The 287,450-nt window shown below is 44.6% G+C and overlaps 10 protein-coding genes across 15 annotated transcripts in view; 8 read left to right on the forward strand and 2 right to left on the reverse strand.

Annotated features, from left to right (window-relative positions):
* Positions 1-455: 455 nt before the first annotated feature.
* LOC132780133 (periaxin) lies at positions 456-42,525 on the forward strand. The gene is made up of 7 exons (XM_060783680.2): positions 456-614; positions 23,036-23,091; positions 24,985-25,086; positions 26,991-27,158; positions 29,969-30,128; positions 32,641-32,834; positions 34,568-42,525. Exons 4-7 carry the CDS (start codon positions 27,132-27,134, stop codon positions 39,839-39,841), a joined length of 5,655 nt encoding a protein of 1,884 aa, XP_060639663.2. The 5' UTR covers positions 456-614; positions 23,036-23,091; positions 24,985-25,086; positions 26,991-27,131; the 3' UTR covers positions 39,842-42,525.
* A 3,050-nt stretch (positions 42,526-45,575) lies between these two features.
* LOC137097954 (homeodomain-interacting protein kinase 4-like) lies at positions 45,576-52,275 on the forward strand. Its single transcript, XM_067473443.1, has 2 exons — positions 45,576-47,225; positions 52,084-52,275. Exons 1-2 carry the CDS (start codon positions 45,576-45,578, stop codon positions 52,273-52,275), a joined length of 1,842 nt encoding a protein of 613 aa, XP_067329544.1.
* A 4,744-nt stretch (positions 52,276-57,019) lies between these two features.
* Positions 57,020-88,154, forward strand: LOC132780131 (5'-3' exonuclease PLD3). The gene is made up of 12 exons (XM_060783679.2): positions 57,020-57,132; positions 69,361-69,400; positions 70,357-70,422; positions 73,036-73,202; positions 73,328-73,511; positions 75,981-76,101; positions 77,142-77,269; positions 79,461-79,661; positions 80,939-81,078; positions 83,025-83,190; positions 85,043-85,142; positions 86,698-88,154. The coding sequence occupies exons 2-12, from the start codon at positions 69,374-69,376 to the stop codon at positions 86,895-86,897; spliced, it is 1,500 nt and encodes a 499-aa protein (XP_060639662.2). The 5' UTR covers positions 57,020-57,132; positions 69,361-69,373; the 3' UTR covers positions 86,898-88,154.
* Positions 88,155-90,350: 2,196 nt separating this feature from the next.
* LOC132780130 (uncharacterized protein C19orf47 homolog) lies at positions 90,351-110,342 on the forward strand. Of its 2 annotated transcripts, XM_067460857.1 has the most exons (10): positions 90,351-90,455; positions 93,532-93,616; positions 96,008-96,095; positions 96,590-96,704; positions 97,863-97,944; positions 99,409-99,543; positions 102,233-102,385; positions 103,840-103,910; positions 106,949-107,389; positions 107,873-110,342. In XM_067460857.1, exons 2-10 carry the CDS (start codon positions 93,598-93,600, stop codon positions 107,888-107,890), a joined length of 1,122 nt encoding a protein of 373 aa, XP_067316958.1. In that variant the 5' UTR covers positions 90,351-90,455; positions 93,532-93,597; the 3' UTR covers positions 107,891-110,342. The 2 variants fall into 2 exon arrangements, with proteins under 2 accessions (XP_067316958.1, XP_067316957.1); XM_067460856.1 differs by having other exon boundaries at positions 106,949-110,342.
* Positions 110,343-116,272: 5,930 nt separating this feature from the next.
* On the forward strand, positions 116,273-151,133 carry LOC137094904 (RAC-beta serine/threonine-protein kinase). Of its 3 annotated transcripts, none has more exons than XM_067460860.1 (14): positions 116,273-116,453; positions 132,041-132,152; positions 135,819-135,947; positions 136,978-137,089; positions 138,899-139,052; positions 139,285-139,416; positions 141,405-141,470; positions 141,639-141,707; positions 143,202-143,324; positions 145,061-145,189; positions 145,527-145,741; positions 147,070-147,157; positions 148,779-148,881; positions 150,758-151,133. In XM_067460860.1, exons 2-14 carry the CDS (start codon positions 132,107-132,109, stop codon positions 150,835-150,837), a joined length of 1,446 nt encoding a protein of 481 aa, XP_067316961.1. In that variant the 5' UTR covers positions 116,273-116,453; positions 132,041-132,106; the 3' UTR covers positions 150,838-151,133. The 3 variants fall into 3 exon arrangements, with proteins under 3 accessions (XP_067316961.1, XP_067316960.1, XP_067316962.1); XM_067460859.1 differs by having other exon boundaries at positions 116,273-116,449; XM_067460861.1 differs by lacking the exon at positions 116,273-116,453 and adding an exon at positions 131,348-131,466.
* On the forward strand, positions 150,958-173,561 carry LOC137094864 (cyclin-P-like). Its single transcript, XM_067460782.1, has 10 exons — positions 150,958-151,076; positions 155,766-155,835; positions 161,995-162,069; positions 164,495-164,588; positions 165,002-165,108; positions 166,221-166,316; positions 167,581-167,736; positions 167,900-168,058; positions 171,307-171,482; positions 173,365-173,561. Exons 1-10 carry the CDS (start codon positions 150,958-150,960, stop codon positions 173,543-173,545), a joined length of 1,233 nt encoding a protein of 410 aa, XP_067316883.1. The 3' UTR covers positions 173,546-173,561.
* Positions 173,562-180,375: 6,814 nt separating this feature from the next.
* Positions 180,376-190,650, forward strand: LOC132780577 (tetratricopeptide repeat protein 9A). The gene is made up of 3 exons (XM_067460862.1): positions 180,376-181,012; positions 188,536-188,718; positions 190,248-190,650. Exons 1-3 carry the CDS (start codon positions 180,484-180,486, stop codon positions 190,328-190,330), a joined length of 795 nt encoding a protein of 264 aa, XP_067316963.1. The 5' UTR covers positions 180,376-180,483; the 3' UTR covers positions 190,331-190,650.
* Positions 190,651-197,569: 6,919 nt separating this feature from the next.
* On the reverse strand, positions 197,570-221,885 carry LOC132780126 (mitogen-activated protein kinase kinase kinase 10). Of its 2 annotated transcripts, none has more exons than XM_067460865.1 (11): positions 221,514-221,885; positions 216,402-217,411; positions 211,849-212,029; positions 209,955-210,103; positions 207,896-208,071; positions 206,716-206,956; positions 205,250-205,372; positions 203,459-203,597; positions 203,197-203,309; positions 201,142-201,702; positions 197,570-199,572 (listed from the first exon to the last, which is right to left on the reverse strand). In XM_067460865.1, the coding sequence occupies exons 2-11, from the start codon at positions 217,105-217,107 to the stop codon at positions 199,235-199,237; spliced, it is 2,727 nt and encodes a 908-aa protein (XP_067316966.1). In that variant the 5' UTR covers positions 217,108-217,411; positions 221,514-221,885; the 3' UTR covers positions 197,570-199,234. The 2 variants fall into 2 exon arrangements, with proteins under 2 accessions (XP_067316966.1, XP_067316965.1); XM_067460864.1 differs by having other exon boundaries at positions 221,474-221,885.
* Positions 221,886-229,496: 7,611 nt separating this feature from the next.
* LOC132780125 (WD repeat-containing protein 87-like) lies at positions 229,497-248,153 on the reverse strand. The gene is made up of 7 exons (XM_067460866.1): positions 248,002-248,153; positions 247,465-247,635; positions 244,603-246,506; positions 242,019-242,820; positions 238,960-239,171; positions 235,548-235,882; positions 229,497-233,655 (listed from the first exon to the last, which is right to left on the reverse strand). Exons 1-7 carry the CDS (start codon positions 248,137-248,139, stop codon positions 229,661-229,663), a joined length of 7,557 nt encoding a protein of 2,518 aa, XP_067316967.1. The 5' UTR covers positions 248,140-248,153; the 3' UTR covers positions 229,497-229,660.
* Positions 248,154-268,581: 20,428 nt separating this feature from the next.
* Positions 268,582-287,450, forward strand: part of LOC132780124 (signal-induced proliferation-associated 1-like protein 3) — a 164,889-nt gene continuing 146,020 nt past the window's right edge. Inside the window, exon 1 of one of the 2 annotated variants that reach the window (XM_067460875.1) lies at positions 268,582-268,751. The gene's annotated coding sequence lies outside the window, so the exon portion shown is untranslated. Of the gene's footprint in view, positions 268,752-272,721; positions 272,897-287,450 lie in introns of those variants that run through there. The other variant, XM_067460876.1, reaches the window with a different exon arrangement.

Raw genomic sequence — 287,450 nt, forward strand, 5'->3', positions numbered from 1 at the left:
GCATATGCGGAAGGCTTCTAAGATACCCTAAGACAGTAGTTCTCAACCTGGGGTCCCCAGATGCTTTTGGCCTACAATTCCCAGAAATCCCAGCCAGTTTACCAGATGTTAGGATTTCTGAGAGTTGAAGGCTAAAAACATCTGGGGTCCCCAGGTTGAGAACCGCTGCCCTAAGACCATCCTCGACCTCTGGAGTCAAGGGCATCCCATGGATGTGATGGCTGATGTTCAGGAGATCTCCAAAGCATGTGTAGAGGAAGCTCAGCTTGCCTGGGGATCTTCTCCACCTCTGGAGGCCAGGGCATCCCATCGATTCGTGGCTGAAGCCTAGTCGGGCCTCAGAGCATGTGCAGAGAGGACTCTCGGGGCCTCCCGCGTCGAAGGGAGGGGGCAACAGGCCAGGCCTTGGAAAGGGGAGGGGAGGGGCGTTGTCTTCTCCTTGCAGCCCCTCCTCTTGCTGGCGAAGGCGATGGCGGGGGCCTAGGAGGCAGGGAGGGGGGCTGGAGGGCCGGCCGGAGCCTCCCCCTTCCTGCCCGCCGCTCCCCGGCCCCGAGTCCCAAGCAAGGGCCGCCCAGACCCGCGGCGGAGCTGTGGCCGAGCGGAGCCGGGGCTTGGTAAGTGCGCGGTTACCGGGCCCTGGGCAGGGGGAGATGTTTACCTCCACCTCGGTCTCTTTATCCACCATGCTATGGACATCACACTTCCAGGAGTGGCCAGGACTACTTGGCTAAAGACCTTGTACAGCTCCAACTCCCAGATTCCATAGTATCTAGCCCTGGCAACCAAAGTGGTCTCGAAGTGCATCTATTCCACAGTGTAGATGCTCCTTTCGAGGCGGGATGGAGCAACATTAGCTGTCTGGTCAGAGTTTGGGAAAGTTTGGAGTGCCTGGGATTGGGATAGGACGCTTTCCAAGCTCTGACGTTGAAGGACTGCAGGGAAAAAATTAAGGAGGTATCTATGGTGTAGGATCAATGCAGTTTGACATCAGTTTTAGCAGCCCTGGCAATATGCTATAGAATACTGGGAGATACAGTTTGCACAGTCTTCAGCTTTGGAGTGCTTCAACAAACTACAACTCTCAGGACTCCACAACTTCTTGGAAGTCTTAAGATGCATCTACAGCAGGCATGGGCAAACTTTGGGCCTCCAGGTGTTTTGGACTTCAACTCCCACAATTCGGAATTGTGGGAGTTGAAGTCCAAAACACCTGGAGGCCCAAAGTTTGCCCATGCCTGCTGTAGACGCATCCTAAGACTTCCAAGAAGTTGCAGTTATTTAAGAGCTGAAATATATTTGTTTCCTTCTCCCTGCGGAGTGTAGGAATTTGTTTAAAATAGCCTTTTTTCCCAGTATATATTTTTCCTGGATGTGTTCGTAGTCTAAATTGAACAAGGAATTCAATTCGCCATGACCCTTGGTTCTGGTTTTTTTTTCGTGTCAGGAGAGAGAAACTCCTGAGAAACTTGAGAAACTGCAAGTCGCTTCTGGTGTGAGAGAATAGGCCGTCTGCAAGGACGTTGCCCAGAAGAAGCCCGGATGCTTTGCCATCTTATGGAAGGCTTCTCTCGTGTCCTCACATGGGGAGCTGGAGCTGACAGAGGAAGCTCATGTTTGATGTTTTACCATCCTTGTGGGAGGCTTCTCTCATGTCCCCACATGGGAACTGGAGCTCTCAGAGGGAGCCCATCTGTGCTCTCCCCGGAATCAAGCCTGAGACGTTGCCCAGGGGATGCCCAGGCGTTTGATGTTTTACCATCCTTGTGGGAGACCTCTCTCATGTCACCGCATGGGGAGCTGGAGCTGACAGAGGGAGCTCACCTGCACTCTCTCCAGAATCAAACCTCAGACGTTGCCCAGGGGATGCCCAGGTTTTGATGTTTTACCATCCTTTGTGGGAGGCTTCTCTTATGTCCCCGCATGAGAAGCTGGAGCTGACAGAGGGAGCTCATGTTTGATATTTTACCATCCTTGTGGGAGGCTTCTCTCATGTCCCCACATGGGAGCTGGAGCTGACAGAAGGAGCTCATCCCTGCTCTTCCCAAAATCAAACCTCAGACATTGCCCAGGGTATGCCCAGGTTTTGATGTTTTACCATCCTTGTGGGAGGCTTCTCTTATGTCCCCGCATGAGAAGCTGGAGCTGACAGAGGGAGCTCATGTTTGATATTTTACCATCCTTGTGGGAGGCTTCTCTCATGTCCCCACATGGGAGCTGGAGCTGACAGAAGGAGCTCATCCCTGCTCTTCCCAAAATCAAACCTCAGACATTGCCCAGGGTATGCCCAGGTTTTGATGTTTTACCATCCTTGTGGGAGGCTTCTCTCATGTCCCCGCATGGGGAGCTGGAGCTGACAGAGGGAGCTCATATTTGATGTTTTACTATCCTTGTGGGAGGCTTCTCTCATGTCCCCGCATGGGGAGCTGGAGCTGACACAGGGAGCTCATGTTTGATGTTTTACCATCCTTGTGGGAGGCTTCTCTCATGTCCCCACATGGGGAGCTGGAGCTGACAGAGGGAGCTCATCTGTGCTCTTCCAGGAATTGAACCTCAGATGCTGTCCAGGGAATGCCCGAGTATTTGATGTTTTACCATCCTTGTGGGAGGCTTCTCTCATTTCCCTGCATGGGGAGCTGGAGTTGGAGCTGACAGAAGGAGCTCATCCACGCCCTCCCCAGATTCGAACCTCCGACCTGTCGGTCTTAGGCCCTGCCAACACAATGCACCACTGGGGGCTCCTTGATAGGCTTGCAATAAATCAGGAATGAAGGCACACAACAACAAATTAGTAACCACAAATTACTAGCAGGGTACAACAACAACAACAACAACAACAACTAGCAGTGAGTTCAGATTTAGAAATAAGAGTTTAGCCATCTCTTCTCAGGCTCCATCCACATTGCCATGATATTGCAGTTTGAATTTGATTACATGCAGTGTAGATTGAAATAATCCAGTTCAATATGCATTGTGAATCTACACTGACCATATAATGCAGTTCAGATGGCATTATATGGCAGTGTAGAAGGGGCCTCCGTTTTCTCTTTCCTATCCTGTTTTATTGGGTTACTATTCATCAGGCTTGGTTCCCAGAGCGTTTGTGCATCTTTTTGTTATGTTTAAACTCCCTTCTAAAGTTTGCAATCAGTGTTTCAGTGAGTTTGTTTATTTTGCTGAGATTTTGAGAAACGTATCCAGTATTAATCGGTCACAACAAATTTAGTATAATAAAATTAAAGCACAAGGCTTTCCTTTCCCCCCAAAGAAATCATTGGTTATTTGGATTGATAGAGCATAATATAAAAATACAAAATGATATATTTACCAAACATTGTTGTAAGTTTTTATTGTGAAGCTGAAGTCTGAACAATTCTACTCCAGCTCTGCCCAATATTGCTTCCAGCTCTAGCCCCATCTACACAATTATTTAATGCAGTTTGAAACTGCATTATATAGCCAGTGTAGACTCATAATGCAGTTCAATGCAATTGTATGAGGCCCTTTCTACACTGCCATATAAAATCCAAAATATCTGCTTTGTACTGGATTATATGGCAGTGTAGACTCATTTAATCCAGTTCAAAGCAGATAATCTGGATTGTTTGCTTTGGTAAACTGGATTATATGACAGTGTAGAAGGGGCCAGAGTCTACACTGACTATATACCATAGTACAGTTTCAAACTACATTATATGGCAGTGTAGATGGGACCTCTGATTCCAAGTCTCTAATGCAATCTTGTCGTGTATTAATTTATATTTTGAACAGTTCTGGGTCACACATTGGGAGAGAAGTGGGTTATTATTGTTATTATATTGGAGCTGCGTAATATAAAGGTTTCAGCGTTGGATGACAACTCTGGAGACCAGGGTTCAAATCCTTGCTCAGCCATGAAAACCATTGGGAGGCCTTGGGTGCACTCTCTCAGCTTCAGAGCAAGGCCTCCCTTGGCAAACCTATTGCCAAGAAAACCTTGTGATATGTTTGCTCTGTCTCCAAACTGGGTGTTTTAAAAATTGGTTAGGGGATTTGACATATCAGAGGAGGAGAAGTAGGAGAAGGAGAGGGAGAAGGAGAGAGGGAGGCAGAAGGAGAGGGAGAATGTGAAGGAGAGATAGAAGGAGAAAGAGAGGGAGAAGGAGAGAGAGAGAAGGAGAAAGAGAGGGAGAAGGAGAGAGGGAGGGAGAAGGAGAGGGGGAGGGAGAATGTGAAGGAGAGAGAGAGAGAAGGAGAAAGAGAGGGAGAAGCAGAGAGAGAGACGGAGAAAGAGAGGGAGAAGGAGTGGGAGAAGGAGAGAGGGAGGGAGAAGGAGAGGGGGAGGGAGAATGTGAAGGAGAGAGAGAGAAGGAGAAAGAGAGGGAGAGAGAGAAGGAGAGAGAGGGGGGAAGGAGAGTGAAAGGGAGAAGGACAGAAAGGAGAGGGAGAAGGGGAGAGAGAAGGAGATGGAGAAGGAGAGGGAGAAAGAGAGGGAGAAGGAGAGAGAGAAGGAGGGAGAAGGGGAGGGAGAAGGAGAGAGAGAAGGAGAGGGAGAAGTAGAGGGAGAGAGAGGAGAGAGAGAAGGAGGGGGAGAGAGAAGGAGATGGAGAAGGAGAGGGAGAAAGAGAGGGAGAGGGAGGAGAGAGAGAAGGAGGGAGAAGGGGAGGGAGAGGGAGAAGGAGAGAGAGAAGGAGAGGGAGAAGTAGAGGGAGAGAGAGGAGAGGAAAAAGGAGGGGGGAGAGAAGGAGAGGGAGAAAGAGAGGGAGAAGGAGAAGGAGAGAGAAGGAGGGAGAAGGAGAGGGAGAGAGAGAGAGAAGGAGAAGGAGAGGGGGAGAGAGGAGAGGGAGAAGGAGGGGGGAGAGAGAAGGAAATGGAGAATGAAAAGGAGAGAGAGAAGGAGAGGGAGAAGGAGAAGGAAATGGTAAGGGGAGGGAGAGGGAGAAGGAGAGAGATAAGGAGAGAGAGGGAGAAGGAGAGGGAGAAAGAGGGAGAGGGAGGAGAGGGAGTAGGAGAGAGAGGAGGAGGAGAGGAAGAAGGAGAAAGAGAGACAGAAGGAGAAGTAGAAGGAGAGAGAGAAAGAGGAAGGAGAGAGAGAAGGAGAGGGAGAGGGAGGAGAAGGAGAAAGGATGGGTATTTTGGGCAACTATTTGATGGCTTATAGAACCTCAATGTTTAAGAATAATCCCCCAGGGCCGTTTCTTCGGTGTCTTTGTGCTTATTAACCTTCAGAGCAGAAGATTTCAGCCTCTAGGCTCTGAGCTTTCCTGGTGCTCTATAATGTCCAACGCCTGTGGTTTCGCTTCCATTTCCCTTTGGCCTGTCTGACTTCTTTGGGAACAGCCTAGCTCCCAGTGGGCTTTGGCAGCCATCCCACATGCTCTTTCTAGGGTGAAGTTAGATGCAGCCTGCAGTATTTGCCAGTGTTCTATGAAGCATTGCTTCTAAAAAGAGGGGTTTGGGAACTCATCTAGAAGAAATCTAGAACTCTAGAAGTAGACTAGAATTATTTCTCTCTCTGTACTGAGAAGGACTGCTGAGTTTTGTCTCTTCCTCCCCTTCACATCCGATGCGGAAGAGAACCAACAATTACTTTCCTTCTTTGGCTTTTGGGCCAAAGCCTATGCCAGCTTTATTCAGTTGCATTTTGGCACATACAGGGAGGGGCTCGGGAAGTCTGTCTATATGTCCTGCAGAGATGACAGGGCTGGTTTCCTGGACCTCTCTTCTCTAGCCTTCCTGGGCTATAGCGTTCCAGGTCTCAATCCTAGAGGGATGTAGAGCGTGTGTGGTCAATTCTGGCTTGTTGCCTTCTCTTTGTTCCAAAAGTCACAATCGCTGGGCGCCAGGCTCCCAATTACATGCTGCTCAAGAAGCAAAAGGCTCTTTCCTGTCTCTTAATTGGATCATGACAAAGGAGAAAACCCTGTTCCTTTTCAAGGGCTGCTATGTTTGCTGGAGGAAAAATGCAGTCTGCATATAGCCTTTGACACCCCTAAGTCTTGACCCTGAAACCTCCCAAGACGCCGCCCTCCCAATTAAAAATAATCGTGCTAACTTTCGATAGTTCTTCATCAAAAGCATCCTAAACCACCCCAAACTGGTCACAAATGCAGATCCCTTCACCTGATTGACAGCCGACCAAAAAAGTTGGCCAAAATTGACATTCAAAAATGGAATAACAGTCCTCAGATGTGGAGAGGAATTATCCCGGTTCTTTCTGCATTTGTCCATTCCTGGTTTAATGCAAAAGCAGCCAGTCCTTGGTTCTTGAAATATTATTTGAACTATTATTTCAAAATGTGGATCAATCCAACAGTGGCAATAGTGTACTTCGTCATATCTATATAAATAAAAATGTAATGTTCATTTGTGGGATTAATATAACTCAAAAACTACTGGACGAATTGACACGAAATTTGGACACTATACCCCTAACAGACCAACAAGTGACCATCACTCATAAAACCTCCTAGAAACAGCAGAAAGGATTTAAAACCCCAAAAAATCTAAATGACGAAAAGCTAAATCAGGATACAGAAAAAAGAGAAGGAAGACGGAGGGAGGGAAGGGGAGAAAGAAAGAAAGAAAGAAAGAAAGAAAGAAAGAAAGTAAAAAATGAAGGTAAGAGCAAAGGAAAGAAGGAAAGAGGTAAAGAAGGAAGAAAGGAGAGAAAGAGAGGGAAGGAAGGAAAGAAGGAAAGAGAAGCAAGGATGGAAGCAAAAAGTGAAGGAGGAAGGAAGGAAGGAAGGAAGGAAGGAAGGAAGGAAAGAGGTAGAGACAAAAGGAAGGAGAGAAAGAGGGAGGGAAGGAAAGAAGGAAAGAGAAGGAAGGATGGAAGCAAAAAGCAAAGGAATGATGGAAAGGAGAGCAAGAGGGAGGGAAGGTTGTCCACAGCAACATATGGTGGGTACAGCTAGTAGAGGTCATAAATTATGATCCTCTTGTCTGCGGGAGTTTGGCATCTGTGCATTATTGTGCTGTGCATCTGTGCTCTTAATCCAGATTGGCTGATCTAGGACCCTTCCACACAGCCATATAACCCAGAAGATCAAGGCAGATAATCCACAATATCTGCTTTGAACTGGGTTATCTGCCATAAGCCGGCATTGCCCGTAGATACCTCCAAGGTCATGTGGCTGGCATGACTGCATGGAGCGCTCTTATCTATCTATATATCTATCTATAAAGTGAAAATATGTATGTGTGTATGTGGCTGGGGTGTCCACTTACACACACAAGCTCCTGCCTTCACAAACAGCTATAGTTCCCACTACTCAGGAGACACCAAAGGTCCTCCCTTCAATGATAATGTACAAGAGTCCTGCCCGTGGCCTCCACAAACACCCTACTGCCCACCTCCCAAGTGAAGGCTTTCATACAGGGACAATTTCATCCTAGATTTTCCGATTTTCTTCCACCACAGACATCCCAGTGTTTCTTACTTTCCCCATTGGTGTGGAATTTGCATGACCACGCCCACTGCCTCTCCCTTTCCTATTTTTTTTATGGCACAGAGCAAACAGAGGAATTGATCCGCAGCTGAACATACTAGAGAGGTTTGGGGAGAATGCACCATGATTTATAGGAGTTGTAGGTACTGGGATATGTAGTTCGCCTGCAATCTAAGATCACTCTGAACTCCACCAACGATGGACCTGGAACTAACTTGGCACACAGAACTCCCATGACCAACAAAAAATACTGGAGGTCTTTGGAAGGATTTATAGGAGTTGTAGTTCACCCACATCCAGAATGCACTATGAACCCAAATAATGATGGATCCGGACCAAACTTGGCATGCATACCCAATATGCCCAAGTTTGAATACTGGTGGGTTTTGAGAGGAATTGGACTGGACATTATGGAGTTGTACATACTGGAATGTATAGTTTACCTGAAATCTAAGAGCATGATGTCAGATATAGTTCACCCACAACATTATGCATTTTGCACAATTAAAAAATGACTTTTTCAAATAACTTGGGCAATTCCGGGTATCCAAACTAGTGTGTGTGTGAGATAGATAGATAGATAGATAGATAGATAGATAGAGCTTTGACTAGCAGTGGTGTTTGTTTTGCTGTCTGTGCCACTGTTCAGAAGATTTCACTCACTTTTTGTCCCTGTGATGATTGGATTTTGAAAAACTTGGCTTGTTGTGGAAACAAGGATTTCTAGTAAAGCTTCAGTGGAGACCCCTTTTCCAGATAATAACTCTTTCAGGAATGGATTTCCCTTCCAAGGTGTAGACTTCTCTCACTTCCTGTTGTCTCGCCCCTGTTCTTAACTATGAGTCATATGTAAGTTGTATGTTTGTAACTCAAGGACTGCCTGGAATCTAAACTGGGAATGGCTGCCTGGAGTATGCAGAGCAAGAGTCAAAGAGTCTGGTGGTTGTGGGAGATTGGGCGCAGAAAGTAGTCAAGATGGCAAAAGTTACATATTATCAAGAAAGTACACACAAACTGGGAGAGGCTGCAGCACTTTGCTTTTGCTTGAGTCTACTAGGAATGGAGCACTTCCACCCTGTCTTCTTACCTTCTGCATTAATTGAAGACAAGATATAAAAACAACAACAACAACAACAACAACACTTTATTTATATTCCGCCCTTCTCACCCCGAAGGGGACTCGAGGCGGATCACAAGTACACATACATGGCAAACATTCAATACCATTTGTATAGACAGTACACAGACAGATAGCACAGAAGGAGGTGTTGTGTCAATGCCATGGATGGCTGGGCTCAAGTTCACAGGGGGTGCTGTCGCTCCATCCTCTATGACAAAGATCCATCAGGAGTTCCTCATTCCAGCATTTTTTGATCTTCTTTTTGTTTATGGCATTGTAAAACACCTCCCCTTCTTTTAGAGGTACTTAATTTCTCTAATTACAGCTAAAGCTGTTTTCGAACTGCTTAGGTAAACAGTAAGCAGCGCTGACGGTCAGCCGCTCATGCCGATCCGGGGCTTTGAACTTGCAACCTTTCGGTTGATAGATCTTATAGTTGCTGATGATCTACCAGCTATGCTAAACCTCGGCCCTTATAGTTCTTATATATGCAGGATGTGTGGGAACTTTTTATAATATCCAATCTGCAGTAGTTTGAAGAAGGCATTGAAACAGGTTTGGGAATCAGGTAGTTCTCTGATTGTATTGTATGTGACCCTTTGTCTCCACTAGGTGTCCAAAAGCCAAGACTCGTCACTCTTACTTTAATAATGCTTAAAAGATTCCAAAGCAGGAGCCTCCACCACAGTCTGGGGCAGCGAGTTCCACTGCTGAACAGCTCTCACCTTTAGGAAGTTCTTCCTAATGTTCAGGTGGAATATCCTTTCCTGTAGTTTGAAGCCATTTTTCCACATCCTACTCTCCAAGGCAGCAGAAAACAAGCTTGCTCCCTCCTTGAGCAGGCCCACCAGTGGGCTTCCATTGCCAAGTGGGGATTTGAACCGTGGACTCTAGAATCATAGTCCAGCATTGAAACTGCTACCTTAGGATAGCTGTCTCTGAATGGAAAAATGATTGATCATGAAATGTAATCCGTGACACTGGTGATTGTGAGAGTGATCCAGCATTTCTGTGTTCTCAAATAAAATGCTGTGTCCAGGCTGGTTCATCAGGTGCTCTGCTATGGCTGACTTCTCTGGTTGAAGTAGTCTGCAGTGCCTTTCATGTTCCTTGATTCGTGTTTGGGCAATGCTGCTGCATTTGGTGGTCCCTATGTCCACAGCTGCATGGTATCTGGTAGACTCCTGCAGAAGTGAGAGGATTCCTCTTGTCCTTTGCTGAACGTAGCATTTGTTGAATTTTCTTGGTGGATCTGTAAATAGTTTGTATGTTGTGTTTCCTCATCAGCTTCCCCTATGCGGTCAGTGGTTCCCTTGATGTATGGGGACCTACTTCTGAGGAAGCTTGCCATGTTGTTGTTCATTCGTTCAGTCGTCTCCGACTCTTCGTGACCTCATGGACCAGCCCACGCCAGAGCTCCCTGTCGGCCGTCACCACCCCCAGCTCCTTCAAGGTCAGTCCAGTCACTTCAAGGATGCCATCCATCCATCTTGCCCTTGGTCGGCCCCTCCTCCTTTTGCCTTCCACTTTCCCCAGCATAATTGTCTTCTCTAGGCTTTGCTGTCTCCTCATGATGTGGCCAAAGTACTTCAACTTTGTCTCTAGTATCCTTCCCTCCAATGAGCAGCCGGGCTTTATTTCCTGGAGGATGGACTGGTTGGATCTTCTCGCAGTCCAAGGCACTCTCAGAACTTTCCTCCAACACCACAGCTCAAAAGCATCGATCTTCCTTCGCTCAGCCTTCCCCTAAGGTCCAGCTCTCACATCCGTAGGTTACTACAGGGAATACCATGGCTTTGACTAGGCGGATCTTTGTTGCCAGTCTGATGTCTCTACTCTTTACTATTTTATTGAGACTGGACATTGCTCTCCTCCCAAGAAGGAAGCGTCTTCTGATTTCCTGTACATAGTCTGCATCTGCCGTAATCTTTGCACCTAAAAATACAAAGTCTGTCACGGCCTCCACATTTTCTCCCTCTATTTTCCAGTTGTCAATCATTCTTGTTGCCATAATCTTGGTTTTTTTGATGTTTAGCTGCAACCCAGCTTTTGCGCTTTCTTCTTTCACCTTGATTAGAAGGCTCCTCAGCTCCTCCTCGCTTTCGGCCATCAGAGTGGTGTCATCTGCATATCTGAGGTTGTTAATGTTTCTTCCAGCAATTTTCACCCCAGCTTTGCATTCATCCAGCCCCGCACATCGCATGATGTGTTCTGCATACAAGTTAAAAAGGTTGGGTGAGAGTATGCAGCCTTGCCGTACGCCTTTCCCAATCTTGAACCAGTCTGTTGTTCCGTGGTCAGTTCTGACTGTTGCTACTTGGTCCTTGTACAGATTCCTCAGGAGAGAGGGAAGGGGGCTTAGGATGCCCATCCCACCAAGAACTTGCCACAATTTATTATGATCCACACAGTCAAAGGCTTTAGAATAGTCAATGAAGCAGAAGTAGATGTTTTTCTGAAACTCCCTGCCTTTCTCCATTATCCAGCGGATATTGGCAATCTGGTCTCTCGTTCCTCTGCCTTTTCTAAACCCAGCTTGAACATCTTGCCATAGATGCAGGCAAAAGGTTAGGAGGGAATGCCTCTAGAACATGGCCATATAGCCCGAAAAAACCTACAACAACCCACTGGAAGAACAGTTTGTCCCACTGAGGCCGGCTTCGTTTTCTAGGGATAGCTTTTTAGGACTGAGTTTAAAATGAGCATCTTACTTATCTAGGGAGGCAGACGTGGTTCTTACCATTTCTTGTGCATCCAGAATATGAAACTTTAATATCTGTCTGAATCAACACTCAAATAATTCTGCCCCGTCTTGGTTCTCCATGAAGTATGGAGAACCAAGACTCCACTTCTGACTTGGGAATAGCAAGGAGTGATATTCTCTGCGCAGTGCGAGGAATGAAGGAAGGATGTGCTCTGAGCTGGCGGCAGAGGGACGTCCGGCCAGGAGCACCAGGGGCTCATCCGGACCCAGAATTAGCAACAGGATGCTGGAGAGCAGAGGGTGGGGTCAGGCAAAGCCTTAAAGTGTGGCAAAGGTGTGTATGTGTGTGGGTGGTGGCGGCTTTGACCTGTTTCTTGCTCCAAGGGTTCTCCCCAGGGTTGGGAAAATGAGGCTGGTATGGGATTTCTCAGATCCGGACCCCATGGTTCTGACCTCCTGTTTATATGTCCAGGAGACATAGGCAGGTTTTATCTCCCATAGCAAGATGCTTAAGCTGAGCCTGGAACATTTTGAGGAATGTCAGTGTCTCTGGGGATGTGCAGAGTGTTTTCATCACCAGATAATTGCTAGTCTATGATGTAACTGTTCATTGAGATCATAAAATCATAGAATCAAAGAGTTGGAAGAGACCTCATGGGCCATCCAGTCCAACCCCCTGCCAAGAAGCAGGAATATTGCATTCAAAGCACCCCTGACAGATGGCCACCCAGCCTCTGTTTAAAAGCATCCAAAGAAGGAGCCTCCACCACACTCCGGGGCAGAGAGTTCCACTGCTAAACAGCTCTCACAGTCAGGAAGTTCTTCCTCATGTTCAGATGGAATCTCCTTTCCTGTAGTTTGAAGCCATTGTTCCACGTCCTAGTCTCCAGGGCAGCAGAAAACATGTAATAATAAGACAGTAAAATAATAAATAACTTTGACTCAAGTATAAGCCGAAAGGTGCTTTTCAGCCTTAAAAGAGGGCTGAAAAACTCAGCTTATACTCAAATATATACAGTATATACATAACAAACATAACAGTATAGGAGGCTTGTAAGAAGGGTGCTATTTCCAACACACATAGTAGTAAGCCATGGCAGTTAAAGTGTGGTCAAACTGGATTAATTCTACAATATGGATGCAGTCTTAGTTGTATTGTCGAAGGCTTTCATGGCTGGAATCACTAGGTTGTTGTGAGTTTTCCAGGCTGTATAGCCATGTTTCAGAAGCATTCTCTCCTGACGTTTCGCCTGCACCTATAGCAGGCATCCTCAGAGGTTGTGAGGTCTCAAGATTCATCTAGTCCAGTTTTTCAACACACATAGCTATTTGTGAGTTTTCCGGGCTGTATGGCCATGTTTCAGAAGCATTCTCTCCTGACGTTTCGCCTGCATCTATAGCAGGCATCCTCAGAGGATGCCTGCCATAGATGCAGGCGAAACGTCAGGAGAGAATGCTTCTGAAACATGGCCATAGAGCCCGGAAGACTCACAACCACCCTTAGCTAGCTCCCAATGCTTCATTTATGCATATCCTGGCTATCCCAACGACCCATACCTTTTCCCCTTCCCCTGCTTTGCTTATTGCAGCCTCCCAGCCTCTTTTTCTCTCCTCCTGGCTTTGCTTCTACCCTTTTGCTACTGTTTTTTCCTCCCAAAACTCCACCCTGGCTCTCCTCCCTTTTGTTCTTGAAATGCGCAGAAAAACACTTGGAGGAAATGCATTCCAAGAAGGCGCTTCCTTCCATTCGAGAGGAAAAAAAAGGAGTAACAGGCAAACCCATATCCTTCCCTTCTCATAGATGGAGGGGAGCTGATCTTTCAGCAAGACGCATGGGATTTGGAAAAAGGGAGACTAGAGAATGGCATGGCTCTTTTTTGGTCTGGTCAGAACTTTCCTGAGTTTGCACATTTTTCTTTTGGCCTATATGACTGGGAGAAAGGGAAACTGACAGATTTCTTCCATCCCTCCTGCTTTGACCACCTCACCGCTGAATTATTATGATGCCATTAACTCTTTACTCAGCCAAAACCGCCCCCATCATTTCGTTTCCTTGCGCTTTTTTCTCCCTCTGAGTTGCATCCTGCCTGTATTGAATTCAGCTAATCCCACCCAGAGTGTGTCAGCAAATGTGGTGGTGTTGGTACTAAATCCAGGCATAACGATGGCTGGGGAAGCAAATGGGATTCGGCCAAAGCTTGGGAATGTTTCTTTTTTGGAGTGCAAATGCCAGATTCCGTCACTGAAAGCTGCCCATATCCCGAGTCAAGGACTTGGCGTCTTTCCTTTGACTGGCGGCCAAGATTATCCAGGCTGTATCTCTCAGATGTCAAACTTCTTCTTGTCCTACTTCAAGGGAGGACAAAACGTGGTCTGGTGGCTGTTATTTTGTGGTCCACAAGGTCTTCAAGGGACCTGAAATCCTCAAAGAATACATATAGGGCAGTGTTTCTCAACCTGGGGGTCGGGACACCCGAGAGGTCACGAGGGGGTTTCAGAGGGGTCACCAAAGACCATAACAAAACACATATTTCTCATTGTCTTAGGAACCCCTTTGGCAGAGGAAGCTGAAGACCAACGATGGTATTGAATCAAACTTGGGATTTGTGGTTGCTGGGATTTATAGTTCACCTACAATCAAAGAGCTTTCTGAACTCCAACAATGATGGAATTGGACCACACTTGGCACACAGAACTCCCATGACCAACAGAAAATATTGGGTTTGGTGGGCATTGACTTTGAGTTTGGGAGTTGTAGTTCACCTACATTCAGAGAGTACTGTGGACTTGAATAATAGCTCTGGCACAAACTTGGCACAGATACTCAATATGCCCAAATGTGAACGCTGGTGGAGTTTGGGGAAAATAGACCTTGACATTTGAGAGTTGTGGTTGCTGGGATTTATAGTTTACCTACAATCAAAGTGCTTTCTGAACTCCACCAATGATGGAATTGGACCAAACTTGGCACACAGAACTCCCAGAAAATACTGGAAGGGTTTGGTGAGCATGGACCTTGAGTTTGGGAGTTGTAGTTCACCTACGTTCAGAGAGCACTGTGGACTTGACAACAATGGAACTAAATCAAACTTGACGCACAGAACTCCCATTTCCAACAGAAAATACTGGAAGGGTTTGATAGGCATTGACCTTGAGTTTGGGAGTTGTAGTTTGCCTACATCCAGAGAGCACTGTGGACTCAAACAATGATGGATCTAGACCAAACTTGTCACAAATACTCAATATGCCCAAATGTAAACATTGGTGGAGTTTGGGGAAAATAGACTTGACATTTGGGAGTTGTAGTTGCTGGGATGTATAGTTCACCTACAATCAAAGAGCATTCTGAACTCCACCAACAATGGAACTAAATCAAACTTGACGCACAGAACTCCCATGACCAACAGAAAATACTGGAAGGGTTTGATAGGCATTGACCTTAGTTTTGGAGTTGTAGTTCGCCTTCATCCAGAGAGCATTGTGGACTCAAACAATGATGGATCTGGACCAAACTTGTCACAAATACTCAATATGCCCAAATGTGAACATGGGTGGAGTTTGGGGAAAATAGACCTTGACATTTGGGGGTTGTAGTTGCTGGGATGTATAGTTCATCCACACTCAAAGAACATTCTGACACCCCCCCCCCCCATGCCAGAATTGGGCCAAACTTTTCACACAGGACCCCCGTGACCAACAGAAAATACTGTGTTTTCTGATGGTCTTTGGCAACCCCTCTGACACCCCTTCAAAACCTCCCCCCTCCTGGGGTCCTGACCCCCACATTGAGAAACACTGATCTACACTGTAGAACTATACGCGTTGACTACACTTGAACTGCCATGGCTCAGTGCTATAGAGTCTTGATAGTTTCGTATGGACCTAGAATCATAAGTTGGAAGATTGGCCATCCAGTCCAACCCCCTACCAAACAGCAGGCAAATTGCATTCAAAGCCCCCCCCCCCCCCCAACAGATGGCCATCCAGCCTCTGTTTAAAAGCTTCCAAAGAAGGAGCCTCCACCACACTCCAGGGCAGAGAGTTCCACTGCTGAACAGCTCTCACATTCAGGAAGATCTTCCTCATGTTCAGGTGGAGTCTCCTTTCTTGTTGTTTGAAGCCATTGTTCCGCATCCTAGTCTCCAGGGCAGCAGAAAACAAGCTTGCTCCCTCCTCCTTATGACTTCCTCTTACATATTTATACATGGCTATCATGCCTCCTCTCAGCCTTCTCTTCTTCAGGCGAAACATGCCGAGCTCTTTAAGCCGCTCCTCATAGAGCTTGTTCTCCAGACCCATGATCATTTTAGTCGCCCTCCTCTGGACACATTCCAGCTTGTCAACATCTCCCTTCAATTGTGGTGCCCATAATTGGACACAGTATTCCAGCTGTGGTCTAACCAAGGCAGAATAGAGGGGTATTTATTTATTTCAAATATTTGTACCCCGCCCTTCTCTACCCCCGAAGGGGGACTCAGGGCGGCTTACAGCTGGCAACAATTAGATGCCTCATATATACAAAAGATAAAACAACAGTTACATAATAAGTAAACAATAAATTAGATTTATAAACCATTTAAAATAGTATAAATACTCCGAGTTCAATAATCAACAACTTAATCCAAAGCCAGTCCACAGTCCGTTTTCCATTGCATTGTCATCATTTTTATTGTCAACCTGCTATCCGAATGCCTGATCCCATAGCCAGATCTTCAACTTTTTCCTAAAGGAAAGGAGGGAAGCAGCTGACCTAATTTCGCTGGGGAGCAAGTTCCATAGGCGAGGAGCCACCACCGAGAAGGCCCTGTCCCTCGTCCCTGCCAAGCGCATTTGCATGGCATCCCTAGATCTAGACACTAGATTCCTATTGATGCAGGCCAAAATCCCATTGGCTCTTTTTGCTGCTGCATGACATTGTTGGCTCATGTTTAACTTGTTGTTCATGAGGAACCCAAGATCTTTTTCACACGTACTGCTCTCGAGCCAGGCATGGTCCCCCATTTTGGGTTTTAGCATTTCATTTTTTCTGCCTAAGTGGAGTATCTTGCATTTGTTACTGCTGAACTTCATTTTGTTAGTTATGGCCATTCATCTCTCTAATCTGTTAAGATTGTTTTGAATTCTGCTTCTGTCTTCTGGAGTATTGGGTCTCCTTCCCAAGTTGTTATCCGCAAACTTGATGATCCTGCCTTCTAACCCTTCATCTAAGTAATTAATAAAGATGTTGAAGAGGTCGGGCCCAGGATGGAACCTTGTTTATGGCACTCCACTCAAAACTTCTCTGCCAAAGAGTGCTAGTGCCTCATCAGAGTCTCACAGCATTGAGCCACAGCACTTCAAGTAGAATCAAAATGCATTACTCCAGACAGGACAGAGACAGAGGTCCTCCTGGTCAATCGAAAGGCTGAACAGGGCATAGGGTTACAGCCTGTGTTGGATGGGGTTATACTCCCCCTGAAGACGCAGGTTCGCAGCTTGGGAGTGATCCTGGATTCATCACTGAGCCTGGAACCCCAGATCTCGGCGGTGGCCAGAGGAGCTTTTGCACAACTAAGACTTGTGCGCCAACTGCGCCCGTACCTTGGGAAATCTGACTTGGCCACGGTGGTCCACGCTCTAGTTACATCCTGAATAGATTACTGTAACGTGCTCTACGTGGGTCTGCCTTTGAAGATGGTTCGGAAACTTCAGCTAATCCAACGGTCGGCAGCCAGACTACTAACTGGGGTGACATGCAGGGAACATACCACCCCCCCCCCCCCCCGTTGTGCCAGCTCCACTGGCTGCTGGTCCACCTTCGAGCCCAATTCGAAGTGCTGGTTCTGACCTATAAAGCTCTATACCAGTGGTTCCCAACCTGGGAGTCGGGACCCCGAGGGTGGTCGTGAGGGGGTGTCAGAGGGATCTCCAAACACCATCAGAAAGCACAGTATTTTCTGTTGGTCATGGGGGTTCTGTGTGGGAAGTCTGACCCAATTCTATCATTGGTGGGGTTCAGAATATTCTTTGAACTATACATCCCTGAAACTACAACTCCCAAATGTCAAGGTCTATTTCCCCCAAACTCTACTAGTGTTCACATTTGGGCATATTAAGTATTTGACCCAAGTTTGGTCCAGATCCATCAATGCTTGAGTCCACAGTGCTATCTGGATGTAGGTGAACTACAACTCCAAAACTCAAGGTCAATGTCCATCAAACCCAGTATTTTCTGTTGGTCATGGGAGTTATGTGTGCCAAGTTTGGTTCAATTCCATAATTGGTGGAGTTCAGAATGCTCTTTGATTGTAGGTGAACTATAAAACCCAGCAACTACAACTCCCAAATGACAAAACCAATCCCCCCCCCCAACCCCACCAGTATTCAAATTTGGGCATATCGGGTATTTGTGTCAAATTTGGTCCAGTGAATGAAAATATATCCTGCATATCAGATATTCATATGACGATACATAACAGTTGCAAAATTACAGTTATGAAGTAGCAATGGAAATAATTTTATGGTTGGGGGTCACCACAACATGAGGAACTTTATTAAGGGGTCGTGGCATCAGGAAGGTTGAGAAACACTGCTCTATATGGTTCTGGCCCAGCTTACTTGTCCGAACGCATCCACCCCTATGTCCCACCTTGAAACCTAAGATCATCCGGGGAGGCCCTGCTCTCGCTCCCGTCAACAGCACAAATGCGCCTGGCGGGGACGAGAGACAGGGCCTTCTCAGCGGTGGCTCCCCGCCTATGGAACACACTCCCAACTGAGGTAAGATCGGCCACTTTCCTCCTAGCTTTTCGAAAGAAACTAAAGGCATGGTTCTGGGACCAGAATTTTGGACAATAGATGCAAGCAGCACTTTAAGGGAATGTGACTGGAACAACGATATGGCTGAAAGGAGATTCCATCTGAACATTAGGAAGAACTTCCTGACTGTGAGAGCTGTTCAGCAGTGGAACTCTCTGCCCCGGAGTGTGGTGGAGGTTCTTTCTAACAGAGGCTGGATGGCCATCTGTTAGGGGTGCTTTGAATGCAATATTCCTGCTTCTTTGTAGGGGATAGGACTGGCTAGCCCATGAGGTCTCTTCCAACTCTATGATTCTATGATTCTATGATGAGACTGTTTTACTGTTTTAATCATGGCTTATGCATTGTTAATTATGCTTTTATGTTTAATTGTGTTTTTAATTACTGCAATTTGTTATGTAATGGCTTTGGAATGAGGCCCATTGTAAGCCGTCCTGAGTCCCCCTTTGGGAGTTGAGAAGGACGGGATAGAAATGCGAGAAATAATAATAAATAATACTTCTACAGTGTATCAGAAGAGGTCAGACTGAATTCAACTAAGACTGGAATCCTGCTCAGGGACAGGAATGACAATGGACGGACTAACAAGGCTGTAAACACAATGGATGGAACAAACGCAGGGTCAGGGGTTGGGGACAGCGTACATTCCCTGATCTGGCTTTGATCCTTATCACACTACGCTGCTTTAGTGCTGTACTGTCAGTCCTGTTCAGCATTATAGCATTCCGAGATCCATAGGTGCCAGCAGGTGACATTTCTGCAAGGGAGGCCTTTTCTGTCCTTTTCCTCCCCACCCCATCCAAGCAAACTCTGATTATGAAAGACAGCGGAGAGAGATCCGCTCCCACTCGCAAAGCAAGACAATAAATGTCTTGTTCAGATCTCCCCTCCTCCCTTTGCCTGCTCAGCGTCACCAGCAAGATGTCCCTTGCTGCAAGAAAAGGGGAGAATGCCAGGCATTCTGTAGGCTCAGCAAATGGGGTGGCGGTGGCAGAGGTGTGGGGCGGAACACAACCAAGGCATGGATTTGCAAGAACTGGGGATGGAGGGCTCAGGCAAAGGGTTCAGCCCCACCACACATACTGTTGAGAGTCAAGCCAAGAACATCATGTCCACTCTGCGTTCACTTTAATTTTGGAAGCTAAGCAGGGCCAGGTCTGGTTAATACTTGGAGGGGGTACTATTGGGCAAGACGGGAATGGAAAACTATGAAGTCTAGGGGGAGGGGGGCACATAAACCTCCCAGGAGATCCCGAAGGGTCAAACCATGTTATCACAAAAAGACTTGTTTTTGCCCCCAAATGCCCTCTTGGGCAAGGCATCTTAAACTTTTCCACTCACAACCCTTGTCATCCTATAGGTCCATATAAATATCAAATATTTATGATGACAGGTGGAGCCCCCGGTGGCGCAGTGGGTTAAAGCACTGAGCTGCTGAGCTTGTTGATCGAAAGGTCGCAGGTTCGATTCCGGGGAGCGGCGTGAGCTTCCGCTGTCAGCCCTAGCTTCTGCCAACCTAGCAGTTCGAAAACATGCAAATGTGAGTAGATCAATAGGTACTGCTCCGGCGGGAAGGTAACAGCGCTCCATGCAGTCATGCCGGCCACATGACCTTGGAGGTGTCTACGGACAACGCTGGCTCTTCGGCTTAGAAATGGAGATGAGCACCACACCCCAGAGTCAGACATGACTGGACTTAATGTCGGGACTACCTTTACCTTTACCTATGATGACAGGAGAGGTGGGTAAGAAAATACTTCTCCTTCTCCTTCTCCTTCTCCTTCTCCTTCTCCTTCTCCTTCTCCTTCTCCTTCTCCTTCTTCTTCTTCTTCTTCGAAACACAACAAGATGAGTCCACAGCAAACAAGATCACTCTGCTGGCTATTGTATTGAATCACACGTCGGACGCTTCCCAAGTGTCTAGGACTGTGTGATGTATCGGCGAATAATGCGTGCAGATCCCAGTAAGGTGGCCTTTTGCAGTTGGCAGATGGTAATTTTGTCAGCACCGATTGTGATTAAGTGCAGGCCAAGATCTTTAGGCACTGCACCCAGTGTGCCAATCACCACTGGGACCACCTTTCCTGGCTTGTGCCAGAGTCTTTGCAGTTCGATCTTTAAATCCTATTATTATTATGATTATTATTTACTGATAATATATCAGCATTTCCAAGCCTTGCTAAACAATATGCTTCTTTGGGTTGCTGTGAGTTTTCCAGGCTGTATGGTCTTGTTCCAGAAGCATTCTCTCCTGACGTTTCACCCACATCTATAGTAGACATCCTCAGAGGTTGTGAGGTCTGTTGGAAACTAGGCAAGTGAAATAATGTCCAGGGTGGGAGAAACAGTAACAGTGGTAAAATTACAGTTATGAAGTAGCAATGAAAATAATTTTATGGTTGGGGGTCACTACAACATGAGGAATTGTATTAAGGGGTCACGGCATTAGGAAGGTTGAGAACTACTGGTGTAGATGCCTCTTAAGAGATGTGGTGGCCAACCTCTCTGCTGCAGGCTAGGTCCCAAGGAGGAGGCATTAGCCTTTCTCCAAGGCTGCCCTGGAAGGAGCTGTGCCAACAGCCGCCCGGCTCCTTCAGAGCTGCCTGAGGAGGTGTTTTCGGAACGGTTCCCAGAATGCGGGCAATGCCTCTGCGGACTCCGCCAAGACGCAGCACCCCTTTGTCTCCTGGGTCCTGGGAATGTGCGGCATTGAGCTGTGACCTTTTGGGGAATGGCGTGGCGTGGGTCCCCGGAGTCTGGGCGTGGGAATGAAATGCCACCCATCAGCCACAGCCATGGGATTCCACCGGGAAGGGAGGGACACAGAGAGGGAGACCTTGATGGAACTTGAGCAAAGAAGGAGAGAAAGAAAGAATGAAGGAAGGAAGGAACCAATGGGCAGTCATTACATTGTGGGACACAGAGAGATGAGAAAGGGCTCTTCTTAAAGAGTCTGCGGGCAAGAATACTGGTGAGAAGGGGGGAAATAACTTTGCTTTCCCCTTTCCTAGTAGCATCAAGACTTTCCTTGCTATGCAAGAGACTGGAAGAGGATAGAGCGAGTTAGGAGCCGTTAATGGAGATGGGGAAGCTGGAAATTGGTTCTTGTGGGAGAGATAAGGGATTGTAGGATAATAATAATAATAAACTTTATTTATACCCCACCATCTCTTCTAAACGTCAGCACTGAGTCCAGGAGGACCCCCAAACTGCAGACCTGTTACTTCAGGGGGAGTGCAACCCCATCCAGATGGGTGACTGACCTGGAGGATCTCTTTCTTGTCAGGATTGATCCTCAGCTTGTTCATCCTCATCCAGCTCATCACAGCAGCCAGGCACTGGTCCAGTATCCTCGGGGCTTCCTTGGAATCTGATGGAAATGAGTAGTGGAGTTGGGTGTCATCTGCGTAGAGATGGCACCGTACTCCAAAACTCCGGATGACCTCTCCCAGCGGTTTCATGTAGATGTTAAAAAGCCCCCATAATTCCATATCTCTCTTCTTTGTACCAATCTCCAGCCTCTCTGGACTCTCATCTCTATCAAAGGTCTTTTTGAGTTGAATGCAATGTTTTCATCTAGCTTTTATTTTGTTGTAGTTCAGCCTGTGACTGTATCTGATGTTTATGATGGCAATGGGGTTGAAGGGTTTTCTGGTGAACGGTTTTCTGGGCCTGGGTCTGTTAGCGCTGGGCATGAGGGTCTCAACAGGCGAGAGGCCCGAGGTGTCTCATGAATGGAGTGTTTCTCCTGCAGATTCTCAAGGTCACATTCCTGGGAGAGGCCCTCAACAGTCTTTCTCTGAGAAACAATTGTCTTTTGAGGGTGATTTGTCAAGTGCAGAATTTAATTAGAGTGAAGATAGAAAGCAAGACTTTGTAAACAGAGACAAAGTTCTCAGGCAAACAAAGGTCAATTTGCCTGCAGGAAAAGAGAGATAAGAAATCCTTATCTGGTTGCAAGGGCAAGAGAAATGCTTTCCTTTCAGTTCTGGGATCAGGAAAAGCTTAATATTGATACAAGGGAAAGAGTTAACTCAGTCTCGTCAATGTTGGAATTTCATTATGGTCTTGTTTCCAAGTGTTCCTAGTTTCCAAATTTTGTCAGGCTCCTGATCTCTATATTGGATTTTCATACTGCCTTGATCAATGGATTTTATACCTTTGGATCTTGTGTTTTTCCCTTTGTGCCTTGAAGCTCATGGACTTTCTTTTATCTTTGGACTATACTGTTTTTACCATTTTTACTGTTTTACTGTTTTGCTTTCTGGAGCCCCCGGTGGTGCAGTGGGTTAAACCGCTGAGCTACTGAACTTGTTGACCGAAAGGTCACAGGTGTGAATCCGGGGAGCAGCATGAGCTCCCGCTGTCAGCCCCAGCTTCTGCCAACCTAGCGGTTCAAAATCATGCAAATGTGAGTAGATCACAGGAAGGTAGTGGTGCTCCATGCAGTCATGCCGGCCGCATGACTTTGGAGGTGTCTACGAACAACGCCGACTTTTTGGCTTAGAAATGGAGATGAGCACCAACCCCCAGAGTTGGACATGACTGGACTTAATATCAGGGGAAAACCTTTACCTTTTACTTACTTTGCTTACATATATTCTTCAATAAACTTCTTGCTGATTATACCAAGCCGGTGTGGTCTTTAAGGACAGAGGTGTTCCTGATCTGGTGTGCAACATATTTGTACTTCTGCTGTTGTTTTGCATTATCTCTTACAGCATAAGTAGCATCATGGTGAAATTAAATCTGTTAAATTCCAGGCCAGCCTGACTAACATGTCCACTCTACAAGACACCCACCAAGGCATTTCCCTGTCCATCCCTCTGTGATGTATGCCATTCTCCGTTGTCCCAATGGACCCTTCCCCAGTCCAGTTTGGTTCGCCTGCTACTGAAATGCTACCTGGAAATGGAAGGCAACAAAAGAATAATAGTGTCAGAGGAAAAGGCTGCAAAAACTAATGATATGCTCTCCTTCCTACAGCTGCAGAGAGCCTCCCGCCAGAAAGCAATGTGTTCAGGACTAGACAGCAGTCAACAGTAAGTACTTTCCTCCTAGTTCACTGCACTGGGCTGTTCTACCCTTTTGGAGGGTGCAGAAGCCCAGCCTGTAGTAAATGTGGGGTGAAGGCTGGGAACTGAAACAAATGTCACTGTCTTTGCATTCATCCCTCTTGACTGGCCTTTATACCCATTTGTCAGATGGGTAATTTGAACCTTTCTCAACACTTAGCATTAAATCCATGGGTTTGTGTAGGCCCCAGTGGACAGTTGTGGGTCCTGAACAAACCCATGGACTTAACACTAAGCTCCACTCTGAACCAAAAGACAAATACTTTCTTATTCAAACAGGCCTTCAACCTTTCAATGCTCTTGGTAAAAGGGTGAGCACTGGGTCTGCTCTTTCTTTCTATATGTGGAATTTGATTGTTTTAAAAACATATATGTATCATAATGGAAATGGGGGGGGGTGGACTTTATTAAATTATATCTACTAATGTATATAGCATTCAAGAAAATCCATAAAGAAAGACAAGACTAATATGAATTAACCAACATCCCCTACAAACTACTCAGTATTACCGTATACACTCGAGTATAAGACGACCCAAATATAAGCCAAGGCACCTAATTTTACCACGAAAATTGGGAAAATGTATTGACTCGAGAATAAGCCAAGGCTGGAAAATGCAGAAGCTACTAGTAAATTTCAAAATCAAAATAGATACCAATAAATTACATTAATTGAGACATCAGGAGGTTAATTGTTTTTTGAATATTTACATAAAACTGTAATTTAAGATAAGACTGTCTCTGATTAAATCATTAGTCTAACCTTCTTCAATGTGAATGTGCTTATGTATCCTTCCAATAATAATAGAGTAAAATAATAAATGTAATACTAATAATAATAGAGTAAAATAATGGAAATGCAATAATAACAGTAATTGTTGAGTAGAATAATAAATGTAATAACAACAATAATAAAGATAATAAAATAAATGTAATAATAGAGTAAAATAATAAATGTATTATTAATAATAATGAGTAAAATAACAAATGTAATAATAATTGAGTAAAATAATAAATGTAATAAAAATAATAGAATAAAATAATGTAAATGTAATAATAAACAGATTAAAATAATAAATATAATAAAATAATAATAATAATAATAATAGAGTTAAATAATAAATAACTTTGTATCTAGTATAAGTTGAGAGGGTCTGTTTTCGCCTAAAAAAAGAGCTGAAAAACTTGGCTTATACTCAAGTATATATGGTATATATGGTATATACACAAAAAGGAAAGAATATGAAAAATTGATTTCACACCTTCAACGCCTAGGACATAGATAGATATGTAAAAAAAATCTCATTCACTTTTTTCTGTTTCACAAATAGTAAAACTTCTACTAACAATTGTACTAGAAAAACATAATATTCAATATCCACATTACTTTCAAAACCATGGAAAACAATTCTGTACTATTTTACCTCTTCTTCCTTCTGTACAAAATTGTTTTCCATGGTTTTGAAATTAATGTTTCATTGTTAAATGCTTCTAAAACATTTGTACTAGATGTTTTTTGAGCTATTTTCATTAGACTTGCGTTATCAGAGGGCTTGGGTCCCATAACAGGAGAAAGTGGGGAGATATAAGTCAAATTAACCATTCAATAAGGAAGGAGGCAAGCAAGCAAATCCTTATTGTGATGTAACACATCAATAGGATGACTTCCAGAATCTCAAGATATATTGACATGATTTTAGTCCAAATTGTTTCATCCACAATACGCTCGGATGGCCTTCTTCAGGAGCTATCAAAGAGAGACTTGTTCCTGGGCCCCTAGATGGGAATTTCCAGGAAGGAGGCTCTTGAGAAGCTTTCCAAGTTCTCTTCTCACGTTTCCTTGTATTCTGTCCTCTCCAGGTAGTCGAGCCAAAAGGGAATGAGCAACCTGCCCAGGTCCAGACTCCCACAAGTCCGCATACACACCTACCCTCAGAGGAAGCAGCAGACCCGGAAAGAGCTGTAGGTTTGGAAGAGGAATGGGGCAACGGAAGGGAGTGTTTTTCTGCATGATCTGTGGGTTGAGGGCAAGGCTATCCATGGGTATGAGCCAGAAGGGCTCTCCATTACCCCTAGGACCCAAAACAAGAAGACTCTCTGGGTTACGATGGCTGGGAAGCATGAACCAGAAGATGCAGTCGCGCTGATAAATCCAAACGCAGTACTGGATGATATTAAGGCCTCAGGCATTATACATATTTATACAGATGTGGGAATGAGATAGTATGTAATACCACCAGAAAGATGCAAATCATAACCCTTGCCCTCAAGTATCATAGAGGAGGTGATGCAGATCTTTTAGATTTTTACAACAGCTACTGTTGACACCCAAAAGTCAAAAGTTTCTCGGAGAAGGTTATTGTTGCCATCTGTGCACTAGCAAGGACTCTTGCATTCATAATGGTGATGTGCCATGAACTCTAATAGGTTGGGATTTACATATTTATACGGTTCTGAGAGTGAAAAAACATGTATGAGGATCAGAAATAATAATAATAACAACAACAACAACTGCAAAGACTCTGGCACAAGCCAGTCAAGGTGGTCCCAGGGGTGATTGGCACACTGGGTGCAGTGCCTAAAGACCTTGGCCTGCACTTAAACACAAGCGCTGACAAGATTAACATCTGCCAGTTGTAGAAGGCCACCATACTGGGATCTGCACGCATTATTCGCCGATACATCACACAGTCCTAGACACTTGGGAAGTGTCCGACGTGTGATCCAATGCAACAACAAGCAGAGTGTCTGCTGTGGACTCATCTTGTTGTGTTTCAAATAATAATAATAACAACAATAACAACAACAATCTTATATAAATAAAAATGTAATGTTCGTTTGTGGGATTAACATAACTCAAAAACCACTGGACAAATTGACACCAAATTTGGACACAATACACCTATCAGGCCAATGAGTAACCATCGCTCATAAAAACACAGGGGGGGGGGGGGGGGACAGCAGAAGGGGCTTAAAAAGCCAAAAAACAAAAAATGCATTACAATGCATGCGCAAAACCACATATATAAACACACACACATATATACAAATATACACACATATACACAGACTGGGCCACAGCAACGCATATACTCAGACAGGGCCACAGTGTGATTGGAGAGAGGGTCTTGGTGGCTCCTCATTAGTGGGACTCAAAGCTGTTTGTGAAGGCAGAAGCTTGTCTCTGTAAGTGGACATCCCAGTCACACACACACACACACACATATACATATTTTCACTTTTGTTATGTGTATCGATATCCCGCTGTATCTCTCCATATGGAGACTCAAAGCGGCTCACAGTCAAAAGCACAGCAATTTAAAATATATAAATATACAACCGTAAAACAGGATGTCATTATATATTCTAGGTAGTACTATATTTAATATATTGGTATTATTATATTACATTATTATGATGATTATATATTATTATATTGTATTATGTATAATACTTACTTACTTACTTACTTAGGCAATCCCTCATTGTTCGAGTAGGATTGTCTTCCAAGATCGGTGTCCTAACGGTGGGCACGTAGATGACTGTGTAGCCCTATTCTTGATCTGCATGTTGTCCTGCAGTGAGGGTATTGGTTTCCAGGTGGAAGGCTGTCTCGGTTGGGGTTGGCTTGACATGCCTTCCTCTTGGCACATTTCTCTCTTTCACCCTCCATTCGTGCCTCTTCAGATTCTACAGCACTGCTGGTCACAGCTGACCTCCAGCTAGAGTGCTCAAGGGCCAGGGCTTCCCAGTTCTCAGTGTCTATGCCAGAGTTTTGTGGAGAGCTGTATTATTATATAATAGTTTGGATATGTTGCCTACCTGGGACATAGCAGGCCTTAACCACTCTTTGAACCCTCTTTCAGGCCCAAAAAGAAAAGCTCCATGAGGAGCTGAAGCGAGTTCTTCAGAGGAAGGGCGAAAGCCAACGAAACAACGAAGAGACTGTGGCTGGCGAGGAGGAGGAAGAAGAGCCACCATTACTGTCCTTGAGTCCTCCAAGCGAGATGGAGGCCAAAGTCAGTGCCATGGAGGTGAGTCGGTTGCCATGATCATCCCAGAACCTAACATTTCCAGGCGAAAACCTAAGATCTAGGCATGGCTCCTGGTGATATCATAAGCCTTATGCGTTGAGTACTAGCCACTTCTGCTCATGGCATATCAATCAAACACCACCATCCTCCCCTAAGATAGATAGATAGATAGATAGATAGATAGATAGATAGATAGATAGATCACACACATACATACATACATACATACATACACACATATACATATACACACAGAAAGAACATAACTAAAGGAGATGTTTCCAGATCATGGTGAATGCAAGGATTATTCCTTCTTACCTACTTGTGATACAGGATAAGGAAAATTTGTCCTCATGAATTTGCTTCCAGCCAGAAGGTGAATGTAGAGCAGAGTGGAGGGTGAGTCCTGGTGCCACAATGTGTGGAAAAGAGGATGCTAATCCATATACAGTATGTCTTGGAGAGCCTTTTAAATTTGCACCAGAAATGAATCAAGGCTTCCAAATCATGGCAAGCTTTCAACATTTGTGAATATTGCATGAAGCCATTTCCCCTTATCCAAAGCTGAGCCTGTAAAGAAGAATTTGCACCCTTTTCTCCTGCATGCTTCAAAACCAGAAAATCAATTATTTGTTTTGTACCAGCGAACTTTTATGCTAAAAAACCCCCTGCTTTCAACAAAAAAAATTTAAAAGATTTCTTTTTCTTGCCACAAAACCCTGCATAGAAAGCATTTTTTGCAGAGAAAACAATGCATTTGGAGACAAATACACTGGGAATTCTGTTTGTTTGTTTGTGTTTAATTCTGTTTAAATGTTTGCATGTTTGTTTATTTTAAATTGTATACAAATGGTTTTATGTCAAGTCGCTTTGAGTCCCCTTCAGGAGAGATAAATTGGGGTATTATTATTATTAATAATAATACTAATAATAATAGGCTGGCTTTAGGACAGCAGCTTAATCACCAGCTGCAGCTGCAATAAATCATGCCAACCAAAAAGTTTGCAGTTCAAAGCCGGGTCAGAGTGAGCTCTTGTCTTTCAACCTAGCTCCCCACCCACCTAGCGGATCAAAAACAGCAATGTGTGTAGATGAATAGGAACCACAGTTAAGTGGGGAGGTTTTTTAGGCATGGCATTTTGGAGGAAAGTTTACAAACAAAGAAAGCTCTTCAGCAAGGAGGTAGAGCGACAGCACCCTCCTGTGGCCTGAATCGAGCACAGCCTCCAAAAGATGCTGAATGACGAGAAAAAGCTTAAATATACCTCTGTCTGTTGTCTGTCTTGTCATTGTACGAGGGTTGAATGAAAAGTAATGCCCTCACCTTCGTAACTCCTCAACAGATGGCAGTACTGGTATACGACAGGTACTGGCTTGTTCAGTAGACTCTCCTCTACAGTTCCATTTTGGCAGGAAGCCTTAGCATTGAACGGTTGTGTTGTTAAAGTGCGAAGTATAGAACCCTGTGCAGACGGTCGGTCAAGCAACATACAGTCATTGAATTCTTGACAGCAAAAGGTGTCACCCCAAAGGAGATTCATCAGAAAATGCAAGCTGTTTATGATGATTGTGTTGATGTGGGTACTGTGCGTCGTTGGGTGAGTAAGTTTAAAGATGTTGAGATGGGAAACAACATCAAACAAAGAGTTGGACGTCCTGTGACAGCAACCACCGAGTTTCACAAGCAAAAGGTTGACAGATTGATTCAGGACAATTGTCGTGTCACTCAGAGAGAAATTCCAAGCATAATCGGCATTTCACAAGAATGTGTGGGTCACATTATTGCTTTGCTTGTGCATGATGGGTACCCAGGATGGTGACGCCTGAAATGAAAGCGCACAGACTTGAAATTTCAGAGACTGATCTCACCACCATACGGCATCCTCCATACAGTCCAGATTTAGCACAGTCTGACTTCCATCTGTTCCCGATAATGGAAAGAAGATCTATAGGGACATCATTATGCTTCTGATGAAGACATTGAGAGAACTGTGAGATGCTGGTTGCGGAAACAGAGTGTCAACTTCTTCCGCGACGGCTTCAGAAAACTTGTTCATTGTTGGCAGAAATTTATCCGATTGTCTGGTGATTATGTGGAAAAGTGAATAGTGGTAGTTAAAGAGCACATTCTAAGGATTATTTCTGCGTTTGATTTATTAAAATATTCCCATCCAAACCCAAGTAATGAAGGTGGAGGCATTACTTTTCATTCAACCCTCGTATAATCAGCATTGAATCTTTGCCGTATATGTGTTCTGTGATCTGCCCTGAACCCCCTTCAGAGTGAGACGGGCAGAATATAAGTACTGTAAATAAGTAAGTAAATAATCATAATAATTTGTGTTGGGAGGAGGGTTTTTTCACCTCCCTTAGTATAAAAAATTTAATGTTTGCTGTATACGTGTTTTGTGATCTGCCCTGAGTCCCCTTCAGAGTGAGACGGGTGGAATATAAGTACTGTAAATAAGTAAATAAGTAAATAATAATAATAATTTGTGTTGGGAGGAAGGTTTTTTCACCTCCCTTAGCATAAAAAATGGCCAAGTCTGAAATATTATAGGAAAGGCAACCCTTTTTGTGGCAGTCTCAATAATCTAAGATGATTTCCTTGTCCTAAATTGGAAAACTTTTGTTCACATCCCTATTATCATATCTGCACTGGAATTAATGTTCTATCCTTAAGACTAGCCAGCAGGCAAGAGCCACACAATTTAGTGTCGAAAGGGCCATTGGCTGATCTAGTTGTCCTTCTGGTCACAATAGGAGTTTAGAGCTTCCTTTACAAGCTTCCTTCACCTCTTCCCCTGTAGAAGACCATTGAGACATCTGAATTGCTGGAGATCATTGTGGAGACAGAAGCAGAAGCCGGGGTCAGCGGGATGAGCGTGGCCGGAGGAGGGCGGGATGGCCTCTTTGTCAAGGATGTGCTGAAAGACTCTCCAGCGGCACGGGCACTGAGCCTCAAGGAAGGTGAGCAGCCACAGAAAGGTCAACCAGGAATGAAAGATCAAGCATGAGGCAAGGTGGGCAGACCTAGACCTGGAGAACAGGGATCCATACTATGACCAACTCCCATCAAATAACATCAGTCAGTCAGTTGATACACCTTGCCCTTTTGTCTCCTACCAAGCTTTCTTCTGCTGCTTGGAGATCTAGTTCATGCTTAGGCACATCTACGTTGTAGAGTTAATGCAGTTGGACACCACTTTGACTGCCATGACTCAATGCCATGGAATTGTTGGCGTTGTAATTCGGCAAGGCACCAACATTCTTTGTCCAAAGAACTTATCAAGCGGCAATTCTCATGATTCCACAGCAATGAGCCAAAACAATTAGTGGTGTCAAACTGAATTAGTTCTACAGAATACCTGTATTTACTCAAGTCTAAATCACCATCGAATCTAATGTGCACCTCAGTTTTCAAAACCCTGAAACCAAAAAAATTCTTTGCTGACTAATGTAATGCGCAAGGGCAAAAAGTCCATTTTTTTGTAATATGGTCCTTATAGTTACTGTCTTCTTAGAATTGTTATTGTTGTTGTTATTATTTGTACCAGGAGCAACTTGAGAGAATTGGCCCCCTGCAGGGACGTTGTCCAGAGGATGCCTGGATGTTTTTGATATTTTGCCATCCTTGTGGGAGGTTTTTCTCATGTTTCCCATGGGGAGCTGGAGCTGACAGAGGGAGCTCATCCATGCTCTCCCTGAATTTGAACCTCCGACCTGTTGGTCTTCAGTCCTGCCGGCACAAGTCGTTAACCCATTGCGCTACCGGGGGCTCCTAATAATAATAATAATAATAATAATAATAATAATAATAATATTGAGTTGTTGTAGGTTTTTTCAGGCTATAATGGCCATGTTTTAGAGGCATTCTCTCCTGACGTTTCGCCTGCATCTATGGCAAGCATCCTCAGAGATAGTGACTACCTCACTACCTCTGAGGATGCCTGCCATACATGCAGGCGAAACATCAGGAGAGAATGCCTTTAGAACATGGCCATATAGCCCAAAAAAACCTACAACAACCCAGTGATTCCAGCCATGAAAGCCTTCGACAATGCAATAATAATAATAATAATAATAATAATAATACACTTTATTTATATTCCGCCCTTCTTCCTGAGTTACATACATAGACAAACATTCAATGCCTTTACTATCATATACAATGAGACACACACACAAACACAAACAAAGGCAGAGGCTTCTCCTTTCATTTCCGGCTTCTGGAGATGGTGCTCATCGTTGGCTCTGGGGAGGTGCTTTTCTCCATTTTCAAGCCGAGGAGCCTGTGTTGTCACCTCCTAGTTGTGTGGCCAGCAAGACTTATTGGAGCATCTCTTAGCCTTTTCCCACCAAAGCGGTATCTATTTATCTAGTCACATTTGCATGTTTTTGAACTGGTAGGTTGGCAGGAGCTGGAGCTGACAGACGGGAGCTCACCCTGTCTCGCGGATTCAAACTGCCAGCCTTCAGGTCAGCAGTTCAGCAGCACAAGGGTTTAACCCATTGCACCACCACGGCCCCTTCTTTAAAAACAACTATGCTGGAACACTGAAGCTTTCAGCAATGGGAAAAAAACCTTAGAGTGCATCTATGTTGTAGAATGAATCCACTTTAATTGCCTTGGTTTCAATGCTATGTAATCCCGGTGGCTGTAGTTTTACAAGGTTTTAAGCCATCTGTCTTGAACAGTAAGGATGCCTCATCAAACTACAAATCCCAGGATTATATAGCACTGAGCTATGACAATTAAAGAATGGGGGACATACTTCAAAGAGAAGCTGCAGATGCTCATGAAACACCTTCCCCTTTTGCTTTGGCTCAGCACTAAGATTACCCTAGTACACAAATCTAATGTGCATCCTAATTTTGCCAAGATACTTTAGTCAAAAAAGGTGAGCGTTAGATTGGAGTAAATACAGTCGATCAGCTTTTCTCAACCTGGGGGTCGAGACCCCTGGGGGTGGGTTGTGAGGGGGTGTCAGAGAGGTCACCAAAGACCATCACAAAACACTGTATTTTCTATTAGTCATGGGGGTTCTGTGTGGGAAGTCCAGCCGAAATCTATTGGTGAGGTTCAGAATGCTCTTTGATTGTAGGTGAACTATAAATCCCAGCAACTACAACTCTTAAGTGTCAAGGTCTATTTCCCCCAAACTCCACCAGTGTTCACATTTGGGCATATTGAGTATTCGTGCCAAATTTGGTCCAGATCCACCATTGTTTGAGTCCACAGTGCTCTCTGGATATAGATGAACTACAACTCCCAAACTCAAGGTCAATGCCCACCAAACCCTTCCAGTATTTTCTGTTGGTCATGGGAGTTCTGTGTGCCAAGTTTAGTTCAATTCCATTGTTGGTGGACACCCCCTCGTGACCCCCTAAGGTTGAGAAATGGGTGGGAAATACGTGGGCGCAGTGACCTTTCTGCCCAAATGGTAGGACCTGCCCTGCCTTAACCCCTTCTCTTCTGCAGGTGACCAGCTCCTTAGTGCCAGAGTATATTTTGACAACATAAAGTACGAAGATGCCTTGCAGATCCTCAAGTGCGCCGAACCATACAAGATCTCCTTCTGCTTGAAGCGGACAGTGCCAAGTGCAGATGTCTCCCGCAAGCCTGGCACCTCCACCTTTGAAGTCAGAGGCCCCAAAGCCAAGATAGCCAAGCTGGTAGGTACCAAAAATCCCCACCAGGCTTTGGGAGCTGGTCATAGTTCCATAGTTTCCAGGGAGTGGAGTTCACTTGGGTGAGAAGAGGTGGGGCTCTGAATTTGTTTGAGGTTTCCGTCATCCAATGCACTGGGTGGCATTGGATAAGAATTAGGAATCACAACATCATGCAATCCTAAGAATTGGATAGGAGACTCCGAAGGCCATTTGGTCCGATGTGCTCTGCAAAAGCAGGAAAATACTCCTGAGAATCTCAGGCCTTGGAGGAAAATCAAATTATCTTGGACTTTCCCTTGATGCTCACTTTCTCTTTTCCCTGGCATCATTATTGGTTTCTCAGATTAAGTGTGAGTTTCATTTCTGAATGTCTGAAACATGCTGAAGAAAAATGAATAAATATACCATATATACTCGAGTATAAGCCGACCTGAATATAAGCCGAGACACCTAATTTTAGCACAAAAAACTGGGAAAATGTATTGACTTGAGTATAAGTCAAGGGTGGGAAATGCAGCAGCTACTTTTAATTTTAATTTCAAAATAAAAATAGATACCAATAAAATTACATTGATTGAGGCATCCATAGGTTAAATATGGATTATTTAACCTATTTTTTGAATATTAACATAGAACTGTAATTTACGATAAGACTGTTCAACTCTGATTAAACCATTTTCCTAACTTTCTTCAATGTAAATGTACTTATTTATCATTCCAATAATAATAAAAAGATTAAAATAATAAATGTAATAATAGTAATGATAGAGTAAAATAATGGAAATGTAATAATAATAGTAAAAATGGAGTAAAATAATAAATGTAATAATAATAATAGAGTAAAATACTAAATGTAATAATAATAATAGGGTAAAATAATGTAAATGTAATAATAACAATAATAATAATAGAGTAAAATAATAAATATAATAATAAAAATAGAATAAAATAATAAATGTATTAATAAAAATAGAATCATATAGTAAATGTAATAATAATAAATAGAGTAACATAATAAATTAATAATAAAAGTAAAATAATGTAAATGTAATAATAATGATAATAGAATAAAATAATAAATGTGATAATAATAGAGTAAAATAGTAAATGTGATAATAAAAATAATAAATAGAGTAATATAATAAGTGTAATAATAATAGAGTAAAATAATAAATGTAGCAATAACTATAATAGAGAAAAATAATAAATGTAATAATAATAGAGTAAAATAATGTAAATGTAAAATAATAATAATGAATAGAGTAAAATAATGTAAAATAATAATAATAAATAGAGTAAAATAATAAATGTAATTAAAATAATAGTAATAACAGAGTAAAATAATAAATAACTTTGACTCGAGTCAAAGGCTGAAAAAGGAGAGCGGGGCTTTTCAGCCTAAAAAAAAAGGGATTAAAAACTTGGCTTATACTCGAGTATATATGGTTTAAAAAAAGAAAAAAGAAGAAGTCATGTTCTTTTTTTGCTGAACCAACCGAAGAAGGTGAAGTCTTTTATCACGGAGAGTTTTTCCTTCTTGGTGAACATTCCTGTGAAGTGCAAAGATTTCCATACTTCCCTATGAACCAAAGTTGGTCCAACAAAAAATCCGTTTTCACTCTGGGTGTGTATTCTCCAGAAGGTGAGACACAGCTTTCTGCAGTAAGGAGATCCCTGTTTCTTTTGTTTGTCTCCCTGTTAGGATGACTCACAGAGCACTTTGGTTCTTTCCACAGAACATCCAGAGCCTGTCATCTCTGAAGAAGAAGAAGAAAAAGAAGGTGGCGAAAGGTCTGGCAAAGGACCTGCAAGAGACAACAGACCTTCGCGGCAGCGGAGATCTGGCTGGAGGGAAATTGGAGATCGCACCGGTTGACGTGGAGTTCTCCCTGCCCAAGTTTTCCAAGCTGCGCAAGGCCAAGAGTGCAGGTGAGGTGGCAGCCGCTGAACCAAGCCCAGATGTTTCCCCGTGGTTGTCATCTCTGGAGACTAAACGCCGAAAACTGAAATTCCCCAGGCTGAAGGTTAAGGAAGCAGCGGCTGCTGCTGCAGCGGGTAGAACAAGAGTCGAAGTGCCCGAGAGTCACCTGGAAGTGGGCCTGCCCAAGGTTGCCATCGGGGTGAAAGCTGCCACCAAAAAAGAAGGTGAAGCGAAGGTGTCCAGATTCACAGTCCCATTCACCAAGACCAAGAAGGCCAAAGAAGAGGCAAGGAGCAAAGTGGAAACTGGGTTCCAAGCTCCTCAGGTAGAACTTGATCTCCCCTTACCTAAAGCTGGGCCTGGTGGAGAGTCACCCAAAACTGGTGCCAAAGCAGAAGGTTTCAAGATCCAAGCACCTCAGATCGGGTTGCCCAAAATGGAGGTGGTGCTGCCCAAAGTAACTACTGTAGGGATGGAAGCGCCAGAAGATGGTCTCCAAACAGGGCTGAAGCTCCCCGCAGCAGAAGTGGCAGCTCCTAAGGTAGATGTCGACCTCAGCTTCCCCAAACTGGAAGGCACATCTCCCCCAGAGGTTGTCGCCAAAGGAGAAGGCTTCCGAATCAAAGTCCCCAAGTTTGGCATCCCTGCGGAAGACGTCAAGCTGAAAGTGCCTTCGGCCAAAGTCCCAGCTGTGGAAGTCTCCCTGGAAAAAGACAAAGTGAGATCCAAAGATTTGGAGGAAAAGCTGACAGCAGGAGTGACAATGCCTTTTTTGGATGTGGAGGCTCCATCCGTGGAGCTAGAGCTCCCCCTTCCCAGAGGGAAAGCTGAAGTGGAAGCTCACAAGCTCAGAGTTGAAGCCCCAGATATCTCTGTCAAGGTCCCCTCCATCGGCCTTGGCAAGTTGGTCTCCAGAGCCCAGGAAGAAGGGGAAAGCAGATTGCCTCAAGTGGAAGTCAGTCTTGGAAAACCAGAGAGCCCCAAAATAAAAACCAAAGGCCCCAAGATCCAAATTCCTGGGTTTGGGATTTCCTTGGCAGAACGCAAGTCAGATAGCAAAGAGGCTGTTTCCAAAGGGGCAGCAGAGAGTAAGGTGGCATTTCCAGGGCTGAAGATGCCCTCCCTTGACATCTCAGTCCCCAAAGTCAGCGACGTGCAACTTCCAAAGGCCACGGGAGAGTTGGCTGCCTCCTTCGATCGGGCAAAGTCTCGGGAGGCTGCCGAAGAGCCTGGATTCAGGTTCCAGGTGCCCCAAGTGTCACTCCCCAAATTTGACCTGCCTGCCAAGGTGCCACCTTCCCCACCCCTCCTAACTCATGCCAAATTCCCAAAGCCGGAAGGTGATGTGAGCGTGAAAGTCAGTGTCCCAAAGGTGGATCTTGTTTTACCTGACGTTCAGCTCCCCAAATCACCATGTCAAAAATCAGAATTGCACATGTCAGTGGAGAAGCCCAAAGTAGAAATGGCTGTTCCCTCAGCCAGGCTGAGCTTTCCTTCTGGCGCTGTGCCGGCACTGGAAATTGGCCTGCCCAAAGTTGAGGTTGGCCTGGATTTGCCAAAGGTGGAAAGAGAGCTTGGGGTCTCTGAACTACCCAGAGACCACGAGATGAAGCTTCAGTTCCCCAGTTTTGGGGCTGTGAGCAAAGACCTGGGGGTGGAGCTCAGTGTCCCCACTTGCCGACCTGATCAGCTGGAGCTGGAACCAAGCGTGAGGACCTTTGAAGGGCCAGATGTCAGTGGAATGGTCGCCAAAATTCCTAAAGTGGATCTTGCTTTGGGGAAGGAGTTGCCAACAGCTGAAGGAGAACGAAGGCTTGAAATTGGCTTGGACATGAAGGAAAAAATATTGCCAAAGATCAGCTTGGCTGCGGGGACCAAAACAAAGCTGCAGTCTGTTGAGATTCCGACTGTCACTATCCCAGATGTGACCATTGAGAGCAGCAAAGTCCTGGAGGCTGAAGCAAAACAGAAGTCGCCCAGATTTGCCCTCCCTAAATTCAGCATTTCTGGCCCCAAGGTCCAGAAGGTGAGCCCAGAGGCAAAGTTGAAAATGCCAAAATTTGGAATCTCGTTCCCCAAGTCCAAATGGGGAGCAGAAGTGGAAAGTCCCAAATTAGCTCTCAGTGTTGAAGGAAAGGCTCCCAAAGAGAAGTCTGGTGCCATCTCTGAGCCTCAGGTGGGTCTAGATTCCTCTGAAAGCAGGATGAAATTGCCTACCATGGAAGTTGAGGTGCCCAGCGTGGCCGTGGACATCAGCCTTCCCTCTGGGAAGACAGAAGAGCGGCTTGGTGAAGAAGCTGCAGGCCTCTCCCCTGAAGTCGGCATAGACCTCCCAGATGTCAAGCTGAAAATGCCCAAATTACTGTTGCCCAAATTTGGGGGCAAAGGCAAGGAGGGGGAGCTGGAGCTCAAGAGCCGGGAGGCAAAGCTTCCAGAGAAAGAGGCCAAAGCCAAAATGCCCAAGTTCAAGATGCCATCTTTTGGCATGATGCGCAGAGATGTGGAGATCTCAGGCCTAGAAGCAGAAGCAAAAATCAAGAAAGATTCCAAAAGTCTCAAGGAGAAAGGTCCATCTGTGAAGATGCCTTCTCTGAAAATGCCAACACTGCAGCTGTCCTCTCCTAAGCTGGAAACTGAGAAAGGGAAGCTGCAGATCCAGGCTCCAGAAGTGGGAGTGAAAGTCCCCCAGGTTGAGCTTCCCAAGATTAGCTCCAAAGATGGCAAAGCAGAGGGAGGGCTGCTTATGGGGTCTGACAGTCCCACCTTCAAGGTTAAGATGCCATCCCTGGAGATTGCTGTGACCAGCCCTAGGGTGGAAGGGGAGCTGGAGAAGCCTGTGGTGGACGTCTCAGAGGCTGACATCAGAGGATATGAGGGAGAACTCAAGATCCCCAGTGTGCCTTCCATCGGCATTTCGGCCCCCAAAGTTGAGCTGGACATTAGTCTGCCCACCGCTGGCCCAGACGAGTCCATCACTTATGGCACTACAAGTGCAGATGCCAAGATCAAGTTGCCAAAGGTGGAGCTGCCCAAATTTGGTCAGGCTGAGGATAGCGGGGTGCTGGAAGCAGGAGTACAGCTGCTGGGACACAAGTTCAGCCTTGGGCGGGAAGGAGAGAAAGAGGCAGAAGGATCAGGAGAAGGCTATATTCTGGGCTCCAAGGTACGGATGCCCAGAGTAGACATCTCCTTGCCCAAAGCCCGGCTTTCTGATGCAGAGCTACCACTGACTGAGGGAGAGGGGATGGTTGAAGGAGCTGAGGGTAAATTCAGGATGCCTTCTGTTGGGCTGCCAAAGTTCTCCACCCCTAAAATGAAGGCTCCTGAGGTAGAGCTTGACATGAGTTTGGAAGCAGCAGGAAAGATGCCTAGGGTCAAAGTGAGCGGTCCTGCCATTAAATTGCCCAAATTTGGGGGTTCCATTTCTGATGGAGAAGGGGAGCCTGAAGTGGATCTGCCCAGGGTCCCACAGCTGGAGCTGAAAGCTCCCAAACTCCGAGGCAGTGCCGAGATGCTGAGCCTGGAAAGTGGGACGAAAGAAGCCAAGATCAAGATGCCCTCGCTCCCTATTGGCTTTGGTCTAGGCAAGGCAGAAGCTGAAACTGGGCTGGGAGTTGATGATGGCAAGTTCAAGTTGAAATTCCCATCTTTGAGCATCTCCAAGGCAGGCCCCGAATCGGGCACAGATACCCAGCCCCTCTGCCCTCCTTCTGAAGGAACAGACTTCTCCTTCAAAATGCCCCAGATTGCTCTGCCACATGTGGGGTTCTCTGTGGACTCGGAAGGGAGGAAGGAAGTGAAGGGAGAATCAGGGAAACTAACAGGTATGACTGATCTGGAAGTGGATGTGGGAGGGTTTGAAGGCAGGCTGAAAATGCCCAAGATCAAAATGCCAGCATTTGGGACACCAGGTGCCAAGGGAGACACAGATGTGGCAAGAGCTTCTCCTCCAAGACATCGACGGGACTCAGGAGAGGGAGATCTGGATGAGAAGAAAGCCACCTTCAAGGTGCCTGGCTTGGAGATTTCAGCCCCAAGCCTCAAAACCCACGCTGAATATGATGTTGAGGAGACCCAGCTCAGGTATGGTGGCTCTCAGGAACTGGAAGGGGCCAGTAAAAGAGGTCGCGTTGGCAGCGATGGACGGAAGAGCCCAGTTGGAAAAGGAGGGGCAGCCAGTGCAGATGCAGGGAAGAAGTATAAAGTGAAGCTCCCCAAATTTGGAATTTCCTTGCCCAAAGCAGGATTGGAAACTGAGGAAAGCACCCATGGGCAGGAATCGGAGACCAAAGCCAAGAAACACATGTTTGCCTTGGGAAGGTCCAAGGCAAAGGGCTCCGAGGGTTCCCCCAGCCTCCTTGAGAGAGAGGAGGAAGGGGATGGCAAGGGCATGATGGCCAAACTCAAGCTCAAGCCCACTTTTGGATTGTCTCTCTCCAAGCCCAAACTGGGGGTGGAGGTCAATGGCGACCTGGAGGAGGCTTCCTCCAAGCTCAAGGTCCCCAAGCTGGGTTTCTCCACAACAGAAGAGAGCTCCCAGCTCAATGGGGAACAAGGTGAAGCCTCGCTGCAGGACGGGTCTCAAGAGAGCAAGGGGAAGATGGGCAAAATCCGGCTGCCTCAAGTGGAACTGTCATCCCCTTCCAAGGTGGCTGAAACTGACCACGAGTTGAACCTCAAGCTGGTGAGGACAGAAGAGGCCAAAGAAGATACGCATGGGGGAGGCACCTTTTCAGCCTTGAAGTTCAAGTCGCCCAAGATCACCTTCTCGGGCTTCAAGAAACGGAATGGGGAGATGGCGCCAGGAGCCGTGGTGTCTTCTGCTGCCAGAACAGAGATGGCTTCGTTGGAAACGGGCGAGGCAGGGTCCAAGGGGGAGAGGTCTCCCAAGTTCAGATTCCCTAAGGTGGCGCTGAGCCCCAGATCTCATGGGGTTCTGGAGATCACCCCTGAGCACCCAGAGGACGAAGGGGGATTGAAAATCAGGCTGCCCGATGTGGGTTTCTCTGAGGAGCCGGGCTTGGAGGCCAGGTTGGGACCAGCGAAGGTTGTGACCAAATCAGAGGGAGGAGGAGCGTCTTCAGTGTGAGGAGCAAGTGTTGGAGTTAGCCTGGCAGAGCCATGCCCACCTTTCTGTCCTCTGTATAATGTCTAGCACTAACACAAGTGAGACAGGCTTGGCACCATCCAGGAGTAGATGAAGGAAGACGAGAGAAAAACATCTGGGCATGCTTCTGTTGCATGTGTCTTTCCCAGAACGTTGCCTTTAACATCCCCTCTTTGGAGGCCACTGCAGCTCCATACTTAGAAATTGGTTTTCTCTTTCTTTCTATCTCTATGGAAAATCAATGTGAATAAATTCAAGTCCCGTCTTTTCCTGTCCTATTGTCAAGGGCTTGCTTCACACCAACCTCCAAACAAACTTGTTTCCTCCCTCAACTGTGCTTCTGTTGTCCTCCTTGTGAGTTTTGGGACCAGGTTTGAAAAACGTCCATTTCCCTACCTTTGCCTTTGGAAACAGGTCATTTGGGGAAGACTTGGTTATATGTTACAGAACTAACTTAAGAATGGGGGGGGGGGTTGTGAGCAGAGTGAATGAGGTGTTTAGAGATGAGGAAGTGTGGTCAATAACATGTCCTTCCTTAGAAAATTATAGAATGATGGAGTTAATGAGAATCCCAGGGGTCATCTAGTCTAACCCCTTGCCAGTACAGGATCTAAAATAGATAAGTTGTTGGGGTGGAGGTAAGACCCAGTCTTAGTTGGATGACAGAAGACAATTCAAGGGAGTTTTGAGCGAGGACAAGGCTCCTAACTGACTGGGAAATGCTGTATCCTGCTAAGTCCTATCCTCAGTTGATCCGGAAGACCTAGAACTCTTGGTTTTTCCTGTGAGGTTGTTGCTATGCCTTGTTTTTAGGGTGATTCAGAGGTTAAGCTGGCAGTGCCAAAGGTTGCTTGGGTGCAAAATCAGAGCAGTTCTTCTGCACCAAGAATATCTGTCATCTCCATCCTCCCTTCCATAGGTCATTCTCTCCCTTCCCAAACAAAGTCCCTTTGCTGCTCCAACCCTCTCAGCTCTCTTCCTCCTTCCTTAATGACACAATGAAACCCCATAGACTATGAGCGTCATGCACTTTGTGCCTGTATCGTCTCCCCATTTAGGGTTACCCTAGTGGAAACTGGAAATTTCAGTTGTTGCTTGTCATAGCAATGAGGTCACAAGGAACATCTGCCAAAATTCTCTCTTTGGCACAACCTTGAAAGAGACAAAAAAGCCCTTTTTAGCTTTTGTCTCTTTCAAGGTTATGCCAAAGCAACCCTGGCTTTTTTTCATGTCAGGAGTGACTTGAGCAACTGCAAGTCGCTTCTGGTGTGAGAGAATTGGCCGTCTGCAAGGACGTTGCCCAAGGGGTGCCTAGATGTTTGCTGTTTTACCATCCTTTTGGGAGGCTTCTTTCATGTTCCTGCATGGGAAGCTGGAATTGACAGAGTGAGCTCAACCCTCTCACCCTGGATTCGAACCGCGGACCTATCGCTCAGCAGTCTTGCCAACACACGGTGGCCACTGTGTCAGCCTGGCTAAAAAGAAGAGATTGACAGAACTCACATAACCATTATCGTCGATGGAGTTTTTACTTCCTGATTCAGGAATAAACCAACTTTTGGGTAGTTTTTAAAGAAGTCGCTCTGTTATTTTAATGCAACTTTTTAAAATACGCTTTATTCCTGAGGCTTTCCTATCACTTTGTACTGCATCCAAAGAAGTGGGTTTATATCCACAACAGCTCATGCTAAAACAAAAACCAGACAGTCTTAAAGGTGCTGCAACATTCCTTTTTTTGTTCCTGTTTCCTTTTTATGGAATTTTGGGAAACGCAGAGACATTTCTTTGGGATTATTTTTTTCCGCATCAGGAATGAGTTGAGAAACTGCAAGTTTCTTCTGGTGTGAGAATTGGCCGTCTGCAAGGACGTTCCCCAGAGGACGCCCGGATGTTTTGATGTTTTATCATCCTTGTGGGAGGCTTCTCTCATGTCCCCGCAATAGGGAGCTAGAGCTGACAGAGGGAGCTCATCTGCACTCTCCCCGGATTCGAATCTGTGACTTGTCGGTCTTCAGTCCTGCCGGCACAAGGGTTTAACCCATTGTGCCACTGGAGGTTCTATTTCTTTGGGATGGGAGAGAGGGATGAGGGTGGAGATAAGAGATTTTCAAGATCCTTTATGTGCTCCCACCAAAACTAAACAACACCTTTGCTGTGCCAGGCCTTCAAGGTGGTGTTTCTCATCAGCAGCCCCAGGTGTTCATAATTTAGGCTAAAATATTTTACTGGTTTGGAGAGTACGGGGGACCCATTGCATTTGCTTTTCAAGAGAGGCGTGTGAAATGCAGTGGTCACATTAAGGTGTTTACATTTAGGGCAGAAAGCAGTGTAAAGGGATTCGGGAGTGACGTAGGATCTCCATTCCTTCAAGTGAGTAAGGCAGGGAGCGAGGGACAGAAATATTGTCTTGTCACTCTGAGATGTACAGAATTTTTTTTTGTTCTAATTGTTAACTACTTCGGCCTGCTGTGATGGGCTTTCCTATAATTTGCCGCTAAAAGACAAATCCCAATAACTGCCTCTTTGCCAGATTGTCTGTTGAATTAATTATCTTTTAAGTAAAGAAAGATGTTACACTGTATCTCAGATACACTGTACTACTGCTGCTTTTGTTTTGTTTTGTTTTCTATTCTGGGTTTGAATAAAAAATTAATATGTGGACTGACGCTGCTGCTGCGTGTATCGTTCTTGCCCGTTGTGCTGGCAATGCACAAGACCAAACCAATCCTGAACTCTCACTAGAACAGGGACCACTTTGACCAGGGACCACTTGACCAGGGACCACTTTGACCAGAGACCACTTTGACCAGAGACCACTTTGACCAGTGACCACTTTGACTAGGGACCACTTGACCAGGGACCACTTTTGACCTGAGACCACTTTGACTAGGGACCACTTTGACCAGAGACCAGTTAGACCAGAGACCACTTTGACCAGGGACCACTTGACAGGGACCACTTTGACCAGAGGCCTCTCGACCAGGGATCATTTTGACCAGGGACCACTTGACCAGGGACCACTCAAGCAGGGACCACTTAGACCAGAGACCACTTAGACCAGGGACCACTTGACCAGGGACCACTTTGACCAGAGACCACTTTGACCAGAGGCCTCTCGACCAGGGATCATTTTGACCAGGGACCACTTTGACCAGGGACCATTTTGACCAGGGACCACTTAACCAGGGACCACTTAACCAGGAACCACTTTGACCAGGGACCATTTGACCAGGGACCACTTTGACCAGGGACCACTTTGACTAGGGACCATTTTGACCAGGGGCCACTTTGACCTGAGACCACTTTGACTAGGGACCACTTTGACCAGAGACCACTTAGACCAGAGACCACTTTGACTAGGGACCACTCAACCAGAGACCACTTTGACCAGGGACCACTTTGACCAGGGACCACTTTGACCAGGGACCATTTTGACCAGGGGCCACTTTGACCTGAGACCACTTAACCAGGGACCACTTAACCAGGAACCACTTTGACCAAGGACCATTTGACCAGGGACCATTTAACCAGGGACCATTTGACCAGGGACCATTTGACCAGGGACCATTTGACCAGGGACCACTTTGACCAGAGACCACTTTGACCAGGGACCATTTGACCAGGGACCACTTTGACCAGAGACCACTTTGACCAGGGACCATTTGACCAGGGACCACTTTGACCAGGGACCATTTTGACCAGGGACCATTCTTCAACATTAGTACCAAACGGGTTATGAATTAGTTTTTGGTCAACTTTAGATTCAGTTTGTTTATTTGGGGTGCTGATTCAGATAATTGCATTGGATAGACCACGTCAGTTCTAGTTTCCGATACAGAACATATGCCATCCAGTAGTCACCATCTCTCGCCCATAGCAAACCATATTTAATAATCTAGAGCTGATGTGGTAGTAGTAATCTTTTTAGGTAGTCAGCCTCTCCTCTCCCAACATTCCTTTTGCCTTGGCACTATAAGAGAGTTTTGTGAGACCAGTTGCTCTTGTTGCCAAGTGGTTTCGAGGCAACGGTTCGGTAATGGAGAGTCTGTGGACCATAGTGATCCACAGACCACAGGTTGGGAACCACTACACTAGAAGCTGCAATGACAAACTGAGGCACTCGCACTTTGCACATATCATGAGATGACATAATTTATTAGATGGTACTATAATGCCCCATAAAATGGGAAACAGTTGGAAAAGAGGAGGATAATGCCACAGACTCACCCACAGCCTCGAGTTTGTCAGACCTAGGCAAGAAGTCCTTGAGATCTCTCATTCATAAACATAAGTCATAGACCACAGTCATAGTGTTTGAAGGGATCACAAGGGTCATTCGAGTTCAACCCTCCAGCACGTAGTGAGAGCACTCTTAAAAAATGCCTATCGAACCTCTATTTATAGACCTTCAAAGAAAGACAATCCACCTCTCTGCAAGGCAATCTCTTTCACTATCAAACAGCTCCTACACTCAAGAAGTTCTTTCTAATGTTTAGGTGGAATCTCTTCCAATTTTAACCCATTGGTTTGAGTTCTAGCAGCAAAACACAAGCTTATTCTGTACCTCCACATAACATTCTTTGAGATATTCAGAAGTCAATGTTATCAAGGTACATGGTTAAGTTGGGAGCCATTTTTCCCAGCTCCTCTGCATAGAGGTAGGAAGCTAAACACTTTATTCAGAAGAAGATGGGACCTCTTCTGAATTGCAGGATGAATGAAAAGGGAGATCTGGAGAAGACAACCTTGTGATAGAGGGTGAGCCAACTAGGCTCATGCTTAGGTTCAGTGCCTCCTCTCTTGGAGCCCTCTGGTAGCTATAGCTTTCATCTCCATCTCCAAAATGTTGCACATTTCCAGTGCCTCCAAGGGCCTTTAGATAACCCCCATCAACCCATTATATCCTAAGAAAATGCTCCAAGGAGCAAATCCCATTCGCTCTAATCAATAATTTGGAATGCTAGAAATTGCAGTCCAGCAACATCTGGAAGACTGTGTTGTTCACGCTCTTAGTGCAAGATAAGAACAGTGAAAATATCCGGAATATGATGCCAGTTCACCTTGCTTTACGTAGGGCCTGGGTCACCTATCAAAGGATTTTCTTGGCAAGATGTGTTCACAGGATGTCTGCCCTTGCATTCCAGTAAGGCTGAGACAGTGTGATCTGCTTAAGACCAGCCAATTAATTTCCCATGCTAAATGGTTCCTATTCTAATATTCAATCCACTCTCCCACACCAGTCCCTTTTCTCCGAGAACAATCAAATCAAGGCTACAGAACCATCTACTGAAGGTATATTCTAGACATGGGGAGAGGAAAGAGAAAACCCATGTAGTAAAGGCCCACCTTCATTTGAAAACCAAATAGTCTTCTCATGGCCCATTCATTATTGCTCCAAAGCTCCTGAGAGAAAGGACTGATGTTCAGAAGTCACCAGATTTGGGAAATATAGGCAAGAGTCATTTCCTGGTGGAAACAAGGGCGCTCAGTTCAGTCTTTAGCCCAGCTTAAGATAGGAAGCTGATAATCTGAGTGGTCAACTGGCCTCCATAACAGAACCTTTTTGACTTGGCAACTTTGGAACTGAGCTGACTGTTGCATCACCCATTGTTCCAGAGAAGGGCTGGGGTTCTCTTGAGTCAAAGGCGGCTGAACCTCTCTTTGCAAGAAAGCCAGTTTTGCACCCGTGTTTCTGAGCTTGGGCAAGCCCAGAACGATGGTCACAATCGAGTCGGAATCAGACTTCTATGACGTGTTTGAGATCCTGGGGAAGGGGACGTTTGGGGAAGTGGTGAAAAGCTGGAAACGGAGCACGGGGGAGATGGTCGCCATCAAGATCCTGAGAAATGACTCCTACCGGAGCAGAATCATCAAGAACGAGCTGAAGCTACTACAGACGATGGCTGAGGTGGACTCAGAGCAGTCCCACATTGTCCAGTTCCACGAATTCTTCCACGACGAGCTCAAGTTCTACCTGGTCTTTGAGCTGTTGGAGCAAAACCTCTTTGACTTCCAGAAAGAGCACAATTTTTCCCCTTTGCCAGTCCGACACATTCGGACGGTGACCACACAGGTGCTGAGAGCCTTAGCCAAGCTAAAAGAGCTCTCCATAATCCATGCAGACCTGAAGCCGGAGAACATCATGTTGGTCGACCAGGTGAGGTATCCTTTCCGAATCAAGGTGATTGACTTTGGATCTGCCAGCATCTTCAATGAGGTGCGCTATGTCAAAGAGCCATACATCCAGTCCCGGTTCTACCGGGCGCCAGAGATACTGTTAGGGCTACCGTTCTGTGAGAAAGTGGACATGTGGTCCTTGGGGTGCGTGATGGCAGAGCTGCACCTTGGCTGGCCTCTCTACCCCGGGAACAATGAATACGACCAGATACGGTACATCTGTGAAACTCAAGGGATGCCCAGGACCACCCTTCTCAACGCTGCCAGGAAAGCCCACCTCTTTTTCAAAAGAAGCCAGCATCCCGAGGTGGTGAATTCCTGGCAGCTGAAGACCCCAGCAGAATACCTGGCGGACACCAAGGTGAAATCTGTGGAACGGAGGAAGTATGTGCTGAAGTCCCTGGACCAGATGGAGACGGTGAATGTCCACAAGATGATCTACCCAGACAGCGAGGCCTTGGCTGAGTACTTTGACCTCCGGAGCATGGTGGAGCTCATTAAGAGAATGTTGACCTGGGATTCCCATGAGCGTATCACCCCTAGCGCAGCCCTGAAACACCCCTACATTTCCACACAGCCACTCAAGCAGAATTATGATCTCACTCAGTATTATCAGTTCTGCATGAGGAGCCTCCATGAGTCACTCCCCAACCATGGAAAAGCGGTGGAGGAGGAAACTCAGGTCTATAGCCCTATGGAAGAGGAGCACTTCTACGCTTCCCAGCAGTCCTTCAAGGAGGACAATGCTCATGGCATCCAAAGGACCACCAGCCAACTGGATGATCTGAGCATCGCTGAAGCCAGCCGGGAGGTGCCCCTGAAAGTATGGGGCGAAGGACCCAGTGGAGGTCTCTACGAGCCTCTCTCTGGCCCCACAGAGGCTGCCTCTGGCCGGCGCAAGACCCTCCACCAAAACTTTCGTTTGTGCCATGAGCAGCCAACCCAGCAAGAGCCCATCATGCCCTACTACAGGAACCGTCATGGGAGTCCCAAGCATCGCAAGGCATCCCACCATGCCAAGTTGGACCCCACTTTTGAAAATCTCATCCTCCTGGGACAATATTCACCGGAAGACACCCTCAGCTGGGAGAAGGAGAGCAACGCTAGCACTAACTCCCTGCCCGAGTCCAATGGAAAGGAAGATCCTAACTACCCCAAAGGTCTGATGTTGTCACCCAAAACTCAGGTAGCGGTCATTGAATTCCTTCAGTCGAAGGGGGCATGAAATCGTTCCCTTAAGAAGGGAAAAGTCTCAGAGAAGTCTTCCAATACAGAAGCAGCATACCAACACTTTAGACCAGGCATGGGCAAATTTTGGCCCTCCAGGTGTTTTGGACTTCAACTCCCACAATTCCTAACAGCCTACTGGCTTTTAGGAATTGTGGGAGTTGAAGTCCAAAACACCTGGAGGGCTGTTAGGAATTGTGGGAGCTGATGTCCAAAACACCTGGAAGGCTGTTAGGGAGTTGAAGACCAAAACTTCTACCGACTGTTAGGGATTGTAGACGTTGAAGTCCAAAACACTTGGAGGGCCAAAGTTTGCCCTTGCCTGCTTTAGACAATGGGCTTAGTTCTTGTGACAGTTCAAAAAGGGTGTCTTTACATGAGTTGTGAGTGTAGCTACTCCTTCCTGGAGACTTTTAAAAAACAAAACAAAACCCAACTTGATATAGGAGGTCGTATGTGTGATCCTGATACTTTAATCATTGCTTGCTGATGTGATTGGCTGACCAATCAAATTACCAATGTGCTGCCTTTCTATGCTGCTTTGCTCTCAGAGTAGGGCCCAGGACAGCTTCTAAACAATCAAAATATTGCAATTAGAAAACAATTAAAAGCAAATAAAATAAAATAAAAAACCTCTCCATGAGTCTGGAAGTCCTCCAGAACGATTCTACTGTCAACATCCACTGGACTCTGAGCATAAAGCTCTATTAGAGGACCTAAAGATTCCTAAAGAGAACATTATAACCAAATCAACGAATAATCATACTCACAAAAAGTCAAAACCACAATTACAGAGGGCCAATTTTAGTGTAAAAATATTTTTAAAATAAAACAGTTTGGGGGGTAAGATTAAAGCCCACTCTCCTACCCATACTTCCCTCACTTGCTTCAGTTCTTTGCATTCATAGGGAGAGGCTGTAGCAAAGTTTTCTGAATCTGACACCTTTTCTTTCATGTCAGGAGCGACTTGAGAAACTCCAAGTCGCTTTGGGTGTGAGAGAATTGGCCGTCTGCAAGGACGTTGCCCAGGGGACACCCGGATGTTTTGATGTTTTACCATCCTTGTGGGAGGACGTTGCCCAGGGGACACCCAGACATTTTGATGTTTTACCATCCTTGTGGGAGGCTTCTCTCGTGTCCCTGCATAGGGAGCTGGAGCGGACAGACGGGAGCTCATCCGTGCTCTCCCTGGATTCAAACCTCCAACCTGTCGGTCTTCAGTCCTGCTGGCACAAGGGTTTAACCCATTGCATCACCTTAGTCTGGCTCATTAGTCTGACATCCAATCTATAGCAAATGCCTTATGTTGCCCAATAGCTGAGCCAATCCAAACGTTACAGTTAGATGTCAAAGAGTTGGAAGAGACCTCTAATTCACTGCTTCTTAAACAAATGGGGTCAATGTTGGGTTTCTGAAAAAATTGGCAACTATAAAAGTTTTCTGAACATCGTGACTGTTTTAGGCATTTATACATACCAATTGTGCAATGTTTACATTGGACTCTGCACAAGATGCTTCAACTGACCTTCACAAAACAAGGGAAATCAGCCTGTTCAGTAAGCCTTTGCAAATGCCAATTAACTGTTTGATTTTTTCATACTTATCATATACCTATATATGGGTTCCATAGTGGTGCAGCGGGTTAAACCGCTGAGCTGCTGAAGTTGCTGACCAAAAGGTTAGCGGTTCAAATTCAGAGAGAGGGGTGAGCTTCTGCTGTTAGGCCTAGCTTCTGCCAATCTAGCAGTTTGAAAACATGTAAATGTGAGATCAATAGGTACCGCTTCTGCGGGAAGGTAACGGCGTTCCATGCAGTCATGCTGGCCACATGACCTTGGAGGTGTCTACGGACAATGCCAGCTCTTCAGCTTAGAAATAGAAATGAGCACCAGAGTCCCAGAGTCAGACACAATAAGATTTTGTGTCAAGGGAAAACCATTACTTTACCTTTAATATAATATTCTGTAATATAATATATAATATAATATAATATAATATAATATAATATAATATAATATAATATATAAATGCCTCCTACAAAATGTCAATTTGGAGACCTCAGGAGGGCATGGGTGGAAGATCAAAATCTGGCCATGGCACACAAGGACAACCGTGTTGAAATAAACAACAGCCCCAATCTGGCAGCCAGCCACTCGTTTCAAAGGTTTCCCATTCTGTTTCTTTAAGGAACATAGACTGGGAAGAACTGATGCAAAGCAGAGACATTTCTCCCATTCCGCATAATGGGCCCCGATTCCCCCAAGACAACCAACAATGGCACTGTGTATTGTAGCCAAAGTTTTAATCCAACCAAGCCACCGGCATAGCCACTCCATACAGTCAAGCCGGCCACATAACCTTGGAGGCGTCTACGGACAACGCCGGCTCTTCGGCTTAGAAATGGAGATGAGCACCACCTCCCAGAGTTGGACATGACTAGACTTAATGTCAGGGGAAACTTTTACCTTTACCTATACATATATATACCCAGCGTCATATGAAAAAGTTTCAGATGGAAAGGGTTCACAAGCGGAAAATGTTGAAGAAGTCCCATGTGTTAGTCAACCCAAACGTGTTTGGATACCATAATAGAGTTGGAAGACACTCATGGGTCATCTTCCTCAGTGCAGGATCTCCAGCTAAAGCATGCATGGGCAAACATTGGCCCTCCAGGTGTTTTGGACTTCAACTCCCACAATTCCTAACAGCCAGTAGGCTGGGTTGTTATAGGTTTTTTCGGGCTATATGGCCATTCTCTCCTGATGTTTCGCCTGCATCTATGGCAAGCATCCTCAGAGGTAGTGAGGTCTGTTGGAACTATGAAAAAGGATTTATATATCTGTGGAATAACCAGGGTGGGACAAAGAACTCTTGTCTGCTGGAGCTAGGTGTGAATGTTTCAACTGACCACCTTGATTAGCATTTGATGGCCTGGCAGTGCCTGGGGCAATCTTTTGTTGAGAGGTGATTAGATGTGCCAGATTGTTTTCTCTCTGTTGTTTTGCCAGTAGGCTGTTAGGAAATGTGAGAATTGAAGTCCAAAACACCTGGAGGGCCAAAGTTTGTCCAGGCCTGATAAAGCATCCCCAGCAGATTGTTGTCTAGCATCTTTATAGAAGACGTCTGAAGAAGGAGACCCCATGAACTGTTGGAAATAGCAACCTTCCAAGGCTCCACTAACTGTAAATGTGTATAGTTGTTAACCTATATTGTATGTACATTTTGGTTTGCCAGTTTGACTGTACCTCTTTGGTGTGGGAGGGGCTTCAGACACAGGACTCTATGTTGTATTCAGTTTGCATCAGACCTCAATGGAAGTGGGTGCATGTATGTTGCTGTTTGGACTTTAGAGAGAAGTATGCTTTTAGACCTCAATTGAGGTGGATGAAGTTTGTTTCCTTTCAGACTTCAGTGAATACAGTTATACAGTTTGGACTACATATGCTTAAAGACTGTGGACTAGTATGCTGAATATATACAAGAAGTTTGTTAGTAAACCTGAGATGTTATTTTTCAAAGAAGACCTTGGTTTTTTTTTATCTCAGAGTATATACTTTAAGAGGTTTTAAGGAAGTGTATATCTTTTGGGCAATTGCAAATTCAACTTCAAAGACACAACCATCCTCTGCTAACCAAACATATTTTTGTAGTGGCATGTCTTTATCCATGGCAGTTCAAAGACATGGTTCTTCAGTTTAACAGCCGAGTTACCTATGTGCCATTACATGAATACTTATTAATTTATTTATTTACAGTATTTATTAGGTACTAGCTTGGGGACCCGGTGCTGCCCAGGTTATTTGAGAAAGGAATTGTGTATCAAGGTTGGTCTTTATCAGTTATTTATATGGGTTGCAGTGGTCTCAGGAAGTTAGTGAAGGTACTGTGAGTCCCATCATCTATGGTCCATCCTCCTCCAAACTGAACCAGGATGGAGAGTGGGTCATGCGGACTCTGTGTGCCAAGTTTGGTCTTGATCGGTCATTAGATGAGGGTTGTAGCAGTCTTGGAAAGTGAGTGGAGGTACTTGAAGTCCTATCATCCATAGTCTGTTCTCCCCCAAACCTCACCAGAATGTTGAGTTGGCCATGGGGGCTCTCTGTGCCAAGTTTGGTCTTTATTGGTATTTGGATGAGTGTTGCTGTGGTTTCAGGAAGTGAGTGAAGGTACTGCAAGTCCCATCATCCATCGTCCATCATCTGTGTGTCTGTCTATATATGTTGTGTGTCTATGGCAGTGGTTCTCAACCTGTGGGTACCCAGGTGTTTTGGCCCACAACTCCCAGAAATCCCATCCAGTTTACCAACTGTTAGGATTTCTGGGAGTTGAAGGCCAAAACATCTGGGTACCCACAGGTCAAGAACCACTGCCATAGACACACAACATATATAGACAGACACACAGAGGCTATTTAACATTCCAGTTTTCATGAGGGCATTCTGACCACCAGGGGAGCTGTTGCTTCAATGTCCATTTGTGACACCAATGGAGTACTTCCTCATTCTTTGCACATTTGCTGGAGATTTTTTATGGCGTCGTAAATTAGTTAAATTAGCTTCCCCGCATAAGCGGTACTTACATTTTCTACAGCAAGCTACACAAGCTACACAAATTGGTCGGAAGCTCACTCCGACCAGGCTGGCTTCGAACTCATGACCTTTCAGTCAGTAGTGATCTTGTGGTTTTCAAAAGGTGGTCTCTATGCTCATTTGCCAAACTGATGTAACATCATTTTAACCTTTTCAATAAGGTTATGATGCACTTCTTTCCAATAGGTTATGGAATTTCCAATATGAATTTTTCCTCTTTCTCTCTGGCAGAGAGGCCCTGCTGAAGCGTTCGAGCCCGCCGCCTCTGCTATGCAGGTCTCTGGTCCCACCACTTGGCTGCCGGAGGAGGACTGGTTGTCAGACCGGGGGGCCGCCCCACTCAAGGCCGTGCTGCACGCCCCGCGGAACCGGCACCACCAGCTGCAGCCCCCTTACCTCCAACACATCGCCAGCCACCACTGACCCACCCGCAGCGGGGCATCTTTGCCCAGGCAGGACGAGGGCAGAGGCGCAGCAGAAAAGAGACAAGAGAGAGGAGGGCACCCTGGCGGGGCCCTTCTCCTCAAACAGAGACCCTTTGTAGCCCTGAAATATATAGACTGTTCCTGGCTGCCCCCAGCTGCTTCCTTCCTAATAAAGAAAAAAACTCCTTGCTAGAATGATTCGTGAGCTGTGCTGAGAGCTCCAGGCTGGAAGGGGTGAGGGATCCATGTGGGGTACAAAGGGAGAGGGTCGATGGGGTTACATGGAGACTTTTCCCCCAACTAAGGGCTAACAAGTGCATTTCCCCCAGCCCACTTGCAACCCCTGATGCTCTCAATTGCTGCTGCATCTGTAATAAACACTTTATCAATTGCAGAAAGCTTTTCATGGCAAATCTTTGGCTATGGACACATGCTGTGCCCTCAAGGTTTTGGAGAGTCCATGAACCCTTCCAGTCCTATCAGTTGCCTCTAAAATTGGAAAGGACCCCAAACATTATTTAGACTGGATCTGCACTGCCCTATTTTCCAGGATCTGATCCCAGATTATCTTATTTGAACTGCGTTATATGAGTCTAGACTGTTATATTTATTTATAGTATTTATATTCCACCCTTTTCACCCCACAGGAGACTCAGGGCGGATCACAATGCACATATACATGGCAAACATTCAATGCCATGGACACACAACATATATAGACAGACACACAGAGGCTATTTAACTTTCCAGCTTCAGAGGGTATGCTTTGAATTCCCGCCACCAGGGGAGCTGTTGCTTCACTGTCCCTCGTGACACCGATGGAGTACTTCCACATTCTTTTGCACGCTGCTGGAGAGTTTTATGGCGTCATAAATTAGTTAAATTGGATTTACAATTACAGGAAAATGAAGACAGACTTTTTAGTTATATAACGACGGCAGCCAGAATTACCTTAGCAAAAATTTGGAAACAGGATAATGTACCTACCAAGGAAGAATGGTTAGGGAAAATTAGAGAAATAAGAGAGATGGATGAATTAACTTTTTTTTTGAAAAAAAAATACCGGAAATCCGATAAAGAGAACAGACTGGACCCTTTATGATAATTACGAGAAAGAGGAGAGTAAATAAGAGTATAAGAAATACAAAATTTCCATAGGCAGGACAAAGGCTTAAATGCAAAGACAAAGTTCCCAAGATCCAAAGGCAAAAACTTGAAGCATAATCCCTTAGCAATGGTCAAACAAGAGTCCATGGAAAACAGTTGAAAACAAGATCCAAATCCCAGACTCGGGAAGCCAGAAGCGTGCTACTAAAAGCCAAAAGTTAATCCACAGAAGTTTGAATGGGAAGAGCTACGTTGGACTGACAACCCCTGCTTGTCAGCTACAAGGCTAAATACCCTTTGCGGACATGAACGTATTGCATTGACCTTTGGCACCCTTAGCTTCTCGCTTGCTAGCCAAGCGAGTGCTTCTCTGGAGCCTTAATTGCAGACGATCCTGTCTGTTCATTAATTCATTATCTTCAAGGCTATGTAACCCCTTATCTTGGTCCAGCTGGACCGGATCACTGTGGGGAGGAAAAGACTTCTCCACCTGGCCGTGTGGGATTTCACTCTCGTTATCAGTCTCACTAGCATTCCTTTCCCCTGGGAACTGACTTGCTGTTTCTCCTTCAGCAGCCCCACCGTCTGCCCTGTCTGAAGCATGTACAGAAATCTGTAACCCATCAGCCTCCTCATCATCCTGTAGGAATTCTGGCTCAGAAGGCCCAAAGAGCTCAGCTTCAGACTCAGAGTTAAGCTGAGTCACAACAGCAACTGTCTTTCGGGCTGCAAAAGTCGACAGCAAGCTAGACAAATGGTCAGGAGCTTACTCTGACCTGGGTTGGCTTCGAACTCATGACCTTTTGATCAGTAGTGATTTTAATACAGCTGACTCCCAACCAGCTGCGCCATAACCCGGTCCAGATAATCTGCCAGATAATCTGTTATAAACAGAATAGCAGGCTATATTTTAGAGGATGCGGATGGGAAAACCACCTCTGAGTTTTTCTACCTTAAGGAAACCCTACAAAATTCACAATATCACCATAAATCGACAGGTTGTCTTTGATATGGAATTTAGACTGCAATAAAATGAGAATCTGCCTGGCAAGCATAATGCTAACCAAAATTAATAACCAAAATTCCAGATTAAAGACTCAACAGGAAGTGAAGGCAAAGAACAGACGTGTTTTATTGCATTCTTGGGCAAGAAGTGATGCTTTTGGTCTCCTGCCCCAAAAGTACAAGCATAACAGACCACATAGTGTCCAAAACGGTTTTATACAACCAGGTTACCATTGTAACCTGCGTTGAATCGTTCCTCCTTTGGTTGGCCAGAAAAGAGGCTGGCTAGGATCCACTCTGGGATTGGTTTAGAGTGGAGGCTGCAGAACCACCCCCATGGGAGGGCACAACCTGGAAATATAGGTTAATCCAGTTTTATATTAAACTAGCCGTCCCCTGCCATGCGTTGCTGTGGCCCACTCTATGTATATGTGTTTTTGTGTGTTGTTGCTGTTCATTCGTTCAGTCGTCTCCAACTCTTCGTGACCTCATGGACCAGCCTACGCCAGAGCTCCCTGTCGGCCACCACCACCCCCAGCTCTTTCAAGGTCAGTCCAGTCACTTCAAGGATGCCATCCATCCATCTTGCCCTTGGTCGGCCCCTCTTCCTTTTGCCTTCCACTTTCCCCAGCATAATTGTCTTCTCTAGGCTTTCCTGTCTCCTCATGATGTGGCCAAAGTACTTCAACTTTGTCTCTAGTATCTTTCCCTCCAGTGAGCAGTCGGGCTTTATTTCCTGGAGGATGGACTGGTTGGATCTTCTTGCAGTCCAAGGCACTCTCAGCACTTTCCTCCAGCACCACAGTTCAAAAGCATCGATCTTCCTTCGCTCAGCCTTCCCTAAGGTCCAGCTCTCACATCCGTAGGTGACTACAGGGAATACCATGGCTTTGACTAGGCGGATCTTTGTTGCCAGTCTGATGTCTCTACTCTTTACTATTTTATCGAGATTGGACATTGCTCTCCTCCCAAGAAGTAAGCGTCTTCTGATTTCCTGGCTACAGTCTGCATCTGCAGTAATCTTTGCGCCTAGAAATACAAAGTCTGTCACGGCTTCCACATTTTCTCCCTCTATTTTCCAGTTGTCAATCATTCTTGTTGCCATAATCTTGGGGTTTTTTTTGTGTGTATATGTGTATATATGTGGTTTTGCGCATGCATTGTATTTTTTTTTTTTTTTGCTTTTTCAGTCTCTCTTGCTGTGTTTTTCAGTGTTTTTGAGTGATGGTCACTTGTTGGCCTGATAGGTGTATTGTGTCCAAATTTGGTGTCAATTTGCCCAGTGGGTTTTGAGTTATGTTAATGTCACAAAAAAAATTACATTGGGTTGTTGTAGGTTTTTTCAGCTATATGGCCATATTCTAGAGGCCATAGGTTTTTAAATGCTGTATGTAATAACATACAGCATTTAAAAACCTATGGCCTCTAGAATATGGCCATATAGCTGAAAAAACCTACAACAACCCAATGTAATTTTTTTTGTGCCCCCGGTGGCGCAGTGGGTTAAAGCACTGAGCTGCTGAGCTTGTTGATCGAAAGGTCACAGGTTCGATTCCGGGGAGCGGTGTGAGCTTCCGCTGTCAGCCCTAGCTTCTGCCAACCTAGCAGTTCGAAAACATGCAAATGTGAGTAGATCAATAGGTACCGCTCCAGCGGGAAGGTAGTGGTGCTCCATGCAGTCATGCCGGCCACATGACCTTGGAGGTGTCTACGGACAACGCTGGCTCTTCGGCTTAGAAATGGAGATGAGCACCACACCCCAGAGTCAGACATGACTGGACTTAATGTCAGGGGACTACCATTACCTTTATACAGTACATTCGGCCCAATAGTACCCTACACCTTTATCCTGTTTCTATGTATAATTAAAGAGAAAATGTATTTAATAAAAAGTATTTAATAAAAAAAAATAATAGTGCCTGTAAAACCATGTCGCAAAATCCAAATTTCCTTTTCCTATTTCCTATAAGAGTGGCTTGTAGGTATTCTTCTGAACGCGCACAGACAACGTTGTCATCAGCATATTGGAGTCATCGGCATATTGGCTTTGAGGTTTGTTGGAAACTAGGAAAAATGGCTTTATCTATCTATCTATCTATCTATCTATCTATCTATCTATCTATGTGGAAAGAGGAGATCTGAACGCGCACAGACAACGTTGTCATCAGCATATTGGAGTCACCAGTATATTGGCTTTGAGGTTTGCTGGAAACTAGGAAAATTGGCTTTATCTATCTATCTCTATCTATCTATCTATCTATCTATCTATCTATCTATCTATGTGGAAAGGGGAGATGCAACCCAAACTTGATTCTTTTACATCCCCCCCTTTCACTTTGAGAAAATGGTTCAAACCTAGGTTGTATGTTGAAAGTCTATTGAAAGACTTTGCTACATTTCCCTCCCCAAAGAAATAAAAAATGCCAATTCAGGGGGGAAAGAAAAAGGTTGTGTGTGTGTGATGGTGCAAATCGAAGGCCATTTTGGGATTCAAAACGCCAGAGGTATTTTTCAGCACAAAGGGGTGAACCAGAGCTGATTCTTTTCCGTCCCCCCCTTTCTCAGGAAAAGAATGGTACAGTCCCAGACAGCACTTTAAGGTTCCTGCCAGTGGGCGTGACCAAGGCCGAGGGGGCGTGGCTAACCTCCCCAGTTCAACCTAGTTGTTGGAGTGGCTGGAAAACCTTGAACCTGCAGATCAGAAGAATCAGAGAAGGAAGCTGGTGGTCTGTGGGGCTCTCAAGTAAGGATCGTTACTTTTAGAAACGGGGTACCCGCCCAACATTCCCTATAATGACCTTTTAATCCCCTCCTCACCCTTCTTTTGTTGCGGAAGAGAGGAGGTGCGTCTACACTGTCGAATTAAAGCAGTTTGGTCCCACTTGTACTGGAATGGAATCAAGGGAGGGGTAGTTTTGCAAGATCTGATGAATACTGGTGCCTCAGCAAGGTACTGAGTCTAAGATTCCATTGTACTGAGCCATGGCAGTTCAAGTGGGGTCAAACTGGGTTAATTCTGCAGTGTAGATGCACCCAAGGGGAGGCAAAGGGACTCTGGGTGATCTCTGTACTCCCAAAGCAGTTTCTTTGTCTTCCTGGTAACAAAGGTTTAAGGGAGGTATCTTTTTTCCTAATTTCTTATACTATACTATATTGTACTATATTATACTCTACTATACCAGGCATGGGCAAACTTGGGCCCTCCAGGTGTTTTGGACTCCAACTCCCACCATTCCTAACAGCCTCAGGCCCTTTCCTTTCCCCCCTCAGCCTCTTGGCATGTTTCTCTCTTTTGCCCTCCATTCGCGCCTCTTCAAATTCTACAGCACTGCTGGTCACAGCTGACCTCCAGCTGGAGTGCTCAAGGGCCAGGGCTTCCCAGTTCTTGGTGTCTATGCCACAGTTTTTAAGGTTGGCTTTAAACCCATCTTTAAATCTTTTTTCCTGCCCACAAACATTTGGTTTTCCATTCTTGAGTTCAGAGTAGAGCAACTGCTTTGGGAGACGGTGGTCAGGCAATTGGACAATTGGATGGTGGAGGACCATTGCTTCAATGCTGGTGGTCTTTGCTTCTTCCAGCACGCTGATCTTCCCAGGAGATTTGCAGGATTTTTTGGAGGCAATGCTGATGGAATTGTTCCAGGAGTTGCATGTGACGTCTGTAGACAGTCCACGTTTCGCAGGCATACAGCAGGGTTGGGAGGACAATAGCGTTATAAACAAGCACCTTGGTCCTCTAACACTCTCTGCTTCATTTGGAAAAATGCTGCACTCGCAGAACTCAGGCGGTGTTGTATTTCAGTGTCAATGTTGACGTTTGTGGAGAGGTGGCTGCCAAGGTAGCAGAAATGGTCAATGTTTTCTAATGTTACACCATTAAGTTGTATTTCTTGCATTGGAGAGGGATTGGCTGGTGAGTGGTGAAAGAGCACTTTGGTTTTCTCGATGTTAAATGACAGGCCGAGCTTCTCGTGTGCTTCTGCGAAGGTGTTTAGAGTGGCTTGTAGGTTTTCTTCTGAATGCGCACAGATGACGTTGTCATCAGCATATTGGAGTTCTATAACAGATGTTATTGTAACCTTGGTTTTGGCATACAGTCTGCTGAGGTTAAATAGCTTGCCATCTGTCTGATAGATGATTTCCACTCCGGTGGGAAGCTTTCCATTAACAAGATGAAGTATCATAGCGATGAAGGTTGGGACAATAACACATCCCTGTTTGGCACCTGATTTCATCTTAAATGGGTCACTTTGGGAGCCATTGCCATCCAATACTGTTGCCACAGTCGTCATGTTAACCATGCCGCTTGATGGAACCTCACACTGTGAAGGCTGTGTATTGATCAGCTGTGCACTGACCTCCACACATTAAAAAAGCTCACGCACAGGCATCTTCCAAGAAAAAATTAAAACGAAACCGTAGTGAGTGAGGTGGGTTCATAGATTCCATACAGAACAGCTTGAGTCCCATTATACCAGTGGTTCCCAACCTTTTTTTGACCAGGGACTACTTGACCAGGGACCACTCTCCAACATTAGTACCAAAAGGGTTACAAATCAGTTTTTGGTCAACTTCAGATTCAGTTTGGTTATATGGGGTGCTGATTCAGAAAACTCCATATTTTAGACCATGTCAGCTCTAGTTTCTAATACAGAACATATGCCATCCAGTAGTCACCATCTGCTTGGCCATAGAAAACCATATTTAATAATCTAGAGTTGATATGGTAGTGGTACTCTTTCAAGCATAGTCAGCCTCTCCCTTTCCGACATCCCTGTTGCCTTGGCACTATAAGAGGGTTTTGTGTGACCAGTCCCTCTCGTTGCCATGTAGATTCAAGGCAACGGTGTAGTAATGGTGAGGCGTTAGACCATATTTTAATTCTTGCAGACCACTGGTGGTCCATGGAGCACAGGTTGGGAACAAACATTATACAAACATGGCCAGGACACCAGAAGGTCCTATATAATGTATTGTCGAAGGCTTTCATGGCCGAAATCACTGGGTTGTTGTAGGTTTTTTCGGGCTATATAGCCATGTTCTAGAGGCATTCTCTCCTGACGTTTTGCCTGCATCTATGGCAAGCATCCTCAGAGGTAGTGAGGATGCTTGCCATAGATGGAGGCGAAACATCAGGAGAGAATGCCTCTAGAACATGGCCATATAGCCTGAAAAAACCTACAACAACCCAGTCCTGTATAATATAATATAATATATTGTATATACATATAATATTTATAATATTATAATTAATGCAATATAAAAACCTACAACCCAGCCCTGTATAATGTAATATAATATATTATATATACATATAATATTTATAATATGTAATGCAATATAATAATATGATATTATAATTATATATTTATATTACATATAATATTACTATTAAATAAATAATCATACTATTAATACTGATATTGTACTATGCTAATAATATAATATATTGTATGTGTGTGTGATATAATATATTGTATGTTCATCTGTGTATGGAGCCCTCGGTGGCTCAGTGGGTTAAAGCACTGAGCTACTGAGCTTGACTGAAAGGTCGCAGGTTCGATTCCGGGGAGTGGAGTGAGCTTCTGCTGTCAGCCCTAGCTTCTGCCAACCTAGCAGTTCAAAAACATGCAAATGTGAGTAGATCGATAAGTACTGCTCCGGCGGGAAGGTAATGGTGCTCCATGCAGTCATGCCAGCCACATGACCTTGGAGGTGTCTATGGACAACGCCGGCTCTTTGGCTTAGAAATGGAGGTGAGCACCACACCCCAGAGACAGACTTGACTGGACTTAATGTCAGGAGACAACCTTTACCTTTGTGTGTGTATGTGTGTGTGTATGTATATAGTAAGCCACTTTTGAGTCCCCTTTGGGGTGAGAAGGGCGGCATATAAATGTCGCAAATAAACAAATAAAGACTGAAGTAAGGAGCAGATCTCATCCTTCCATAGACCAGGGACCTCTCTTCCTTGCTCCTTGCTGAAGAGGCTGCCAGGAACCCAAGAGGTCACAGTGGAGGTCAATTGTATGTGATTTTCATGCTTCTTGGCCCAGGTTTGGACTGGATTGCCCATGAGGTCTCTTCCAACTTTATGACTCTATGTTTCTATGAATGGTAGGATCTGTGGCTTCCCCAAACAGCCTTGAAAGGTGATAGTTGGCCTCTTCTGTGTTGGAGTGCCAACTGGAGAGCTTCTAGCCTTGCTCTTGGCTGCGAGAAGGAGTCACCCAGCCTGTTCTTTGCTGACTCAGTGGCTTCTGCTCATCAAAACAAGCTGAGTTGGGTGTGGATACTCCTTGCCTGCTTCCTACCGATTATGCAGCTCAGTGTCATGATGGCAGAAGAACTTCTCTTTCTGTAACTATGACACATCTTGGTTTTCTGTTCCGTTTGGCACAAGAGAAAGAGAGAGATGGGCCCTGGATGGGTACAGGCAGAAGGACCATTCTTGGAGGCCGCATTTTTGCGTAATATTGTCTCTGTTCAAGAATGACATTCATTGGTAGGTGCTATGCAGGAATGGCTCGTAAATACATCACTCACCATTTGCATTCTGCCACTACATGAGCAACAAGGAAGGAAAGATCTTGCACCTCCTGAGAGTGCATTTTTAGGACCTGACATCAAAGTTTGAATCTGGAACATTTATCCAGATGTGGTGGGGTTGTGCCAAGGTACAAGAAGTCTACAGGAAAATAAAGGGTAAAATATTCCGGCAAAAATTAGTGCTGAATTTTAAAAAACCAGTTTCTAAATCCTGAAACTGGAAAGGGAATAATGATTGGCCTGAGATGATGTAATATATACTAGCTGCGGCACAAGATACAGTCGCCATGAGATGGAAAGAATATTAAAGATAGGATGCAAAAAATGGTATGAATATTTAGCAAATTACATGTTCCAAGACTACATTATGGGTAGGAAAAATAAATATATTAACGGATATACTAGGGGGGAATGGGAAGAGAAATTGGAAGAGCTTATAGCCAAGGTAAAAGGAAATAGAAAATACAAAGAACTGAACCAGACTATCCTTATGATCAAACCAATAGAATGAATGACTTTTTTTCATATCAGGAGTGACTTGAGAAACTGCAAGTTGCTTCTGGTGTGAGAAAATTGACCGTCTGCAAGAATGTTGCCCAGGGGATGCCCATATGTTTTACCATCCTGTGGGAGGCTTCTCTCAATCCCTGCATTAAAAGCTGGAGCTGTCAGATGGGAGCTCATCCCGCTCCCTGGATTTGAACTGCCAAACTTTCGGTCAGCAATCCTGCTGGTTGGACAAGGGTTTAACCAATTGTGCCACCGGGGGCTCCATGGAATGAATGATAAAGAGAATGTATGACTGTTCCTGGAAGGAGGGGGGAAACAGTGTAAAAGGGATGGATAGACATAGGAAATGAATACAGAATTAATAAGATGTTGACAACAGGAGACATTGGAAGGGGGTGAGTATATATGGGAAAAAAATTGTGTATGCATCACATGTTGTTTTGTAAACATTTTGTGGGGAAGTTTGGATATTTTATATTCTACTCATATGATCCAATAATATACAACAACAACAAAGTTTGTATGGCCCTAAATACTCCAACAGTACCATATTCTGTCTAATCTTGGAAGCTACGCAGGTTCAGCATTTGGATAGGAGGCTACCAAGGAATAGCAGGTACTGTAGGCCAGCATTTCTCAATCTGGGGGTCACCAGGGGGTATCAGAGAAGTCCCCAAAGATACTCCAACTCCAAAACTCAAGGTCAATGCTCACCAAACCCTTCCAGAATTTTCTGTTACGCATGGGAGTTCTGTGTGTCAAGTTTGGTTCAACTCCATCGTTGGTGGCGTTCAGAATGCTCTTTGACTGTAGGTGAACTATAAATCCCAGCAACGACAACTCCCAAATGACAAAATCAATCTTCCCCCAGCCCCACCAGTATTCAAATTTGGACGTATCAGGAATTTGTGCCAAATTTGGTCCAGTGGATGAAAACAGTAGCAAAATTAGTTATGAAGTAGCAATGCAAATAATGTTATGGTTGGGGGTCACCACAACATGAGGATCTATATTAAGGGGTCGCGGCACTAGGAAGGTTGAAAACCACTGCTGTGGGCTGTACTTCAGAGGAAGAAACTGGCAAAACCACCTCTGAGTATTCCTTGCCTAAGAAAAATCTTTGAATGTATGAGGTTTCCATAAATTGTTAGACAACTAAAAGGCAATCATACAAACACAACAAAGTTGGTGCTAAGTTAAGAGACTTGGTGAGCCGGCGTCATGTGCCCAGGCTCTTTGGATTTCCTAGTCTGGCTCTTTTGTCTCGTGAGCGTATATATGTGAATTCTTAGGTATAATCCTACATAGGGATATAATGTTAAGCTATTTGCATTCTCAAAGGAAGCAATGAGTAATTTTAGCAATTTTCATCCCACCGTGAGAAAGTCCTTGGAAATGGTGCCATTTCTAAAGACGATTCACGCTTCAGGATTTATTCTCTGCAAAAGTCATAATGGTGCACAAAACATTACCCCCCCCCCCCAAAAAAAACCACAACAATTTGCAGATTGGATACAGAATAAATCTGCTATTGCAACGATTTTCATCATCTCAGATTTATTCTTGGTGTGATTTCCCAACACTTGAAAAACATATTTGCTCACCATTTAAAAAAATATTATTTCCTTCCCTATCTGTAAGTGAAGCAAAAATCCCAGCTTTTGAACTGTCCCTTCCCAGAGGCACTGTGTCTCATTTATGACATTTATTTTATAAATGCCTGAGTTAATTGAAAAAGACATTGATTTTTTGGGGTGAAAGGTAATATCATGTAGTTAGTAATACTATTTATTAGGGGGGGAAACCCAGTTTTTCCTTTGGTTTTTTATGAATGCTCCCATTGGAAAGTGCATAAGGATGTAGGTGAACTACATATAATTCCCAGAATCGTGGGTAAATCCTCCCTAAACCAGGCCTGTATGCACAGTTGGCTATGTCACATCTATGTGTCAAGTTCAGTCTATATCCAACTTTGATTGCATTCAGTGCTCTCTGGATGCAGGTGAACTACAACTCCCAGATTCCCAGGGCAATCACCCTCAAACTCCGCCTGTATTCACAGTTGGGCATGTTGGTTCTGTGTGCCATGTTTAGTCCAGATATGTCATTGGTGGGATTCAGAGTGGTCTGGGTGCAGGGTGAACTACAACTCCCATGAGGGTAGGTCGGTCCCTCACAAACACCTGCAGTATGTTCTGTTGGTCACCAGGGTTCCGTGTGCCATGTTTGGCCCAGATGTGTCATTGGTGGGGTTTAGTGCGCTCTAGGTGCAGGGTGATCTACAACTCCCACATGGGTAGGTCGGTCACCCCACAAATACCTCCAGTATATTGTTGAAGGCTTTCATGGCTGGAATCACTAGGTTCTTGTGGGTTTTTTCGGGCTATAGGGCCATGTTCTAGAGGCATTTCTCCTGACGTTTCGCCTGCATCTATGGCAAGCATCCTCAGAGGTAGTGAGGTAGTGAGGTAGTGACCAATCTACCTGCATGGGAGTTGTCCAGTAGGTTCTGTTAGTCACCAGAGTTCTGCATGCAATGTTTGTCCCAGATGCGTCATTGGTGGGTTCAGAGTGCTCTGGGCGCAGGGTGAACTACAACTTCCATGCATGTATGTTGGTCCCTCACAAACACCTCAAGTATGTTCTGTTGGTCACCTGGGTTCTGTGTGCCATGTTTGTTCAAGATGTGTCATGGGTGGAGTTCAGAGTGCTCTGGGCACAGGTTGAACTACAACTCCCATGCGGGTAGATTGGTCCCCCCACAAACACCTCCAGTATGTACAGTTGGTCACCAGGGTTCTGTGTTCGCAGTTTGGTCCAGACCAATCATTGGTGGAGTTCAGAGTGCTCTCTGGATGTAGGTGAACTACAACTCCTATAAATCAAGATCAGTTCCCCCAAACCTCTTCCTGTTTGCTGTGTGGCGTAGGAAAGAGTAGGACAGGATTAAGAGACAGTCAGTGGGCGGGGTCATGCAAATTACACACCAATGGAGAGAAATAGAAAGGAACTCTGGATGTCCATTCTGGAGGAAAAACAGAACATCTAGGATGAAATTCTCCCCAAATGAAAGCAGTTTGGGGAGGACATTGGCAGGATTTGGGCTCCATGTTCATGATAGCCACTATAACTTGCAATGTCAATGGAAGGAGGCTTCTCAGCACTTGGAACTATAGTTGTTTGTGGAGGCAGGAGGCTGTTTGTGTGAGTGGACACCTCCGCCACATATACACATACACATTTTCATTTTATTATGGGTATAGATAGATGTAGATAGATTATTTACATGTGATCTATTAAACCAGGACAGAGCCCCAATTATTGCTGGACTTCAAGCTCCAATAGTCCTAAGCAGATGGTGTCCAACTCTGTCACTCCTTCCCACCTGCTACTAAGGAGGCTGTTCAGGTCCTGGACTGGTGCTTGGCAGCTATGATGATCTGGATGAGGGCTAACAAATTGAAATTGAATCCTGACAAGACAGAGGTAATCCTAGTCAGTCGTAAGGCCAAACAGAGCATGGGGTTACAGACTGTGTTGGATGGGGTCACACTCCCCCTGAAGATGCAGGGTCGCAGTCTGGGTGTGATCCTGGACTCATCACTGAGCTTGAAACCCCAAGTTTCGGCGGGGACCAGGGGAGCATTCACATAGTGAAAGCTTGTGCACCAGCTGTGCCCGTACCTTGGGAAGTCTGACTTGGCCACAGTAGTCCATGCTCTGGTTACATCCCATATAGACTACTGCAATGCACTCTACATGGGGTTGCCTTTGAAGACGGTCCGGAAGCTTCAATGTGTCCAACGGACAGCAGCCAGATTGCTAACAGGAGTGGCGCCCAGGGAGCACACAACTCCTCTGTTGTGCTAGTTCCAATTGTGCTACCGGGCACAATTCAAAGTGCTGGCTTTAGCCTATAAAACCCTAAACGGTTCTGGCCCAATTTACCTGTCTGAATGCATCTCTCCTTATGAACCTTCCAGGACTTTAAGATCGTCTAAGGAGGCCCTGCTCTCAGTCCCGCCTTCATCACGAGCACGGCTGGCGAGGACGAGAGACAGGGCCTTCTCAGTGGTGGCCCCCTGGCTTTGGAACACCCTTCCTAAGGACGTCAGATCGGCCCCCTCCCTTTTAACATTTTGGAAGAGAGCTAAAACTTGGCTTTTTGAGCCGGCATTTGCAAATACAGTGTAACAGACATAGGAAAATGGAATGTTTTGATGATGTGATTGGACGATGTTTTTAACGAGGAGACACTAATGATACATGTTTTTATTTATTTTATTGATTCTGTTATGGTTTTATGATTCAATTGTTTTATTATATTGAAATTGTATTTTATGGTCTTGGTTCCAACTGTAAACCGTCCCGAGTCGGACTGAGAAGGACGGTATATAAATGCAGTAAATAAATAAACAAATAAATAAATAAGCAACTGAACCAATGTTCAAGATGATGGGAACACACATAATTATCACTTCTGCTTTACATTCAAACAGTAGCCTAGTTTTGCAGTTGAATTTTTCCAACTGTATATAAATTATGCATTTAACCTAGCAAGACCAGACTTAACATTATAATTTTGCCTTCAATTGTACATTTGGGCACAAAATGATGAGCTATGTGGTTTTCATGAGAGAGTCGGTGCATTAGGCACAAACTCAGGATGCCCTGACTTCTTTAGAATTGATTCATGTGTTCAAACTAAGATTGTGCAAAGAGATTCCTGAGGACTGTCTGCACTATGCAGTTGCAGCAGTGCAATTCAAGTTTAACTGCCACAGCAACATCTTGTGAAATCTTAGGGTTTTGTAGGTGGGTGAGGCACTCATCTCTGGATGAGGATTTTAAACATTCCTCACGACACTGCAAATCTCAGGATCCCATAAGATAGTGTTTCTCGACTTGGGGGTCGGGACCCTGGAGGGGGGCTGTGAGGGGGTGTCAGAGGGATCGCTACAGACCATCAGAAAACACAGTATTTTCTGTTGGTCATAGGGGTTCTGTGTGGGAATTTCTCCACAATTCTATCATTGGTGGGGTTCAGAATGCTCTTTGATTGTATGTGAACTGTAAATCCCAGCAACCACAACTCCCAAATATCAAGGTCTGTTTTCTCTAAACTCCACCAGTGTTCACATTTGGGCATATTGAGTATCTGTGCCAAGTTTGGTCCAGAGCTATCATTATTCAAGTCCACAGTGCTCTCTGGATGTAGGTGAACTACAACTCCCAAACTCAAGGTCAATGCCCACCAAACCCTTCCAGTATTTTCTGTTGGTCATGGGAGTTCTGTGTGCCAAGTTTGGTTTAGTTCCATTATTGGTGAAGTTCAGAATGCTCTTTGATTGTAGGTGAACTATAAATCCCAGCAACTACAACTCTTAAATGTCAAGGTCTATTTTCCGCAAACTCCACCAGTGTTCACACTTGAGTATATTGAGTATCGGTGCCAAGTTTGGGCCAGAGCTATCCTTATTCAAGTCCACAGTGCTCTCTGAATGTAGGTGAACTACAACTCCCAAACTCAAGGTCAATGCCCACCAAACCCTTCGAGTATTTTCTGTTGGTCATTGGAATTCTGTGTGCAAGGTTTGGTCCAATTCCATCGTTGGTGGAGTTCAGAATGCTTTTGATTGTAGGTGAACTATAAATTCCAGCAACCACAAATCCTGAAGTCTCCTTACTGGTCTGGAAATAGCTTGGAAATGTTGGGTTTTTAAATCGAGGGGAAGAGAAGGGAAAATCCATGCACGTGAGGGAGAGAGAGTCATGTGATTTACAGTGATGATTAAAGAAGCCTGACCAGGAAAGGAGGAAGTTTTGCCCAGCAGCTGGCACCGCAATTGCAGCAGATTACTTTCCTAATAACTTTAGGAATCAAAGCCATCCTTTGTCAGTACTTTCCTTGCTTGTCTGCTTCCTTTCCAGCTCTTGGACTTTGTTGCCATTTTTTTTTTTTTTTTTGTATCAGGAGTGATTTGAGAAACTGCAAGTCGCTGCTGATGTGAGAGAAGTGGCCATGTGCAAGGACATTGCAAGGAGACATCCGAATGTTTTGATGTTTTACCATCCTTGTGGGAGACTTCTTTCATGTCCCTGCATGGGGAACTGGAGCTGACAGAGGGAGCTCATCCACGCTCTCCAGATTCAAACCTCCGACCTGTCAGTCTTCAGTCCTGCTGGCACAAGGTGGTTAACCCAGTGGTTCTCAGCCTTCCTAATGTCGCAACCACTTAATATAGTTCCTCATGTTGTGGTGACCCCCAAACATAAAATTATTTTCGTTGCTACTTCATAACTGTCATTTTGCTACTGTTATGAATCGTAACGTAAATATCTGATGTGCAGGATGTATTTTCATTCACTGAACCAAATTTGGCACAACTATCCGATATGCCCAAATTTGAATATTGGTGGGGTTGGGAGGGAGGATTGATTTTGTCATTTGGGAGTTATGGTTGCTGGGATGTATAGTTCACCTACAAGCATTCTGAACTCCAGCAACAATGGAATTGAACCAAACTTGGCACACAGAACTCCCATGACCTACAGAAAATACTGAAAGGGTTTGATGGGCACTGACCTTGAGTTTTGGAGTTGTAGTACACCTATATCCAGAGAGCACTATGGAGTTAAACAATGATGGATGTGGACCAAACTTGGCACAGATATTCAATATGCCCAATTGTGAACATTGGTGGAGTTTGGGGAAAATAGACCTTGACATTTGGGAATTGTAGTAGGTGGGATTTATAGTTCACTACAATCAAAGAGCGTTCTGAACCACACCAACAGTAGAATTGGGCCAAACCTCCCACACAGAACCCCTATGACCAACAGAAAATACTATGTTTTCTGGTGGTCTTTGATGATCTCTCTAACACCCCCTCATGACTCCCCCCAGGGGTCCCAACACCCAGGTTGAGAAATGCTGGTTTAACCCATTGCGCCTCTGGGGATCCTACTTGCTGCAATACTGTGACCACAAAGGTAATGCTGACCTGTTGTCTTGAAGATAGCTGCTTTGAATGGTTGCCCCAACCATTCTTGATAATATAAATAAAGTCTCTGGCCAGGATCCTGTTAGAGAGTGTCACAGTGAAGTAGGCATAAAATTAAGTGGTTGAGATCCTGATTCAGATGGGTAGAACATAATGCTTCATTTTCATTATTTCAAGCACTTTTCCTCCTCCAGCAGCCAGCAAGCCCATGTTTCCGAGTCTCCTTCTATATAGCAGCAACAAAGCCCACTTCTTCTGCTGTCGGTGTTTCCATCAGTTTCTTCCACTTCGTCTAGAGAATAAATCCACTTGAAATCCGGTTTCTGCCTCCTGCAGAATTCTGGTTTTTGTAGTTTAGTGAAGCTGTTAAAGGCCACTCCCTAAACTACAAATCCCAGAATTCTGCAGGAGGCAGAAACCAGATTTTAAGTGGATTTTTTTCTGTATTGTGATGAGGTTAGTTTTGAGCAAACAATGTCCTTTCTTTTGTTATCATATATCAAAGATAACAGAAAGGACATTGTTTGCTCAAAGTAAGAAACTGATGGAAACACCATTGTTATCATATATCAAAGAAGGAGCCCCTAGTGGCACATTGAGTTAACCCTTGTGCTGACAGGACTGAAGACTGACAAAGCAGAGGTTTTAATCTGGGGAGAGCGTGGCTGAGCTCCCTCTGTCAGCTCCAGCTCTCCATGCGGGAACATGAGAAAAGCCATCCACGAGGATGGTAAAACATCAAAACACCCTGGGCAACGTCCTTGCAGACAGCCAATTCTCTCACACCAGAAGCAACTTGCAGTTTCTCAAGTTGCTCCTGACACGAAAATATATATTTATCAAAGAAGTAATCTGTATATTTACTGTCATACCTTTTCTGATTTTTCTCTCTCTGTGTTGTGTCACAGCTCCCTGGAGAAAATGAAGCCTCACGTCGTGTACCAGCAGGTAAACTCTCAGTTGCACAAATTGGGTGGGTTGAAGTCTCAGATGTAGATGTAGAAATATTCAAATAGCTTTGGCAATAGTGATAAAGTTGAAACACAGCCTTACTAAAACAGGAGTGGGGAAAGTGCAGCCCCCAGATCGCATGTGTTCATGGCACAGCTAGTTAGTAGCCAGCTGCATTGAATCACTACTGACCAGGAGGTCATGAATTCGAAGCCAGCCCTGGTTGGAGTAACCTCCCGACTATTAATAGTCTAGCTTGCTGTTGACCTATGCAGCCCGAAAGACAATTGCATCTGTCAAGTAGGAAATTTAGGTACCGCTTTATGCAGGGAGGCTAATGTAACTAATTACAACACCATAAAACCTTCCAGCAGTGTGCAGAAGAATGAGGAAGTACTCCATCAAAGGAACCGGAGTCACAAGTGAAGTGGCAGCTCCCCCTGTGGCCGGAACCGAGTATACCCTCATGAAGCCAGAAAAGCTGGAATACTAAATTGCCTCTGTGTCTGTCTATATATGTTGTGTGTCTAAATGGCGTTGAATATTTGCATGTATATATGCATTGTAATCCACCCTGAGTCCCCTGCAGGGTGAGAAGGGCGGAATATAAATACTATTAATTAATTAATTAATTAACCCATTTGTAACCCCCAGAACTTTCCCCAAAAGACTTCTGTCATCTCCTATTGTAAAGAAAGAGCCTTTATGAAACTGAAACAATACGTAAATGACTGACGCCTATCTCATGAGGATATTAGGGATATTGGGGGGTCTTTGGTGGAGGTACCTTTCAAATATTCTTCAGTGCATTGCTGACTTGTCAGGCTCCTCCGACAGTGACATTATGGGAATTTGCAATCCTCAGTTGTGCAAACTGGGCCGTGAAGGAAACATTCACCTCTCCCACTGAGTGGATTTCCAGGTTCCTTAATTTCCTTGTTCCTTAATTACAGCTGAAGACGTTGCACAACCCTGAAGAGCCTCCGCTGACTGAGCAGCCAAGACCGGCTCAACACAAGGTGAGTTCTCCGTTTTCCTTTCCTGTGAGCTTTTAAAAACTTAGGTCCCTGCTTTAACTTGGGGAGAGGAAGGAATTTCTAAGTTCCCACTCTTGATGCCTTGCTTTAAACACTTAAAAATTATAGTCAAACTCCATTCATTTGACTACAGAGTCTGCTGTTTTGGACGTTCTCCTTGCCTACAAGTTTGCTTGGGACTTCTTGCGTGCACATGCATGGTCCCAAGATCAGAACTGTCTTTGAATCACTTTTGAATGTGTGCAAAAATTATTTTAACTTTACTTACTTAGGCAATCCCTCATAGCTCGAGGATGATTGTCTTCCAGATATGGTGTCTTGGCAGTGGGTCCGTAGGTGGCTGTAGAGCTCTATTCTTGATCCACATGTTCTCCCACAGTGAGAACGTCAGTTTCCAGACTGAAGGTGGTCCCAGTCAGGGTTGGCTTGATGTGCCTTCTTCTTGACACATTTCTCCCTTTTGCCCTCCATTCATTCCTCTTCAAATTCTGCAACACTGCTGGTCACAGCTGACCTCTAGTTAGAGCATTCAAGGGCCAGGTCTTCCCAGTTCTTGGTGTCTATGCCACAGTTTTTGAGGTTTATTTATTTATTTATTTATTTATTTATTTATTTATTTACTATATTTATATACCGTCCCTCTCAGCCCGCAGGCGATTCGGGACGGTTTACAATTGGTGCCAAGACCATTAAATACAATTTCAATACAATAAAAACAATCGGATAATAAAACCATAACAAAATCAATAAAAACATGAACATTAGTGTCTCACTTCCCCAAGTGTCTAGGACTGTGTGATGTATCAGCAAATAATGAGTGCAGATCCAATTGGGGTGGCCTTTTGCAGCTGACAAGTGGTAATTTGGTCAACGCCGATTGTTTTTAAGTGTAGGCCAAGGTCTTTAGGCACTCCACCCAGTGTGCTGACCACCACTGGGACCATCTTTATTGGTTTGTGCCAGAGTCTTTGCAGGTCGATCTATGAACCCTCATATAGTATCAGCTTTTCCAGTTGCATTATTATTATTATTATTATTATTATTATTATTATTATATTTCAGTGGTCTTTTTGAAAAAAATAATACAGTAGACTCTCAGGTAAAAATAGGTCTAACTCATACTGTACTCCATAGCAGACCATACTAAAACACCTATATAGTAGTAGTAGTAATACTAATAATAACAACAACAAAGTAGACTCTCACTTAAAAAAGGACCCAAGTTAGCTTTAAGCCCATCTTAAAATCTCTTTTCCTGTTTTTTGTTCTTGAGTTCGGAGTAGAGTAACTGCTTTGGGAGATGGTGATTGAACATTCAGACAATGTGGCCAGTCCAGTGGAGGTGATCGTGGAGGAGCATCACTTAAATGCTGGTGGTCTTTGCTTCTTCCAGCACGCTGACATTTGTCTGCCTGTTTTCCCAAGAGATTTACAGGATTTTTTGGAGGCAGCGCTGATGGAATCGTTCCAGGAGTTGTGTATGACGTCTGTAGACAGTCCACGTTTCGCAGGCGTATTGGGAGGACAATGGCTTTATAAACAAGCACCTTGGTATCCCTACAGATGTCCTGATCCTCAAACACTCTCTGCTTCATTAGGAAGAATGCTGTGCTTGCAGAGCTCAGGCAGTGTTGTATTTCGGTCTCAATGTTGACTTTTGTGGAAAGTTGGCTGCCAAGGTAGCAGAAATGGTCAACATTTTCTAATGCTACACATTAAGAGGGATTGGCTGGTGACTGTTGGAAGAGCACTTTGGAGCCCCCGGTGGTGCAGTGGGTTAAACCCCTGTGCCGACAGGACTGAAGACTGACAGGTCACAGGTTCGAATCTGGGGAGAGGCGGATGAGCTCCCTCTATCAGCTCCAGCTCCTCATGCGGGGACATGAGAGAAGCCTCCCCAAGGACGATAAACATAAAAACATACGGGCGTCCCCTGGGCAACATCCTTGCAGACAGCCAATTCTCTCACACCAGAAGCGACTTGCAGTTTCTCAAGTTGCTCCTGACATGACAAAAAAAAACAAAGGTTGATTTTAACTTTATCATGCATTCAGAAGTGATATATATAATCATGTTTATTTTATTTTAGTGGATAAAATGCATTTATAAGCTCAAATAACCCAGATTCCACTTTTCAAGCAATTTCACTTTCTGACAGTGTTCTGATCCCTAATGTGTCAGATAAGTAGAGACTTTATAGTCTCTTTCTGGTGGTAGTTTTTAAAATTAAGACTAATCCTCCAGACTCTTTAGTCTGGGGAGCTGACTCATTTGGCTCCAAGTTGCCACTTTCATAGTGCCCATGCTATGACTCTATGTTGTTAAGTTTCATGCCAGTGCTGGCTGGTGATTCCCATGTCAGTGGAGGAAGAAAAAAAAACACTCTAAAGTTTTCACTCAGGGTTTAAAAATGTTCTCCAAAGTGCTGAACCTATTCCTAAATATTTTAGCACCTTAGACATCGCCATTCAAAATAGTGAAAACCTGAATTGGCTTGCCTGCTGACTAACATGGGAGTGACTTGTGAGCCGTGGTACCAAATTATGTGGATTTAGGTACCAGATCACAAGCCAGCTTTTCCTCATCTTCTTTCAGTTCTTCCCACGGGACTCCCATTACATCTTGGTGACAGCGATCTTGTCTACAATGCTGGTGGCAGCCCTTTTGGTCCGGATGTTCCTCTTTCCCTTCTATAGTCCAGCTTCTGTAGAGACTGTGGTGGCCACCCCATCTCTGGACAACACGTGCAATGACCCATGCAGGTGAGTAACCTTCCTTCTATAGACACAGTTCCGGTAGGCTGTAGGAACTGTGGGAGTTGAAGTCCAAAACACTGGAGGGCCGGTTTGCCCATGTCTGCTTCAGAGGGACATCTTTCTCTCCTCAGGGTCACACTGGTGGAAAGTATCCCTGAAGGGCTGATCTACGATGACAACAGTACCATCAACCCTTCTATTTTCGAGGCCTGGATGAACATTTTGGGAGATGCGAGGAGCACCGTGGATATTGCCTCTTTCTATTGGACCTTGTCGGATGAGGACACTCATACCCACGATCCCTCCTCCAGCCAGGTGAACAGGCAGAATTCTTCTCAAGGAATTATATTCTGTGGAATGTTGCCTGTTAGTGAAATAGGCCAACCTGGCTGAAGGATTCTAGGATATATATATACTAGCTTGGGGACCCGGCGCTGCCCAGGTTATTTCAGAAAGGCATTGTTTGTCAGTGCTCCAAATTTAGTCTACAGCCAATGTCAGATGGGTCCAGTGGGTGTGTGTGAACTACAACTCCCATATGGAAGTCCCATCGCCCATGGTCCATCCTCCTGCAAAACCACACCAGGATGTAGAGTGGGTCATGGGGGCTCTGTGTGCCAAATTTGGTCTAGATCAGTCCTTGGTGAAGGTCTTAGTAGTCTCAGGAATGAGTGAAGGTAGTGCAAGTCCCATCACCCATGGTCCAAAGTCTTCTAAACTGCACCGGGATGTAGAGTGGGTTATGGGGACTCTGTGTGCCAAGTTTGATCTTGATCTGTCATTGGTGAGCGTCACAGTGGTCTCATAAAGCTATTGAAGGTATTGCAAGTCCCATCATCCATGGGGAATCTTCCTTCTAACCAAAACAGGATGTAGAGTGGGTCATGATGGCTCTGTGTGCCAAGTTTGGTCTTGATCAGTCATTGGATGAGGATCGAAGTGGTCTCAGGAAGTGAGTGAAGGTACTGCAAGTCCCATCATCCATGGTGAATCCTCCTTCTAACCAAAACAGGATGTAGAGTGGGTCATGGTGGCTCTGCGTGCCAAGTTTGGTCTTGATCAGTCATTCGATGAGGATCGAAGTGGTTTCAGGAAGTGAGTGAAGGTACTGCAAGTCCCATCATCCATGGTGAATCCTCCTTCTGACCAAAACAGGATGTAGAGTGGGTCATGGTGGCTCTGCGTGCCAAGTTTGGTCTTGATCAGTCATTGGATGAGGATCGAAGTGGTCTCAGGAAGTGAGTGAAGGTACTGCAAGTCCCATCATCCATGGTCCATCCTCCGCCAAACTGTACCAGATAGGCAGTGGGGTGGCTGCTTAACTTTAGATCCTGGATTGTAGGCTGTTATGGAGAGATGACTGTGTGTATTACTGTGTTACTTCAATTGTAAGATGCATCCTATTTTCAGGACCACCACCACTGACAAAAATATATAAGATATGCCTGCATTTCTAAATTTTTAGGGATTTTTTTTTGGCAGTGTAGATGAGGCCCTAATGGGACACTCAAAGCACTACATTATCCTAGAATAATTTTGGAATAACCTTGAATCCTCTTAAGGACTGTCTCATGGTGCAGAGATTGGAGTGCGGTTTTTCTTTAAATTGCTGGTGTCTGTTAAGGTTTGGGTCCAATTAGACTTGACAACTCATATACACACTGCAAACAAGCATCTAATTGACTGGCCCATTCAGGCTTGCGTGCCTTGAAAGGTCTCTTTCAGGGAAAGTGGAACATCCTTTTGTTGAGGGTTTTGGTTACGGAGGCTTGAGCAGCACTACTTTTGACAGATTCCTCAGCAGTGGAACAGATTTGGTTTTCCACATCTTCATGTGAGACGCCATTAATCAGGGAACTTTACCCACAAGCTGTTTTTGAAGGTGGCTGAAGTGAGGAGAGCTTTTGGCAGGTTGTTGTTTCACAAGGGAGAGAAAGCTTAACAGACAGAAAGTATTTTTTCAGTCAATTATCATCTAGTAGTTTCTTGGGTTAGTTTTTTGGTCCCGTCCCCCCAAGACTGATCTTGGGCAAATCACATTGTTTTCATCCTGAAAGAAAAACAATAACCTCTGAGTAAATTTTACCAATTTTTTTTACCCTACTTATTTGACAGATTAGGGATCAGAACACTGTCAGAAAGTGAAATTGGTTGAAATGTGGAATCTAAGTTATTTGAGCTTACAAATGCATTTTGGCCTCTGAAAAACATAAACATGATTATATATCACTTCTAAATGCAGTTTCTCAAGTCACTCCTGACATGACAAAACAACCCCAAAAATTTCTAAATGCACAGTAAAGTTAAAGGTGGGTATATTCTGAAATGATGATCTTAATTATCATGAATTGCCTTATTGTAAGTAGCATTCCTATTTAAATAGGTTTATTATACCATATTCTGGAAAACAGCTGAAGGCAGCTTGTGTTGACGAAAGGGTGTCTGGTTTCAATTGGAAAAGTCAAATAGAAATATCAACTGTTGAAAAGAGTTTTGTGTTTATGGTGCTTTGCTTGGATTTTGTTGAGAGTGGCCTGTCCCTTTCATCATTTATATTTTGGTTGAGATAGTGCATAGTTCTGAAGAGTTCGTTTTGAAATGGGGTGAGGGCAGAAATAATATACAAATTCAGCTGGATCACTGAGAACTCCAAAGGATATAGGCAATTTCAACTGGGAATAGGTTCCACTGAACTACAAGGGCTGGAAGGGAATTAGAACAAGAATGGACCTTTGTTGACTTTGTGCAGCAGCAGGTCTTATGCGATGCTTGCTTTGCAAACAGGGGGAAGAAGTTCTATCAGAGCTGCTGAAACTGCCCAACCGAGGGGTCTCTGTGCGGATTGCGGTCAATCCCCCTTCTGCTCATATGCCATGCAGTGATCTCCGGAAGCTGGAGGAAAGTGGTGAGTAAATCCAGGCAGCCACAATAAGACTTGAAAAGCTGAAGGCAATGATCAGAGAATGATGATTCCTAAAGAAAAGTGTAGAAGTGGCAACCCAAATTATTCAGAAATTGGAGCCTACAAAGAAAGGATATTTAGTTTCCAAGATTGTCAAGTCTAAGGAAGGTCTAAGGGACTGTCAAAAAAGGAATAGGTCACAAAGGGGTTGTCCAAATATTGGCTAGATGCAATCAGAGAGAGTACCATTTTGAATCTAATTCTCACCTTTTTGGCTAAATTACTCTCTCAAAATTGGGATGTACATAAGATTAACATCGTACAATAATCTTAGTGCTGAGCCTAAGCAAAAGGGGAACCTGCACCTGGAGAGATGTCACCTCTAATTTAATTGTCATGGCTCAAAGCTATGCAGTCCTGGGATTTGTAGTTCAATGAGGCATCAGCATTCTTGGCAGCCCTATGATCCCAAACTACAGCCCCCATGACCCCATAGCATTGAGCCAAGGCAGTAAAAGTGGATTAATTCTACAGCATAGATGCACCCCAAGATTTTCATTTCCATTGCTGAAGAAGCTTTGGTGCTCTGACACTTTAGTTTTTAAAGAAGGAATTCTTGGCAGACAGCCACTTTAATGCACAACTTTTTTGGCCCAAATTACAAAGAATGTCATTGTGCATAACATTCAGCAGCCAATACTTTTTGGTTTCAGGGTTTTGAAATCTGAGGTGTTAATTAGATTTGATGGCACATTAGACTCGAGTAAATTTGGGTAATTTCCTCCTAGTTCTGGAACCTGTTTCTCACCTTGCAATTGCCATCCAGACCCTAAGAGGAAATCCAAAGCAGGAAAAGGAGTGTTACAGTCAGCAAATCACACTCTCCCAGCCTCAGAAGAAGGCAACACCTACATCTCCAAAAAGAAAATCTTGCCAAGGAAACTCATTTAGGATCACCATAAGTCAGAAATTACTTGGAGACACACAACAGCAACAATGAGCTGAGACAAAAACTAAAACAGTCTGCTTCCCAATTTCTCCAGGTGCTCAGATCCGTAAGGTCAACCTGCCCAGACTCACCTCAGGAATCCTACACACCAAATTTTGGATTGTGGACCAGACGCACATTTACATTGGGAGCGCCAACATGGACTGGCGTGCCCTCACACAGGTAAGGCACCCTTCCTGAGGGACTCACAAGGTCAAACATCACAGTTGCCCACGCTTTGGCCTAGCAGAGAAAAAGGAGTGTTCAGATTATGAGTCTAAACAGTGAGGATGGGCCAGGACCATCTCTAAGGTCACTGACAACACAGATGTGCATTGATAGGTAAGTTTTAAGAAAGCCAAAGATTCTCTTCTCTGTGCATATCCTTCTCAGCTGGGGTGAGACAGATGTCAACAAAGCAGGGGGCATTTGGCGAGGGGTTGTGTTAACCATAAAGGAATTTTCTCCCCCAAGAAAGCTGAGTGGCGCAACAGTGTCATTCTTTAAGTGTGCTGGTCAATGATATTTTTGTCCAAGACTTTAAAGAAATACAGCTACATCTAACCTGTCTTGAGTCCCATTCTGCAACAGCTACTTTGATCCTGTTTTCGGAGAGAACTGGAAACCTTGTGATGCTCTGCATGTTTCTTGATTGCAACTTCCCGTATTCCTCACTATTGCCTGGGCTGATGGGAGTTGCAGTCCAACATCTGAAGAGAGCATGCCGTTCTCATTCTTGTTTTAAGGCAGTGGTTCTCCCCAGATGTTTTTGCCTTCAACTCCCAGAAATCCTAACAGCTGGTAAACTGGCTGGGATTTCTGAGAATTGTAGACCAAAACACTTGGGGACCCACAGGTTGAGAACCACTGTTTCGGAAGATATTGTTATGTTTCCTTGCTGTTGCTTTGAAATCCAGCAAATGAAGAGCCATGTGTTTTAAGGAAGGTGTGTTGCTCTGTCATCCTCTTGAGCATGACAGAGATTTGGGGCACATCTTTGGGGTTATGCATGGATGTTTCTCCAGGGAAAGGTAGCAGTGGCAAAATGACTTGGCCCCATTCTGTTGGAAATAGCAACCTCCCAAGCCTTTGACTGTTTATATATATTTGCTAACCTGTATTCTATGTGCATGTTAATTTGCCAGTTTGACTTACCTCTTTGGTATGGGAGGGGTTATATACACGTGATTATACCAAGCATGTTCAGACTCAGGATACCATTTTTATATTCAGTCTGCTTTACACCTTACTGGAGGAGGATGCATGTTGCTGTTTGGACTTTAATAGAGAAATATGGCTTATGGACTTCAGTGAATACAGGTATACCTAAAGACTATTAATAAAGAATGATAGCTTTTGTCCTCAACACACAAAGAAGAAACTACATCCTATTCATAACTGAACTTTAAAATGATATATGCCTCTATAGTTTTTTGGGGGTTTTTTGTTTGTTTGTTTTTGGTCAGGAGCGACTTGAGAAACTGCAAGTCACTTCTGGTGTGAAAGAATTGGCCATCTGCAAGGACATTGCCCAGGGGACGCATGGATGTTTTTGATATTTTACCATCCTTCTGGGAGGTTTCTCTCATGTTCCCGCATGGGGAACTGGAGCTGACAGAGGGAGCTCATCTGCGCTCTCCCCGAATTCGAACCTGCGACCTGTCGGTCTTCAGTCCTGCCGGCACAAGGGTTTAACCCACTGCACCACCGGGGACTCCTGTCTCTATGGTGAATTCATACAAGTTGTTTATGAGTAAACAAGATATGTTATTTTTCAAATAAGACTTTATTTTTTATCTCTAAGTGCATATTTTAACTAAGAGGTTTCAAGGGAGTGTATATCTTTTGTGCAATTACAACTGCAAAGAAACAACCATCCTCTGCTAACTAATATATTTTTGTAGTGGCATGTCTTTAAACTTGGCAGTTTAAAGACATGGTTCTTCAGTTTAACAGCTGAGATACCTGTGTGTCATTACATGAATGCTCATGAATATCACTTGTTCAAAAAAAATTGATTTCTAACAAGAGCATGCTTTTCTTGACTAGTGGTTTTCAAAAGGTGGTTTCTATGTTTGTGGAGATTCAAATTTGCCAAATGGATGTGACATCACTTTTACCTTTTCAAAAATGTTATGGTGCACTTATTTCCAATAGGTAATGGAATTTCCAATACATTCTGCTTAGATCCCAGACAGACAACTATCGTCATCCAGACATTTTGAGGAGGATTGTAGCGGTTATCATGGTTATCATATGTAGTCAGAATAGTCTTAATGCAACTGCAGTGCAGAAATATCCAGAGAGCTACACAGTTCCTTACGCTAACCTCAAAGGAAAATACCTGAATAATACCCTTCTGTTCTGGTGACAGGTGAAGGAGCTGGGAGTGGCTGTGTACAATTGCAGTTGCTTGGCCCAGGACTTAGGGAAGATGTTTGAAGCATACTGGGCCCTGGGCTTGCCCAACGCCACCATCCCCTCGCCCTGGCCGGCCAATTTCTCCACAACATACAACAAGGAGACTCCCTTGGCGCTCCAGTTTAACGGCACGGATGCCAGGGTGTTTTTCTCGGTGAGTACTTGGTGCATGTATGATGCAGCTAGGCATTTTGTGTATTTAAAGCTGGTGCCAGTCTCACTTGTGGAATTCCTGGCAACCAAATGTTCTTAGAAGAGACATCCCATCTAATGAATAGTTTGCAGCTCTGCTGTTTGATGCTGAACACAATAGTAAATTCTACCCAGGCTGTCCCTGGCCAATGATCAGGTTCGCTATATGAACCCCTGAATTGGGGTGAACCCCTTCCAGGGTGATCACAACCAGTGGAAAATTGATTCCCAATTTTCCCAAGAGTTATACAGTGCAAACAACAACAAACACAACCAAACTGCACAAATGAGCCCAACTTTCCCATGCCCTCCATAGTTATGAGACCTGTATAACCAGGTTAGTAAGAGTGGAACATTAATTTCCCCCAGTCGGTTCTCGATACCTGATTGATGTTTGATGTTTTGTATTATGTCTGATATAACAGGTTGTGGTTAATTTTAGTTGTTAAGGTATAATTTGTTTTTATATGTTGGATGTTCAATTTTTGTTATTATGGGCATGTTGTTGTTGTGCTCAGGCATTGAAAGTTTACCTTTTATGTTTGGAATCCACCCTGAGTTCCTCTGGGGAGATAGGGCAGAATATAAATAAAGATTATTATTATTGTTATTGTTGTTATTATTATTATTTGAAACACAAGATGAGTCCACACCAGACACTCTGCTGGCTGTTGAATTGGAACACACGTCGGACACTTCCCAAGTGTCTAGGACTGTGTGATGTATTGGCGAATGATGTGTGCAGATCCCAGTAAGGTGGCTTTCTGCAGCTGGCAGATGGTAATTTTGTCAGCGCCAATTGTGTTTAAGTTCAGGTCAAGGTCTTTAGGCACTGCACCCAGTGTGCCAATCACCACTGGGACCACCTTTACTGGTTTGTGCCAGAGTCTTTTCAGTTTGATTTTTAAATCCTCATATCGTGTAAGCTTTTCCAGTTGTTTCTGTGCAATCCTGCTGACACCCGGGATTGCAACATCGACGATCCATACTTTGTTTTTTAACACTGTCTGTCTGAATTCTAAAGTCCCAGAGGAGTTTGGCGTGTTCATTCTCTGTAACTTTTTCCGGCTTGTGATCCCACCAGTTAGTTGTCGCAGGCAGATGGTATTTGTGGCACAAGTTCCAATGAATCATCTGAGCAATAGTGTTATGCCTCTGCTTGTAGTCTGTCTGTGCGATCTTATTATTATTATTACTATTATTGGCTCTCATTTCTGCCTCTGCTCTGTCCACCTCCAGAGTGCTCCTCCGGCCCTGTGTGCCACAGGACGGACTGAAGACCTTCAAGCCCTTCTTGGCGTCATTGATGAGGCCCAAGAATTTGTCTACATCGCTGTGATGAACTACTTGCCCACTATGGAGTTCTCACATCCCAGGAGGTAATTGAGAGAGCGAAAGTGCCAGACCTAATCATAATCTCTTATGGCCTGGTATGTGTTGCATTCTGAGCATTATCAGTCTCAGTCCCATCAGCATTTATGTTCCATCAGTTTTCTGAGAATATGAGGATTCCCAAAACTCCTCCAGCATTGTGTTTCCAATGCTGGAATGTGCCTCTCCTGTTCTGCTTTGGTTAGACCTTGCTTGGAATACTGTGTCCAGTTCTGGGCACCACAGTTTAAAAGAGATATTGACAAGCTGGAAGGAGGGCCATTAAAATGATTGAAGGTTTGAAGACCATGAATCTCTATGAAGAGCATCTTAAAGAGCTGGGCATGTTTAGCCTTCAGAAGAGAAGGTTGAGAGGAGACATGATAGCCATGTATGAATATGTGAAAGGATGTCTTAAGGAAGAGGCTTGTTTTCTGCTGTGCTGGAAACTAGGATTTGGAGCAATGGATTCAAATTATAGAAAATGAGATGCCACCTGAACATTAGGAAAAACTTCTTAACCATACGAGCTGCTCAACAGTGGAATTCTCTGCCTCAAAGTTTGGTTAAGGCACCTTCCTTGGAGGCTTTTAAACACAGGCTGGATGGCCATCTGTCAGGGTTGCTTTGAATTATCTTTTTCTGCATGTCAGGAGAGTTGGACTAGATGGTCCATGTGGTCTCTTCCAACTCAATTATTCTATGATACTATGAACAGGACTACTTTATGGCAAGTATACTAACTAGTTGTGAAATGGCTGCCTTTGCTGCACTCCAGGACAGGAAAAGCCCTCTGACTTTAAACACCACACCGTTGGATGGAAAACAGTCCTTTTATTGAAGATAATTAAAAAGCAGTAAGGTAAAAAAAACAACACTTTAAAGACATAGGTAAATCCAATTAGGTAGGAAGATAAGCAGGAACAAAGTACTCCAGGGCAATAGTCCAGCAAAGTCCATAAAAACAAAGTCAAAATTTCCCAAATAAAATGCAAGAAATCACAAAACACAAATCCAAGGCATGAATATGGAAGCATAGATGAAAATCATGAAGCAAAGGCACTTAAAACATGAATTTTCCAAGCAAAGCTTCCATGAACAAGGATGAGAACTTGGCTTGATTCCAAACGATGCTTCATCTGACTACCTATCCTGTACTTGGGACTTTTATCTCCTCATTAGCTATGTCTCTAGCACTCAGAAATTGGTTTCACTTTAGCTGAGAATTTCTTATCTTTTTCTCTTGGAGCCTGGCAGACCGCCGAAGCCACTGTTCGGCTCTCCTGTTTTGACTGATCTCCTCCCACCTGCCTATTTGCTCATTAATTTCTGCAGCTGGGCCAGGTGCCGAGCTGTTTTCATGTTCTCTATCATGGAAACTCTCTGGTAACAATTCAGAAAGCACACCATCATTCCCATACCTCTCAGGGACATTCTCATGGGAAACTACACTCTGAACAGGCATCTCCTGGTCATTCTCTACATCAGTATCACTGGCCAAACCATTGCCATCTTGAAACTTATCCTGCAACTCATTGACAGCCTTGTCTTCAGCATCTGCTGCTCAGATATACTGTCACTGTCCATGGAAGTCTTATCAAGGAATTAACGAATGTTGGTGATAGCTTCGAGCTGCAATATAGCTTTGTGCAAGGATGCTTGTATTGCATTGCATTGGTCCAAATCAGTTCTCAGCATCTTTCCTTAAAAAAAAATCAACTTCAACTCGGCACTTGAAGAGGCTTTTAGCAGTTAATGCCAACAGTGCAAGAACCACCAATGATCTAATCTAGTTCATGTTCCAGATCTTAAGAGGTGTTTAGGAAAGTCCCTTTTTTGAACTTGCTCAGCTATGTTGGCCATTATTTGGGAACTGCCAGGGATGATCATGGGCAGGAGAGTAACTGCCAAAAGTCACAGTATGGACTCCGAACTCTTGGCTGTTTCCACTCAGGTTTTGGCCAGCGATCGATAACTTTCTGAGGAAAGCAGCCTACGAGAGGCAAGTGCGAGTCCGCCTCCTGGTCAGCTGCTGGAAGCACTCCAAGGGCAACATGTTTCCCTTCCTGCGATCCCTAAATGCCATGCAGGACAACCGGACCCACTACAACGTGGAAGTGGTGAGTAAACTCCAGAGTTGGAGCAGTCCATGCTTGTGGGGAGGAAAACCTCTGAACTCTCACTTTCTCTCCAGTAGCTGTGCTCTTTTGGAACGGAATTTGCTGTGGCCTTTCCTTTTATACTACTGTCTCTTTGTGGTTTTTATTATCTGTGGGTTAAATGTACAGTTGCCCTCTCTATCCACGGAATCAGCACCCACTCATTCAAGCAACCACAACTTGAAAATAGAAAAATACTTTTTTAAACTTACCATATTTTTACTATCTTATCCAAGGGACTTCACTTTACTACTCCAGTGTATAGAATGGGACTTGAGCATCCACAGATTTTGAACCAAATGGACTCTAAAATGCAAAGAGTCCACTGTATAGTGTCTCATGTGCAAAAAAACAACACCTTACTATCTTAAAAAGGGACGAGTTTAGTTTCACAACTGTGTGTGTCTTTATGAGCTCCCTGCAAATAACTTGCTCCTATTTTTATCTCATTAGTTTTTTAACATTTTATCCTGTACATGTGGCCCCGCCTACTGTTACTGTGATTGTGTTTATTGTAATGCTATTTTGTTACTGTATTCATATGTTAGCTTGTTTTGTTTTTTACGCAATTTTGATGATGTTGTTTGTTGTTTATGTTTTGGTTTTATTTTGCTGTAATACGTTGTCCGGGCTTATTATTATTATTATTATTATTATTATTATTATTATTGTCAAGTTATGGGCCACAGCAGTAGTTCTCAACATTCCTAATGTCTTAGCCACTTAGTATAGTTCCTCGTGTTGTGGTGACCCCCAACCATAAAATTATTTTCATTGCTACTTCATAACTGTAATGTTGCTACTGTTATGAATCGTAACGTGAATATCTGATATGCAAGATGTATTTTCATTCACTGGACCAAATTTGGCACAAATTCCCAATATGCCCAAATTATAATACCGGGGGGGGGGAGGGGGGGCTGGGGGGATTGATTTTGCCATTTGGGAGTTGTAGTCGCTGGGATTTATAGTTCACCTACACTCAAAGAGCATTCTGAACTCCACCAACAATGGAATTCAACCAAACTTAGCACACAGAACTCCCAAGACCAACATAAAATACTGGAAGGGTTTGGTGGGCATTAACCTTGAGTTTTGGAGTTGTAGTTCACTTACATCCAGAGAGCCCTGTGGACTCGAACAATAATGGATCTGGACCAAACTTGGCACGAATACTCAATATGCCCAAATATGGTGGAGTTTGGGGGAAATAGACCTCGACAGTTTGGAGTTGTAGTTGCTGGGATTTATCGTTCATCTACAATCAAAGAGTATTCTGAATCCCACCAAAGATAAAATTGGGCCAAACTTATCACACATAACCCCCATGACCAATACAAAATACTGGAGGGATTTGAGAGGAATTGACAATGATTTAGGGGAGAGCACACTTGCTTCCCTCACCCCACTTGGATTCTTAGAAACAGTCCCCACATGGCTCAAAATTGCCCCAAATCTCTGCAAATCATGTTTTACTCCTTACAAAGCACCCAAATGCCTGCAGATCTTAAGGATTTTTTTAAAAAATGGTCAAAACTCACCTGAAGTCACTTCCAGTGATGTTAGGTATGCCAGTACAGCATGCTTGTAAGTATGCAAGGGCAGAAAATGATACCACCTTCTTCTCATTTGCAATCCCCGGCTTAAAACATATTATTATTATTATTATTATTATTATTATTATTATTACAAGTGATTTTCTCCCCATATGAGTCCCCATATCCCCATTGCCACTGTAGATGTCCCTAGCAAACTCCAGCCTTCCATCTTTTGACACTCACTCCATGTATCTCTTGTACTTTTTCTCTGCTAGAGGCTCTTTGTGGTCCCAGCAAATGAATCAGAAGCCAGGATCCCTTACGCCAGAGTCAACCACAGCAAGTTCATGGTGACGGACAAGGTGGCTTATATTGGTGAGTATCTAAAGTGGAGCCCCCTGTGGCACAGCAGGTTAAACCGCTGAGCTACAGAACTTGCTGACTGGAAGGTTGGCGGTTCGAATCCGGGGAGCGAGGTGAGCTCCCGCTGTTAGCCCCAGCTTCTGCCAATCTAGCAGTTCGAAAACATGCAAATATTGATTACTTTGAGATCTTTTGGCATGTGCAATAATAATAATAATAATAATAATAATAATAGTGCCCGCCCCCCCCCCCCCCGCGGTAGCACAGCAGGTTAAACCGCTGAGCTGCTGAACTTGCTGACCAAAAGGTTGGAATCTGGGAAGTGGGGTGAGCTCCTGCTGTTAGGCCCAGCTTCTGCCAATCTAGCAGTTTGAAAATATGCAAATGTGAGTAGATCAGTAGGTACTGCCTTGGCGGGAAGGTAATGGCACTCCATGCAGTCATGCCAGCCACATGACCTTGGAGAAGTCTACGGACAATGCTGGCTCTTCGGCTTAGAAATGGAGATGAGCACCACTCCCCAGAGTGGGACACGGTTAGACTTAATTTCAAGGGGAAACCTACCTCCATGTGAGGCATTTACAATACCTTGAGAGAATGTTGGATTGCGACCAACGTGTAACAGGTGTAACTATATGAATACTTTTCATAAATATGTAATGTATTACTCTAAAAGAAAACCTAGGACAATCCATTTTTTAAAAGATATCAAAGACTTCAGGAAGAAAAAAAATGTTTCCATGTTTTCTCTGGGCCTTCCTGTTTCTAGAAAAGACCAACAGTTTCTCAAGTACAGTCAGTCCTTCATATCCATGGATTCTGCATCCATGGATTCAACCAACTATGGCTCAAAAATATTCCTCCAGAATCCAAAATGCAATTCTAGTTCTTGCCATTTTCATAGAATTATAGAGTTGGATGAGACCTTGTGGGCCATCCAGTCCAACCCCCTGCCAAGAAGCAGGAAAATCGCATTCAAAGCACCCCCAACAGATTGCCATCCAGCCTCTGTTTAAAAGCTTCCAAAAAAGGATCCTTCACCACACTCGGGTTGTCTACCTGGCAAAATGGCATTACCTAAAATAATCCCACACCTTGTGTGACTGTGGAGCAGAACAGACAACTCCGCATCTGTATGCTTGTCCACTATGCCCTGCCTCATGTACAGAGGAAGAATTGTTGGAGGCTACAGACAATGCCGTTGCTGTTGCCCATTTTTGGTCAAAAGATATTTAGCCATCTGCACTCCTTCTGTTTTTATTGGTTTTATTTATGCAATGTTTTTGATACGAAATAATAATACCACACTCAGGGGCAGAGAGTTCCATTGCTGAACAGCTCTCACAGTCACGAAGTTCTTCCTAATATTCAGATGGAATCTCCTTTCTTGTAGTTTTACTATACATCATTGTACATAATGTATTTAACTTGAGACTGACTGAATGAATAAACAACAACAACAACCTTGAGCATTGATGGATTTTGTCATCCCCATGGGGTCATGAGACCGAACTCCTGTTGGTACTGACAGCCCACTGCAACCCTTTCTCCTTCCATTTTCCTGCAGGAACATCCAACTGGTCTGGGGATTACTTCCTCCACACAGCCGGATCTGCCTTGGTTGTGAATCAAAGCGACACAGAGGCTGGGATCCAGCCCACCCTCCGGGAGCAACTCCAGGCAGTGTTTGAACGGGACTGGGACTCTCAGTACAGTCGGGAACTGAACTCCTTGGGCCAGTGGCAGGATTCTTGCAGTCCTGTTTAGACCATCTCTACCTTCGCTTCCAGCCTTATATGGAGACCACTGTCTTAGAATGGCCAGAGTGACTTCCTCCGAACGTCACCCGAAGACAAGATCTGGTCAACGTTTGCAAGACATTGGTTCCGCCCTGGAGCTAAGCGCGAAAGGGTCTTGCTGGTGTGAAACTTCTGACTGGGGGAAATGGGTCTTTCTCTCAAATCCTTGGATAAGGAGAGAAACATACAAGCTAAGCATTAATGGATGGGGCATTGAGGGTAGGGTGGGATGGGGAGAAGAAGAATTGGGGCTTTGGCAGACACTTGTGTTCCAGTCTGCAACTGTGTCCTCTTGCCTTACAAAGCCATGGAAGCAGCAGAGGTCAATCAAATTGCACACACAAATTGGGTAAAGAAATGTTTCAGGAAGGCAAGAAAAAGAGAAAGCAACTGTTTTCTCTGTTGGAATGGCTGTAGAGATAGAGAGTGGGTTTAGATGTTAGGAAAAAATAGATATTTGACAAAAGTTAGAAAGGGTTTCAAGAAATCATGGATGAGGACTTCTTTGAGGATAGGTAAAGATTTCCTCTGATATTAAGTCCGACTCTGGGGAGTGGTGCTCATCTCCATTTCTAAGCCGAAGAACCGGCATTGTCTGTAGACACCTCCAAGGCCAGCATGACTGCATGGAGTGCCATTACCTTCCCACAGAAGTGGTACCTGTTGATCTACTCAACAGAGGCACTCCAAGTGGCCAGCTACAGGTCAAAGGACATTTAATCAACTACCAAGCTTGCAAACTTATATTTGCCTGTTTTCAAGCTGCTAGTTTGGTAGAAGCTGAGGCTAACAGCAGGAGCTCACACCACTCTCTGGTTTCGAACTGCCAACCTTTCGGTCAGCAAGTTCAGCAGCTCAATGGTTTAACCCGCTGCGCCACAAGGGGGTCCTCTTTGAGGATAGTCCTCCATTATTAGATATCACAAAGTTTTAGCAGAAATGTACAGCAGGCAGGCCTATAGCCCAGGGGAGGTGGGTAGAGGTTCAACCCCCCCCCCCAAATTTTTCATATTAAAAAAAACCTGGTTTACTCATGAATTGTAACTGGTTAACCAAATCCCATGCTAAATCTGTGAGAATCAAAAATTAAACAAGTTCCTCCAGAACTGCAAGCATTATCTCAAACAAACTTTGACAATTTATTCACACTCACCAATTAGGCACAGATATCTATCTTGCAATATAACGAAAATGGTATCAATAAAAATAGATAATTCAGAAACAATTTTGTAGTCTTTCTTTACAGCCCCAACTTATTATTATACTGTAACTTCTGAAACACAACCTACATAAGTATCAAAAGGAGAAAAGTCCAAATATCTGGTGTATATATATACTTAGGCGATCCCTCGTGTCCGGGTAGGATAATCCTCCAGCGTGGGTCCATAGTTGACTATGGAGCCCTATTTGTGATCTGCATCATCTCCCGCAGTGAGGGCATTGGTTTTCAGGTGGAAGGTGGTCCCAGTCAGGGTTGGCTTGACGCGCCTTCCTCTTGCCATGTTTCTCTCTTTCGCCCTCCATTCATGTCTCTTCAAATTCTGCAGCCAGTTTTTAAGGTTGGCTTTGAGAACAGCAACATTCCATTTTCCGTTCTTGAGTAGAGCAGCTGCTTTGGGAGATGATGGTCGGGCATCCGGACAACGTGGCAGGTCCAGCGGTGGAGGACCATCACTTAAATGCTGACGGTATTTGCTTCTTCCAGCCCGCTGATATTTGTCCGCTTGCCTTCTCAACACAACAAGGCTTTCTCATGCTGCTTATCTTCTAACCTAAACATAGGCACTTACTGATAGTAAATGTGATGAATTAACCAAAATAGATATGTATAAACACCCCATATGTTCTACAAACCCTTAGCTTAGTATCCAAAATATAAAAATATATAAAGAAATTGTGCCGTCACACCCAGACACTGCAAAATTAAAACTAAGATGTGCTTCTCTATCTTGTTTATATAGATTGCTGTATGTATTTATGTATGTATGTGTATATATACAGTCACACACATACATACACATATTATTATTATTATTATTATTATTATTATTATTATTATTTGTACTCCGCTAACATCTCCTGAAGGACTCGATGCGCCTTACAAAGGCCAAGGCCCTCAATAAAACAACAGCATAACAAATACAGTTACCTAACTCATTAGCAAACCAAAAAAAAAAACATTAAAGCAGTAAAAATAAGACAACAGAACAATACACCATGACACATTTAAAAACTAGAGCCGAACCAAATGTAATGGGTACAGTTGCTGGACATGACAAGGCAAAATGTAAGGGTTCTAGGGTAGGTGCAATGTGCAGGCAATCTTAAATCTGATGCTGGGAGTTTCCTATTCTGTAAAAGCACACCGGAACAGCCAAGTCTTCAAGCTCTTCCTAAAGACTGCCAGCATTGGGGCTTGTCTGATGTCCTTGGGGAGGGTGTTCCAAAGACGGGGGCCACCACAGAGAAGGCCCTGTCCCTCGTCCCCATGAAGCGCGCTTGTGACGCAGGCGGAATCGCGAGCAGGGCCACTCCAGATGAATGGAGGGAATGTGTGGGTTCATATATGGAGATGTGGTCACGCAGGTAGGCAGGTCCCAAACTGTTTAGGGCTTTGTAGGTAAGCACCTGCACCTTGAATTGGGACCGGAAGATGAACGGCAGCCAGTGGAGCTCCCCCATTTTAGAAATGGGGCTACAAAGTGGAATCCTCAACATGTGAGAGCGGAGAGGAGCAAACCACTGACCACCTGCTGCAATGCAACCTGAGCCCTGCCACATGCACAATGGAGGACCTTCTTGCAGCAACACCAGAAGCACTCCAAGTGGCCAGCTACTGGTCAAAGGACATTTAATCAACTACCAAACTCACACATTTTGTATTTTCTCTGTTTGTTTGCTTTGTTCTGTTAGAAATGTAATATAATTGACTGGCTGCCCTGACACGAGAAATAAATACTGGAGCTCCTTGAACAGGAGGGTTGACCTCTCTCTGTAAGGAGCACCAGTTAACAACCTGGCTGCTGCCCGTTGGACCAGCTGAAATTTCCGAGCTGTTTTCAAGGGCAGCCCCACGTAGAGTGCATTACAGTAGTCCAATCTAGAGGTGACCAAGGCATGGACCACCCCGGCCAGATCCGCCTTTACGAGGTACGGTTGCAGTTGGCGCATGAGTCTTAATTGTATGCCTTATATGTATGAATATAAAATCCAATTAAAATTATGAAGAAAATTTACAATAATCCCTGACTTACTCAATGAGATCTTGCTTCTCCCACTGACACATCACTCAAAAAAGTCTGTATTAGAACCAAACTGGCGAGTTCTCAAACCTGCCTCCCTCAGCCGCTAGGGGGCGCTCTCCCGTTTCTCTCCCTTGGCGTGAGAAGGGACCCGGAAGCAGACGGTGATTGGCTGTTCCTATTCTTCCGAGACTTCCGGTGGGCCTGCTCGAGGCCTCCAGGCGGTTGAAGGGAAGCAACAGGCTTCGGGGGAGAAATAAGCCCATCGAGGGTCTCCTTTGTCGGTGGGTGAGCTCGGAGAGGCGGAGAGTCGTGGATGAAGGGGGAGGAAATCTAATTTGATAGGGAAAAATAGTTGGTGGCCTCTTTTAAAAGACTGGGAACCCTTGGTTGACCTTTTTCAGGGAGAAGAGCAGGAGGCCATAAATATGAGCCGTGGTATTTGGCAGGTTTGGTTTTAGCACAAGGTACTTATGAATAAGGTTTATTATAATAATATTATCATTATATTCCAGTTGGAGAAGCAAAGAGTTCACTGAGAAGTCATGGTACCTTTTCTTGTTTGCTTTTAGCATCATTTTAAAATTCTATTTCATATATTGTTTTCCACCTTTAGTGTTAATAAAAGCAAGGGGAAAATCTCCATTGGTTAGAATTCTCCCTCACAGGGTTCATCCACACTGTAGATTTTAATTCAGTTTGAGATCACGTTAACTCCCATGGCTCAATGCTGCGGAATCATGGGGGTTGAAGTTCGGTGAGGCACCAGCATTCATTAGCACAGAAAGGTAAAGACCTTGTAAAATAGGCATGGGCAAACTTGGGCCTCCAGGTGTTTAGCACTTTAAGTCCCACAATTCCTTACAGTCTACTTTTTTTCATGTCTGGAGCGACTTAAGAAACTGCAAGTCACTTCTGGTGTGAGAGAATTGGCCGTCTGCAAGGATGTTGCCCAGAGGGTTCCCAGACGTTTTACCATCCTTGTGGGAGGCTTCTCTCATGTCTCCGCATGGAGAGCTGGAGCTGACAGAGGGAGCTCATCTGCGCTCTTCCCTGGATTCAAGCCTCCAACCTGTCGGTCTTCAGTCCTACCAGCACAAGGGTTTAACCCACTGCGCCACTGGGGGCTGTTAAGAATTATGGGAGTTGAAGTCCAAAACACCTAGAGGCCCCAAGTTTGCCCATAGGATCATATGTATATGGTACTGTTGTAAACCTGTATCGCATTGAGCTGTGGCAGTTAAAGTGGGGTCAAACATCATTCATTCTAAAGTGTAGAAGCCTCCTTACATGACAGAACTCTTGGAAGATAAAGCAAGGGAATCAATCCAAGGCAAATCTGGGGTGGCTTTTAGTCTCACTCCACTTCTCTGCAAGTCATAGAATCATCATTGGAAGAGATCACAAGGGCCATTCAGTCCAACTCCGTGCCATGTAGGAACACAGAAAGCATCCCTGACAGATGGCCATCCAGCCTCCGCTGTAATATGCGGCAGCAGATTCCAGTGTCAATCACTTCTTACCATCACAACAAGTCAGTTCTCCTATCTAGTGTCTCATCCAGCCATTTCTCTTTAGGTAGAAGGGTTCAGGGATGTTCTCTCTGCAAATTAGCGTTTCCCTCTTTGCCGCTCGGAATAGGCTTTTTCCCTAGACTTCACTGCCTTCTTCGCTGACATATTAAATGTTCCTTGTCACTGTCTGCATTGACAAACCACTCCTTTAATGGGGTGCAAGGGAAAGTAGGGCTTCTCTGGATCCCTCATCTGTACTGTCCACCTGAGACAGGTACGGACAAATTTCAGACCTCTAGGTGTTTTCAGCTTCAACTCCCACAATTCTTAATAGCTTACTGTTAGGAATTGTGAGAAGTTTGGTCATGCCTGATCTTAGTGACTACTAAGACTGGGTTGGTAGGTGGCTGCAGTGCTAACTGAGGAACCAAAGAACCCTTGAGGGCAGAGGTAGGATCATATGTATATAGTACTGAAGCTAAATGAGCTCTCGGAATTTAAAACATACCTGAAGAGCTGGGCATGTTTAGCCAGCAGAAGAGTAGGCTTAGGGGAGACATGATTGCCATGTATAAATTTGTGAGGGGAAGTCATGGGGAGGAGGGAGTAAACTTGTTTTCTTCTGCTCTGAAGACTAGGACACGAAACAATGCTTCAAACTACAGGAAGGGAGATTCCACTTGAACATTAGGAAGAACTTCCTAACTATGAGAGCTGTTCAGCTGTGGAACTCTCTGCCCCAGAGTGTGGTGAAGGCTGCTTCTTTAGAGACCTTGAAACAGAGACTGGGTGGCCATCTGTTGGGGGTGCTTTGAATGCGATTTTCCTGCTTCTTGGCAGGGATTTGGACTGAATGGCCCATGAGATCTCTTCCAATTCTATGATTCTTCCAGCAGGCCTGCCCAGTTAGTTTTAATCATGAATTTTAAGCTTGCATTTTATGTTCACTGTATTTTCATCTTCTGTGTATTTTAATATATGTGTTTTATATAATGTTTATGATCATTATGTGTTTTAGCTATGTTGTAACCCATCTTGAGCCATGAGGAAAGGTGGGTAAACATAATAATAATAGAAAATATCATCATCATCATGAAGATGTGGCACTCAGCAGCTTTGGCCATTACAGTGAGTGATGAGGATTGCTAGAAGTTGCAGTTGAACACCATTTGTAGAGCCACATTGATTCCTGCTGTAGATGTTCTTGGAGTTCAGATATGTTATTCCTGATCTTTTGCTATGCTGGCTGGGGTATCTGGGGGTTGTTGGCTATTCTGATAACAGGATTCCCAGCCCTGTTCTAAGATATAAATTGCACAATCGACATGGCTAGGAAAGCCAAGCCCCTGTTGCTTCTACCTCCCATTGGGTAACTATTCAATAATAATAATAATAATAAATTATTTATTACCCCACTCTCCTGATGGTTCAGGGCGGGTACAACAAAGTAAAAAACATGGAGATAAAATGTATACAGTAACTTACATAGCTAAAATACAAATATATTAAAACTTGCACCAAACACAAATACAGAATTGACATATAGTAGCAATAGAACATAAATCAAACTCATGATTGAAAGTTGACTGGGCAGGCATGTTTGAAGAGATGGGTCTTCAATTGCATTTTAAATACTGGCAGCTTGTTTAGCTGTTGGAGCTCTTCTGGCAGGTCATTCTGCAGTTGTGGGGCGGCCCATGAAAAAGTCCTCTGGGTGACAATCGCGAGTCGAGTTCTGGCTGGTTGGAAGTAAGCATCTATTCTGGCTGTGTGAGTCCTCTGGTTGGCATGCCAGTCCCGCTGTAGAAGCTCAGCTGTTTCATTGGGTATTATTACCTCACTGCAGGCGTTCTGGTGATCCGACAGAATCAACTCTTCTCTCCCTAGCCTGCGTCTTCCTGGGTTTGCAACAATGGTGTCTGTGACAATGGGTAAGACTGATCTCTCTCTCTCTCTCTCTCTCTCTCTCTCTCTCTCTGTGTGTGTGTGTGTTTGAAATGGAATTCAGACAAGCTAAAATACAACAGAGATCCCAAAGAGTAGGAAAATATGGCATTGGGGTTGCTGCAAAGTATAGGGCCTGCTTTCTTTGTTTATGAGTTTGTTGGCTATTGAGCTGAGTTTAGACATCTAGCAACAGCTGCATATTTGAAGAATTCAAGTCAGGAAGCTCATGGAGGACTTGCCTAAAAAAGATACCGGAGCAGTAGTTAGAGTAAGACCAAGAAGTAGGGAAAGGGAGAAATAATAATTACCCAACATTCATTCTCCCTTTCCCTGAAAAGTAGCCCTGTTCCTCTATATTAACCAAAATTCTTATTTTTCTGCCTTAAACCTGGTAATTGCCGTCAGATGTCATGGAAATAAAAAATGAGGGACTGAATCCTGAGGCATATCCAGCCTTCTGGGCTTTCTTACATGGCCTTTTTTCTATGGCTCATTTTAAATTAAAAATAATAAAACAGATAGCTACTAAAAAAAGTGACCTTTAGATCACATGAGTCTCAATAACTTTTTTGTTGATATTGCTGATAACTTTTAAGTGACTGATACCTAAAGTATATGGCTTTGCAATGAGATGACAATAAATACAAATGGACCCCAAAATTATCTGAAAGTCAGCCTTAATCTGTGTCGGATAATCGCTGGACCAATCTCCTCCCCCCACAAAAAACTTTTTTAAAAATCTGAAATCATATTTGAGAAAAATATTAGAATACATATTTCAAATTTATAGAATCTGTTGCATCAAGACTTTGTGATGTTCTGTATTGTAATCGTAGTAGCCAAATAGTGCGACAATAGTTAAGATTATTTTCTGTTTAAATGGTGGGCAAAAGATCTGATATCTAGCCATTATGGAAAACTGTTTTACTGACATTTAAATGTATAATGAATCCAGCTGTGACTTTTATCTCAGCCACATTGTTTTATGATGTTGTTTATTATTGTGTTATGTTTTTATTATTTTTATTTGATTGATTTTAATGTGTTTTATTTTTATCTGTAACTTTTGGGCTTGTTTCCTTTGTAAGCTGCCCCGAATCCCCTTGGGGAGATGGCGGCGGGGTATAAAAATAAAATTGTTGTTTTAGGTTCTTGTGGGTTTTTTCAGGCTATAGAGCCATGTTCTAGAGGCATTTCTTCTGACGTTTCGCCTGCATCTATGGCAAGCATCCTCAGAGGTTGTGAGGTTGTTTTGTTGTTATAAGTAAACTGATTGATTTTTAACCCACCTGGTGCCCATTAATTCCATATGCTAATTATAAAAATATAAATATTATTTGTCTAGAAAATGACAGAACAGAATGCTAATGATAATTGCAACAGGAAAAAGAATGACTAACTAGGAAGGAAGAATGGAATTATATATGGATGTCTCCAACCCAAGGGACGGGAAGTCACTAAATTGGGAGGGATAGGAGGAGGGCAGAGCATAGCCAAACTTGAATGTTGTATAGACGTTAGGAAGTATTGTATTGGTTAGGTTCTTGTGGGTTTTTTCGGGCTATAGAGCCATGTTCTAGAGGCATTTCTCCTGACGTTTCGCCTGCATCTATGGCAAGCATCCTCAGAGGATGTCAGGAGAAACGTCAGGAGAAATGCCTCTAGAACATGGCTCTATAGCCCGAAAAAACCCACAAGAACCTAGTGATTCCAGCCATGAAAGCCTTCGACAATACATTGTATTGGTTCATGTATATATACATGTGTATAGATTTGTTTCACTGTTTTTTATAAATATATAAATTGAAAATAAAAAACATATTAATTGAAAAAGAATGATTAATTTGTAGAGTGGAAAGGGATAATTTTATTAAACTGCAATAACCTTGTTTTTGTGGGAGATCCTGCAGCACATTTTGTTATAGTTTTTCAATGAATATCTCCTTGAGTCCCACCTTATTCAACATAGTTTGTGGCAGCCACAAAAATGAAAATTTCTGGAGTATAATGACTGCTTTCAAAGTAAGTCATAAACTATCAGTTTCATCATAGGAGGTTTGAGTAAGAATTAATTCCTTACTATTATGATCTCCTGTCTTTTTAAAATACTGTGCTGTGTGGAGGTAAGGGAAGGGTTCATTCTCATTTGATATGTTCTAGAATTCAAGCAAAAATATTTTGGAGAAAGGTGGCTGATTGTGAGTAAAATTCCATTATTATTGGTAGTAGTAGCTTATCAGTAACATGTTATTCTGATTGTCGCTCAAAGATGCTTCTTATTTGCACATTTTGGGTGTCTGTCTACTTTTTTTTTTTGAGTCTCCAACAAAAAAGATGAGATTAATAGTTTAAGAGAATTTTCAATTTTTTTCCAGCTACATCAGAGTGGATCCAGTTCTTCAAAGAAGCTGGTATCCCCCCAGGGCCTGCTGTCAACTATGCTGTCATGTTTGTGGATAACAGGTGGGGCTGTTGAGAGGTGAAATCACACTGGAACAATTGACTGATATGCTTTCTGTGCTTGTACTGCAATCTGGGAGACAGCCCTCAGATCCTCGTAAACAAATCTGAGTGATCTCAGATAGCAAAATTACTCAGGCCCCATTTAAAATTGCTTGAAAACCTAGAATGTTTTTTTTCTTTTCTCCCCCTGCAAACTTCTCAAGTAGCTCAAAAATGATAGTGGACTTTTAATGTTGAAATGTCTTTGGCTCTAAGAACTTTGCAAGACAAGAAAGCCATTGGCTAGATTCCTATAAGGTGGGGAGTTCTAGGGCCCAGAAGCAATTCTTTGCTTGCCTTAAATTCTCCTTAAGGTTGGCTAGAACAGCCTTCCTTATGCCAACCCATCCTGTTAAGAGTGTTAGTAAATCATATCAGGAAACTGTGAGGTAGGAAGAAGGAGCAACACTTTATTGTGAGATTCTCCAGCATCACAGCATGTGTGTTTCCTCCAGGATCCAGAAGAACATGCTGATGGACCTCAACAAGGAGATCATGAACGAGCTGGGCATCACCATTGTTGGGGACATAATTGCGATCCTTAAGCATGCCAAAGTGGTATATAGACAGGTAAGTTCCTCTTGGGGCTTCAGCAGTTCTAGGGAGATGTTGACAAGCTGGATGTGTCCAGAGGAGAGCAACTAAAAGCATCAAGAGTATGGAGAACAAGCCCTATGAGGAGTGGCTTAAAGAGCTGGGCATGTTTAGCCTGCAGAACAGAAGGCTGAAAGGAGACACGATGAAGGCCATGTATAAATATGTGAGGGGAAGTCATAAGGAAGAGGAAGTAGGCTTATTTTCTGCTGCCTTGGAGACTAGGATGGGGAACAATGGCTTCAAACTATAAGAAAGGAGATTCCACCTGAACATAAGAAAGAACTTCCTAACGGTGAGAGCTGTTCAGCAGTGGAACTCTCTGCTCCGGAATGTGGTGGAGACTCCTTCTTTGGAGGCTTTTAAAACAGAGGCTGAATGGCCATCTGTCGGGGTGCTTTGAATGCGATTTTCCTGCTTCGTGGCAGAATGGGGTTGGACTGGATGGCGTATGAGGTCTCTGTTGGGCTAATGGGCTTATTACCAAAACACCCTCCTCATAAATGCACAGTAGAGTAACTTAGCAGCAACAGCGTGACCCAGCACCAGTAGCCAAAAGTGACAAACAGAACAAAAACACAGATCAATGTTATGTCTTCCATTAGAAGCTTTTCTTTGTAGTAAAATAATATAGTTGCACTGTTTACAGTAACAAGATTTCCACAACCCAAATAAACAAATACATAGTAGCTTTACACGCAGCAGCCTTCACACTGAAGCTTTCCCATATGAGGTTTCTCTCACACAGAGGTTACCTCACACTCCCCAGGACTACACTAGCTTTGGCCCACTGACTCTAACAGGCTTCAGCCTACTCACTCTTTCAGTGCTTGACTCACACTTTTGTAATCAAAAATGCCTAGTTAAGTTTTTAAATATTTCTGACAGTCTCTTCCAACTCTATGATTCTATGAATGAGGAGCTACATTCTCCAGGGCTGGATGGTTCTGGCATCCTGAGCCAGTGCCCAGAATTTTGATCCAGCATCATGGGCCCAGTAACTTTCTCAATTTGCCCCCCTCAGTCCTTTCTTGATTCCTTCTATTGTTGTGTGGGAGATTTTTGCATAGTTATGAGAAGACAAAGAAGAGTTCCGCTTCTCACCAGTATATTGTGGCATCCTCATGTCCCTAGGAAATGTGCAAGGCTGCAACAGAGTCAGTGACCCCCAATCAAACCACCTTGCAGTCTGAACTACGCAGAAATGCCAACAGCGGTGAGTATGGGAAACAGAAATGATTGTCAGAGCAGACTGAATTGCACTGATACTTTAATGAGGCTACAATGCTGATATGGTATATATACAATCCCACCCCTGTCATCACAGGACCAGTACCCATAGAGTTTACTATTACACTATGTAACACGGTTTTTGTTCCTGGGTTACAAATGCAATTTCCTAATTAGTTCTATCATAAAAACATGGATAATTTTATTAAACTGCAAAAACCTTGTTTTTGTGGGAGATCCTGCAGCACATTTTGCTATAGAGAGACAGGGCCTTCTCAGTGGTGGCCCCTCGGCTGTGGAACTCCCTCCCTCCTGACATTTCGTAAAAAAGTCAAAACCTGGCTCTTTTTGCAAATGCAGTGTAATATGTAAATATGGAACTACGGAATGGCTTAGATGATGGAATTGGAAAATGAGTTTAATAAGAAGATGTTGATGATTATCCTCTAGATAAATCCTTTGGACTCCCGTGCAAAGTGTATAAGCTGTGATGGTATATGAATTCTAAAAGTTTAATACCCTGCTGATTATATTTGTCATCCATACAAGTATGTGACGTTAGAAAAATATCCGTTGATGATTATATGTTTTTGATTATTTTTGTATGTTTTTTATATTATGTGCTAAATGTTTTTAAACTGTATTTTATGTTTGTTGTGGCATTGAATTCTTGCCAATTGAGTCGACAGCCACCTTGAGTCGACAGCTGAGAAAGGTGGGATATAAATACAATAAATAAATAAATAGTTTTTCAATGAATACCTCATCAAGTCTCACCCAATTCAACATAGTTTGTGGCAGCTACAAAAACAAAATTTACGGAATATAACAACTACTTTCAAAGTAAATACCACAAAATTAAACAGAAAATAACACTTTCAAACCAGGAACAGAACATTTTTCAAATTTTGTTACATAGTGCTATCCACAGTTTCACTATCTACAAAAGTCCGGGAACCTATCTCCTGCAGATACGGGGGCTGTGCTATATTCAATTCATCCATCTGTCCAAAACAGTATTTTTAATGTTATGGATAATTTAGTTGCATTTTAACATATTGTTTGTATGTTTTTCATATCTCTGTATGTGCTTTTTTCTGTATTTCTTTTACATTTTGTGAATCACATTCAACCACAGTTTTGGATGAATGAACTATTCCAGTGGTAGTAATAATATTTCCAGCAACAACAACACAAGACGAATGTTTCAGAAGCTTTTAAATCACAAATCAGGATGTTGTTTCTTCAAAGCTACCCTAAAGTCACCATTTCTTTTTCATTTTCTTTATTATTCTATTCTTCTGTTTAACTATAGTTTTTATTGCTGTGTGAGAATACATGATCTGGATGCCTTGAGTATGTAGGATAAAAATATTGTGAGTAGACAATATCCCAGACCTTGCAGTCCTCAGTACATTTGCTTCATGGCTTATATCTACTGTTTCTGCAGCTGCCACCCGGATGATTGCAAACAGCTTGAGCCGGGACTCTCCTCCTTCCACTCCTGTTCGGAGACCCGACAGCAATGCCTCTAAAATCTCCGTCACCGTTTCCAACAAAATGGCTACGAAGAATGCCAAAGCAAGTGAGTAAGAGGAAGGTTGGATGAGAAGTGTGGTGATTGCTAGGTAGTTTTCTGTATGTTAGGTATCAAGGAATAGCTTATGGATTTTGTCTCAATGACACAGTGCTACTTGGGATGTGATAAAGTCTTGAGGAGGGTGCATGTTTGTTACCTGCTGTCCTATTAGACATCCAATAATTTTAACTTACTGGAAGATGGAGTCCAATTTAACATTACCAGGAACTTATTTAAAAGTGGTTCTGCAAAGGGGCCCTTAATGAGATAATGGGATTCCTGGATGTCTTCTAAAAGAGGCTGGATTGCTACCTGCTAAGGATGCTCTAGCTGGAGTTCCTTCATTGAGTGGGGGTTGGATTAATGTCCAATAAGGGTATTTCTAACTATAATTCCATGACCCTATGTCTGTTTCTCAGCCTCATTCTCAAAACTGCAAGCTGAGCAAATAGAATAATTCTGCTACATCTCTCTATACAACTGACACAAAAGTCGTCAAGGGCTGGCTGTGGTCATCTCCACCAGTTGTATTAGAATGTATCTTTCAGAAAATACTATCCAAGTTGTATAGATGTATAGGAATGTTTACTTACTTACTTACTTACTAACTGTATTTGTATACCGCCTTTCTCAGCCTGTAGGCAACTCAAGGCAGTTAACAGGGCAAAATTCAATGCTTACAATGTCAAATACAATTAAAAACATAACATATAATAAAAACTAAACAAATCAATCAAAAATATAAATTCATAGTGTCCCCTTGCTAAAAACGTTGTCCAGACTCATTGTCTAGTCATTCCATTTTCTTATGTCAGTTACTCTGCATTTGCAAATGCTTGTTCAAAAAGCCACGTCTTGACTTTTTTCTGGAATGTTAAAAAGGAGGCGGCTGAGCTAATATCTATAGGGAGGGCGTTCCACAGCCAAGAGGCCACCACCAAAAAGGCCCTGTTTTCACCAAATGTACTTGTGACGAAGGCGGTAATGAGAGCAGCCCTTCCCCATATGATCTTAAGGTCCTAGATGGTTCATACAGGGAGATGCGTTTGGACATGTAAGCTGGGCCATAACCGTTTAGGTCTTTATAGGCTAAAGCCAGCACTTTGAATTGTGCCCAGTAGCAAAGTGGCAGCCATTGGAGCTGGCGCCACAGAGGAGTTGTACGCTCCCTGAGCACCGCTCCTGTTAGCAATCTGGCTGCCATTCGATGGACCATTTGAAGCTTCCGGACATTCTTCAAAGGCAACCCCATGTAGAGTACATTGCAGTAGTCTATACAGGATGTAACCAAAGCATGGAGTACCATGGCCAAATCAGACTTCCTAAGGTATGGGCACAGCTAGCGCACAAGTTTTAACTGTGCAAATGCTCCCCTGGTCTCCGCTGAAACCTGGGGTTCCAAGCTCAATGATGAGTCCAGGATCACACCCAAGCTGCGAACCTGCGTCTTCAGGGGGAGTGCAACCCCGTAAGGCTGAACCCCACCCTGTTCAGCCTTACGACTAACCAGGAGTACCTCTTTCTTGTCTGGATTCAGTTTCAATTTGTTTGCTCTCATCCAGATTTGTGCTTTTTCAAGCTTGGAAGGAATAGGGGTACTGTAATAGTAATGTTGTTATCTGCCATTCTCCTTGGAATTACCTTGATTTACTTAGATTTGTTTTGGCTACTTGCTGAGAGATGGAAAGAGGTGGAAATAAGGGGTTTACAATCCAGGAAAATAATTCCTTCGTAAATGTCACAAGACTCAAATTCAGTAAAAGGAGCCCCCACTGGCACAATGGGTTAAACCTTTGTGCCAGCAGGACTGCTGATTGAAAAGTCAGCGGTTCAAATCTGGGGAGTGTGGTGAGCACCCATCTGTCAGCTCCAGCTTCTCATGCTGGAAGAAGAGAGAAGCCTCCCACAAGGATGGTAAAACATCCAGGCATCCCCTGGGCAACGTCCTTGCAGACAGCCAATTCTCTCACAACAGAAGTGACTTGCAAGTTCTCAAATTGCTCCTAACATGAAAAAAAAAAATCATTAAAGAAAGAAACATCACAATCTTGGGTCGAGAAATTGGCATAGTTGTTTTTCCAGGTTTTCAGTGGCCAATACATATTTTGGTGCTTCAAATGTTAGGCCTGTTTCTGGGTGTATTAGACCTGCTGATTCCAAAAATGGCAAAAATATTCCCCTATCTGCACTAGTTTTTGAGATATAGAACATATGCCATATACCAGTTGCCGCCTCTTTGCCCATAAAGAATCATGATAACCATATCTAAGGAATTAGAGCTGATGCGGTCTATCTAATGCAATTTTTCTGAATCAGTGCCCCAAATAACCCCAAGAACAGGCCTAAAAACCAAGATACCCAGACTTTTTTTTAGTTGGGCTTATCAACTGAAAAGTTCGTAGGGTCAAGCCATTAGAGGGAATTCAGATCCAATAATGTGAGATTGTAGCTGCCAATTTTTTCCCACTTGGAGCCAAACAAAGAGCAGAAGATGGCAGTGCTGTCTCTGTAGTGCCCATTTGAACTGAGCAGTTTTATCTTCTGTTGTGGCCACAACGACATCCCAGTGCCTTGGGATTCTTGGCTTTTTGTCATCATGGACATGCTTTGGAGCAGTAGAAGCTCCTTTTTGCAGCATTCACCTGGAGCAGGGCTTTGTGATGAAGTGGACCTCCTTATTTCTGTCCTCTTGCAGCTGCCACTCTCAGCAATCCTGAGGCCGAAAATTCCACGATTCCAGTGAAGCGGCGCCGTGTTACTGCAGAAATGGAAGGGAAGTACATTGTCCACATGCCAAAAGGAACGACGCCCAGGACCAAGAAGATCCTGGAGCAGCAGGCAGCAAAAGGTATCAAGGTCACTTCCCTGTGAGAATGACAGGGTGGGTGTCTCTTACTATATGGCAGAGAAGAGAGCGTAGATGGGTTGTGGTGAGTTTTCCGGGCTGTATGGCCATGTTCCAGAAGCATTCTCTCCTGATGTTTCACCCACATCTCTGGCAGGCATCCTCAGAGGTTGAGGGGTCTGTTGGAAATTCATCAAGTGGGGTTTATATATCTGTGGAATGTCCAGGGTGGGGGAAGGAACTCTTGTCTGCTTGAGGCAGGTGTGAATGTGCAATTTTATTTATCGTGTCACGGGCAGACCAAACAGTTGCATTGCATTTTTTAACAAAACAAACAACCAAACAGAACACAAAGTTTGCAAGCTTGGTAGTTGATTAAATGTTCTTTGACCAGTATCTGGCCACTTGGAGTGCCTCTGGTGTTGCCGCAAGGAGGTCTTCCATTGTGCATGTGGCAGGGCTCAGGTGCATTGCAGCAGGTGGTCTGTGGTTTGCTCTTCTCCACACTCGCATGTCGTGGATTCCACTTTGTATCCCCATTTCTGAGGTTGGCTCTGCATCTGGTGGTGCCAAAGCGCAGTCTGTTCAGCGCCTTCCAAGTCGCCCAGTTTTCTGTGTGCCCAGGGGGGAGCCTCTCATTTGGTATCAGCCACTGATTAAGGTTCTAGGTTTGAGCCTACCACTTTTGGACTCTCGCTTGCTGAGGTGTTCCAGCGAGTGTCTCTGTAGATCTTAGAAAACTGTGCAATTGGCCACCTTGATTTGCATTTAATGGCCTTGCAGCTTCAAAGCCTGGCTGCTTCCTGCCTGGGGGAATCCTTTATTTGGAGGTGTTAGCTGGCCCTGTAGATGTTTTTTGGCAAGGTCATCATTTTATAATTACAGACTAAGATAACATACTTTGAGCAAAAAATAGGGAACAAAGCATATTTTGCTTCTGATGTTTGGACAAGAACTTGGAACATGCCGATTCCCTTTTTGGAAATTAGCTTCACTAACTGGGTTCTCAATATAAGTGGGCAAAGTGTGCTCTTAGAAGCACATATTGCAGGCACCCTCAAATGAGCAGTGGTGCTTGTGGCTATTTTCCCATTTAGGACTTCCCTGGGCTATTTTAAGCCCCAAAAAGGTGTTTTGTAAAAAGCAGGATGTAAACAGGAAGTGACTTCCAGACACTTCCTGTTTTCAAAAAAAGGCCTCTCTTGGGACTAGAAGTGACCTAAAACATGATGAAAATGCCAACTCTCCGCACCCCAAGTGCATAACAAAATATTCTGGGATAAAAAAATATATTTTTGTTAGTGGTTTTGTAATAGGATGCAGCCCCCCTAAGGCTAGAGGCCCTGAAGGTTTTTTGGTTTTTTTTTTGTAAAACACCTTTCTTCATTTTAACTTTGTTTCTCTTATGCAAATTATGTCTGTTTACCTCCCTCCCTTCGCTTCCCAATCATTGATAGGCCTACAGAGAACGTCAGTGTTTGACCGGCTTGGTGCAGAGACCAATGCAGACACAACTACAGGAAGTAAAGTAAGAGCACATCAGGGATGCTTCTTTTCCTTTTGGGGTTCTCCTTTGAGTTTGCACCTGCATTTGGATCCCTCCAAAGGAGTGCAGTTAAAAAAAGCTATAGGTGGGTTGGCTTTTTGGTTTGTGATGTATCTCTCTTAGCCGAAAAGGGAAATTACTTTCAAATTGGTAGGGATAACTCTACTATGGTTGCCATACTCTTAGAACTCTCTGGCAGAGTCTAGCTGCAGATGGTTTCTCTTGAAGGGGCTCTTGACTGGCAAATTACGTATTTATGTATTCTGCTCACGGCAGCATCTCCCATAGTTGCACACTTCCAATTGACATAAGTTATGTAGTGTTGCTTTTCAGCCTGGGCATTATATGGTGCTAGCATAGTATGTGAATATTTACACCAATCTCAGTGGATATTGGATTTATTTATTTTACTATTTATTTACTTAGAACTTTTATATCCCATTCTTCTCTACCTCCATGGAGGGACTCAGAATAACTAACAACAGCAAAAATTCAATGCTACACAAAAAATAACATTTTAAAAAACAACATACGTAATATATGCATTATAAATACATATAAAAGACAGTTCATCGAGTTAAAAACAACATCCAACTCAATCCAAACATTGTGGTCCAATATTGTTGAAAACAACATCCAACTCAATCCAAACATTGTGGTCCAGGATTGTGGCCTGAGAGTGTGACTGTACCCACACACACACTTACTTGACCACTTTTCACCAAAGAGAGAAGGGATATGTGTATTTTAATATACATTTTATTTACATACATTAACGGCTTACAGTGTAAACATAAACACAAAACAATGAACATTTTACAAACACAGAACCCCACCACCAAGGCCTGAATAAGTATCATTTCCTCTGCCATAAATTTATGAATCAACCAACAAATTAAAGTCATATCAAAATTTTCTGATCAACAAGGTTGTATTGTTTTCCCTTTTCAGTCTCTACAATATATTTAATAAAAACTGACCAATATGAATCAAAATCTGATCTATTAGTTTCCTCCTGAACACCCTCATTTCCATTGATAGTTTATCATTTAAGGCTACGTTCCATACCTCCCCATACCATGATTTCAGCGTGAGATTAATTACGATCTTCCAGTTCCTTGCAATTATAAGTCTCACTACTGTGAGTAAAATAATCACCAATCCTTTCTTTTCCATTTCTAAATTCAACTTTGTGACATCCATTAGTAATGCCAATCTATATATTATTTATTTATGTATGACATTTTTACCCTGCTTTTCTCACCCTGGAGGGGACTCAAAGCATATAGTTACATATAGGTAACAATTTGATGCCTAAAAAAGTGTGTACTTAAATAAATATTAAAATAGGATTAAAAAGTACATTAAAAACAAAACATTTACAACCAGTACCTTCAGAGTTAAACACATAATCCATGAGCGTAATCCGGGCTGTTCCAATGGTCATTGCATTGTTCCAAGTCTATCTATTGCTCAAATTCTCCAAAGGCTTGGTCACAAAGACACGTTTTCACTCTCTTGCGGTAGGTCAGGAGGGAGGGGATTGATCTAATATCCCTGGGGAGGGAGTTCCACAGCCAAGGGGCCATCACTGAGAAGGCCCTGTCTCTTGTCTCTGCCAATCGTGCCAGCGAGGGAGGCGTAACCATGAGCAGGGCCTCCCTAGATGTTCTTAAACTCCACAGTGGTTCATAGAGGGAGATACGTTCAGTCAGAACCGTTTAGGGCTTTATAAGCTAAAGGCACCACTTGTGAGATACGTTCAGTCAGAACTGTTTAGGGTTTTATAGGCTAAAGGCAGCACTTTGAAGTGTGCTTGGTAGCAGATTGGCAGCCAGTGGAGCTGACGTAACAGGGGGGTTATATGTTTCCTGTACATCACTCCGGGGAGCAATCTGGCTGCCACCCGTTGGACCATTTGTAGCTTCTGAACAGTCTTCAGAGGCAGCCCCATGTAGGGCGCATTGCAGTAGTCTATTTGGGATGTAACAGAGCATGTACCATGGCCAAGTCTGACCTAGCATCCGGAGTGATGTTACCTATTTCCATAAATACATTGTTCTAAAAACTCTTCAAGTGGAGGCATTTCTACCATAAATAAAAATATATCCCTTTGTGCATGCCACATCTCCAGCAGAGGTTACTTTGCTTCCTAGACCTAGGGTCTCTGATGGATCTCAATTGGAAAAGAGTTCTAAAGTGGAGAGTTGTTAAGAATCTGTTAATAAGATGAAAAGAAAATGTGTATGAAGTCATATGGAGATGTTATACCATACCGGTTAAATTACACCAAATGGATGGGAAGAGAGAAGGGGGTATATAACCCAGGGCCCTTTGGCTAGGGACTGCAGTAGCTTAAATCAGGCATGGGCAAACTTTGGCACTCCAGATGTTTTGGACTCCAGCTCCCAGAAATCTTAGCCAGCTTACCGGTTTTGGGGAATTGTAGAAGTCCAAAACACCTGTAGGGTTGAAGTTTGCCCGTGCCTGGCTTAAATGCTTAAAGTGTTGGGAGAATCTGTAAATAAACTACTAGCATTACCACTGCTTGCCCTCCTATGTTGTCCCTTTCACAGGATACACATAAAATTCAGGTCACTTGTTGCCCTTCTCTTATGTGATCTGAGAAAGGTCTGTTTTGGATCTATCCTCCAAACCAGGGGTGTAAGATTTGTGACCCTCCAGATGTTTGGATATCCAACTCCCAAGTTAGGGCTCTCTAGGTGCTGGACTTAGGCCCCTTCTACACTGCCATTTGTTTATTTGTTTGTTTGTTTATCTATTTACGACATTTATATGCTGCCATTCTCACCCCGAAGGGGACTCAGAGCAGCTTACAAGATATATATGCATACAATATACAATATATTATTAGCATAGTACAATATCAGTATTAAATATTGCTATATTGTACTATATCATTATATTGTAATATTTTAGTAATATTACATGTAATATAAATAATACATAAAATGTTCCCCGTATTTGTAGTCTAACCCTAAACTCTGGTGTCTTGGCAGCCCACAGGAGTGTTCAGCCGGTTGGGGGACATGCAGGAGGCGGAGGAAGACAAAGCGAGTGAGGATGATGAGGATGATGATGACAGCTCTGTCTTGCAATATGCCGGAGTGCTGAAGAGATTCTCCAAGCTGCCCAAGACCAAAGACAGTTCCAAAGCTGGGGTGACGGTTAAAGCAAAAGCCACCAGCTCCGAGCCCAAGGTAGCAGTCACTCCTGCCCCCTCTACTGCCATCCAACGGCTAGGGAGCAAGGGTCTAGTGGGCCCTATGGCTCCCATCAAAGAAAAGAAGCCTGAGCTGCCTGCACCAAGCTATCCCGCCAAAAGACTGGGCAAGCGCTCTCTGCCCACTGAAGCCCAGGACAGCAGCATCACCAGCTCCAGGAGCAAGCCTGACCCCAGGTTCCGGATCACAATCAAGAGAACTTTGGGGAGCCCAAAGGTAAGCAGCACCACGGAGGCCCCCAGCGCCCAGATGGACAACACAGGGACAGTCAGCGTCTTTAAAAGGCTGGGCAGGAAGACCGTATGAGCCCTGCCCTGTGCATCTGCCACAAGCATGTTGTGGAATCCTGATTGGAGGGGGTCTCCGGGCCATTTGAAATCCATGTGTGTGGTTAATTTTCACCCTTAGTTCACCAACTCACCCTTGATGTCAGTTTGGGCTCCTGTGGTTCTTTTGGGCTGATCAGTCTTGGCGAGGACTCATTCTGTCCAACTGTTAGGGTGGACTCAGCCTTTCATGTGTGAACAGATCTGGGGAAAGGGAGCCATGTGTAATCCATAACACCAGAGCAGGGCAACAAACTGAGCACGGTCCGGAACAGAGATGAGAACAGATAGACTCTTGGAGAGAAAGCAAGACATCCTTGCATAAACTTGAGAGGGTCCTGAACATCCCTTTCTGTTGTTTTTCTCTCTGCAGGTCTTTGCACCTCCCTAGGAAGTAGTGTCTCCTTGAGGCAGACAAACACTGGGCTTGTGAGATGCAGGAGAGGCCTTTTTCCTTGTCCTTCCTTCTTTCCATCATCTTTTCGTTCTTCCCTTCCTGAACTTTTCACCTGCTGGGTCCTGGTATATCTGTAATCTAGGAATGGCAACAAAATAGTTACTGGTAAATTCTCTTTGATGGTCCTTGGAACAGCGCACTTAGTAAACACTGTCCCAGTGCCAAATCTGATCACATGGTGGAAATAGCAGAATTCTGGTTGCTTCTCCTTAGGTTGCCATTTTTGTGCTGCGCATGCTCTGGCTTTGGTTGTTGCATGCTGGATATAGGACGCAGTTCAGTGGGGGCCATCGCAACTTCACTTTTTGAAATTCCTTTTTAGATTGGTGCCATCTTTCTGGCTCAGATTACAGAAGTGCCCTGTTCTGATTGGAAGGGTGATATTTCCTCATTGTCTTCCCTCCCAGAGCACTTGCAGTTAATTCCCCGGGCAAACCAGAGACTCAGTCAGTTTGGAAATTGCTCCTGAAAATTTGAGAGCATGCCCCCCTTACAAGGTCCTGCCCACAAAAAAATGTGAGCTTATTTAGGGTGAGGCAGCATAACTTCCTTTTTTCAAAACTTAATAAAACTCATTGTATGAATCAGAATTTTTTATATATGTATATAAAAAGTAGGCCTCAATGGCAAAAGCACGCTGCTCACTGTTCCAACGCATGATGGCGACTGAACTGTGTCGGGACAAAACTTTATACTCCCGCCTCTTGAACGGGACCACTAGCGCTCCGCTACGTCTTCAACTGACTGAATGGTGTGCATTTTAAAATAGGAAGTTATGCTGCTGCACCCTGTATTTCCTCATTGTCTTCCCTCCCAGAGCACTTCCAGTTAATTCCCTGGGCAAGCCAGAGATTCAGTCAGATTGGAAATTGCTTCTTGTTAATTTGAGAGCATGCCCCCCTTACAAGGTCCTGCCCACAAAAATGAGAGCTTATATATATACATGCAGTATTGAAGAGATATTTGGCTGTCAGGATTTGGAAATCGGAATGGCCAATGGCAGGGAGCAGAAGAGGAAAGCACATAATGGACCCTTCTAGATGTCTTCCAAGGCTCCTGCTCCATGGCTTGCCTTTTGTTAACTTTCAGCAGCCATATGTGGAGAGAAAGAGGTAGCAGCAAATGACCTATATTATATTGGGATTGGTGGGTGTTAGGTTATCTGTGCCTGCAGCCTTACTTTGAAGTTGATGGTTATCATTTACACCAGTGGTTTTCAACTTGTGGGTGCCCGGATGTTTTGGCCTTCAACTCCCAGAAATCCTAATAGCTGGCTGTGATTTCTGGGAGTTGTAGGTCAAAACACCTGGGGACCCACAGGTTGAGAACCACTGACTTACACAATTAAGGACCTAGGAAGCTTTTGGGATACCTGGGCGTTGTGTGTATCTTGTAGGAGCCATATTTATTCAAGCCGGGTGTGTCTTACCTTTGTGTGTTTTCCACCTTAAGGCTGGTAAAGTCTCCCTTCTGTTTATGCAGGATCCTCCAAAGGGCCGCTGTTTAAGGTATGCAGGGTTTCTCCTTTGCAGGTTGTCTTTCTGTCAACACAATTCAGTAGTACTAGATGGCAGCCTTGAGTTATGCAGCCATCCTTTTGTTGATATGGAGGTCTAGGAAGAAGCTGGACTATTGTTGTGAATTTGTTTTGTTGGCAAGCAGGATATTGACCAGGCCTGCAGGATATGTAAATTCTTTCCTTCTCCCTTTTTTCCTCCCTCCCTCTGTCTTCTCTCTCTTGTCCCACCCAGCAACGCATCAGGATATTGGGGTAGATATCAGGCCTTAATTTCGCCACTCTTTCCCTCTTGGCCTTCCTCCCCAGCATCCACTGCCAGGGCAGCTTTCTTTGAATGGGCTTCCAATTTGCCACTTCCTTTTGAGGTCCTGGGGTATCTTGGCATTTATTTACTTCTATAAACTGTTAGAGAACATGTTCTTTACTCTCTAGAGCAATGGTTCTCAATCTGTGGGTCCCCAGGTGTTTTGGCCTACAACTCACAGAAATCACAGCCAGTTTACCAGCTGTTAGGATTTCTGGGGTTTGAAGGCCAAAACATCTGGGGACCCACAGGTTGAGAACTGCTGCTGCTCTAGAAGATAGGTAGTAGTCATGTTGGACTAGTGATTTTTTAAAAAGAGGTTTGTTAAATAATTTTAACGGTGCTGGAAAACTCACAAAATAAATATTAACCAGGGGAGGGTTGTTTTTTTAGCCTACTTTTTGAGTCAAGGAAATTTGGGTGTAGCCTTGCACTGTTTTTTGGTAGCCAGTTATATTGAAAAGGGGGAGAGATTCTTCCCTCTTGTTGTCTGAATTTGTTCAGGACCTCTCCTGTAGATGGGAAGCCACGAACACACTCTTGCAATAAAAGTGTGTCTCCTCTTTCATAGCTCAAGCATCTCTTTGGGGGTTCCTCAGGAGGGGGACTGCGGGCCCTTAATGCCATGCCTCAGGGTCTGACAGTCCCACTTTAAACATAGAAAAATGCAGATTTAATTTGGATCTGATTTGTGCAGGGGGCCCACTTGGGTAGTATTCATGGGTGGAGGTGAGCCGCATTCAAACTAAACATGCCCACTGCCTGGACACACTGAAATGATGCTTTGGAATGCTTTCTAGTCTCAGATCCCTACAAGGCTTCAAGTCATCACACACCATCCATAAAATGCATTTTAAATCAATGAGCCTCACAAAGCAACATTTGATTTGTTGTCGAAGGCTTTCATGGCCGGAATCACTGGGTTGCTGTGAGTTTTCAGGCTGTATAGCCATGTTCCAGAAGCATTCTCTCCTGACATTTTGCCCACATATATGGCAAGCATCCTCAGAGGTTGTGAAGTCTTTTGGAAACTAGGCAAGTGAAGTTTATATATCTGGAATGTCCAGGGTAGGAGAAAGAACTCTTTTCTGCTTGAGACAAGTGTGTTGCAATTGGCCACCTTGATTAGCATTGAATAGCCTTGCAGCTTCAAAGCTTGGCTGCTTCCTGCTTGGGGGTATCCTTTGTTGGGAGGTGTTAGCTAGCCTTGTTTGTTTCATGTCTGGAATTCCTCTATTTTTTTGAGTGTTGTTCTTTATTTACTGTCCTGATTTTAGAGTTTTTTAAATACCGGTAGCCAGATTTTGTTCATTTTTATGATTTTCTCCTTTTTGTTGAAATTGTCCACATGCTTGTGGATCTCAGTAGCTTCTCTGTGTAGTCTGACATGGTAGTTGTTAGAGTTTCAACATTCACACTTGCCTCAGACAAAAGTTCTTTCTCCCACCCTGGGCATTCCACAGATATATAATAATAATAATAATAATAATAATAATAATAATAATAATAATCCTTTATTTATACCCCGCTACCATCTCCCCAAGGGACTCGGTGCGGCTTACATGAGGCCGAGCCCGCAACACAAAATACAAGCAATAACAACAATACATGCAATTAAAATAAATCACATAGACAATAACATAAGCGATTGACAATAGTACAACACACTTTTAAAATCTATGGCTATAAACACCACTTGCCTAGTTTCCAACAAACCTGCCTGTCATAGATGTGGGCGAAACTTCAGAAGAGAATGCTTCTGGAACATGACCATACAGCCTGGAAAATTCACAACTCAGTGATTCCGGCCATGAAAGCCTTTGACAGCATATCAAATGTTTCTTCGTGAGGCTCATTGATTAAAAATATGTTTTATGGAAGGCATGTAACTCTTTGAGGCCCAATGATGAGTTGGTAGCCTTGTAGGGATCTGAGAATAGAAGACATTCAAAAGCATTTCAGTGTGTCCAGACAGTGGACATGTTTAGTTTGAATGTGGCTCCCTCCACCCATGAAAACTCACGTCAACCCAACATTTGATAATCAGATTGGAAGTACCTGTTGGATAACTGAAAGGTTCCCCTTCATTTGCTGCTTTGAGCCCCTTTGAATACAAATATGGGGAACATTTATGTATTTTTTAATTTTTTAAAATTCATTGTTAATAATATAGTTATTTGTAAATTTGGCAGGACTGTAGTAATAAAGAGTTCCATATCTGTAATTTCCTTCTAAATAGGGCTAAGAATGACGTTCTTCCTTGCCACAGTGAACAGAAAAAAAAATATTTGATTCAGTCAAAGGCAGCTGCATCATTTACGAAATGGAAATGGTGCAACAATATGGATATTCACACTGATTTTCAGTGAACTATTGGACTCATTTAGATGGTGAGAGGAGACCCAATTCCGTAACTGATTTGGAAAGTGGCAAAGCAATGCTGTATGTCAGAGAAAGATAAGGATCTTATCACAAGTATATATCTCTGTTAACAAAGTAGTTGTGTTCCTAGGTGTTATTTCTCTAACAGAAAATTTGGTACCAGGTGGAGAAAGGAAAGAGAAGGGGGAAACCCTTCCACACAGCCATATAATCCAGAATATCAAGGCAAATAATCCACAATATCTGCTTTGAACTGGGTTATCTGAGTCCACACTGCCATATAATCCAGTTCAATGTGGATTCTATACAGCTATGTGGAAGGGGCCAAAGTAACACAGGGTGTCCCAAAAGTCACCGTACATAGGGAAAATGGGAAACCATAGCTAAATGTAACTTTGTTTACCAAATATTTATTAATTTTATTTACAAAACTCTGCCAGTATATATATATATATATATATATATATATATATATATATATTAAAAAAACTATGCGTTTGTTACTTTTTCCTATGTGTTGAGACTTTTGTGACACACTACTTTCAATACAAATAAAAACACAAAGCTTTATAATAAAACTGTTACATTAAGTTTGTCATTATTTGCTTTTAATTAATGTATTTCAATATTAATCTCAAGGCATTAAGGGTATGGTATGGTATGGTATGGTATGGTATGGTATGGTATGGTATGGTATGGTATGGTATGGTATAGATGGGGGGAGGGTATTGTATTAACTCTCAAGCAACTAGAAATTACATTTACCAGCTGCTTCCAATCTTCATGAGTGCCAGTTAACTATTTATTTATTATGTCAGGAGCAAATTGAGAATACAATTATAATGTATAAAAATCACAAACATATAACATAGCAGTATAACAACAATTAAAACAATAAGTACATTCATTAAAACAATAAAAAACAGTATTGATAGCTGTAACATCATTCCAGTTAATTCCATATCCAATTCCATGTCCAAAGTGCTATCTATGTTGTTCAAAAGCCTGGTCCCAGAACCACGACTTCAATTTCTTCCTAAATGACAGGAGGGACGGAGCCGATCTTACCTCAGCGAGTTCCACAGGCGGGGGGCCAAAGCCGAGAAGGCCCTGTCTCTCGTCCCCGCCAGATGTATTTGTGACACTGGCGGGAGCAAGAGCAGGGCCTCCCCGGATGATCTTAAATTGCGAGGCGGAACATAGAGGGAGATGTGTTTGGAAGTGTAAGCTGGGCCAGAACCATATAGGGCTTTATAGGTCAAATCCAGCACTTTGGATTGAGCTCGGAAGTGGACTGGCAGCCAGTAGAGCTGACACAACAATGGGGGGGGGGGGGGGGAGGGGTGTGTGTGTTATGCTCCCTGTATGTTGCTCCAGTTAGCAATATGGCTGCCATCCGTTGGGCTAGTTGTAATTTCCAAACAGTCTTCAAAGGCAGCCCCACATAGAGTGTGTTGCAGTAATCTATTCAGGATGTAACAAGAGCGTGGACCACGGTAGCCAGATCAGACTTCCAAAGGTACAGGCGCAGCTGGCGCACAAGCTTTAACTGTGCAAAAGTTCCCCTGGCTACTGCTCAGCGGTGAATCCAGGATCACTCCCAAGCTGCGAATCTGCATCTTCAGGGGGAGTGTAACCCCATCCAACATAGGCTGTAACTTTCTGGCCATGTTCACGACCTATGAGGATGCCTGCCATAGATGTAGGCGAAATATTAGGAGGGAATGCTTCTGGAACATGGCCATACAGCTCAAAAAACATACAGCAACTCTGCTTCATTCGGAAAAACGCTGCACTCGCAGATCTCAGGTAGTGTTGTATTTCAATGTTGACTTTTGTGGGGAGGTGGCTGCCAAGGTAGTGGAAATGGTCAACACAATAAAGGTAAACATTCAATGCCTATATAAAACACTAGCCGTCCCCTGCCATGCGTTGCTGTGGCCCACATGGGGGTTCTGTATGGAGGTTTGGCCCAATTCTATTGGCGGGGTTCAGAATGCTCTGTGATTGTAGGTGAACTATAAATCCCAGCAAATACAACTCCCAAATGTCAAGATTCTATTTTCTCCAAACTCCACCATTTTGGCATATTGAGTATTCGTGTAGAGTTTGGTCCAGATCCATCATTGTTTGAGTCCACAGTGATATCTGGATGGAGGTGAACTACAACTCCAAAACCAAAGGACACTGCCCACCAAACCCTTCCAGTATTTTCTGTTGGTCATGGGAGAACTGTGTGCCAAGTTTGGTTCAATTCCATCGTTGGTGAGGTTCAGAATGCTCTTTGATTGTAGGTGAACTATAAATCCCGGCAGCTACAACTCCCAAATGACGAAATCGGGTTTTTTTGAGTGAAGGACATACATTGGGTTGTTAGGTGTCTTGTGTCCAAATTTGGTGCCAGTTGCCCCAGTAGTTTTTGAGTTCTGTTAATCCCACAAACGAACATTACATTTTTACATTATACTAGCCGTCCCCTGCCACGCGTTGCTGTGGCCCACATGGCTGTTCTGTGTGGGAGGTTTGGCCCAATTCTATCGTTGGTGGGGTTCAGAATGCTCTGTGATTGTAGGTGAACTATAAATCCCAGCAACTACAGTTCCCAAATGTCAAGATTCTGTTGGCCATGGGAGAACTGTGTGCCAAGTTTGGTTCAATTCCATCGTTGATGGGGTTCAGAATGCTCTTTGATTGTAGGTGAACTATAAATCCCGGCAACTACAACTCCCAAATGACGAAATCAATTTTTTTGATTGAAGAACATACATTGGGTTGTTAGGTGTCTTGTGTCCAAATTTGGTGTCAATTGCCCCAGTGGTTTTTGAGTTCTGTGAATACCACAAACGAACAGTGGAACTCAGCAGTGGAACTCTCTGCCCCGGAGTGTGGTGGAGGCTCCTTCTTTGGAAGCTTTTAAACAGAGGCTGAGTGGCCATCTGTCAGGGGTGCTTTGAATGCAATATTCCTGCTTCTTGGCAGGGGGTTGGACTGGATGGCCCATGAGGTCTCTTCCAACTCTTTGATTCTATGATTCTATGAGCATAACATTTTTATTTATATAGATAGAAGATAAGTAAAAAATGTAAACAAAAATATATATACAATATTTATTTATTTATTTATTATTTGCTTTATTTCTATACTGCGTTTTTCAGCCTAATTAGGCGACTCAATGCGGTTTACACAATACAGGTTATCACAACAATATCCTAAGCGATTAAAACACATCATATACAGCAGACAAAATCAAACAATCATTATCATATCATAACGCCTCAATAACAAATCAGAATCCGTTCTCATAATCCTTGTACCATTTCCTATGTTCAATTTTACCGTCTTCCTGTGTTCAGTTGCACTGCTTAGCCAAACGCTTGTTTGTAGAGCCAGGTCTTAACCTTCCTCCGGAATGCCAGCAGCGAAGGGGCCTGTCTGATGTCTACAGGTAAGGCATTCCATAGCCGAGGGGCCACCACCGAGAAGGCCCTGTCCCTCGTTCCCGCCAACCGTGCCTGTGACGCAAGCGGGACCGAGAGCAGGGCCTCCACGGACGATCTTAATATCCTGGTCGGCTCATAGGTGGAGATGCGTTCGGAGAGGTAAGTAGGGCCAGAACCGTTTAGGGCTTTATAGGCTAACGCCAGCACCTTGAATTGTGCCCGGTAGCAGATTGGCAGCCAGTGGAGCTGGCTCAACAGAGGAGTGGTATGCTCCCTGAGTGCCGCTCCCGTTAACAACCTGGCTGCCGAGCGCTGGACCATCTGAAGCTTCTGGGCAGTCTTCAAGGGCAACCCCACGTAGAGCGCGTTGCAGTAATCTATGCGGGATGTAACCATTGCACAATGAACTGAAACAAGTAAATTAAATTAACAATCATTAAATAATAATCATTTAAGCCATTGAAAGCCAGCTGAGACAGAATGTCATAGTCTGGCCTTGGCCCCTTGGGTTCTTCTGCTTGACCTGCAGAAGAACCCTCTCTCTCTCTTGCTCCCTTGGCAGTTTCAGGCTAGCGCTCCGCGCATGCGCATTGCAGGACCCCGCCCGGCCTCCGCCCCCTCCGCCCACGCAGGCGCCATCGTGACTTCGCGCCCGACCCGCGCATGCGCCTTGGGAGGAGCTGGACCGCGCCTGCGCAGGAGAGGCGACAGTGTCGGCGGCGCCCCTTACTATTCGCCTCCCTCCCTCCCTCTCTCTCTCTCCCGCCCCAAACGGAGGAAGGCGTCCGTCGGGCCTGACGGCGTGAAAAGATGGGCCTGAGGGGACGCCGGTAGCGGCCACAGCGGCGGTAGGTGAGAGAAAGCGAAGGGCTGTGAGGGGAGAGAAACACACACACACAAACACCATAGTCTCGCGAGACTTCCTTTTCCAATCCCCCCCTCCCCCTATTTGTAAGCTTCCAGTGGTACAGCCCGGGCAGGCGAGCGCGGGTCTGATAAGGGTTAAACCATTAGGCCGCAAAACTGAGGGGTGTGTGAGAGGGGAAAGGGGGCGGAATGCAGGGAACTTAGGCCTTTCAGAGGAGCCAGATGCTTCTGTCGATAAGCGGTGGGTTTCTCCAGCCTCCATTTTTTCCCTTTATGATTTCCATTTTATAGCTTTACTGGCCAGTCAAGGCTTATTTTCGCTTTTCTCGTTTTGCCCTTTGCGCGTGCGCAGTATGGGCTTCTGAAGGCAGCTGCTGTTTCCTTTGCTTGTTGTCTGCAGGCGCACCGTTGGATCGACCAGATACTAGAATAAGATTTGGCATTCGTTCCCATTTTGATTGCATTGTTTACTGAACCCAGTTAAGTCAGGCATGGGTAAACTTTGGCCCTCCAGGTGTTTTGGACTTCAACTCCCACAATTCCTAACAGCCTCAGGCCCTTTCCTTTCCCCCCTCAGCCTCTTAAGCTGAGGAATTATGGAAATTGAAATCCAAAACATCTACAGTTTGCCCATGCCTGCTCTAAGTAAAATAATATTCCACAATTAACAAATAAATCCAGCTTGAGGACTGAGGCTGTTAGGAATTGTGGGAGTTGAAGTCCAAAACACCGTAAGACCCAAGTTTGCCCATACCTGATCTAAGTAAAATCATATTCCAAAAATAACAAATAAATCCAACTTGAGAACTGAGGCTGGTAGGAATTGTGGGGGTTGAACTCCACCTGTAGGGCCCAAGTTTGCCTATACCTGATCTAAGTAAAATGATATTCCACAAATAAATAATTGCAGCTTGAGGACTGAGGCTGTTAGGAATTGTGGGAGTTGAAGTCCAAAACACCAGTAGGACTCAAGTTCGCCCATGCCTGATCTAAGTAAAATCATATTCCACATATAACAAATAAATCCAACTTGAGAACTGAGGCTGGTAGGAATTGTGGGAGTTGAAGTCCAAAACACCAGTAGAACCCAAGTTTGCCCAGGCCTGATCTAAGTAAAATGATATTCCACAAATAAATAATTGCAGCTTGAGGACTGAGGCTGTTAGGAATTGTGGAAGTTGAAGTCCAAAACACCCATAGGGCCCAAGTTTGCCCATGCCTGATCTAAGTAAAATGATATTCCACAAATAACAAATAATTGCAGCTTGAGGACTGAGACTGGTAGGAATTGTGGGAGTTGAACACTAAAACACCCGTAGGGCCCAAGTTTGCCCATGCTTGATCTAAGTAAAATAATATTCCACAAATAACAGATAATTCCAGCTTTAAAAAAATCTCATCCCAATATGAGAGGATTCCCCCACTGGGAAAGGAAGGACTCCCTCCTTGGATGTGGCCTAGACCAGTGGTTCTCAACCTGTGGGTCCCCAGAAGTTTTGGCCTTCAACTCCCAGAAATGCTAACAGTTGGTAAACTGGCTGGGATTTGTGGGAGTTGGAGGCCAAAATACCTGGGAACCCACAGGTTGAGAAGCACTATTACACATGAGAAAGGAGCATTGTTTTCAAGCCTCCCCCCCCCCCCCCTCCGTTCATGTGCATGGTACTTTAGAGATGATAGGGCTACAAGAAAAGAGATTCCACCTAAGCATTAGGAAGAGGAGCCCCCGGTGGCGCAGTGGGTTAAACCCCTGTGCCGGCAGGACTGAAGACCGATAGGTCGCAGGTTCGAATCCGAGGAGAGGCGGATGAGCTCCCTCTATCAGCTCCAGCTCCTCATGCGGGGACATGAGAGAAACCTCCCACAAGGATGATAAAAACATCAAATCATCTGGGCGTCCCCTGGGCAACGTCCTTGCAGACAGCCAATTCTCTCACACCAGAAGCCAAGTTTCTCAAGTCGCTCCTGACACAACCCAAAAAAAAGTTAGGAAGAACTTATAATCATAGAATTGGATAAGACAACACGGGCCATCTAGTCCAACCCCCTGCCATGTAGGAACAGCACAATCAAATCGCTCCCATAGATGGCCATCCTGCCTCTGTTTAAAAGCCTCCAAGGAAGGAACTTCCACCAGACTGCGAAAGAGAGTTCTACTGTTGAATACCTCTCATAGTCAGGACGTTCTTCCTAAAGTTCAGGTGGGATCTCCCTTCCTATAATGTGAACCTATTGCTCCATTGAGGCCCCTTCCACACAGCTGAATAAAATCCCACATTGTCTGCTTTGAACAGGAATATATGGGAGTTTGGACTTGGATAACCCAGTTCCAAACAGATGTTGTGGGATTTTCTGCCTTGATCTTCTGGGTTATATGACTGTGTAGAACAGCCCTGAATCCTAGTCTTCAAGGCAGCAGAAAATAAGCCTCCTTCCTCTTTTTTAGACAACCTTTCAAATATTTAAACATGGCGATTATATCACCTCTCGACCTTCTCTTCTGTAGGCTAAACATTTTACCTGTCCAAACGTATCTCCCTTTACGAACCACCAAGGACATTGAGATCATATGGGGAGGCCCTGCTGTCGGTCTCACCTTCTTCGCAGGTGCGACTGGTGGGGACGAGAGACAGGGCCTTCTCCGTAGTTGCCCCTCGGCTGTGGAACACTCTTCCCAATGAAATTAGATCTGCCCCCTCCCTCCAGGCCTTTCGTAAAAAAACCCAAAACCTGGCTGTGGGATCAAGCATTTCAGCAGTAGATGCAGCAACTAGGAAAATATTGTTTTAAGTGACCGAGTATGGACTGACCGGAACCATGAGTTTGAACTGGCTGACTGTCTTAAATTAAATGTACATAAGTGTTTTAATTGTGATACTTTACTTGTATATTGCTGGCATCTAATGATTGCATTTTGTAAGCTGCCCTGAGTCCCCCTCCGGGGGTGAGAAGGACGGGATATAAATACTCCAAATAAATAAACAAACCCAGTTCTTTAAGATGCTCCTTGCAGGGATTCAAGGTGCCCAGACCTTTGATAATTTTAGTCACCCTCCTTTGGGCACGTTTCAGCTTGTCAATATTGCTTTTAAATTGTGCACAGTATTCCAGGTAAGGTATAACCAAAGCAGTATAGAGAGGCACCAATACTTCCGTTGATCTAGACCAGGGGTCCTCACACTTTTTAAACAGGGGGCCAGATCACAGCCCCTCAAACTGTTGGAGGGCCAAATTATAATTTGAAAAGAGCATGAATGAATTCCCATGCACACTGCACATATCTTATTTAGTGCAAAAAACACTTAAAAACAATAGAATAATTAAAATGAAAAACAATTTTAACAAATATAAATTTATTAGTATTTTAGTGGGAAGTGTGGGCCTGCTTTTGGCTGATGAGATAGGATTGTTGGTGTTGTGTGCTTTTGAAATCGTTTAAGACTTAGGTTAACCTTGAGCAAGGGCCGGGTAAATTACCTTGGAGGGCCGTATTCGGGCCTTAGTTTGAGGACCTCTGATCTAGACACTATATGTCTTTTGATGCAGTCCAAATTCCCATTGGCATTTTTAAGCTGCTGCATCACATTGGTACATGTTCAACTTCTTGTCCACTAAGATTCCAAGATCTTTTTCTCATGGGACTCTATTGTTGAGCCAGGCAATGCCAGGCATCTCTGTATTTCATTTTTTCTGCCTAAGTGAGTATCTTATATTTCTCCCTGTTGAAATTCATTTTGTTAGTTTTGGCCCAACTCGCTAATCTCTTGAGGTCATTTTGGATTCTGATCCTGTCTTCTGGAGTATTCGCTATCCCAGTTTGGTGTCATCTGCAGAATTGATAAGCATGTCATTTAAATCTTCATCCAAGTCATTACTAAAGATTTGGACAGCCAGAAGTTTGACACTGGAAGGTGTTGCCTCATAGTGCAGGGAAGTCTCTTTCTTGGGAGGTTTTTACAGAGACGAGATTGCTGGCCTTCTGGAGTGTTTTGATCGTGTATTCCTGTGTGGCAGAATGGGGTTGGAATGGATGACCCTTGGGGCTCACCCAGTTGTATGATTCTCTGCCCTGAAGTGGAGCATCAATTTCTTTGAAAACTGCAATGACAGCCACGCTGGGTGGAGAGAAGGGAGAAAACAGTAGAAGTCCCATAGAGGAGGCAGTGTTATATTACTACATATTAATTGTGAATGTTTTTAGATTTGTGCTACCTTCCTGCCCTTTCACATAAGAGTTCTTAAGGACGATGTATCTCTCTCTTCTTAGCTCAAGTGGTGCCATCACAGAATTATCAGGAGCTGAGTTTCCAATGAATTTTTTTGCTGCGATCATTGATTCTTTGGCTTACTTGTTGCCAGACATCATGATATTTGGGAGGAGAGGAAAGCAGGAACTGGCAGTGCCATTCCATTGATCTCCAAAGTTTTTGGTCCCAATGGGAAGCAGCAAGCTGAGGCATTGCGTGCCAGCACAGATTGCAGTAAGAGAAAAGGACTGTGGCTTCCTTGACTATTTACAGTGTTAATTGAGCCCCCGGTGATGCAATCGGTTAAACCCTGGTGCTGTCAGGACTGCTGACAAAGGTTGGCAGTTCAAATCCGGGGAGTGGGGTGAGCTCCCATCTGTCAGCTCCAGCTCCTCATGCGGGGACATGAGAGAAGCCTCCCACAGAATGGTAAAATATCAAATATCCAGGCAATCCCTGGGCAGGATCCTTTAGATGTACAATTCTCTCACTCCAGAAGCGACTTGCAGTTTCTCAAGTTGCTCCTGATAGAAAAAAAAAGAGTTAACATTCTGCTGTTCTCCTGATGTATGCCATTAGGACTGTGTGTACATTTTGGCCTTGTTTCTATGCCATCTTCCCAAAAATGCTGCAAAAACAGTTAAACAGCAAGATGTCAACTGTCCCAAGCTCTGTGGTAGCTGAGTTAGGATTTTGCATGGTGTCTCTTACACAAATCCCATTGGCTCACCAGGTACAAAAAATGATACATGATGGAGGACAAAATGCCCAGAGCAGGGTAAGCAGTTGAGGGAAAGTTGTCGTTATCCCTTTCCCTAGCTGTTGACATGCTTTCATGGGAAACAGAAGAAAGAGTAAAACAAAAACAAAAAAACCAAAAAAAAACCACTAGGCCATAGTCTGATTTAAAAGTCTTCTGCAAGTAGTCATTCCAGATCCATGGTATGCATAGTGATCTATTTTCCCTAGAATAAAAAGATCGGCTGGGTCCACCCCCTTTTGAGAGTGTCCACCCATTGCTGGCTTTGGTCCCAACCCCCTCCCTCCAGTTAGATGGATCTATTTCATCATGTATATAAATAAAAATGTAATGTTTGGGTTGTTGTAGGTTTTTTTGGGCTATATGGCCATGTTCTAGAGGCATTCTCTCCCGACATTTCGCCTGCATCTATGGCAAACATCCTCAGAAGTAGTGAGGTCTGTTAGAACTAGGAAAATGGGTTTATATATCTGTGGAAAGACCAGGGTGTAATGTTTGTTTGTGGGATTAATATAACTTAAAAATCACTGGCCAAATTGACACCAAATTAGGACGCAATACACTTATCAGGCCAACAAGTGACCATCACTCATAAAAACACTGAAAAACACACCGGAAGATACTTAAAAGGCCAAAAAAAAAATACATTACAATGCATGCACAAAACAACATATATACACATATACACAAATATATATACACACAAAACACATATACACAGACTGGACCACAGCAATGCGTGGCAGGGGACAGCTAGTATACAATAAGGAAGAAAGTGGTGGGAAGGTGTATGCAGGTGTGATGATTCCATCTGTCACTTTTCTGGGCATCAATTTATTCATCTTTCCTTTGTATTGTCCATCACACTAGAAGCTGTGTAACAGTTTCAGAGCTATTCTTTTCAAACCCTGTTCTTGTATTGGCCTTGTCAAGGAGACTGCTTTCTAAAGTTGGAGTTGCCCTCAAGTTTCGAGGCAAAGTTTTTATTTGGGAAAAAGCAGGCTTTTGAAAATGTTCTCAACCGGATAGTTGCATAGATGCTAACTAGTATAGCAGGGTTGCTTTGGGTCTTGGTTCCTGACATAAACACGGAAATAAACATAGTAATAGGATCTGAGTATAGTAGAAGAACCCTTCTTTTCCAGGGATCTTGTCTTGACTGGTTTTTTAAAAATTCATTTATTTATTTAGAAAATTTGTATCCCGTCCTATCCTTGACCTCTGAAGAGGGACTCAGGGCGGCTTTCAACAATATAAAAACACCAATAAAATACACAATTACATAAAATGGTAATAAATATGCATTTAAAAACATTTCGCCAAGTTTAAAACATGCTCCAAATCAGTCCAAAAAATGCAGTCTATACAATCTCATCTAAGGCAAAGAAATCGTCTATTCTACAAATGCCAAATCTTAAATGTCTTGTGAAAATTCTTTAAGTCTATTTTCATTTCAAATGTTCCCTAACTCACAGATATATTACAATATTCAGTCCCCCCCCCTTTTTAGTCAATAATATCACTGCATATCTAATATCTCATGTATTGAATATGATTCTTAACATTGTTTCCAAATGAATGTTTTATAGGATGGTGGGCTAAATCCAGAAATTTAAAAGGTAAAACACATAATAAATGGTTTCTAATTTTCTTGAAATACATATTTTTTAAGTTCATGTTCTAACCTAATTTTATATATTAGCTTATCTAATACTATTGTAATTCTCACACTGTTCACCACATTATATCTTCTAAGTTTTTCCATGATTTCAATAGGCATATATGTTTCCCCATAAATTTTTCTCTCAGTCCCCACATTTCTTTCATTGCAGTAACTTTCACCCTCATTTCATCATTTAAGAAATACAATTTTGGCATCCAAAGAAAAGGGGAGGCCAAAATGAACAAGATGATGTGAATGCATCAAATGTAAGAGTCCTAGGTGTGAATGTCAGTGCCTCATTTTCTCCGCTGCTAGAAATTCGGATATTGGAGGGAAGTGGTCATTTGAGGAGCAGCATTCTTCTTTCAGTGGGCAGTGCCCCTAATTTTGCCTCCCCATGTTCATCTACAGAAGTCTTGAGACATGGAAATCTGTTCCCCCAAGTGTCACTAAAGCAGCAATCCTCAGGTGCAGCTCTCACTGAAATGTGTGAGAGGAGGATGCAGCAGTGAAATAGTGATTCTGCCTGTTCAATGTGTGGGTGCCTCTCACCATTGGATGGATATTGTTCCTCAATTGAAGGATATGTTCATTCTTGGCTTCCGAATCTGAAGGCTGTGAGCCACGTATGAAAGGCAAGCTCCAGTTTGGCTTTTGCTGGCCCTTTGCCAGTCTGTTTCTTGTATTGCATGGGGGCGGACTGTTGCGTGCCTGCCCCTTTCAAAATCACACGTATGTTTCTCCCTCCAAGCCTTTAAAGGTCGGGAGCAAATGAGTCACTGCAAGGTTTCTTCTTTCCCTGAGAACTTCAGTGCCAAAGTGGCTTGCTGGGTCCCCCATTTATGTGTTAGCAGGGCACGTTTTTGTCAGCTTCACCATTACACTCAAGTGCCAGGCATTCTGCGCCTGTTGTATGTGTGATGTGTATTTTTCTGTTTGCACTGTGCCATATACACAGAACCATCTTCCTTCCTGTTCGCTTAGTCTTTTATGCCTTTCTCTACCTCCTTCGGTTATGGGATTTCTTTGAAGGAGCTGAGCCGATAATAGTAACTTTTCAGGGTGCTAAAAATAGCTTGGAGTTGATGCTGAGATTTAGGAAATGCCCTGGCAGACAGGGGTAGTGCACTCACTTCTGCCTTCACGACTGCTTTTGGAATTTCTGTGGGATGTAGCAACAGCTAGACTTGAAATTCCACTCTTGAGAGAGATTTTGAAGAGGGAAGTTCATTTCTGGAGGAAATGAGAGGGCACTGGGTCAGGGAGTAGCGGGCAGGATCCCTTGAGTGCCCCGTTGGCTTTCTTGCTTAAACGCTTGTGCCAAAACTCCAGAACAAGCTCGACAAGGAGGAGTCACAGCATCCAGAACTTGGCAGCTGTGACGGGTATATGTTGCTGAGTGGAAAAGGTGTGATTCAACACTGTGCCTTAGTAATTCCTTCACACCTCAGCTGAGTGATTCAAGCCTGTAATCGTTGTCTATTGCATCGACTTTCCAAAACACTGCGAAGGAATAAAGGATGTCGCTGGGACTCTAGCCAATCTCATGAAAGCTCCCTGGTCTACTCAAGGAAATAGCATTACTCCATCATGAGGTATATTAACTCACTCAAGGACTACTCTTGCTCTAGATTTTCTTAGGAGTCCATATTCAAGAGGCATCCCTCAGTCAATGACATAGGTGTCTTACTGAGCTTTGTTAGATGAGATATTGTATCTCACAGGTAGGGCAGAGATCCTGAGATCATGTGGCTTGGAAATAAATCTGCTTCATTTTAAGCCTGAGCAGACCAGGGTCTCAAAACAAATACAAAAGCTTTAAAAGAACAACAACAATAATAATAATATAATAAAACTTTATTTGTACCCCGCTACCATCTCCCCAAGGGACTCGGTGCGGCTTACATGAGGAAAGATGAAGGAACGCAGTCAGTCCTAAATCAATGGTAAAGTGCATTTTAAGGGCATATTGCTGAGAGTTTTCCTTATTCTGGGAAGGCACAAACAAACAACATTTCCTTTTTGATAGACCCCTACCAAGGCGAAAGCAGTGCCCCTGAAGCCTAATTTGCTGTTTGTGTTCCACCTTCATTATGTCTGCTTGTCAAATGTCTTTCTACTTGCTACTTGTGTATAATTAGTGTTTCTTAATGGCTTACAACTTGGTGGCTTGCTGGCATCTATCAGACACAGATGGTAATAATAATATTGTAGAAAAATGAGATGACCTTGCATCTAGTTTGAAATATTTCCTTAATGTCTATGCTTAAAGTGGTTTTGGGGAAATGGCTTTACTTGACATTTAAACACATCTTAATGAGCTTTGAAAGCTTCCATTATTGTATTCTGTCCTTCTTTAGGTGTCATCCTGATTTGTGTTTTGTTGCATTTTACTGCCTAGTCATCATAGGTACTTCCAAATATATCTTGAAGTTTGTATTTCGACAAAAGTGACTGGATCTGATAAATTCACGTAATCTTGTCTGAAAAAATATTTCTCTCCATACTGCAATTTTTTTTTTGCAGTCCTTCAGCGAAAATCGTACCTGATCTGAGACTTCTGGATCTCACATCAGCCTCTCAATACAAAATCAGGCCCTAGAGCAGAGCTGTCAAATTTGTTGGCCCTCTGGGTGTTTTGGCCTTCAACTCCCAGAATTCCTGGCCATTGGGTAAGCTGGCTAGGGCTTTTGGGAGCTGGAGGCCCAAACATTTGGAGGCCACAAGTTTGATACTTCTGCCCTAGAGTGTTTAGCTACATCTGGGATTGGGGTTTGCATCCAGTTATTTTAAAAGGAAGTTGCTAGTTGATCGAGAGGTTCATTGTATTTCTGTTTCTTTTCCAGTAAGACTTGAGAAAGAGCAGGTTTGAAGTAGAGATGTTGCTGCTTTGGGGGGTAAAAATGTTTTATCTCCTAAATTTCTGATTTAGATTGAGTCACGGTTCATCTGGAAGAAAGACATAGCCAGATTCATTTTTGGTTTTCCTTTTAACTTCTCGTAACTATCTGACAGGAGACTGCTATGAATACCAGCTGCTGAAAGCTACTCTTCAGAGGATAGAACTAGCAAAGCCACCTTAAGTTTATTTGCTTTAAAGAACCCTAGAATTTATTTATTTATTATTTATTATTGTTTACTCCACTCTTCTTAACCCTGTAGGGGGGACTTAAGACAACTTACATATATAGGTAACAATTAGATGCCAAAAGTACACATAATAAAAACATAAGCATTAAAACACTCATTAAAACATAATAAAACCTTAAAACTAATGATTTAAAATCATGCAATCCAATATCGTAGTCCATGACTATTCCCATTTGTCGTTGCACTATTTCATCTTTTCTTACTGCACTGATAGATTACTTATTGAATCTTTGGTCGAATACTCATTTTTTAGCCTTTTTCTAAAGGTCAGGAGGGAGGGCGTTCCCAAGCTGAGGGACCACCACTGAGAAGGTGTTGTCTCTCGTCCCTGTCCACCGCACCTGCGAAGGAAGCAGGATTGAGAGCAGAGCCTCCCCAAAAGATCTTAATTTTAATGTTGATGTATGATATTTTAGATTTTAATGCTAGCATTGAATTTTTGCTGTCAGCCGGCCTGAGTCCCTCTATGAAGGTAGAGAAGATCGGGATATAAAAGTTTTAAATAAATAAATAAATAAATCTTTGCTGGCTCATGGAGGGAGATACATTGAAATAGGTAAATTGGTCCAGAACCATTTACAACTTTATAGGCTAAAGCCAGTACTTTGACGGTATTTCCTTCAGTTGACAGGTGACATCTGTTTGGTATGTAGGGTGTTTATTTGGGGTCCATAGCAGAGATAAGGAGCATCCACCTCCTGTCTTTGGACTGTCTCCCTTCCTCTTTGCCTTAACTCTAAGCGGTGAAGACCTTCTGTGTTTTCTTCCTTTCTTGCTACTTGCCCCCCTCTTATTCAACAGGGTCACATCCTGGAGTGCTGTAAACAACTCTGGGGCTTGCAGTGTCTGAGTCACACATGCTCTGCAAGTCAACAAGCCTCCCTCCCCACTCCCACGTGGGATGAACGTGCTGCTCCTATGTCTTCTACCAGGGCCACCGGAAGAGGAATCGGGATTTAGCTGCGTTCTCTCAAGTTGGCAGCTGTGGCTTTGTGCCTTTGGGGATGGAGAAACCATCCGGCAGCCTGTGTAGTCAGAACAGGTGTATGAATGAGCCCAGGGTGGGAGACAGGCCTCAGCGGCCCTGTGAGAAAGCTAGATTTATGCCTCCACAGTTGTCTTCAGGGAAATCTCCCCTTAAAAGGTTGATTCAGGAGCATCAGCAGTGGATGCAGAACTCCTTGGCTTCTTCAGCTGCAAAATCTTAGGAAGCTGAGCTAGGGGAGGTGCTTTAAGAAGAGGTGGATCAGACACATCTCATTCATCATTTTCCAGAGAAGGAAACACTTGAAACCAGGATACCTTTTAATATCAGTTGTTTGTGGAAACACAGAACACTTTGGCTATTAATGGTTTCACTTCTAGTACTATCATATCTTGTGGTAATTAGTTACTCAAAACATGTCTTTTTATGTGGGAGCTATCATAGTCTTTTTGTTATTTAGACTTGTATATGTTAACTTCATTTGCTGCTGTTTTGTTCTAGGAGTGGGGAGGAGTGTCTCTTTTCCTGTCTACTTTGTCCATAGGACTTTCGAGTTTACTGATCAGTTTTCTAATTTTGTTATGTATCTTCCTTAGCAACTAAAGACCCAAATAACTTGTCAATGGTATACTGACAGAACTAAACTAATCAAATTAACCACTCTGTTTTAAAACCCAGCTGAACACACGGTGCACATTTTATGGTCCCTACAGTGGTTCTCAACCTGGGCCCCCCAGATGTTTTTGGCCTTCAACTCCCAGAAATCCTAACAGCTGGTAAACTGGCTGGGATTTCTGGGAGTTGTAGGCCAAAAACATCTGGGGACCCCAGGTTGAGAACCACTGCGTACACATGGTAAATGTTAGGTAGCAGTCTTGGAGCAGTGGTAGAGACAGGTTTACACTTAGGTAAAGATAAAGGTTTTCCCCTGACATTAAGTACAATCGTGACTGACTCTGGGGGTCTGTTGCCCGTAGACGCCTCCAAGGTCATGTGGCCGACATGATTGCATGGAGCGCTGTTACCTTCCTGCTATTGTTCTACTCACATTTGCATGTTTTCGAATTGCTAGGTTGGCAGAAGCTGGGGCTAACAGCGAGAGCTCACCCCGCTCCCCGGATTCAAACTGATGATCTTTTGGTCAGCAAGTTCAGCAGCTCAGCAGTTTAACCCACTGTACCACTGGGAGGACTTAAATGCACATTTTTAAAATTCTGTTGATAGGCTTTTAATTGACATTTTTTCCTATTTTAAATGTATTTGTGTTTGCCATTTATTCCTGTTACCATGTTTACTGTGTTCTGAGAGAAAGGCAAGATAGGACATAAACCGTTGTCTTCTGAATGGCTGTTATCTGATGGCGAGACAGATGGTATCCGAATGAGCCTCTGAGATTAGAAGCCAGGAGAAGAAGGCCCTTTGCAAGTATGACAGGCTCCTCTTTTTCTCTCTCCACAGCAAATGAGAGCCCTTTCCCCCCAGTTCCACTGTTGGGGGCTTTGTGGGAAGCCAGGCTTATGCAAGGGGAGGAGGAGGCCAGGGGAGCGGCTGACTCCTCTTGTCCAGCGTAGTACTGCAGAATGCTGCCCTTTGGCCCATATCTCTCCTGGCCGACCCAAGCAGAGGGAATGTTGCTGGTTCAGGCATTCTGCCGGGTCCATTTGCACTCTTATGTAAATGACTCTGAAGCTCTGTCATAACACCACCCTGGTTGTCTGTTGTGGGCCTTGGCCGCTGTGGCAACAACAAGTGCTGCCGCATCATTGTGCAAGTCTCTTCCTGGCCTGATTGGAGGTTGGCTTTCCCGTGTTGTTAACCTCCAGCATCTGCAGAAAGGGGGGGGGGGGGGGACAATACCTATATCTGGTTGTTGAGTTCTATTTCATTTACCTTTTTAAACTTTTGTGTGCTGTGATTCTTTAGCAGCTTTTACTCTTGAATCTCAAACTGAAAAAAGGTGGAATATTACAGTAATCATTAATATTGTGCTCAGGGGTTACAGTTTTGTTAGGCTCTTCTTGTCTTACTTTAGCTGTTATGCATGTACTTGAGGTGAACAGCCTTTTGGTTTTGTCAGTCTCTCTGGCAATAAAGATCTGCTCACTCTGAGGGACTGGGGTACTGGCTGCTGATCATGGCCTTCTGGTGACCACCATACTTCCCTCTGTCTTCAGACACTAGCTTGGCTTGGCAGAGCTGCATCTGTTTCCATAGTGGCATTGGGGTTGGTCTTGCAGCAGAGAGACCGCCTTAGACAAAACCAAAGGAGTCATCTTGTCCAATTTATTTATCGTGTCAGGAGCAGACCAAACAGTTGTGTTGCATTCTTTAACAAACAAAGAAACAGACAAAACACAAAGTTTGCAAGCTTGGTAGTTGATTAAATGTCCTTTGACCAGTAGCTGGCCACTTGGAGTGCCTCTGGTGTTACTATAAGAAGGTCCTCCATTGTGCGTGTGGCAGGGCTCAGATTGCATTGCAGCAGGTGGTCTGTAGTTTGCTCTTCTCCACACTCACATGTCGTGGATTCCACTTTGTATCCCCATTTCTTGAGGTTGGCTCTACATCTCGTGGTGCCAGAGCGCAGTCTGTTCAGCGCCTTCCAAGTCACCCAGTTTTCTGTGTGCCCAGGGGGGAGTCTCTCATTTGGTATCAGCCATTGATTGAGGTTCTGGGTTTGAGCCTGCCACTTTTGGACTCTCGCTTGCTGAGGTGTTCCAGCGAGTGTCTCTGTAGATCTTAGAAAACGATTTCTTGATTTGAGTCATTGGCGTGCTGGCTGGGGATGAGCTGGAGATGTCACTGCCTTGGTCCTTTCACTATTGGCTGCTACTTCCTGGCGGATGTCAGGTGGTGCAATACCGGCTAAACAGTGTAATTTCTCAAGTGGTGTAGGGCGCAGACACCCCGTGATAATGCGGCATGTCTCATTAAGAGCCACATCTACTGTTTTAGCATGGTGAGATGTGTTCCACACTGGGCATGCATACTCAGCAGCAGAGTAGCATAGCGCAAGGGCAGATGTCTTCACTGTGTCTGGTTGTGATCCCCAGGTTGTGCCAGTCAGCTTTCGTATGATATTGTTTCTAGCACCCACTTTTTGCTTGATGTTCAGGCAGTGCTTCTTGTAGGTCAGAGCACGGTCCAGAGTGACTCCCAGGTATTTGGGTGCGCTGCAATGCTCCAGTGGGATTCCTTCCCAGGTAATCCTCAGAGCTCAGGATGCTTGTCTGTTCTTAAGGTGAAAAGCACATGTCTGTGTTTTAGATGGATTAGGGATCGGCTGGTTTCCCCTGTAATAGTCCTGTCCAGTGACAGCCACATAGCCAAGGGCAGTCATTGGCCCCAAGTTACCTTCTTTGTGTTTGCATTCGGAAGTTCTTCTGACCAGAGAGGGATGTGTCACAGGTTTTTCGTTTGAGGCTTTTAACTCTCATGTTGGAACAATCCCACAATAGGCTGAGATATACCTTTTATCCTAAAGCTGTGACTATATTGTGGTCTATGTTTTCACACTGATGTGGCATTAGGGGTTGTGGAATAGGAATTAGATTGTGAAAGGATGGATACTTTGTTTGCAATTCTATATAATGCGATTGGGGAGGGCATTAATTCCGTTGGATGACGTACAGTGACAATAAAGTTATTATATTCTACAAGAGGAGAGGACAGGCATTTCCTTGACTCCTTCATCCCCCACTTCCAGGCTTTTTACAGAGGTCAGAATGTGGGGTAGCCGGCAAGTCTAAGTGGCTGTAACCCATGCACTTCAGTCTCTTTAGCCTTCAAGCTTTGCAGGGACCTAAAGTGGATCCTGCTCCTCATTCCACCAGAAAGCAAAGCATTTGAGGTCCACAATGTGAGCCTTAAAATAATTCTGCCATGCACCCCATTATGACAGGAAGACCAACTTGTGTAGATAGGCTTCCCAGTCACAAACACCACTATAGCTGGAAATGTCTTTGGGCTTGTCTTTGAGTCTCTCCACCCACCTCCCACCCCCAGTTAATCCCATCAGGTGCCTGGGATTAATCTTTCTCTAGCTATGTGTTTTTGCTGCGAAGGCGCTTTGATCTGAGCATGTGCGGATCCTTGGAAAGGCCCCTTATCACTTATCACTTCTGATAACAGGGCAAGGCGCAGGGGCAGATAAGGCCAAAAGGGAAATTGAAAACAAAGATGTAAACATTACGGTGAGTGGAGCATTTGGGGGAAATGCTGTCTGTCCAGCCTGGCCTTGCGACCCAGAAATCTCATCTTCTGCATCCAACTTGGTTGTACTGGTTTTGAATATTTGCATTAGTAGGGTGGGGGGAGGTCTGATTGTCCAATCTCCCTCACCCCATTTCTGCCTTATGTTGGGAGCAGCCACTCATTAACTATGCCCTGCCAACCTTGCTGAGCCCCCTGGGTACACAGAGCCATTAGATTTGCAAGAACCCCTGATATTAGGGAGCTGAGTCTTCTGTGACTCCTGTATTGCCCTAAGGCAGTTTCTTTCCCATAGCCTTTCTAGCCATCCCATAGCTACTGGGCTGGGGGAGGGGGGGCACTCAGGCTCTGTGAGGAACTGAGGTAGTGGCTGACTTGTTTTTCTTTGGGGGTTTGTTGTCTTTGGAGATTAAGCTTGCACTGTGGTATTGAAAAGTCCAGACACAGAAGCAGCATGAGGAGCACATTCCAAGGCAGACAGTGTGGCTCCAAGGGTACCACCAGCTTCTTGGAATCTCTTCCATTCTAATTCCCACTTTTCTCTGCTCTCTACAGGTCACCAGCTGGCCCACAGTTGTTCAGCTGTCAGAATCTAAATCAGTTTAACACGGCTGCATCAACATGAATGAAGTGTCAGTCATCAAGGAGGGCTGGCTGCACAAGAGAGGTAAGTAATGGTTTTCCCACCCCAGTATCGAAGAGGCCAAGTGGAGCCTTATTGAATTCTTTCTTTCTTGAGAATGACTATTATTACATGCTTAGTGTGAAGCAGAACCTGACTTGAAACTGATCTTTTAACCTACTTCCTTTCACTATTCATTTTTATGAGACTAAAATGAAGGCCAAATTTTACTTACTTACTTACTTAGGTGATCCCTCGTAGCCCCCGAGGATGATGGTCCTCCAAGTGTAGTGTCTTGGCAGTGAATACGTAGGTGACTGTAGAGACCTATTCTTGACCCGCATGTTCTTCCACAGTGAGGACGTCAGTTTCCAGGTAGAATGTGGTCCCGATCAGGGTAGCCTTGATGTGCCTTCTTCTTTGCACATTTCTTCCTTTCTCTCTCCATTTGTGAATCTTCAAATTCCGCAGGACTGATGGTCACAGCTGACCTCCAGCTAGAGCGCTCAAGGGCTAGGGCTTTCCAGTTCTCGGAGTCTATGCCACAGTTTTTAAGGTTGGCTTTAAGCCCATCTTTATTTTCCTGTCAACCATTCCATTTTCTGTTCTTGAGTTTAGAGTATAGTAACTGCTTTGGGAGATGGTGATTGGGCATTCGGACAACATGGCCAGTCCAGTGGAGGTGATAGCATGGGAGCATTGCTTCAGTGCTGGTGGTCTTTGCTTCTTCCAGCACGCTGACATTTCCCCGCCTGTCTTCCCAAGAGATTTGCAGGATTTTCGGAAGCAACACTGGTGGAATCGTTCCAGGAGTTGAGTGTGATGTCTGTAGACAGTCCATATTTTGCAGGCGTATAACATAGTTGAGAGGACAATGGCTTTATAAACAAGCACCCTGGTATCCCTACGGATGTCCTGATTCTTAAACACTCTCAGCTTCATTTGGAAAAATGCTGCACTTGCAGAGCTCAGGTGATGTTGTATTTCAATGTCAATGTTGACTTTTGTGGAGAGGTGGTTGCCAAGATAGCAGAAATGGTCAGCATTTTTCTAATGTTACACCATTAAACTGTATTTCTGGCATTGCAGAGGGATTGGCTGGTGACTGCTGGAAGAGCACTTTGGTTTTCTTGATGTTCAGTGAGAGGCTGAGCTTGTGCAAAGGTGAATGGCCAGACAATGAAGATGAGGGCAGAACTGTTTACTCAGGGCTGACTGATGTGATCAGGGACTGAGCCTTGTCAAGGAGATAGGTAGCTACCTACCTGGGGGCTCTTGCCACTTGATCCCAAGGCTAGATGGTCAGTAATGCTCCAACTAACTCCAGCTGCAGTTCGGGGCAGCAAGGAAATACATGACCTTTTATTAGACTGGTTCAAAACAGGCATGGAGGTTCCCTGTGAAATTCAGGAGAAGAAGGAGCTTGATTGGAAGCTTCTTTATCCAAACAACAAATCCTGTGGTTTGAAAAATGAACACTTTTTAAAATGACATAACCTTTTACCATAAATGGAGAGGCTTCTTCGTGTACCCCTACCTAGTGTTGTTCCATGTTTTGGCTGAGAGCCTAAACCACTTCTCTTGCACTTAGTAGCACAGGAGGAGTCATGTGGGAGGGCATTTAGGCAGCTGCAGAAACCAAGGATGACAGATGGCACCTGTTAGCAACAGGTAGGTCTGTCAGAAGAGCTGTTTGTCTTTGTTCAAGTCCTTTAGTTCTGAGATATCCTCTTGTTTTTTTTTTTCGGATTCCCTCTTTCTGCCTGCCCCCCCCCCCCAATGGCCCCATGGCAGTCTCAGCTGTCCCTTGCAGTGATTCCCCTTGTGCCCCCTTCCCTATTTTGTGCTGTGGCTCCCAACAAATTCCTTTTCCTGATGACAAATATAGCGGGCAGCTGGTGGTGGCCAGCCTGGCCTGGAGGCTATTTTGGTACCTGGAGCCGGGTGCAGTTTCTGGGAGGGCTGGGCAAGCCCTGCTGAGAGAGATCCCCTCAGTTGTGCAATGTTCAATGGAGGTGTGAGGAAAATCCAGGATTTTGAGTGTGAACCAGCCATTTGCACAAGAGACACTGTTTGCTTGAGAGCCACTTAAAAAGGTTTTGTTATAAACAATTCTATAAATGGGGCTCAAAAACACATAAAAGCCAAATGCTTCAGGGCATATCACGAGTCAGCTGGAATAAGCTTGGTGTTCATTTGCTGTTAGAGAGCTTGGCTAGGGCAAAGATCTATAGGGAAAGCACCATATGGAATTGTGCCAGGCTTTACTGTAAGAGGATTGTGACTCTGGAAGAAGAAATCTAACCCATCAATCCCTGAACACTTGACCCAGGCTCTCCTGGCAACTCACTTGAAATTGCTGTGGTGTTTCTGGCCACCGAAAACTCTGGGGGTTATATCTCTGTGACAGAGTTGTTGACACTTAACAGATCTTTAAAGACAAGTGGAGAGCTAAACTGTTCCTCCCGGGTCCTCCCAACTGTCAGTCCCTGCAGCTGAGCAGGTTTCTTAACTTATTCTCTGTTGTGTGTTGCCAGGATAGACTCAACCAAGCAACTTGTGCAGCAGAGAAAAGGCCCGATCCTGACTAGCACAGTAGTGTGTTATTCATGAATGATAATACACTCCCCTCAAAAAGCCATTTGAACCTTTATCAGCCCTGGAGAGTGTAGAAATGTGATCTCATAGAATCATAGAGTTGGAAGAGACCTTATGGACCATCCAGTCCAACCCCTTTCTGCCAAGAAGCAGGAAAATCGCATTCAAAGCACTCCCGACAGATGGCCATCTAGCCTCTGCTTAAAAGCCTCCAAAAAAGGAGCCTCCACCACACTTCAGAGCAGAGAGTTCCACTGCTGAACAGTTAGGAAGGTTTTCCTTATGTATTGCCAAAGACTTTCATGACCGGAATCACTGGGTTGTTGTTGGTTTTTTCGGGCTATATGGCCATGTTCTAGAGGCATTCTCTCTTGATGTTTCGCCTGCATATATGGCAAGCATCCTCAGAGGTTTTCCTCATGTTCAGGTGGAATTTCCTTTCCTGTAGTTCGAGTCCATTGTTCAGCGTCCAATCTGCAGGTCAACAGAAAACAAGCCTGCTCCCTCCTCTCTATGACTTTCCCCCACATCTTTCTGCATGGCTATCATGTCTGCTCTCAGCCTTCTCTTCTTTAGGCTAAACATGCCCAGCTCTTTAAGCCGCTCTTCATAGGGCTTGTTTTACAGACACTTAATCATTTTAGTCGCCCACCTCTGGACACATTCCAGCTTGTCAACATCTCCCTTAAATTGCGATGCCCAGAATTGGACACAGTGTGATTCCTGGTGTGGTCTTACCAAGGCGGAATAGAGGGGTAGCATGATTTCCCTGGATCTCAAGATTGAACCACTGCAAACTCCTGCTCTTCCTCTATACCAGCCCATGCAGAACCACCCAGTAGGTACGCAGGAAGAAAAGAGACCTGATTCTGCATTACCTGAGAAGGAGATGGCAGAATTTGAATGACTATATTAGTCAGCAGAACAAGAGAGACTTGTCAACTGCAGCAGAAAAGAAATGCTGAACTGTTACTAGAAGATGAAATATAATCCAACCCTCAAGACACAGGGGCAAGTGTCACAGAATGTAGCAGCTACTCCAGAGAAAGTTGAGTGTTGCTCTGAATTCCCTGCTCTGAAAAGCACCATATTTCACCCATCTGCTTTTTCCAGGTGAATACATCAAAACCTGGAGACCCAGGTATTTCCTGCTGAAGAGTGATGGGTCTTTCATTGGGTATAAGGAGAAGCCTGAAACAACAGATCAGAGCCTTCCCCCCTTAAATGACTTCTCTGTGGCAGGTATGTCATGCACGTGGGCATGAGAGAGTCCTTGGGTGAATGTGAGCAGATAGTAGAATCAATTCCTTGGAGCTCCCAGTGAATAAACTCTCTTCCTCTCTAATCTTGTGCTTGGAATGAATTGTTTTCATGTTCTTAACTGGTAGGTATATGCCTGGGAATGGAAAGAAGTCCCAGTGTGAGAGAGACAAGATTACACAGGGCTTCGAGTTCCTTTCTCTTGCATATAAATGCTGAAATAATGAATTACCTTGAACTTGGATTGACCCATGGGCTGTCCTTGTCCCTGTTCCTTTTTCTTGCTAGTGCATTTTGTTCCTTTCTGTACAAGGGCTAGTCAAGTGGGTTATTTTCTGCCTAACTTGGGTGGTGGTTTTTTAACACAGAGGTATGTGTGAGGAATCCCATTATGTAGGAGTGAGGCAGCAAGGAGAGTCTCTAAGCTCAACTGTAAGAGGGAGCAGTGTTCCCTTGCTACTTCATGGTTCACTTTTAGCGGACTCATTGTTTCGCGGGTTTTTGAAAATATTAATTAAAATATTAAATATTTACGACCAGGGGAGGCCAGGGACCCCAGAAGTGTGGCGGCCTGAGGCACAGTGGGGAAGGCCCGCCTCCTTGGCCTCCACAGACCCCAGAAGTGTGGCGGCCTGAGGCACGGCAGGGAAGGCCTGCCTCCTTGGCCTGCTGCTGCCCTTGTGGCTCCAGAGGTTCTGCGAAGGCCAGGGAGGCAGGCAGGTGCCCTTGGGATGGGCCAGGAGGTGGGCAAGGAAGTGCGGGTTAGAAAATAATATATAAAATAATGTATAAATATTAAAATTAATATGGCGCCCCTACTTTGCAGATTTTCACTTATCGCGGGTGGTCCTGGAATGGAAGCCCCGTGATAAGTGAGGGAACACTCTATATGTTAAACCTGAGTTATAATTCTGGGCTTGGCAAGAGAAAGAGGGTTTAGTGAGTGACAGGGGAATATGTCCTGTTGAGAAGAGCCCCAGCACAAACTCTGTTTCCTTGACCTGTTTCTCAGAATGCCAGTTAATGAAAGTAGAGCGGCCCCGTCCCAACACCTTCATCATTCGCTGTTTGCAGTGGACGACAGTTATTGAGAGGACCTTCCATGTGGACTCCCCAGATGAAAGGTGAGTGACATGAGCACAGTTGATTTGGTATGAGAACACAAACCCAGAGGTCTGGAAATGGAAGAAAAGGGCTTGCTTCATTTTGCTCTCTCAGCTCCTTAGGCTTCTTTGACTTCTCTGTCATGCAAGTAATTTACCTGCCCATGAAGATGACAGTGCTATGTGTGTCCCTACCATCTTGGAATTAGACATCTTTTGCAGAAAAATGGCATGCATAACCCTTTTGAAAAGAAAAATGATGTCATATAATTTTGGCAAATGTGAATCTCCATGAACAACTGGGGACCACCTTTTGAAAACCACTAGCCAAAGAAAGGCACGACCTTGTTAGAAGAAAACTATTTGAAAAAGTGATGTTCACAAGCATTCATGTAATGGTGCACAGGTAACTCAGTTGTTAAATTGATAAACCGTGTCTTTGAACTGCCAGGGGCAAAGTCATGCCACTGCACAAAAAACATATACTTGCAGACTTTTAAAATGTTTCTTTGAAGTTGAAGTTGAAATTGCAGTTGCCCAAAACAAATACTCTACCTTGAAACCTCTTAGTTTAAAATATGCACTCATAGGCAAAAAAACAAAATCTTCTTTATAAAGGAACATATCTTGTTTACTCACAAACATCGTGTATTAATTCAGCATACAGGCATATTTATAGATAGGATGTAGTTTCTCTGTGTTGAGAACACAGGGCATCATTCTTAATCAATAGTCAATAGTCCAAAGTCTTTTAAGTATACATACTATGAAAATCCGAACTGTATAACTGTACTCATTGCTTTTTAAAGCACACATATAGTAAACCGTTCCTGCATAAGTCCAAAAGACATCTGCTTCCATTGAAGTCCAAAAACATACTGCAACCACCTCCACTGAGGCCTAAAGCAAACTGCTAACATTGAAATCCAAAAACATACTAATAACAAAATAGAGTCTTGAGTCTGAACATAGTACAGTCACATGTCTGTGGTCCCTCCCACACCAAAGAGGTACAGTCAAACAAGCAAATCAATATATACATAGAATACAGGTTAGCAGATATGTACATTAACTAGCTATACTCACCACGCGTTGCTGTGGCCAACCTTCCCTCTCTCTTTCTTTCCCTCCTTTCATTTGCTCCCTCTTTCTTTCTTTCCTTCCCTTTTTTTTCCTTCTCTCCCTCCTTCCTTTTCTACCTCTTTCCTTCCTCCTCCTTTTTTCTTTCCCTCCCACTTTCTCTCCTTCCTCCCTCCCTCCCTTCCTTCTCTCTTTCCTTCACTTTCCCTCTCTCTTTCTCTCCCTCTTTCTTTCTTTCTTTATTTCTTTCTTGCTCTCCTTCCCTCCCTCTTTACTTCCTTCCCATTTTCTGTATTGTCATTTAGCTTTTTGGGGTTTTAAGTCCTTTCCGCTCTTTTTTTGGGGGGGGGGGGGAGGTTATGAGTGATGGTTACTCGATGGCATGATAGGTGTCTTGTGTCCAAATTTCTGTGTCAATTCGTTTAGTGGTTTTTGAGTTATGTTAACCCACAAACGAGCATTACATTTTTATTTATATAGATAAACAAATAGTGAAGGCTTAGAATGTTGCTTTTTCCAACAGTCTTTAGCTCTGGGACATGAAATGGCGGGACTGGTTGTGGGGGCTACCACCCACTGACAAACTTGTAGATTTTTCTCAGTCACCTTCTCTAACAGCCAACCCAGTAAACATTGTAGTCTGCTGTCGTAAGGAATATCAGATGTCATAATAGTTTTGCTTAAGGAAATGTTAATTCTTTCCTCCCCTAATGTTGCCTCGTGATCATAATGGGTCCTTGCTTTTCCCAGGGAGGAGTGGATCCAGGCCATTCAGATGGTTGCCAACAGTTTAAAGAACCAGGAACCTGAAGAAGACAGGATGGACTACAAATGTGGCTCTCCTAGTGACAGCACAGGGGCCGAGGAGATGGAGGTGGCGGTGACAAAGACCCGGGCCAAGGCGGTAAGGAGGACCAGATTGGAGGGTGGGAGGGGGGAACAGAGAATCCTCTTTAGTTTTGGCTTAATCGGGATCAGCCAGAAAGGAACCTGAAGCTCACACAGGACAGAAACCAGCCTTTGTTCATCTTGGTAGTGCTCCCTTAGCAATGGATGCGGACTCTCGTTTTGAATGTTCTGGGTCTGCTGATTAGAGTGAATTTGATATTATTTCTCTGCTGTCTTTTGATTAAAAGACCATGAATGACTTTGACTACCTGAAGCTCCTTGGGAAGGGCACCTTTGGAAAGGTCATCCTCGTGCGGGAGAAAGCCACTGGGCGCTACTATGCCATGAAGATCCTGCGCAAAGAAGTCATCATTGCCAAGGTATGGGTCTCTGAGTTGCATTGGTGAAGTGTCTGTCAAACAGTCTCAGAGCCCAAAGAGAAGCACAGTCTTGAGTTGGACAAGTTGGTAGCGTTTAGCATTGCCTGTAAGTATGTGGTAAGAGTCCTGTTGAGTTAAGGCTGTTGAGAGAAGTGGGAGACCAACATAGAGACCAGAATTACTCCAGTTTCCTTGAATTAGAAGCTGTTAATAAAGAAAGCCTCCAGAATTTGCTCTTCTTTTGGGTTCCTGTAAATATTTTTAAAAGATATTTTATTATGTTATAAACACAAATCAATAAGCCAAATTCCAAGTGTTACACATATAAATCCTGAGTAATTCAACAAATATTAAAGACATTATGCTAATTTACACTGGTGTATATTACATTATCTCCACCTTCCCTCCCTCTCTCTCTCTCCCTCCCTCCCTCTTCAACCACAGTATATTTCTACTAATCTTGCAGATCCAGCCACTGGTAGTCTTTGTATTTTTTCTTTGATGTGGTCGTTGGCTCCTCCATTTTTCACCCAGTTGAAGTAGACCTGTAAATAAAGCAGAATTCAAAGAGCTGTTCACACAGACAGGAGGTTATGCTGGAATATTCATGAATCTTTCATTCCTCTATAGCAGTGTGTCTCAGCCTAGGGGTTGTGTGGGGTTTTTAGAGGGGTCCCCAAAGACCATTAAAAAACCTGTATTTCTGATGGTCTTAGGAACCCCTTTGGCAGAGAAGGCTGAAGATCTCTCCACCTGTCCTTCTCTTCCTTTTTGGAAAGACAGCGAATCCTCCCATCAAAGGCCCTCCTCCACTGTGATTGGCTGGCCTCTCGGCCAATGGGAGAGCTGTTTCTGAGACTTTAAGTGGGGAGGGGAGAGCAGGTGTGCTCGGTGCATGGCAGGGTAGTGTGCATGTGCGGGCGAGGGAGAGAGTGGGAGGCTGAAGGGAGGCTTGTGCCAATTAGTCCCTTCAAGGCATGGGGGTTCTGTGTGGGAAGTTTGGTCCAGTTCTATTGTTGGTGGGGTTCAGAATGTTCTTTCATTGTAAGTGAACTATAAATACCAGCAACTACAACTCCCAAATGTCAAGGTATATTTTCCCAAACTCCACCAGTGTTCACATTTGGGTATATTGAGTATTTATGCCAAGTTTGGTCCAAATCTATCATTGTTTGAGTCCACAGTGCTCTCTGGATGTAGGTGAATTACAACTCCAAAACTCAAAGTCAATGCCCACCAAACCCTTCCAGTATTTCCTGTTGGTCATGGGGGTTCTGTGTGCCAAGATTGGTTTAATTCCATTGTTGGTGAAGTCAGAATGTTCTTTGATTGTAGGTGAACTATAAATCCCAGCAACTACAACTCCCAAATGACAAAATCTATCTCCCCCCCCCCCCAACCCCACCACTGTTCAGATTTGTGCGTATCAGGTATTTGTGCCAAATTTGGTCCAGTGAATGAAAATACATTCTGCGTATCAAATACTTACATTACGATTCATAACAGTAGAAAATTAGAGTTATGAAGTCGCCACGAAAATAATTTTATGGTTGGGTCACCCAACATGAGGAACTGTATGAAGGGGTCGCAGCATTAGAAAGGTCGAGAACCACTACTCTAAATAAAACAGAATTCAAAGAGCTGTGCATACAGACAGAAGGTTACGCTGAAATGTTCATAAATCTTTGGTTCCTTTGTTGACCATCCTCCTCTCCCACCACCCACCATTTAAAAAACACTCCAAAACCTATGTTTTTTGTAGGTCGATACATTTTCCTTATGTCAGGCCATTAATGGCTGATTGCTTAGGGAGAAAAGGGCCTTTCAGAAAGAGCTGTATTGTTTATCACTTTCTGTTTCATTTTTTTAATCTATTTGGTTAGTTTAATGTATTCCTGCAGCCTCAGATCACGTGATCAGTACAGGTTGCTGGTTTCTTTTTGTTGTTGTTGTGCCAATCATTGTCTGTGTTCTTTTGCTTTTTGTAGGACGAAGTGGCCCACACTGTTACAGAGAGCCGAGTCCTGCAGAACACAAGACATCCCTTTCTTACGGTAAATAGCACTAAAGAGCTTTCAGTTCATTTTCTTGCCGAGAGAGAGGAGGAGTCCTTTCCTTTCCAGAATGTCTGGCTCACAAGGGAGATACGTGTTGGGACTATGAGGTATCCTGTAAGGAGAGGGACACCGCTGCTCATTCACAGTGTTTATTCACATTTCTAGGCACTGAAATACGCGTTCCAGACCAACGACCGCCTCTGCTTTGTCATGGAATACGCCAATGGTGGAGAGGTGAGTGCTTGCTCCTGTGGCCCCACTGTAGGCCATGCAAGGGGATTGTCTAAAATCTCCCTGACTAAGCTCAGATGTTGGAACAGAAGAAGTATTTCTCTCCAAGCCGAAATCTTTGTTTCACGAGGGAAATAAAGCTTGGTTAAAAAATGTGTTGTCGAAGGCTTTCACTGGGTTGTTGTGAGTTTTCTGGGCTGTATGGTCATGTTCCAGAAGAATTGTCTCCTGACATTTCACCCACATCTAAGGCAGGTATCCTCAGAGGTTGTGAAGTCTTTTGGAGACTAGGCAAGTGGAGTTTATATATTCCTGACCAAACACTGCATAAAATGCCCTCAGAAGCACTTTATTTTCTGCTTTGTGCAATTAAATTCTACCTTATCCCCCATATCCCCTGTCCTGATACATTACATTGCTCTATCACCCAGTGTTTTTAAATTTTTAATCTTTGCAATTGGCCCTGCCCACTGTGATTATTTTCAGTGTTTTAATTCTCTGATTTTATATTGTTGTGCTGTTTATTTATATTGGTTTTTGTATATTATGTTATTTTATTTTCTTATTTTTTGTTGTGTTCTTGTGTTACATTGTTTTACTGTATTGTTGGGCATGGCCTCATGTAATCCACCCCGAATTCCCTTGGGGAGATAGTGGCAGAGTATAAATAAGGTATTATTATTATTATTATTATTATTATTATCTGTGGAATGTCCAAGGTGGGAGAAAGAACTCTTGTCTAATGTGTTATTGAAGGCTTTCATGGCCGGAATAACTGAGTTGCTGTGTGTTTTTCGGGCTGTATGGTCACGTTCCAGAAGTATTCTCTCCTGGCATTTTTCCTGCATCAACAGACCTCACAACCTCTGAGGATGCCTGCCATAGATGCAGGTGAAACGTCAGAAGAATGCTTCTGGAACATGGCCATACAGCCTGGAAAGCACACAACAACCAAGAACTCTTGTCTGTTTGAGGCAGGTGTGAATGTTGCAATTGGCCACCTTAATTATTATTGAATAGCCTTGCAGCTTCAGGGCTTGGCTGCTTCCTGCCTGGGGGAATCCTTGGTTGGGAGGAAGCAGCCAGACTTTGAAGCTGCAGGGCTAATCAAGGTGGCCAGTTGCAACATTCACAGTTGCCTCAGCCAGACAAGAGTTCTTTCTCCCACCCTGGACATTCTACAGATATATAAACCTAATTTTCCTAGTTTCCAACAGACCTCACAACCTCTGAGGATGCCTGCCATAGATGTGGGCAAAACATCAGGAGAGAATGCTTCTAGAACATGGCCATACAGCTCGGAAAACGCAGCAACCCAAAACTTGGGTGGGTTCTGGCTTTTGTCATTGATTAACTCTGCACTCTGAGCTAGCAAGAGACTTCCATGCTAAGGGATGTTGGGGCAAGTAGACTTTGGTCCCATACAGTAGGATGCTTGATCACATGGTTCCCACTGTTCACAGCGTCCCTTTGGGTCTCTCTGCCTTTCCCTTTCAGCTATTCTTCCACCTTTCAAGAGAGCGTGTCTTCACCGAGGACCGTGCACGTTTCTATGGGGCTGAGATTGTTTCTGCCTTGGAATACCTCCACTCTCGGGATGTTGTTTACCGTGACATCAAGGTGAGGATCAAGAGTGTCTTTATTCAGAGTTCTCTTTGAGGAGTGGCTTAAAGAGCTGGGCAAAAAGAGAAGGCTGAGAGGAGACAGAATGAGGGCCATGTATAAATATGTGATGGGAAGTCATAGGGAGGAGGGAGTAAGCTTGTTTTCTGCTGCCCTGGAGACTAGGACGCAAAACAAAGGCTTCAAACTACAAGAAAGGAAATTCCACCTGAACGTAAGGAAGAACTTCCTGACTGTGAGAGCTGTTCAGTGATGGAACTCTCTGCCCCAGAGTGTGGTGGAGGCTCCTCCTTTGGAGGCTTTTAAGCAGAGGCTGGATGGCCATCTGTTAGGGGATGCTTTGAATGCGATTTTCCTGCTTCTTGGAAGAATGGCGTTGGACTGGTTGGCCCACAAGGTCTCTTCCAACTCTATGATTCTGTGTTCTCTGGAGAAGAGAAAAAGTAAAGAGCCACTGACCTCTTGATAATAGTGCCATTTGTTTGATCAGAGGGCCATTGTAAGCCGCCTGACCCTAGAACAATATTTTAAGAACATTTTTGAGCACATTGCAGTAGTCTGAAAAGAGTCTGGCCAGAAAAAAATGAAATGCAAAGATACAGGATGGGGGACGATGTTTGGCTTGACAGCAGTACATGTGAAAAAGATCTTGGAGTCCTCGTGGACAAGAAGTTAAACATGAGCCAACAATGTCATGTGGCAGCTAAAAAGCCATTGGAATTTTGGCCTGCATAAATAGGAGTATAATGTCTAGATCCAGGGAAGAAATACTACCCCTCTATTCTGCTTTGGCCAGACCACACCTGGAATCACACTGTGTCCAAGTCTGGGCACCACAATTTAAGGGAGATGTTGACTCTAAGCTGGAAGGAGTCCATAGAATGGAGACCCAAATAATCAAGAGTCTAGAGAACAAGCCCTATGAGGAGCGGCTTAAAGAGCTGGGCATGTTTAGCCTGCTGAGAGAAGACATGATGAGGGTCATGTATAAAGATTTGAGGGGAAGTCAGAGGGAGGAGGGTTGTTTCCTGCTGCCCTGGAGACTAGGACACGGAACAATGGTTTCAAACTACAGGAAAGAAGATTCCACCTGAACATAAGGAAGAACTTCCTGACTATGAGAGCTGTTCAGTGATGGAACTCTCTGCCCCAGAGTGTGGTGGAGGCTCCTTCTTTGGAGGCTTTTAAGCAGAGGCTGGATGGCCATTGCTAAGGAGTGCTTGGAATACAATTATCTTGCTTTTTGGCAGGGGGTTGGACTGTATGGCCCATGAAGTCCGCCCCATAGTGTGGTAGAGGCGTCTTCTTTGGAGGCTTTGAAATAGAGGCTGGGTGGCCATCTGTAAGTGGTGCTTTGAATGCAGTTTTCTTGCTTCTTGGCAGGAGGTTGGACTAGATGGCCCATGTGGTCTCTGTCCCAGAGTGTGGTAGCGGCTTCTTCTTTGGAGGCTTTGAAATAGAGGCTGAATTGGCCATCTGTAAGGGGTGCTTTGAATGCAAATTTCTTGCTTCTTGGCAGGGGGTTGGACTGGATGGCCCACAAGGTCTCTTCCAACTCTATGATTCCATGACTCTATGAAAATGTGTGTCATGTAGCCTACATGGGCACCAGTCTATAGTTCACTATGAAATGCACCTGTAAAACATGCCAGCCTTACGGTTCGGTTCTTTCGTGGCCCTGTAAAGGTTTCTGCTGCAATGGGACACACCATATCCCTTTTTTAACCTTCCAGCTGGAGAACCTCATGCTGGATAAAGACGGACATATAAAAATCACAGACTTTGGGTTGTGCAAAGAGGGCATCACGGATGGCGCCACGATGAAGACTTTCTGTGGGACGCCGGAGTACCTGGCCCCTGAGGTAACAGAAATCCCCTTGTTTGTCGAGTAGCCTTGCCAAAAAGGGTTCCAATCCCAGATAGACAGGGATAGGGATGGTGGAAATGGGGGCGGGGGGGGCAGAATCCTTGGGAAAAATCATACCAGTGAGGGAAGCTGATTTTGCAATTGAAGTTGTGCCTCTTCCTTTCTTGACGGCCAAGTTCTCATGACATGCTCCATTTGGTGTCAAGAGTTAGATCTCTTGGGGCACAGGAGTATCAAGGGAGTGTGACAAGGGAGCTGCACAACCTTCACATTCCTAGCCAAAACCCAGAGACAATGGCTGCAATCTCCACTGTTCTTCCTTCCAACTGTAGGTGCTGGAAGACAACGATTACGGGAGAGCTGTGGACTGGTGGGGCCTTGGCGTCGTCATGTATGAGATGATGTGTGGACGCTTGCCCTTCTATAACCAAGACCACGAGCGCCTCTTTGAGCTCATTCTCATGGAGGAGATACGCTTCCCACGCACGCTCAGCCCTGAGGCCAAGGCTCTGCTGGCAGGACTGCTCAAGAAGGACCCCAAGCAAAGGTCAGCAAGGACCAAGCAAGCGAGGGAGGAAGGGGTGGCAACATCTAGAGGGGAGGCACACTTGGAGAGATTGGAGATTGTCTTTCCTTCCCCCGTCCCCAATATTTTTAATTAAAATCTTTGACAATAATGATACACACAAAAAGAAAAATAACAATACTTTGAAGTATATAAACATAAACACGACATACCATCTATATGCGAGTATAAGCTGACCTGAATATAAGCCAAGGCACCTAATTTTACCACAAAAAACTAGGAAAACATGTTGACTCGAGTATAAGCCGAGGGTGGGAAATGCAGCAGCTACTGGTAAATTTCAAAATAAAAATAGATACCAATAAAATTACATTAATTGAGGCATCAGTAGGTTAAATGCTTTTGAATATTGACATATGACTATCCAACTCTGATTAAACCATTATTCCAACCTCCTTCAATGTAAATGTGCTTATGAATCCTTCCAATAATAATAGAGTAAAATAATAAATGTAATAATAATAATACTAAATAGTAAAATAATAAATGTAATAATAAATAGTAAAATAATAAATGTAATAATAATAATAATAATAAATATAGTATGTAATAAATATAATATTATATATATATATATATATATATAAGTATATAATAAATATAGTAGCAATAAATATCGTAAACAAAGTATGGATCGTCGATGTCGCAATCCCAGGTGACAGCAGGATTGCAGAGAAACAACTGGAAAAGTTGACACGATATGAGGATTTAAAGATCGAGCTGCAAAGGCTCTGGCACAAACCAGTCAAGGTGGTCCCAGTGGTGATCGGCACACTGGGTGCAGTGCCTAAATACCTGGGCCTGCACTTAAACACAATCGGCGCTAACAAAATTACCATCTGCCAGTTGCAGAAGGCCACCTTACTGGGATCTGCACGTCTTATTCATCAATACATCACACAGTCCTAGACACTTGGGAAGTGTCGGATGTGTGATCCAATTCAACAGCTAGCAGAGTGTCTGCTGTGGACTCATCTCGTTGTTTTTCAAATAATAAATATAGTATATAGATAAACTTTGATAAAATCACGATCTGTCGACTGCAAAAGGCCACCTTACTTGGATCTGCGTGCATCATTCGAAAATACATCACACAGTCCTAGACGCTTGGGAAGTATTCGACTTGTGATTTTGTGATACGAAATCCAGCATAGAGATTTCATTTGCTGTGACATACTGTGTTTTTGTGTCAGTAAAATAAATATAGTAAAATAATAAATGTAATAATAGAGTAAAATAATAAATGTAATAATCATAACAAATAGAGAAAAATAATCTTTTTTTTCCAGGCTTGGGGGCGGCCCCAATGATGCCAAGGAAGTAATGGAGCACCGTTTCTTTGCTGCCATCAACTGGCAAGATGTTGTTCAAAAGAAGGTAAAAGGAGAACAGTGGTTTTGTTGTGTAGCTGTCCCTCAAGAGTAGCTTATTTTCCTTTTCCCTGGTTCTGGATGTTGCCTGCGCTAGAACTGTACAAGTTCCAGTTCTTTTTGTCTAACTGGTTACATCCCGTATAGACTACTGCAATGCACTCTTCGTGGGGCTGCCTCTGAAGACTTCGGAAGCTTCAAATGGTCCAACGGGTGGCAACCAGGTTACTAAAAGGAGCGGTGCTCAGGGAGCACACAACTCCTCTGTTGCGCCAACACCACTGGCTGCCAGTTTGCTACTGGGCACAATTCAAAGTGCTGGCTTTAGCCTTTAAAGCCCTAAACAGTTCCAGCCCAGCTTAGAATGTCAGAATGTATCTCTTCCTATGGACCAGCTAGGAGCTAGCTTAAGATCACCAGGGGAGGCCCTGCTCTCGGTCTCGCCTCCTACGCAGATGCAATTTTCGAGAACGAGAGACAGGGCCTTCTCAGCGGTGGCCCCTCAGCTATGGAACGCCCTCCCTAAGGATATCAGATTGGCCCCCTCCCTCCTAACATTTCGAGAAAAAGTTAGAACCTGGTTCTTAGAGCAAGTATTTGCAAATGCAGTGTAACAGACTAATCTAGATCTACAGAACAATTGGATGATGCGACAGGAAAATGAGTTTAGTAATGAGACTCTGAGGACTTGTGTTTTATGGTTTTTATTGTTTCTGTTGCTTTTATATGGTCTATATTATACGTTAATGTTTTTCACTATATTTTGTGTTGTTGATGGCATTGATTGCCGATTGTAAACTGCCTCGAGTCACCTTCGGGCTGAGAGAGGCGGTATATAAATATGGTAATAATAATAATAATAACTGCCTCACCCTCAGTTTTAGAGTAGTCGCTTTTATCTTAGTTTTATGAGGTTAGAATTTAAGAAAACACTTCCTGGTTTGTGTCAGCCATTTTGTCCGTCCCTTTGCCTGAGGAAAGGGAGCCTTTTTAGATCAGACCACCAGGGAATCTTGGAAACAAGAACTATCTGCAATTGGTCCCAGTGAGATCCAAGCTTGGACAAGCCATTTCAAGTCAATTTTCTCAACCAATAATTAGGTAATCAATAATTAATTAACACCTTGGGCTTTGTACGCTCCAAAGGTTCTATACCAGAGACAGCGAGCAAGGAAAAGTGTCACCTATTATTCTCCTCAGAGAATATACTAATTTATGCAATGGTTTTGATATGAAATAAATAAATTCCCCTCAGAAATCATGCATGACTGGCAGCTTCAGGAACAATCAGTTACCCTTCAAATTTTAAGTATGGACTTCGTTGTGGGGAAATCAAGTTAGCGCCTGGGTGGAGATAGACCAAAGACCAGTTAATAAATCATTAGTATTTTGTAAAAGTAATAACATGGACAATTGATTCTGTGGGATTCCTTTCTCAAACAGGAGGGCAATCTAGCATCTCCCAAGCTGACAGAAAGTCAGGACACGTTAATGCTAAAGAGACATTTAAAGCAGCTTGGGTGCGACTGCACATTGCCATTTGGTTTATGAGAAAGAATGGTCCAACGTGGTGGGAACGGTGTGTGACGAAGCAGGGTCGTGGAGTAAATTGGCCTATTTCTTTCCAGCTCATCCCCCCCTTCAAGCCCCAGGTGACGTCTGAAATCGACACTCGATATTTCGATGACGAGTTCACCGCTCAGTCAATAACCATCACCCCACCTGACCGATGTGAGTAGAGTGCTATATTTATTTATTTATTTATTTATTTACTACATTTATGCCCCACCTTCTCACATCCCGAAGGGGATTCAGAGCACCTTACAAGTTATATTTACGTATGTACATATAATATATTATATAATTAGCATAGCACAATATTAGCGTTATATATTACTATATTGTACTACTAGTCATCCCCTGCCACGCATTGCTGTGCCCCAGTCTGGTGATCTGGAAAATAAAGTAATTAGAAAATAAAGTAACTGGTTTCTAATATATGTAATGTTTTTATGCTTGTGGGTAAACAGTATTTCTTGCTGTTTCTTTGTCAGTGTTGATGTGGAGATTGTCTGGTTGGCCTACTCTGGAACATGCAACATATTATTATTATTCTTTAGGAATTCCTTTCAAATCTATGATACTATATCTCTGTGTGTGAATCATATCTATCTATATCTATGGCTGGATGGCTCTTTGTCAGGAGGGCTTTGATTACGTTTTCTTGCCCCGGTGAAGGGAGTTGGACTGGATGGTCTTAAGTATTTTCTGTTGGTCATGGAGGTTCTGTGTGGAAAATTTGCCCAATTGTTGTTGGTGGGGTTCAAAATGCTCTTTGATTGTAGGTGAACTATAAATCCCAGTAACTACAACTCCCAAATGTCAGGGTATTTCCCCCAAACTCCCATCTGTGTTCATATTTGGGCATATGGAATATTCGTGCCAAGTTTGGTCCAGATCCATCATTGTTTGAATCCAAAGTGCTTTCTGGATGTTGGTGAACTACAACTCTCAAACTCAAGGTCAATGCCCACCAAACCCTTCTACTGCTTTCTGTCAGTCTTGGAAGTCCTGTGTGCCAAGTTTGGTTCAATTCCATTGTTAGTGGAGTTCAGAATGCCCTTTGATTGTAGCTGAACTATAAATCCGAGCAACTACAACTCCCAAATGACAAAATCAATTTTTTGAGTGATGGTCACTCATTGGGTTGTTAGGCATATTCTGTCCAAATTCGGTGTCAATTCGTCCAGCGGTTTTTGAGTTACGTTAATCCCACGAACGAAGATTACATTTTTATTTATATAGATAACACTATACTGTAATATTTTTAGTAATATTACTTGTAATATACAATATATAATTAACATTAGTATATTGTATTATTATTATATTGTATTACTATTATCAATTCATTATATTCTTAGCATAACACAGTGTGAGTATTATATAGTACTATATTGTTGCTGAGGAGAGTGGCCCCCCAATTGATGGTACAGGATACAAGGTAGAACTGTCTTTCTGGCTTCCCCTCTTCACTCTGACCCTAGAGCAGCAGTTGGTGCTGAAGGGAGGGCCCCCCAACTGAAGGTACAGGAGACAAGGTAGAACTGTCTTCCTGACTTCCCCTCTTCACTCTCACTGTAGCTCCTTGCAACCACATAACTCTGAGACACAGTCAGCTTGTGCTGCTTGGGCAATTCCACACCTAAGGACAGGGTTGGAGCATGCTGTGTTGCTCTTGGTATGAGTGAGGCTCTTTTGGGAAGCTGCCTTCTAATCTTCTGGATTTTTTTTTTTGTCGTGTCAGGAGCGACTTGAGAAACTGCAAGTCACTTCTGGTGTGAGAGAATTGGCCGTCTGCAAGGACGTTGCCCAGGGGACGCCCGGATGATTTGATGTTTTTATCATCCTTGTGGGAGGCTTCTCTCATGTCCCCGCATGAGGAGCTGAAGCTGATAGAGGGAGCTCATCCGCCTCTCCCCAGATTCGAACCTGCGACCTGTGGGTCTTCAGTCCTGCCAGCACAGGGGTTTAACCCATTGCGCCACTGGGGGCTCACATCTTCTGGAATGACAGTTGCTAAGTCTGTGCTCTCCTTCCTTTTCAGATGACAGTCTGGATTCCCTAGATGCTGACCAGCGGACCCACTTCCCCCAGTTTTCCTACTCGGCCAGCATACGGGAGTAGGTCGGCAGCCTTCCCACGGCACGCCTGAAGGCGAGATGGACAGGGGAGGGTGCCAGGCAGCAGGACTCCATGTGGGGGGAGGGTGTGTGTTTCTGGCTCCTTCCCCCCACTTTTCCCCCCATGGAGCTGCTCCTGCTGCACCCCAGCTTGCGGAGGGACTGCGTGGACTCCCCTGTGCCTGCTGCACTCGGCCTCCTGCAGCCGGGCCCCAGGGCAGGTCCTGCACATGCTACCATCAGGCAAGTCGCTTGGACAAGTGGAGCCCCTCTCCGCCTCCCCCTGACCTCCGAGCCCCTCTTGAGAATGGACTTGGGCATGTTTCTTCATTGCTTTTCATCGATCTGTGCCCTGCCATGGGCTTGCGTTTGGATGTTTGCTTGCAAAGCCACCTGAGTGGGAGGAAGCGGTCGTGCCGGTGCCAGAACATTTGCGTGAAGGTTGCCGGAGAAGGAAGGAACCTGTGGAATGGAAAGAACAGTTTGCAGCCACAAATGGGCATGCAGCACTCAATGGCACATTTTGTTGGGGGTGACAGCTGCTCCCCTTCCAACATGTTATGTGGATCATGGAGCACACAAACCCTCATAAGCAAGAGCCACGGGTGGCAGCAGTGTCTGTGATGCCACTGAAACAAGCATTGTGCAGCCGAAGCTGAGCGCTCGCCAACGGTTCCAGGTTTGCAGGAAAGGACCCAGTTCTGCAAACTCCTCTGCCCCTCCTTGACCTCCAACATGCTCAAAGAGGGAATTGGCATGGAGTGCCTGGGTCTGCCTCCCTTGTTTGCCCAAAGGCGGCTGCCAGGGTGCAAAGGAGAAGTCCTCCTGCTGCTGCTACATGTGGTTACCAAAGCAATAACGGCTCCCTTCTGAACTGTCTTAACCCAAGGGCAAGGCGTGTTCCCTCCTCCTATTCCTCACCACTAGATCTACTTTTCTATCGTACAGTTGGCCAGCAGGCCTGAGCCTTGGGTGGGTGTTTGGGCAGTTGTGGCCACACACAAACCTTTTTGCCACCTTCTGCTTCTCTTAGTATAGTGGGCTGACTTATAGGACAGCTGCCACTAGTAGGAACCCTCCTTCTGCCCCTGTGAACAGTCGGAAAGACGAGGTGCTGCCGGGGCAAGGGAGCTCAAGGTCACTTTATCCCACCTGAAAGAATTGGAGCAATTTGGAGTTCTCCCCTTGCAGAGATTGATTGGTCTGGACAGTTATCTCAGAGACATCAGTGTCTTTCTTTCTCTCAAATGCTGGTTGTGCACTTGATGCATTTTGCGGTTGCTACCTCGGGAGGGCAAAGAACTCGCCCTCTTTTGAAACATTTGTCTGGCTTGACCCTTGGAGTCAGCCCCCTATGCTGTAATTTCCATCTGGCTAGGCACCCCAGCAAGTGTGTTGCTTTGTCCCAAGTTGCACAGAGAGTGAGGAGATGTATATACGTGTCCCATTAGGGTCAGGACAAGGCAGTCTGTTTTCTTCAAACTGAAACCTTGGCTCCCTCGTGCCCTGGCCTCAGTTGCATTCCTTGCAAATCTTCCCTTCTCAGTCTGGAAGAGATGGCCTTCCCTTACTATAACATTGTCTTGTGAACTATCTCTACTCTTAAATGCCTTTCTCCCACAAAGATGTGCCCCACACAGCACCCACTGCTTTCTGTGCTAGCCTTCCTGTTGTTCCAGCTATGGATCAGGGATAGGCAGGAGACCAGGCAGACTGGCTGGCTACCTCTAGCCTTCAGTGTTTGCAGTGATGGGAGAGAAAGGACAGCGCTGAGATGGACACATTTTTAAACTTCCCCGAAAGGAACAGGGAAAAATTAGAGTCTGGCGCTCAGTCAATGCCCCAACCATCTTGGCCCTTTATGCTTTCTGATTCCATGTTTTTTTTTTCATCCTCAAGATGCCGATGTGTTCTGCCCTTTGTTCTCTCTCCCCATCACACACAAACTGACAAGCAAATCCCCATAAGTCTGAGATGAGCTTGTTCTTGTATAGCTGTGTAGAATCACAGAATGACTAGATTACCTTGAATGTCTTCAAATACCTTATGCTCTTTTGGGGCGGGGGGGGGGGGGGGAGTTCCCTCTTTGTCATTGTGGCTATGCTTGCTTTGGCAGCTATTACCCAGAGAGCAAAAGCAGCCCAAGCCCTAGGACTTTGCAAAGACCAACTGCGCCACTGTCTCTGTGACACTGTACGCTGGAGAGGGGATAGGAATGGTTGAAAATCCTGTGTATAGTTAGCAGGAGTAGAGTGGGGAAAGTGAACTCAGCTGAACACACAAGGTTGGATTATAACAAGAGTCTAGATCTCCCTCTTCCAGGAGTTCTCTACTCCGGTGCAGTGTCAGGAGAGAGAATGCTAATTGGAAGGAGAATATCCACCCATATAGAGTCATTTGCAGTGCTTTTCCTTTGGGGAGGCATGGAGCATTTCAGCTTGTATTCAGTCCATTGTTTAGATTTCCATTGGGTATGGTGTGGCAGTAGTCCAATACATCTTAATGGGTGGGGAGGCAACTGCACTATATATCAACGACGGAGCAGGATTATTAAAGGAACCTGATTCCCGTGGTGTATGGAAACTGCCTTATAATCCCTGGTCACCCCAACCTAAAATTGTCAACTCTGACAAGTTGAGTGAGGAAGAGGTGTAAGGATATCTGGGGGCAGGATCTACTGCCTGGTAGGCATGGTTCTAAATGGTTCTAAAGTACTTACAAAACTAAGGTGTACTGGTGCTTTGCTTCTAAAGTGTTTCTAAAGTTCTGGTGGTGAAAATTTCAGAATTCTTAAAACTTTCAAAATTTTGTTATAAAGGGCAGTTCCTAATTGGTTCTGTCATAAAAATCACCAGTACCAGAAATAATAATTAAAATTTGAAAGTTTTTTTAAAGTTCTGAAATTTTCACCACCAGAACTTTAGAAACACTTTAGAAGCAAAGCACCAGTGCTCCCTAGTTTTGTAAGTACTTTAGAACTTTAGAGCCATGGATTTCCCATGCCGACTGCCTAGTCTTTCTGGAATTAAACACAAGCCAACATGGCCTTTGTCTGCTAAGAGATCATAGGAGTGTGCAGTTCACAGGGACCACTGTGTTTTTGGGGAGTCCTTTCATTCACTCACTGAATACCAGGCGAAGTCAGTGAGAGACGCGGAACACAGAAGAGTGCTTCTGTGGGAAATCCTTCCCTCTGGTTAGGGATGGAAGAGTCCGTTACAAAAACAGCTGCCATTTCCGAGAACCATTCTCTTAGAACAGGGCTTCCTACATTGATGTGGGGGATTTAGCAGGCAAACATTAATGTGCCCTTTGCCTCTGAATTGTTTCTTTCCTGGACTGGCAGCTGGACCACCACTCTGAATAACACTGCCTTAGAACTTGTGTGCCAATGTTTGTTTGCATTGGGAAGCAAGAATCAAATCCTTACATAGCCTTCAAGCAGATCCTTGGAAAGTGCAAGGGGTACAATTGCAGACGGGATTGCTCTCGCAGGGCATGGGAATAGTCTTCTAAGCAGCTTTAAAGGGTCTGAGGTAATTGGGAGGAGCTGCTAATGGCCATGGTCTACAAGCCACCATGCTTCAAGGGCTGCTTTGCTCACACTACCTCTTCCTTGGCAATGAAAAAAGAGCAGCTCTGGTGTCTGAGCAAGGCTGCAAATCCAGTACTAGGCATGGGCAATCCATGATTCTAAAATACTTACAAAACTAAAGCTCTGGTGGTGAAAACTAGGCAGCGCTGGTGCTTTGCTTCTATAGTGTTGCAAACATTCTGGTGGTGAAAATTTCAGAACTCTAACAAAACTTCCAAATTTTTGTTATAAATGGCAGTTCTTAATTGTTTCTGTCATAAAAATCGCCAATAATGAAATTTTGAAAGTTTTGTTAGAGTTCTGAAATTTTCACCACCAGAACTTTAGCAACACTGTAGAAGCACAAGCACCAGCACAGCCTAGTTTTCACCACCAGAACTTTAGTTTTGTAACTACTTTAGAACCATTTAGAACCATGGATTGCCCATACCTACCCAGTACTCCAGAGGTTGCTGGCCTTCTCTGTTATGAATGATATGGGCACTCCTTCAGCCTTGCTTAGTGCCCCACAAACCTTGCAGGAGTCGTGATCGTGTTTTTGTTTGGAGGGGGGGGGGGGCAGCAGGAATCTACGCATCAGAAACAGATGTGGGTGCCCCATGCTTGCAGAACTCTTTCATTTCTTGAGCAATGGCTGCTACTGCGTGCTAAGCCCCCCGCCCAACCATTCTTGAGGGGTGAAGAATCCCCCCCCCCCTTGGAGGCAGGCAGCTAGTGCTGGAACAGGCCCAGCAAAGCAGGCTGGGGTCTGCAGGATTGCTGGCAGACCTGCTGACCATGGAGCACATTGCAGAGGTTTTTCTGTGGCCCAGCTCCAACTCTCTGAGCCCTTTCGCCTTAAGATCCCCATTAATGGGAAGCATTCCTGGGGTGTCTCAGCTGGATCCTGGTGATCCTGGCTAGTCATCCCATGTTCTTACCTCACCCCCAGCGGTGGCCCTTTACTGGTCAGTCCCAGTAAAGCTTCTTCCTCTTCCTGAATAGGAGAGACATCTGTTTGAATGTACTCGCACGCCTGACCCCCATCCAGCTGCAAGAGACCCCCAAATACCAACAAGCCATGACTCCACTCTTGTGCCATCGCCAGGACTCAGGTGGCCCTAGCTAATGGGTGGCCCTTATTGTTACAACCTCTCCAAAGAGCACGGCGCCTTTGGAAGCTGTTTCCTCTTCTAGACAGGTAGCCCCTTGGCCTGGATGACGACATTTCCCTCTGCTGGGTCTACAGGCAGCAGGCTGCCTAAGCATGGCTATGCTGCCCAGGGTTAGCGGGAGAGAGTAACAGGCTGATTCTAAGGTATCCTAGCCTTGTCCTTTTGCCATCTCACTGTCATCAGGTGCCAAGTGACACTTCGGGTGGGGTCAGGCTGGAACTGGCGCTATATCTTCGAATTAATTGAGGGCGCGGTAATGCCCCCATTTCCGCCCGGATGGGGAATTGGCGGATTTGGACTGAATACAGCAGCCACAGTTGCCCTGTGGCTACCACTTGGCCTTCTGTTTTCAGGGCAAGCCTTCCTTCGATGCCTGCCAAACGCCAAAGTGCCAGCGGTCTCAGAACCTCAATGTGACGCTTTGTGGTTTTCACAACTTGGTCTGCTTTCACCCTTCAGGAAAGAAACTTGGGGTCATAACCAAGACGTATAGGAAGGCTTGGATGCCCAGACGACGCATATGAATTCAGGGTGAAACCCACAGACGGACTTTTAAAAAACAGTGACGTGCATACAAACACGAGGAGTGGGGTTAATAAAAGTATTGTTCCCCCCCACTTGGTTTCTGTAGTTGTGGTAGTTGAGGTTTCTTAAACAGAGTACTGACCCTTGTTAGCAGCTTTGGGGAGGGGTGGGGGTGTTTCTGCTGATGTGCCGTGTTTTTGTTCTTTGTGGTCTCGCTTTCCAATTCTTGAAACCAAGCCCCCAGCAGCACTTGCAAACAGAGCCAGCCTTTCTCGGGCTTTTTGCCAAGATCAAGAATCGAGCTTGTAAAATAAGGTTTTCTGAGAGGCAAGTACTCCAGAGCATCTTTTGTAAAAAGTAGCCAATCATTAGGATGCACCTAGAAATGCTTGGGTTTTGTTGTTTTCAGTTGGGTTTTTTAAGCCTTGGAGGTGCCTTCCTCTACCCTTGGATTTGTACGGTACAAGCAATAAAAAAGTTTTGTTTTCTTTCTAGGATGTGTGCTCCTGTTCTTGCTGTAATACACTCGTCATTTTCAAGTTTTAGGGTGTTGAACCATCAACCCCCCCCCCCCCTCCAATTCCTCTGCAAAAAAAAGTGCTTAATAATCTTCCGTCCTGTATACAGTAGAGTCTCGCTTATCTGATATTTCCTCTTATCCGATGCTCTTATATGACGCCCCCTTTTCCTCCAGCATTTCCACTTAATTAAAGGAGTGCTCCCCAACTCTCTCTATTCCCAATAAGTGAACAAAGCAAGATGAGGAGGAGGAGAAAGGAGAAGAAAGGGAGAAAAGAGGCAGGACCAGAAGCGGAAGCATCCTCGCACCCCGCTGTGATTTCCATGCTCCTCTTCTGCATCCAGGCACTTCCTGCTGGGCTGCTCTCACACCAAAGCGTTGCCTTGCCTTAACCCTGGGAGTCGGGACCGGGGGGGGGGGGTCTCAAGGGGGTGCCAGAGGGGTCGCCAAAGACCATCAGAAAACACAGTATTTTCTGTTGGTTGTGGGGGTTCTGTGTCAGAAATTTGGCCCAATTCTATCATTGGTGAGATTCAGAATGCTCTTTGAGTGTAGGTGAACTATAAATCCCAAATTTCAAGGTCTATTGAGTATTCGTGCCAAGTTTGGTCCAGATCCATCATTGTTTCACGTCCACAGTGCTCTCTGGATATAGGTGAACCACAACTCCAAAACTCAAGGTCAATGGCCACCAAATTCAGTATTTTCTGTCGGTCATGGGAGTTCTGTGTGCCGAGTTTGGTTTAATTCCATTGTTGGTGGAGTTCAGAATGCTCTTTGTAGGTGAACTATAAGTCTCAGTAACTACAACTTCAAAATGACAAAATCAACCCCACCAGTATTTGGGTGTATTGGGTATTTGTGCCAAATTTAGACCAGTGAATGAAAATACATCCTGCATATCAGATATGTACATTACAATTCATGATAGTAGCAAAATTACATTTATGAAGTATCAACAAAAATAATGTTATGGTTGGGGGTCACCACAACATGAGGGACTGCATTAAGGAGTCACGGCATTAGGAAGGTTGAGAAACACTGCCTTAACCTTTTGAGTCCTTGTTGATAGTATTCTAGATGTCTAGCGTTGCATTGGATGAGTAACTAGGAAACTATAATCCGTTTTCGTTTATCTACGTTCTGCTGACCGTTTTATGTCGGATAAGTGAGACCCTACTGTATATTGAGTTCCATTTAGTATGTGGTATGCTTCCCTTGAGAGAGAGCATGATACAATGCTTTGAATGTGCATTATTCCTCCAAGGGTAGTAGTTATATGTCTTCAAGCCATTTCTGACTTACGTTGAACTTATCCTAGAGTTTTCTTGGTAGGATGTGTTCAGAGGCAGTTTGCCTGTGTCTTCTCTTAAGGCTGAAAGTGTGTGACTTGCTCAACTTCACCCAGTAGGTTTCCATGGCCAAGCAGGGATTTGACTGGGTGCATAAAAGGCTAGCTCAAATAGTCAAGAATGCTGGGGCAAGTCTCCTAATGAGGATAACATTAGCTTCTAAAAAAGGTAAGTGGGACCAAGAAAGCTGAACAAAATAAAACATTGTTAATAATAATGGTAATAATAACAAACAGAGGCAGTTGAAGCCTGGGTTTGGGGTGAGCTCCTGTTGTCAGCCCAGCTTCTGCTTACCTAGCAGTGAGTAGATAAATAGGTACTGCTTTGGTGGGAAGGTAATAACAGGTGCACATGTGGACATACTGGTGATTTGATCGGGAAAGCATCTACGGACAACAAAGCTCAGCATGGAAGATGTAGTGACAGCACCTTCCCATGGCCGGAGTCGAGCACATCCTCCAGATGCCAGCAATGGAAAAAGATGGGAAGAGCCTTTACCTCTGTTTATGTACTATCTGTCTCTGTTACTGTATATGTGTTCTGTAATCTGCCCTGAGTCCCCTTTGGGAGATAGGATGGAATATAAATAAAGTTTATTATTATTATTATTATTATTATTAGTAGTAGTAGTAGTAGTAGTATTAAAAACTCTAAAATTACAACAGCAAAACAACAGGGGAAACAATCAGGCACATCTAATCCCCTCTCAACAAAAGATTGCCCCAGGCACTGCCAGGCCATCAAATGCTAATCAAGGTGATCAGTTGAAACATTCACACCTAGCTCCAACAGACAAGAGTTCTTTGCGCCACCCTGGTCATTCCACAGATATATAAACCCCTTTTCCTAGTTCCAATAGACCTCACTACCTCTGAGGATGCTTGCCATAGATGCAGGTGAAATGTCAGGAGAAAATGCCTCTAGAACATGGCCATATAGCCCGAAAAAACCTACAACAACCCAGTGATTCTGGCCATGAAAGCCTTCGACAATACATTATTTATTTATTTATTTAAAATAACCACAACGCTATGTTGAAGCTGAAGCATAGGGGCAAGCAGCAATCCTTCCCCAGCAAGTAATTTAACTTTGGAATTTGCCATCACCAGATAGGGCAATGGCTGACAACCTGGGCCATGTATAATGTCAATTATATAAATAATTGTCCATTATTTAAATGTCAATTATATAAAGATATAAATAATAATAAACCCACTGAGCCCCTGGTAGTACAGTGGGTTAAATTGCTGAGCTGCTGAACTGAAAGGTTGTGAGTTCAAATCCAGGGAGTGGGGTGAACTCCTCCTGTTAGCCCCAGCTTCTGCCAACCTAGCAGTTCAAAAACATGCAAATGTGAGTAGATCTATAGGTATCGCTCCGGTGGGAAGGTAACGTCACTCCATGCAGTCATGCCGGCCACATGACCTTGGAGGTGTCTACTGACAATGCAGGCTCTTCAGCTTAGAAATGGAGATGAGCACCAACCCCCAGAATCGGACACGACTGGACTTAATGTCAGGGGAACACCTTTACCTTTACTGATATAAATTTAAGATTGCTAACTGAAGTCAATAATATCATTATTTATTTACACAGCACCATCTCATTGCACTTTGCACTCCACAAAATGAAAAGAAAGCCCCGTCAATACCATACAAAATAAATGCACATGCACCTCTCCCATCTCCATACACCCTTGCAGCAGATGTGTTTGGCACCATGTTCTGTGACAATGCATACCATGAGTTAGAATGGAAACATAAAACTCCAAAATGTCTCAGGACCCAGGCCTTCCTAGTGGTAGTGATCCCTTTTCTCCCTAACAAGCCTTAATTAACCCAACCTGGGAGCCAGTTGGAGTTTCCAGCCAGTCTTGTTCCTTTGGGGAAAGCTGAGCTACCTTCCGAACCTTCTTGATTTTGCCATTGGAAGTATGTGGGGCAAACCCACAACCTACCTTGCCACAAGCCCTTGGTCTGTGCTGCGGAGAGGGGTAAGAGATGTCTTTGAATCTATTAATTTGAACTCACTGGAGGGGAGAAGGCAACATTGAATAACTATTTTTAGAGAGGGTTGTTGTAGGGTTTTTTTGGGCTATATGGCCATGTTCTAGAGGCATTCTCTCCTGACGTTTCACCTGCATCTATGGCAAGCATCCTCAGAGGTAGCTCTCAGTGTAATGTGTTTGTTGCTGGTGAAGGGAATGTTTACATTCTGCACATGCTCAGATTTTTTGTTTTTCAAAATTGACATAGTGAGTTTCATCCTGTCTCTTTCTTTTGAGTAGATGGCTGGCTTTCCTAGCTTGCTCAAAGTCAAGACTGCAGAGGCAGAGGTCTCTTGTAGAGTCATGGGGCAGAATCTCTTTCTTATCCATTCAAAATTCTAGCTTTATGGGAAAGGGTCATTCTACTCCATATCCAGCAGGACTCATAAAATACTTTTGCCTCTCCTGAGCTGGATCTTTAGCAAGTGTAGGTGCCAGCTGGTGGATAAGTGGCATCCCTAAAGTTAGAGAGCTTGAACATTATAGGAATGGAAGGGAATACCTATCTGTTCCTTTAAACCAGTGTTTCTCAACCTAGGGGTCGGGACCCTTGGGGGGGGGGGGGTCGCAAGGGGGTGCCAAAGAGGTCAACAAAGACCATCAGAAAACACAATATTTTCTGTTGGTCATGGGTGTTCTTTGTGGGAAGTTTGGCCCAATTCTATCGTCGGTGGGTTTCAGAATGCTCTTTGTGTCATCTTATTTCCTGGTTTTGTGTGAAGCCAGGAAATTAGGCCATGCCTTAGATCTGACCTGTGTATATTTGAAACAAGGGCGAGGGTTGCAATGGAAATGGGAATAATGAAGGGAAGGGGTCAGCATAGATAGGAGGCGTGAAGGAAATAAACTGGCAGTTGGAATTTTGTTTCGTACCCCAATGTATGCTTTTGAATAAAGCCTACTTTGTTCGTGAGATTACTTTTTTTTTGCCTGAAAGCTATTGATTGTAGATAAATTATAAATCCCAGCAACTACAACTCCCAAATGTCAAGGTCTATTTTCCCCAAACTTCACCAGTGTTCACATTTGGGCATATTGAGTATTTGTGCCAAGTTTGGTCCAGATCTATCATTGTTTGAGTCCATAGTGCTCTCTTTGTTGGTGAACTACAACTCCCAAACTCAAGATCAATGCCCATCAAACCCTTCCAGTATTTTCTGTTGGTCATGGTAGTTCTGTGTGTCAAGTTTGATTCAATTCTATCATTGGTGGGGTTCAGAATGCTCTTTGATTGTAGGTGAACTATAAATCCCAGCAATGACAACTCCCAAATGTCAAGGTCTATTTCCCCCAAACTCCACCAGTGTTCACATTTGCGCATGTTGAGTATTTGTGCAAAGTTTGGTCCAGATCCATCATTGTTTGAGTCCACAGTGTTCTCTGGATGTAGGTGAACTACAACTCCAAAACTCAAGGTCAATGCCCACCAGATCCCGCTAGTATTTTCTGTTGGTCAAGGGAGTTCTGTGTGCCAATTTTGGTTCAATTCTATCATTGGTGGGGATCAAAATGCTCTTTGATTGTAGGTGAACTATAAATTCCAGCAACTATAACTCACAAATGTCAAGGTCTATTTTCCCCAAACTCCACCAGTGTTCACATTTGGGCAGAGTGAGTATTTTTGCCAAGTTTGGTCCACATCCATTATTGTTTGAGTCCATAGTGCTCTCTCTGTTGGTGAACTACAACTCCCAAACTCAAGGTCAATGGCCACCTAATCCTTACAGTATTTTCTGTTGGTCATGGGAGCTCTGTGTGCCAAGATTGGTTCAATTCCATCACTGGTGGAGTTCACAATGCTCTTTGATTGTAGGTGAACTATAAATCCCAGCAACTACCACTCCCAAATGACAAAATCTATCAAACAATGGAAGTCACCACAACATGAGCAACGGTCTTAAGGGGTTGTAGCATTAGGAAGGTTGAGAACCACTCTTTTAAATCCTCCCCAATTCTGCTTACTTGCAGGTGGCAGATGAGAAAAGGGAGCCTTTGAAAAGCAAGGACAACAAAGGTTTGAATAGTGAACAATCATGTGGAAAGGTGAGTGTTTTTCTAACTCATAGCCTGGATCTGCCTAGTTGGTGGCCATACTTTGATAGCTATCTTTTCGAGTAAGACAAGTTTCAGAGCTCACTTTAGTTGTGAAGCCTCATTCTCCCACATAAAAGGATTGAGTGCCAACAGCCCCAAATGGACAGGAGTGTGATGCCACTTAATGAGATGGAGAAGAATGAAGCCATGCTGTAGTAGGCATCCAAGAACAACAGTCCATGTACTGCAAGCATTTGTTTTGCTGAATGCTAACCGTGGCCTCTGAATGAACAAGGGAGATCAGGGTTGCCTTCCTGGTTTGTTCAAGCTCGTTTCCACTTCTATTTCTAGGAAAAATCTTCAGATATGAAAGTTAGGCACAGGGGGTGGATATGAAAAGGGCCTGTGTAAGAAGACTAAGCTAACATAGCGTTTTTCAACCTGGGGGCCGGAGCCCCTGGGGGGGTGTCGCCAAAGACCATCAGAAACACAATATTTTTTGATGGTCATGGGAGTTCTGTGTGGAAAGTTTGGCCCAATTCTATCGTCGGTGGGGTTCAGAATAGTCTTTGAACTATAAATCTCAGCAACTACAACTCCCAAATGTCAAGGCCTAGTTTCCCCAAACTACACTAGTGTCCACATTTGGGCATACTGAGTATTTGTGCCAAGTTCGGTCCAGATCCATCATTGTTTAAATCCACGATGCTCTCTGGATGTAGGTGAACTACAACTCCAAAACACAAGGTCAATGCCCACCAAACCCTTCCAGTATTTTCTGTTTGTCATGGGAGTTCTGTGTGCCAAGTTCGGTTCAATTCCATCATTGGTGGAGTTCAGAATGCTCTTTGATTGTAGGAGAACTATAAATCCCAGCAACTACAACTCCTAAATGACAAAATCAATCCCTCCCAATCCCACCAGTATTCAAATTTGGGTGTATCAGGTATTTGTGCCAAATTTGGTCCAATGAATGAAAATAATCCTGCGTATCAAATATTTACATTACGATTTATAACAGTAGCAAAATTACAGTTATGAAGTAGCAACAAAAAAAAGTTATAGTTGGGAGTCATCACAACACGAGGAACTGTATTAAGAAGTCGCGGCATTAGGAAGCTGGAGAACCATTGATCTAATCCAAACATTGCTTGATATTGAAGGTAGGTGTGCCAGGCAAGGGACCATCCCAAGCCCCAAATGAAATATTAATTACCTTGATGCGCAATGATAATAAATTATTATTATTATTATTATTATTAATAACAATAATAATAATAATAATAATAATAAAGCCATTAGAATCAATGCCATCAAAGCCAGAGTTGAAAAGTCGATGACAGATCCCATATGCAGACTCTGCAAGGAAGCAGATGAAACAATAGATCACATCCGCAGCTGCTACAAGAAGATCGCGCAGACAGACTACAAGCAGAGGCATAACACCATTGCTCAAATGATTCATTGGAACTTGTGCCACAAATACTATCTGCCTGTGATGAAGAACTGGTGGGACCACAAGCCAGAAAAAGTTACAGAGAATGAACATGTCAAGCTACTCTGGGACTTTTGGATTCAGACAGACAGAGTTTTGGAGCACCATATTCCTGACCTCACAATCATGTTAAAAAACAAAGTATGGATTGTTGATGTTGCAATCCCAGGTGACAGTAGGATTGAAGACAAATAACTGGAAAAGCTGACACGATATGAGGATTTAAAGATTGAACTGCAAAGACTCTGGCACAAGGCAGTAAAGGTGGTCCCAGTGGTGATCGGCGCTGACAATATTACCATCTGACAGCTGCAAAAGGCCACCTTACTGGGATCTGCACACATTATTCACCAATACATCACACAGTCCTAGACACTTGGGAAGTGTCCGACGTGTGATCCATTACAACAGCCAGCAGAGTGTCTGCTGTGGACTCATCTTGTTGTGTTTCAAATAATAATAATAATAATAATAATAATAATAATAATAATAATAATTATACCTTGGTCTTTTCATAGAATCATAGAATCAAAGAGTTGGAAGAGAACTCATGGGCCATCCAGTCCAACCCCCTGCCAAGAAGCAGGAATATTGCATTCAAATCACCCCTGACAAATGGCCATCCAGCCTCTGCTTAAAAGCTTCCAAAGAAGGAGCCTCCACCACACTCCGGGGCAGAGAGTTCCACTGCTGAACGGCTCTCACAGTCAGGACCAAGACCAAGATAGACCATCACAGCAACAACACAGCTTAAAAAAATATCATAATGCTTTTGCAACTATTGTACTTTGTGTGGATGCTTCAGGTGTCACTCCATCCAATTTCTCTCCATGCGATGGTGACCAATAGAGCAAGGAACTCTCACTGTTTGGGAAGGAAGCTGGTGACTTCTACATTTTTGCTGTTAACCTCTGTCTTCTTAAATTTGTCTTGCAGAAGAAAAAGGTCCCAGGAAGCAATGAAAAAGAATTGACATCTGAGAAGCTGGGGGCCATCTGTCCCAGGACTCTTCCAGAAGCCCCTCTGCAGAGAGGTAAGGAGTAGAAGGCAGAAAAGGGTATTCAGGGAGGACAGATTGCAGGATGAATACAAAATGGGGATGTGTTGGGAATGTTGAGAAGACTGCCTTGCAATGGAGCAGTGGTTCTCAACTTGTGAGTCCCCAAATGTTTTGGCCTTCAAGTCCCAGAAATCCTAACAGCTGGTAAACTCTAGGAGTTTTGGGAGTTGTAGGCCAAAACACTTGAAGACCCACCGGTTTGGAACCACTGCAATCGAGGGTAAAAAGACTCGTTTCATGTTTCCATTTGAATTCAATCTCTTCTCTCTTGGATGTCTGGAAAAAACAACAACAAGGTTAAAAATGAAGGCACTGACTAATTGCACAAAGTGTAAGCGAGTCAAATTGCACAACTATCGCACTCTTTCTCTCTGCCCTTTCCTCAGTTGTTCCTGCCTCAGAATCCCTCACTGAGGAACTGTCCCAAGCCATGCTGCGAATGAATATGGGCCTAGAGAGGGAATATGCTTACGACATCTTCAGCAGTATGATGGTGAGCTGGAAAAGGACAAAGACAACAGCAGGAAGTTGTATACCAGTCAGAGTTGTCCACTGATGGGGAGATTTGTAATTGTTTATCTGTTCAGTTACTTCCAATTTCATGACCTCATGGACCAGCCCACGGCAGAGCTCCCTGTTGGCCGTGGCCAACCCCAGCTCCATCAAGGTCAAGCCAGTCACTTCAAGGGTACCATCCATCCATCTTGCCCTTGATCGGCCCCTCTTCCTTTTTCCTTCCATTTTCCCCAGCATCATTGTCTTCTCCAAGCTTTCCTGTCTTCTCATGATGTGGCCAAAGTACTTCATCTTTGCCTCTCATATCCTTCCCTCCAGTCGGGCTTTATTTCCTGGAGAATGGATTGGATCTTCTTCTGGCCCAAGCAAGATCACCACAGTTCAAAAGTGTTAATTTGATGGGGAAGAGGCCATTCTAAAATCCCAAAGAAGGAAACAGTTGAATTTCCATGCTGGAGGGTGGCAGTTATCACAGGACTGAAGCAGCTTTTCACTTTCTGCACTTTTTGGATCTCCTAATTCCCAGAAGCCTCAACAATGTGGTTTTGTGAATGATGGGAGTTGCAGCCCCAAACCCCAGAGGATGGGTATCTTATTGATCAAGTTGGTCACTGTGTATTCATTGCTCAGGAGCAGACATGGGAGGCGGAGGGCCTTAGATTAAGTACTCTTTGTGGAAATATTCATTCTGGTCTAGTTCCAAAATTTGCAAAATAGCAACGGCAGAAGTTGGCCATAGGGTTGCCCTAGAAGACCTGGAAATTCCTAGAGAAACCAAATTAACCAAATCCATGCTAAATCAGATCTGCAGAAGTCAAACTCACAAATACGGAAGATCAACTGTAGTACCTGACTAAGCAATTTCATTACCATGACTTGCTAATCATGCAACCCCATGTTGCAAATTTGGCAACTGTACCAAAACAAAGTACAGATTTCATTGGCCTCAAAGTGGTTAACTTTGTCTGACATAGAGGAATAGGCAAAGGGGACGTATGTCTAGGCCAGAAACGGTGATGGCTTTGAAGAGGTGTGTACAAGATGCCAAAGATGAACCTTGGGGTGTCTTGTCTTCTCCTCCCTCAGCAGAAGCAGCAATCGTATGCCTTCCAAGCCTTTGACTTGCCACGCTCCATCACGCCGGAGATGCGTGCCCTTGTTATCGACTGGCTGGTGCAAGTTCATGTAGGTATTGGCAAAATTGCCCATCCAAATGGGGTTGCTGGATCCCTGAGTCTCCAGGTTTCCTGAGTTTTCCCAAGGTGGGAGACGAGGGTACACATTCCCCAGTTTTTGTGGGCACTGTTCCAGGGGAGAGGAAAGGGCTGTGTGCCGACCCACAGTTCAGACAACAGAGCAACACCTTCCAACAATTTGAGTTCAAAGTACAGCGTTCTACTTTCTCTAGAGTTAGGGGCACATGACTCCCCACAAAACCTGAAAAAAATCCACTTAAAATGTGCTTTTTTAACATTGGAGAATTCTTCTCTCTCTCTAGGTCCTCTTCCAATTATATGAGTCTAAATAATAATAATAATAATAATAATAATAATAATAATAACAACAACAACAAAACAACAACAACAGATAATAATAGATAATAATGCATGATAATATAATTGTAATTCCATCTTTGTACTTGAAAGAATGGGGTTGAACTGAATCTCCTTTGGGGTCCTTTCCAACTGTAGTACAGGTAAAGGTTTCCCTTTGACATTAAGTCTAGTCATGTCTGACTCTGAGGGGAAGTGCTCATCTCCATTTCTAAGCCAAAGAGTCAGCATTTTCCATAGACACCTGCAAGGCTATGTGGCCGGCATGACTGCATGGAGCGCCATTACCTTCCCACCCATTGATCTACTCAATTTTGCATGTTTTAAAACTGCTAGGTTGACAGAAGCTGGGGCTAACAGTGGCAGCTCACCCCAGTGCCCAGATTCAAACCTCCAACGTTTCGGTCAGCAAGTTCAGCAGCTCAGCGCTTTAATCTGCTGCACCACCAGGGGGATATAATTGATTGAATAATATAATACTTCCATCTTTCTGCTTGGCAGACCACTGGAAGCTGACTATAGAATCACACTGTAGGACCCTAGAGATTCCCAGACTGAAATGAGTAATCAAATCTGCAAATGTCAGATCTTTAAATGTGGAGGGGCAACCATATAAACAGCATCAATTGAATTGAGGTTCAGTTTATTCAACTAAAGTCGGGAGGAGATGGCTGAATTTTGGCCTTCCCAGTAGGCTCAGGCAAAAGCAAATTGCTGCAGCCTTTCCTAGCTTGTGTTTTCTTCCTCCATAATAACTTCGCTTGGGATTCTGGAAAGCATGCTGCCCTCTTAAGGTCCGTTGTTGGGTGAGGGAAGGGGGGTGATGCAAGACCAACCTGACCCCATGCTCTTCTGCCTATGTCACTGTCCCCAACCTGGACTTCTTCCCCTACCAGGACTATTTTTGTCTGTCTGATGAGACACTCTACCTGACAGTCTACCTGATGAATGCCTACATGAAAGCAGGCAAGGTGCGCATCCTCAGCCTTCAGCTCCTTGGCATCGCTTGCCTCTTCGTAGCCTGCAAGGTGGAAGACAGCACTTGCCCAGAGGTAAGGAGACAGCTGGGACTTTCCCCCTCTGAGGGCTTTGGGGGAAGGGAAACGGTGAAAGCCTTATTTGGGATGGCCCCTGTGTCTCAAATGCAGACACACGCAGATACTGCATTAGCAGAAGCCTCCTCTCCCCAAGTGTGCCTTTCCTTCTTACCTGCAGGTGAATCAGTTGTGCTTCATGACGCAGGACTCATTCACCTGGAAGGAGCTGCTGCGCATGGAGCGCAAGATCTTGACCCGCCTGAAGTTTGAACTACATTATGCCAACCCTCTCCACCTGCTCCACTGGGTGGCAGAAGTGGCCCAATCCACCTTGGAGGTAAATATCAGTAGCCTTAAGGAGGATGGGGGACCGCTGAGCCCCATCCAAGGATCTTATGCCCTCCAACTGTCTCAGTTGGTAGGGACAGTACCAGTTAATCCTCTGCTAACTAACTTTTTCCTCTGTCTCAACAACAGTGGTTCTCAACCTTCCCAATGTCGTGACCCTTTAATACAGTTCCTAATGTTGTGGTGACCCCCAACCATCAAAATATTTTCGTTGCTATTTCATAACTGGAATTTTGGTACTGTTATAAATGGTAATGTAAATTTCTGATATGCAGGATGTGTTTTCATTTACTTGACCAAATTTGGCACAAATACCCGATACACCCAAATTTGAATACTGGTGGATTTGTTGGAGGGGGAGGGTGGTTTTGTCATTTGGGAGTTGTAGTTACTGGGATTTATAGTTCACTTACAATCAAAGAGCATTCCGAACTCCACCAACAATGGAATTGAACCAAACTTGGCATACAGAACTCTCATGATCAACAGAAAATACTGGAAGGGTTTGGTGGGCATTGACCTTGAGTTTTGGAGTTGTAGTTCACCTGCATCCAGAGAGCCCTGTGGACTCAAACAATGATGGATCTGGACCAAACTTGCCACAAATACTCAGCATGCCCAAATGGGAACACTGGTGTAGTTTGGGAGAAATAGACCTTGACATTTCGGAGTTGTGGTTGCTGGGATATATAGTTCACTGAAAATCAAAGAGCATTCTAAACTCCACCAGCAATGGAATTGAACCAAACTTGGCACAAAGAACTCCCATGACCAACAGAAAATACTGGAAGGCTTTGGTGGGCATTGACCTTGAGTTTTGGAGTTGTAGTTCACCAACAGAGAGAGTACTATGGACTCAAACAATGATAGATCTGGACCAAACTTGCCACAAATACTCAACATGCCCAAATGTGAACACTGGTGGAATTTAGGGGAAATAGACCTTGACATTTGGGAGTTGTGGTTGCTGGGATTTATAGTTCACCGACAATCAAAGAGCATTCTGAACCCCACCAATGTTATCAGTGGGCCAAACTTCCCACACAGAACCCCCGTGTTTTGAAGGGGCGCAAACCTCTCTCCAGCCTCGCTCACTCTCCCTCGTCCTCCCATGCGCACCACGCTGCCATGCACCAAGCACGCCTGCTCTCCCCTCCACACAGAGTCTCAGAAACAGCCCTCCCCTTGGCTGAGAGGCCGGTCAATCATAGCAGAGGAGGGATTTTGCCAGGAGGATTCTCCGTCTGTTTCCAAAAAGGAAGAGACGAACAGGCGGAGAAATCTTCAGTCTTCTCTGCCAAAGGGGTTCCTCAGACCATCAAAAATATATGTTTTCTGAAAGTCTTTGGCAACTCTTCTGAAACCCCCTTGTGACCCCCCTCCCCCCCCCCCCCCCAGAGACCCTGACTCCCAGGTTGAGAAATGCTGTTCTAGAGGATTGGGAACCACTGAATTCCATCCAAGGATCCATGTCCTCTAACTGTCTCAATTTGGCAGGAATAGTGGCAGTTTCTGCTGACCCACTTTGCCTCTGTCTCTACAGTGCCCCATTTTCTTTTTCGTCCTCTCACTTCTTTGCCCACATCTTACTTCAGCTGCTGCAACGTGAATTCAGCGTGTAGAAATGGTTAATTCAGTAATAGAGAAAAAGAGTCAGCGAGTGGAATCTTATTCTTGCCAGAAGGCTCCAGAAAAAGCAAATTGCTGCAGACTTTGCTCTTCATCATCAATACCCATATTTACTTGAGTCTAATGCAACATTGAATCTAATGCTCACCTCAATTTCCAAAACCCTGAAACCAAAAAAAAAAAAAAAAAAGTACTTGCTGCTGAATATAATGCATAGTGGCTAAAAGTGTGCTCTTTGTAATTTGGTGCACATTAGGTTGATGTGAGTATTTTGGCCTGTATGGCCATGTTCCAGAAGCATTATTTCCTGAAATTTTTCAAACACATTTATGGCAGGCATCCTCAGAGGTTTTGAGGTTTGCACATTATTGTTGCTGGCTGCTTAGAATTCCTTCATTATAAACAACTAGCCGTCCCCTGGCACACGTTGCTGTGGCCCAGTCTGGTCATCTGGAAAATAAAGTAATGAGAAAGTGTTAGTTTCTAATATATGTAATTTCTTTCTGCTTGTGGGTAAACAATATTTGATAACGTTTTCTTGCCCTGGTGAAGGGAGTTGGACTAGGTGACCTTAAGTATTTTCTATTGGTCATAAGGGTTCTGTGTGGGAAGTTTGCCCCAATTCTATCGTTCATGGGTTTCAGAATGCTCTTTGATTGTAGGTGAACTATAAATCCCAGTAACTACAACTCCCAAATGTCAAGGTCTATTTCCCCCAAACTCCATCTGTGTTTCCAGTTGGGCATATGGAATATTTGTACCAAGTTGGTCCAGATCCATCATTGTTTGAGTCTACAGTGCTCTCTGGATGTAGGTGTATTACAACTCCCAAACTCAAGGTCAATGCTCACCAAATCTTTCTAGTGTTTTCTGTTGGTCATGGGAGTCCTGTGTGTCATCTTTGGTTCAATTCCATCATTGGTGTAGTTCAGAATGCTCTTTGATTTTAGGTGAACTATAAATCCCAAGAACTACAACTCCCAAATGACAAAATCAAAAAAAATTGAGCGAAGGACATACATTGGGTTGTTAGGTGTTTGCTGTCCAAATTTGGTGTCAATTCATCCAGTGGTTTTTGAGTTCTGTTAATCCCACAAACGAACATTACATTTTTATTTATATAGATTGTGTTAGAACTTTCCAAAGCTTCCAGCAATGGAAAAGAAAATCTTGGGTGTATTTATGTTGTAGAATGAATCCACTTTAATTGGTTCAATGCTATGGAATCCTGGGAGCTGTGGCTTTACAAGGGTTTGAGCATTCTCTGGTAAAGAATGCTAGTGCTTCACCAAACTACAAATCCCAGGATTGCATAGCATTGAGCCTTGGACATTTAATAAGAGATGACGTCCCTCAAAGAGGAGCTCCAGGTGCAACTCCTGAAGCAGCTTCCCCTTTTGCTTTGGATCGGCACTATGATTACTTTATGACACAAAGCATTATATTTGAGTAAATATGTTTATATTTGGTATTTCAACCCTAATCTAATGTTGCTTGACCACACAACACATCCTGGTTTGCATCTGTGAAATGTTGTCGGTTACTGGAGCCTACTACTGACTTGGGAAGAATTAACTCATTCTCCTCCCTCTACACCTGCCTTTCCAGGTACAGTACCTGGCCCGGTATTTCCTGGAGCTCTCGTTGATGGAGGTGGACTGTGTGCGTTTTGAGCCTGCTCAGCTGGCCCTGGCGGCCCTGCACTTGGCACAGCGCTTGCTTCTTCAGGAGGGGGGCACCAAGGAGATGCCCCAGGAAGGCTCCTGCAAACTCCACACATACAGGTAAGGGTTTGGGATCACACCCATGTTCCAATCTTGCCTCACCAGAGAGAGAAAGGGCAGTGCTTTGGCAGGCTTGGTGATAATGGCCACATTAAGGCAAACCTATCCTGGGGTTTCCAAAGACTAAGAGTGTGTGACTTGCCCAAGGTCACTCAATGGGTTTCCATGGCTAGAATCAGAGTCCAACACTCAAACTGCCACTGATTCTTCTAGAACAGCATTTCTCAACCTGGAGGTTGGGTTTCAGAGGGGTCACCAAAGACCATCAGAATAAACATATTTCTGATAGTCTTAGGCACCCCTTGGTAGAGAAGGCTGAAGATCTCTCCGCCTGTCTTTCTCTTCCTTTTTGGAAACAGACTGCCAATCCTCTCACCAAAAGCCCTCCTCCACTGTGATTGGTTGGCCTCTCAGCCAAAGGGAGGGCTATTTCTGAGACAAGCGGGGAGGGGAGAGCAGGTGTGCTCGGCGCATGGCAAGGTGGTGCACATGTGCTGGGTGAGGCTGAAGGGAGGCTTGTGTGAGCGAGTCCTTTCAAGGTATGGGGGTTTCATGTGAGAGGTATGGCCCAATTCTGTCATTGGTGGGATTCTGGATGCTCTTTGGTTGTAAGTGAACGATAAATGTCTGCAACTACAACTCCCAAATGGCAAGTCTATTTTCCATAAACTCCATTGATGTTCACATTTGGACATATTGAGAATTCATGCCAAGATTGGTCCAGGACTATCATTGTTTGAGTCCACATAGCTCTCTGAATGTAGGTGAACTACAACTCCAAAACTCAAGGTCAATACCCACGACGCAAGCTTGTACATGGGTTTCAACTATTTTGCTATTTCTAAAGTGTGGTTTTTGCCGATGATTCCTCAATTGGCAATCACCTTCATTTTAAATTCCCCACGTTGAGACAGGTAACGATGTCAAATTTCACATGTGATGGCAATTCTCCATTGTCCACTTGTAAACATAACAATGATGTTGTTCTGGAGGGATGGGCAGTATAGATTCCTTTCTTCTGCCATTATCTTTTTGAGACCCAAGAGGAAGGAATGGCAATTTATATCTTTTTGTAATGTGATCTGACATCAAAAAGTACTTCCGTGAGGGAAAAAAAACCCAAATGATTTTTTCATCAAAAGAAAAAAGGGGAGGAGACAGTGGGAGGAGAAATATGTCTCCTGTGTGATGGGAAGGCAAATGTGTGGCATAATGTAAAATAAACCATGTGTAGTTCATGTTTGATCGGCCCACATACTGCCTTGCCAGAGAAAGAAAATTTGCCACGCAGGTGAGCAATAAAGAAGAAGTAATTTATTTTTTGTAGTTCACTACAACCTACGTACAGTGTGATCAGTTGCATCAACTCACATAATGTCCTTTTACGAGAGATTTAAAATGGCCTTTCTTTATTCATGTGGATACACTCCTTCAGTAACCCATGAAGTGAGAGCACACTCCAAACTCTCTCTCTCTCTGCTTCTCTCTCATTCTTTCTGCACCTGCATAGCTCAAGCTTGAACAAACATGTAACAGTAACCAAAAGTCCCGGGCTCAGCCATCTCCCTTGACATAGCTCGATCAATCAGCTTCAGTTGACACACACACACATACACACTGATTCCTTGCATGCTCCAACAAAATGGATAATTTCAAATGAAAGCGGAATGAGGGAAAAAGTGCGATGGGTGTAGAAAAATAATTCATTTAATTTCCAAATGGGGCAATGCAAAGCTCTCAATGTTTTATTTATCATGTGGGATGAGGTCTAACAAGACAACAATGGAGGAATTCGTGACTCTTTCAGCTTATTATTACAATTCCCTGCAAAATCAGCATCCCTTATTTTCCTGTCATCTCACCTACTTTGATCCTTTTGCAGTGAGTCTGAGCTGTCTGCTGTGTATCCCTATATGGCCAAGGCTGCTTTGCGAGGACCCAACTCTCCCCTCTGTGCCACTTTCCTGAAATACTCCCGGCCTCAAAAGCTCTGCATCAGTACCAGCTTTGACATCACCGCCTCTGAATCTCTAAATCGCTGCCTGGGGAGCCCCATCCCATGAAGGAGTATTGCTTTATTATGATGCTGGTGCTGGGGTTGTATTATTTCACACTGTGTGGTGGAAGTCATTCCTGGCACCAATGAGTGGCATTCGACTAGAAACCCATCAGGATGGTCAAGTGTATAGAATTAATTGTGTTGCTGAGCAGTGTTTCTGTGCGTGTGTATGTCTTGCTCTCTCTATTTTCTACTATTTTTCTCTGTGCATGCACTATATGCCTTATTCTTCCTCTCTCTCTTTCTCTCTAATTCTCACTCAATGCATTTTAGCAAAATTTTGCTCCGAGGGCAGGTTTCCCCTCCTTGCCCAATCCTGTCGAATTGACACAAGACCTTTAAAAAAGAAAAGAATTGATGACCTGTAAGAAAACGGGGCTCTTCAAATGTCTAATAAAGTATATTATTCTCACCTTTGTCTTTTCCCGATTCTTCTTGCTGAGTTTCTTTTAAATGTGCCAGAACTGGGTTGAGTTTAAGACGTCCTCAGGAGTCCATTTGGTGCCCATCGTTGATACACATGACTGCTAGGACATAAGCTCTGTGGGTAGTAAAGCAGATGGGACACAGCATAGAATCAGCCTAGACCATTTACTGATGGAGTATAACACACTGTTCCAGCCAGTGATAGAAACAGCCTCCTAAACAACTAATTCTGATTGACCTCAGCCAGTATTTATTTATCGTAGCAGGAGCGAACCAATGTATTTGAGGAAACACAAAGTTTGCAAACTTGGCATTCTAATATTAAATGTCCTTTGACCAGTAGCTGGCCACTTGGAGTGCCTCTGGTGTTGCTGCAAGAAGGTCCTCCATTGTGCATGTGGCAGGGCCCAGGTTGCATTGCAGTAGGTGGTCTGTGGTTTGCTCTTCTCCACACTCGCATGTCTTGGGCTCCACTTTGTAGCCTCATTTCTTAAGGTTGGCTCTGCATCTCGTGGTGCCAGAGCGCAGCCTGTTCAGCACCTTCCAAGTTGCCCAGTCTTCTGTGTGCCCAGGAGGGAGTCTCTCATTTGGTATCAGCCATGGATTGAGGTGATGGGTTTTTACCTGCCACTTTTGGACTCTCGCTTGCTGAGGTGTTCCAGCGAGTATCTCTGTAGATCTTAGGAAGCTATTTTTTTATTTAAGGTATTGGCATGCTGACTGATATCCGAACAGGGGATGGGCCAGGGATGTCACTGCCTTGGTCCTTTCATTATTGGCTGCTATTTCCCAGTGGATGTCAGGGGGTGCAATACTGGCTAGACAGTGTAATTTCTCCATTGGTATAGGGCGCAGACATCCTGCAATAATGCAGCATGTCTCATTAAGAGCCACATCCAGTATTTTAGAGTGATGAGATGTGTTCCACACTAGGCGTGCGTACTCAGCAGCAGAGTAGCAGAGCGCAAGGTCAGAGGTCTTCACTGCACATGAGACATGAGAGAAACCTCCCTACAGGATTACAACACATCTGGGGGTTCCTGGGTAACGTCTTTGTAGATGGCTGATTATCTCACTCCAGAAGTGACTAGTAGCATGCAACCTCACCCAATGTGCCAATTACCACTGAGAGCCCCTCGACTGGCTTGTGCCAGTCTTTGCAGTTTGATCTTTAAATCCTCATATCGTGTCCTTCCAGTTGTTTCTCTTCAATCCTGCTGTCACCTGGGATTGCAACATTGACGATCCATGCTTGGTTCCCCCCCAAAATTGTGAGGCCAGGAGTATTGTTTTCAAAACTCTGTCAGTTTGAATTAAGAAGTCCCAGATTAGTTTGACATGTTAATTTTCTGTAACTTTTTCAGGCTTATGATCCCACCAGTTCTTTATAGCAGGCAGATGGTATTTGTGGCACAAGTTCCAATGAAACATCTAAGCAATGGTGTTATGCCTCTGCTTGTACTCCATCTGTGCAATCTTCTTGCAGCAGCTGAGGATGTGCTCTATCGTTTTGTCTGCTTCCTTGCAGAGCCTACACTTGGGACCTGCCGTTGACTTTTCAATTCTGGCTTTGATGGTATTGGTTCTAATGGCTTGTTCTTGGGCTGCCAGAATCAGGCCCTCCGTCTCCTTTTTCAAAGTTCTATTTGTGAGCCACAGCCATGTTTTTTCTTTGCGCCAGCTGCGCCCATTCCTTGGGAAGTCTGACTTGGCCACGGTGGTCCACACTCTGGTTACATCCCAAATAGACTACTGCAACGCTCTCTACGTGGGGCTGCCTTTGAAAACTTCTCAGAAGCTCCAATTAGTCCAGCGGTCGGCGGCCAGGTTGTCAACTGGAGCGGTGTACAGGGAGCATACCACTCCTCTGTTGTGCCAGCTCCACTGGCTACTGATTAGCTTCCAGGGACAATTCAAAGTGCTGGTTTTAACCTTTAAAGATCTGAACGGTTCTGGCCCAGATTACCTGTCCAAACGTATCTCCTGCTATGAACCATCACAAAGTTTAAGATCATCAGGAGAGGCTCTGCTCTTGATCCCACCACTTTCGCAAACACGGTTGGTGGGGACGAGAGACAGGGCCTTCTCAACAGTGCCCCCCCCCCCCCGTCTGTGGAACTCTCTCCCTAAGGACATCAGGTTAGCCACCTCTCTCCTGTCCTTTAGAAGACAACTGAAGACCTGGCTCTGGGGCCAGGCATTCAATTAGAGGCCAGCGGCAATAGGAAAAGGAAATTTGGATATTATTAGTTCTATTATTATTATTATTATTATTATTTATTATTTATTTCTTGCATTTATTAACCGCCGCTCTCAGCCCTAGGGCGACTCGTGGCGGTGTACAATACAAAAAGACACTTTACAAAGCAATCAGGACAACAAACTAACATCACTAATACACAACATTTAAATTACACTAAAAATCCGCTGCGTCATATTATGGAATCATAATCAATCTTGTAGTCGTAAATTCATTCCGGTTGTAATTTCCAGTAACATAGCACTCAGTTGAAAGCCTGCTCGAAGAGCCACGTCTTCAGGCCCTTACGAAAGGCCATGAGGGAGGGCGCCTGTCTGATGTCAGCAGGGAGGGAGTTCCACAGCCGGGGGGCCACCACCGAGAAGGCCCTCTCTCTCGTCCCTGCCAGACGTGCCTGTGAGGCAGGCGGGATCGAGAGAAGGGCCTCCCCAGATGATCTCAAGGTCCTTGTGGGCTCGTAGGCCGAGATGCGGTCCGTAAGGTATTTTGGGCCGGAACCGTTTAGGGGTTTGTAGGATAACACCAGCACCTTAAATTGGGCCCGGTAGCAAATCGGCAGCCAGTGGAGCTGGAACAACAAGGGCGTTGTGTGCTCCCTGCGTCCTGCTCCTGTTAACAACATGGCTGCCGCACGCTGGACGAGCTGAAGCTTCCGGGCCGTCTTTAAGGGCAGCCCCACGTAGAGAGCGTTGCAGTAGTCAAGACGGGATGTGACCAGAGCGTGTACCACCGTGGCCAAGTCAGACTTCCCAAGGTACGGGCGCAGCTGGCGCACGAGCCGAAGCTGTGCAAATGCTCCCCTGGTCACCGCTGAAACCTGGGGATCCAGGCTCAACGATGAATCCAGGATCACACCCAAGCTGCGAACCTGCACCTTCAAGGGGAGTGCGACCCCATCCAGCACAGGCTGTAACCCTATACCCTGCTCGGCCTTGCCACTGACCAGGAGTACCTCTGTCTTGTCTGGATTTAATTTCAGTTTGTTCGCCCTCATCCAGACCATTACAGCGGCCAGGCACCGGTTCAGGACTTTGACAGCCTCCTTAGTAGCAGGTGGAAAGGAGTGACAGAGCTGGACATCATCTGCGTACAGATGACACCGCACCCCGAAACTCCGGATGATCTCACCCAGCGGCTTCATGTAGATATTAAACAGCATGGGGGACAATATAGAGCCCTGTGGAACCCCACAGGTCAAAGGCTGTGGGGTTGAACAGGAGTCCCCCAATAACACCTTCTGGGTACGACCCTCCAGAAATGACTGGAGCCACTGCAAAGCAGTGCCCCCAAGACCCATTTCCGCAAGGCGCCCCAGAAGGATACCGTGGTCGACGGTATCGAAGGCCGCTGAGAGGTCCAGGAGCACCAACAGGGACACACTCCCCCTGTCTAGCTCCAGGCGCAGATCATCCACTAAGGCGACCAAGACCGTCTCGGTACCATGTCCCGGTCTGAAACCAGACTGTGCCGGATCCAGATAATCCGTGTCTCTCAAGAATACCTGGAGTTGTGAGGCCACCACGCTTTCCATGACTTTGCCCAAGAAGGGAAGATTGGAAACAGGCCGAAAGTTGTCAAATTTAGTGGGGTCCAGTGATGGTTTCTTCAACAGCGGCTTTATAATAGCCTGTTTTAGGCTCGCTGGAATCTTGCCTTCCCGAAGGGAGGCATTAACCACCACCGTTACCCACTCAGCCAATCCCCCTCTGGCCTCCTTCAGAAGCCAGGATGGGCAGGGGTCTAGGATGGACGTGGTGGGCCTCATTCCTCCAAGTATCTTGTCCACATCCTCGGGCTTCACAAGCTGAAAAGAATCCATCAAAACAGGACAAGCAGGTGCTCGTGTCACATCCACAGAGACTGCATTTAATATGGTGTCCAGCCCAGAACGGATCAAAGCGACTTTGTCTGCAAAGAACCGAGCAAATGCTTCACAGCGCGTGGCCGAATTGTCAGGGCTCCCGCCTGAGGTGGCGGGAGTCAAAAGACCTCTGACAATCCGAAACAACTCCGCCGGACGGTTTTTTGCAGACGCAATAGTGGCCGCAAAGAAAGATTTCTTTGCGGCTTTTATTGCCGCGGCATATGCCCTTAGAAAGGACACAAACCGTGCTCGGTTTGGCTCGCTTGGGACCGAGCGCCACACGCTCTCTAGTTCCCTCTTCCTTCGCTTCATCGCTGCCAGCTCCTCAGTGAACCAAGGAGCTGGTTTAGCTCGGTTACTTGAGAGGGGACGTTCCGGAGCGATCATGTCAATTGCTCTGGTCATCTCCCCATTCCAGAGAGCGACCAAGGCCTCGACATGATCACCTGCCGAGGTAGCGGGAAAGTCCCCAAGAGCCATCAGGAATCCATTCGGATCCATAAGCCTCCTGGGGCGGACCATCTTAATGGGTCCTCCACCTTTGCGGAGGTTAGGGGGCGCAGTGAGCCTAAATCTGATCAGGAAGTGGTCGGTCCATGGCAACGGAGAGATGGACAACTCCTCCACCCCGCCACCCTGCTCCCATCCCTGGCAGAAAACCAAGTCCAATGTATGTCCAGCACAGTGGGTGGGGCCAGTTATTCGTTGGGACAGCCCCATGGTTGCCATGGCGGACATGAAGTCCTGAGCCGCTCCTGTGAGGGTCGCCTCGGCATGGATGTTGAAGTCCCCCAGCACAAGAAGCCGTTGAGACTCCAACGCCAGGCTCGAGACCACCCCCGCTACCTCAGGTAGGGAGACTGTAGTGTAGCGAGGTGGACGGTACACTAACAGAATCCCTATTCTGTCCCGGTCACCCACCCTCAGGTGGACGCATTCAAAATTTGTGGTCTGCGGGATGGGGATTATTATTATTATTATTATTATTATTATTATTATTATTCCTGCCTGACAGATTGTGGGTTAGACTGTTGTTGTTGTTCATTCGTTCAGTTGTCTCCGACTCTTTGTGACCTCATGGACCAGCCCACGGCAGAGCTCCCTGTCGGCCGTCACCACCCCCAGCTCCTTCAAGGTCAGTCCAGTCACTTCAAGGATGCCATCCATCCATCTTGCCCTTGGTCGGCCCCTCTTCCTTTTTCCTTCTACTTTCCCCAGCATAATTGTCTTATCTAGGCTTTGCTGTCTCCTCATGATGTGGCCAAAGTACTTCACCTTTGTCTCTAGTATCCTTCCCTCCAATGAGCAGTCAGGCTTTATTTCCTGGAGGATGGACTGGTTGGATCTTCTCGCAGTCCAAGGCACTCTCAGAACTTTCCTCCAACACCACAGCTCAAAAGCATCGATCTTCCTTCGCTCAGCCTTCCCTAAGGTCCAGCTCTCACATCCGTAGGTGACTACAGGGAATACCATGGCTTTGACTAGGCGGATCTTTGTTGCCAGTCTGATGTCTCTACTCTTTACTATTTTATCGAGACTGGACATTGCTCTCCTCCCAAGAAGTAAGCGTCTTCTGATTTCCTGGCCACAGTCTGCATGTGCCGTAATCTTTGCACCTAGAAATACAAAGTCTGTCACGGCCTCCACGTTTTCTCCCTCTATTTCCCAGTTGTCAATCATTCTTGTTGCCATAATCTTGGTTTTTTTTTTAATGTTTAGCTGCAACCCGGCTTTTGCGCTTTCTTCTTTCACCTTGTTTAGAAGGCTCCTCAGCTCTTCCTCGCTTTCGGCCATCAGAGTGGTGTCATCTGCATATCTGAGGTTGTTAATGTTTCTTCCAGCAATTTTCACCCCAGCTTTGCATTCATCCAGCCCCGCACATCGCATGATGTGTTCTGCATACAAGTTAAAAAGGTTGGGTGAGAGTATGCAGCCTTGCCGGACGCCTTTCCCAATCTTGAACCAGTCTGTTGTTCCGTGGTCAGTTCTGACTGTTGCTACTTGGTCCTTGTACAGATTCCCAAGCCATCCCAAGGTGGCTTGGGATGCCCATCCCACCAAGAACTTGCCACAGTTTATTATGATTTATTATGATTTATTATGTTGATGATGTTGATGTTATTCCTGCCTGAGAGATTGTGGGTTAGACTGTGTTGGGGGGCTGTGCAATCCCTCCCAACGCGACCCCCCTCCCATCCCAGCTGGGACCTCCAAAGCCAGAGCTGGCGCTGATGCAAGAGGAGGCGGAGAGTGGAGATATTCCCATCATGCACCGCGAGAGCGCTGTCCGCGGTGCTGAAGAGCATCCCTCGGCGGCGGCGGCGGCGGCTAGGGCTGCTGCTTTGGCGGGTGCTGCTGCTCCTTTGGGGGCCCCAAGCCGGGCTCCTCCTTTATGCCCAGCGCCTTCCCCTTCCCCTTCTCCTTCTCCTTCCTCTTCCTCCTCCAAGCCTCGCCTGGGGATGGGGCCGTGAAGCAGCAGAATCCCGCGAGGAGGAAGAGGGCCATGACCATGATGATGAGGATGGAGGACAAGAAGAAGACCAGCCCCTTCCACCGGAGCTGCCCGGAGGCCGGAGGAGGGGGAGGCGGAGGAGGCGGCGGAGGAGGAGGAGGAGGCGCCTCGGCCTCTTCTTCCCAGCTGGAGGCCAAGATCCAGGCGGCGGTGGAGTTCAAGGCGGAGGGCGCCCGCTGCTACAAGCAGAAGAAGTTCCGCGAGGCCATCGGGAAGTACCACCGCGCCCTCATGCAGCTCAAGGGCCTCCCGGGCGAAGGAGAGAAAGAGGGGCCGGCGGCGGGGGTGGTGGCCGAGAAGAAGAAGGCCCTCCTGGGAGAGGAGCCCGCCCTGCCTTGGAGGAGGCTCTCCGAGGAGCAGCGGGCCCTGGTCGAGAGCACCGAGATCGAGTGCTACAACAGCCTCACAGGTGGGACTCTCGCAGGAAAGGGAACACTTGGGCCCTCCGGGTGTTTTGGACTTCAACTCCCACCATTCCTAACAGCCTACCGGCTGTTAGGAATGGTGGGAGTTGAAGTCCAAAACACCCGGAGGGCCCCAAGTTTGCCCATGCCTGCTGTTCAGGATAGATTTCCATGCTACACAATCGTGGGAATTGTAGTTTGGCAAGAGCTTTCGCCTTCTCTGCCTAAGGGTGCCAATGCCTCCCCAAACTACAACTCCCATGTTTTCATAGCATTGAGCCACTGCTGTCTAAGGTGGCGAATGCATCGAACAGATGCACCTTTAGCCAGATAGCTCCAGGGTGGCTCATCTCCTCCAAAAATCTACTTGTAGTAAGGCGTAGGGGCACTAGACAGCCCAACAGGCTCATATACCTTCTTTACTTCCTCCCTCCTTCCCTTCCATCCTCCCTCCCTTCCTTTCTCCCTCCCTCCCTTCCTTCTTGCCTTCCTGCCTACCTTTCCTACCTACTTCCTACCTTTATCTTTTCTTTCTTTCCTTCTTTTCTCCTTTCCATCCATCCATCCATCCTTCCTGCTACCTTTCCTTCCTTCCTTCCTTCCTTCCTTCCTTCCTTCCTTCCTTTCATCCTTCCTTTCATCCTTCCTTTCTCCCTTCCTTCGTTTATCTCTTAATTTATCCCTTTCAACCTTCCTTTCTCCCTTCCTCCCTCCCTTCCATCCATTCATCCTTCCTCTCTTTCATCCATCCATCTATTCATCCTTCCTTTCTCCCTTCCTCCCACTACCTTCTTTCCTTCCTGCCTTCCCTTCTCCCTTCCTTCATTTATTTCTTCCTTCCTTCTTCCCTTTTCTCTTCCCCTTTCCCATCCATCCATCCTTCTTGCCATCCTCCCTTCTTTTCTTCTTTCCTTTATCTCTTCCTTCCTCCCTTTAATTCATTCATCTATCTTTTCTTCCTTCTTTCTTCCCTCCCTTCCATCTTCCCTTTCATCCATCCATCCATCCATCCACCCTTGCTTCCTTTCTCCCTCCCTCCTTTCCTTTCTTCCTTCCTTTCTCCCTCCCTTCCTTCCATTCTTCGATCCATCCTCCATCCCTCCTTCCCTTCCCTTCCCTTCCCTTCCCTTCCTTCCTTCCTTCCTTCCTTCCTTCCTTCCTTCCTTCCTCCCTTTCATCCTTCCTTCCTTCCTTCCTTCCTTTCCCCCTTCCTTCCTTTATCTCTTCCTTCCTCCATTTCATCCATCCTCCCTTCCTTCCTCCCTCCCTTCAATCCATCCATCCATTCATCCATCCATCTTCCCTTTCATCCATCCATCCATCTATCCATCCACCCTTCCTCCCTCCCTCCCTCCTTCCCTTCCCCTTCCTTCCTTCCTTCCTTCCTCCCTCCCTTTCATCCTTCCTTCCTTTCCCCCTTCCTTCCTTTATCTCTTCCTTCCTTCCTCCCTTTCATCCATCCTTCCTCCCTCCATCCTTTGATCCATCCATCCATCCATCCTTCCTCCTTCCCTTCCTTCCTTCCTTCCATCCTTTTTCGCTTCCTTCCTTCCTCTGCAGATCTGGATTTGCAACCTTAAGTGAACCTCCACAACTTCTGCTTGTTTTGCCCCTGCAAAATGGCACAGGAGGGCTTGCTTTGCACAGCATGAGAGGAAGGATGGGGAGAGGGCGAGCTTGATGGAGATCTCATGGATTTTGGAAGACTCAAATCAGGGATCTTTGGAGGGAAAAACAACAATGTGAAACCAGTCAGATTATCATCAATACATTTTGGGGATGGATGGGAACCTGGAATTTATATGGATTCGTATTCACTAGTACAATTACAGATCCACAATATTAAGACTGTGTAGTCTTACTATTAACTTATACAAACATCACCCCATCCCACCTTTTGAACCAGATACCAGAGGAATCCATTCAGATTTTGATTATGGCATAGGCAGGATTGTGTTTACATCCCTTTCCATAAATAAATGAGGCATCAGTGACGAGAACCAGGACCTCTGTCGCTGCTCCTTGTCATAACATCATTTGTTGATGGAAATGGGTCAAGATTGAGGAATTTGCAACTGAATTGGAAGTTCAATGCATCTCTTTCTACAGATCCAGCAGTCAATTCTAAAGGTAGTCTGGACCAGAGGTGTTCCTTATTAGCACAGACATAACTATCTAGTCCAGTGTTTCTCAACCTTCCTAATGCCGTGACCCCTTAATACAGTTCCTCATGTTGTGGTGACCCCCAACCATAACATTATTTTCATTGCTACTTCATAACTGTAATTTTGCTACTGTTATGAATTGTAATGTAAATATCTGATATGCAGGATCTATTTTCATTCACAAGACCAAATTTTGCACAAATACCCGATACACCCAAATTTGAATACTGGTGGGGTTGAGGAGGGGGGTTGATTTTGTCACTTGGGAGTTGTGGGTACTGGGATTTATAGTTCGCCTACAATCAAAGAGCATTTTGAACTCCACCAACAATGGAATTGAACCAAACTTAGCACATAGAACTCTCATGACCAAGAGAAAATACTGGAAGGGTTTGGTGGGCATTGACCTTGAGTTTTGGAGTTGTAGTTCACCTACATCTAGAGAGCACTGTGGATTCAAACAATGATGGATCTGGACCAAACTTGGCACGAATACTCAATATGCCCAAATTTGAACCCTGGTGGAGTTTGGGGAAAATAAACGTTGACATTTGGGAGTTGTAATTGCTGGGATTTATAGTTCACCTACAATAAAACAGCATTCTGAACTCTAGCAACGATGGAATTGAACCAGATTTGGTACACAGAATTCCCATGATCACCATGGAAGGGTTTGGTGGGCATTGTCCTTGAGCTTTGGAGTTGTAGTTCACCTCCATCCAGACAGCACTGTGGATTCAAACAATGATGGATCTGGACCAAACTTGACACAGTTACTCAACATGCCCAGATGTGGACACTGGTGGAGTTTGGGAAGAATAGCCCTTGACATTTGGGAGTTGTAGTTGTTGGGATTTATAGTTCACCTACAATCAAAGAGCACTCTGAACCCAGCCCTCGATGGATCTGCACTAAACTTGGTTCACTACCTACATGGCCAGCTTTGAATACTGGTGAGGTTGGCGTGGGGGCTGTTTTTACATTCTGGGAGTTGTAGTTCACCAATACCAAAAAGGAAGAGAAGGACAGGTGGAGAGATTTTCAGCCTTCTCTGCCAAAAGGGTTTCTAAGACCATCAGAAATATGTGTTTTCTGATGGTCTTTGGTGCCCTCAAGGGGGTTGCACACACACACACCCCCACCCCAAGGGTCCCGACACCCAGCTTGAGAAACACTGAATTTCAGCAATTTGTAAGGAGTCTAGTCAATGGGACACACGTGGAAGGATTTCTCCAGAGCCACCCAAGGAGAACCTTGCCTACTTTGGGGTTCAAGAGTGGAGATGGTGCATTTTAAATACATCAGTATATTTAGTGACCAAGTGCGAGTCCAGATCTCAGCATTACAGATGATCGATCTGACCCCAAAGCAAAGGCATACATGTTATAGCACTGATAGCAGTTTGGGAAAATCTGCCTAACAACAGCATACAGTGGGAGGATACTAGCCATACAACAGCCAATCCTGGAACACAAGTCATTGAGCTACAATGGGAAAATGATCCGGCCGGACCCACATTACTATTTTACATGTTGAAAATTCTCCTTGCATTGACAATTGCTATTGTAATGGGCTGCAAGTGCCACTTAGCTAATGATAATGCCAACATGTCTATTCTGGTTTTCCTTGAGATTCCTGTGACCTAAATAACTTGGCAGCTTTTTAGTGTTTCCCCTTTGATTCAGAATACTTTCCTCTTAGCATGGCTTGACCTTGTTTTAGCCCAAATATGGGCAAACTTCAGCTCTCTGGGTGTTTTGGACTTCCACAATTCCTCACAGTCACAGGCCCCTTTCTTTTCCAGCTCAGCCTCTTAAGCCACTAAAAAAGCCAATGGGACTTTGGCCTTCATAGTGTCGAGATCCAGAGAAACCATGCCACCCATGCTCTATTCTGCCTTGGTTAGACCACACCTGGAATATTGTGTCCAATTCTGGGCACCACAATTCAAGAGAGATATTGACAAGCTGGAATGTGCCCAGAGGAGGGTGACTAAAATGATCAAGGGTCTGGAGAACAAGCCCTATGAGGAGCGGCTTAAAGAGCTGGGCATGTTTAGTCTGAAGAAGAGAAGGATGAGAAGAGACATGGTGATGGCCATGTATAAATATCATAGGGAGGAGGGAGAAAGCTTGTTTTCTGCTCCCATGGAGACTAGGATGCATTGGAGCAATGGCTTCAAACTACAGGAAACGTGATTCCACCTGAACATGAGGAAGAACTTCCTGTGAGAGCTGTTTAACTCTCTGCCCCGGAGTGTGGTGGAGGCTCCTACTTTGGAGGCTTTTAAACAGAGGCTGGATGGCCATCTGTCAGGGGTGCTTTGAATGCGATTTTCCTTCTTCTTGGCAGAATGGGGTTGGACTGGATGGCCCACAAGGTCTCTTCCAACTCTATGATTCTATGATTCTTCCATGATCACATCCTCTTCCCAAATACCTTGATCTTCCTTAGAGACCTTCCCAAAACAGTGCCCATAATGGCATTCTTTTGCTATCTTTGCTTGAGTGAGGAGAAACCTTTTTGCTCTGGCAGGCTTTTGAGAATTGATTTTTTTCAAAGACTAATGGTCCTGTATAATGTGTTGGATTGGTTGTTATTGTTGTTTTTAATGGTGCATGAGTTTAACTGGCTTTCATTTGTTTAATTGGTTTCATACCCTTGTATTATTATTATTATTATTATTATTATTATTATTATTATTGGGTTGTTGTAGGTTTTTTCGGGTTATATGACCATGTTCTAGATGCCTCTAGAACATGTTCTAGAAACCCCTAGACCATGTTCGAGATGCATCTAGAACGTGGGCATATAGCCTGAAAAAACCTACAACAACCCAGTGATTTCAGCCATGAAAGCCTTCAACAATACATTATTATTATTATTATTTGAAACACAACAAGATGAGTCCACAGCAGACACTATGCTGGTTTTTGTATTCGATCACATGTCCGAAACTTCCCAAATGTCTAGGACTGTGTGATATAGTGATGAATAATGCATGCAGATCCCAGTAAAGTGGTCTTTTGCAGCTGGCAGATGGTAATCTTGTCAGCGCCGATTGTGTTTAAGTGCAGGCCAAGGTCTTTAGGCACTGCACCCAGTGTGCCGAATACCACTAGGACCACCTTGACTGGTTTGTGCCAGAGTCTTTGCAGTTCGATCTTTAAATCCTCATATCGTGTCAGATTTTCCAGTTGTTTCTCTTTAATCCTGCTGTCACCTATTATTATTATTATTATTATTATTATTATTATTATTATTATATGTACTTATTTGCTTGTTTTTTTCTCTCTGAACAGAGACACAAAGGAACTGTATGCTGTTTATTTTTTTAAACTATGTTTATTTGAACTATTTTAAGCTGCTTTGGGTCCCAAATTGGAGAGAAAGAAAGACCACAGTATCAGGAATAATAACAGCAATGGCATTGGGGCTGCATTCTGGAGACATTTGTACAGTACCATTGCAAATCTTAAACTAATGTAGTGGCTGAGTCGGCAGTGCATAGGAATTGGATTGGAAGTGCAGAAGGGGCTTGGAATTGGGTTGAAAGTGGAATTTGAGTTGGAAGTGCAGCTTAGGCAACCTAGGAAAGCAGTGCTGGTTATGAAAAAAAATTCTGTTTAGGAAGAAAAGTGAGATATAAATAAATATTTATTATAATTATTATAAAAGTTGCGAGGGTTGAATGAAAAGTAATGCTTCCACCTTCATAACTCCTCAACAGATGGCAGTACTGGTATGCGGCAGATACTGGCTTGTTCAGTAGACTCTCCTCTACAGTTCCATTTTGGCGGGAAGCCTTTATTTATTTATTTATTTATTTGCTTTATTTCTATACCGCGTTTCTCAACCTATAATAGGTGACTCAATGCGGTTTACACAATATTAATTACCACAACAATAACAATTAAAACACAGCATACCCAATAACAAACACACAACCATTCATACAATGCCTCGATCGCAACCAAGATCCAGTCTCATATCCTTATACCGTTCCTATGTTCAATTTACCGTCATTCTGTGTACAATTGCGCTGATTAGCCAAACGCTTGCTCAAAAAGCCAGGTTTTGAGCTTCTTCCTAAATGCCAGCAACGAAGGGGCCTGTCTGATGTCGCTTGGTAGGGCATTCCATAACCGAGGGGCCACCACCGAGAAGGCCCTGTCTCTCGTTCCCGCCAACCGTGCCTGTGACGCAGGCGGAACCGAGAGCAGGGCCTCCCCGGACGATCTTAATGTCCGTGTCGGTTCATAGGAGGAGATGCGTTCGGAGAGGTAGGTGGGGCCGGAACCGTTTAGGGCTTTGTAGGCTAATGCCAGCACCTTGAATTGTGCCCGGTAGGGAATTGGCAGCCAGTGGAGCTGGCTCAACAGAGGAGTGGTATGCTCCCTGAGAGCTGCTCCTGTTAGCAACCTGGCTGCCGAGCGCTGGACCATCTGGAGCTTCCGGGCAGTCTTCAAGGGCAGCCCCACGTAGAGCGCGTTGCAGTAATCTATGCGGGATGTGACCAGAGCGTGGACTACCGTGGCCAAGTCCGACTTCCCGAGGTACGGGCGCACCTGGCGCACGAGCCGAAGCTGTGCAAATGCTCCCCTGGCCACCGCTGAGACCTGAGGCTCCAGGCTCAGCGATGAATCCAGGGTCACACCCAAGCTGCGAACCTGCGTCTTCAGGGGGAGTGTAACCCCGTCCAACACAGGCTGTAACCCTATGCCCCGTTCGGCCTTTCGACTGACCAGGAGTGCCTCTGTCTTGTCTGGATTCAACTTCAATTTGTTCACCCTCATCCAGTCCGACACAGCAGCCAAGCACCGGTTCAGGACCTGAACAGCCTCCTTAGAAGTAGGTGGAAAGGAGTGACAGAGTTGGACATTAAACGGTTGTGTTGTTAAAGTGTGAAGTATGGAACCCTGCACAGATGGTCAGTCAATGTCACTTAAGCAATGTCCAGTCAGTGATTCTTGACAGCAGAAGGTGTCAACCCCAAAGGAAATTAATCAGAATGCAAGCTGTTTATGGTGATTGTGCGTCGTTGGACGAGTAAGTTTTAAAATGTTGAGGTGACACCTTCTGCTGTCAAGAATTCAGTGACTGCACGTTGCTTAAATCACATTGACTGACTGTCTGTGCAGGGTTCCATACTTCGCACTTTAACATCACAACCATTCAATGATAAGGTTTCCTGCCAAAATGGAACTGTAGAGGAGAGTCTACTGAACAAGCCAGTACCTGTCACATACCAGTACTTCCATCTGTTGAGGAGTTACAAAGTTGGAGGCATTACTTTTCATTCAACACTCATATGCAGGAGCCTTCTGTTCATCTTCTTTCCCTTCTGCTTGGGTCTTCCTTAGCTTGCCTGCTGCAGTCAGAGCTGGTGAACTATGAGCGCGTGCGGGACTATTGCCTCAAAGTCCTCGCCAAGGAGAAGAGTAACTTCAAAGCCATGTACCGGGCCGGCATTGCCTTCTACCATCTTGGGGACTACGACAACGCCTTGCTCTATTTGAAAGAGGCCAAGAACCGCGAACCTACAGGTGGGAGCATTGGACAGGCATCCAAGGGAGGGAAGCACAGAGAGAGGGACTTGAGCATTGATTGATTGATTTATAGTATTTATATTCCGCCCTTCCCACCCCAAAGGGGACTCAGGCCAGATCACAGAACACATGTACGGCAAACATTCAATGCTGTTATACACTGACAATGCATAGAAAGAGGTATGCATATAGACTTTCCCATCTTTGGCATCTTGGAGGCTTGTGCTAGGTTCCGGCCATGGTGTGTGTGTGTGTGTGTGTGTGTGTGCTGCCACGCCATCTTTCCTGCCAAAGAACTTTGTTTGAAAACTTCCTCCCCAATGGAATCACCAGTATTTTTCTGGCACTTCCTTATTTATTTATTTATTTATTTATTTACAGTATTTATAGTCCGCCCTTCTCACTGCGCAGGGGGCTCAGAGCAAATTACAGTGCACATACATATGGCAAACATTCAATGTCATTAGACATACAACATCTATAAACAGACACAGAGGCAATTTAACATTCCAGCTTTTCCGGCTTCATGAGGGTACGCTCGGTTCCAGCCACAGGGGGAGGTGCTGCTTCACCGTCCACTTGTGACACCAAGTTCTTTGATGGAGTACTTTCTCATTCTTATGCATGGCATCGTAAATTAGTTAAATTAGCCTCTCGGCATAAAGTGGCACCTAAATTTCCTACTTGACAGATGCAACTGTCTTTTGGGCTGCATAGGTCAACAGCAAGCTAGATTATTAATAGTAGGAAGCTCACTCCAACCCGGGTTGGTTTCGAACTCATGACCTCTCAGTCAGTAGTGATTTAATGCAGCTGGCTACTAACTAGCTGCACCAATGGGTGCCTTAGATACCTTCCTCCTTTAAAGGGGTACTTATTTTTCTACTCACATTTGCTTTTGAACTGCTAGGTAGGCAGAAGCTGGGCTAAAGGCCAGGAGCTCACCCTGACCCGGGCTTCGAACTGCCAACCTTCCGATTGGCAAGATTTAGTGCAGGTTGAGTCGTGATGCTGGATCCATAAGTGGTTGTAGAGACCTCTTCTGGATCTGCACCATCTTTCCTATTTATCTACTCGCATTTGTTTTTGAACTGCTAGGTAGGCAGAAGCTGGGCTAAAGACCAGAAGTTCACCCTGAGCTGGGCTTCAAACTGCCAACCCTCCAATTGGCAAGATTTAGTGCAGGTTGAGTCTTGATGCTGGATCCATAAGTGGTTGTAGAGACCTCTCCTGGATCTGCACCATCTTTCCTATTTATCTACTCACATTTGTTTTTGAACTGCTAGGTAGGCAGAAGCTGGGCTAAGGGCCAGAAGCTCACCCTGACCTGGGCTTCGAACTGCCAACCTTCCGATTGGCAAGCAGGTGGCGGTTAGCCTGCTGTGCTAAAGCCCTGCCCATCCCTTATCCAGAAGTCCGAAATTCTCCAAAATCCACAATTGTCCACATCATGGCCTTTGGTTGGGCTGGTCTCTTCCAACTCCATGATTCTATCATTCTCTGTTTCTTTTCCTTCCCTTTCACAGACACCAATGTCCTGCGCTACATCCAGCTAACCGAGATCAAGATCAGCCGCTGCAACCAGCGGGACAAGGAGGTGATTGTGTAGCAGCGTTGGACCTGCCTTGCCAGAGCTCTTCCCCCGCCCTGCCCAACCCACACGTCAGTGACAGACATAGCCTTCTACACATGGTGCCAATTGTGCCCGGAATCCACCCGCTGCCCTCCATGCTCCAGGAAGATGCCATCAGGTGCCCGCCATGCCCTGGCAGATGCCACAGCCAGAGAACTTCCAGCGGAGAGCAGCGCTGCCCTCCAAAGCCAGTACGGCTCCTGGTCCTTTCGGCTGTGGGACGAGATAATGTAGCATTTCGCCAGAACACTGTTGGGGTTGCTTATTTTTTTTAATGAAAAAAAAAGATGAGAGTATTTGCCAGGTGTGTGCCTCTGTGAGATTGGCCGAGCGGAATAGGGCGGTGCAAAATAAGGTGGGCATGATTGGGACCATATGGAAGGCACATCAGGGTGGCATCAGGGAGAGAGACTATGTAAAGCCAGATTCTTGAGCTCTTCCCAAACAGTAGAGAGTTATATACTACTCCAGACAATCATTCATTGCCAAGTACAATTATCTTCCAAGGGTTGAGTCTTGATGCTGGATCCATAAGTGGTTGTAGAGACCTCTTCTGGATCCGCACAATCTTTCACATTGAGGATATAGGTTTCCAGGTGGAAGGTGGTCACAACACTAACTTAGGCGATCTCTCGTTGTCCGACTAAGATTGTCCTCCAAGGTCTATGTAGTGGCAGTGGGTACACCGGTGAGTGTGGAGCCTTATTCTTGACCTGCATCTTCTCCTGCAGTGAGGGCATCGGTTACCAGGTGGATGGAGGTCCCGGTTGGGTTGGCTTGATGCGCCTTCCTCTCGACACGTTTCTCTCTTTCGCCCTCCATTCATGCCTCTTCAAATTCTACAGCACTGCTGGTCACAGCTGACCTCCAGCTGGAGCGCTCAAGGGCCAGGGCTTCCCAATTCTCTGTGTCTATGCCTCAGTTTTTAAAGTTGGCTTTGGCCCATCTTTAAATCTCTTTTGCTGTCCTCCAACATTATATTTTCTGTCCTCCAACATTATATTTGCTTTGGGAGATGGTGGTCGGGCATTCAGACAACGTGGTCAGTCCAGCGGAGTTGGTGGCGGAGGATCATTTCTTCAATGTTAGTGGTCTTAGCTTCTTCCCGCATGCTGACATTTGTCCACCTGTCTTCCCAAGAGATTTTGGAGGTCACACCAAGGATTTGCTTGGCTCACATTCCTTTCGGCACATTTCCCCCTCTCATCCTGTATTCATACCTCATCAAAATCCAGAAAATGCAAAAAGCTGACCTCCAGTTAGAACACTTTAGGGCCAGGGCTTCCCAGTTCTCAATGTTTATGCCACTCTTTTTAAGGTTAGCATTAAGCCCATCTTTAAATCTCTTTAGTTGTCCACCAACATTCCAGTTTCATTCTTAAGTTGAAAATGGAGCAAGTGCTTTGAGAGACAGTGATCAGGCATTCGGACAATGAGACTGATCCAGCGAAGTTGATGGTGGAGAATCATCTTCCAGAATGCTGACATTTGTCCATCTGTCTTATTCCCAAGAGATTTATAAGATTTTTTTTCAATGCAGAGGAGCTGAGGGTGCATGCTATACATTGGAGATGTCCATTGAGCAGATTAGGTCCTTTTCCTTTGTCTAGGACAGTGTTTCTCAACCTGGGGGGTCGGGACCCCAGGGGGAGTTGTGAAAGGGGTGTCATGGTCACCAAAGACCATCAGAAAACACAGTATTTTCTGTTGGTCATGAGAGTTCTGTGTGGGAAGTTTGGCCCAATTTTATTGTTGGTGGGGTTCGGAATGCTCTTTGATTATAGGTGAACTATAAATCCCAGCAACTACAACTCCCAAATGTCAAGGTGTATTTTCCCCAAACTCCACCAGTGTGCATATTGAGTATTCGTGCCAAGTTTAGTCCAGATCCGTCATTGTTTGAGTCAACAGCGCTCTCTGGATGTAGGTGAACTACAACTCCAAAACTCAAGGTCAATGCCCACCAAACCCTTCCAGTATTTTCTCTTGGTCATGAGAGTCCTGTATACCAAGTTACCAACTTTAGTTCAATTCCATCATTGATGGAGTTCGGAATGCTCTTTGATTGTAGGCGAACTATAAATCCCAGCAACTGCAACTCCCAAATGACAAAATCAATCCCTCCCAACCCCACCAGTATTCAAATTTGGGTGTATCGAGTATTTGTGCCAAATTTGGTCCAGTGAATGAAAATACATCCTGCATATCAGATATTTACATTACGATTCATAACAGTAGCAAAATTATGAAGTAGGAACAAAAATACTGTTATGGTTGTGGGTCACCACAACATGAGGTCACGGCATTAAGAAGGTTGAGAAACACTGGTCTAGGACATATTGGCTATTCTTTACTTCAAACCCATCCTGGTGGTCAGTTGCTTCTCCCATGAATTCTCTGCCATTTTATCCATAGCTTTTACTACTTTCTTTAATGAATATTGGTGGCTGAAGAGAAACAGCACGAGAGGAACTAAATCTGGAAAATTTTGTTAACCCCACAAGAGGCCACCCTCCTCTTTCCACCAAACGTGGCTCTTTGAAACCCCAAAGCATGGAGCACAGGCTTGAATTCTTTAGATACCATTGCTCAAGGGTGGTATCCTATTCAGGGTTGCATAGAGTGCAAACCATTCCACAAGCAGTTGTGCTATCTTGGGTTTTCCTGAAAAGCACAACTGTGCTATCTTTTGGGTGAGGTTTTATGGTGTGTAACTGCACAACACAACATGCTGTGACACCCAAAGGGGATGTGCATGACCGAAGAGTTTGGCTCCAAGTGTAAAGATTGCAGCAAGCAACTGCAGAGCTGACCGCGACTTGCCTTCCTGGAGATGCTGCTGCCTGATCTACTTCAGGTAATATGATGTTGTTGCCATGGCGACTGGGATGCAGCAGGGAAGATCAGAGATGTGGCATTTACTCCATCCGTACGCTGGAATTGGCAGTGCAGGAAACGGGGAGCGGGAGATGGAGGCTTGGGAAGGCAGAAGGGGAAGAAACCCTTTAGCTGGCTCTGTTGCCTACTGCTTTTCGGAATTTGGCTTGGATTCAATATCTCAAGGCTATTCCGCCATCAGATAAAGCTTGCAATGCATTCTGCCTTTGTAAATAAACTGCCAAATGGAAGTAAGGCAGGAGGAGGAAAGATAGAATCATGGAATCATAGAGTTGGAAGAGACCTCATGGGCCATCCAGTCCAACCCCATTCTGCCAAGAAGCAGGAAAATCGCATCCAAAGCACCCCTGACAGATGGCCATCCAGCCTCTGTTTAAAAGCTTCCAAAGAAGGAGCCTCCACCACACTCCAGGGCAGAGAGTTCCACTGCTGAACGGCTCTCACAGTCAGGAAGTTCTTCCTCATGTTCATATGGAATCTCCTCTCTTGTAATTTGAAGCCATTGTTCCGTGTCCCAGTCTCCAAGGAAGCAGAAAACAAGCTTGCTCCCTCCTCCATGTGGCTTCCTCTCACATATTTATACATGGCTATCATGTCATCTCTCAGCCTTCTCTTCTTCAGGCTAAACATGCCCAGATCTTTAAGCCGCTCCTCATAGGGCTTGTTCTCCAGACCCTTGATCATTTTAGTCGCCCTCCTCTGGACACATTCCAGCTTGTCAATATCTCTCTTGAATTGTGGTGCCCAGAATTGGACACAATATTCCAGGTGTGGTCTAACCAAGACAGAATAGAGCATGGGTAGCATGGTTTCTCTGGATCTAGACACTATGAAGGCCAAAGTCCCATTGGCTTTTTTAGTGGCTTAAGCAGCAGAGCTGGAAAAGAAAGGGGCCTGAGACTGTGAGGAATTGTGGGAGTTGAAGTCCAAAACACCTAGACCAGTGGTTCTCAACCTGTGGGTCCCCAGGTGTTTTGGCCTACAACTCCCAGAAATCCCAGCCTGTTTACCAGCTGTTAGGATTTCTGGGAGTTAAAGGCCAAAACATCTGGGGACCCACAGGTTGAGAACCACTGACCTAGAGGTATGAAGTTTTGATTAGCAGTCTGCAAGAACATTGTCCAGGAGATGCCCAGATATTTTACCATCCTGTGGGTGGCTTCTCTCAAGTTCCTGAATAGGAAGCTGGAGTTGACAGACAGGAGCTCACCCTGCTCCCTAGATTCAAACAGCTGACCTTTTGATCAGCAGTCTGCAAGGATGTTGTCCAGGGGATGCCCAGATATTTTACCATCCTGTGGGCAGCTTCTCTCATATCCCCGCATGGATAGCTGGAGCTGACAGACAGGAGCTCACCCCACTCCCTGGATTCAAACCGCTGACCTTTTGATCAGCAGTCTGCAAGGATGTTGTCCAGGGGATGCCCAGATATTTTACCATCCTGTGGGCAGCTTCTCTCATATCCCCGCATGGATAGCTGGAGCTGACAGACAGGAGCTCACCCCACTCCCTGGATTCAAACCGCTGACCTTTTGATCAGCAGTCTGCAAGGACGTTGTCCAGGGGACGTCCAGATATTTTACCATCCTGTGGGAGGCTTCTCTCATATCCCTGCATGGGTAGCTGGAGCTGACAGACAGGAGCTCACCCCGATCCCCAGATTCAAACCGCTGACCTTTTGATCAGCAGTCTGCAAAGATGTTGTCAAGGGATGCCCAGATATTTTACCATCCTGTGGGAGGCTTCTCTCATGTCCCCATATGGGAAGCTGGAGCTGACAGACAGGAGCTCACCCTGTTCCCCGAATTTGAACCACTGACTTTTCAGTCTGTAGTCCTGCTGGCACAAGGATTGGTGTGCTTAACATCAAAGGCGACTTGACAATTGACAAAAACACGGCATTTTTCCTTTTCTTTTTTAATATAAAAAAAGGGGGAGGGACAGAATCAGAATCACAAATGCTTGGATCAGACATGACCTATGAAGACTTCTCAGCAGCATTGTTCACAGCCAGAGCACACAAGATCGGCCCAAACTGGCCAAAGGGCTGAGTCATCTCATTGTGTGGAAAAGGACTCTTGCTTGGGAGGGCCATAGTCAATAAATAAAAGCCTGCAGGCAGCACAGTCTCCAAATCCAGCTACGTTTCATCCTGGCATCGATAGAGACTGTTTTCCAGGTTGGATCCGGGAGGGAATTCTTTCCCTTTCCCTTGGAATGGTTCTGGATAGTCTGAAAAGGAAAATGTTGTGGTATTTTTCATCTTTAAACCCTGAGAACTTGAGCAAGGAAGAACAACCAAAGGTGTGTCTAGACCAGGCAAGGGCAAACTTTGTCCCTCCAAGTGTTTTGGACTCCAACTCCCACCATTCCTAACAGCCTCAGGCCCCTTCCTTTTCCCCCTCAGCCGCTTAAGCAGCTGAGGGGGAAAAGGAAGGGGCCTGAGGCTCTTAGGAATGGTGGGAGTTGGAGTCCAAAACACCTGAAGGGTCCAAGTTTGCCCATGCTGGGAATACACTATTCAATGGTTGCAGTTTGACACTAATTTAATTGCCATGGCACAATGCTGTAGGATCATGGGAGCTGTAGTTTTACAAGGTCTTTAGCTTTCTTCGCTGAGTTTGGTGAGCCTTTCTGGTCCGTCACCAAACTCAACTCCTAGTATTCCAGAGCACTGAAGCACAGCAGTTAAAAAAGTGTCGAAACTTCATTAGCGGAACAGTGTTGATGCACCCAAAGAACTATTTCTCCATCCGTTTCCCCTCTTACATTGGAATGGGATGGCGACAGAGGAAAGCTGGAGTTTGGAAGGAGTAGAAGATATCTTCTTCATCCCGTCTGATGTCGCTTTAAGGTACAGTAGAGTCTCGCTTATCCGACCTTCGCTTATCTGATCTTCCGCTTATCCGACCTTCGCTTATCCGACGCCCCCTTTTCCCTCCAGCATTTCCCCTTCAATTAAAGGAGCACTCCCCAACTCTCCCTCCATTCCCAATAAGTGAAAAGGGCAAGACAAGGAGGAGAAGAAAGAGGGAGGAAAGGGGGAAAAGAGGCAGGACCAGAAGCAGAAATGTCCTCCCTCCCTCCCTCTGTGATTTCCACGCTCCTCTTCCGCATCCGGGTACTTCCTGCTGGACCACTCTAGCCCCGAAGCATTGCCTTGTTTTAACTCTTTAAGTGCCTGTTGTTAGTATTCTAAGTGTCTAGTGCCGTGTCATATGGATAACAGTAGAAAACTCCGTTATTATCTGACATTTTTGTTTATCCAACGTTCTGCCAGCCCGTTTATGTCAGATATGCGAGACTCTACTGTATCTCATTCTATTCTCATGATGTACCCAGGGTTAAAGCTAGAGTAGTGCTGTCTACATCCAACCCAAAGAGAGACACTTTACCCTCATCATACTAGAGCAGGTATGGGCAAACCCAGCCCAGGAGGCCAGATGCGGCCCCTTGGGATCTTTTCTCAGACCTTCCTCTCTCGCATCACCCTATCCTTCTTTCTCTCTTTCCTACCTCTTTGCCTCCCCCCTTTCTTCCTTTCCTCCCTCTTTATCCCTCTCTCCTTCCTTCCATTCCACTCTTTCGTCCTTCCTTCCCTTTCCTCCCTCCTTCCCTCTCTCTCATTCTCCTTCCTTCCTTCCTTCCTTCCTTCCTTCCTTCCTTCCTTCCTTCCTTCCTTTATCTCTTCCTTCCTCCCTTTCATTCATCTTTTCTTCCTTCTTTCATCCCTCCCTTCCATCCATCTTCCCTTTCATCCATCCATCCATCCATCCACCCACCCTTCCTTTCTCCCTCCCTCCCTCCCTCCTTTCCTTCCTTCCTTCCTTTCTCCCATCCATCCTTCCCTTTTGTCTTTCCTTCCTTCTCTCTTTCCTCCCTCACTTCCCTTCCACCCTTCCTTCCTTTCTTCCATCCATCCATCCATCCATCCATCCATCCATCCATCCATTGTTCTCTTTCCTCCCTCTTTCCCCCCCTCCTTCGTTCCCTTCCACCCTTCCTTCCTTCCTTCCTTCCTTCCTTCCTTCCTTCCTTCCTTTCTTCCATCCATCCATCCATTATTCTCTTTCCTCCCTCTTTCCCTCCCTCCTTCGTTCCCTTCCACCCTCCCTTCCTTCCTTCCTTCCTTCCTTCCTTCCTTCCTTCCTTCCTTCTTTCCTTCCCTCCCTCGGGGGTGAGAAGGGCGGGGTAGAAATGGTTTAAATAAATAAATAAATAAATAAATAAATAAATAAATGTCTTTCCTTCCTTCTCTCTTTCCCCCTTGCCTTCCCTTCCACCCTTCCATCCATCCATCCATCCATCCATTCTTCCCTCCCTCCCTCCCTTCTTATTTTTCCTTCCCCCTTTCCTCCTGGGGGATGTTTAGCTGAGAGAAGAGAAAGTAGAGAGGGAACAAGAGAACCATATTTCAAGATTTCAAAGGGTGTCCCATTGAGAAGAGGGAAACTGATATTCTCTGGAGACCAGGGCACAAGGGAGCAATGGTTTTATAGACTCATAGAGTTGGAAGAGACTTCATGGGCCATCCAGTCCAATCCCCTGCCAAGAAGCATGAAAATTGCATTCAAAGCACCCCCGACAGAAGGCCATTCAGCCTCTGTTTAAAAGCCTCCAAAGAAGGAGCCTCCACCACACTCCTTCTTTGTATGTACATATGATTTGTAAGCTGCTCTGAATCCCCTTCGGGGTGAGAAGGGCAGCACATAAATGACGTAAATAAATACATAAATAACTTCGGGGCACAGAGTTCCACAGCTGAACAGCTCTCACAGTCAGGAAGTTCTTCCTAGTGTTCAGATGGAATCTCCTTTCCTGTAGTTTGAAGCCATTGTTCCGCGTCCTAGTCTCCACAGCAGCAGAAAACAAGCCTGCTCACTCCTTGCTGTGACTTCCTCTCACATAGCTATCATATCTCCTCTCAGCCTTCTCTTCTTCCGGCTAAACATGTCCAGCTCTTTAAGCCGCTCCTCATAGGGCTTGATCTCCAGACCATTGATCATTTTAGTCGCCCTCCTCTGGACACATTCCAGCTTGTCAATATCTCTCTTGAATTGTGGTGCCCAGAATTGGACACAATATTTCAGATGTGGTCTAACCAAGGCAGAATAGAGGGGTAGCATGACTTTCCTGGACCTAGACACTAGACTCCTATTGATGCAGGCCAAAATCCCATTGGCTTTTTTTGCCGCTGCATGACATTGTTGGTTCATGTTTAACTTGTTGTCCATGAGGACTCCAAGATCTTTTTCACACGTACTGCTCTTGAGCCATGTGCCCCTCATTCTATATTTTTGCATTTCAAATGGCAGGGAAAGAGATTCGACTGAAAAAATTAGGAAGAGTGTTGTAGGCTGCCTCAGAATGTGATGGAGTCTCCTTCTTTGGAGGCTTTTTCACAGAGGCTGTCTATTGGGAGTGCTTTGATTGTGCCTTCTTGCATGGCAGGGGGTTGGATTGGATGCCCCTTGGGAGTCTCTTCCAGCTCTAGGATCCTATATCAGGAGAAGGCAATACAGAGTCTCATGGATACACTTTTTCTCTCCCATCCATCCTCTCATCCTGACCCTTTTGGGATCCAAACATTTCCCATCTTTCCTTCACTTCCTGCCTTCAAAAGAGAAGAGGAAGGGGAGGAAAGAGCAGGGAGGGGGCTTGGGGAGAACCCCCTCCCTCCCAGCCCACTATTTGGCCCCCAAGTTAGAAAGTTTGCCCATGCCTGCACTAGAGCATGGATCCACTTTAGATCCAGTTTCTGCTTCCTGCAGAATTCTGGGGCTTGTAGTTTAGTGAAGCAAAAGATGGCTGAGAAGTTTAAAGCCACCTTTCTAAACTACAACCCCCAAAATTCTGCAGGAGGCAAAAACTGTATTTAAAGTGGATCCATGCTCTAGTGTGATGAGGTCCAACATTTTCAGCCGTGGACTTCCCAAGTGGTAAGGAGCCCTATCTGAGACAACTATCCCAGTCTCAGCTGTGTCAATGAGATACGTCTGTCTCCATGCTGCAGCATGGGGTTTGCCCCCCACACAATGGCACGGTGCTGTCCCGGTTCTGCCCTTCCATGTCCATGTCCAGAAGAGTCTGGCGTAAGGCCGCGCTTCCCTTGGCGGCCTCCCCGGGTGAGGAGAGATGCGACGAGCTTCCGAGGGAGATGAGTTTCCAAGGGTCAATGCGGTGCCGGCCTGAGGCCGGACGAGGCCGCGGTGCAAAGGCCAGTGTCCGGGGCCGCTCGACTGGCATGGCGTCCAAAGAGGCCTTGTGACCGGCCGGGGAAATGTCTGGCAAACGTGGGAAAGGCAACATTTCCTGTAAACCTAAAGGGGAAACAGACAGAGAAGAACGTGAGTTTGAGACACAAGCTGCATTTATCCTGTGCCAATCTCTCCCACTAACAACCGGTAACAATCTGGAGAACATGGAAACACCTCCAGATGTTCCTTAACTATTAACACCATCTGCAGCTACATTTCTGGATGAAATCCCAATATACCTGCACAGGTGCTACCCTCAGAGTCTAGTTTACAGGAGGACAAAATGAGTCCATTGCCCCAATAAGAGTTCTGCCCTCAGTGTGTTGCTGTGAGTTTTTTGGGCTATATGGCCATGTTCCAGCAGCATTGTCTCTTCACATTTTGCCTGCATCTGTGGCTGACATCTTCAGAGCTTCTGTTGGCAGTGAAGCAAATGGGCCACTCAAAAACAGGAGAACTCCAGACAATAAACAACCAAAAGCTAGTTAAAGGTCAAGGTAAACGTTTCCCCTGACGTTAAGTCTAGTCATGTCCGACTCTGGAGAGTGGTACTCATCTCCATTTCAAAAAACAAAGAGCCGGCGTTGTCTATAGACACCTCCTAGGTCATGTGGCCTGCATTACTGCATGGAATGCCATTACCTTCCTGCGGAAGCAGTAACTATTCATCTACTCACATTTGCGGGTTTTCAAATTGCTAAGTTGGCAGTGGCTGGAGCTAACTGCAGGTGCTCACCCACTCCCCGGATTCGAACTGCCAATATTTCAATCCGCAGCTCAGTGGTTTAATCTGCTGCGCCACTCGGGGGGCCCATAAAAGCCAGTGAACACATCCCAAATAGAGGATGCCTCCAGGCAACAAAGGCCAGACTGTTGTTGTTGTTCATTCGTTCAGTCACTTCCGATTCTTTGTGACCTCATGAACCAGCCCACGCCAGAGCTCCCTGGCGACGGTCACCATTCCCAGCTCCTTCAAGGTCAAGCCAGTCACTTCAAGGATGCCATCCATCCATCTTGGCCTGACTACCTCTATGCAGATATCTTCACTGATTGACTTTGCAAACTTCATGAGAAATCAAATGCTAATTCAAGCTTGCTAATTGCAACATTCCCACTTGCTTTAAACAGACAAGGGTTCTTTCTCCCACCCTGGACATTCCACAGAGAGAGAGAGAGAGAGAGAGAGAGAGAGACTCTACTTGCTTCACTGCCAACAGAACCTCTAAAGATGCCAGTCACAGATGCAGGGGAAGTGTTAGGAGAGAATGCTGCTGGAACATGGCCATACAGTCCAAAAAACTCACTGCAGCCCAGTGATTCTGGCCGTGAAAGCCTTCAACAATATAGTTTTGCTTCCAATCCCCAAATTGCAATCGAGTAAGACTCAAGTTTAACACTCAAAAATACAGCTGATGTATCCAAAGGAAAGCAACAAGCCATTGCCAAAGGAATACGAACACTGCAAATACGAGAGCTGTAGCTTCAATAATTTAACCCCATGGGAGCTTTGCAAGGGATGCATCCAACACACTTTTGGATGGATGAACCAACGTAAATTCTTAGTGAAGTTTCGGATACAATGAGCTGAACATAAACACCAGGGAAGCTTTTGCTTCAGGAACTGAGGCTCACCTTTGCAGTCCCCACCCTGCAGACCCTGACGGATGGCCCCATCGGATGGTGTCCGGCGGTGTCCCCTATTGACAGCCTGGGTGGCGCTGACATGAGTCGGGGTGAGCGACTGCCGGGGGTCCTTCTTGAAGCTCTCGATGGTGACGTCCACCAGGGGGTTGTGGCGTGGAGTTGGCGGGGGGCTCTCGGGAAGGCAGGGAGGCTCATACATGGGGGCTTCATCACTGTCCGAAGGCAGAAGGGACTTGGTGGAGTTGCAATCCGAGAGAGAGGAGAGGGAGAGAAGGGTAACAGAACTGGGGGGACCTGAAGCAGCACGGGCCATCAACCCTTCGCCTGCCAACTCTGCCAGCTCGGCGCCCAGGGCAATGGAGGCCAAGATGGAGGCACAGCCCAGCAGCACGAGCTCACTGCGACGATGATTGTGGTGGGAGGCTGCACCCCGCTTGGGCCACTCTGAACTCGATGGTAGGGTCTTCAGACTGACATCTCCTTCTGGCGGTGGCAAGAGGGGCATGTATGGTGAGTGAGGTGTGCTGCCCTCCTTCTCCGTGTACTCTTCTGCGGTTGCAGAAAGAGAAAGGAAAAGTTAGTATTTTAGTCAGACACATTTGTCCATTCACATCAATGACATACACTAGTAAAGCTTTACATTAGCTAAGTACTTTTTTTTCTCATCACATAAGAAAAAAACTATTTGCTTAATAGTAATATTAATTATTATCTGCTACACAAACAGATGTCTCAGAGTAGTTTGATATGTTAACAACAAGATTAGTATACAGCAAACAAGATCACTATACTGGCTTTTCTATTGGCTAACAAGTCGGACACTTCCCAAGTGTCTAGGACTGTAATGTATTAGTGAATAATGCATGCAGATCCCTTCCCAAGTGTCTAGGATTGTAATGTATTGGAGAATAATGTGTGGCCTTTTGCGGCTGACAGATTGTAATTTTGTGAGCACCAATTGTTTTTAAGTGCAGGCCAGGGACTTTAGGCACTGTGCCCAGTGTGCCGATCACCACTGGGACAACCTTGACTGGTTTGTGCCAGAGTCTTTGCAGTTCAATCTTTAAATCCTCATATTGTGTAAGCTTTTCCAGCTGCTTCTGGTCAATACTGCTGTCGCCTGGGATTGCAACATTGACGATCCATAATTTGTTTTTGTTTTCCACGATCGTGAGGTCAGCAATATTGTGCTCCAAAACTCTGTCAGTCTGAATTCAGAAATCCCAGAGTAGTTTGATATGTTCAATACTTATTATTATTATTATTATTATTATTATTATTATTATTATTATTTGATACACAACAAGATTAGTATACAGCAAACAAGATCTCTATACTGGCTTTTGTAAGTGTCTAGGACTATATATATCAGTGAATAATGCGTGCAGATCCAAGTAGAGTGCCCTTTTGCAGCTGACAGATGGTAATTTTGTAAGCGCTGATTGTTTTTCAGTGTTGGCCAAGGTCTTTAGGCGCTGCACCCAGTGTGCCGATCACCACTGGAACCACCTTGACTGGCTTGTGCCAGAGTCTTTGCAGTTTGATCTATTATCATTATTGGAACAAGTCAATGTTCAAGGAGGCATAAGGATACTTTCTTATATAGTAGGTGTTGGGTAACCCCTTTCTCCACCCTCTTCCAAATTGAACAGCTACTGCTTTGGGAAGGGATACGCCAAAATGCTCCTCTGTGCCAATGCACAATGAGAAGTGGTTGACCTCACATTTGTTTCCTTAATTACAAGTTGTGCTAATTGATTCTCTGTCACCATTACATAGTATCTTTAGCTTTTGGATCCTGTGGGCAGAGTTGCAAGGAGAGGAAGGAAGTGGTCACAACAGAGCCCTATTTCCCCCTGTTGAGGTTCAGAAAGCACCAAAGAACCTGAGTCATTGATATGCCAGAGCCTCGGTCTTGAAAATTTGAGTCCAGGCCAGAATACATCAACATTTCTTCTATGCCATTTTAGAACAAGAACAGGCAACATTTCCTCTCCAAGCATCCAAACAACCATCAAACGCCACCTGCAAAACTAAGCTCACCCATCTCATTGAGGCTAGCAAAGCCTCCAGCCAGTGGCATATGCTTTGGAGACTTGCCCAAGTTGGGGGCACTGGAGGACCACTGCTTGCTGCCTTCAGACAGAGACTTCAACCTGTACAAGTGAAAAAGAAGAATGACCTCAATCTGAGAGGCTGAACCCACTCCAATCTCCTTCAATGAGATAATCTTGTTTCTCCATCCCAACCGTAACCCTTCCTGCTGCCCCATTGTTACCCTCTCATTCACTTCTAGGTTCCTCACCTTTCTTCTCCTCCTAGTCTCTCCTTGTGGACAGTGGAACTGGGGCCCCACGTCCGGCCTTTCTTCTTGGTCCCCACCAGCTCCTCCTTCTTGATCGCAGTGCTGCGTCCCCATGTCCGGCTTCCATCCAAGGGTGTCACTAGGAAACCACAAGGAATGGGATTTTACAAAGGGTAGAGCAACGTTTCTCAACCTGAGGGTTGTGACCCCTGGGCAGGGGGGCCGCATAGGGGTGTCACAGTATTTTCTGTTGATCATGGGAATTCTGTGTGGGAAGTTTGGCCCAATTCTGTCGTTGGTGGAGTTCAGAATGCTATTTGATTGTAGGTGAACTATAAATCCCAGCAACTACAACTCCCAAATATCAAGGTCTAGTTTCCCCCAACTCCATCAGTGTTCCCATTTGGGCATATTGAGTATTTGTGTCAAGTTTGTTCCAGATCCAGCATTGTTTTAGTCATTGGTGGAGTTCAGAATACTCTTTGATTGTAGGTGAACTATAAATCCCAGCAACAACAACTCCCAAATGACAACATCAATCCCTCCCCAACACCATCAGTATTCAAATTTGGGCATATTGGGTATTTGTGCCAAATTTAGCCCAGTGAATGAAAATACATCCTGCATATGAGGTATTTACATTATGATTTATAACAGTAGCAAAATTACAGTTATGAAGTAGCAACGAAAATAATTTTATGGTTGGAGGTCACCAAAACATGAGGATCTGGAATGAATAAAGTTTATTGCACTAGCCATAGGCCATGACATCAATAACATACAACCTTTATAAACACATTCCAATATAAACCAAAACCCATTCAAAATTTAAAAAAACTAGATCTTTAAAATTTTGCTGGCAGAAACCTAACAGTAGTGTGTGTCCTCCTTAACCTTCTCCCTTTCCCTATCTGGACTCCAACGAGGATTTTGCTACTCTGTCTCTGATCTTTTGGGCTGCAATTGCAAATGTGGCTACTTTTAGTGTTACATTTTTGTCATAATCTGCTAGCAAGTCACCGATTACGGCCGATTCTTGCCATGCTGCCCTTTCTTCAAGGAGTGTTCCCAGAAGATTTTTTCTGGGATCATTATACAGAGGGCAGTGTAATAGATAGTGTGTTAGATCTTCTTTATCCCCAGAGCCACAAATGCAAAGCCTTTGGGCATGGGGGATCCCACATGAGGATCTGTGTTAAGGTGTTGTGGCATTGGGAAAGTTGAGAATCACAGGGGTAGAGGAACAACAGGCATATTCCCCAAAGCAGAGTTCAGAAGAACTATTTGCTCAGATTTTGTTGTTGTTGTTGTTTATTCATTCAGTCGTTCAGAAGGAAAAAGGAAGAAGGGCCGACCAAAGGCAAGATAGATGGATGGCATCCTTGAAGTGAGTGGCTTGACTCTGAAGGAAGTTGGGGACTGACAGGGAGCTCTGGCGTGGGTTGGTCCATGAGGTCACAAAGAGTCGGAAACGACTAAACGAATCAACAACAACACCAGGTTCCCAAGCTAGTAGTCAATAAAACAGAAATAGATGTTTTTCTGAAACTCCCTGCTCAGATTACAATTCTCTGAATCCCCAAACAGCATAGCGAGGGGCCATGGTGGCAGGGAGATTTGGAGAGCCGTGGTGCACAAAAGTAGCATACTTAAGCTTTGCATCCGAAACTGTGTTCGCCTCCAACTGGTGCCCATGAGACGGCGATTGGCCTTATGTATGAAGCCAGTGTCTCTACGTCCCCCACAGAAAGAAATCTCTTAGTGGTGGATGAGGACTCCAGAGGTACTTACAGCGAATGGCACGGAGACGTGGGATAATGTTGGGGCTGCCAGGCGGACTGGCCCCATTGGACCCCAGCCCTTTCCGACGGTCAAGAGTCGGGGATGCCTGCACTGTGATCTTGTGTTCAAACCCTAAGGAAGAAAGAGGAGTATAGCATGTCAGAGGGAGAGAAAGCGAGATTATACAATCTCCCCAATGAATTGGTTCTTTCCGATCCTCTCTAGGGGTGCATCAATACCAGGGAGAAAGAGCAATGTTGCAATCTTTTGGAAGATTAAATTGGGGCAATGTAGAAAATGCACCAAAAGCTAGCTCACAGCAGATAGGACCATTAGTCTGTTAAATACGTGTATTTTATAGAATGTTTATGATGATTATGTGTTTTTAGCTATGTTGTAATCTGCCTTGAGCCACAAGAAGACGTGGGTAAGAAATAAAATTATTATTATTGCTGTTATTGTTATTATTTGATACACAAAAAGATTAGTACACAGCTAACAAGATCACTCTGCTAGCATTTGTCTTCGATCACATGTCAGGCACTTCCCAAGTGTCTAGGATTGGGTGATGTATCAGCGAATAATGTGTGCAGATCTCAATAGGGTGGCCTTTTGGAGATGACATTTGGTAATTTTGTCAGTGCCAATTGTTTTTAAGTGCAGGCCAAGGTCTTTAGACACTGCATCCAGTGTCCCGATCACCTAACCCTAACCCTAACCCTAACCCTAACCCTAACCCTAACCCTAACCCTAACCCTAACCCTAACCCTAACCCTAACCTTTACTTGCTTGTGCCAGAGTCTTTGCAGTTCGATCATTAAATCCTAATATTGTGTAGGCTTTTCCAGTTGCTTCTCATCAATTCTGTCACCTGGGACTGAAACATTGATGATCCATACTTTGTTTTTGTTTTTTTCATGATTGTAAGGTCAGGAGTATTGTGCTCCAAAACTCTGTCAGTCTGAATTCGGAAATCCCATAGTAGTTTGATGTGTTTGATAATAATAATAATAATAATAATTATAATTATAATTATAATAATAATTATAATAATTTTTATTATTATTATTTGATACACAACAAGATAAGTACATAGCAAACAAGATGACCATGTTGGCTTTTGTATTTGATCATACGTCGGACACTTCCCAAGTGCTAGTGTGATGTATCGGTGAATGATGTGTAGGGTGGCCTTTTGCAGCTGACAAATGGTTATTTTGTCAGCACCGATTGTTTTTAAGTGCAGGCCAAGGTCTTTAGGCATTGTGCCCAGTGTGCCGATCACTGGGACCAACTTTACTGGCTTGTGCCAGAGTCTTTGCAGTTTGATCTAATAATAATAATAATAATATTGCCCGGCCCCAATGGGTCCCCAGTGGGAACACGGGGTTCTGTGCCTCCCCCTTCCTCATCCCCTTTGGGGTCCCTTCAGTATTCAATGCAAGGGCTCAGGATCTGCTTCCCAGCCTGTGCACCTGATGGGAGGCTGATGCGGTTGCCATCACGCAGCTTCAGGCGAGAACGTCGGAAGTGCCCCTTCCGCTTCTTGACCCGGGGCCTCTCTTGGCCCATCTGCATCATGATGAGGTTCAGCTCCCGCTCTACAATGTCGATTTCACGCTCCGCCAACTCCTGTTCACGCCGGCGTAGCTCTGCTTCCTGGGTCTTCTGCTCCTGAGCCGCACGGAGCAGCTCTTCCTCTCGGCTCCGCAGCTCCTGGAAATGACAAGGAAGGCAAAGGATGCATCCACATTGCACAAGTGTAGCAGTTTCACAATAATGTCCAGGGAGGGAGAAAGAACTTTTGTCTCTTTGAGTCAAATGTGAATGTTGCAATTGATTAGTATTAAATGCCCTTGCAGCTTTAAAGCCCAACTGTTTCCTGCCTGGGGGAATCCTTTGTTGGGAGGCAGACAAGAGTACTTTCTCCCACCGTGGACATTCCACAGATATATAAACCTCACTTGCCTAGTTTCCAACAGATCTCACAACCTCTGAGGATTTCTGTATCTGTGGAATAATGTCACTTTGATTAGCATTAAATGGCCTTGCAGCTTCAAAGCTCAGTTATTTCCTGCCTGTGGGAATCCTTTGTTAGGAGGCAGGAAGCAGCCAGGCTTTGAAGCTGCAAGGCCATATGATGCTAATCAAGGTGGCCAATGGCAACATTCACACTTGCCTCAATCAGACAAAAATTATTTTTCCCACCCTGTACATGATTCCACAGATATATAAACCTCGCTTCCCTAGTTTCCAACAGGCCTCACAACCTCTGAGGACGCCTGCCATAGATGTGGGCAAAATGTCAGGAGAGAATGCTTCTGGAACATGGCCATGTCTGGAAAACTCACAACAACCCAGTGATTCTGGCCATGAATGCCTTCGACAACAGTATTAAAAATTCCTAGTTAATAATAATAAAAACATATTCCAAGTCAAAAGCTACAGCACCCTTTAGTCCTTTGCTTGAGAAATAGGTTTTTTAATACAATACAGCCCCAAGTAGCCAAAGCCACACTTTGCCCACCTCACCGCTACACCATCCTGATCTAGGATATTTGCAACAAAGGCTCCAGGTAATGAGTTGACAAACAAGCAATGGCTTGGAAGAAGTGCATGGAAATCTGAGCCAAAGCAATGGAAATGGGGACTCACTTTCTCCTTGGTCCTCAAGTCGAGGAACATGCCCGCAATCTCCACTTTCCAGTCCTGCTGCAAAGAGTGAAAGGACTCCAATGGCATCTGGAACATTGCAGACTGCTCTATTGCCACCAGCTGCTGCAGGATGGAGCTGAAGTCTGGCCGGGAATGAGGGTCCGAGCTCCAGCACTCTGCAAAGAGGCAGAAAAACCAAGAATGGCTTAAGCCTAAGGCAAGCATTAAAAGTGACACCCACCTCACCCACCCTGAAAACAAAGTCCATCTTAAACTGCTGAGCTTGTTAACCGAAAGGTCGCAGGTTTGAATCCAAGGAGTGGTGTGAGCTTCTGTTGTCAGCCCCCGCTTCTGCCAACCTAGCAGTTTGAAAACATGCAAATGTGAATAGATCAATAGGTACCACTCTGGCAGGAAGGTAATGGTGCTCCATGCAGTCATGTCGGCCAGATGACCTTGGAGGTGTCTACAGACAACGCCGGGTCTTCGGCTTAGAAATGGAGATGAGCACCAACCCCCAGAGTGGGACACGACTGGAATTTTAATGTCAGGGGAAAACCTTTACCTTTTACCTTACCAAACTTACTATTTAATCATGTTTTATTGTGTTTTAGTTTATTTTAGTTAACAATTAGAGGAGTTTTCGAATAGTGATGAGTGTTGATTTGTTTGTGTATTCTTTGCCTTTTATTGTTGATATGGTCAGTGGACTAATCAATAAACCTATCAATAATAAAAATAATAATAATAATAATAATACACTTTAGTTTTCTTCTACCCTTCTCCCCTAGAGGACTCAGAGCGGATAACAATATTTACATACATTGGCAGACATTCAGTGCCTTTACAATCAGATCCAATGAGACACACAAAGGCAGAGGCTTCTCCTTCCATTTCCGGCTTCTGGAGATGGTGCTCATCTCTGGCTCTGGGGAGGTGTTTTTCTCCATTTTCAAGTCAAAGAGCCTGCGTTGTCACCTCCTGGTTGTGTGGATGGCAAGACTGCTTTGCCTTTTCCCACCGAAGCAATACCCATTTATCTACTCACATCTGCATTTTTTTGAACTGCTAGGTTGGCAGGAGCTGGAGCTGACAGACAGGAGCTCACCCCATCACACGGATTTGAACTGCCAACCTTCAGGTCAGGAGTTCAGCAGCACAAGGGTTTAACCCAGGCATGGGCAAACTTCAGCCCTCCAGGTTTTTGGACTTCAACTCCCACAATTCCTAACAGCCTATCGGCTGTTAGGAATTGTGGGAGTTGAAGTCCAAAACACCTGGAGGGCTGAAATTTACCAATGCATGGTTTAACCCATTGTGCCACTGTGGCTCTATAGCAAAATGTGTTGCAGGATGTCCCACAAAAACAAAGTTTTTTACAGTTTAATAAACTTTTCCCATGTTTTTATACTAGAGTCAATTAGATAATGGACATGTTCCATTTTCAGGCTACAATTCCCAGAATCCCGTAGTCAATAATGTCAATAATCTCCTAATCTTTGTGTGGAACAAAGAGGGAACAAGATGGAGTAGGAAAAAAGCAACTGGGTTTCCAGAAGTGAGTATTGGCACACGGTGGTAGAAATGTGAAAGTCTCCTTTGCAGGTGCTATCTAAGGTGCTGTACCTATTTGCAGGATAAACTCCAGCACCATGGAGAGCTCCAGATAAAATCCCAGAGTGGAATCACTACTCCATAGATCCCAGACCCAGATAGGGAAGGTCAGGGCAAAACAATTGCTATGGAAATAGGGGAGGAGGGATCGGCAATCTGGACCTTGTTTGGCAGCTTTAGGGTGGGATGGTAAAAGGGTGTCCACACTATCACCCACATTATACCATCATAGTGCCATGGTTCCACTTCAGTTCACATGGTTCCATATAGAATCCCGGGATTGTAATTCTGGGAGGGACATTTAGCATTGTCGATCTAAACTACAAGTCCCAAGATTCCATAGGATGCAGCCATAGAAGTTGAACTGGAATTGCCTCCTGGCAACCCAAATCTCCAAGGAGGCAGAGATGGGGAAAACCTGAGTCTGTGCCTGTTTCTCACTCACCCTCAAGCAAGTGGGCAAAGGGTTCGGGGCAGGTGGAGGGGATGGGCAGCGTCAACTTGTTCATAGCCACTCCATAGGCCACGGCAAGGGCGTCGATTTCCCGGTATGGGACTTCGCCAGTCAGCAGTTCCCACAGCAGCACCCCAAAGCTAGAGAGAGAGGAGAAAGACAGGAGGCAGGGAATGAGTGGGCAAAAAACAAGACAGATACATATGCAGACAAACACAGTTCCCTCCCTGCACAGAGCTGCTTCCAGTGGGGCAACGGGGGAATTCAGACACTTGGCTTAATGGTTTCTAATTGTCTTACAGGACCACTGCCAGATGGTAAGGTGTGGCACTTCCCATTTCAAAATCTTCATTAGCCTCCTTTACTACTTTTCTCTCAACACCCAAGTTCAGAAAGGGGAAAACATTTCAGCTTTTCCTACCCAGTTCCCAGTGCCTTTATCTATTTATTTATTTGTGGCACAGCGGGTTAAACCACTGAGCTGCTGAACTTGCTGACCAAAAGGTCAACGGTTTGAATCCGTGGAGTGGAGTGAGCTCCCACTGTTAGCCTCAGCTTCTGCCAACCTTTGAAAACATGCAAATGTGAGTAGATCAATAGGTACCACTTTGGCGGGATGGTTACGGCGCTCCATGCAGTCATGCTGGCCACATGACCTTCGAGGTGTCTATGGATAACGCCAGCTCTTCGGCTTAGAAATGGAGATGAGCACCAACCGCCAGGGTCGGATATGACTAGACTTAATGTCAGGGGAACACCTTTACGTTTACCTTTTATATTCCACCCTACTCACCCCGAAGGGGACTCAGGGCAGATCACAGGACACATACACGGCGAACATTCAATGCCATTAAAACCTTTACCTTAATTTCTCTACTCACAGCTCCCAGCTGTTTTCAAACTGCTTAGGTCAGTGGTTCTCAACCTTCCTAATGCCGCGACCCCTTAACACAGTTCCTCATGTTGTGGTGACCCCCAACCATAAAATTATTTTCGTTGCTACTTCATAACTGTCATTTTGCTAGTTATTAATTGTAATGTAAATATCTGATATATAGGATAAATTTTCATTCACTGGACAAAATTTGGCACAAATACCTGATATGCCCAAATTTGAATACTGGTGGGATTGTGGGGATTTATTTTGTCATTTGGGAGCTGTAGCTGCTAGGATTTATAGTTCACCTACAATCAAAGGGCATTCTGAACTCCACCAATGATGGAATTGAACCAAACTTGGAACACAGAACTCCCAGGACTAAGAGAAAATATTGGAAGGGTTTGGTGGGCATTGACTTTGAATTTGGGAGTTGTAGTTCACCTACACCCAGAGAGCACTGTGGACTCAAACAATGATGCATCTGAACCAAACTTGGCACAAATACTCAATATGCCCAAATGTGAACATTGGTGGAGTTTGGGGAAAATAGACCTTGACATTTGGGAGTTGTAATTGTTGGGATTTATAGTTCAACTACAATCAAAAAGCATTCTGATCTACACAAATGATACAGTTGTGCTGAACTTCCCACAGAGAACCCCCATGACCAACAGAAAATACTGTGTTTTCCGATGGTCTTTGGCGACTCCTCTGACACCCCCTTGTGACCCCCCACAGAGTCCTGACCCCCAGGGTGAGAAATGCTGGCTTAGGTGGACAGTGAGCTGGGCTGAAGGTCAGGTGCTCACCCCGACCTGGGCTTCAAATTGCCAACCTTTTGATTGGTGTGATATATTGCCCAATAGACTGAAATTCAGCTGATGGAGTTTTCCGAATCCCCAAGAGAAGTTTCTGCCAGTCCTATACAAGAGCTCTGTTGGGGAAAAAAATGCCCATTTTCTACAAAGAAAAGTTACCCTCGCTTTTCCCCTCTCCTTGCCTTACCTCCAAACATCACTGCTCTTGGAGAAGAGGGAGTGCCTGATGACCTCGGGTGCCATCCAGGCGTAGGTGCCCGCTGCACTCATCTTGGTGGTTTTGTGCCACTCGCGGGCCAGGCCGAAATCGGTGATCTTGAGGGTGCAGTTGCTCAAGTCCTCATTCTCAATGCGCTCCAGGATTAAAACTGGAAAGAGGCAGGAGAAATGGCAGATGGTGGAAAGGAAGGAGGGAGGGAAGGAGGGAAGGAAGGAAGGAGAAAGGGAGGGAGGGATGAATGTCACAAAAAAGAGGAGGCATGGGCACCGTTTCCAGCTGCTTTAATACTTGATGGCTTGATAGCTTTTAGCCCATTTGTTTTCCTAATGGGATGGATTTCAGGATTTGATCTGTTTGATCATAGCCACCCATTGCATTTTCGGAACGATGGTATATTGAGCAAGCCTCACCCTCTCTGCCATATTGCCATTCCTGAACACACATCAGAAGATAGAGTTTTTTGCACATTTTGATACCATTTGAATTCCCATGGTGCCACCCTGTGGAATCCTGGGAATTGATCAAGTTCTAGTGCTTTTTGCCAGAGAATTTTAAGAATTTGCAAAAATTCATGCCCTGCCAGAGGTCTTTTCCCCCCTCTCCTTGCCTTACCTCCAAACGTCACTGCTCCTGGAGAAGAGAGAGTGCCTGATGACCTCAGGTGCCATCCAGTGCCCAACATAACCCATGTGTTACTATTCTGCCTCCTCAACATTTCCACTTTCCAAATGGCCCATCCTCTCTTTCCTCCTGCCATCTTCTCCCTTTGTCCCTAGCTTACTGTAAAAGATGCAAACTAAGATCAAGATGCAAACGTCATTGATATTTCATGAAACTCAGAACTGGGAGTGAGCCTTCCCAGTAGCTCTCCTAAATTGTGTGTTTTTCTTCATATATCATCTTTTCCACCTGGAGCACACTTGATGTTGCTTGGCCACACATATCCCAGTTATCAACTGTGAAATCTTGTAGAGCAGGCATGGGCAAACTTTCTAACTTGGGGGCCACTAGCTAGCACTTCGTGCTAAGAGGAATGGCTGTCCGGTGATGGAAGGAAGGAAGGGAAGGAGGAAGGAAAGAGGGAAGGAAGGAAGGACGAAAGGGGAGAAGGGAAGGATGAAAGGAGAAAGAGGAAGGTAAGGGAGTGAGAGAGGGAGGGTGAAAGGGAAAGATGGAAGGAAGGAAGGAAGGAGGAAGGAAAGAGAGAAGGAAGGAACGATGAAAGGGTGGAAGGGAATGGAGGGGTGGAGCAAGAGGGAGGGAGGAAAGATGGAAGGGAAGAAGGATGGAAGGAGGTTGAGGGTGGTAAAGAAGAGGGAGGGAGGTAAGGAGGAAAGAAAGAGAGAAGGAAGGAAAAATAAAAGGGATAAAAGGAAGAAAGGATGGGAGGGAGGGTGAAAGGGAAGGGTGAAAGGGGAAGATAGAAGGAAGGAAGGAGAGAAAGAAGGAATGATGAAAGGGTGGAATGAAGGGGTGGAGAAAGAGGGAGAGAGGGAAGGAGAGAGGAAAGAGGGAGGGAAGTAAGGACAAAAGGGAGGAAGGATAGAAGGAGAAAGAGGGAGGTAAGGATGGGAGGGAGGTAAGGAGGAAGGAAAGAGAGTAGGAAGGAAAGACAAAAGGGAAGGAAGGAAGAGTGAAAGAAAGATGGAAGGAAGGGAAAAAGAAAGGAAAAAGAGAAGGAAGGAAAGAAGGAAGGAGGAAGGAAAGAGAGAAGGAAAGAATGATGAAAGGGTGGAAGGGAATGGATGGGTGGAGAATGAGGGAAGAAGGAAGGAGAAAGAGGGAGAGAGGGAAGGAGAGAGGAAAGAGGAAAGGGAGGAAGGACGAAAGGGAGGAAGGATGGAAGGAGAAAGAGGGAGATAAGGAAGGGAGTGAGGGAGGTACAGAGGAAGGAAAGAGAGAAGGAAGGAAAGACAAAAGGGAAGGAAGGAAGGGTGAAAGAGAAGGATGGAAAGAAGGGAAGGAGGAAGGAAAAAGAGAAAGAAGGAAGGATGAAGGAAAGAGAGAAGGAAGGAACGATGAAAGGATGGAGGGGAATGGAGGGGTGGAGAAACAGGGACGAAGGAAGGAGAAAGAGGGAAGGAGGGAGGAAAGAGGGTGTCGTATCTTCAATACGACACCCTTTCAAATATTTAAACATGCTATCACATCACCTTCTCTTCTCCAGGTAAACATATTAACCTCTCTAAATCACTCGCCAAAGGACATGGCTTCAGATGCTCCGTTCCAGATGTGGCTGGATTGCAAGTCAAAGCATCCTTTCCAGCATGGTCAATGGAAAAGAGTGCTGGGAGTTTCGGCCCAGGCATGGCATCGAAAGGGATGCATGAGCTGCACTCCTGACTGAAGGATCACATTTGGAAACTTCATCCCACAAGCAGGAGTCTAATTTCTTACTACAGTTTCAGATGTTGTTCGTTTAAACCACATGGAGATCTACAGTTAGAACCAGTGTCCTCCACAAACACAATACTGCCCACCACCCAAGTGAAAGCTTTCATACAGGGACAATTCCATCCTAGATTTTCTGTGTTTCCTCCACCACAGACATCCCAGTGTTTCTTACTCTCTCCATTGCTGTGGAATTTGCATGATCCCACCCACTGCCTCTCCCTTAACCTTTTCCTATTCTTTTCTATAGCACACAGCAAACAGAGGACTTGATCAGCAACTGAACATACTAGAAAGGTTTGGGGAGAATTCACCATGATATGTAGGAGTTGTAAGTCCTGGGATGTATAGTTCACCTGCAATCTAAGAGCACTCTGAACTTCAACAACGATGGACCTGGAACTAACTTGGCACACAGGACTCCCAAGTCCAACCAAAAAATACTGGAGGTGTTTGAATAGATTTATAGGAGTTGTAGTTCACCTACATCCAGATTGCACTATGAACCCAAAGAATGATGGATCTGGATCTAACTTGGCATGCATACCCAAATTTGAAAACTGGTGGGTTTTGAGGGGAATTAGCCTGGACATTTTAGAGTTGTAGGTATTGGGATTTATAGTTCACCTGCAATCAATGAGCACTCTGAACTTCACTGAAGAGGGAATTGGTTGAAACTTGGCACACAGAGCCCCCACAACCAGCAAAAAAATACTGGAGGTCTTTGAGGGAAATTCACCTTGATTTGGGGGAGTTGCAGTTCACCTACACCCAGAGAGCACTGTGATGGATCTGGACCAAACTTGATTTTGTCATTTGGGAGTGGTTGTTGCTGGGATTTATAGTTCACCTACAATCAAAGAGCATTATGAATTTCACCAGCAATGAAATTGAACCAAACTTGGTACCAGAACTCCCATGACCAAGAGAAAATACTGGAAGGTTTTGGTGGGCATTGATCTTGAGTTTTGGAGTAGTAGTTCACCTATATCCAGAGAGCACTCTGGACTCAAACAATGATAGATCTGGACTAAACTTGGCACGAATACTCAATATGCCCAAATATGAACACTGGTGGATTTTGGGGAAAATAGACCTTGACCTTTGGGAGTTGTAGTCCCAAGGATTTATAGTTCACCTACAATCCTTGAACGCACCAATGATAGAATTGGGCCACGCTTTCCACAGAGAACCCCCATGACCAACAGAAAATACTGGAGGAATTTGGGAGGAATTGATAATGACGTAGTTCACCTACTTCTGGAGAACACTGTGCACCCAAACAACTATGGGTCTGGGCCAAATTTGGCACAAATACCTGATATTAACCCTCAACATCTGTTTCTAGTGCACTCCTCCTCCCCCTCTGTACGAAGATCCTTGTCGACCCTATCTTGGAAGTGTTCTGCCCTCATAAATAGCTCACCCCACTGCTGTCTCACCCCCTGTTTTTATCCTTAGTATTTTATTCTGGATATGCGGCCTGCTCATTGCTTTGTTTTATGAATGATTTTATTGTAATTTTATATGGTTTATGCTGTATGTAATTCATTGTGTTGTTGCTTATGTTTTGATTTTATTGTGTTGTTGTTTATGTTTTGATTATTGTATTGTGCTGATGGGCTTGACCTCATGTAAGCCGCCCCGAGTCCCCATTAGGGAGATGGTGGCGGGGTATAAATAAAGATTGTTATTATTATTATTATTATTATTATTATTAATATCCAAATGTGAAAACTGGTGGCGTTGGGAGGATTGATTTTGTCATTTGAGAGTTATTGTTGCTGCCAAAGAGTGTTCCTAAGACCATCTAAAATATGTGTTTTCTTGTGGTCTTTGGCAACCCCTCTGAAACCCCCTTGTGACCTCCCCAGGGGCCCTGACCCCCTGGTTGAGAAAGGTTGAACCTCAGATTTAGCATTGCTTCCCAGAGTAGCAAGTGCTTATTTTGAGCAATTTTCCACCTTCACCAGAATTTTTTGGGCCAATGTAGGGACTTGGAAGAGCTTCAGAGGAAGGCCACATGTGGCTCATGAGTCACAGTTTCACCATGGTATATGGAGTGGGATGGCAACACTGCACCCCCTTCCCCCCTTCCAGAGCCTGATCTCCCACCTCATGGGACTTACTGTTGATGGACTTGAGGTCTCGGTGGATGATGGGAACGATGGCTTCATTATGGAGGTAGTTCATGCCCCGGGCAATCTGGACAGCCCAGTTGACCAGCACATGGGGAGGCACCTTCTTGCCGGCGAGTGCCCGGTTGAGCGCCCCTCCGCGAGCATACTCCATCACCAGGCACAAGTTGGGCGGGTTGAGGCAGACGGCTTTGAGGGCGATGATGTTGGGGTGGCGCAGCATGGCGAAGAGCCGGGCCTCCTGCCGCACACTCTCCGCCGTAACAGCAATGTCCTCCTCGGGATCTTGGCGGGTGGCCTTCACGGCGACCTCTTCCCCGCGCCACAGCCCCTTGTAGACCTTCCCAAAGCCCCCCACTCCAATGATCTCATCCAGTTCCAGCTCCTGGAAGGAGATTTCTAGTGGAGGTGGGAAGGTGAGGGAGCCCTGGATCTGGGTGTACTTGTGGTTGCTGGTGACATAGTTGCTTGGGAAGATGCCCACTTTGTCCTGGAGTTTGCCCGTCCACCAGCCCTCGTCCCCAGAGATGGTGGAATCCTTCGACAGGACTTCTACCAGGTCTCCCCTCCGCAAAGTCAGCTCCTCTTCCGCCGCGGCCTCATAGTCAAAGACAGCCGTCCAGACCGGGTTGGGGGTCATTGGGCCAGTATTCCAAGCCCCAAAAGTGTCCTGCGCCTCCTTGCATGCTGGCTCCATGGAGATGGTGACCAACACAGGCCCTGTTTGCCGGTGGGTCACAGCCTTAAATGCCTCATGGGTCCAATGGGGTCAAAAGGACAACCGCATCTCCTTTGGATTCCAATTTTCTCAATTCTCTGCAATTTCCTTCCTTTGGGGCTAGCCATCCTTCTTCTTCTAAGAAACCCCCTTTAACTTCCCTTTTTATTTCCATTTTTTTCCAAACTCAGAACTGAGGCAGCAGCAACAATTTTCCTGGAAAGGTTCTGAAGAGTCAAAAAGCATATTAGGCTCCGAAGATGTTTGAACAGAGGAGGAAAACCTGCAAAGAAAAGGTGGTCATTATCAGAATTATTATTACACAACCAAACAACAACAACAACAACATGTGACATCTTAGTTTTTAGGACTCTTCCTGGGGTTATTTGGAGAACTCACTCAGAACTTGGCATAGACCACATCAGCTCTAGTTTGTGAGGCCCCTTCCACACAGCTGAATAAAATCCCACATTATCTGCTTTGAACTGGAATAGATGGCAATGTGGACTCAGCCCAAAGCAGATATTGTGGGATTTTCTGCCGGTGGCGCAGTGGGTTAAAGCACTGAGCTGCTGAGCTTGTTGATCAAAAGGTCGCAGGTTCGATTCCGGTTAGCAGCGTGAGCTTCCGCTGTCAGCCCTAGCTTCTGCCAACCTAGCAGTTCGAAAACATGCAAATGTGAGTAGATCAATAGGTACCGCTCTGGCGGGAAGGTAACAGCGCTCCATGCAGTCATGCCGGCCACATGACCTTGGAGGTGTCTACGGACAACGCTGGCTCTTCGGCTTAGAAATGGAGATGAGCACCACACCCCAGAGTCAGACATGACTGGACTTAATGTCAGGGGACTACTTTTACCTTTAAAGCAGCTCCACTGGTTGATTATAAGTTGCCAGGTCCAATTCAAGGTGCAGGTTATGCCCTAAACTGTTTGGCCCTGCCTATCTCTGCAATCGCATCTCCCGCTATGAACCGGCGTGGACTCTTAGATCTGCCAGGGAGGCCCTCCTCTCACTCCTACCACCATCATCAGCACGGTTGGTGGGGACGAGAGAGAGGACCTTCTCGGTGGTGGCCCCGTGACTTTGGAACACCCTCCCCAGAGAGATAAGACAAGCCCCATCACTATCCTCCTTCCACAGGGACCTGAAAACTTGGTGGTTCTAAAAGCCTTTGAAAATGTTTAGCCCTACCCTAGCCATCATCTAGGACCCTGCTCTGCCCTTTCTCCACTTCCCCAGCCCTATGGTACTGGGGCCTGAGTGGTCTTCCACACAGCCATATAACCCAGACTATCAAGGCAGAGAATCCCCTGTATCTGCTTTGAACTGGGTTATCTGAGTTCACATTAGCCCTTGTCCAGCCCTTTCATAGCTGACTAGGTCCACTTTGTAATTCTGGCCATTGATATTTTGAATCCCATCTGATGGAGTAAACTGGCTTTTAAATGTTTGTGATTGTTGTAATAGGATTATGTTTATGTTTTATAATGGTCATTTTTGTATAGTTTTTGTGTCGTACAGCAATTGAATGTTTTGCCCTATGTTGGAAACCACCCTGAGTCCTCTAGGGGAGATAGAGAAATATATAAATAAAGTATTATTATTATTATTATTATTATTATTATCATTATTACTTTTAGAGAAAGGTAAAAGTTTTTCCCTGACATTAAGTCCAGTTGTGTCCAACTCTGGGGGTTGGTGCTCATCTACATTTCTAAGCCGAAAAGCTGGAGTTGTCCGTAGACACCTCCAAGGTCATGTTGCTGGCATGACTGCATGGAACACCGTTACCTTCCCGTCGAAGCAGTACCTATTGATCTACTCACATTTGCATGTTTTTGAACTGCTAGGTTGGCAGAAGTTGGAGCTGACAGTGGGAGCTCACGCTGCTCCCCAAATTCGAACCTGTGATCTTTCGGTCAGAAAGTTTGGCAGCTCAACGGTTTAGCCCACTGCACCACTGGGGACTCCATTATTATTATTATTACTACTACTACTACTACTACTACTATTACTATTATTATTACTGATATTCTGGGTTATATGGCTGTGTGGAAGGGTCCTTCCACATGGCCTTATATCCCAGAATATCAAGGCAGAACCCACATTATATGAATGTGGACTCAGATAACACAGTTCAAAGCGGATATTGCAGGATTTTCTGCCTGGATATTGTGAGATATAGGGCTGTGTGGAAGGACCCTCAGATATGGTTATTGTGATTTTTCATGGTTGAGCATATGAAGACTAGTATATGGCATATGTTCTGTATCTCAAAAGATAGTGTTGATAGGAGAAAGTTGGTGCCATTTTTGGAGTCACTGGGTCACAACAGACCCCAAAATAGGGATAACATTTGAGGCAACAAAGGGCCCTTCCACACAACCATATAACCCAGGATATCAAGACAGAAAATCCCACAATATCTGCTTTGAACTGGGTTGTCTGAGTCCACACTGCCGTATAATCCAGTTCAAAACAGAAAATGTGGGATTTTATTCAGATTATTATTATTGTTATTATTATTATTGTTATTATTATTATTATTATTATCGTGTAGAAGGGGCCTGAGGCCCTTTTTACACTACCCTATATCCTAGGATCTGATTCCAATCTATCTGCTTTGAACTGGATTATATGAGTCTCCCCTGCCAGATAGCCTGGGAAAAGAAGATAATCTGGAATCAGATTCTGGAATATAGGAGCAGTGTAGAAGGGGCCTGAGTGGCCTTCCACACTGCCATATAACCCAGAATATCAAGGCAGAAAATCCCACAATATTTGCTTTGAACTGGGTTATCTGAGTACACACTCAGATAATGTGGGATTTTCTGCCTTGATATTTTGTGATGTAGGGCTATGTGGAAGGGCCCTATATCTCAAGATCTGATCCCTGGCGATTTTCTTTGAACTGGATTATCTGGGTCTCCGCTGTCAGATAGTCTGGGAAAAACAGATAATCTGGTACCAGATCCTGGGATAAAGGGCCAGTGTAGAAGGGACCTGAGTGGCCTTCCAAACAGCCACATAACCCAGCATATCAAGGCAGAGAATCCACCCTCACGACCTCTGAGGATGCTTGCCATAGATGCAGGCAAAACGTCAGGAGAGAATGCCTCTAGACCATGGCCATACAGCCTGAAAAAACCTACAACAACCAGTGATTCCGGCCATGAAAGCCTTTGACAATCCACCCTATTTACTTTGAACTGGGTTATCATAGGGCCCTTCCATACAGCCCTATATCCCAGAATATCAAGGCAGAAAATGCCACAATATCTGCTTTGAACTGGGTTACTCAGATAATGTGGGATTTACTAGGTTCTTGTGGGATTTTTCAGGCTATATAGCCATGTTCTAGAGGCATTTCTCCTGACGTTTCGCCTGCATCTATGGCAAGCATCCTCAGAGGTAGTGAGGTGGGTACAGCTAGTATTTTGGAAAACCTTACTTACTTACTTACACAGGTGATCCCTCGACCTCACTACCTCTGAGGATGCTTGCCATAGATGCAGGCGAAACGTCAGGAGAAATGCCTCTAGAACATGGCCATATAGCCCGAAAAAAACCCACAAGAACCTAGTGATTCCAGCCATGAAAGTGGACATGTTCGACAATGTGGGATTTCCTGCCTTGATATTCTGGGATATAGGGCTGTGTGGAAGGGCCTGTAGTTCACACTGCCATATATTCCAGTGGGATTGTGGAAGGGGCCAAACTAGTCTTATTCCAATCTGCCCCTTTAAAGGAAAACAATCCCTGCAACCTCCCTGGGTTTGCCAATCTCTTCCCAGCTGAATGCAGAGAAGAAAGAGGCCATTATGTGCCCCACCAACACCACCCTCTGAGGACAGGCAAAGAAATATATCAATGCAAAGCCATATTAAAACGACAACAGAAAAGAGCCCTTCTCTCCTCTTATTTTGCCATGTCTTTGCTCAGACTCCTGGTGGCTTGGATTGCCGCAAAACAAAATAAATAAAGAGGAGAGACCCTCGCAAACCAGTGATGCCCTCCCAATGGCATAGGTATCATCTCTCACACACAAAGGCTGGGCAGAGTGGGGGCTGGCATGGGCACCAGCTTGGCATAGAAAACCTTATGCAAGATGTTGGTGGGGGATAGTGGTGGGATGGAGAGTGGGCGCCTTGTTCCATTGGGCAAAGGATGGAGAGGGTGAGGCCTAGGTGAGCAATGGAAAGATCCAAACCTCTTCACCATCCTCACAACCTCTGAGGATGCCTGCCATAGATGCAGGCAAAACGTCAGGAGAGAATGCTTCTGGAACATAGCCATACAGCCCAGAAAACCTACAACAAACCTCTTCACCTTCATTGGCTTACCTTTCTTAGCCAGGAGGGGAGGAAATAAAGGGAACCTCACCAGTTTGCAAGGCGCAAGGTGCCTCCTTCTCTCCCTCTCTCCCTCTCTCTCTCCATCCATTCACCTGCTTGCCAGTCTGTGGGGCAACCCCCAGAGCAGCCCCCTCCCCTTTGGCAAGAGGGAAAAGAGAGGAGGGGAAAGAGGCGAGGCTGGTGGTCCTCCTCCTTCCTTGGATGCTCTTCCCGGCGGAGATGCGGCTTTGGTTCCCACCGATGGGAGAGAGGGAAGGAAGCAAAGGAGAAGGAAGAGATGGTACCCAAGGGTACCCCAGGGGTTGCTCTTCCCCCTGGCAAGGCTCCGGGGGTCCCTCCTTCCCCGCAATTCCCTCCCTTGCAGCCGTCGCGGGAGGACCTGTCAGCTGGTGCCCGGCTGGGCAGGAGGAGGAGGAGGAGGAGGAGGAGGAGGAGGAGGAGGAGGGGAGGTGCTCCTGGCAGGCTGGCTGCTTGGAAGGAAGGGCATGATGGGACTCGTAGTTCCAGGTCTTGCCAAGCGGGGTGGGTGCCTTCAGCTTGGAGCAAAGAGGCTGAGAGGTGGGCACTAGAGAGCCCTGTCCAAATATCTGAAAGGGTGCCTCATTGAAGAAGCAGCAAGCTGGTTTGCTGCTGCACTCATGAAGCCCTGGATCCCACTTTTCCATCCCACTCATCCCACTGAACATGTCAAGTGGGTTGCTGTGAGTTTTCCGAGATGTACAGCCATGTCCCAGAAGCATTCTCTCCTGACGTTTCGCCCACATCTCTGGCAGGCATCCTCATAGAATTGAGGGGTCTGCTGGAAACTAAGTAAGTGAGGTTTATATATCTGTGCAATGTCCAGGGTGCGAGAAAGAACTCTTAGCTGCTGCAGGCAAGTGTGAATGTTGCAATTGGCCACCTTGATTAGCATTGAATGGCCTTGCAGCTTCAAAGCCTGACTGGTTGCCACCTGGGAGAATCCTTTGTTGGGAAGTGTTAGCTTTGTTTTATGATATTGTTTATGAATTTTAGTGTGTTATATTTTAACTATGCTGTAAGAGAGGTTTATCCGTGGAATGTTGTCCAGGGTGGGAGAAAGAACTCTTGTCTGCTAGAGGTAAGTGTGAAGGTTGTAACTGGCCACCTTGATTAGCATTGAATGGCCTGCAGTTTCAAGACTGGCTGCCTTCTGCTTGGGGGAATCCTTTGTTGGGAAGTGTTAGCGTTCTTTTACATTGTTTTATGATGTTGTTTTATGAATTTTAGTGCGTTATATTTTAACTATGTTGTAAGTGAGGTTTATATATCTGTGGAATGATGTCCAGGGTGGGAGAAAGAACTCTTGTCTACTAGAGGTAAGTGTGATTATTGCAATTGGCCACCTTGATTAGCATTGAATGAACTGCAGTTTCAAGGCTGGCTGCGTTCTGCCTGGGGTGTATCTGTTACCTAGGGAGTCCTCAGTGGCGCAGTGGGTTAAACCGCTGAGCTGCTGAACTTGCTGACCGAAAGGTCTCAGGTTCGAATCCAGGGAGTGGCATGAGCTCCCACTGTTAGCCCCAGCTTCTGCCAACCTAGCAGTTCGAAAACATGCAAATGTGAGTAGATCAATAGGTACTGCTCCAGCAGGAAGGTCACAGTATTCCATGCAGTCATGCTGTACACATGACCTTGGAGGCGTCTATGGACAACGCCGGCTCTTCGGCTTAGAAATTGAAATGAGCACCAACCTTCAGAGTTGGACACAACTGGACTTAATGTCACGGGAAAAACTTTACCTTGTATCTTTAACTTATAGTCTTTATCAATTTCTTCAAAACTATATTGCTTTGTACAGTTCTCTTTCATAAGTCTACTTCCAAGGGACTCAAGCCTCAACACTTTTCTAACTTCCTACATTGGCACTTGTACTCAAATGGACTCATGCCTCAATTGTCATACTTTTAAACTGCATTCTAAACAGTCCCTGAATCAGTCACATGGTCTGCAGCCCCTCCCACTGCCTCAAGTACATAGAGCTAAGGAAACTGCAAACCAAAGAAGACATGCATTTCAGGAAATAAACAACACATTATAAACAGACAAAGCATTAAATAGAGGAAACTTGAGAAGGTTGCCATCGCCAACAGGATCAGATGACCTTTGGAGTCCCTCTCAATATACAATTCTTCCATGTTCTGAATTATCTATATGTTTCTAGTGATTCTTGAGAGTTGACCCACGGCTTCCCTTCCTGGAATTTCATTTTCCTTAAGCAAGCTGAAAATCGGGTTTCATAGTCTCATAGGCAGCTCTTGTTTTGGTTTGTTAATCTGGGGATAATCTTATCTCCTGGACTGGTTTTCCTATAGGTCAAAAACAAGCGCATTCCTCTGAATCTTCATGGCTCTGCTGCCCAAAGTGGGTTGGATTTTTTTTATGTATCTCCGTGGGAAATTTGTCTTCATGAGAAATCCTGTTTACGTCAAATTCTTCCTTCGATGGCGCATAGAACCAAAGATATTAGCACCGAGGATGCATCTACACCAGGCATGGGCAAACTTTGGCCCTCCGTGTGTTTTGGACTTCAACTCCCACAATTCCTAACAGCCTACCGGCTGTTAAGAATTGTAGGAGTTGAAGTCCAAAACACCCGAAGGGCCGAAGTTTGCCCATGTCTGATTTTCACTGTAGACAATACTACTCCTGAACCTTTTCTAGGATTTTGGCCATAGATATTGAAAAATATGGAACCATATGAAGGGCTCTGCTTCAGAGAAGTAAAATATCTGGGACCAGTCCAGAGCGAGGAAGATAATAGAGCTACAACAACACCCCACCAATGTACACAAACGGGACAAAACTAGACAGGCCGGTTTCCCCAGTCCTTTGCGAAGCCATTTGGGAGTGGCAACAGAAGGTGACACTCAGCTGGCTTGGTGCAACCTTGTTGCCAGAGAAGCCCAAGGACACAGAAAATCTCTATTTGATGAATGAGAAGCATAGAAGATTGCCTTACAATCAATTGGTCCATCTGATTGAGTATTGGAGCCCCAGGTGGTGCAGTGGGTTAAACTGCTGAGCTGCTGAACTTGCTGACCAAAAGATAACGGGGTGAGCTCCTGCTGTTAACCCCAGTTTCTGCCAACCTAGCAGTTTGAAAACATGTAAATGTGAGTAGACCAATAGGTACCACTCCAGCGGGAAGGTAACGGTGCAACATGCAGTCATGCAGGCCACATGACCTTGGAGGTGTCTAAGGAGAACACCGGTTCTTCGGCTTAGAAATGGAGATGAGCACCACCCTCCAGAGTCGGACACGACTGGACTTAATGTCAGGGAAAAACCTTTATCTTTACTTTAGTTGAGTATTGTCGACCATGGTTAATATCAATGACTCTCTATGAGTTCGAACATAATTCTTTCCTATCTATACCTTTTTTTTTGTGTCAGAAGTGACTTGAGAAACTGCAAGTTGCTTCTGGTTTGAGAGAATTGGCCATCTGCAAAGACATTGCCCTGGGGATGCCCGGGTGTTTTGATGTTTTACCATCCTTGTAGGAAGCTTCTCTCATGTCTCCGCATAGGGAGCTGGAGCTGAAAGAGGGAGCTCATCCTTGCTTTCCCCAGATTCAAATCTTCAACCTGTCAGTCTTCAGTCCTGCCAGCACAAGGGTTTAATCATGAAGATCACTGACAGTCCCCTAGGTGGTCACCCCTCCGAGGCAAATCCAGCTTGACCCTACTTATCGTCTGAAATCAAACACAAATGGGTGTTTTCCACGTAAAGTGCATTCCTGTAGTCGAATTTCACCAGCGGATGCACTCGCAGAAATCCTACTACACTGGCAACATACCAGATTGCCATGCCAGCTGGTGTAACAGATACACCTTGGCACAATTCATTGAATACTCTGGGAGAAGGATACACCAGAGGTGATGCTTTTCCCACAGTAAAGATACACTGGCGAAGAAGCTGAAAAAGGGAAGAGTGATGGGTGAGAAACATGGACCATATAAGAAAGGACCCAGTCGTGCCATATCCTGTACCCCTTCAATCTGCAGCCTTTTTGTGCCATGTTGCTACAGCATTTTGCTTCATTGGGGTTTTTATTTCCCAAGCAATATTTCCTCCATTCAGTTCAGAGATGGATTGATATATTAGTATGCAAAAGGATCTTAGAGACTAACTGAGACCCCATCTACACTGCCATATAATGCATATATGGTCAGTATATAAGTAAAGGTAAAGGTTTCTCCTTGACATTAAGTCCAGTTGTGTTTGACTCTGGGAGGTGGTGATCATCTCCATTTCTAAGCCGAAGAGCCGGCGTTGTCCATAGACACCTCCAAGGTCATGTTGCCGGCATGACTGCATGGAGCGCCATTACCTTCCCACTGGAGTAGTACCTATTGATCTGCTAGGTTGGCAGAAGCTGGGGCTAACAGCAGGTGCTCACCCCACTCTATGGATTCAAACCACCAACCTTTTGGTCACCAAGTTCAGCAGCTCAGCAGTTTAACCCGCTGCACCACTGGGGGCTCCCTATGTAACAGATACACCTTGGAACAAGGTTATATAGATATATACATCTTGTATATAGATAGACTCATATAATTCAGTTTAACTGTGTTATATAAATCTACGCCGACCATGCAATGCAGTTTCAAATAGCATTATATGGTTGTGTTAACAGGGCCCCGGAGAACAATGTTGGCAGCATAAGATTTTGCAGATCTATTCCATCAGATGGATGTGCTGCTATTATTCGTCCTTTCATCAACATAGGGACTTAAAGCAAAATATAAAATGAAAACAAACAGAATTTAAAGGACTCATTGTTGACTCTGACTTATCTGCACCTACACTGTAGAATTAACGCAGTTTGACACCATTTTAATTGCCGTGGCTCAATGGTTTGGAGGCCCTGGTGGCACAATGGGGTAAATCCAGGGAGTGGGTGAGCTCCCTCTGTCAGCTCCAGCTCCCCATGCAGGGACATGAGAGAAGCCTCCCACAAGGATGATAAAACTTCAAAATGTAAGGGCAGCATCCTTACAGACAGCCAATTCTCTCACACCAGAAGCAACTTGCAGTTTCTCAATTCATAGAATCATAGAATCAAAGAGTTGGAAGAGACCTCATGGGCCATCCAGTCCAACCCACTGCCAAGAAGCAGGAATATTGCATTCAAATCACCCCTGACAGATGGCCATCCAGCCTTTGTTTAAAAGCTTCCAAAGAAGGAGCCTCCACCACACTCCAGGGCAGAGAGTTCCACTGCTGAACGGCTCTCACAGTCAGGAAGTTCTTCCTCATGTTCAGATGGAATCTCCTCTCTTGTAGTTTGAGATTCCATCTGAACATGAATTTTCTCCTGACACACACAAAAAAAGGTCTGAAAGCATGTGATTGCTTTACAAGGTCTTGAGCCTTCTCTGCAAATGAGTGCTAGTGCTTCAGCAAACTGCAACTCCCTTGACTCCATAGCATTGATCCATGGAAGTTCAAGTGGTGTCAAGCTGCATTAATTCTGTAGTGTCAATGCACTGGCAGATAGGAAGACATGGTTTTTCTGATATAGGATTTGTCAGGCATCACTTCACCATGGCAATGGCAGTATCCCCCAACCTCTGTCTACGCCAGTGTATGGTTGTGCATGTTTTTAATTAATTGGATTTTTTTTACAACAGACAATGGCTGTTGGATGGTGGGGGGTCTATACTGAAAGCCAAGGTCCCGGGGGCTTGCAGTAGGATTATTCGGCAGAACCCAGACAGGTGCAAAGAGAACAGATCTGAGCAAGGTCCTGACACAGAAATGGCCCTGGATTATAGGCTTCCCTCGATAGGCAGCAGCGGGGATTAGGAGGCACGTGATGGCGGCATGGAGGCTTTGCAGCAATCAGAGCAGAGGGAACTGGTCGAGAGGGGCCTTTGGGGGATGATAGATGTTCCTTCCTGTCCTGGTGTGTTGGCACTGTTTCCCTTCTTCCAAATTGTATCATTTGCATCTTACAGCATCTGCCATTGGAACAAAATGCTCCCAGGAAGGACCATAGCAATGTTAAAAGCTGCTCAGAATCATCCATATTCTCGCTCACAAAACATCTTCACCGCACATTCCTGCATCAAAGTTTAGGGCTAACATGCAGCAGCTTGAGATGAACGATTTGACCACCACAGATTGAGGTTTACCACTAGAGTTGCCACTAGAGTTGCCACTTTAGGAATGTCCCATATCCTCCTGTTTCCCAATTTGGCAAGGACACTTCTTATTCATCCTCTGCTTTCCCATTTTTCAGCTGCTTTTAAAATGTCCCAGTGTCTCTCTCCTCCTCCCACTTTCCTCCTCAGCCTTACTTCAGTTGCTGGCAATGCTTCATAATAAATGAGTGCATGAGCATGGCTGCTGCTGATGCACACTAGGCAAAGTTGCAGCTTGAACCACATGGTAACGTAACATAGATTTCCGAGTTACATAGATACATTGCCACTTCTGTGCTTCACGACCAGATTTCGCTTGGACCTGTTTACGAACCTGTCTGCGGCACTTCTTCTTTCCATCTTCCTCATTCTGAACATCAATGCAGCTAGACTAGGCATGGGCAAACTTTGGCCCTCCGGGTGTTTTGGACTTCAACTCCCACAATTCCTAACAGCCTATGGGCTGTTAGGAATTGTGGGAGTTGAAGTCCAAAACACCCGGAGGGCCAAAGTTTGCCCATGCCTGAGCTAGACTCACCCAATGATCGATCCAAACTTGGCACAAATACTCAATATGCCCATACGGCACACAGAACTCCCATGACTAACAGAAAATACAAGAAGGGTTTGGTGGGCATTGACCTTGAGTTTGGGAGTTGTAGTTCACTTACATCTACAGAGCACTGTGGACTCAATCAATGATCGATCCAAACTTGGTACAAATCCTCAATATGCCCAAATGTGAACACTGGTGGAGTTTGGGGAAAATAGAATTTGACATTTGGGGGTTGTAGTTGCTGGGATTTATAGTTCACCTACAATCAAAGAGCATTCTGAACCCCACCAATGATAGAATTGGGACAAACTTCCCACACAAAGTCCCCATGACCAACATAAAATACTGTGCTTTCTGATGGTCCTTGGTGATCCCCTGACACCCCTTTGTGACCCCGCCCCCAGGGGTCCCAAACTCCAGTTTGAGAAACACTGGTTTAGCATCATTCTAGGGTTTATATTTCAGAAGAGAAAAACAGCTGTGCTGGATCATCTTGAAATAGGTCTCTTCAGAACGATGATCTGTTCAAGCAATGGCCAACTAGATCGCCCAAAGGTAGAACATGAGTGGAGCTTCACCTCCATCTTGTGATCTTTGTCAACTTGTATAGTTTTTTTAAAGCAATGCCATAGGTGAATTAAGTCCATGAAGATATTTAGGCAGAAAAAATGAAATGCAAAGATACAGAATGGGGGACTCCATGCCCAACAGCAGTATATGTGAAAAAGATTTTGGAGTCCTTGTGGACAGCAAGTTAAACATGAGCCAACAATGTGGTGTTGCAGCTAAAAAAGCCAATGGGATTTTGGCCTGCATCAATAGGAGCATAGTGTCTAGATCCAGGGAAGTCATGCTACCCCTCTATTCTGCTTTGGTTAGACCACGCCTGGCATCACACTGTGTCCAATTCTGGGCACCACAAACGAAGAGAGATATTGACAAGCTGCATGTATCCAGAGGAGGGCAACTAAAATGATCAAGGGTCTGGAGAACATGCCCTATGAGGAGTGGCTTAAAGAGCTGGGCATGTTTAGCCTGAAGAAGAGAAGGCTGAGAGGAGACATGATAGCCATGTATAAATATGTGAGGTGAAGTCATAGGGAGGAGGGAGCAAGCTTGTTTTCTGCTGCTCTGGAGACTAGGATGGCTTCAAATTACAAGAAAGGAAATTCCACCTGAACATTAGGATGATATTTTACCAACCTTGAAATAAATGAAATCCCAAACCCAATAAAATCTTAACAAGAGTTGTAAATCACATTAACTTTTCCTTTATTCAATGGGAAGCTTGAGTAAGTGTTCACTACCCTGGAAGGGTCTCACAAATGTCTGTGTTGTATATTGAAAGCAGGATGTGTAGTACAAAAAAATCAGTATAAAGCAATATATACATATATGTGTAGTGGAATCTGCATGTAAGTGTATACAGGATTTTTGTAATTAAAGCTCTTTCAAAAAGAATTTGAGTGCACGAACAAGCGCAGCCTGGGCATCTTCCCCTTGGACATGTAGGTCTTCCACTTGAAGGCCAAGGTGCCATAGCGGGTCGTCCCCCGCATCTTGAAGGGATGGACATTGTTCTGGTAGCTGAGTGGAATGATGCCATGTATGGTGGGAGGCCTGGGACGAAGTCGGGCTGAGTGATGGATCAACTCATAGAGGATCCGTTGGCCTAAATCGGCTTCTGCCTTTCTCATCTTAAGGGTGCTGCCCATGACATATTTGCGATCGCGGCGGTCTCCCAACAAGAGCTGCTGCAGCATATTCCGGACGAGCAGGTTGCTTGTGCCATAGAGATCCAGCAACTGGGCAGACTGCTCATGCCAAGCTGCTGTGTCCATGCCACCTTCTTCTTGCTTCAAGGCCATTAATGACTGGTAGATGTTCATAAAACTGTCCCAGTCCACACCTTTCTCGTGATCAAGACGGAAAATGTGCTGCTGGGCACCACGCCGGAGTGTTTTCCGATGAACCGTGAGTACTGGTTTGCTGGCCAAGTAGAGAGATTCTTTGGGAAGCCGGTGACCTTTGGGTCTGTGGCGCCGGAGCTTCTCCTCAGTTGAAAGAGGCAGCTGCTTCTCCATCTGCACAATAACTTTCCAGGCCCTCTCGCGCTGAGCAGTCAGTGACCAAGTCAGTTGGGCGTGCTTACGGCGAGTGGTCCGTTCTTCCTTCTGCTTCTCCTCGTCCTCCGCTGCTTTCTCCTCCTCTGACACACTCTCCTCGTCTTTCTCCTTCTCAGACACATCGAGCAGGATGGGCCGTGATCTGATCTTGAGGCGCTTCTCCAGGCGCTCCTTCTCTCTCTTTTCCCAGTGAGCCCTTTCTTGATCCACTCTCCACTTCCTAAGGGCATCTTTCAGTTTCTTGCCCAGCCAGGCCTTCTTTCCCCTGATCTTCATTTCACCAGCCTCCAGTGGCTTCATAGCTCTGTCCTCCCAGCACTTTTTCCAAAATTCTCTGTCCAGCTTCTCCTTCAACTTCTTGGCCTGCATGACAGTCTCGGCAGCTTTCAGAAGGCCGCTCAGCTTCTTGGAAAACTGTGCCGGGTCAAACATCCAGGACTGACGTGCTCTGAATGTGTCTTTGAGCACCCTCAAAACAGAGACGTCTTCTTCAGGCAAAAGAGCCTGCTGCTCCTCACCTTCCTTGATGGTTTCTCCAACTTTCTGGAGCAGAGTCGCAGTCAGTGCTTGAATATCTGTTGTTGAAGTGATGTCAAGCAAGGATACCACTTGACAAAGGCGCTGGAAGTCTTCAGAATCTGTTCGCTCCAACTTCTCTGGTCCGGTCAAGACATCCAGGATCAACTGAGCACGTTCTGAAAACTCAAGTTTTGGTGATGGCACGGGTTCTTTCTGGGCCATGGCAATTAAAGTCTCTGTTTCACGCTCAGTAAGAGACCAGGGACTCTCCCCCTCTTCTAAGTCCTCCCACATCCCTGCCTCTTCTTCTTCTTCTTCTTTTCCATCTTCTTCTTTTGCAGAAAATAATTTCTTTCTGGCTAAAAGGTACTCCTTGCTGCCAGGAATTAATCTTTGTCGAGCAGCCATTTTTTCTTCCTCCTTCTCCAGTTCTTTCATTTGTGCCTCAATGAGCTCTAGTATTTTTTCCTCAACCAGCTCCATTATGACTGAATCCGAGAGCTGCGTCATTTTTTCCTCCACCAGTTCCATTGCTCTTGCCTCCGTCAGCTCCCGGGCTCTTTCCACTGCTAGCTCAAAGATCCTTGCCTCATCTGCTTCTACTGGGAAGGCCCCGAGCAATTGTAAAACCCTGTCCTCATCCGCCTCTAGCGATACCAACAATGCCATTTCCACGGCTCTTTCTTCGGCCAGTTCTTTGGCTCTGACTTCAGCCAGTGCTTGGATCTTTTCTTCCAAGATGGCTTCCATTTCCTCCTCTTCCTCCTCGGCCAGAGCCCTCTCTCGGGCTTCGGCCAGCACCCTCTCCCGGGCCTCAGCCAACGCCTGTTCCTTCACTTCTTCTACGGCTTTCTCTCGTGCTTCAGTCAGAACCTTCTCCCAGGCTTCGATCAAGGACATCTTCCTTGCTTGGAGCAAGGCCCAGTTCCTTGCTTCCTCCAAAGCCAACTCTCGTGCTTCCGCCAACGCTCTCTCTTTCACTTCTTCCAGTGCTATCTTTTGAGCTTCAACCAGAGCTCGCTCCTTCAGTTCTGCTAGCATCCTCTCTTTGGCTTCTGCCCGGAATTCGGCGATGGTGCTTTCTGTCACCGTGAACAGGGTCCTTTCCGAGTCTGTAAGCAGGGTCTCATCCCCATGCTTTTTCTTGATACTCTTGAGCATGGACTCGATCTTTGCATCTACCTCCTTAAGGAATTTCTCTTTCTCCTCCAGGAAAGCCTCTCTTTTCTCGTCCGCTAACTTCTCCAACTTCTTCTTGGCCGCCTCTTTTTCTTTCCTTTCAAATGAGACCGAGACTCGTTCCCTTCTCCTACGTGCTGCTGCCTCTCGTTCTTTCGCCTTGGCTGCCTCTCGTTCTTTCACCCTGGCTGCCTCACGCTCTTCTTCCATGGCTGCCTCACGCTCTTCCCTCCTGGCTGCCTCATGCTCTTTTCCCTTGGCGGCCTCATGCTCTTTTCCCTTGGCTGCTTCATACTCTTTTCCCTTAGCTGCCTCGTGCCTTTTGCCCTTGACTGCCTCTTGCTCTTTTCTTTTGGCCGCTTCTTGTTCTTTACCCTTCCCCGTCCCCCGGACCAACACATATTCTTTTTCTTCAGCTGACTCATATTCTTTTTCTTTGGCCAACACTTCCCGCTCTCTATCTAGGGACAACGTGTCTTGGTCTTTCAATTTAGCTAACTTTCCTTCTTTTGCTAACCTTCGAGCCATTTTCTCTTCCCTTTCCATCTTCTTCCTCGTTGCTTGCATTTTGGAGGCCATGGACATCTCTTTTTTCACTGCCGCCGCCGTGTCAAGCTCCTTCTTCTCCTTCGTTCTTCTCCTTCTTTCTTCCTTTCTTCTCTCCAAATCCGAATCCTCCTGACTGAGCTCCAAGCTCTCCGCGTCACTCAATGAACCTCTGAATATATCTCTTCCTTTTTTTACATCCAAGACCGTTTCTAAGCTTTCTGTTGACGGTTTGAATTCCTGGGAAGAGGCTCTGAAGAGTTCGCTCATGTACTTCTTCCAGCTAGAGGCCTGTGATGTGATTTTCTCCTGAGAGGAGAGGAATGCCTGGCTGATGTTTGTGAAGGCCTCCCAGGACATGGGACGGCCGCTCAGGGCCGCACGAGCGGACGCCAGGAAGTCCTCGGCTGCTGTGCGGCCCTCAGCAAAGCTGCCAATGCGAAGCGTCATCAGCTTATAGAGGTCCTTGCGCCACTTGGTGCGGTCAGTGTTGTACTGCTCATTCGGGTCAATTAAGGTGCCTTTGGCAGGTGCCGGTGGTGGAGGTGGTGGTGGTGGTGGTGCCACAGACGGGCTGGGTTTCAGTGGGACAGGGGCAATCTCTTGCTTTGATTCCATGGGTGCAGTGACAACCGCTGGCTCTTTCTTGACTTTCTGGTGCTTTAGCATCTCAGTGTAAAGTTGTGTGCGGGTGTCACGCCGCTGCAAGAGGATGGGCTGCAACCGCTTGTGCACCTTGGGTAGCTTTCGGGTCACCTGGGAAAGGGCAGGAGCGAGTTTGATCTCTTCTGCTTTCTCCGTGACCTTGACCTTCTTCTTGGGACGCTGTGGCCCCTGCCACGTGGAGCTGCTGACACGGATGCGAATACTGCCACTGGCACTGCTGACGCCGCTGCCGGCGCTGCTGTGGACGCTGCCGCTGCCGACACTAGAACTCAAGCTGGAGCTGGGGCTGGAGCTGCTGGACACGGGACTGCCGTCAGGTGCAGCCATCCCAGGAAACACGCCAGGGTACTTACCGTGTGCTTGCCGGATTTTACGAAGCTTCTCACCTTTAAGCTGTTTTGTTGCAGCAGCTGATGGGGAAAAACAACAAGTGAGATAGGTATGAGAGGTCTTCAGACACATATGCTTAAGAACATATGCTTTCCATTTATTACACTTTTGATTCCTTGACTTTCTACCAAGATGCTCAAACAACATTAGAAGGAATATATACTAGGAAAAAAGTGTGCTTGCCATACCTCAAGGGAACCACTGACTGCATAGGGAAGCTCATGAAGAAACGCAATCTACAACCTATCTAGAGACCCACTTAAAAAAATCCAAAAAATTCTACATTCAGCAAAGGACAAGAGGGGTCTACCGTATATCATGCACCTGCGGACAAGTCTACATAGGGACCACCAAACGCAGCATTGCCCAAACACAAATCAAGGAACATGAAAGGCACTGCAGACTACTTCAACCAGAAAGTCAGCCATAGCAGATCATTTTATGAACCAACCTGGACACGGCATATTATTTGAGAAGACAGAAATGCTGGACCACTCTCACAACCACCATGTCAGGCTACACCGAGAATCCATTGAAATACAATATTTAAAATGAAAAACAATTGTAACTAACATAAACTTAACAGTATTTCAGTGGAAGGCCCCAGGAGCCATCCAGTCCAATCCCCTTTTGCCCTGCAGGAGAAGCACAATCAAAGCACCCCCAACAGATGTCCACCCAGCCTTTGCAACAACAACAATAACAATAATAGTGACAGCAGAATTGACAAGAAGCAACTGGAAAAGCTTACATGATATGAGGATTTAAAGACTGAACTGCAAAGACTCTGGCACAAGCTAGTCAAGGTGGTCCCAGTGGTGATCGGCACACTGTGTGCAGTGCCTAAAGACCTTGGCCTACACTTAAAAAACAACTGGCACCAACAAAATTACGATCCGGCAACTGCAAAAGGCCACCCTACTCAGATCTGCACATATTATTTACTGATACACCACACAGTCCTAGAAACTTGGGAAGTGTCCGACGTGTGATCCAATACAAAAGCCAGCATAGTGATCTTGATTGATCAGCCCATATTTTGGCCTTCCCCCCTCCTTTTAAATTAGTTTTTCTTGCTTGATACTTGTCTATTATTGTTGTGTTGTTTTATGCTTTTTAAATTCTATTTTGTTATTGCTTTGCTTTTAATTGTATGCTGCCTGGGCTTGGCGCCATGTAAGCCGCCCCGAGTCCCTTCAGGGAGATGGAGGCGGGGTAGAAAAATAAAGTCCTTCTTCTTCTTCTACTTCTAATCTTGATATGTATCAAACAACAACAACAACAACAACAGGAACCCCAGAGCTCATCCAGTCCAACCCAGTTTTGCCATGCAGGACAAGCACAATCAAAGCACCCCCAACACATGGCCACCCAGCCTTTGTAACAACAACAACAGGAACCCCAAAGCTCATCCAGTCCAACCCCCTTTTGCATGCAGGCCAAGCACAATTAAAGCACCCCCAACAGACAGCTACCCAGCCTTTGTAATAACAACAACAAGAAGAATGATAATAATAGCAGAAACCCCAGGGGCTATCCAGTTCAACTCCTTTTTGCAATGCAGGAAAAGCACCCCTAAGCGGTGGGAGGGAAATAAGAGTTATGGAAGCAAAGAAGGCAAGTAGAAAAGTCTGTTGGTGGCAAGAGAGGTTGGGGGGGAGGCTCTTGGTGGCAAGGAGTTTGAGGGGAAATGGCTTTTGGGAGCAAGGGTGACAGGACAAGGGAAGGAGCAAGGAGGAGAAGGAGAATGAGGAGGAGAGCGCAGAGACCCTCAGTATGGTTTGCGGCACCCCAAGAGCTCCATGGAGCACACTTTGAGAACCGCTGCTCTAGAGGACAGCTCCTTACACCCCATCCAAAAGAAGACATGTTTCCACATGTGTCACCAACACGTTTCCACATGTGTACTGACCTTGAGACTTCAGCTTATCAGTCCTGGCAAAGAGACCCAGCCATCGGGCCCGGGCCTCCAAGTGGGAGTCTGGCTTGGCGATCTCTTCCTGTGCTCCTTGAGACAAGGCTCTTTGCCGGAAACGAGGTGGGCGGCTGAAGCGTTGGGCTTCTAGTGTGGGAGTCTCGGTCATCAGGAACAGATTGGCCGTCAGCTGATTCTCCACTCGGCTCAGCAGCCGCTCCGACTCTTCTGTCAAGGCTTGGACAGCTTCATCTTGGGTTTCTGCAATGATACCGGCAGCACGCATCCTGCGAGGGAAAGCTAGTTCTATTTGAGAACGGTTCATTTCAGCCCTAAATAGGAAGAAAGGGAGAGCATAAGGCAAGGATGCCAGAGGAGTGCAGTCCACATGAGATGTAGCCTTGCACCTAGATCAGTGCTTCTCACCCTTCCTGATGTCGCGACCCCTTAATACAGTTCCTCATGTTGTGGTGACCCCCAACCATAACATTATTTTTGTTGCTACTTCATAACTCAGTTCTTGTGGGTTTTTTCGGGCTATATGGCCATGTTCTAGAGGCATTTCTCCTGACGTTTCGCCTGCATCTATGGCAAGCTTCCTCAGAGGTGAGGTCTGACCTCACCTCTGAGGAAGCTTGCCATAGATGCAGGCGAAACATCAGGAGAAATGCCTCTAGAACATGGCCATATAGCTCGAAAAACCCACAAGAACTGAGTGTTTCCGGCCATGAAAGCCTTCGACAATACTTCATAACTGTTAGGAATCGTAATGTAAATATCTGATATGCAGGATGTATTTTCATTCACTGGACCAAATTCGGCACAAATACCCGATACATCCAAATTTGAATACTGGTGGGGTTGGGGGGGGGTATCCTCTGATATACTAGGCCAGTGTTTCTCAACCTTCCTAGTGCCATGATCCAGTTCCTCATGTTGTGGTGACCCCCAACCACAAAATTATTTTCGTTCTATTTCATAACTGCAATTTTGCTACTGTTATGAATTGCAATGTAAATATCTGATATGCAGGATGTATTTTCATTCACTGGACTAAATTTGGCACAAATACCCAATACTCCCAAAACTGGTGGAGTTGGGGGGGGGGGGTATTGTTTTTGTCACTTGGGATTTGTAGTTGCTAGGATTTATAGTTCACCTACAAACAAAGAGCATTCTGAACACCACCAGTGATGGAATTGAACCAAACTTGGCACACAGAACTCTCATAACCAATACAAAATACTGGGCATTGACCTTGAGTTTTAGAGTTGTAGTTCTCCTACATCCAGAGAGCACTATGGAGTCAAACAATGATGGATCTGGACCACACTTGGCACAAATACCCAATACGCCCAAATGTGAACACTGGTGGAGTTTGGGGAAAATAGACCTTGATGTTTGGGGGTTGTATTTGCTGGGATTTGTAGTTCAGCTACAATCAAAGAGCATTCTGAACCCCACCAACGATAGAATTGGGCCAAACTTCCCACACAGAATCCCCATGACCAACAGAAAATGCTATGTTTTCCAATGGTCTTTGGAGACCCCTCTGACACCCCCTCTCGACCCCCACAGATGTCCTGACCCCCAGGTTGAGAAACACTGACCTTTTAAAGTCTGATAAAAATATCTTTCCATTATTAAATAAAATGTCCCCATCAAAAGAATCCATCCCAACCTTCACAACACTCATCTTCTTGCTATACCTGAACTTGTACAAGTTTGGATACAAATGTCCACAATATTGGGTTTTGTTTTGCTTTGCTTTGTTTTTTTGTTAAATATGGACTTCTACAAATTTGGACAGAAATGTTAGGGATATTCACACATTACATTCTGCTTATAGTAGTTTATTTAATGCTTAGACCATAGGCTTTTCATATACAGGACTAACAAATAAATACATAAAAAACAGATATGTAAAGGTAAAGATTTCCCCTGACATTAAGTCCAGTCGTGTCCAACTCTGGGGGGCGGTGCTAATCTCCATTTCTAAGCCGAAAAGCCGGCATTGTCCATAGACACCTCCAAAGTGATGTGGCCAGCATGACTGCATGGAGTGCTGTTACTTTCCAGCCGAAGCGGTACGTATTGATCTTCTCACATTTGCATGTTTTCAAACTGCTAGGTTGGTAGAAGCTGGGGCTAACAGCAGGAGCTCACCCTGCTGCCCAGCCTTTCAGTCAGCAAGTTCTGCAGCTCAGCGGTTTAACCCGCTGAACTAACAGGGGGCCCTAAAAACCAGATTACAAATTACAATTCTAAATACACCATTAAAATACAACGCAACCCATTAAAATGCTACATAAATCAATGGCCAGATGCACCCTTAAAATACTTCATAAAATACTATATGAACTAGCTCTTGCATAGTTAAAAACCAAGTAAAATTCAATATTATTAAAAATTTAACCAAGAAACTCTTTGGATATAGACAACAACACTAGGATTAGATAAAAATATCTCCAGAACAGTTGACTGCAATATCAGTAATTACATTCAACATAGGTATTGGCTGTACACATGTCTTGTCTATATATGATGGCAGATCCTATTGGACAAAAAGTGTTGTCCTACATACAAGCTACTATAGTTTACATACTTGCATAAAGAAGCCATTGTTTCGCCATTTGTTCTGCCAGGAAAAAAATGCTCCTTTTGGTATTGCAAGGAATGGAAACACATCCTCTACCCTTTGTTAGAGCATGCAAGGAATCAGTGAGTATGTGTGTGTGTCAACTGTAAAATAAGATGCATGAAGCTGATTGGTCATGCAATGCCCAGGCAGCAGGCTGAGCCTGGGACTTGCGGTTATTGTTACATTTTTGTTCAGGCTTGAGCTATGCAGTTGCACAGAGAGAAGAAGAGAGAAGCAGAGAGAGACAGAGCTTGGAGTGTGCTCTTGCTTCATGAGCTGCTGAAGGAGTTTATCCACACGGACACAATCTGTCATAAAAAGACACTATGTGAGTTGGTGCAACTGATCACATTGTACATATTTGCATTTCTAAGCCAAAGAGCCGGCATTGTCCATAGACACCTCCAAAGTCATGTGGCCGGCATGACTGCATGGAGCGCCATTACCTTCCTGCAGAAGCAGTACCTATTGATCTACTCACTTTTGCATGTTTTCGAACTGCTAGGTTGGCAGAAGCTGGGGCTAACATTGAGAACTCATCTTGGTCCCGTGATTTGAACCACCAACCTTTCGGTCAGAAAGTTCTGAACTACGAAGACTAAACTACTTATTCTTTACTGTTCACCTGAGTGACATATTTTCTTTCTCTGGCAAGACAGTGTGTGGACTGATCAAATGTGAACTACACGTGGATCATTTTACATTATGCCGCAGGTTATGGGCCCAGTCTCACGCCACACCCTTCTCCCAGCAGCGAGAGATACTTACAGGTCATCCAGGCTGGTGCCTGCCATCCGTTGCATCTCCTTCTTCAGGACAAACTTGTCCGTAATGCCAGCCACAGAGTCAAGCAAAGAACGAGCTAAATCTCGCACTTTTTTGTTTTCATCCAAAAGGGCTCGAGCGAGTGGGACCACCTCCTGGTCAGTCAACAGGTCCATCTTCCCCAATGCCTCCCAAGCTGCCAGCCTCATCCTTACCTACGGAGAAAGCAGACATGGGATCCAAATTCTTGTACACATGAAGTGCCCAGCAATGAGAGGGACTAGCCATAGACACCTGTATGCCTCACCAATGGGCAAGCCACCCTCTGCTTTCTCTTCTGCAAAATGCTTACACCAGTAGCCTACAACACAGCATTGCTTCAACCCTTGGAGCACAGAAAGATGGATTTAATAATCACAAAGAGGAAGAAAACATCATTCCACAAAAGCAGTTGGGTGTTATCTCTCCCCAAAGTCTCTTGAAAGGGTATTGCAGCCACTGGATTCTGGTGGCGTCATTTTAAATGTTGTTTTGTCACAAAATATGAAATTTGAATCATACTTTATTTATAGCCCACCTAATCTCCCTGAAAGGACCCAGGCTGCTTCACAACAAAATATACAATAGCAAACATTCAATGCTGACAATCTATATAAACAAAAACGACTAAAATGATCAAGGGTCTGGAGAACAAGCCCTATGAGGAGCGGCTTAGGGAACTGGGCATGTTTAGCCTGAAGAAGAGAAGGCTGAGAGGAGATATGATAGCCATGTATAAATATGTGAGAGGAAGCCACAGGGAGGAGGGAGCAAGCTTGTTTTCTGCTTCCTTGGAGACTAGGACGCGGAACAATGGCTTCAAACTACAAGAGAGGAGATTCCATCTGAACATTAGGAAGAACTTCCTGACTGTGAGAGCCGTTCAGCAGTGGAACTCTCTGCCCCGGAGTGTGATGGAGGCACCTTCTTTGGAAGCTTTTAAGCAGAGGCTGGATGGCCATCTGTCAGGGGTGATTTGAATGCAATATTCCTGCTTCTTGGCAGGGGGTTGGACTGGATGGCCCATGAGGTCTCTTCCAACTCTTTGATTCTATGATTCTATGAAATGTAATGTTCGTTTGTGGGATTAACGTAACTCAAAAACCACTGGACAAATTGCTGTCAAATTTGGCCACAAGACACCTACTCGCCCAAGGAGTGACCATCACTCAAAAAAATTGGTTTTGCCATCAGGAAATTGTAATTGCTGGGATTTATAGTTAACCTACAGTCAAAGAGCATTCTGAGCTCCACCAACAATGGGGTTGAACCAAACTTGGCACACAGAACTCCCATGACCAACAGAAAACACTAGAAGGGTTTGGTGGGCATTGACCTTGAGTTTGGGAGTTGTAGTTCACCTACATCCAGAGAGTACTGTGGACTCAAATAATGATGGATCTGAACCAAACTTGGCACAAATATTCCATATGTCCAAATATGAATACAGATGGAGTTTGGGGGAAATAGAAATTTGGGAGTTGTAGTTACTGGGATTTATAGTTCACCTACAATCAAAGAGCATTCTGAATGACACCAACGAGAGAATTGGGCCAAACTTCCCACAGTGAATTCCCATGACCAACAGAAATGCTGCCTTAAGGTCATCCAGTCCAACTCCCTTCACCAGGGCAAGAAAACGTAATCAATGCCCTCCTGACAAAGAGCTATCCAGCCATAGATACAGATAGATATACAGTATATTATTCACACAGCAAAGGACAAGAGGGATCCTCTCACTTCTGCAGGAGTCTAACGTGTACCATGCAGCTGTGGACAAGTCTACATAGGGAACACAAAACGCAGCGCCCAGACACGCATCAAGGAACATGAAAGGCACTGCAGACTACTCCAACCAGAGAAATCAGCCATAGCAGAGCACCTGATGAACCAACCTGGACACAGTGTATTATTTGAGAACAAAGAAGTGTTGGACCACTCTCACAACCACCATGTCAGACTACACAGAAAAGCCATTGAAATCCACAAGCATGTGGACAATTTCAACAGAAAGGAAGAAACCATGAAAATGAACAAAATCTGGCTACCAGTATTAAAAAAAACTCAAAAATTACAACAGCAAAACAACAGAGGGGAAACAACCAGGCACATAAAATCACTCTCAACAAAAGATTCCCCCCAGGCGCTTCTAATCCATTGAATGCAAATCAAGGTGATCAGCTGAAATTTCACAGCTAGCCCCAGAAGACAAAAGTCCTTTGTCTCACCCTGGTCATTCCACAGATATATAAACCCATTTTCCTACTTCCAACAGACCTCACTACCTCTGAGGATGCTTGCCATAGATGCAGGCGAAACGTCAGGAGAAAAATTGCCTCCAGAACATGGACATACAGCCCGGAAAAACCTACAACAACCCACTTATTCTGTATTGCTTACAAGGGCTGTGTAAGTTTGTTGCACTGTTTGTTTTTTGTTTGCAACATTGCAAGTTTATATTTTAACTCTGCTGATAAAAGTTTTTCTATTCTTTTTCCTCTTGCCTGTGTGCAGTGTTATTGGGTCTTCTGCTTTGGACCTGACTGAAACACACAACAAAACGGGCTATCCTTCTCTCTCTAGTTTCCCTTAGTGGCCTCTACCTGGATAACGGAACAGTACCAAAATTCCTAATTGATATACAGTAGAGTCTCGCTTTTCCAACATAAACGGGTCGGCAGAACATTGGATTAGCGGAAATGTTCGATAATGAGGAAGGATTAAGGAAAAGTCTATTAAACGTCAAATTATGTTATGATTTTACAAATTAAGAACCAAAACATCATGATTGGCAAGAAATGGACAGAAAAAGCAGCTCAATACACAGTAACGTTATCGAGTAATTACTGTATTTACAAATTTAGCAGCAAAACATTACAATGTATTGAAACAGCTGTCGATCCGGGAGGAAGGCAGACTGCGTTGGATAATACAGAACGTTGGATGAGCGATAAGCGAGACTCTACTGTACTTCTGTTCCTCCCCACGTCCCACTGGCCCCACCTCGTAACGCCCATGCTGACCTCTTTGTGGTTCGTGTCTTGGATGAGACGGTCAAAGGCCTGTTCCTGGACTGGCGTTGGCAGCTCATAAGACTCAGAAAGCTGGACCAGGGCAGATGTACAGAGCAAGTAGGTTGAATAGGGCACATCGTCCATTATGTTTATAATGGCCTTAATTACAGAAGGAAGTGATGTATCACTAGGCTTGTGCCTCAACCAGGGTTTGGTCACAATTTCAGACAGTAGATCTCGTCGGCGTCCCTCGATGGTAGGCCGCTTTAACTTTTCTGCCTTTTTCTTCCGGGCTTTCTCAACAACCTCTGACTTATCCCAGTCTTGCAGCTGTATCTTAACCAACTTCCGCATTGGCAAGGGATCCCGGCTGGGTATCAAGGGGCACTCAAGGCTTGTGGGGATCCCATGTGGAAACAATTGGGCTCGGATCACTGAATTGGGGACGAAGCCATCAGGTGCAATGGGCCAAGTGCGTCCAGGCTGGAAAGGTATACTACGGTGGAGGGGGACAATTTTAGACAGCGGTGGGAGCCCACGGTAAGGCGGCGGGGCCAGTGGGGGCTCAGCCGGAGCGTGTCTCTTCCCCAAAGTGGGCCTTGAAAGGAGTTGGTACTCCACAGCAAACTCCGGGTGCAACTCCTTGATGTCCGGTGTAAGCCCATAGAAATCTGGTCCGGGAAGACTGCTCACTCGCTTGCCAATGAATGACATCACTTTGGCGACACCTTTTTCCATCACCACCTCCTTGTGATTGGTTATGGGCTCCAGACGTTCAAACTTCTTTGCTTTCTTGCCCACCTGATGATACCTTGAAAATAAAGGATTTCTGAGTCAAGAATTTCAATGCCGTACCTTAAATGTTGCTGCTGCGTTGCACTTACTCTAGTTCTTCAAGAATCTACATCCGGTCCCTCCATTCCCCAGTTTTTAAAATGTAGCCAAATCATTCTTTCAGACATCTTAAACAAAATGGGAAATCCTTTCACACCCTGCAAACTATTTTATAGCACCCCATTTTACACCGGCATTAAACTGAATAGAGGCCAGGAATTATTTCTGGGATATGTTTAGGCAACACAATGCTTACTAAGTTCTTGTGGGTTTTTTCGGGCTATATGGCCATGTTCTAGAGCAGTGTTTCTCAACCTTCCTAATGCTGTGACCCCTTAATACAGTTCCTCATGTTGTGGTGACCCCCAATCATAACACTGTTTTTGTTGCTACTTCATAACAGTCATTTTACTACTGTTATAAATCATAATGTAAATATCAGATATGCAAGATGTATTTTCATTCACTGGACCAAGCTGGGCACAAATACCCAATGCACCCATATGTAAATGCTAGTGGGGTTGGGAGGATTGATTTTGTCATTTGGGAGTTGTAGTTGCTGGGATTTATAGTTCACCTATAATCAAAGAGCATTCTGAACTCCACCAGCAATGGATTTGAACCTAATTTGCCACACAGAACTCCCATGACCAACGGAAAACACTGGAAGGGTTTGGTGGGTATTGACCTTGAGTTTGGGAGTTGTAGTTCACCTATATCCAGAGAGCACTGTGGACTCACGCAATGGTGGATCTGGACCAAACTTGGCACAAATACTCCATATGCGCAAATGTGAACACTGGTGGAGCCTGGGGAAAATAGACCTTGACTTTTGGGAGTTGTAGTTGCTGGGATTTATAGTTCATTACAATCAAATAACATTGTGAACACCACCAATGATAGAATTGGTTTAAACTTCCCACATGGAATCCCCATGACAATCAGAAAATACTGTGTTTTCTGATGGTCTTTGGCGACCCCTCTGAGACCCCTTCGCGACCCCCTCAGGGGTCCCGACCCCCAGGTTGAGAAACACTGTTCTAGAGGCATTTCTCCTGACGTTTCGCCTGCATCTATGGCAAGCATCCTCAGAGGTAGTGAGGTCTGTTGGAACTGGGGAAAAGGGTTTATATATCTGTGGAATGACCAGGGTGAGACAAAGGACTTTGCTTTGCTTACAATGCTTACTTCCAGCCAGCTTCCACTTCCTCCCAAAAAATGGAAGTGGGAATACTCACTGCTTAAAATAACATGGGGGATGCAGTTTCTTCATTTTTAAAAAAACTGGCAGGAAAACTAAGATAATGGGGAAAAGGAGGAGTCCTTGAGCAGCTGTCACTTATGTCTTCAACATAGCAGTCCTTTGGCTTTCACTCTGTTTCCTGTAACTTCCTTATCTCCTCAAACTGATTTTTCCGTGTATCTCAGAGAGCATCTACACCAGTGTTTCTCAACCTGGGGGTCAGGACCCCTGGGGGGTCGTGAGGGGGTTTCAGAGGGGTCGCCAAAGACCATCAGAAACATATATTTATGATGGTCTTAAAAAACCTTTTGGCAGAATTCTTCTTCATGGAAAAATAAGACATCCCCTGAAAATAAGACCTGGCGCATCTTTCAGAGCAAAAATTAATATAAGACACTGTCTTATTTTCAAGGAAACAGGGTAAGCTAATTGCAAAGGTAGAAAAGAATCTGCCTGTATTAAGACAGGGATCACATCTTCTACTGCTTTGTTCCTCTCTCTTCCCACATGACTTACTTGGGCACAAAAACAATGTCGAACGATAGCAAGAAACGTGTCATGAATGGAAGAGGGCATTCAGCCGTGTCATCTCTCACGCTCCGGGTTGCCAACATCATGAGGTGCTTGTTGGGGAGGTACGAGACACATGGGATGAAATAGATGTTCATGTTGAAGCCCACGATCAAGTCTCCCCGCTGGTTGGCAAAGCAGACACGGCTGAATTTGAGGGTTGTGTCAAACTCCACTAACATCTGCCCCAGGATGTCCCAAATGCGGACAGATCCGTCAGAACCGCCCGTCACCAGGAGGCTGAGCGTGTGGCAGTAATCAAAGGAAGTGATGCTGGAGGAATGCATGGCGCCGGTCTCTTTCCAGAAAGGATTCTTTTTGCCAGGGACTAGCGTTGCCTGGCGCCACAACCGAACACGGTTTTGATCTGTGAGGACACAGATGTAGCCAGGAATGAGTAGGAGGTTGTTGATTCTGCAGTTGGTGCTCTGGATAGAAACCAAAGGTACCACCTCCAGAAGATTGCTCTTCTTCAAAATCACATCGGAAAGAATAATGTAATTATCTAGGCCGTAGGAGCACAAGTAGGAGGATTCCCGCGAATGGTATGAGAGGTTCCCTGAGGCCGAAAGGCTGCTGAGTGCCAGCACATTGCCATTATGAATTCTGCGACCACCCATCCGATACAAATTCTGGGTGACCGTGCGCACTTTCCCACTCTTGAACCCACTGAAGATGAAGCTAGACGTGCGGCCATTCAGATCCAGGCGGCTGTAGGCCAAACACAGCACCTTGTCGTCTATGGAGTCGGCAGTATGCAGGATATACTTCACTGGGCAAGGATTCTTGGCGGTATCCATGACATAGATATCACTTGTGCCCAATGTTATTAACAGTTCCTCCTGGTCAGGGTCATAAACATAGTCCAGGGCCTTCTCGAGTAATTGGAAGGGCCAGGTGACAAACAACATCTCTCCTGTAACAGGAGAAAGGAATCGGACAACCCCGTCTTCCGTTGCTGCCAGGATGCGTGCCTTGTCTGATCCACACTGCACCCGTTCCAGCTTCTTGAGGCTAGATTTAGACCTGTTGAAGAGCTGGTAGAAGTTGTTGACAGTCCGAATGGAAAAGGTGTATCTAGTACGGAGGAAGAACGTCTGCTCATTGATGAACTGCATCTGGAAGACTTCTTCCCCAATGTCCACACGCCGGAGCTGCTCACAGGTAGTCAGGTTCCACTCCTTTAGGAGACCGTCCAGTGATGCGGTCATGAGGGTATGGACTGACATCCGGCTGATTATGCTGGTGATGGCGCTCAAGTGAGCCTTGAATTGGTGGACCAGGTTCCCTTTGAGAAAGTCCCACACTGTAATGTCCCCAGCCAGGTCTCCCGTGTAGAGGAAGCCCTGGGCACAATTCGAAGTGCAGCACGTCAGAGACACACCTTGGCTGACCTGGAAATTGCAAATCTGGACCTTGGTTTTGTAGTTGTACACACGGATATTGTTCTCACACAAAGCAACCAGCGCTCCCCACTCCGGCTCCACTCTGAGAAAGTGTACAAACTCGCCGCTCGCAATGAGCACCTCCTGCTCGATATTGATGGAAGGAACATCCTCGATGACAAAAGACCAGAAAGTCACAATGCCAATGGCCCCTGTCACCAATTCACCAGTCTCAGAGTTGGAGCACAGGCTAGTGATGGAATAAGGCGAGCTCATCTCAGAAAGCAGCTGATACCCCTGAGTGTAGTCTCCGAAGAAACGCAAGTGGATGTCATCGCAAAAGGCGACCAGCAGATGCAGGTGGCTGACATGGACAATCATGAGGACCCTGGGGTTTTTAATGATGGAATACTCTCTTTCTGTCACTGTGGTCTCGTCCTCTGAGCTGTATATCCAGGCACGCACCTGTAAGAGGAAAAGGAACTCAGCCAGAGTATACTTGAAGTCAGACCAGCTGCGAGTCAGAGGAACAGACTTTGACCCAGGCTCAAGGCAGTGGGGCATGCAGGTATTTATTATTATTATTATTATTATTATTACTAGCTGTACACACCATGCATGCTTACTTGCTGTGGCCAACCTCCCTCTTTCTCTCCTTCTTTCTTTCTCTCCTTCCTTCCCTTTTTTTTCTTTCCTTCTCTCCTTCCTTCCTTCCTTCCTTCCTTCCTTCCTTCCCCCTCCTTTTCTTTCCCTTCCCCTTTCTTCCCTTTCTTCCTTCTCTACCTATTCTTTGACTGCAACTTCCAGCAGTCCTCCTGATCGATCTACCTACCTACTTACCTACCTACCTACCTACCTATCTCCATCCAGTCTATCTATCTGGAGGATTGCTGAAACTGTCTCCTGCAGAGCAGAAGATGATAGACATGTTATGATGACTACATGCTGCCTCCAAGTTTGCTACTGTAAGAAACAGTAAGTTGAACTCGATAGGTCCTATTGAGAAACAGTGTGGTGCAGTGTTGGGAGCAATGGACTAGGATTCTGGAGGCCAGGGTTTGATTCCTCGTTCAAGCATGAAAACCCATTGGGTGACATTGGGTGAGTCACACATTCTTAGCTTCAGAAAACCCTGTCATAGGTTCACCTTATGGTTGGAAGCAGAGCATTCTGAACTCCACCAGCAATGGATTTGAACCTAATTTGCCACACAGAACTCCCATGACCAACGGAAAACACTGGAAGGGTTTGGTGGGTATTGACCTTGAGTTTGGAATACTCTCTCTCTGTCACTGGAACCACAACAATAACTCAACAACCAGGTCATTATATTGTTCTTCGGAGGAGGTATATAAAGATCCGAGGTTGGGAATGACCATGGCATAGATACCCATCTCCCATGAACCACCATGTTCCCTCTCACCTTGCTTCCCTTCCCTCTCTTCCAGGTAAATGATGCAAGGTAGCTTTCGACGTCACTTGACCGAATGAAGAAGACAAGTGGCATGGAATCGGGTTCGCAACTCTCTCGAAATATAATATTGGGCCTGTCACTCAGCAAGATGGGACTTCCTTCAGTTGGTTCTGGCATGCCCTGTTCAAGAAGAAGGGATAAGGGAAAAGACAGACATGAAGGAAGGTCTAACTCTACATGACAGATGGACAGAATTCAACTACTGAAGGAAGGAGCATAAGGAAGGAATCTTCTCAGTGAAATTTGGTACCAATCTTGGAAGACATCTCTCTCCGTCAACCTACCCAGTTGTTGTTTATTCGTTCAATTGCTTCTGACTCTTTGTGACCTCCTTGACCAGCCCACGCCAGAGCTCCCTGTCAGCTACCCCCAGCTCCTTCAAGGTCAAGCCAGTCACTTCAAGAATATCATCCATCCACCTTGCCCTTGGTCCAACCCTGCTGGCAAAGAAAACCCTGGTTCTTGTTTCATAGCTGTCTCTCCTACCTTTTGTAGCTCCAGGGTTTCCATGAGTTGGACTTTGAGGTCCCGCCATAGAGGAACAATGCGAACTGGGGCTTTCAAGACCATCCTGTCCCGATCATCGGGACGTTTAGGGAGCACAGAAGACTGGCACAGGAGCATGGTGGGATATCGCAGTACAGTCTACACCAATAATATTGACCTGGATTGGAAGACATGGTTTTATAAGTTTGAGACAGAAAGGAAACAGGAGAACTAGAAGGCAGTGGAACTGGTTTAAAACCATGACCAACTATTTAGTAGTTCAGATTCATTGTAGGAATTAAGATGGATGGTGATCAGCAACACCTGACATCCGCCGGGAAGTAGCAACCAATAACGAAAGAACCAAGGCAGTGACATCTCTGGCCCATCCCCTGTTCAGCCAGCATGCCAACACCTTAAATCATGAAATGGTTTTCTAAGATCTGCAGAGATACTCGCAGCAACACCTCAGCAAGTGAGAATCCAAAAGTAGCAGGCAAAAACTCAGAACCTCAACCCATGGTTGATACCAAATGAGAGACTCTCCCCTGGGCACACAAAAGACTGAGCAACTTGGAAGGTGCTGAACAGACTGCACTTTGGCATCACGAGATGCAGAGTCAACCTTAAGAAAGTGGCCACAAAGTGGAGTCCACGACATGCGTGTGTGGAGAAGAGCAAACCACAGACCACCTACTACAATGCAACCCTTCCACATGCACAATGGAGGACCTTCCTATAGCAACACCAGAGGCACTCCAAGTGGCCAGCTACTGGTCAAAGGACATTTAATATAATGCCATGGGGTTTTTTTTTTAACTTTGTGCTTTTTAAATATATTATAACTGTACCCTTGGTTCACTCCTGATACGATAAATACCTGATACCAACATTTTCAATCCCATGGAAGTTATTATCAAAGCCATTAGAATGCTTTATAAATACACTCAATATGAAATGCTCAGTCCAATTGAACTATTTCATAGTGTCTTAACTATGGCCATAATTAGTAAGCTGCACAAACTATGGTCATCTGTCAGGGGTCCTTTGATTGTGCTTTTCCTGCATGGCAGAGGATTGGACTAGATGGCCCATGTGGTCTCTTTCAACTTGGTTATTCTATGAATCCACTTCCATGTAAAATTACCTCCAGCATGGCCAATTGTCAAGGTTTATGAGAGTTCTGCTTCAGAAAATCTGGAGAGCACCGGTTTCCTCCTGCTGCTCTAGGATGAAAGTCACCAATGGTCCATCTAACCCAGGCATGGGCAAACCTGGGCCCTCCAGGTGTTTTGGACTTCAACTCCAACAATTTCTAACAGTCTACAGGCAGTTTATATATATATTCTTCATATATATTCTTCAGTAAATTGCTTTGCTATTTTACCTTGGATTGGAGTGTGTGTAAAGTGCAGAGGGTATTCCCAGCTTTGGAGTACAACACTACCTTTGTTATGGGAACAGAGCTTGAATGTCCTAATATTGAGTCAGAGGTGACACTTTTGGAAATAAATTGTGTATGACTGATTCCCATCCATTGCTGTACCTTTCCGGAAACCTGTTTGTAGAACAATGTTGGAGAAGGACAACGTTGGAGGAGGACAATGGCCCCCCTTCCAACTTTCACGGGATCTATTCTTAGGACTTCATCCCATGAGTGTTGGAAATAGCAACCTCTCAAGCCTTTCACTATTTATTTGTTAATGTATATGTTTTCTAAGCTGTATTCGATGTGTACATTGACTTACCAGTTTGACTTATACCTTTGGTGTGGGAGGGGTTAAAGACGTGACTATACTGAGCATGTTCAGACTCAGGACTCCATTTTGTCTGTTGAACACCTCTTTGGAGGTGGATGTGTTTGCTTCCCACCTCATTGGAGGTGGATGTGTGTGTTTAGTCTTCAATGACAACAGGTTGCTGTTTGGACTTCAGCAGAGAAGTATGTTTGGATTTTAATAGATAGAGTATGACTTATAGACTTCAGTGAGTACAGTGGTCCTTTCCTACTTTGCGGTTCGCTTTTCGCAGACTCACTGTTTCGCAGTTTTTCATGATGTAGCACGACCATCAACATTGACTGTTTCTCCCACTAATCGGACAAATTCACTGCCAGGAAGGGCTGGTCTGATAACTTTCAGAAGCACTATGGATTTAAGAGCGTTTGTGTCATGTATCATGTTCTGCAGTTGTTGGTGGTGGTAGGCCTAGCAGTTGGTGATGGAAGGCTTAATGTAAGTCTTAGTTCTAAAGGGTTGAGTAATCTGTAAGTAAGAGTTCATGGGTGAAAGCAAATAAGGGTGGAGGCATGCAAGAGATAGGTTGCAGCTGGGTGTTTCTGGATATAAGGAGCTAGCCTTGGGACTGATATTGGGGAGAAAAGTATTTGTTTTATCTTGGTGGTAGATGCTGCTGGTTTTTCCCCAGGTTTGCGGCTTTTCGGTGTTCTGACCTGCATAATTATAGTTATGAAGTAGCAATAAAAGTAATTTTATGGTTGGGGGTCACCACAATATGCGGAACTGTATTAAGGGGTCGTGGCATTAAGAAGGTTAAGAACCACTGCCATAGGGTATAACTGTATGGGTTTTTTAGAATACAGTGGTGGAGTGCTTTTTCTCTGAGGAGATCTTTGCTCAAAGGCTCTGCTCCAAGCAGCAGGTTGGAGAAAAGCCGTTACGCTACTCTAAAGGAGGCTATGGTTGTTCTGGAACAGCTGTTCCAGGAGCTCCAATTTTAGTTGCTTTGAATTAAATGTTGGTTTGCAATCCCAGGCTTGGGATTGGGCAGCAGGGTGGCTTCCTGTTATAGTTTGCAATCATAGGGCAAGCTACCTGTCTATTATAGTTAGGATCCCTGGTCCCGCCCCTCTCTGGGTTTTTTGGAGGGAAGGGGCCATTTTTCAGTTAGTCTCAGCAAAGGAAGTTAATGCAGAGGATGTATACAGACATCCTTCTGTGCAAAGGCTTCATCCCTTAAGACTTTCCGGGGAAGAACAGTCTTGAGAGCCTCTGAAGATTCCCAAAGGTTCTGGGGAAACAGCCTTACAGCCCTGAGGAATTCCGGAGGGAATAACAGCTCTAACCATCAAAGCAGCTAAGTGATTACAAGCCTCTTGGTAGGTTCGCTCGGCGTTGAGACGTAGTTCAGCCCGGTAGTGAATCCACATCAATAAGGTTTAGGTTCACAGCAGCCTGGGAGGAGCTAGAAAGGGGAATTTTCCTTTAAACAAGGTTTTTTGAAGATAGTGCCTGTTCCCTGTGAACAAGATTGCAAGAGCCAAGAGACTGTTAAGAAAGCTTTACAATTCTTCTTTGTCCATCAATAAAAGACTGTTATACTTAAGCTCAAGCCTCATAAAGACTGTTTAATAAGGGAAATTTCTCTAAAGGCTTCTTTTCGGGAGCCCTGGCTTCCTGCTGGATCTAAGCCATACATCCTCTCTTAGAGGCACTTCATTTCAGGTCCAGCGGCGAAAGAACAATGGTGGAATAGCTGTTTGCTCGAAGTTTATGTTTTATTTTCTCATTTAACTGAAGATGAAGATGAGGCTTTATTTTGTGTTACATACAATGACTACGTAAGTTTCTTGCACTGTTTATTTTTGTATGCAACATTGCAAGTCTGTGTTTCATTTCTGCTAGTAAGAAGTAAAGATTTTTCTGTTCGTTTCTACTCTTGTCTGTGTGTCTTGTGCATGGGACGTGGCTAAGATCTGCTTGCTGCCCAACAAGTTCTGCCAATACGCAAGAGTCTACTATAATTGCTGTCTCCCTCATCAAATGTGTTACTCCTACTGTTTTCATAGCAATCGCCCTCTGCATTCATCTTTATAAAATACAATGGAGACATTCGACAAGAGTTGCCATCACACTATCAAGTAGAGTACCCATCTTTCAAGAGAATTGAGAAGCCTGGCGTTAATAGCTACTTGACTCCAAAAACACTTGCTTCTAGACACTTTAAAATCTGAGTCCCATGGGCAATCCTTGGAAGTACACCTGTCTCAAGAGCAGTACTTGTGAAAAAGATCTTGGAGTCCTCGTGGACAAGTGAAACATGTGATGCGGCAGCAAAAAAGCCAACAGAATTTTGGCCTGCATCAATAGGAGTATAGTGTCTAGATCCAGGGAAGTCATGCTATCCCTCTATTCTTCCTTGGTCAGGCCACACCTGGAATACTGTGTCCAGTTCTGGGCACCGCAATTGAAATGAGATGTTGACACGCTGGAATGTGTCCAGAGGAGGGTGACTAAAATGATCAAGGTCTAACATGCACAGATATCTATAACAACAAACATAAAAAACCTGCAGATTGCTAATCCTAATTTCTATATTACAGTGAATTCTTCATTAGTGGGAACAGTAACTCGACTGATTAATATATAAATGAAAGGTTGCTTGTCAGTCTTCTTATATATATATATAAATGCTCTGTGCATAATGAATACCTTAAAAACAAAAGAACCAATGAACGAAATCACACCAAATTTGGCAACAAAATGTCTCACAACACAAGGAGTGACCATCACTCAAAACATTATGATATTGTCATTTGGGAGTTGTAGTTGTTGGGATTTATAGTTCACTTACAATCAAAGAGCATTCTGAACTCCACCAACGATGGAATAGAACCAAACTTGGTACACAGAACTCTCATGACCAACAGAAAATACTGGATGGGTTGGTGGCATTGACCTTGAGTTTGAGAGTTGTAGTTCACCTACATCCAGAGAGCACTATGGACTCAAACAATGATGGATCTGGACTTGGCACGAGCACTCAATATGCCCAAATATGAACACAGATGGAGTTTGGGGGAAATAGACATTGACATTTGGGATTTGTAGTCACTGTGATTCACAGTTCACCTACAATCAAAGAGCATTCTGAACCCCACCAACGACATAATCAGGGCAAACTTCCCACACTGAACCCCCATGACCAACAGAAAATACTTAAGGCCATCCATTCCAACTCCCTTCACCAGGGCAAGAAAACATAATCAAAGCCCTCCTGACAAAGAGTCATCCAGCCATAGATATAGAGAGATAGATATGATTCACACACACACAGATAGAGTATCATAGATTGGAAAGGGACCCCTAAAGAAGGACAATGATATGTTGCATGTTCCAGAGTGGGCAAAACAGACAATCTCCACATCAACACTGACAAAGAAACAGCAAGAAATACTGTTTACCCACAAGCACAAAGAAATTACATATATTAGAAACCAACATTACTTTATTTTCCAGATCAACAGACTGGGCCACAGCAACGTGTGGCAGGGGACAGCTAGTATACTATAAACACAATGAAACTTAAGCTTCCAAAATGACAATTTCTATATTCCATGAGATTTTTCATTAGTTCATGATGTCATGAACTAATGAAGAATCCCCTGGAATATACAAATTGTCATTTTGGAAGCTAAACTGATCAAGGGATCAATGGAGAACAAGCCCTATGAGGAACGGCTTAAAGAGCTGGGCATGTTTAGTCTTCAAAAGAGAAGGCAGAGAGGAGACATGATGAGGGCCATGGATAAATATGTGAGAGGAAGTCATTGGGAGGAGGGAGCAAGCTTGTTTTCTGCTGCCCTGGAGACTAGGACACGGAACAATGGCTTCAAACTATAAGAAAGGAGATGCTATCTGAACATGAGAAAGAACTTCCTGACTGTGAGAACTGTTCAGCAGTGGAACTCTCTGCCTCGGAGTCTGGTGGAGGCTCCTTTGGAGGCTTTCAAGCAGAGGCTGGATGGCCATCTGTCGGGGTGCTTTGAATGCAGTTTTCCTGCCTCTTGGCAGGGGGTTGGACTGGATGGTCCATGAGGTCTCTTCCAACTCTATGATTCTATGATAAGTAGTCTTATGTCATTTGGTGGCCTCCGTGAGGCTCTGTTTCAACATGTGTAGAAACAGGGGGAAACCTGCATGTGATGAGATATTTAAGCACTGGTTCATTACATTTTTGGTTTGGAACAATGAACCTCATAGGGTTTCATGATCTGGGTTTGATGCACTAAGTCAATGGTTCTCAATTTGTGGTTCTCCAGGTGTTTTGGCCTACAATTCCCAGAAATCCCAGCCAGTTTACCATCTGTTAGGATTTCTGGGAGTTGAAGGCCAAAACATCTGGGGACCCACAGGTTGAGAACCACCGGTCTAAGTCCCACTGCAATGTGGGCACAACTGTAGTTGCCATAGCCGATCCCAGATGTTGGCTTTCAGCCCTTGCTCAGAGCAGATCCTGCTGCCAAAATGGGACAGTGTGCCACAAGGAGACTGCCATCGCCTGCAGCCTGGACAGACCACCAATCTTGATCAGAGTCGTTGGTGATCAAGGTGGCAAGTTAGGACAACATAAAATAAAAAGGAATTACCTGTTTGGATCCTTAGAATCCCAAAGGAGAGTCAGGAGTGTGACATCACAATCTTGTGGCCAATGAGCAAGGAAGCATGGCAGCAAAGGAATCAGATGAAATGGAATGTCCTTAGGTTTTCTCATATTATGTGTAATAATAGCAATAGAAGGGCTTCACCAATTGTCTGTGGGATTGATTTCAGCAAGACACTGAAAGTTTGCAAAACGGAATAAGGTTATGCACAACTCCCATGATTCTGTATCTTTGAGCCATGGGAGCTAAAGTGGTGCATAACAGCATTAATTCTGCAGTGTAGATACACCCATAGACTGGTCCATTTAGAAAACAGTAGGCTAAGGGTGCATCTAGCCCAGGCCTGGGCAAACTTGGACCTCTTGAGTGTTTTGGACTCCAAGTCCCACAATTCCTAACAGCCTCAGGCCCCATCCTTTTCCCCCACAGCCGCTGAGGCTGTTAGGAATTGTGGGAGTCGGAGTCCAAAACACCTGGAGAGCCCAATTTTGCCCATGCCTGGTCTACACTATAGAATTAACACAGTTTGGTACCACTTTAATCTGCCAGGACTCTTTGGCAAAGAAGTCTAAACACCTTGTATAACCAGGACCCTGTCTACACTGCCATATAATCCAGATTATCAACGCAGATCACCCACATTATCTGCTTTGAACTGGATTGTATGTGTTCTGGTACAGCTGTACCAGGAGCTCCAGTTTTGTTTGCTTTGCATTGAATGTTTGTTTGCAGTCCTAAGTTTCCTAAGACTCTGCAGATAGGTGGCTTCTTTTGGCTGCAGTCATAGGGCAAGCCACCTGCCCATCATCGTTGAGTTTGGTCCCGCCCCTTGCTCAGGGAAATTGGGAAGGGAAGGGAGCCATTTTTAAGTTAGTCTCTGCAAGAATAGCTAATGTACAGGATGTGTTCAGGTCTCCTGTGCAAAAGCTTCAACCCTTAAGACTTCCCAGGGGAGAATAGTCTTAAGAGCATCTAAAGATTCCCAAAGGTTCCAGGGAAACAGCCTTACAGCCCTGGGGAATTTCAGAGGGAATAACAGCTTTAAACATCAAGAACTCCAGCTAAGTGACTACAGGCCTACTGGTAGGTCCACTCGGTTTTGAGATGCAGTTCAGCCCGGTAGTGGATCCACATCAGTTAGGTTTAGGTTCACAGTTAGCCTGGGAGAATTTTGGAAACGGATTTTCCTTTAAAGTAAAGCAAAGAAACAGTTAGAAGCCACCAGTTGCTTAAAGCCTGGAAGCATTTGTTTAACCTTTGAAGACAAAGAAGTTTCTGTTTTATTGTTCATCAATAAAGACTTTGTTGATTTCTCAAACCCTCTAAAGACTGTTTATGGAGGAAAGTTCTCTAAGAGCTTCTTTTCGGGCCCCCTGGCTTCCCGCTGGGCTCAAGTTGCACATCCTGTTTTAAAAGCATTTCATTTTAAGCCCAGCGGCGACAGAACAATATGAGTCGACACTGCCATGTAATCCAGTTCAAAGCAGATAATCTGGATTTCATATGGCAGTGTGGAAGGGGTTTCCCATGACTCTATAGCATTGAGCCATGGGATTTAAAGCGGTATCAAACTGCATTAATTTTACATTGTAGATTCAATGAAATGCTTTGCCAATGGCCTCAGAAAAACATTATGAAGGCAAGCAAGAATGTTTTGCAAATGACCTTGAAGTTGAACATGACCCCCCCCCCCCAAATAAAAGATAGTAAGTTATAGATTTGGTAAGGACAAGGACACGAGACTTGATACTAAGGGTTAAGCCTTGGTCAATTTGCCAAGACATTAACAACAACAAGGACCCTTCCCATGTTAGATAGTGTGTACATTTAATCAAGGTTTTATGCCCTATGTTTCATATACAGCAGAAGGTGGCACATTTATTACAGAGAAACCATATCCTTTTACACTTATGTGCTCTCTTGAACTTCTATGGGACTATGGTGGGAGGGATAAGTGGGTATGATTTCTATAACATGATTTCTATATTTCTCCCTGTGTATCTGACCTTTTCCTGACCCCTTTTTGCCCCATTCTTCTTTTGGAAAAAATGTATAAAAATATAAGGAAGCCACCCTGACCCTGGAAGGGAAGGAATTTACAGCTGAAAGAACCCTTATCAAAAGACACTCTTTGCATGGACTATAATAAAGGATCGTGACCTCTGGCATCGGAGGTTTTGGCCACCAGAGGAAACGGCCGCTTGGCAATTTTGATTATATCTCAACTAGGACAAAGGAAGGCCTTCGGAAAGCTGTTTCACGTCCTGATCTGTCACCCATTCAATCTCCCTCACTAAGACATCCACCTAAGTTCCCCCCATTGTCCCCATGTCACAGCCTGGAAGAAAATCCGGATTATGGCGGTATCACCTGATATCAATGTTTATTGCAGCCACTCAGTACAATAGAAAGGCTAGCTCATAGGCCTTTAGGACTTGCCGGCCCCTTGGACATTTTCTGAATTTCCATAATCCACTCAAGAATGCATTGTATTCCCTTGTCCCGCCTCCCTCTGTCCTGATTTGCTGAAGCGCCAAGGCGGCCAAAGCCCTGTGATTGGCCCAGGTGCACAGCAGAAGCCTTGTGATTGGCCCAAGCGCTCGAGAGGTGGCTGAGCCTCCTCCCAGCTGTTGAAGCGCCATCCAATCACCTTCAAGCAAGGCGGAGGGCGGGGAGCGGGAGATTCAAACCAGACAACTCTGTTTTTCTATCAAAATGGCTTTTATTTGTACTCACGCATGCTTAGCTTGGTGAAATATTACTGCTCTGCATCCTTTTCAGCCGAACCGCAATAAAATCATCTCGTTGGAGCTTCCTTCAACCTTGGTGAGATTATTTTTGGGAACCTAGGGAAAAAATCATTTTAAATTGGGCTTCTCTTTGCACACCATTGTAGCGAGCCCATCTTTGGTGGGTCCGCAGGTCTCTCCTTCGGGGCCAGACCCTTTTAAATTCCACCTTGATTTCAACCTTAGAATAACGTTACCAAAGCAAGCAAAAACATTGTTTTTTGAGGTTTGCACCTCCTTCCCAAACTTTCTGGGCACTTTTAGAGAATTTCCCAATGTGAAGCAAAAGGATCCTGGTGCTTGACATTTTCATCCGGAGTTACTTAAACTCTCCTTGAATTTGCCTCCTTGACACAAATCGGGTTATTCTGGTCCCCTATGCGGGCGGTGCATTCCTCTTAATTGCATTGTGTCGCCACATTGGGTATGTTTCCATAGGTTTATAGTGTCTAAGCAGGAATTAATGATGTAAGAGATTTACATTATTAATGTATTGTTACATAATCCATGTTTGTGGCTTTCATATTAATCTCGGGTTATTTCATTAAGCTGTTGCTCTCTGTGTCTCTTCAGCAATAAAATCCCACATAATCCTGGCCCGGCCCCCGAAATTGACCCCAAAGGTCAGATTTATTTGTAGTCTCCAGAGGCTATGTAGTCAGTATTGAAATCTCCTTACACAATCTTCTGTCTTCAATGATCTTTTCTCTATATATATTTTTTAAAAGTCATTGAATGTATGTATGTATATTTGTTTGTACCACAAAGGCTCTTCCATGGATTGATGGATCTGGACCAAATGTGGTACACAGACTCTTCATAGTCCAGTTTAAAATAATTGAAGGGTTTGAACTTTTTTGTGTGTGTCAGGAGCAACTTGAGAAACTGCAAGTCGCTTCTGATGTGAGAGAATTGGCTGTCTGCAAGAACGTTGCCCAAAGGCTCCTCTGTGTATTGATGGATCTGGACCAAACATGGTACACAGACCCTTCATAGTCCAATTTAAAATAATTGAAGGGTTAGAACTTTTGTTATTGTTGTTGTTGTCAGGAGCAACTTGAGAAACTGCAAGTCTCTTCTGGTGTGAGAGAATTGGCTGTCTGCAAGGATGTTGCCCAAAGGCTCCTCCGTGGATTAATGGATCTGGACCAAATGTGGTACAAAGACCCTTCATCATCTAATTTAAAATAATTGAAGGGTTTGAACTTTTTTGTTGTTGTTGTCAGGAGCAACTTGAGAAACTGCAAGTTGATTCTGATGTGATAGAATTGGCCGTCTGTAAGGACGTTGCCCAAACGCTCTTCCGTGGATTGACAGATCTGGACCAAACATGGTACACAGACTCTTCATAGTCCAATTTAAAATAATCGAAGGGTTCGAACTTTTTTGTTGTTGTTGTCAGGAGCAACTTGAATAAACTGCAAGTCGCTTCTGGTGTGAGAGAATTGGCCATCTGCAAGGACGTTGCCCAAAGGCTCTTCCGTGGATTGACGGATCTGGACCCAACGTGGTACACAGACCCTCATCATCGGTTTTTCTTTCTTTTTTCTTTTTTTGGTATTAGTAGCAATTTGAAAAACTGCAAGTCGCTTCAGGTGTGAGAGAATTGGCCATCTGCAAGGATGTTGCCCAGGGGACACCCAGATGTTTTGATGTTTTACCGTCCTTGTGGACTGTTTCTCTCATGTCCCCGCATGGGGTGCTGGAGCTGACAGAGGGAGCTCATCCGGGCTCTCCCCAGATTCGAACCTCTGACCTGTTGGTCTTCAGTCTTGCCAGCACAAGTGTTTAAGCCACACCTGGGTGTTAACGAAGAAACACACTTCTTTCAGTCCCAGAGCATAGGGAAAGGAAAGGAACAAAGCGGATTGGCTGTTGCTAGGTGAAGTGGCCTTCTGTCACAAGATGGGAGAGGGGGGAGTGAAGCAGACGGTCTGCTGCTAGATGATGTATGTATGGAGGGAATGGAAGAGAGAAAGAAAGGAAGGAAGGAAGGAAGGAAGGAAGGAAGGAAGGAAGGAAGGAAGGAGAAAAAGGGAAAGGAAGAGAGGGGGAAAGAAAGATGAAGGAGGAAGGGAAGGAACAGGAGCGGACGGGAGGGGAGAGGAAAGAAGGAAGGAAAGAAGGAAAGAAGTAAGAAAAAGGAAAGAGGAAAAGTATGGGGATGGGAATAAAGGGAGAGAAAGACAGAAGGGAATGTAAAGAAGGGAGATGGAAGAGGGGTAAGAAAGATAAGGGGGGAAGAAAAGAGAAAGGGAAAGGACAGGAAAGCAAAAGAAAGGAAAGGGAAAAGATGAGGGGAAGGGAGAGGAGGGAAAGAGAAAGAAAGAAAGAAAGAAAGAAAGAAAGATAATTGAGGAAAGCAGGGATGAAGGAATGGACGGAAGGAAAGGAAGAAGAGAAAGGAGGGAAAAAGGGAAAAGAGAGTGATGGAAAGAAAGGGAGAAAGAAGGGAGGAGGAAGAAAGAAAAGTAAGGAGGGAAGGAAGGTGAAATGAAAAGGATCAGAAAGATGTAGGTGTTAATGTTTCAATTGGCCACCTTGATTAGCATTTAATGACCTAGCAGTTTTCAAGGTCTGGCTTCTTACTGCCAGGGGAATCCTTTGTTGAGAGGTGATTAGCTGTCCCTGATTGCTTTTGTCTGTAGTTTCCCTGTTTTTTGAATGTTGTTCTTTGTTTACTGTCCTGATTTTAAAGTTTTGTAATACCGGTAGCCAGATTTTGTTCATTTTCATGACAGTAAATAAATAACAACATTCAAAAACAGAGGAACTCAGGACAAGAAAGAATCAGGGACAGCTAATCACCTCTCAACAAAAGAGGTAAGAAGGCACACATTGAAAACTGCAATGACATTAAATGCTAATCAAAGTGGCCAATTGCAACATTCACACCTACCTCCAACAGACAAGAGTTCTTTCTCCCACCCTGGACATTATTCCACAGATATATAAACCCCATTTTCCTAGTTTCCATCAGACCTCACAACTTCTGAGGATGCCTGCCATAGATGCAGGCAAAACATCAGGAGATAATGCTTCTGGAGCATGGTAATACAGTCCGAAATACTAACAGCAACCGGCCATGATTCTGGTCATGATTCCGGCCATGAAAATATATTTATTATTTATTTATTTACAGTATTTATATTCCGTCCTTCTCACCCCGAGGGGACTCAGGGCGGATTATAATGCACATATACATGGCAAACATTCAATGCCATTAGACACACAACATATATAGACGGACACAGAGTTAATTTAACATTCCAGCTTTCCGGCTTCATGAGAGTATGCTCAGTTCCGGCCACAGGGGGAGCTTCAGCTTCACCGTCCACTTGTGACACCGGGTCCTTGATGGAGTACTTCCTCATTCTTACGCATGTTGCTGGAAGGTTTTATGGTGCCGTAAATTAGTTAAATTAGCCTCCCTTCATAAAGCGGTACCTAAATTTCCTACTTGACAGATGCAACTATATTTCGGGCTGCATAGGTCAACAGCAAGCTAGACTATTAATGGTCAGGAGCTCACTCCAACCCGGGATGGCTTCGAACTCATGATCGCTCAATCAGTGGTGATTTAATGCTGCTGGCTACTAACTAGCTGTGCCACAGCTCGGTCCACCTCCGACAATACAAGAAGCAACGTTGTCAGATGAGTCTTGGAATATAAGAATGGGTATGTGTATTTGTAATGGAGTTGCGAAATGTAGTCTAAATGTGTAGAAAACTTAACATAATAATAACAATCACGGCAACAACAATTGCAGGCTTTACATTGGGACTATTTATTTGAACCCTTTCCTGGCTCACATTTTAAAGTTTTTGTAAGGTTGCCAGAGTGAATATTGGAGACTTCTGCACCATTCATGGTTATTTAGAAGAAGAAATCTCGGGAGATGTTATTTGTCTCTTGAGTGAGAAGCAACACCTAATTTCCTATAAATCACTGTCTTCAGTTCCTAGCATCCTTAGACCAGGCCAGGATCCTGGAGTAAGGCCAAGGTGTTGCCACAGCAACCATGGACCACTTTCCCTCTCTTGGCATGAATGGGTGGAAACAGGAAGTTATCCCTGGCTCTGTCATCTCTGCCTTCACTTGCAATGGTAAGGAATGGCCACCAGAGGGCAGCAGGCGCACAACTCATGGCCAGCTCCAAGGCATGACTATAAGCCTAGATAGAAATACAATTTCAAAGTCCTTCTTGGGATTTTGAGCTATCTGGAACTAGAATCAGTTATAGTCAGCCCTCTGTATCTACGAGTTCAACCATTCTCAGGATTCTCTCTCTCTCTCTCTCTCTCTCTCTCTCTCAATTAATTAATTAATGTTCGTTTGTGGGATTAACATAACTCAAAAACCACAGGACAAATTGCTGCCAAATTTGACCACAAGACACCTACTAACCCAAGGAGTGACCATCACTGGAAAAAATTGATTTTGTCATTTGGGAGTTGTAGTTGCTGAGATTTATAGTTCACCCACAATCAAAGAGCATTCTGAACTCCATCAACGATGGAATTGAACGAAACTTGGCACACAGGCCTCCCATGACCAACAGAAAACACTAGAAGGGTTGGGGGGGGGGGGTGGCCTTGAGTTTTGGAGTTATAGTTCACCTACATCCAGAGAGCACTGTGGACTCAAACAATGTTGGATCTGGACCAAACTTGGCACAAATACTCAAGATGCCCAAATGTAAACACAGATGGAGTTTAGGGGAAATAGACCTTGACATTTGGGAGTTGTAGTCACTGGGATTTATAGTTCACCTACAATCAGAGCATTCCGAACCCAATCAATGACAGAATTGGGGCAAACTTCCCACACAGGACCCCCACGACCAACAGAAAATGCTGTATATTCTGGTGGTCCTTGGCAACACTTCTGACATCCCCTCGTGATCCCCCCCTCCCCAGGGATCCCAACCACCAGAGTGAGAAATGCTACCTTAAGGCCATCCAATCCACCTCCCTTCACCAGGGCAAGAAAACATAATCAAAGCCCTCCTGACAAAGAACCATCCAGCCATAGATATAGATAGATAGATAGATAGATAGATAGATAGATATGATTCACGCGCACACACATATGACAGAGATAATATCATAGATTTGATAAAGAAGGACAATAATATGTTGCATGTCTCCAGAGCAGGCAAACCAGACAATCTCAACATCAGAAAACAACAACAAGAAACAACAGAAACAACAAGAATTTTTGTTCACCCACAAGCATAAAGAAATTACATATATTAGAAACCAACACTTTCTCATTACTTTGTTTTCCAGATCACCAGACTGGGCCACAGCAACGTGTAGCGGAGGATGTGTGTGTACGTGTGTGTGTGTGTGTATATATATATATATATATATATATATATATATATATATAGTATTTTAACACATAGATGGACTTTAATTGGCTCAAATGGAAAGAACTGCAAAAGTGACATAACTGAGCATGCCCATTGGATCCTGAGTTCATCATCCATCCTTGTACATATATTGTGCATTTCTTTTTTTTCCTGGTCACAGCAGCAGGTTCAAACCATTCACTGAATGCTTCCAATGGGCTTCTCACCCCAAAGGCAATTCTAATGCATTGAAGGTTTGTAGCAAAATTGGGCTTTTATGGAAACCTCTTTGCATTTCCTAAACTGCCTCTCCCCCCTCAAAGCCAAACTACCATCAACTAAAGTACTTTATTTCTATATCATGGTCCAAAAATATAGGAATATTTTTGTCCAATTGCATTAGCTTTGGCAAAGAAAAATCCTGCATTATATTCGAAACAGTGAATTTGTGCCTGTGGTACCATCTACACTGCCATATAATGCAGTTTGAAACTGCATTACATGGCAGTATAGACCCATATAATGCAGTTTAACTGTATTATGTTGCAATGTAGACTCATATAATGCAGTCCAAAGCCATGTAATTGCATTATATGGTGCCATACACTCATATAATGCAGTCCAGTGCAGTATAAATGCATTATATGGTCAATGTAGTCCAATGAAATTTAACTGCATTTTATGGTCAGTGTAGACCCGTATAATGCGGTCCACTGCAATATAACTACATTATATAGTTATTACAAACCCATATAATGTAGTCCAATGCAATTCAGCCACATTATATGGCCAGTCTAGACCCAAATAATGCAGTCCAATGTTGTTACCTGCATTATATGGTCAGTGTAGACTCTTATAATGCACCCCAATGCAATTTACCTGCATTATATGGCGGCATAGACTCATATAATGCAGTCCAATGCAGTATATCTGCATTACATGGTGGTGTAGACACATTATGCAGTCCAGTGCTGTATAACTGCATTATATGATAGTGTAGATTCACATTATTCTGTCCAATGCTGTTTAATTGCATTATATAGCAGTATAGATTCATATAATGCAGTCCAATGCAGTATATATGCATTATTTGGCAGTGTAGAGTGACATTATGCAGTCCAATACCATTTATGGCAGCATAGACTCATATAATGCAGTCCAATGCAGTATAACTGCATTATATGGTGATGTAGAGTCATATTATGCAGTCCAATGCTGATTAACTGCATTATATGGCATCCATATAATGCAGTCCAGTGCAATTTAACAGCATTATATGGTCAGTATAGTAATATAATGTAGCTCAATGCACTTTAATTGAATTATATGGTCAGTGTAGACCCATTTAATGAATTTATATGCAATTTAACTAACACGATATGGTCAGTGTAGACTCATACAATGCAGTCCAGTGGAGTTTCAATGCATTATTTGGCAGTGTAGAGTCATATAGGGCAGTGCAATGCAGTTCTACTGCATCATGTGAGTCTACAGTGACCTTACAATGCTGTTTCAAATTGCATCCTAAGGCAGTGTAGACAGGGCCTGGGTGCTTCTCTTTTCATGCAAGTGACATTGTCTTCCAAGGTCCCGTTGGCATGAAAGCCTTAATAAGAAAACATAAAGAGAGAATGGTCCTCTTGGTTGTTTCCCAGGTGCTGTTTGGTAGCTTTGTGGAGACTTTTCTCCTGCTCATTGAATAAAAGCCCTGGCGCCCTTCCTCTCTTCCTCCCCGCCAGCCCCGGGCCATGCATGTTCAGTCAATGTCTTTCTTCTCTTTCCATCAGCCCCATTCTGCAAATCCAGATGGAAGGCATGGAGCTCGGGGAGGAACCGGCTGAACTCGATTTTCTGCCTCTTTGTGGCTGAGAGCCAGAAGCAGCCGGCTGATAGGGTGCCCCTTGCAGCAGAAAGGTATTTGTTTCATGTCAAGGTAGGGAACGCCTTCAGTCCTCCGAGCCTCGGAAGGTATAGGGTGCATCTACACTGAAGAATCAATGCAGTTCAATACCACTTTAACTGCCATGGCTGAATGCTATGGAATCATGGGAATTGCAGTTTCACAACATCTTTAGTCTTGTCTGCCGAACCACATCTCCTAGGATTCCATAGCATTCAACCATGGCAGTTGAAGTGGTTTCAAACTTCATTAGTTCTACAGTGTAGATGTCGCAAGAATACCAATTTCGTTTGGTGGAGGCAGGGCATATATATAAAGAAGAAGAAGGGATAATAACAAAAAAATTATTGGCCATCTTGATTAGCATTGAATGTCTTTGCAGCTTCAAAGCCCGGCTGGTTGCTGCCTGGGGATCCTTTGTTGGGAGGTATTAGCTGGCCCTGATTGATTCTTGTCTGAAGTTCCCATGTTTTGAGTATTATATAAAGAGGAAGTGATAATAAAAAAAAATGTTGGCCACCTTGATTAGCATTGAATGTCTTTGCAGCTTCAAAGCCCGGCTGGTTGCTGCCTGGGGGATCCTTTGTTGGGAGGTATTAGCTGGTCCTGATTGATTCTTGTCTGAAGTCCTCATGTTTTGAGTGTTGTTTTTTGTTTGCTAACAGTAAATAAAGAGCAGCACTCAATAACAGGGGAATTCCAGACAAGAAAAAAAATTAGGGCCAGCTAATACCTCCCAACAAAGGATTCCCCAGACAGCAATCAGTCACGCTTTGAAGCTGCAAAGACATTCAATGCTAATCAAGATGGCCAATAATACCTCCCAACAAAGGATCCCCCAGAGAGCAATCAGCCACGCTTTGAAGCTGCAAGGCCATTCAGTGCTAATCAAGGTGGGCAACTGCAACATTCACACTTGCCTCAAGCAGACAAGAGTTGTTTCTCCCACCCTGGACTTTCCACAGATATATAAACTCCACTTGTCCCGTTTCCAACAGACCTCACAACCTCTGAGGACGCCTGTCATAGATACAGGCAAAATGTCAGGAGAGAATGCTTCTGGAACATGGCCAGAGAGCCTGGAAAACTCACAACCCAGTGATTCCCATCAAGAAAGCCTTCGACAACACGCTGGGTGTTCTTTGCGTGTTCTGAAATGTTAAAACAAAAGATGCTACATGCTGTCACACTCATTTCTATTCATTTATTCATTGCATTTCTCTTTATTCGTTTGGGAAGAAGAGGCAGGAGACACGCTTCCATCACATCTAAAGCCCCGAAGCAGGTGAAAGGCCTTTCCCTTACCTCAAATCTCCAAATCTTGCAAGGCTGAACAGGATTCTTTTGGCCCAGGATGGTGCTCCTCTGGGTGAAGTGTGCATTTCATAGGAAAAATATAGACAGGTCCTGGTAAAGGGCCAAGGAAATACACAAAGAGCTACCTATACGTCTGGCTACCTTTGGAAAAGTAATGCAATGGAAAGGGGTCAGGAGGTTCTTTGCGAAGGAAATTTGCATGCTCTGGAGCAGCGGATTCAAAGAGCAGGAAAAGAGATTCCACCTTAACATTAGGAAGAACTTCCTGATTATAAGAGCTGTTCGGCAGTGGAATAGGATGCCTTGGCTATCTCCTTCCCTGGAGGTTTTAAAGCAGAAATGGGATAGCCATCTATCAGGAGGGCTTTGATTGTGTCAGAATGGCCCGTAGGGTCTCTTCCAACTCTAGGATAGATTCTGTGAAGGAAAAGATAGTACAGAAAGAAGGCAGGAGAAAAAGACGTAGACTGCAATCCAGATGGAAAGAATTTGGGTGCCATCTAGATCAGGAATGGGCAAACTTCGGCCTTCCAGGTGTTTTGGATTTCAGCTCCCACAATTCCTAACAGCCGGTTGTTAGGAAGTGTGGGAGTTGAAGTCCAAAACACCTGGTGGAACACCTAAGCAATCAAGAGTCCAAAAATGGCAGGCTAAAACCCAGTGGCAGGCTAAAATTTGCCATGGATTATATTCTGAGGGCCCTTCCACACAGCCCTATATCTCAGAATATCAAGGCAGAAAATCCCACAATATCTGCTTGAACTGGGTTATCTGAGCCCATACTGCCATATATCCTAGTTCAAAGCAGATATTATGGGATTTTCTGCCTTATTTGTTTATTTACGGCATTTATATTCCACCCTTCTCACCCCGAAGGGGATTCAGAGCAGCTTACAAGATATATATACATACAATATATATTATTAGCATAGCACAATATCAGTATTATATATTACTATATTGTACTGTAACTATACCATTATATTGTAATATTAGTAGCAATATTACATGTAATATAAAATATATAATTATAATACAATATTATTATTAGTTGTATTATATTGAATTACATTAGAATATTATAAATATATGTATATACAATACATTATATTATAAAAAATATATACAATGCATTATATTATTAGCATAGCACAATATCAGTATTATATATCACTATATTGTACTATAGCATTATATTGTAATTTCATTAATAATTTTACATGTAATAAATATAGAATTAGAATATTGTATTATTACTAGTTTTACATTGCATTACATTATAGTGTTATAAATATATGTATACACAATATATATATATATCATAAGCATAGCACAATATCAGTATTATATATTACTATATTGTACTATACCATTATATTGTAATATTAGCAATATTACATGTAATATAAAATATATAATTATAATACAATATTATTATTAGTTGTATTATATAGGATTACATTATAATATTATAAATATATGTATATACAATATATTATATTTTAGATATATATATATACATACATACAATATCTTATATTATTAGCATAGCACAGTACCAGTATTATATAGTACTATATTGTATACCATTATATTGTAATATCAGTAGCAATATTACATGTAATATAAAATATATAATTATATTGTTGTATTATCATTATTATTAGTTTTATATTGTATTACATTATAATATTATAAATATATTTATATACAATATATATATATATATAATAAACATAGCACAATATCAGTATTATATATTACTATATTGTACTATACCATTATATTGTAATATTATTAGCAACATTACATGTAATATAAAATATATAATTATAATACAATATTATTATTAGTTGTATTATATTGGATTACATTATAATATTATAAATATATGTATACACAATATATTATATTATAGATATATACATTATTAACATAGCACAATATCAGTATTATATAGTACTATATTGTATACCATTATATTGTAATATCAGTAGCAATATTACATGTAATATAAAATATATAATTATAATGTATTATCATTATTATTAGATTTATATTGCATTACACTATAATATTATAAATATATGTATATACAATTATATATATATATATATACACATACACACACAATATATTATATTATTAGCATAGCACAATATCAGTATTATATATTGCTATATTGTACTATACCAGTATATTGTAATATTATTAGCAACATTACATGTAATATAAAATATATAATTATAATACAATATTATTATTAGTTGTATTATATTGGATTACATTATAATATAAATATATGTATATACAATATATTATAATATTAGCATAGCACAATATCAGTATTATATAGTACTATATTGTATACCATTATATTGTAATATCAGTAGCAATATTACATGTAATATAAAATATATAATTATATTGTTGTATTATCATTATTATTAGTTTTATATTGCATTACATTATAATATAAATATTATATCTATATACAATATATTATATAATATAATTATATTCTGGGATATAAGGCTGTGTGAAAGGATCCTAGACTGAAAAAAAGGAGCTGCAGAAATGGGATGAATTACTATTTCCACCCATGACATCACCATCCCCAAACTCCAAAACAGAAAAGGGTCCGTGTCCCTTTAAGACACGAGGAGCGGAAGGGTAGGCGGAGCCGGGGGTAAAAACAGGGCGGGGCTTCCTCCTTCCTCCGCCCACTCGAGCTGCTTCGAACTCCCTCTGGGCTTTGGAAAAGGAGGAGGAGCGGAAAGGGGGCGTGGCTTTTCTGCGCCACGCCCTCCTCTTAGTACGGCCCCGCCCCCTTTCGAGAGCTTGTGTGTGTGAGAGAGAGAGAAGCAGTCAGGAGGAGAGAGAGGCAGGGAAGCGTTGCTGGTCCTCCCTTCCACTCGGCAGCGGCTTCTTCCGGTGTGCTCGCGCCGCGTTGGCTGAGCCTTCCTTCCGCAGGCGCGCGCCAGGTGAGTGAGCTCCCTCGTTCTATTGCCCCCCCCCCCCGCTGTGCCTTGCGACCGTTGGGCGAAACCATTCCTCCCATGGGGGAAAACGGGGAGGGGAGTATATACAGAAATGCGTCTTTCTCCCTGAATGTAATTTATTTTAACCCTTCCTCTCTCATTTATTTTTGCCTCTCAAATCCTCTTCTTCCTCACCGCCTCCTGGTTGCCAATTTCCCCCTTGTCGTTATGGCTCCCTCCCTCCCCCTCCCCTCCTCCCGCCGCCTACTTTCACCGCCCCAGATTACTGCTGCTTTACGCAGAGTGGATTCTGGGAATTGTAGTCTCCTGAGGAAGCGTTGCAAGGCTGTTGGATTGGATTCAAACGGATTTGATTCAAAGGCAAAGCCGGGTTAGCTTGGATCACAACGCGAAGGGATGGGGTGCCACCTTTGAGGCTCACCGAGCTAAGGATTACTCGATTAGTTATGGCCGGAGGGCATGGGAGAGACTACGACTCCCAGCAGCCCCCGCGCGAGCTCATTTTTCTCCTTTTTCCCTATTGGCTCCCCTGCTGGCCCTTCAGCATCCCTTGTGGGAAGAGGACACCTGTGGCTTTGCTCCCTCTTGGGCACTTCTACACTGCCCTCTATCCCAGGATTTGGTCCCAGATTTTCTTCTTATCCCAGATTATCTGGCAGTGTAGACCAGGCTTGGGCCTTCCAGGTGTTTTGGACTTCAACTCCCATCATTCCCAACAGCCTCAAGCCCTTTCCTTTCCTCATAGCATGGCTAGACCTTGTTTTAGCCCAGGCATGGGCCAACTTGGGCCTTCCAGGTGTTTTGGACTTCAACTCCCATCATTCCCAACAGCCTCAAGCCCTTTCCTTTCCTCATAGCATGGCTAGATCTTGTTTTAGCCCAGGCATGGGCCAACTTGGGCCTTCCAGGTGTTTTGGACTTCAACTCACATCATTCCCAAGAGCCTCAGGCCCTTTCCTTTTCTCATAGCATGGCTAGACCTTCTTTTAGCCCAAGCATGGGCCAACTTGGGCCTTCCAGGTGTTTTGGACTTCTAACTCCCACCATTCCTAACAGCCCCAGTCCCTTTCCTTTCTTCCTAGCATGACTAAACCTTGTTTTAGCCCAGGTATGAGCTAACTTGGGCCTTCCAGGTGTTTTGGACTTCAGCTCCCACCATTCCCAACAGCCTCAGGCCCTTTCCTTTCCTCTTAGCATGGCTAGATCTTGTTTTAGCCCAGGTATGGGTTAACTTGGGCCTTCCAGGTGTTTTGGACTTCAACTCCCACCATTCGCAACAGCCTCAGGCCCTTTCCTTTCCTCATAGCATGGTTAGACCTTGTTTTAGCCCAGGCTCGGGCCAACTTGAGCCTTCCAGGTGTTTTGGACTTAAACTTAAGTGGCTGAGCGGGGAAAGGAAGGGGCCTGAGGCTGTTAGGAATGGTGGGAGTTGAAGTCCAAAACACCTGCAGGGCTCAACCTTGCCCATGCCCGGTGTAAACTCATATAATCCAGTTGAAAGCAGAAAGTCTGGGATCAGATCCTGAGATATTGATCAGTGTAGATCCTGCCTGAGAAATCCTCAGTCATTTCCAGTCTATTTTTTTTTCCAATTAGGAGTGGGATTTGTTGTTCTTTTGAGGACAAGAAGTGGATAATATAAGTGAAGCCTATTCATTTTTGACATATATTTCTGCTGCTGTCACACTGCAGGAGTGAGCCAAACTGTGGCCACCCCTTTCCATAGTGGGAGGGATTGGAGAATGGACTATGGACAGGCTTTGGACTGAGTTGTTGGTCGCAGAATTTCGGATTTAGATATGGTTCACAGTGAATACTATTTTAAATGGATTTTAATTTAATTTTAATCTAATGTTTTGACTTATTATGTAATTGTTGTGTTTTGCTATGTTTGTATGTGGGGGCATTGAATTGCTGCCAACTGTAAGCCACCCTGAGTCCCCCTGTGTGTGTTGAGAAAGGTGGGGTACAAATATTTGAAATAAATAAAATAATTGGATCTCCACACTTTTAGTGGCACCAAAGGAAGAAAGAAATGGAGGCTGCTGGGTCTGAGTCCAATCTTGGTTTTAGAAGGGCTATCTAGTCCAACTCAATTCTGTCATGCAGAAGGGCACCATCCAAACCCTCCTAGTATTCATAGAGTTGGAAGATACCTTGTGGACCATCCAGTCCAAACCCCTGCCAAGAAGCAGGAAAATCACATTCAAAGCACCTGACAGATGATCATCCAACCAGAGAAGGAGACCCCTCCAAGCTCTGAGGCAGCATACTTTGCTGTCAAACAGCTATTACCATCTTGAGGTTCTTCCCAATGTTTAGCTGGAATCTTTCCCCTGTATTGGATCTCAGCCTCTTGTACGCCACACCGTGTCCTTCGGGAGATGGTAGCGGGTTATAAATAAAGGTTTATTATTATTATTATTATTATTATTATTTGAATCCATTGCTCTATGTTGTTTTTATAATTTTTATTATTTCATGTACCATTTATGTTATCTACTGCACTTGGAATGCCTTGTAAGCCACTCCGAGTCCCTTTTGGGAGATGGTGATTGGATATAAATAAAGTTTGTTGTTATTATTATTACTGTTACTACTACTACTATGTCCTGCTCTCTAGCAAAAACTGAGAAAACATGCCTCCTCAGTGTGACATCCTTTCCAATATTTAAGCATGGCAATTATGTCTCACCATTCTTCACTTCTCCAAACTTAATAGACACAGCTCCTTCTCATAGGAATTCGTGGCATTCAGACCTTTTGGTCGCACTTCTCGGGACACTATCCAGTTTGTCCATAACATTGAATTTTGGCGGTGAGAACTGAACACAAGGTTATTCCAGATGAGGTCTGGCCAAAGCAGAATAGAAACAGAATGGTGGCTTCCCTCAATCTAGATCAGTCATGGGCAAACTTCGGCCCTCTGTGTGTTTTGGAATTCAACTCCCACAATTCGTAACAGCCTCAGGCCCTTTCCCTTTTCCACTTATGCAGCTCAGAGAGAAAAGGAAAGGGCCTGATGCTGTTAGAAATTGTGGGAGTTGAAGTCCAAAACACCCGAGAGCTGAAGTTTGCCCGTACTTGATCTAGACATTGTGCTCCTATTGATGTTGATAATGGGATATGTGTTTTTAGTTGCACTGGAGCAATGGAGGAGGCCATAAAGCCATTGAGGAGCCTTCACCACTGTCCCTATATCCCAGGATCTGGTTGGAGATTGTTTATCCCAGGTTATCTGGCATTGGAGACGCATATATTCCAGTTTAAAACAGACTGGGATCAGATCCTGGGATAAAAGGCAGTGTGGAAGGGCCCTGGGTCTGAGTAGCTGCTCTTGCTACTGAAAACTCCATCCCCATGAGAATAAGATCACTGGAAGGCCAGATACGTCGGTATAGGAAAGGCCCTTCCACACAGCCCCAGAATATCAAGGCAGAAAATCCCACATTATCTGCTTTGAGCTTTTATATATGTGTTTATATTGTTATGTTGATTGTTTTAATTGCTGTTTTGTGAATGTATGGCATGGAATTGTGCCAGCCTGTCACCTGCCTTAAGTTACCGTATGGCTGAGAAAGGTGGGCTATAAATATAATAAATAAATAAAATATATGGCAATGTAGTCTCGGATAACCCAGTTCAAAGCAGATATTGTGGGATTTTCTGCCTTGATATTCTGAGGTATAGGGCTGTGTGGAAAGTCCTGAAGCTGCAAGACTATGGCAGTAGCATGGCGTGCACTCTTTCTATCATCAGCTCAAGCCACTCATCCATTCGCATTGCTCACTTCTCTGCCTTGTTTTCTTCCATTATCCCGGGCAGATTTGAGGTGTGCGTTTGCATGCCTGGCTATGTGGGTGTTGGGGTTGTGGAACCGAAGCTCCGCTTCTCCCCATTGGGAGCCTCTGCAGGGTTTAACTGACCTAATTTTGCAGACAATCGGCTATTCAGGCTGGGTCGGATATTGCCCGAGAGAATGTGTAGGGGTGCTTTGTTCCCAGTTAGGGTTTTGTTTTGCGTTCTCCAGCAGTGTCTATGTGAGGTGAGAGTGGTGGTAGAGAGGAGCTTGTCTTCAGATTTGATTTGCGTCGTGGAAGAGTGTTTTGACAGATAATTCTCCCCAGGTAGGTTTACACATGTTGCTGTCGAAGGCGTGGTGGGGGTTAATCTCTTGTGTAACCTTTGCATGGCCAAAGGTGCAGGGTTTCTCTCTGGCTGCAAGAAGAACAACGATTATTCTGATTACAGCCCCAGATTTGGCAGGAGCTTCCACTCCACGGTGACTTTGGCCAAGGTTTTATTATAATGGTCCTGAATCACTAACTACAAAGGGATACATTTGTGCTGTCGAGGGAACTTAGTGAAGAATGCACTCCTAATCTCCTTGGAGTGGACTTGCCAAAACATGACTCCTGGCAAGGCATTGGGTCCAAGACTAGTCTAGGTGATCGCCCCCCTTATCTTTCTTCTCTCCGTGGGTCAGATCTGCCAGTCAGACAGGAATCAAAGAGTCGGTGTTGTCAGAGAAGCTGAATCAGCTAAAAGGAAGCAGAACGGCCAAACTGACACTCAATGGGAAGATGTTAAACTCGCCAACTTTGCCTGGAGGTATTGGCTCTATTATACTGTGGAAAGAACAGCTGTGCGATGAATGAGAGGAGGGGGAGGCAGCAGGCAATGGCAGGGGGGATTTACAGCATTAGGGACAGGGGACACTCAGACACGGGCTTAATAACCCCCTTTTGTTTTTATGGACATGTTGGAACACAGCAGGCACTTGCCAGGAGAGGAAAGTGGCTCTTAGAGCAGGCAATGAAGGGCTTGGAAAATCCCCTGAGTGCCTGAGAAGATTGGGATTGTTTACCTTCCAAGGGACACAAATAATAGGGGCCTGATAAAGGCCTGTAAACCTGTGTTTGGGATCAGCAAACCTGTTAACTGGTTTCCTATTATAGTGAGAAGAAGCAGAGATTGTGAGCTCAATGATAGCTTTGATTGGTTAGGCTTAAAATGTCCATAGACTAGATGCAACCTTTTTTTTTTTTTTTTACTAAAAAGGCAGAGAAAAGCGAATGGGCCTGTCAGATGGAGGCTAATCCGATGAGCTTGAAGTGTGATGGATGTATTTGCATGGAATTATAAACCAGGACAGGCTGTTCATTCATATAGCCCATTTGCTTGGTTTGCTCCTCTCGATAATATAATATATTGTATATACATATAATATTTATAATGTTATAATGTAATAAATACAGGACTACTACTAATAATATATTATAATTAGATATTTTACACTACATGAAATATTTCTAATATTACAATATAATGGTATAGTACAATACAGTAATATATAATACTGATATTGTACTATGCTAATCATATAATATAATGTATGTATATGTGTATCTATCTATCTATCTATCTTGTAAGCTGCTTTGGGGTGACAAGGGTGGCATATAAATGTCGTAAATAAATAGATAATAAATACTCAAATTTCTGTTGAGGAAAATGGTTTAGTAGATTGTCTCAACTCAGAATCCTGGCTTGTTGCTTCCCTCACTAGCCAAATTCCAGACATGAATTTGTTTCTTGTTTTGGCTTTGGTATTAAGCCACAATGTCCATTTGGGATTTTGATTTATTTGGTGGTCATACTAAAAGGGAAGAAAAAATGGAAATGAATGAGAGCTCTGTATATTAGCATGCAACTCATGCACTGTAAGCTGGAATTTTGTTTTAGGACCTCATCACACCAGTGCAGTGGCTCTCAACCTGTGGGTCCCCAGGTGTTTTGGCCTACTTCCCAGGAATCCCAGCCAGTTTACCAGCTGTTAGGATTTCTGGGAGTTGGTGGCCAAAACATCTGGGGACGCACAGGTTGAGAACCACTGCACTAGAGAATAAATCCACTTTAAATCCAGTTTCTGCCTCTTGCAGAATTCTGGGGTTTGTAGTTTAGTGAGGCTGTTAAAGGCTCCTCCCTAAACTACAAACCCCAGAATTCTACAGGAGGCAGCAACGTGATTTAAAGTGGATTTATTCTCTAGTGTGATGAGGTCCTTATTATTCTATGTGGACATTATTGACCCTGGTGGTGCAGTGGGTTAAGCTCTTCTACCGGCAGGACTACTGACCAAAAGATCGGTGGTTTGAATCCAGGGGTGGCGTGAGCTTCCATCTGTCAGCTCCAACTTCTCATGTGGAGACATGAGAGAAGCCTCCCACAGGAAGGTCAAACATCCGGCCGTCCCCTGGGCAACATCCTTGCAGACTGCTTATTCTCTCACACCAGAAGTGACTTGCAATTTCTCAAGTTGCTCCTGACATGTAAGAAAGAATGTTGATTTGAAACCTGTTTACAAGTGACAGGGTGGCACCAAAATTACTCCAGATGTTTGCCTTTATGAACATGATTCTGGTGGAGCCCCCGATGGCACAATGAGTTAAACCCTTGTGTCCCCAGGACTGAAGCCCGACAGGTCAGAGGTTCGAATCCAGGGAGAGCACAGATGAGCTCCTCTCTCAGCTCCAGCTCCCCATACGGGGACATGAGAGAAGCCTCCCACAAGGATGGTAAAACATCAAAACATCAGGGCAACGTCCTTGCAGGTGGCCAATTCTCTCACACCAGTAGTGACTTGCAGTTTCTGAGGTCATTCCTGACACGAAAGAAACATGGTTCTTAGGATCTCTTTCATGTAACTTATGATTGTTTAGGACCTATTCCCTTGATATGGGTTCTGTCAGGAAATGGCCAGAAGCTCCCAAGAAATGGTGGCGTGGAAATCTCTTGTCTTATTGAATGCCCATGTTTTAAGATGTTTGTCAGAATTCATCTTCAGATGCTTAAAAACAGTGGATCAAATCAGATGACATGTGATTTTTTAATATTTTGGTGGGAATGACCTGTGTTTCACTTTTGTTTGGGAACACCTGGAGGGTTTGCATATATTGGCTGATCTGATGTGACAAACTTTTGAGCTGCTGTCTTTACATGTAGTTCATTTCAAGTCCTGTTGGAAATTGGGTGGCCTTTAAATGAAATTGCTGAGACCAAAGTGCAGATTGGCCTCTGATAACCATGACCTAATCTCTATATTTTAGACTTCCATGGTAATGTTTATTGGCATATATGGGATGCCGGCCTATGTGAATTTGGGTGTTAATTGTGTATTGTAGAACAGTTTGCTGTAGTGATGCATTGTCCTTTGAATGGGTGGATCCCATTTTGAAATGATAAATTTGGTCCAGCAAGAACCTCTTCTGAGTCCTCAAGGTTCTGGACCTCTTTCTCAGCCCTTTATTTGGATGCTTCTGACTCTTCTACCACATCAACTTCCTCTTGTATTATTAGTAGAATGGGTTCTACTGAATGGGTTCTAGTGCTTAAGAGCATAATAGATTAGAGAAAGGCATATGAGAGCTAATGGATTGTCCAGCTATCTACTCAAAAGTTGGCAGTTGACTAAATCATTTTGTATTTATGTCCTGATGTTAGCCAGAACACAGTTGATATTGCATCCTACTTCATTGGGTTGCTGTGAGTTTTCTGGGCTGTATGGACATTTTCCAGAAGCATTCTCTCATGATGTTTCGCCCACATCTATGGCAGGCATCCTAAAAGGTTGTGAGATTTGGAAAGTAGGCAAGTGAGGTTTATATATCTGTGGAATGTCCATGGTGGGAGAAAGAACTCTTGTCTGCTTGAGGCAAGTGTGAATGTTGCAATTGGTCAGTTTGATTAGCATTTAATAAAGAGCAACACTCAACAAACAGGGGAATTCTAGACGCTGATGAAAAGGTAGTCTGTGTGCACTCAGAAGAAGACCTACAAACCACTCTAAACGACGCTAATGGAATTGTCAATTAGAACCGGCTATCCATTAGGATTAGGATTGTCTTCCAAGATTGGTGTGCTGGTGGTGGGTCCATAGGTGACTGTGGAGCCCTATTCTTGATCTGCATGTTCTCCCGCAGTGAGGGCATTGGTTTCCAGGTGGAAGGCGGTCCCAGTCAGGGTTGGCTTGACACGCCTTCCTCTTTTCACATTTCTCTCTTTCGCCCTCCATTCATGCCTCTTCAAATTCTACAGCACTGCTGGTCACAGCTGACCTCCAGTTAGAGTGCTCAAGGGCCAGGGCTTCCCAGTTCTCAGTGTCTATTCCACAGTTTTTAAGGTTGGCTTTGAGCCCAACTGGCTAACACCTCTCAACAAAGGATTCCCCCAGGCAGCAGCCAGCCAGGCTTTGAAGCTGCAAGGCCATTCAGAGCTAATCAATTTGCAACATTCACACTTGCCTCATGTAGACAAGAGTTCTTTCTCCCACTCTGGACAGTATTCCACAGATATATAAATCTCCCTTGCTTACTTTCCAACAAACTTCACAACCTCTGAGGATGCCTGCCATCAATGTGGGCAAAACATCACGAGAGAATGCTTCTGGAACATGGCCATGCAGCCCAGAAAACTCACAACAAGCCAGTGATTCCGGTCCTGAAAGCCTTCGACAACAAACCTACTTTATTGTTTCCATTAGTTTCTTGCAGCCAGAAGTTGGGCATCTAATGAACATGAGATGTGCTCCTTTATCTGATGGTTGTGGGAGCACATATGGCTCCTTGCCACCTATGCAGACAACTCAACATGAGGGGCTTGAAAGCTTTACTTCCAGATCCCCAGCTGTCCCCATAAGGATGAAATTTTAATCCTAAAATCACCTAGTAGGGGTTCGCAAACAACATTATTCTTTTGAAGATGTCCCTCATGGCATTAACGTCTGTGTGGGGAAGGTGTGTCTTCAAGTCCATTGAGTTCCAGCTTTTCAGCCTTCAGGCACGGCTTTGAGGGATTAAAGCATTGCTGCAGTGCAAAACATTCGGGGAAAGGACTATGGCGACTGTAGGAAACATAGCTCTGGTTGTGTAGGATCCATCTGTTTTTCAGTCCATAATTTAGAGTGGCAGTTGGGGAGAGGTACAGTCATCTGCTGCAACTGATGTTATTGCCTCTGTGAGAATAATGTGGAAAATCATTAGGTTTGATGCACTCAAGAGCTCCTTGACGGCCCTAGCTACCTGGCAAGATTATACACATGGTACCCTCGTATGCATTCAAGTGCTGCAAGAGTGTGGGCTCATAAATGGGCATCCATGCAACACCAGGCATCCTCAAATTATGACCCTCCACTGTTTGGGCCTCCAAATCTCAGAAGCCCTAGCCAGCTTATTCAGTGGTCAGGAATTCTGGGATTTGGAGGCCTGAACAGCTGTAGGGCCACAGTTTGAGGATGCCTGTTTTACACTGTGGCACAATGGGTTAAACCCTTATGCCGGCAAGACTGAAACCTGACAGTAAGAGGTTCGAATCTGGGGAGAGCGTGGATGAGCTCCCTCTGTCAGCTCCAGCTCCCCGTGCGGGGACATGATAAAAGCCTCCCACAAGGATGGTAAAACATCAAAACATCTGGGCGCCCCCTGGGCAACGTCCTTGCAGATTGCCAATTGTCTCACACCGGAAGTGACATGCAGTTTCTCAAGTCGCTCCTGACACGCACACACACAAAAACTGTTTGATTTTTCACTTTGTATTTTGCATTGTTTAATTTTATTTTTATGTTTTATTTATTTTATTGTGATGTTATTTTTTGCCATTCCGTATTTATTTTGCAGTAAATATGTAAACCGCCTCAAATCCCCTCTGGGGAGATGGTGGTGGGGTATAAATAAAGAGTATTATTATTATTATTATTATTATTATTGGTTTTGTGGACTGGAAAAATTCACAAGTCCTTGATTGCACAAGTTCAAGAAAAATTAAGAATCATTGCTCAGCTCTGTTGAAACCTTGATGCTTTGTTATCTGCAGGATGCACTATTACGCTAAAATATGGCTTCCTCTCCCCAGGTGCTAATGCAGAAACATCTTGTAGGTATTGTCGAAGGCTTTCATGGCCAGAATCACTGGGTTGTTGTAGGGTTTTTCGGCCTATATGGCCATGTTCTAGAGGCATTCACACTACCTCACTACCTCTGAGGATGCTTGCCATAGATGCAGGTGAAATGTCAGGAGAGAATGCCTCTAGAACATGGCCATATAGCCCGAAAAAACCTACAACAACCCAATCTTGTAGGTACATTTTCAAACCATCCCCAGGGCAAGCCTGCATATAAAGGGGGGGGGGGGGGAGCCTGAGTTTAAATGGGAGAGTTCTGTTTGATTTAAAGGTATACAAGTGACTCTCCAGGGGCAGTTGTCCTTAAACAAACAGCCACTCCCTGCAGTGCTTACCTGCCAAATATTCCCATTGCAGGCACCTGAGAGTGAAATAGGGGAGATGGTGCAAGATAAGATGCAAGTTCGTTAACGCACAAAACAGTTAAAACAGATCATTTGGAATGAACAGAATCTTCCCCACAATATTTGTGTAGACTGCTTTGTAGACACTTTAATAATAATAATAATAATAATAATAATTTGTGTTAAAAAACAAAGTATGGATTGTCGCTGTTGCAATCCAAAGCGACAGCAGGATTAAAGAGAAACAACTGGAGAAGCTGACACGATATGAGGATTTAAAGATTGAACTGCAAAGACTCTGGCACAAGCCAGTAAAGGTGATACCAGTGGTGATTGGCAGCCTGGGTGCAGTGCCTAAAGACCTTGGCCTGCACTTAAACACAATTGGCACTGACAAAATTACCAGCTGCAAAAGGCCACCTTACTGGGATCTGCACGCATTATTCGCCGATACATCACACAGTCCTAGACACTCAGGAAGTGTCTGACGTATGATCCAATATAATAGCCAGCAGAGTGATCTTGTTTGCTGTGGACTCATCTTGTTGTGTTTCTAATAATAATAACAACAACAATAATACCTTTATTTTTGTATCCCGCCTCCATCTCCCCAAAGGGACTTGGGGCGGCTTACATGGGGACAAGCCCAATCAACATAGTTAAAATATAACACACTAAAGTACGTAAAACAACATCATAAAACAATATAAAACAAATGTCAACATAACACAGTATTAAAACAACAATCGAGCAAACAAGCAATGGCCTGAGTAAGAAGCAGTGTCCGGGCTTGGGCGGGCGGGCTGGTGCAAATCAGTTGTGCGGACAAGGCTGATAGATAAAGTGCAAAAGCCAGATGACATAATTAGGATTGGAGGGCAATATAAAATAGAGCACTGTGTCTCTAGGTAGGGAACAGTACTAAAGTTTTTTTCATGCCAGGAGTGACTTGAGAAATTGCAAGTCGCTTCTGGTGTGAGAGAATTGGCTGTCTGCAAAGACATTGCCCAGGGGACGCCCAGATATTTTGATGTTTTACCATACTTGTTTAGCAGACCTAGCTGAATGTAGCATTGAATGAAACAGACAGAATAATCACAGGATGTCTTAAACCTACACCTGTTGATAAACTCTACAAGCTAGCTGGTTCCCCCCCCCCCCCCCCCCCCGACATGCGACGGGAATTTGCTGCTAAATGTGAGAGAAATCAGGTTATTTATTTATTGTTAAATGTGAGAGAAATCAGGTTATTTATTTATTGTGTCAGGAGCAAACCAAACAGTTGTATTGCATTTTTTAACAAACAAACAAACAAAACATGAAGTTTGCAAGCTTGGTAGTTGATTAAATGTCCTTTGACCAGTAGCTGGCCACTTGCAGTGCCTCTGGTGTTACTATAAGAAGGTCCTCCATTGTGCATGTAGCAGGGCCCTGGTTGCATTGCAGTATGTCGTGGATTCCACTTTGTGGCCCCATTTCTTAAGGTTGGCTCTGCATCTCATGGTGCAAGAGCGCAGTCTGTTCAGCGCCTTCCAAGTCGCCCAGTTTTCTGTGTGCCGGGTGGGGGTCTCTCATTGATATCATCCATTGATTGAGGTTCTGGGTTTGAGCCTGCCACTTTTGGACTCTCGTTTGCTGAGGTGTTCCAGCAAGTGTCTCTGTAGAAATCAGGTTGAACACTGTGAAAGCCACCCACTGCATGGCTATCACCCTCCTCCCAGTAGACTCAAATCAAGGAAAAGCTTTATGAGAACGACCACTCCTCTTGGCGTCCCCCCAGCAACAGCAAGGGTATCCCTCTGGGCAGCTAAACCAGGAAACCCCAACTGGATGGCCCCCCACAAGGGTCTTCCTCCAGGAGCAAACCAAGAATGAGCAACTTGGAAGTCTCTGAACAGACTCAGAAGCGGAGTGGGCAGATCAAAAGACAACCTGGCAAAATGGTACTACCTAAAAGAATCCCACACCTTGTGTGACTGTGGAGAAGAACAGACAACGCCGCATCTGTATGCTTGTCCACTATGCCCTGCCTCATGTAGAGAGGAAGAATTGTTGGAGGCTACAGACAATGCCATTGCTGTTGCCTGTTTTTGGTCAAAATATATTTAGCCACCTGTGCTCCTTTTATTATTATTTTTTTATCATTTTATACTAATTTATTCAATGCTTTTGATACGAAATAATAAGCAGACCTAGAAGTGCCAATGCCAAATAGGTAAAGACTTTCATAGTTGGGGATGGGGAGCCCTGCTTTTGGGATGTAATTTTTGGCAGAGTTGCTGATTAACAAAACAGATAAAACCAGTCTTTAGAATAGGCACCTGGAAAAGAATTGTGCTTTGTGTAGTACACAGGAGATGGGAAATCCCCACTAGTAATAATTGTAGGCATATAGCAAAACACAAATAATAATTGTGAGGGAAGGTGCGGGCCAACAAATCCATCTTTGCACTGCCCTAGTAGCGCCCTTGGCCTGTGGCCGCTGGCAAATCGGCAACATCCTTAGCCGTGTGCCAGCTTTGTCCTCTTCTCCGCATGTGTCTTCATCTGTCTGTTCCGTTCAGACTCCATTACTGTACCATCTGGGCAGTTTTGTCCCAAAGAGTCAGCTTCCTGCTCAAGGCAATTGAGTGAATCTGATAGAGCAGGGATTTGCCACTGATTCTTTGTAAGGTGGGTCACCTTTCCTTCTGTCCAGTAGGACTTCTTCTAGGAATTAGCTTTGAAAGCTTCCATCTTTGGCATGGAAAAGACTTAGAGTTTGACTGTGACGGGTGAGTAGTTGAATCCAGAATCTGTCTTTGGATTGTTGTCATCGTTTGTGTGTTTTTGAAGGCATGGAAGGGAGCAATATATGTTGCAGGTTCTTGGAAGAACTGGTTGAGGCCAGATTTCCAGGTTGTTTTGCTGATGAGCAAGTCATTTTTGCAAGTTGGGCCTCTTACACTGAGGCAAGGGTTTGTCCCCTGCAAAGGTAAAGCTGTCAGCAGAAAGCAGGAACGTCTGAGGGAGAATTTACCTGAAGTTCAGGATTTGTGGAGACGTTTCTCCCACTGTTTATTGCCTTTTGTGCCGGTGGTGACTTTCTCCTTCACTCAGTGAGCTGGCTGAAGTAATGACTCCAATAATGATAGAGATCTTGTGTTGCTAGTTGGTATATTCAGCAAACAGATTAGCCCTCTGCCCCTGCAGCCTAGATGAAGAGACACCAGAAGTTCCAGTCGGTCTGGTAAGGTCCCCCCTTAAGCTTTGCCATCTCTATCTTGGAGAAACAGATCAGGACTAGTCAGCCTATGCCTCTTTTTCCTTCCTCGTAGATGCAATTTTGATCCAATTGGATGAAATTAGATCTTGACTTATTAAAACCAGTTCAGTTTAGCCGCAATACATTTGTTTATTTGTATTTATTTGTATTTAAGGACATTTAATAGATTGCCAAGTTTTTAAACTTTGTGTTTTCTCAAATACATCACAAATGTACCATTGGATCACTCCTGACACGATAAATAAATAATTTTATTTATTTACTTCATTTGTAAACCTCTTTTCTCACCATGGGGTGAGGAACCCCCAGTAGCGCAATGCGCTAGTTAAAACCTTAGGCTAGCAGGACTGAAGACCGACAGGTCAGAGGATCGAATCCAGGGAGAATGCGGATGAGCTCCCTCTGTTAGCTCAAGCTCCCCATGCGCGGACATGAGAGAAGCCTCCCACAAGGATGGTAAAACATCAACACATCCGTACGTCACCTGGGCAACATCCTTGCAAACGGCCAATTCTCTCACATCAGAAGCGACTTGCAGTTTCTCAAGTTGCAGCGCAGATGAGCTCCCTCTGTCAGTTCCAGCTCCCCATGCCGGGACATGAGAGAAGCCTCCCACAAGGATGGTAAAACATCTGGGTGCCCCCTGGGCAACGTCCTTGCAGACATTTATTCCCTCTCAAACCAGAACCAACTTGGAGTTTCTCAAGTTCCTCCTGACGCGGAAAATGGTTCCAGTCCAGCTTACCTGTCCAAACATATCTCTCCTTATGTCCAAATGTATCTCTCCAATTCTCTCACACCAGAAGTGACTTAAAGGTAAAGGTTTTCCATTGACATTATGTCCAGTTGTGTCCGACTCTGGGGTATGGTGCTCAACTCCATTTCTAAGCCAAAAGCCGGCGTTGTCCGCAGACACCTCCAAGGTCATGTGGCCGGCATGGCTGCATGGAGCGTCATTACCTTCCCACTGGAACGGTACCTATTGATGTCCTCACATTTGCATGTTTTCAAACTGCTAGGTTGGCAGAAGCTGGGGTTGACAGCAGAAGCTCATGCCGCTCCCCAGATTTGAACCTGCGACCTTTCGGTCAACAAGCTCAGCAGCTCAGCAGTTTAACCCACTGAGCCACCGAGGGCTCTTCCAGAAGTGACTTGCAGTTTCTCAAGTCACACCTGACAAAAAACAAAGAAAAAAACCGGGGGGACGGACTTAAAGTGGTTTCCAACATATTTATCTCAAACCTTAATGCCCAACATACATATTTGTTGGCCTTTTAATGCAGAGGTGGGCATATGTATTCCTTATCTGTTTTCTATAAGTGACTGTTTTCTATAATTTCTTTGGCATCCTGTTGAGGAAGAAGGTGTAAGCCTGTTAACTTTTGACTAGCTTCACACCTAGCAGTGACTTGAACAATGCCGCACTTTAGCCTGCAAAATATTATCTGCAGAATGGGTGAACCTGACCCCTGCTTAAGATGTTGCAGGATTCCTTTTATTGCTAAAGCTGGCATTATGGTTGTCTTGGCAGGTAAAGTGTGGGAGTTGGTAGGCTGTCAAGATGTGAGCTTCAGGGTGCTGGTTCTGTGGCTCTGATGCCTTGTTTCCCAGTGCTTTGCAAGCTGTTCTCTACATGGACTGTTGCTTCTTGCAAATTCCACCGTCTGTTCCTAGAGCAAATCTTTGCTGGCATACTTTAACTGAGCTTGTAGGATTTGAATCTGGATGTCTGAACAAAATATGTGAGGCTTGCGCAGTGTTTATCAACCTTCCTAATGCTGCAACCCCTTAATACAGTTCTTCGTGTTGTGGTGACCCCCAACCATAACATTATTTTTGTTGCTACCTCATAACTGTAATTTTCCTACTGTTGTGAATCAAAATGTAAATATCTGATGTGCAGGATGTATTTTTATTCACTGGACCAAATTTGGCTCAAATACTCAAATTTGACTACTGGTGGGATTGTGGGGTATTGATTTTGTTGTAGTTGTAGTTGTTGGGATTTGTAGTTCACCTACAATCAAAGAGCACTCTGAACTCCACCAATGATGGAAATGACCCAAATTTGGCACACAGGCCCAAATACCCAGTTCGCCCAAATTTAAATATTGGTGGGGTTGAGGGTGGGGAATTGGCTTTGTCATTTGGGAGTAGTAGTTGCTGGGATTTATAGTTCACCTACAAACAAAGAGCATTCTGTACCCCACCAATGATGGAAATGATCCAAATTTGGCACACAGACCCAAATACCCAATACGCCCAAATTTAAATATTGGCGGAGTTGAGGGTGGAGGATTGGTTTTGTCATTTGGGAGTAGTAGTTGCTGGGATTTATAGTTCACCTACAATCAAAGAGCATTCTGGTCTACACCAATGATGGAATTGAACCAAACTTGGCACACAGAACTCCCATGACCAAGAGAAAATACTGGAAGGGTTTGCTGGGCATTGACCTTGAGTTTTGGAGTTGTAGTTCACCTACGTAAAGAGAGCACTGTGGACTCAAACAATGATGGCTCTGGACCAAACTTGACACGAATACTCAATACGCCCAAATGTGAACACTGGTGGAGTTTGGGGAAAATAGACCTTGACATTTGGGAGTTGTCCTTGCTGGGATTTGTAGTTCACCTACAATCAAATAGCATTCTGATCTATACCAGTGATGGAATTGAACCTAACTTGGCACATAGAATCATAGAATCAAGAGTTGGAAGAGACCTCTTGGGCCATCCAGTCCAACCCCCTGCCAAGAAGCAGGAATATTGCATTCAAATCACCCCTGACAAATGGCCATCCAGCCTCTGCTTAAAAGCTTCCAAAGAAGGAGCCTCCACCACACTCCGGGGCAGAGAGTTCCACTGCTGAATGGCTCTCACAGTCAGGAAGTTCTTCCTAATGTTCAGATGGAATCTCCTCTCTTGCAGTTTGAAGCCATTGTTCCGCGTCCTCGTCTCCAAGGAAGCAGAAAACAAGCTTGCTCCCTCCTCCCTGTGGCTTCCTCTCACATATGCCTGAAGGGACTTGCTGGCTCGAGCCTCCTTCCAGCCTCATATGCTCTCCCTCACCCGCACATACGCACCATGTTCCATGCGCCAAGCATACCTGCTCTCCCCTCCCCATTTGGAGTCTCAAAAACAGCCCTCCCCCTTGGCTGAGTGGCTGGCCAGTCACAACGGAAGAGGGCTTTTGGTGGGAGGATTTGCAGTCTGTTTCCAAAAAGGAAGAGAAGGACAGGTGGAGAGATCTTCAGCCTTCTCTGTCAAGGGGTTCCTAAGACCATCAGAAATATATGTCTTTGGCAACTCCTCTGATGCCTCCTCGCAACCTCCTCCCCAGGGGTCCCAACCCCCCCCCCCCCCGGTTGAGAAATGCTGGGCTAGCACAATCAATATCATGTTAATTTCTTTAAATTGATTTTTCTACTTGTCAGTCATCTTCTCTCAATTGATTGTTGTAGGTTATTCTTTCTTTCCTGTCCTGTTTACTTAAAATGATAAGTTATGCCACTTATCCCTGGGCAGGTGATTTGTAAGGAACCCAACAAGGAAGCAGGATGGATTTCCCTCCCCTCTCTAGCTAGAAAGATCCCTCTTTCCTCTAACTGCCCGTTTATACGGCTTTCATTCCAATGGTAGCTTTTCTAAAAGCATTGACGTGGCTTTAAATAGAATCCCTTTACAAGCGGTTGAGTTGTGTCAATAGCAACTGTTTGTGCAGTGCCTGTTCTGTATTGGTTGCACAAGAAAGTGCTGACCTGGGAGTTTATCAGGCTGCTAAAGGTACGTGGCTCACAGAACCCCATGAATACGTTCAATAGGGGAGGATTCTCTGCAGCCAGACTATGTTGTAAGGGACCAGCACTAGATTGGGATCAAATCAGACTCAAACTCTGAGAGTTATGGAGCAGGATTACACTAAAAATCCTTGTCTTGTCAAGCAAGACGGATACCTGAATGAGAACCCCTCAAACAGAGGAGCCAGCATCTGGCTATGACAAGCAAACTGCCTCTGATATAGGAGAGACATCATGGTTACTAGCCACCATGACCAGATCAGATCAGGCTTATAAGTAATATAAGCATAATACTCCTGACCTCACAATCGTGTTAAAAGTATGGATTGTCAATGTCGCAATCCCAGGTGACAGCAGAATTGCAGAGAAACAACTGGAAAAGGTGACATGATATGAGGATATAAAAATCGAACTGCAAAGACTCTGGCACAAACCAGTCAAGGTGGTCCCAGTGGTGATCGGCACACTGGGTGCAGTGTCTAAAGGCCTGCACTTAAGCACAATCGGCGCTGACAAGATTACTATCTGCCAGCTGCAAAAGGCCACCTTACTGGGATCTGTTCGCATTATCTGCCAATAAATCACACAATCCTAGACACTTGGGAAGGGTCCGACATGTGATCCAATACAATAACCAGCAGAGTGATCTTGTTCTGCTGTGGACTCACCTTGTTGTGTTTCAAATAATAATAATAATAATAATAATAATAATAATAATAATAATATTTTTGTGTCAGGGGCAACTTAAGAAAGCCAGTAGAGTGTCTGCTGTGGACTCATCTTGTTGTGTTTCTAATAATAATAATAATAACAACAACAACAACTTTATTTATGCCCTGCCACCATCTCCCCAAAGATGACTCAGGGCAGCTAACATGAGGCCAAGTCCAAAACATACAATGCAGCAAAATAAAATACAAAACAACAGAAGAGTAACATCACAACAAAATACATAAAGTAACAAAATAAAACAACAGTGCAAAATAACATAATGAAAGGCGAACACCAAGGGCAGGCCGAATGCACAAGATAAAATGATAAAACCCTGGATGAGATAGGAATAGGAAAAAAATGCATTTATAAGGGAGGAGCCAAGAAGGAGGAAACAGTGGGGTTAGACTTTTATTTATTTATTAAACTTTAATTATACCCCGCCACCATCTAAAAGGATGGCTCGTGCAGGAGATGGTGATCCTGCAGGTAACCTGGACTCAAACCATGTAGGGCAGTGGTCCTCAACATGTGAGTCCCCAGGTGTTTTGGCCTACAACTCCCAGAAATCCCAGCCAGTTTACCAGCTGTTGGGATTTCTGGACGT

Source organism: Anolis sagrei, chromosome X (assembly GCF_037176765.1).
Source record: "Anolis sagrei isolate rAnoSag1 chromosome X, rAnoSag1.mat, whole genome shotgun sequence".
Lineage (NCBI taxonomy): Eukaryota > Metazoa > Chordata > Lepidosauria > Squamata > Dactyloidae > Anolis > Anolis sagrei.

Bases quoted from the DNA above. Each gene is read 5' to 3' on its own strand.
- LOC132780133 (XM_060783680.2), top strand. From the start codon at position 27,132: ATGGAGGCCAAAGTCAGTGCCATGGAG. The intron at 27,159-29,968 runs GTGAGTCGGTTG...CTTCCCCTGTAG, and splicing joins CCAAAGTCAGTGCCATGGAG to AAGACCATTGAGACATCTGA. The intron at 30,129-32,640 runs GTGAGCAGCCAC...TCTCTTCTGCAG, and splicing joins GGCACTGAGCCTCAAGGAAG to GTGACCAGCTCCTTAGTGCC.
- LOC137097954 (XM_067473443.1), top strand. From the start codon at position 45,576: ATGGTCACAATCGAGTCGGAATCAGACTTCTATGACGTGTTTGAGATC. The intron at 47,226-52,083 runs GCGGTCATTGAA...TCTCTCTGGCAG, and splicing joins TGTCACCCAAAACTCAGGTA to AGAGGCCCTGCTGAAGCGTT.
- LOC132780131 (XM_060783679.2), top strand. From the start codon at position 69,374: ATGAAGCCTCACGTCGTGTACCAGCAG. The intron at 69,401-70,356 runs GTAAACTCTCAG...CCTTAATTACAG, and splicing joins CTCACGTCGTGTACCAGCAG to CTGAAGACGTTGCACAACCC. The intron at 73,203-73,327 runs GTGAGTAACCTT...TTCTCTCCTCAG, and splicing joins ACGTGCAATGACCCATGCAG to GGTCACACTGGTGGAAAGTA.
- LOC132780130 (XM_067460856.1), top strand. The intron at 96,705-97,862 runs GTAAGTTCCTCT...TCATGTCCCTAG, and splicing joins CCAAAGTGGTATATAGACAG to GAAATGTGCAAGGCTGCAAC. The intron at 99,544-102,232 runs GTGAGTAAGAGG...GTCCTCTTGCAG, and splicing joins TACGAAGAATGCCAAAGCAA to CTGCCACTCTCAGCAATCCT.
- LOC137094904 (XM_067460860.1), top strand. From the start codon at position 132,107: ATGAATGAAGTGTCAGTCATCAAGGAGGGCTGGCTGCACAAGAGAG. The intron at 132,153-135,818 runs GTAAGTAATGGT...TGCTTTTTCCAG, and splicing joins GGGCTGGCTGCACAAGAGAG to GTGAATACATCAAAACCTGG. The intron at 135,948-136,977 runs GTATGTCATGCA...CCTGTTTCTCAG, and splicing joins AAATGACTTCTCTGTGGCAG to AATGCCAGTTAATGAAAGTA.
- LOC137094864 (XM_067460782.1), top strand. From the start codon at position 150,958: ATGGAGCTGCTCCTGCTGCACCCCAGCTTGCGGAGGGACTGCGTGGAC. The intron at 167,737-167,899 runs GTAAGGAGACAG...TCTTACCTGCAG, and splicing joins AAGACAGCACTTGCCCAGAG to GTGAATCAGTTGTGCTTCAT. The intron at 168,059-171,306 runs GTAAATATCAGT...CTGCCTTTCCAG, and splicing joins TGGCCCAATCCACCTTGGAG to GTACAGTACCTGGCCCGGTA.
- LOC132780577 (XM_067460862.1), top strand. From the start codon at position 180,484: ATGCCCAGCGCCTTCCCCTTCCCCTTCTCCTTCTCCTTCCTCTTCCTC. The intron at 181,013-188,535 runs GTGGGACTCTCG...GGTCTTCCTTAG, and splicing joins GTGCTACAACAGCCTCACAG to CTTGCCTGCTGCAGTCAGAG. The intron at 188,719-190,247 runs GTGGGAGCATTG...TCCCTTTCACAG, and splicing joins CAAGAACCGCGAACCTACAG to ACACCAATGTCCTGCGCTAC.
- LOC132780126 (XM_067460865.1), bottom strand. From the start codon at position 217,107: ATGGAGCCAGCATGCAAGGAGGCGCAGGACACTTTTGGGGCTTGGAAT. The intron at 212,030-216,401 runs GTAAGTCCCATG...GCCTCTTTCCAG, and splicing joins AGACCTCAAGTCCATCAACA to TTTTAATCCTGGAGCGCATT. The intron at 208,072-209,954 runs GTGAGTGAGAAA...GCCTCTTTGCAG, and splicing joins CTTTGCCCACTTGCTTGAGG to AGTGCTGGAGCTCGGACCCT.
- LOC132780125 (XM_067460866.1), bottom strand. From the start codon at position 248,139: ATGCTCCTGTGCCAGTCTTCTGTGCTCCCTAAACGTCCCGATGATCGG. The intron at 235,883-238,959 runs GTAAGTATCTCT...CTTCCTATTTAG, and splicing joins GGCACCAGCCTGGATGACCT to GGCTGAAATGAACCGTTCTC. The intron at 233,656-235,547 runs GTCAGTACACAT...TTTCCCCATCAG, and splicing joins TGATAAGCTGAAGTCTCAAG to CTGCTGCAACAAAACAGCTT.